The sequence below is a fragment of the Aureobasidium melanogenum genome (assembly GCF_000721775.1).
Source record: "Aureobasidium melanogenum CBS 110374 unplaced genomic scaffold scaffold_14, whole genome shotgun sequence".
NCBI classification, from domain to species: Eukaryota; Fungi; Ascomycota; class Dothideomycetes; order Dothideales; family Saccotheciaceae; genus Aureobasidium; species Aureobasidium melanogenum.
This window is the reverse complement of record NW_024470066.1, coordinates 1-267,551: the sequence shown is the minus strand read 5'-3', so window position 1 is coordinate 267,551 and position 267,551 is coordinate 1. Positions and strand designations below refer to the sequence as shown.

The 267,551-nt window shown below is 50.2% G+C and overlaps 95 protein-coding genes across 95 annotated transcripts; 47 read left to right on the top strand and 48 right to left on the bottom strand.

Moving 5' to 3' along the window:
- Window positions 1–3,632: 3,632 nt before the first annotated feature.
- M437DRAFT_28424 (uncharacterized protein) lies at window positions 3,633–7,106 on the bottom strand (the record flags this gene model as incomplete). The annotated part of the gene is made up of 5 exons (XM_041019136.1): window positions 3,633–4,030; window positions 4,082–4,393; window positions 4,447–4,954; window positions 5,007–5,150; window positions 5,205–7,106. Coding segments are annotated over 5 exons (3,264 nt in total), but the record flags the coding sequence as incomplete, so codon positions are not given.
- A 1,390-nt stretch (window positions 7,107–8,496) lies between these two features.
- M437DRAFT_16575 (uncharacterized protein) lies at window positions 8,497–10,167 on the bottom strand (the record flags this gene model as incomplete). The annotated part of the gene is made up of 3 exons (XM_041018868.1): window positions 8,497–8,658; window positions 8,734–9,916; window positions 10,013–10,167. Coding segments are annotated over 3 exons (1,500 nt in total), but the record flags the coding sequence as incomplete, so codon positions are not given.
- Window positions 10,168–11,267: 1,100 nt separating this feature from the next.
- On the bottom strand, window positions 11,268–12,239 carry M437DRAFT_51430 (arad-like aldolase/epimerase; the record flags this gene model as incomplete). The annotated part of the gene is made up of 3 exons (XM_041022180.1): window positions 11,268–11,865; window positions 11,924–12,088; window positions 12,142–12,239. The coding sequence occupies 3 exons, from the start codon at window positions 12,237–12,239 to the stop codon at window positions 11,268–11,270; spliced, it is 861 nt and encodes a 286-aa protein (XP_040878623.1).
- Window positions 12,240–12,777: 538 nt separating this feature from the next.
- On the bottom strand, window positions 12,778–17,152 carry M437DRAFT_76275 (uncharacterized protein; the record flags this gene model as incomplete). The annotated part of the gene is made up of 4 exons (XM_041026594.1): window positions 12,778–12,800; window positions 13,244–15,241; window positions 15,300–16,993; window positions 17,058–17,152. 4 exons carry the CDS (start codon window positions 17,150–17,152, stop codon window positions 12,778–12,780), a joined length of 3,810 nt encoding a protein of 1,269 aa, XP_040878622.1.
- A 495-nt stretch (window positions 17,153–17,647) lies between these two features.
- M437DRAFT_13889 (ras GEF) lies at window positions 17,648–18,472 on the bottom strand (the record flags this gene model as incomplete). The annotated part of the gene is made up of 1 exon (XM_041018734.1): window positions 17,648–18,472. A coding segment is annotated over one exon (825 nt), but the record flags the coding sequence as incomplete, so codon positions are not given.
- A 6,359-nt stretch (window positions 18,473–24,831) lies between these two features.
- Window positions 24,832–25,800, bottom strand: M437DRAFT_51177 (uncharacterized protein; the record flags this gene model as incomplete). Its single annotated transcript, XM_041022142.1, has 2 exons — window positions 24,832–25,305; window positions 25,414–25,800. The coding sequence occupies 2 exons, from the start codon at window positions 25,798–25,800 to the stop codon at window positions 24,832–24,834; spliced, it is 861 nt and encodes a 286-aa protein (XP_040878620.1).
- A 319-nt stretch (window positions 25,801–26,119) lies between these two features.
- Window positions 26,120–29,056, bottom strand: M437DRAFT_51150 (uncharacterized protein; the record flags this gene model as incomplete). The annotated part of the gene is made up of 2 exons (XM_041022136.1): window positions 26,120–28,605; window positions 28,654–29,056. 2 exons carry the CDS (start codon window positions 29,054–29,056, stop codon window positions 26,120–26,122), a joined length of 2,889 nt encoding a protein of 962 aa, XP_040878619.1.
- Window positions 29,057–29,680: 624 nt separating this feature from the next.
- On the bottom strand, window positions 29,681–30,316 carry M437DRAFT_85556 (uncharacterized protein; the record flags this gene model as incomplete). Its single annotated transcript, XM_041028303.1, has 1 exon — window positions 29,681–30,316. One exon carries the CDS (start codon window positions 30,314–30,316, stop codon window positions 29,681–29,683), a length of 636 nt encoding a protein of 211 aa, XP_040878618.1.
- A 1,752-nt stretch (window positions 30,317–32,068) lies between these two features.
- Window positions 32,069–34,159, top strand: M437DRAFT_76270 (uncharacterized protein; the record flags this gene model as incomplete). The annotated part of the gene is made up of 3 exons (XM_041026593.1): window positions 32,069–32,930; window positions 32,993–33,165; window positions 33,317–34,159. 3 exons carry the CDS (start codon window positions 32,069–32,071, stop codon window positions 34,157–34,159), a joined length of 1,878 nt encoding a protein of 625 aa, XP_040878617.1.
- A 657-nt stretch (window positions 34,160–34,816) lies between these two features.
- Window positions 34,817–35,674, top strand: M437DRAFT_51153 (uncharacterized protein; the record flags this gene model as incomplete). Its single annotated transcript, XM_041022139.1, has 1 exon — window positions 34,817–35,674. One exon carries the CDS (start codon window positions 34,817–34,819, stop codon window positions 35,672–35,674), a length of 858 nt encoding a protein of 285 aa, XP_040878616.1.
- Window positions 35,675–35,842: 168 nt separating this feature from the next.
- On the bottom strand, window positions 35,843–37,554 carry M437DRAFT_67054 (3-phytase; the record flags this gene model as incomplete). Its single annotated transcript, XM_041024876.1, has 2 exons — window positions 35,843–36,624; window positions 36,678–37,554. 2 exons carry the CDS (start codon window positions 37,552–37,554, stop codon window positions 35,843–35,845), a joined length of 1,659 nt encoding a protein of 552 aa, XP_040878615.1.
- Window positions 37,555–38,214: 660 nt separating this feature from the next.
- On the top strand, window positions 38,215–41,000 carry M437DRAFT_51108 (elongation factor EF-1 alpha subunit; the record flags this gene model as incomplete). The annotated part of the gene is made up of 5 exons (XM_041022127.1): window positions 38,215–38,497; window positions 38,546–38,653; window positions 39,441–39,482; window positions 39,539–39,641; window positions 39,692–41,000. The coding sequence occupies 5 exons, from the start codon at window positions 38,215–38,217 to the stop codon at window positions 40,998–41,000; spliced, it is 1,845 nt and encodes a 614-aa protein (XP_040878614.1).
- Window positions 41,001–41,882: 882 nt separating this feature from the next.
- Window positions 41,883–45,326, bottom strand: M437DRAFT_67052 (uncharacterized protein; the record flags this gene model as incomplete). Its single annotated transcript, XM_041024875.1, has 1 exon — window positions 41,883–45,326. One exon carries the CDS (start codon window positions 45,324–45,326, stop codon window positions 41,883–41,885), a length of 3,444 nt encoding a protein of 1,147 aa, XP_040878613.1.
- Window positions 45,327–46,102: 776 nt separating this feature from the next.
- On the top strand, window positions 46,103–47,122 carry M437DRAFT_85550 (uncharacterized protein; the record flags this gene model as incomplete). Its single annotated transcript, XM_041028302.1, has 1 exon — window positions 46,103–47,122. One exon carries the CDS (start codon window positions 46,103–46,105, stop codon window positions 47,120–47,122), a length of 1,020 nt encoding a protein of 339 aa, XP_040878612.1.
- Window positions 47,123–48,263: 1,141 nt separating this feature from the next.
- Window positions 48,264–50,730, top strand: M437DRAFT_51426 (D-xylulose 5-phosphate/D-fructose 6-phosphate phosphoketolase; the record flags this gene model as incomplete). Its single annotated transcript, XM_041022179.1, has 2 exons — window positions 48,264–48,809; window positions 48,862–50,730. The coding sequence occupies 2 exons, from the start codon at window positions 48,264–48,266 to the stop codon at window positions 50,728–50,730; spliced, it is 2,415 nt and encodes an 804-aa protein (XP_040878611.1).
- A 728-nt stretch (window positions 50,731–51,458) lies between these two features.
- On the bottom strand, window positions 51,459–59,390 carry M437DRAFT_51651 (putative HEAT repeat protein; the record flags this gene model as incomplete). Its single annotated transcript, XM_041022217.1, has 1 exon — window positions 51,459–59,390. One exon carries the CDS (start codon window positions 59,388–59,390, stop codon window positions 51,459–51,461), a length of 7,932 nt encoding a protein of 2,643 aa, XP_040878610.1.
- Window positions 59,391–59,583: 193 nt separating this feature from the next.
- M437DRAFT_76262 (CwfJ domain protein) lies at window positions 59,584–61,266 on the top strand (the record flags this gene model as incomplete). The annotated part of the gene is made up of 2 exons (XM_041026592.1): window positions 59,584–59,597; window positions 59,649–61,266. The coding sequence occupies 2 exons, from the start codon at window positions 59,584–59,586 to the stop codon at window positions 61,264–61,266; spliced, it is 1,632 nt and encodes a 543-aa protein (XP_040878609.1).
- Window positions 61,267–62,578: 1,312 nt separating this feature from the next.
- Window positions 62,579–64,945, top strand: M437DRAFT_76261 (uncharacterized protein; the record flags this gene model as incomplete). The annotated part of the gene is made up of 2 exons (XM_041026591.1): window positions 62,579–64,444; window positions 64,814–64,945. The coding sequence occupies 2 exons, from the start codon at window positions 62,579–62,581 to the stop codon at window positions 64,943–64,945; spliced, it is 1,998 nt and encodes a 665-aa protein (XP_040878608.1).
- Window positions 64,946–65,855: 910 nt separating this feature from the next.
- Window positions 65,856–70,786, bottom strand: M437DRAFT_51245 (uncharacterized protein; the record flags this gene model as incomplete). Its single annotated transcript, XM_041022150.1, has 2 exons — window positions 65,856–70,448; window positions 70,505–70,786. The coding sequence occupies 2 exons, from the start codon at window positions 70,784–70,786 to the stop codon at window positions 65,856–65,858; spliced, it is 4,875 nt and encodes a 1,624-aa protein (XP_040878607.1).
- Window positions 70,787–71,095: 309 nt separating this feature from the next.
- M437DRAFT_85544 (DNA repair helicase) lies at window positions 71,096–73,831 on the top strand (the record flags this gene model as incomplete). The annotated part of the gene is made up of 8 exons (XM_041028301.1): window positions 71,096–71,112; window positions 71,159–71,199; window positions 71,255–71,264; window positions 71,319–71,338; window positions 71,391–71,522; window positions 71,572–71,825; window positions 71,881–71,997; window positions 72,047–73,831. 8 exons carry the CDS (start codon window positions 71,096–71,098, stop codon window positions 73,829–73,831), a joined length of 2,376 nt encoding a protein of 791 aa, XP_040878606.1.
- A 488-nt stretch (window positions 73,832–74,319) lies between these two features.
- M437DRAFT_76258 (RPB5 subunit of DNA-directed RNA polymerase) lies at window positions 74,320–75,129 on the bottom strand (the record flags this gene model as incomplete). Its single annotated transcript, XM_041026590.1, has 3 exons — window positions 74,320–74,839; window positions 74,904–74,986; window positions 75,049–75,129. 3 exons carry the CDS (start codon window positions 75,127–75,129, stop codon window positions 74,320–74,322), a joined length of 684 nt encoding a protein of 227 aa, XP_040878605.1.
- Window positions 75,130–75,340: 211 nt separating this feature from the next.
- Window positions 75,341–76,492, top strand: M437DRAFT_51540 (leucine carboxyl methyltransferase; the record flags this gene model as incomplete). Its single annotated transcript, XM_041022199.1, has 1 exon — window positions 75,341–76,492. The coding sequence occupies one exon, from the start codon at window positions 75,341–75,343 to the stop codon at window positions 76,490–76,492; it is 1,152 nt and encodes a 383-aa protein (XP_040878604.1).
- A 231-nt stretch (window positions 76,493–76,723) lies between these two features.
- M437DRAFT_85541 (ARM repeat-containing protein) lies at window positions 76,724–84,815 on the bottom strand (the record flags this gene model as incomplete). The annotated part of the gene is made up of 2 exons (XM_041028300.1): window positions 76,724–84,624; window positions 84,686–84,815. The coding sequence occupies 2 exons, from the start codon at window positions 84,813–84,815 to the stop codon at window positions 76,724–76,726; spliced, it is 8,031 nt and encodes a 2,676-aa protein (XP_040878603.1).
- Window positions 84,816–91,298: 6,483 nt separating this feature from the next.
- On the bottom strand, window positions 91,299–93,000 carry M437DRAFT_51603 (Rhodanese-like protein; the record flags this gene model as incomplete). Its single annotated transcript, XM_041022207.1, has 2 exons — window positions 91,299–92,694; window positions 92,753–93,000. 2 exons carry the CDS (start codon window positions 92,998–93,000, stop codon window positions 91,299–91,301), a joined length of 1,644 nt encoding a protein of 547 aa, XP_040878602.1.
- A 4,037-nt stretch (window positions 93,001–97,037) lies between these two features.
- On the top strand, window positions 97,038–100,140 carry M437DRAFT_51385 (uncharacterized protein; the record flags this gene model as incomplete). Its single annotated transcript, XM_041022169.1, has 3 exons — window positions 97,038–97,463; window positions 97,505–98,081; window positions 98,141–100,140. The coding sequence occupies 3 exons, from the start codon at window positions 97,038–97,040 to the stop codon at window positions 100,138–100,140; spliced, it is 3,003 nt and encodes a 1,000-aa protein (XP_040878601.1).
- A 5,563-nt stretch (window positions 100,141–105,703) lies between these two features.
- M437DRAFT_85537 (P-loop containing nucleoside triphosphate hydrolase protein) lies at window positions 105,704–107,659 on the bottom strand (the record flags this gene model as incomplete). The annotated part of the gene is made up of 1 exon (XM_041028299.1): window positions 105,704–107,659. One exon carries the CDS (start codon window positions 107,657–107,659, stop codon window positions 105,704–105,706), a length of 1,956 nt encoding a protein of 651 aa, XP_040878600.1.
- Window positions 107,660–108,344: 685 nt separating this feature from the next.
- M437DRAFT_76251 (NADH-ubiquinone oxidoreductase subunit) lies at window positions 108,345–109,183 on the bottom strand (the record flags this gene model as incomplete). Its single annotated transcript, XM_041026589.1, has 4 exons — window positions 108,345–108,405; window positions 108,456–108,498; window positions 108,552–108,844; window positions 108,900–109,183. 4 exons carry the CDS (start codon window positions 109,181–109,183, stop codon window positions 108,345–108,347), a joined length of 681 nt encoding a protein of 226 aa, XP_040878599.1.
- A 289-nt stretch (window positions 109,184–109,472) lies between these two features.
- M437DRAFT_67036 (acyl carrier protein) lies at window positions 109,473–110,167 on the top strand (the record flags this gene model as incomplete). The annotated part of the gene is made up of 6 exons (XM_041024874.1): window positions 109,473–109,697; window positions 109,755–109,772; window positions 109,829–109,909; window positions 109,965–110,013; window positions 110,069–110,107; window positions 110,160–110,167. The coding sequence occupies 6 exons, from the start codon at window positions 109,473–109,475 to the stop codon at window positions 110,165–110,167; spliced, it is 420 nt and encodes a 139-aa protein (XP_040878598.1).
- Window positions 110,168–110,677: 510 nt separating this feature from the next.
- M437DRAFT_76249 (vacuolar protein sorting-associated protein 74) lies at window positions 110,678–111,921 on the top strand (the record flags this gene model as incomplete). The annotated part of the gene is made up of 4 exons (XM_041026588.1): window positions 110,678–110,956; window positions 111,017–111,263; window positions 111,325–111,818; window positions 111,871–111,921. 4 exons carry the CDS (start codon window positions 110,678–110,680, stop codon window positions 111,919–111,921), a joined length of 1,071 nt encoding a protein of 356 aa, XP_040878597.1.
- A 799-nt stretch (window positions 111,922–112,720) lies between these two features.
- Window positions 112,721–115,121, top strand: M437DRAFT_11519 (SNF5-domain-containing protein; the record flags this gene model as incomplete). The annotated part of the gene is made up of 2 exons (XM_041018616.1): window positions 112,721–114,733; window positions 114,804–115,121. Coding segments are annotated over 2 exons (2,331 nt in total), but the record flags the coding sequence as incomplete, so codon positions are not given.
- Window positions 115,122–115,478: 357 nt separating this feature from the next.
- M437DRAFT_51182 (UDP-glucose:glyco protein glucosyltransferas-like protein) lies at window positions 115,479–120,254 on the bottom strand (the record flags this gene model as incomplete). Its single annotated transcript, XM_041022143.1, has 5 exons — window positions 115,479–118,472; window positions 118,520–118,780; window positions 118,833–119,664; window positions 119,717–120,070; window positions 120,118–120,254. The coding sequence occupies 5 exons, from the start codon at window positions 120,252–120,254 to the stop codon at window positions 115,479–115,481; spliced, it is 4,578 nt and encodes a 1,525-aa protein (XP_040878595.1).
- Window positions 120,255–121,021: 767 nt separating this feature from the next.
- On the top strand, window positions 121,022–123,441 carry M437DRAFT_51227 (DNA repair protein, SNF2 family; the record flags this gene model as incomplete). Its single annotated transcript, XM_041022149.1, has 2 exons — window positions 121,022–121,639; window positions 121,690–123,441. 2 exons carry the CDS (start codon window positions 121,022–121,024, stop codon window positions 123,439–123,441), a joined length of 2,370 nt encoding a protein of 789 aa, XP_040878594.1.
- A 486-nt stretch (window positions 123,442–123,927) lies between these two features.
- Window positions 123,928–125,961, top strand: M437DRAFT_51627 (uncharacterized protein; the record flags this gene model as incomplete). The annotated part of the gene is made up of 1 exon (XM_041022213.1): window positions 123,928–125,961. One exon carries the CDS (start codon window positions 123,928–123,930, stop codon window positions 125,959–125,961), a length of 2,034 nt encoding a protein of 677 aa, XP_040878593.1.
- A 969-nt stretch (window positions 125,962–126,930) lies between these two features.
- On the bottom strand, window positions 126,931–128,774 carry M437DRAFT_67031 (uncharacterized protein; the record flags this gene model as incomplete). The annotated part of the gene is made up of 3 exons (XM_041024873.1): window positions 126,931–128,282; window positions 128,335–128,633; window positions 128,692–128,774. The coding sequence occupies 3 exons, from the start codon at window positions 128,772–128,774 to the stop codon at window positions 126,931–126,933; spliced, it is 1,734 nt and encodes a 577-aa protein (XP_040878592.1).
- A 998-nt stretch (window positions 128,775–129,772) lies between these two features.
- M437DRAFT_51060 (uncharacterized protein) lies at window positions 129,773–132,041 on the top strand (the record flags this gene model as incomplete). The annotated part of the gene is made up of 2 exons (XM_041022121.1): window positions 129,773–130,196; window positions 130,249–132,041. 2 exons carry the CDS (start codon window positions 129,773–129,775, stop codon window positions 132,039–132,041), a joined length of 2,217 nt encoding a protein of 738 aa, XP_040878591.1.
- A 452-nt stretch (window positions 132,042–132,493) lies between these two features.
- On the top strand, window positions 132,494–132,934 carry M437DRAFT_85528 (Acylphosphatase; the record flags this gene model as incomplete). The annotated part of the gene is made up of 4 exons (XM_041028298.1): window positions 132,494–132,508; window positions 132,570–132,594; window positions 132,647–132,735; window positions 132,791–132,934. The coding sequence occupies 4 exons, from the start codon at window positions 132,494–132,496 to the stop codon at window positions 132,932–132,934; spliced, it is 273 nt and encodes a 90-aa protein (XP_040878590.1).
- A 976-nt stretch (window positions 132,935–133,910) lies between these two features.
- On the top strand, window positions 133,911–134,908 carry M437DRAFT_76240 (putative alternative oxidase; the record flags this gene model as incomplete). Its single annotated transcript, XM_041026587.1, has 2 exons — window positions 133,911–134,680; window positions 134,737–134,908. 2 exons carry the CDS (start codon window positions 133,911–133,913, stop codon window positions 134,906–134,908), a joined length of 942 nt encoding a protein of 313 aa, XP_040878589.1.
- Window positions 134,909–135,627: 719 nt separating this feature from the next.
- M437DRAFT_21684 (karyogamy protein) lies at window positions 135,628–137,451 on the top strand (the record flags this gene model as incomplete). The annotated part of the gene is made up of 1 exon (XM_041019023.1): window positions 135,628–137,451. A coding segment is annotated over one exon (1,824 nt), but the record flags the coding sequence as incomplete, so codon positions are not given.
- A 1,022-nt stretch (window positions 137,452–138,473) lies between these two features.
- M437DRAFT_51588 (DEAD-domain-containing protein) lies at window positions 138,474–139,898 on the bottom strand (the record flags this gene model as incomplete). Its single annotated transcript, XM_041022205.1, has 1 exon — window positions 138,474–139,898. One exon carries the CDS (start codon window positions 139,896–139,898, stop codon window positions 138,474–138,476), a length of 1,425 nt encoding a protein of 474 aa, XP_040878587.1.
- Window positions 139,899–142,837: 2,939 nt separating this feature from the next.
- On the bottom strand, window positions 142,838–143,470 carry M437DRAFT_51117 (uncharacterized protein; the record flags this gene model as incomplete). Its single annotated transcript, XM_041022130.1, has 1 exon — window positions 142,838–143,470. One exon carries the CDS (start codon window positions 143,468–143,470, stop codon window positions 142,838–142,840), a length of 633 nt encoding a protein of 210 aa, XP_040878586.1.
- Window positions 143,471–144,656: 1,186 nt separating this feature from the next.
- On the top strand, window positions 144,657–145,684 carry M437DRAFT_85523 (uncharacterized protein; the record flags this gene model as incomplete). The annotated part of the gene is made up of 2 exons (XM_041028297.1): window positions 144,657–144,801; window positions 144,903–145,684. 2 exons carry the CDS (start codon window positions 144,657–144,659, stop codon window positions 145,682–145,684), a joined length of 927 nt encoding a protein of 308 aa, XP_040878585.1.
- A 3,862-nt stretch (window positions 145,685–149,546) lies between these two features.
- Window positions 149,547–150,513, top strand: M437DRAFT_51114 (uncharacterized protein; the record flags this gene model as incomplete). The annotated part of the gene is made up of 3 exons (XM_041022128.1): window positions 149,547–149,733; window positions 149,793–150,328; window positions 150,382–150,513. 3 exons carry the CDS (start codon window positions 149,547–149,549, stop codon window positions 150,511–150,513), a joined length of 855 nt encoding a protein of 284 aa, XP_040878584.1.
- Window positions 150,514–151,318: 805 nt separating this feature from the next.
- M437DRAFT_16977 (NADH:ubiquinone oxidoreductase complex I intermediate-associated protein 30) lies at window positions 151,319–152,138 on the top strand (the record flags this gene model as incomplete). The annotated part of the gene is made up of 5 exons (XM_041018883.1): window positions 151,319–151,359; window positions 151,418–151,478; window positions 151,542–151,708; window positions 151,790–152,029; window positions 152,081–152,138. Coding segments are annotated over 5 exons (567 nt in total), but the record flags the coding sequence as incomplete, so codon positions are not given.
- Window positions 152,139–153,904: 1,766 nt separating this feature from the next.
- On the top strand, window positions 153,905–155,839 carry M437DRAFT_76233 (MFS general substrate transporter; the record flags this gene model as incomplete). Its single annotated transcript, XM_041026586.1, has 3 exons — window positions 153,905–154,602; window positions 154,655–155,256; window positions 155,313–155,839. The coding sequence occupies 3 exons, from the start codon at window positions 153,905–153,907 to the stop codon at window positions 155,837–155,839; spliced, it is 1,827 nt and encodes a 608-aa protein (XP_040878582.1).
- Window positions 155,840–156,771: 932 nt separating this feature from the next.
- Window positions 156,772–158,187, top strand: M437DRAFT_51300 (uncharacterized protein; the record flags this gene model as incomplete). The annotated part of the gene is made up of 1 exon (XM_041022157.1): window positions 156,772–158,187. A coding segment is annotated over one exon (1,416 nt), but the record flags the coding sequence as incomplete, so codon positions are not given.
- Window positions 158,188–158,518: 331 nt separating this feature from the next.
- Window positions 158,519–159,379, bottom strand: M437DRAFT_11886 (uncharacterized protein; the record flags this gene model as incomplete). Its single annotated transcript, XM_041018633.1, has 1 exon — window positions 158,519–159,379. A coding segment is annotated over one exon (861 nt), but the record flags the coding sequence as incomplete, so codon positions are not given.
- Window positions 159,380–161,953: 2,574 nt separating this feature from the next.
- Window positions 161,954–163,273, top strand: M437DRAFT_51736 (glucanase B; the record flags this gene model as incomplete). The annotated part of the gene is made up of 1 exon (XM_041022230.1): window positions 161,954–163,273. The coding sequence occupies one exon, from the start codon at window positions 161,954–161,956 to the stop codon at window positions 163,271–163,273; it is 1,320 nt and encodes a 439-aa protein (XP_040878579.1).
- A 695-nt stretch (window positions 163,274–163,968) lies between these two features.
- On the top strand, window positions 163,969–166,050 carry M437DRAFT_51040 (uncharacterized protein; the record flags this gene model as incomplete). The annotated part of the gene is made up of 2 exons (XM_041022116.1): window positions 163,969–164,138; window positions 164,199–166,050. Coding segments are annotated over 2 exons (2,022 nt in total), but the record flags the coding sequence as incomplete, so codon positions are not given.
- A 1,209-nt stretch (window positions 166,051–167,259) lies between these two features.
- Window positions 167,260–168,049, top strand: M437DRAFT_76228 (cyanamide hydratase; the record flags this gene model as incomplete). Its single annotated transcript, XM_041026585.1, has 2 exons — window positions 167,260–167,476; window positions 167,559–168,049. 2 exons carry the CDS (start codon window positions 167,260–167,262, stop codon window positions 168,047–168,049), a joined length of 708 nt encoding a protein of 235 aa, XP_040878577.1.
- A 361-nt stretch (window positions 168,050–168,410) lies between these two features.
- Window positions 168,411–169,559, bottom strand: M437DRAFT_51419 (TPT-domain-containing protein; the record flags this gene model as incomplete). The annotated part of the gene is made up of 2 exons (XM_041022176.1): window positions 168,411–168,839; window positions 168,897–169,559. The coding sequence occupies 2 exons, from the start codon at window positions 169,557–169,559 to the stop codon at window positions 168,411–168,413; spliced, it is 1,092 nt and encodes a 363-aa protein (XP_040878576.1).
- A 1,531-nt stretch (window positions 169,560–171,090) lies between these two features.
- M437DRAFT_51421 (UDP-glucose dehydrogenase) lies at window positions 171,091–172,764 on the bottom strand (the record flags this gene model as incomplete). Its single annotated transcript, XM_041022177.1, has 3 exons — window positions 171,091–171,228; window positions 171,403–172,641; window positions 172,720–172,764. The coding sequence occupies 3 exons, from the start codon at window positions 172,762–172,764 to the stop codon at window positions 171,091–171,093; spliced, it is 1,422 nt and encodes a 473-aa protein (XP_040878575.1).
- Window positions 172,765–173,654: 890 nt separating this feature from the next.
- On the top strand, window positions 173,655–175,293 carry M437DRAFT_51271 (uncharacterized protein; the record flags this gene model as incomplete). Its single annotated transcript, XM_041022153.1, has 2 exons — window positions 173,655–173,828; window positions 173,881–175,293. 2 exons carry the CDS (start codon window positions 173,655–173,657, stop codon window positions 175,291–175,293), a joined length of 1,587 nt encoding a protein of 528 aa, XP_040878574.1.
- Window positions 175,294–175,903: 610 nt separating this feature from the next.
- Window positions 175,904–177,595, top strand: M437DRAFT_85512 (uncharacterized protein; the record flags this gene model as incomplete). Its single annotated transcript, XM_041028296.1, has 2 exons — window positions 175,904–176,092; window positions 176,147–177,595. 2 exons carry the CDS (start codon window positions 175,904–175,906, stop codon window positions 177,593–177,595), a joined length of 1,638 nt encoding a protein of 545 aa, XP_040878573.1.
- Window positions 177,596–177,786: 191 nt separating this feature from the next.
- M437DRAFT_51403 (uncharacterized protein) lies at window positions 177,787–178,799 on the bottom strand (the record flags this gene model as incomplete). Its single annotated transcript, XM_041022175.1, has 3 exons — window positions 177,787–178,007; window positions 178,047–178,530; window positions 178,584–178,799. 3 exons carry the CDS (start codon window positions 178,797–178,799, stop codon window positions 177,787–177,789), a joined length of 921 nt encoding a protein of 306 aa, XP_040878572.1.
- A 658-nt stretch (window positions 178,800–179,457) lies between these two features.
- M437DRAFT_67012 (AAA-domain-containing protein) lies at window positions 179,458–181,641 on the bottom strand (the record flags this gene model as incomplete). Its single annotated transcript, XM_041024872.1, has 1 exon — window positions 179,458–181,641. One exon carries the CDS (start codon window positions 181,639–181,641, stop codon window positions 179,458–179,460), a length of 2,184 nt encoding a protein of 727 aa, XP_040878571.1.
- Window positions 181,642–182,057: 416 nt separating this feature from the next.
- M437DRAFT_76219 (uncharacterized protein) lies at window positions 182,058–182,818 on the top strand (the record flags this gene model as incomplete). Its single annotated transcript, XM_041026584.1, has 3 exons — window positions 182,058–182,101; window positions 182,158–182,521; window positions 182,576–182,818. 3 exons carry the CDS (start codon window positions 182,058–182,060, stop codon window positions 182,816–182,818), a joined length of 651 nt encoding a protein of 216 aa, XP_040878570.1.
- A 260-nt stretch (window positions 182,819–183,078) lies between these two features.
- Window positions 183,079–183,814, top strand: M437DRAFT_9611 (DUF1000-domain-containing protein; the record flags this gene model as incomplete). The annotated part of the gene is made up of 2 exons (XM_041029098.1): window positions 183,079–183,338; window positions 183,397–183,814. Coding segments are annotated over 2 exons (678 nt in total), but the record flags the coding sequence as incomplete, so codon positions are not given.
- Window positions 183,815–183,908: 94 nt separating this feature from the next.
- Window positions 183,909–186,096, bottom strand: M437DRAFT_51500 (pre-mRNA-splicing factor ATP-dependent RNA helicase PRP16; the record flags this gene model as incomplete). The annotated part of the gene is made up of 4 exons (XM_041022194.1): window positions 183,909–184,043; window positions 184,099–185,694; window positions 185,743–185,814; window positions 185,884–186,096. 4 exons carry the CDS (start codon window positions 186,094–186,096, stop codon window positions 183,909–183,911), a joined length of 2,016 nt encoding a protein of 671 aa, XP_040878568.1.
- Window positions 186,097–186,312: 216 nt separating this feature from the next.
- Window positions 186,313–187,827, top strand: M437DRAFT_76216 (uncharacterized protein; the record flags this gene model as incomplete). Its single annotated transcript, XM_041026583.1, has 5 exons — window positions 186,313–186,342; window positions 186,396–186,672; window positions 186,721–186,969; window positions 187,029–187,337; window positions 187,394–187,827. 5 exons carry the CDS (start codon window positions 186,313–186,315, stop codon window positions 187,825–187,827), a joined length of 1,299 nt encoding a protein of 432 aa, XP_040878567.1.
- Window positions 187,828–188,154: 327 nt separating this feature from the next.
- M437DRAFT_51529 (Arginase/deacetylase) lies at window positions 188,155–189,386 on the top strand (the record flags this gene model as incomplete). The annotated part of the gene is made up of 3 exons (XM_041022197.1): window positions 188,155–188,511; window positions 188,567–188,799; window positions 188,849–189,386. 3 exons carry the CDS (start codon window positions 188,155–188,157, stop codon window positions 189,384–189,386), a joined length of 1,128 nt encoding a protein of 375 aa, XP_040878566.1.
- Window positions 189,387–189,723: 337 nt separating this feature from the next.
- M437DRAFT_22326 (RNA-binding domain-containing protein) lies at window positions 189,724–191,796 on the top strand (the record flags this gene model as incomplete). Its single annotated transcript, XM_041019039.1, has 1 exon — window positions 189,724–191,796. A coding segment is annotated over one exon (2,073 nt), but the record flags the coding sequence as incomplete, so codon positions are not given.
- Window positions 191,797–193,228: 1,432 nt separating this feature from the next.
- Window positions 193,229–193,429, top strand: M437DRAFT_51613 (uncharacterized protein; the record flags this gene model as incomplete). Its single annotated transcript, XM_041022210.1, has 1 exon — window positions 193,229–193,429. The coding sequence occupies one exon, from the start codon at window positions 193,229–193,231 to the stop codon at window positions 193,427–193,429; it is 201 nt and encodes a 66-aa protein (XP_040878564.1).
- Window positions 193,430–194,710: 1,281 nt separating this feature from the next.
- On the bottom strand, window positions 194,711–195,241 carry M437DRAFT_51424 (cytochrome b5; the record flags this gene model as incomplete). The annotated part of the gene is made up of 4 exons (XM_041022178.1): window positions 194,711–194,892; window positions 194,947–195,004; window positions 195,051–195,088; window positions 195,151–195,241. 4 exons carry the CDS (start codon window positions 195,239–195,241, stop codon window positions 194,711–194,713), a joined length of 369 nt encoding a protein of 122 aa, XP_040878563.1.
- A 783-nt stretch (window positions 195,242–196,024) lies between these two features.
- M437DRAFT_67006 (uncharacterized protein) lies at window positions 196,025–196,881 on the top strand (the record flags this gene model as incomplete). Its single annotated transcript, XM_041024871.1, has 3 exons — window positions 196,025–196,121; window positions 196,171–196,698; window positions 196,739–196,881. The coding sequence occupies 3 exons, from the start codon at window positions 196,025–196,027 to the stop codon at window positions 196,879–196,881; spliced, it is 768 nt and encodes a 255-aa protein (XP_040878562.1).
- An 8-nt stretch (window positions 196,882–196,889) lies between these two features.
- Window positions 196,890–197,297, top strand: M437DRAFT_33950 (uncharacterized protein; the record flags this gene model as incomplete). Its single annotated transcript, XM_041019263.1, has 1 exon — window positions 196,890–197,297. A coding segment is annotated over one exon (408 nt), but the record flags the coding sequence as incomplete, so codon positions are not given.
- Window positions 197,298–197,444: 147 nt separating this feature from the next.
- M437DRAFT_67005 (uncharacterized protein) lies at window positions 197,445–199,448 on the bottom strand (the record flags this gene model as incomplete). Its single annotated transcript, XM_041024870.1, has 4 exons — window positions 197,445–198,560; window positions 198,615–198,790; window positions 198,847–199,205; window positions 199,264–199,448. 4 exons carry the CDS (start codon window positions 199,446–199,448, stop codon window positions 197,445–197,447), a joined length of 1,836 nt encoding a protein of 611 aa, XP_040878560.1.
- A 1,188-nt stretch (window positions 199,449–200,636) lies between these two features.
- Window positions 200,637–202,501, bottom strand: M437DRAFT_51050 (rhomboid-domain-containing protein; the record flags this gene model as incomplete). The annotated part of the gene is made up of 3 exons (XM_041022119.1): window positions 200,637–200,883; window positions 200,940–201,114; window positions 201,172–202,501. The coding sequence occupies 3 exons, from the start codon at window positions 202,499–202,501 to the stop codon at window positions 200,637–200,639; spliced, it is 1,752 nt and encodes a 583-aa protein (XP_040878559.1).
- A 270-nt stretch (window positions 202,502–202,771) lies between these two features.
- M437DRAFT_51116 (uncharacterized protein) lies at window positions 202,772–203,280 on the top strand (the record flags this gene model as incomplete). Its single annotated transcript, XM_041022129.1, has 2 exons — window positions 202,772–202,941; window positions 202,971–203,280. The coding sequence occupies 2 exons, from the start codon at window positions 202,772–202,774 to the stop codon at window positions 203,278–203,280; spliced, it is 480 nt and encodes a 159-aa protein (XP_040878558.1).
- A 118-nt stretch (window positions 203,281–203,398) lies between these two features.
- On the bottom strand, window positions 203,399–204,839 carry M437DRAFT_76207 (uncharacterized protein; the record flags this gene model as incomplete). The annotated part of the gene is made up of 3 exons (XM_041026582.1): window positions 203,399–204,604; window positions 204,658–204,731; window positions 204,788–204,839. 3 exons carry the CDS (start codon window positions 204,837–204,839, stop codon window positions 203,399–203,401), a joined length of 1,332 nt encoding a protein of 443 aa, XP_040878557.1.
- A 363-nt stretch (window positions 204,840–205,202) lies between these two features.
- Window positions 205,203–206,492, top strand: M437DRAFT_76206 (uncharacterized protein; the record flags this gene model as incomplete). Its single annotated transcript, XM_041026581.1, has 1 exon — window positions 205,203–206,492. The coding sequence occupies one exon, from the start codon at window positions 205,203–205,205 to the stop codon at window positions 206,490–206,492; it is 1,290 nt and encodes a 429-aa protein (XP_040878556.1).
- A 78-nt stretch (window positions 206,493–206,570) lies between these two features.
- On the bottom strand, window positions 206,571–208,716 carry M437DRAFT_76205 (prolyl-tRNA synthetase; the record flags this gene model as incomplete). The annotated part of the gene is made up of 4 exons (XM_041026580.1): window positions 206,571–208,004; window positions 208,091–208,173; window positions 208,227–208,429; window positions 208,583–208,716. The coding sequence occupies 4 exons, from the start codon at window positions 208,714–208,716 to the stop codon at window positions 206,571–206,573; spliced, it is 1,854 nt and encodes a 617-aa protein (XP_040878555.1).
- Window positions 208,717–208,985: 269 nt separating this feature from the next.
- On the top strand, window positions 208,986–211,505 carry M437DRAFT_51691 (CBF-domain-containing protein; the record flags this gene model as incomplete). Its single annotated transcript, XM_041022221.1, has 1 exon — window positions 208,986–211,505. A coding segment is annotated over one exon (2,520 nt), but the record flags the coding sequence as incomplete, so codon positions are not given.
- Window positions 211,506–211,761: 256 nt separating this feature from the next.
- Window positions 211,762–215,587, top strand: M437DRAFT_76203 (intermediate filament, regulator of G-protein signaling; the record flags this gene model as incomplete). Its single annotated transcript, XM_041026579.1, has 4 exons — window positions 211,762–214,405; window positions 214,456–214,670; window positions 214,722–215,449; window positions 215,518–215,587. The coding sequence occupies 4 exons, from the start codon at window positions 211,762–211,764 to the stop codon at window positions 215,585–215,587; spliced, it is 3,657 nt and encodes a 1,218-aa protein (XP_040878553.1).
- An 864-nt stretch (window positions 215,588–216,451) lies between these two features.
- Window positions 216,452–218,001, top strand: M437DRAFT_76202 (uncharacterized protein; the record flags this gene model as incomplete). The annotated part of the gene is made up of 4 exons (XM_041026578.1): window positions 216,452–216,682; window positions 216,733–217,237; window positions 217,286–217,698; window positions 217,753–218,001. The coding sequence occupies 4 exons, from the start codon at window positions 216,452–216,454 to the stop codon at window positions 217,999–218,001; spliced, it is 1,398 nt and encodes a 465-aa protein (XP_040878552.1).
- Window positions 218,002–218,259: 258 nt separating this feature from the next.
- On the bottom strand, window positions 218,260–218,866 carry M437DRAFT_66997 (uncharacterized protein; the record flags this gene model as incomplete). Its single annotated transcript, XM_041024869.1, has 2 exons — window positions 218,260–218,554; window positions 218,676–218,866. 2 exons carry the CDS (start codon window positions 218,864–218,866, stop codon window positions 218,260–218,262), a joined length of 486 nt encoding a protein of 161 aa, XP_040878551.1.
- A 373-nt stretch (window positions 218,867–219,239) lies between these two features.
- M437DRAFT_51661 (uncharacterized protein) lies at window positions 219,240–220,538 on the bottom strand (the record flags this gene model as incomplete). Its single annotated transcript, XM_041022218.1, has 1 exon — window positions 219,240–220,538. A coding segment is annotated over one exon (1,299 nt), but the record flags the coding sequence as incomplete, so codon positions are not given.
- A 601-nt stretch (window positions 220,539–221,139) lies between these two features.
- Window positions 221,140–222,307, bottom strand: M437DRAFT_51187 (alpha/beta-hydrolase; the record flags this gene model as incomplete). Its single annotated transcript, XM_041022145.1, has 3 exons — window positions 221,140–221,657; window positions 221,712–221,962; window positions 222,138–222,307. 3 exons carry the CDS (start codon window positions 222,305–222,307, stop codon window positions 221,140–221,142), a joined length of 939 nt encoding a protein of 312 aa, XP_040878549.1.
- A 759-nt stretch (window positions 222,308–223,066) lies between these two features.
- M437DRAFT_66994 (uncharacterized protein) lies at window positions 223,067–225,003 on the top strand (the record flags this gene model as incomplete). The annotated part of the gene is made up of 2 exons (XM_041024868.1): window positions 223,067–224,691; window positions 224,745–225,003. The coding sequence occupies 2 exons, from the start codon at window positions 223,067–223,069 to the stop codon at window positions 225,001–225,003; spliced, it is 1,884 nt and encodes a 627-aa protein (XP_040878548.1).
- Window positions 225,004–226,034: 1,031 nt separating this feature from the next.
- Window positions 226,035–227,472, top strand: M437DRAFT_51719 (S-adenosyl-L-homocysteine hydrolase-like protein; the record flags this gene model as incomplete). Its single annotated transcript, XM_041022227.1, has 2 exons — window positions 226,035–226,206; window positions 226,262–227,472. The coding sequence occupies 2 exons, from the start codon at window positions 226,035–226,037 to the stop codon at window positions 227,470–227,472; spliced, it is 1,383 nt and encodes a 460-aa protein (XP_040878547.1).
- A 922-nt stretch (window positions 227,473–228,394) lies between these two features.
- M437DRAFT_51340 (uncharacterized protein) lies at window positions 228,395–229,894 on the bottom strand (the record flags this gene model as incomplete). Its single annotated transcript, XM_041022163.1, has 3 exons — window positions 228,395–228,874; window positions 228,928–229,517; window positions 229,567–229,894. The coding sequence occupies 3 exons, from the start codon at window positions 229,892–229,894 to the stop codon at window positions 228,395–228,397; spliced, it is 1,398 nt and encodes a 465-aa protein (XP_040878546.1).
- A 757-nt stretch (window positions 229,895–230,651) lies between these two features.
- M437DRAFT_51688 (ARM repeat-containing protein) lies at window positions 230,652–232,834 on the bottom strand (the record flags this gene model as incomplete). Its single annotated transcript, XM_041022220.1, has 3 exons — window positions 230,652–232,110; window positions 232,167–232,527; window positions 232,579–232,834. The coding sequence occupies 3 exons, from the start codon at window positions 232,832–232,834 to the stop codon at window positions 230,652–230,654; spliced, it is 2,076 nt and encodes a 691-aa protein (XP_040878545.1).
- Window positions 232,835–234,740: 1,906 nt separating this feature from the next.
- On the top strand, window positions 234,741–235,205 carry M437DRAFT_51309 (uncharacterized protein; the record flags this gene model as incomplete). The annotated part of the gene is made up of 1 exon (XM_041022160.1): window positions 234,741–235,205. One exon carries the CDS (start codon window positions 234,741–234,743, stop codon window positions 235,203–235,205), a length of 465 nt encoding a protein of 154 aa, XP_040878544.1.
- A 617-nt stretch (window positions 235,206–235,822) lies between these two features.
- On the bottom strand, window positions 235,823–236,986 carry M437DRAFT_8948 (uncharacterized protein; the record flags this gene model as incomplete). Its single annotated transcript, XM_041029060.1, has 1 exon — window positions 235,823–236,986. A coding segment is annotated over one exon (1,164 nt), but the record flags the coding sequence as incomplete, so codon positions are not given.
- An 841-nt stretch (window positions 236,987–237,827) lies between these two features.
- On the bottom strand, window positions 237,828–238,908 carry M437DRAFT_76192 (putative RTA1 domain protein; the record flags this gene model as incomplete). Its single annotated transcript, XM_041026577.1, has 2 exons — window positions 237,828–238,545; window positions 238,598–238,908. The coding sequence occupies 2 exons, from the start codon at window positions 238,906–238,908 to the stop codon at window positions 237,828–237,830; spliced, it is 1,029 nt and encodes a 342-aa protein (XP_040878542.1).
- A 1,593-nt stretch (window positions 238,909–240,501) lies between these two features.
- On the top strand, window positions 240,502–241,854 carry M437DRAFT_51617 (uncharacterized protein; the record flags this gene model as incomplete). Its single annotated transcript, XM_041022211.1, has 1 exon — window positions 240,502–241,854. A coding segment is annotated over one exon (1,353 nt), but the record flags the coding sequence as incomplete, so codon positions are not given.
- Window positions 241,855–243,529: 1,675 nt separating this feature from the next.
- M437DRAFT_51558 (CBD9-like protein) lies at window positions 243,530–244,742 on the bottom strand (the record flags this gene model as incomplete). The annotated part of the gene is made up of 3 exons (XM_041022202.1): window positions 243,530–243,901; window positions 243,983–244,557; window positions 244,616–244,742. Coding segments are annotated over 3 exons (1,074 nt in total), but the record flags the coding sequence as incomplete, so codon positions are not given.
- Window positions 244,743–246,731: 1,989 nt separating this feature from the next.
- On the bottom strand, window positions 246,732–247,026 carry M437DRAFT_76189 (uncharacterized protein; the record flags this gene model as incomplete). The annotated part of the gene is made up of 2 exons (XM_041026576.1): window positions 246,732–246,824; window positions 246,883–247,026. 2 exons carry the CDS (start codon window positions 247,024–247,026, stop codon window positions 246,732–246,734), a joined length of 237 nt encoding a protein of 78 aa, XP_040878539.1.
- A 1,107-nt stretch (window positions 247,027–248,133) lies between these two features.
- On the top strand, window positions 248,134–249,438 carry M437DRAFT_51339 (aromatic compound dioxygenase; the record flags this gene model as incomplete). Its single annotated transcript, XM_041022162.1, has 2 exons — window positions 248,134–248,774; window positions 248,829–249,438. 2 exons carry the CDS (start codon window positions 248,134–248,136, stop codon window positions 249,436–249,438), a joined length of 1,251 nt encoding a protein of 416 aa, XP_040878538.1.
- Window positions 249,439–250,498: 1,060 nt separating this feature from the next.
- M437DRAFT_35729 (uncharacterized protein) lies at window positions 250,499–250,684 on the bottom strand (the record flags this gene model as incomplete). The annotated part of the gene is made up of 1 exon (XM_041019319.1): window positions 250,499–250,684. A coding segment is annotated over one exon (186 nt), but the record flags the coding sequence as incomplete, so codon positions are not given.
- Window positions 250,685–251,291: 607 nt separating this feature from the next.
- M437DRAFT_85479 (putative ferulic acid Esterase/Feruloyl esterase) lies at window positions 251,292–253,078 on the bottom strand (the record flags this gene model as incomplete). The annotated part of the gene is made up of 4 exons (XM_041028295.1): window positions 251,292–252,352; window positions 252,407–252,626; window positions 252,684–252,732; window positions 252,786–253,078. 4 exons carry the CDS (start codon window positions 253,076–253,078, stop codon window positions 251,292–251,294), a joined length of 1,623 nt encoding a protein of 540 aa, XP_040878536.1.
- A 1,611-nt stretch (window positions 253,079–254,689) lies between these two features.
- Window positions 254,690–255,457, bottom strand: M437DRAFT_51576 (uncharacterized protein; the record flags this gene model as incomplete). The annotated part of the gene is made up of 3 exons (XM_041022204.1): window positions 254,690–254,845; window positions 254,943–255,305; window positions 255,362–255,457. The coding sequence occupies 3 exons, from the start codon at window positions 255,455–255,457 to the stop codon at window positions 254,690–254,692; spliced, it is 615 nt and encodes a 204-aa protein (XP_040878535.1).
- A 261-nt stretch (window positions 255,458–255,718) lies between these two features.
- Window positions 255,719–256,456, bottom strand: M437DRAFT_51606 (uncharacterized protein; the record flags this gene model as incomplete). Its single annotated transcript, XM_041022209.1, has 1 exon — window positions 255,719–256,456. The coding sequence occupies one exon, from the start codon at window positions 256,454–256,456 to the stop codon at window positions 255,719–255,721; it is 738 nt and encodes a 245-aa protein (XP_040878534.1).
- A 1,159-nt stretch (window positions 256,457–257,615) lies between these two features.
- M437DRAFT_51644 (2-dehydropantoate 2-reductase) lies at window positions 257,616–258,915 on the bottom strand (the record flags this gene model as incomplete). Its single annotated transcript, XM_041022215.1, has 6 exons — window positions 257,616–257,987; window positions 258,037–258,249; window positions 258,314–258,513; window positions 258,574–258,628; window positions 258,694–258,787; window positions 258,869–258,915. 6 exons carry the CDS (start codon window positions 258,913–258,915, stop codon window positions 257,616–257,618), a joined length of 981 nt encoding a protein of 326 aa, XP_040878533.1.
- A 693-nt stretch (window positions 258,916–259,608) lies between these two features.
- Window positions 259,609–262,148, bottom strand: M437DRAFT_76182 (OPT superfamily oligopeptide transporter; the record flags this gene model as incomplete). Its single annotated transcript, XM_041026575.1, has 9 exons — window positions 259,609–259,671; window positions 259,734–260,309; window positions 260,361–260,543; window positions 260,594–260,908; window positions 260,955–261,046; window positions 261,104–261,262; window positions 261,312–261,508; window positions 261,559–261,814; window positions 261,983–262,148. The coding sequence occupies 9 exons, from the start codon at window positions 262,146–262,148 to the stop codon at window positions 259,609–259,611; spliced, it is 2,007 nt and encodes a 668-aa protein (XP_040878532.1).
- Window positions 262,149–263,042: 894 nt separating this feature from the next.
- On the bottom strand, window positions 263,043–266,218 carry M437DRAFT_85476 (acetyl-CoA synthetase-like protein; the record flags this gene model as incomplete). The annotated part of the gene is made up of 2 exons (XM_041028294.1): window positions 263,043–265,940; window positions 265,991–266,218. 2 exons carry the CDS (start codon window positions 266,216–266,218, stop codon window positions 263,043–263,045), a joined length of 3,126 nt encoding a protein of 1,041 aa, XP_040878531.1.
- Window positions 266,219–267,551: the final 1,333 nt, after the last annotated feature.

Below are 267,551 nucleotides of genomic sequence, written 5' to 3'. Positions count from 1 at the left end.
AAGACCCCGTTGACATTGCTGTAGTCGAACTGGCATCAACACTAGACGTTGAAATGGAAGCCGAGCTCGAGGTCGTAGATGCAATACCCTGCCAAACATACCCGCCAAGCCCTTTCGTTGTCGCGGTCGTTCTCGACTGAATTACTACTGCGGTTCCATCTGCAGGGATACTCAGAGTCTCGCCTTGAACAACGATGGCCGATCCGCCTGGGTACAATGTCTGCGACGCAATTATGCTGCCAGAACTGAGTGGTGTGAATGACAATTCCATGAAGTCGGAGGAAAGTCCGAGGCCACCAGAAGCTCCCGTGGCCAAGGAAGTCGTTTGGCCATTAACGACAATGCTGCCTGTGGCATCTGGAGGCAGGCTAAGAGTTGTACCCCCTACTGTGATATCACTGCTGCCTGGTATCAATGTTTGCGAAGCGACAACTAACGGCGTCGCAGTTGCAGCGAATGCAGTGTAGGCCTGCGATCCAAGTGTGAGCACTGCGTTGTCAGAAGTGATCACTTGTATCGCAGTTGTTTTCCCGTCCACGATCACCGAGCTTCCAGAAGTTGGCAGGGAATACACGGTCCCTGAGATGTCCACTGCCGAACCACCAGGACTGATGACTTGACTTCCCACGACATATCCACCAGCAAGCAGCGGTACCGCTGTTGCACTACCAAACACCACAGCAGAAACTGTTGTGATGTCTGACTGTCCCATGATGGAAGTAGCTCCATTGATCATGATGTTGGCTCCAGATGTTGGTAAGGAATAAGTTACACCGGAGACTTCGATTGCCGGACCTCCTGGACTGATGGTCTGGTCTGCAACTAGGTAGTATGCGCCCGAGGACTCTGGCTTTGCTGTGACACCGCCAATGACTACAGTTTCTGGTGGCTCCGGCGAGGCTTGTATGGTAGAGATGGGGGCTGCTTGTCCATTGATGACAGCATTGCTTGCAGATGGGGGCAGAGAGTATGTAGTCCCCGATATCTCAACGGCAGATCCTCCACGATTGAGAGTCTGACCTGCTATAACGTATGTGTCGGATGCTACAGGTGTGGCCGTGAGGTCACCAATCACGACAGGCGCAGGCGGTAGCGATGTCTGAGGCACCACTGTTGAGATGGGTATTGTGTTGCCGTTGACAACAACACCACCCGACTCTTGTATAGAGTATGTTGTTCCAGAGACTTCGACAGCCGGGCCTCCAGGCTGAAGTGTTTGACCCCCTATGGCATATGCGCTGGTGCCCGAAGTTGGCTGTGAGGAGTCTCCCACTACAGCACCAGGTGTCTGTGCTGATTGAGTATTTGTAGGAATGTCGACGATATGCCCTCCTGTGCTTGGTGTCGTGATCTCAGCAGGAAGACCGGGTGACGAAAGCACCGTTGCGGTAACATCACCAATGATGACTACAGCCTGTTGGCTTGACTGGACGAGTCTGGTATTCGAGTTCGCTATAGGAGAACCCACTTGACCGCCCACCTGAACGGCAGTGGTCTGGTCAGGTTGAATACTCGGCTCAGGAGAAACCGCCACAAAAGGTGCTCCTTGACTAGTAACAGGCCGGGTAGGATTGTTGGAAGGTTCTTCTGCAGAAGCCGTCGAGGGCGTAACTGCGTCTTGGGTGACGGCCGGATGAGCGGGTTGTTGAGAAGGTTCATCGGACGGCGCTCCTTCTGTGTTGGAAGGTGCTAGCTGGTCAGACCGTCCTTCTCCTAGTCCCGTGGTAGATTGAGTAGTAGGTTGATTTTCTGAACCAGCCGAGGATACCGCCGAAGACGCACCTGCCTTTTGACTCTCAGCCGGCTGTGCAGGCACGCCCGAAGCCGTCTCAGCAGACACTTCTCCTGTGGTAGGAGATGGCACGTCGGAAGTTGGCGCCTTTGTGCTGATTACAATCTGAGCTGTCTTGCTGGCAGGTATAGCCGATGTAGTAGCTGCTGCGTTGAAGTAAATCGCATTTGTCGTTCTGGTGACCGCAGACGAAACCGTCAAGTATGAGACAGGAATATGAACCTCGGGAGCACCAGCAGCAGATATCGGTGAGCAACTTTTGATGTATGGGACCCAGGATAGGATATGGGGGTCTCTCGTCATCCACACCCACATCGAGTCACCTATATCCGTCAAAATGACCCTTTGGTTCCATGTGCTCGTCTGAGTCGACACAGTACTGACGTAACCGACACCTACTTGGTCATAATCGACGCCTTTTGATAAGTATAGGCTTACTGGTTCAAATGGTATTGAGGCAGCAATTGAGAACCAGGACTGGGCTAACGAGGAGACGACGTATGTTTGACGCTTGTCAAGTGTGTTAGTACCCATACAGATTCCGGCACTGTTGATATGACCAGGAAACACGAAAGCGTCTCTGAAGTATATCGCTGGAGGCGCTCTGATGGAATTGTTATTGAAATATTCATTCGGTATGAGACCTGTGTAGCACTCACGACGTGGTAGAGTTCGGCCCTATTGACTCTACGTAAGTTATATCATATGCATTGCCATAGGGTGGACCATTGAGGTCTGTTGGGACACCCGGGATTATGGGGGTATTGTCTATACCAGCCTGGTACATTGCGGCATACAACGTTGAAGTGGGAGGTGCGGTAATCGTGGCGGTTGGCATAATGGTGTCTGATGTAGAAGAATAATCAGCATAATCACAAACTTGGAGGCAACTCGGAACCGTCGAGGAGGCATGACGATTTTCTGGCTATATGATACAATGCGTGTCTCTGCACTAGACATGGCTCGACTGTTTACTTCTTCTGTGGTTGTATGCTGTGGACACTCACTGTTGTACTGCAAGTATTCGGTGATCAAGTATCCATCGACAACCGAAAGATTGTGCCCAGCATAATAATAGCTCAATCCAACTCCTGGGGCGTAGACTTCACAGCAGACTGGACCAAGGGCTGCAGAAGTCGTTGCATTTTCAGATGTCGAAGAGTTTGTGTATGAGGTATTCTCTTGTCTAGGAACTTGCAGCGCGAAAGCCGCTCTCATGACAAAGGCAAACAACAAAATGTGAGAAAGCATGATTGTGTTGCTAAGTCGTGTTTTACATCTAACGACAGGATCTGACTACTTATGTGAGTCTAAAGTCTCTTGGATTCTGATCTGCGGTGGTCCTCAGCATCCTTCAGCCGTATGCTTGGGTACAACAAGGCGCGCATGAGAGTAAGCATGCACGCCTACAAGCACTGCATCACAGGGTGTGTCTACGTCCGGTGGATATCGCGAGGCTTGCGGACTGCTTGTTTCAAGCTTGGCAACACCTGCGATCTGCTGCAATCCTTTGTATATACAGACGCATGGATGTGCGCGCTATCCAACATTCCCTGTATATATGTTACGATCGGAGATTGATATTGGGGTGTGCTGCTGTCTCGAACCAATCCTTGCGAAATCCTCAAGTCGACTTTTTGAGGGGCGTTGGCGTGCATGCATGAACCCGGCTGGTCAGCCTTGCACCTAATATTGCCAAAGCTGAACGCCGGCCGCCTCATTGACCTCTCGATGAGTCGAAATACATCGAGAAGGCTGGCTGAACTCGAAGCGAAGCCTATTAATGGCTGTAGTCCTAGTGACGAATTGGCTATGTCAACCGCAAAGGCCTTCATCCGTATCCCGACCACAAGTCGACCAAAGCCTCCATCTGCGGCACAAGATCCTTTATGGTAAACGGTTTCGTGACCACCGAATCCATTCCAGCCTCGATCGCAGCAGCAATCTGCTCATTGCGAGCATTTGCGGTGATTGCAATGACCGGAACATGGCGAGATATCTCTCCAGACTGTTCGAGGGCGCGGATGCGGCGTATACAGGTCAGACCGTCCATGATAGGCATTTCGACGTCAAGCAAGATCAAACTCAGCGGTGTAGCTTCCTTTGTGCTCGACAGGTATGTGGTCTTGGCTAGATGATTGAGAGCTTCGAGGCCGTTTTCGGCTACGTCGACTTCGCAGCCTAGTTTGCGCAGCTGCTTTGCCATGACTTTTGAGTTTATCAAGTTGTCTTCGACGACTGGAATCTGTTAGATATTGCTCCCAACGAAACAGGCCTGGACAAACTTACGCAGAACATGCATGTCCTTCACCAGTGTTTTTGCTGGTGGTACCATATCGATCTTCTCGAGGACCTTGACCACATCGAAAGATCCACCCACAGAATGTGGCAAATTCTTAACGCTGATTGTAGACTCGACAGAAGCCACGGATCCCGCACGACTCATCCGAGCGGCGTGCTTGGCCTGAATATAGAAGGCGAATCGGCTGCCGACTGAAGGTTCACTGTGCAAGCCAATCTGACCCTTTTGAAGTTCTACGAGCTCGCGACTTATGAACAGGCCCAAACCAGAGCCACCGTACTGTTTATATGTTTTCGGGGCTTTGGAAGCCGTTAGACTTGTGTCTACATTATGCCAAATTCAATGGACTTACCTTGAGCAAAGCGTTGGAACAGGAGTTGCGACTCTTCTGAAGTAAGACCACAGCCAGTGTCCGTTACACTGAACATCAAGTAGACGTTATCGGCATCATCATCCAGATCATGAGCAGAAAGCATCGCTGAGACGGTTTCGGTTTCATCAAAATCCTTCTTGCGTGGTTTGATGAACTCGACTCCGCAGTCTTGAGCTGAGGGTGGCGCTGAGAACATTCCATAGGCCAAAGTGATACGACGAACATCCGAGTCTCTCGTGAACTTTAAGGCATTCGTGATCAGGTTGATTATGATCTGTAACAACCTGCTAGGGTCACAGAGCACATCATCCACAGAGAAATCACTTGGCAATTCGTCGACCTCGGTCGTGATATCGGAGTTTTTCAGCTCAGCTTCAAACATCTTCAGTGCTTTGTCGATGATATCTCGAGGTCTTGTCCTCTCCGGAGCCAGCACTAAAAGATTAGAGTCCAATTTGGAAAAGTCGAGTACCTCGTCGATTATGACCTGAAAGCTGCGTGAGCCATGATTACATATAATTCAGTCTTGAGGGCAATACCTTCATATGTAGAGCGCAAATACTAATCGTGTGGGCTGCATCGGTCACCGTATCAAACACCTCTGGAGGCAAAGTTTCCGCTGGTATGGAAGTGACAGACTCTGTCAGTTGTATGATGCTGCTTAATGGATTTCGCATCTCGTGCTTCGATTGTCAGTCTCAGGGAGAACATGGTTTGACCAATCTTGAACGACTCACCGAAATCATGTCTATGAAATTTTGTGCCTTTCTTTTGGTGTCAATGGCTGCATTCATCCTCTCAGTTGTGAGAGCTTCTGTCAGCTTTTTGTTCGTGATATCTGTCAAATAGCCTTGGAGCGTCACAAGGACACCATTCTCATCACGTTGCGGAAAGCAAACGACTTCAAGCCAACGTGCACGAGTTGGCGAAGACTCAGTGCCTGCTTTGACACGAAACTGGAAAACCTGAACTTCGTATGACTCTGCAGCCGCTTTCCAGCATTCGCTGCTGAATGCTTCGTCATCAGGATGGATACAGTCGCGCCAAGCATATCCAGACTTGGACTTTTCTATAAAGTCCTCTCTCGTTTCACCTAGCAGTTTGAGGAAAGTATCGTTCATGTATATCGGGTCGCCATTGCCTCGATAGATGAACATGCCGATCGGTGCGTTTTCTGCCATGCGACTGAATGTCTCCTGATTCTTCTCGTTCTTCAGAGTCGCAAGACTCAGCTCCCTGGCAAGTTTTTCTAATTGGAGACGATGACCGAGACCGCCGTCCGCCTGCAGCAATGTGCGTTGATCGGCAGGAGATTGCAGTATGATTACTGCTTTAGAAAGCATCTCGCTCAGCGAGTATATAAAGCTCTTCAGGTTGTCATCTACAGGTCTCCGAGGATTTATACCCACGACTACCGAGCCTTGAGCCGAGCCTTTCACGTCGACCACAGTAAAGACGAACGCTGAGGTGACTGGGCCGTAGCCAGGTATGTCGACACCAAGCTCTGGCAGGAAGTCGTTGTTCGTCAAGGCGATGACATTCTCGCCAACTTCTGTTTGGCTCAGCACCTCGATCAGTTTGTGAGATGGGTCTTCGAAGGCCTTTTGTGAGGTCAAGCCAGATGAGCCAAAGAGACTGTACTGCTTTTGTTCATCGGACCCAGCAGCTTCTTCCCTCGCTGTGTACAGAAGCGTATAGGCTATGTCGTCAGCAATCTCGTCCATAATTCCCAAGAATTCGAGCCAGAGGCTAGAGAGGTCGGTAGCGTGGGTGTTCTCCTGAAGAAACTTGAAGGTAACATCTTCTCTGTTTCTTCGAAGGACCGCAGATGTTACTTCGTTGAAGCAATTCACCGAGGCAATCCAGCGGCCGTCTGAACCAGCGAAGGGAAGTAAGAACCAATCAAAATATGACTCTTCGGGTACACCATCGCGCTCATGTGGAATCATTATTTCCTTGTTGTAAACAGATTGGCCTTCTTCCCAGCTCCTTCGAATCAGCTCTGTGGTGTTGTCGTAAAGTTCCTGGCCCCAAATATCGGCTTGCTTGTTGCCTAGCGTGGCAGGATGTCCAGTACCAAATAGCTTCGAGGCGGATTCATTGTAGAACTGTATCAGATCTGGTCCCCAATATATGATCCTTGGTCGCGGACAATGCATGAAACTGATTAGTAGCTCGCGTAGCTGTATCGGCCATTGATCGAGACGTGGACCATGGATAGCAGCTATGGCGGTTTTGCTCCAATCGTAGTCTAGTAAGTAGCGTATCCAAGGGTTGAGAGGGACTTGGTCCGGGAATCTTATCCAATCATGGAGCATACTGTCCAGAGAGCCATTATCCTCGGGTTCAGCAGGAGGGGACACGAAGACGTGCTTGCAGTATATGATCATGTATGATTCTCCAAGCTTTTTCTTCATCCACTCCCTTTGTGCAAAGTTCGTGGCCGGAGTAGCCTTTGCTTCGCAGGTGGTACTCGATTCAGCAAAGATCCAGTCTTCCAACACATCCGAAGAAACATGCTCGAGCGCATGCTGGAAAGCGAGATTCTTGAAGACACAAGTTGCATGCGATCCTGACGAGTTCAAGATGATGGTCGGGCGGTTGTCGTCGACGGCGAGTTGGATAAGAAGGTCGAGCTCAGGTGGCAGCTCACCGAGCGATGGCTCGGATGACATAATGCGCGCTGCTTGTGTTGGCTGTAACTTCTCTGCTCAGTGCATTGTAGTCTTTCTGTTGCTCGGTCAAGCGACAGTATCTTGGTGAATTGCGTGCAGGTCCACCTCTTGCTCACGAGTGAGATCGGATCTAGAAATGCATCCGCGCGACACAAGAGAGGGAAACAGCCTTTTGTTAAATCGGCAACGGCGATTCCGAGATCTCGAACGTTGTAGGAAGGCTAGACTCTTACTAGTTAGTCGTGGCAACTGCCCGAACCACCTACTGTCATGATTGTTTCGTCACCCGGCTTTGATCCTACAGGGACTTTCATTCACATCTCATGGCGGTTTACAGGAGCGCATCTCGCTCAATGAGTGACCACATACAAGATCTGCTCAAGACACCACCATGACTGAACCAAGATCTTGACCCTGGACGAACAATACGAATGAGTTGCGGCTACCGTCAGCACAAAGAGAACCTTATCTTGCTAAAAGTATGACCCTGTCCCCGACTATCTACCTATTCTTGCACAAGCACAATAGCGAAGGTTCTTGATTACTCTGTCTAACATCCATTGAACGTGATATGCGACGAGGCTGACAATCAGTAAGTACCATTGTAGCACTGGAGAGGTCTATATTCAGAATCGCTTTTTCTTTGCGGATATTGGACATAAATCCAAGAGATGAGATCGTTTGTAATCATTTGCAGACCGTTAATTGCCTGTTTGCCATCTATCAACACCACACACATGTCCAAATGCATCCTTTGTCATGGATATCATCGCTTCTATGTACTAATACGCAATGCATAAGTTCGTGAAAAAATAGGAGCATTTTCTCATTGGCTGTCCTGCACCAGAGTCCAACGTCTCTTCGGAGTTCCTGCTTCGCGAGGGAAAGCGCCCTTTGGAGCACTACCCCAGAGACCTTTCTGGCTGAGAGATCTAGCCAGCTTTGGCGGTGGAGTGTCGTCAACCGTGGGTAGTGCAGAAACGCTTGACTTTGCCTCTTCCTTGATAGCAATCTCTTCGTCTTCGGTTCTTTCGGCCCTTGGTGAGACTGAACGTTCTCGAGTCGGCGCCTTGGGAGTTGACAAACGTGCTGCCAATGAGTTTGAACGGGCCAGGGTGTTGAGGAACTTGGGCGAATCGCTGTCTTGGGCACTGGTGGGATTCCAGAGACCGGTTGGCGAGTCATTCCTCACCGCTGATGGAACAGCAGGACTGGTCACTACAGGAGTAATGACTGGGCGTGATGGACGGCGCATGCTGCCAAGCGAACTGTTGATTCTTGCTCGTGGCTCGGGCAGATTCCAATTGGAATCCACAGGAGCGCCTGCTGAAGCATGTGAACTTGCAGAACCAAAACGGCGGCTCCGTGATTGAGGCACGGTCTGCGAAGCAGACAAATTGGGAGAAGCCGTCGCAGGTGCAGGCGCTTTGGTAGGATCAACGCCAGGACGCAGATGCTCAGAAGATGCAACAATCTTCATGTCATAATGAGATGATAGACCGGAATCCATAGAGCTCTGCCGACGCGGTAGAGGACGGGGAGCAGCATCAGCAGGGCTAAGAGCTGGCGAATTGCCATAAGCTGGTGAAACAACGGGTGAAATATGCTCGCTAGTAGACGACGAGGCAGATGCGTCATCCTTGCGTATGGCCATGGTGAGCGAGGCCATGCCGACATCGAGTAACACAGGCTGGTTGGTGAGGGCGCCGATCAAAGCATTGCAACCGGCTCCATGGGTGACTAAAACCACAACAAGATCTTCATCATCGTCGTCAATCGCTGCGGGTGCAGCTTCATGGCTGTCGTGGGCGGGCTGTTTTGACTCTGACTGGGTTGTATCATACCAGTCAATCATACTTGACAAGCCATGACGGAACCGCTTGTGCATTTGGCTACATTCTTCCCCGAAACGACCACCGTCACCCCAACGTTGTGGCTCGCGCATGCTGTCCCACTTGTAATCGACCTTGACACATTGGTCACGAGCATGGGCAACATAGCCGCGAGGAATAGGATCGCCAGGAGAAATAGCATAGGTTGGGGTAGGTGGTGTGTAACCAGGCGAGTTGTCGTGCTTGTGAGACACGAGAGAGGAGTCGGTAGGTCTGAAGTTTTCAGGAGCCTTGCTGGCACCGAGGCTGTTTCCGCGGTCTCTTGTAGGGACGTCGCGCGAGAAGACGCGCCAGTTTTCCAGTGGACCGTTGGTTTCTTGTGATGGAGGGGACGGGACGTTGCTGATTGAGTGTGAATGCTGACGGGCAGGTGGAGGCGTCCCCCAGAGGTTGCCCCCTGACATGACTGGGGAGGATGGTGTGTAGGTCTCAATCTTGTCTGCTGGGCGAAGGAGCTCGGCCTTTGCACCTGTGACCATCAAGGTGCTCTCGGGAGGCGGCGTAATCATTTCGAAATAGTCTGGGGATAGCCACTCGCCCAGGAATGCATCCACTCTGAGAGTGGTGCGACTCTGTGGTATGGGGTCCTTCTGCTCCCTCGGCGTGCTGCGTGGATATTCGCGCGACTCTTCATGATGCTCGGGTACAGGCTGTAATTGGGGAGAAGCAGAGGCATCCCTGGGTCTCAGACTGGGAGAGCCACGAAGCTGGCTAAGTGTTTTGATGCGCGCATCGCTGCTCTTTCGCGCGGCGGCCGGCAAGCCTTGGAACTGTGACAAGCCAGCGCTGATGCCGATGCCCGTCTGGACGCAACGCTGGAATGGCGAGGAATGAATGACGACCTTATGTTTTCTGCGTTGGGCTCGCGGTGTGGACGTCGATCTTGTTTTTGCGTTGTTTGCTTCTAAGAGAGGAGAGTCGTTGATGCCCAGGCCGGCATCTGTGGGTGGTCCAGCAGGTGATGAGGTGCCTGACGACGGCTTGCTCTTTTCGCGTTCGTGTAAGAGACTGGCAATGCGCAGGCCGAGTGCTCTTGATTGAATCCAACCACCGTAGGTGAGTGGAGGATCATAAGGTGTGGGCGATGTTAGATGCCATGATTTGTCGGCGGCGTCGAGTCGAGCACCATGTCTGTTTGACAGCAGTCAGCCATCCGCCACGGCTTAGGCACAGGCCTGAAACATGTGGGAAGATGTCGAGGATATCGGGCCTACCTGACCACTATCACGACTGCGGGAGCCTTGGTCATTGCGAAGTAGGAGCAGTCGGGTGATGTCTAAAAGTTATAGCTTCCAAGGTTAAGTTGCTCTCCACTACGACCGAGGGACGAGGGTCTGGCAAGCGCCTCGCAGCTACAATGCTGCCACTGCTTTTTATCCAAGCTGGCACGATGATGTCGTCGAGTCCGTCGACTCTACTCTGCACAACGTCGAACAACAAAGACTGAATCAAACAATCGAATGGGTATGTACAGGTCCAGCAAGACACGAAACACAAAATATCCCCCAAGGCAAAAGACTTTCCCTTCTTGACAATCAATCGGCAGCTGGCACAACCGAATCATCTCCCATCGGACCCATCCCGACGGCTGCCCACCACCTGGCGCCAGCCCACACAGCCCGCCGCCGCAAGCCAAGCAAATCTACTGGATGCTTCCTCGACCCCACCTTTAGCCCAAACGTCAATCGCGTGCTTTGCAGGTGCTTAGCTCCGAATCTCCGTTGTCGACAATTTCCGCCTGCAACCTGCTGAGCAACCAGCCACCAACAATTGACAAACCATTGAGCAATAGCCACTGCCTGCCGCAACGGACTGTACAAGTTCGTGCTTGCGAGCCGCGACATCTGACAGCCAATACAAAGCTAGCCTCGCCATGCTGTCAGCTCTCCTTGAGGCTATGGATCTGCGTTTATTGACCGCTCCGCCCTCCTTTTTCCTGCTTCTGTCTCTTAAATGCCTCTCAACGAAGCACCAATCATTGGAGAAGCATCGCTAACATTGAAACGACGCCCTAGTACACGCTGAACTGCTCTACCTTGTCTCACCACTACAAACTTCGTTGATTAGTTTCAGCATTCCTCCGGGCTACAAATGTTCCGGCAACAGCTTCGGCTGATACCAAAAGTCGCCCGACTATTCATGTGCATGCCGGCTGATTTCGAGCATCCGAAATTTGACACTTTGAATTATTCTTAACTGCCTGATGCGTACATGAACATCATCCTCTGCCCCATCACTGGAGGTAGTCACCTCCTGTCTCCTTGTGAATCACATCAAACAATGGCTTGGCGCTGAAATATCCTGCCACTGGCGACCCAATCGCCTTGTACGTGTACACTGCATCCTCTTCGTCAATTTTCTTGGTCTCGCTTCCACGACCTCCTGCTGCTGCGTCTGCTAGCAGTTGCGTCTGACAGCACTTGTCAAGAGATACAAACCAGAAGACAGTCTCTTCCACTGTCTTGCCAACAGTCAAGAGACCATGGTTTTGGAGCAATGCAGCCTTCTTGTTGCCAAGGGCTTTGGCGATGTTCTGTCCTTCTTCGGCGGCAAGAACAATACCGTTGAAGGATTCATAGAGGACATGGTCGTTGTGGAATGAGCAGGAGTCTTGTGTGATGGTGTCCAGCTTTCTGCCTAGTGTACAGAATGCTCTGCCATAGATACTGTGGCTGTGTGCTGCAGCCATAACATCAGGTCTCGCTTTGTGGATGGCGCTGTGGATCATGAATGCTGCCGTGTTGAGCAATCTGGTCTCGCCACCGCCAATGATCTCGCCCTCCTCATTGACATGGATAAGGTCAGACTTGTTGATCAGCGAGAATGCAACACTATGGACCTCAAACATCAGCAAGATATCGATATAAGATTCATTCAATCCTCACTTACCCAAAAGGATTGACCCAAAAAGTCTCCGGGTCTACAGGATCACGAAGAGTGATATGACCAGCAACTCCCTCATCGTAACCATACTTTCCAAAGATGCGGAATGCGGCGGCAAGACGACCCTTGAGGTATTCACGCTCTTCGTACTTGTCGGTAAACTTCGGTGGCCTGTTTCGTTGTCAGAAATTACAATCCATCGAACATGTGGATGAGGCTCTTACTTGGGGAACTTCCCCGCCTGGTTTGCTGCAGAGGGTTCATCGAGTCCAGGCTCATTAGGAGCCAGTCCAGCCTTGTCTGAATCTGCGTGTGGTGCCATTTTGTTCTGATGTCTGTAGGTATCGAGGCGTGAGGCGAGAAGGAAAGTAAGCAAACCTCTGGTGCTCTTATGTATCCCCTGCCGACACAAGCTGAGTTCTGAGGTAGGTTGGTTTTCGGCTGTCGGCTTTGTCGGTCTCGCATTGCTTGCCTCATTCGCTCATAGGGCAAGGCGGGGTAAGCTCCTATGCTTAGATACGTCTTGCAGATCACCAACACCACCGCAGTCCGTATTCAACGGCAGTAGTGTTTTTGTTGACTGGCCACAAGAGAATTGGGTTCCTGGGGTCATTCGTCTGCAACTACCATTTACTCTTACCATCTAGACGATGCAGTCATCTCATCTAAATTCGGGTGCTGAGGCATCTATCTACGAATGAATCAATATGTCAACATCCAAGCATAAAGAACCACATGTGTTGCCCATGTATCTTCAAAGAGACTATGAGAGAACAAGATCGTAGAGACATCGATCGGAGGCATTGTTCCCTCGACACAAATCCAGGGAATTGCATAACAAGTGACAAAGACAAAGCATATCACGACGAAGATTCAAAGATACCTAGGGTTTTACACAGCAAACAGACAAGGAGGAGAAAAGAAAAGACCTATTAATACAGGTACACAAGACGGAAAGATAAAAGAAATACGCCCGCTACGCTATGCAAAAGCCCACCTCTAGCTAGAAATCAAGAACCCCGAGGACGCCATTCCTCTATCCTGACAATGGAAGTATGATTACAAGGGCAAGATGATGTGGGTGACTCTTGCGTAAACACTTTCGAATGAATTGATCTCAGGCATCAGATCATTTCTTCTTGCCATCGCTCTTTCCCTTCTTGTCGTTGTTCTGGCCCGTCTTCTCATCGCTCTTGTCCTTTTTGTCATCGCTCTTTCCCTTTTGCTCATTGCTGATTCCCTTCCTATCATCGCTCTTCTCCAACTCACTGGTGGCCTTCTGGTTCTTTTGCTCATTCTTCTCTATCCCCATGTTACTCAGCGTACCTGCATCCAGCATCTTGCCCAACTCCTTGAGCTTTACAGGCTTGGTCATGAAAGTATCGATGCCACTGCTATAGGCTTCTTGCTGCGCTTGTGCACTTGCCAATCCGGTAAGCGCAATGACTGTAGTAGGTTTGATGTTATTCGCTCTTTCATGAGCACGGATCTTGCGAGTCGAGGTCAAGCCATCCATGATGGGCATCGATAGATCCATGAGAACATAATCGAATGGCGAATCTATTGCCGCATCGCCGTCCTTTGCTTTCCCGCATTGTGATTGGTAGGCTTCCAGGGCTTCGAGACCGTTGCTTGCTGTCATGAATGCGTGGCCGCTTTTCTTAATGTACGTGACAAGCAGCTGCAGGTTTACTCTGTTGTCGTCCACTAAAAGCACTTTGCGGACAGGCTTATCTGAATCCGAATTTGTTCTAGAGTAAGGACTCATGGATCCAGTGGTGGGTGCTGGTGAAGAGGGGGTCTCAGTATTATCCAGCGGTGTCGTGTCCAGTTTGGGTATCCTTGATCTGCCTTGTACAATCTCCAAAGTGTCCTTTTTAGGATGTTTTAGCGGCGCATCTCCAAAGTGACCCTTTTCCCTCGCTTCCTCGGCTGCGGCGTGGTTCTCTGAGTCCAGGACCTTCTGGAATGAGCTATCTCGCAAATGTTGACCATCTCCCAAGCTGTCGTCCAACACCTTACGGACAGAGAGCATAGGTTTATGTGTCTTGGCAATCTTGTTGGCCTCCAGGCAAAGCGTGAGTGATTTTGCTAGCTTCCGTGGTCCGCATGGCTGAGACAAAACTCCAGTGACATGTGGCTTGGGGTTGTGCATCATGGCGTTGGCGGCAGAGACGCTGTTACAAATGACCAGCAGTGGAATATCGGCCACTTGGTTTTGAGCTTCTTGGTCAGAATTGTTCTCCATCCGTTTATCCAGCTGGTCTTGGACTTGCTCAAGCCCCTTTTCAGTGGTAAGGAATACGTCGACACCGGACTGATCCAGCCCTTGGGTGATCTGCATATCCATTCCGAACCAGTTCTGACACATCCTGTGGAAAGAGGCCATGAACCTATGCTCTGCATTCTGTGGCGATCGAATCTCGGGCTGCGGCTCCTTCTCATAGGAGTCTGCATCAAATCCAATGAAGCCGATCCTCAATCCTTGGGTCTTCTTAGCAGCGCTTGTGATTACACTTCGATCCACTTCCTCCTCTTTTACTGGGGTGTGCATCATCGTCAAAGTAACAGTGGTCTTGGTTCCTTTGCCTTGTTCACTTTCAACTTCGATCTCGCCCCCCATGGATTTGATGATGGCGGAGATGATTGCCAAGCCCAATCCTGTGCCTGGTTGCATTGGGTCTTCCTGTGCAAATGGAGTAAACAGACTCTTCTCGAGATACTCTTTCGACATGCCTTTGCCGGAATCTGTAACGGTGAGCGTGACCTTAGACGACCCTCCATGTTCCTTCGAAGGCAATGGCTCGCTGTCGAGCTTGACTTGGATAAATCCGCTACTCGTGTATTTCAGACTGTTGTTGAAGAGATTGCTCAGAATGCGGCGCCAGGCTCCGGCCTGGGTTCTGAAAATCCAATGTGAGTCTTGAGCCTTTGAGATGTCGACAACGATTGAGACATTTCGATCACCATCCTGGCTTTTCGCACCTGCCTCGACTTGTTTGTTTGCTATAGGCATCTGCTCAGTCTCACGACCAGCTCTGATAAAGTCGTGGCCAGCAAAGACAGTCTCTAGCACCTCTTCGGTCACCACACTCAAGTCGACATCGATATCCAGCGCAAAGTTCTGCTTCTGTTCGCTTGGATTCGAAGTGCTTACACGTGTTTGTGTGCTCTTCCTGGTAAAGTTGTTTATCTTGGCAAAGTCGAGCAAATGATCGATTGTGTCCAGCAAAGTGTGGCCGCAGGTGGCCAGAGTATGCACGAGGTTCTCTTGGAATGGATCAAGAGTCGAGTCTTCGAGACACTCGACACTACCGAGTATACCTGGGTGAGTTTGAATTAGCACATGACTAGAAGATCTTGATACGTATGTTCGACCTACCATGGAGTGGACTGCGCAATTCATGCGAGATAGACGAGATGAAGTCTGATTTCGCTTTATCAGCAATTTTGGCATTGATTCTTGCCACTTCGCTCATAGTACAATCGCTGAACGCTGCGAGATAACTGAGTTCGGAATGTGTGGTAAGAATCCTGTGAGGGTCCAAAGTCCAGGCTATACAAGCGCTGAAGAATCTCTGATCAGAATCGAACATGGGAACAACAGCAAAACTGCGGACTCCAGGGAACAGCTGTCTTATGACTCTGGCCTCGTTTGATCTCAGACGCTTGCGTTTCTTGACTGGGCGTTTCTTTGAGGATGTACCACCCTTAACCCCTAGGTGTGATGCATCCTCCTCGGATGACGAGTCTTCATCCTGATCAAAGTTGAGAACTTTACCATGGGGATAACGGCGCAAAAGCGTTCGTACAAACTCTTCGGTCATGCCATCAGTGAGTTTTGTTGACTGGTCGACGCGCGCACTATTGATATCGAGAGTAGATATGCCGAGAATCTCAGAGGGCTTCCCGCTGTCTCCCTTTTCCAGATTCTCACCAGTATCAGAGTTAGATTTTTCTGTACCAGATTCAGTGTACAAGTCACTCTCCGAAGCGGAGGAGACTTTTCGTCGCTTTGGTCGCTCATGAGCGTTGCTATCGACGAGACCACCAAAAGTGGTTTTTGCGGTAGCATCGAAGATGGCAACGGCGTCGATTTGCAGGGATTCTCGGATGATGTTTGCAGCCCGACCAAATGTCTCTTTGACCGCGGGAGCGAGATGGTCGGTAGGAGACGTCTTCTTCGCCTTGGGGTCTTCCATTATTTGAGCTGATGTATTTGAAGAAGCATGAGAGCCTCGCCGTGAGGGTGACCTATCCATATCCAGGGAGACGCCAACATCGTGAAGCGAGGGAAAATCTTTTCCACCGTTCAGCACAATATCAGGGGGCTTGTCGTGATGTCTCGAATATTGACGCTGGGCCCAACGAAATAATGTGTCTTGTTGGAGGTCAGGAGCCTCTATGTCAGCACCCAGGGCTTTCCAGTCACCCAAAGTGTCTTTACCTTCAACAAAGCATCCCAGACCATGGACCATCCTCTCACCCTTGATGCTCTCTGACTGCGAACGGAGCATATCAAGGTGTATCATTGTTGTTGTCGCCATGTCCTTCAAGAAGGCTACTTCGTCGGGAGAGAGGCCATCTCGAGGCCGCTCGTCTATTACGCAGAAGGCGCCTATCTTATAGCCATTGGGAGAGACAATGGGAACTCCAGCATAAAACCTCCATCCGTGATCTGCCGTGTATGGTTTGGTGTTAAACCTCTCGTCTTTGGACAAGTCGGATACTACAAAGACTGACTCATCCTTGGCTTCCTGGTGGTCACCAAAGGGGACATTGATTGTGTGTTCGCAGATGCTCCCTTTCTTTGGGACGATGGAAACGCCATAGTCTATGTTGTCGCCAGGGGCAGCGACGGGTTCGGTCTGCAAGCTAAGGGATTTTGTGGCTTCGGCGAGAATATACTGGTTGTTCCTGTCGAAGAAGGAGATGACGGCGCGTCTACAATCGAGTCGGAGAGTCGCGAGTTGAGCGAATGCCGTCAGTGCTCTATCGGGCGATGTGCGAACCCGGTCTGGGCTTGATTTCTGGGCGACCACGCCGACTAGCCCGAGTCTGACGGGTTGGAAGTATCTGCGTCCAAAAGGTCAGCTTTCTGGTCGGACTCGATGTCGAGGCCGCGCTGGGAGGTGTGTACTTGTAAAACTCGCGCTCGTGTTCGACATCGTAAGGCAATTCCGATTCCAGCGCCGGGCCTATCGGGCAGGATGGACCTATCGGGCAGGATGCCATGGTTGTATCGGCGCGCAAAGGGATCTAGCCAGCATCAAAGGCACACGAAGCCAAAGTCCTTCTGAGTCGGTACGGATGGGAATAATTGATGACAGAGCAATGAATGCCGACGGGAAACTGATCATGGCAGCGAAAAGCAAACCGTCTGCCGTCCCAATGATGTCAGAAGAGCCGAGTGCCGCTGGACCCTGAATCCGAATACGAAGCGCGAGGGAAGCCCGAAGCCTTATTTTAAATGAGGAGATAGCTCCGCTGCGACACAACCATCTGCCACCCCCTTAGACTTTGATTAAACTCTAACTGCTACCATAACCATAGTGTTCAGAGCAAGTAACACTGGAGAAAAGCACATAATTGTCGTAACTAAAATTAGGACGATTGAAACTCGATATTGGGTATCTAAAAACAAAATGGCCAAAAATCAAAAACAAGACAAAGAGAGCTCTGCAGCTCTATACACCGCCATCTAGTTCATGCATTCGTGTGTATTCATCTTTCCAGCCCTCTACTGAGCTCGGCGATCTCATGGTCGGCAAGCGCTGCTAGCCATAAGCACTTGGCCAGAATCTCACCATCTGCTTTGATGGCATATCTGGAGCTGGCATCCAACAGCCGCAACACTCCTTTAACAATCGAAGCACTAGTGCGGTGACGCTCGAAGTTGACGAGTTTCTCGTGAGATCCGTCAGAAGATGCTCTGCCAGCAGGTGTGATGAATGCTGGCTTCTGAGCATTGAGGGCAAGGTCGCGAGTGTAAACGCCGAGGAAAGGAATGACTCCTTTGCCGGCTGAGATATCGTCGTCCGTCAGCTCGGCTGCTGCGCTTTCCATCTCGGCACGTAGCACAGCAAAATTACGCATCGGGCTGACCAACTTTTCAAGATCTCGAAGTGCATCTTTTTCGGCTTGTGCTACTTTTGACCATGTCGTGGTGAGGCGTGAGAGATCTGACGAAAGCAGGGCGATCGTGATTTGTGCTGTTGTTGCAAAATTGCGTAGGCTGCGATGCGAATGCGTTGCAATGTGCACGAACTTTGTAATGCACTGAGCACGCTCCTCCGATGTTCCACAGAGCAAAACCGAAGAGATGCACCATTTGATGACAAGATTGAATCGTGTGATGATCAAGTCAATACTGCTGACATCCGTAACGTTTGTGGGAAATGCGTGAATATAGCGCGCCCAATCTCGTACAGACGGAACCTCTTGCGACCAACTGAGGTTAACTAGATCCTTCCAGTCGACAGAGTCCAATGCGTCCTTTTCGATGATGGTAAACTGCATAGCAAGAGCTTCAGAAGTATGCGCCAAGATGAAGGGCGTGTGTTGCGTCGGAAGATTGCGCGTCCGTGGGAGTGCAGAATGTTCTGCCTTTTTCGCAAACTGATCCGACAGTAACAGTTCTGACAAGCGGAACGACTTCTTCGAACCTGCGACTGGCGGACCAGGAAGGAGTAGTTGTGTGTTGAACTGGTCGAAACCGTGATCTGAGGCGTTGTCTGCTGTCGTAGGCGGAGTGAGAGGCTGATTTCCTGGAGGAGGTCGGAAATGGTCTTTTGAACCTGCGACTGCATCCTCTTCTTCTGCATCAAACAAGAAGCTTTTTGCAGCGTCAGCCGACGGTTTAGGCTCATGTTGTCTCGCAAGCATCGAGGTGCGGTCGATAAGCGACTCTCCATCATCAAGCAGGAAAGTGGAGGCAGGCGTGTTTGGAGAGTCTGCACGTTCCAAATGGACTTTGACAGGAGTGACAGGTCGCTCGATTCCTTGGGCCAAATTCAGATTGGCGAAGTCTTTTGTTGCGATCGATGATTCGTTGGCCTCATTTCCTGTCAACGTGGTCGACTCGCTCGGCTGACCGGCCACTGCAGCATCGACCGCCCCATGTCTTCTATGCACAGCTCTAGAAGTTTCAGCTCCGGCTCTTATCGCTAGCTGTGGCCAAGCAAACGTGCTTTTCTCTTCTGGATTCACGCCACCTTGACAACTGCCTGGCTGTCGCGTAAGACTCGGGAAGTCGCTGCCATCATCTCCCAAATCGAAAGACTTTGCTGCTTCAGTAGACAAGCGACTTGGGACATACCTGCCCTCAAGCTTCAGTAGTGCAGATTCGACACCGCCATCATCCTCAACCAATGGCATCTCTCGGAGCCTGGCTACTTCTGCTTCCATTGATGGACGCATTTGACGTAAAGATGAATGAGTAGACAGCAGTCGCAATGAGCTTCTTCTCGCGGCGTCAAAGATATCACCATCGCTTGCCTGAGGTCTGAGAGGAAGTCTCGTAAGTCGTGATTCAATTTGAGCATCATCACTGTCTCCAGATGTGATTGTCAAGACTGGCGACCCGTATATGGAGATTGGTGATGTAACAGAACCTGTTGATTGGCGTCTACAAGAGATCCCAAGGTCATGCACCGTATCAACGCCACGAAGGTTGCCTCCCGGCTTGCGACGAAGCTGCCTAGCAGGCCCGGGCAGATCTTGAGGGTCTACTAGCGACGACTTGCGGAAGCTTAAAGCTGGGCTATCTCGAGCGGAGACACATGGTGAGTACAAATGACCGGTACCAAAAGATGTGGAAATTTCCGTATCGGGGCTGGGCTCGTTGTCTGCCACTACAGCCACGGGCTTTGTAGGGGAGGTTGATGCAACCGGGAGTGGAGGAAGCGGTACCGTCGGTGGAGGCGAATAAGGTGATGACATGATAGACAATGTCGTAGGGGCGGTGGACAAAGTAGCAGACTTGACCGGACTTGTCCAAGATGGTTGGTCAAAATTTACCATGTCATATGGGAGTAAGAAGGCAGTGTTGTTCATAGCCACATCCTGAATCGCAGCTTGATTGTGTTCCTGCGTCGTCTGTCTTGACAAATTGGCATCTGTCGCTGGATGTTTGAAACCAGCAGCAAGATCTGGGGTCCGCTCAGATTCATCAATTCCTGTGTCGTCGATGATCATGATTGATCGACTACTGGTGGTCACATTGCTGAGAAGACGAGACGCCTCAGGACGCACCGGAAGGTTTGTCTCGATTGTCCTTGACCTGTTCCGGGTGATTGGTACAGCGCTGGGCTGAAATTCAGTCAACTCGTGCATCATGTCGTTATCCTGCTGTTTCCAAGAGCGCATGACCATTGCAGCCAAAGCATCCGTATGAACAATCTGTGCCTTCCTGGCTTGCATTTGTCTAATCATGTCTCTCGGCTGAGGCTCTATGCTGTCCATCTTGCGCAAATCACCAGAACTAGCAGTCTTGGGCCGATGGTTGAAGGTAGGTTTGCCACCATTGCGCGTGCTCAATGCCCGCCGTACGCTGCCAAAGATGTTCAGTCGAGGTTGCTGAGATGGAGTTTCGGACGCTCGCGAAAGTGTTTCAGACAGACTAGGTCTGTTATCCTCGGGTCTTGCTACGAAAGTAGGACTTGGCGGACCAGGGCCAACAACATTTGCCGAACTCGGATGGATAAGGAGACCCCTGATGATCCTGCCAGGTCGGATGTCAATCTCTGTGCTTGGCTGCAGAGAAACAGGACGGTCGACACGAGAATCACGTAGTGCGTCAGAGAAACTGTCACTTCGCTTATGACGATGAAATCCTTTCGGCCTTAGAGGTGAGTGAGGGGCTGGTTTGCCAGACTGGTTCTTCAAGTCATGCTTGGAACGCTTCAGCCTAGGAAACGAACAAGATGTGACCTGGATACTGGCCTCACTAAGGCGTGATCCTGTGTGTGGTCGCCTCAAGGCCACTGTGGAGATGTTGTTACCCATGTAGGACGAATTCCGCATGTGCGATTCATTGGTCAATGTGTGCACGCCAGTCGTCCCAGGAATCTGAGAATCACGGTCGCCATCAATTCCGAGTGGCATGTACGAGTGGGGCGCAAGGACCGACCCCCAAACGAGTGCACACGTTCGATTCCAACATTTTTGTAGCTCATTGAGTACTTGAAGATCACCCCCAGCACCGCCTTGAGGCCTTTGCGTCACATGCAAAGCAAGTTTGTTGACAAGGTTGCAAAACAAGTTCCGAAGCTCGTGGTCCGGTTCAAAGTCTTGAGTGAAATAGTTCAGTATCCAGTGGCGCAAGGCAACAAAAGTTCTGACCCGTACGACTCGTCCACATTCATCAGTTTGCGATACAGCCCACCGTAGCCTTGCTACCAGATACTTGGCTAAGTCAGATGGCGATAAGAATGCTCTGTACGTCAGAAAGAAATCGGATAAGAGATCGTAGTCCAAGAATTTGACGGAGGTGATTTCGATGATCAGCCGAGTGGGTATGGCAGCAACGATCTCGCTAGTGCCGTCCGCATACTTGACATATTGGTTGTTGTCAGGATCTGCAGCCACCTTGTCGTAGATAGTGTAAGGAATCTCGTCCCGATCTAGTTCCATAGGCGGGGTAGCAAGTGGTGAAGGAAGCAGCTGACCACGGCGAGTATCTACAGCAGGCGACACTGAAGGGGAAAACCAGGAGACGCTTGGGGATCTTCGCAGATCAATTGAGTTCTGGTGACCCTGGGAAGTAGGTGGCATTAAGCGATCCAAGCGGTCAGTCGAGATTTGCCGCAAGTCCGTCGTACTAGAAAAGGCAGTATGATACGAGTTGTGGAGGAAGGCAGTCCCACGATCACTAAATCTGGGCGAACCAAGACGGAAGTTAGGAATTGGCACCTCAAGCAGAGGCGCAAAAAGAGAATCGGCGGCATCTGAAGGTGAAGGTTTTGATGGCTGATCTTGTTGTGGAGGTAGTTGAGCGTGTTTAGGAATCGAGTCGAGACTCGGTGAGCGGAGACGGGGGGCCCTATCTGTTTCATGTCTACTCTTTCGACTGTAGCCGCTGTCAAATGACGATCTTCGGCGGGGTGCAATGAAGTCATGGTCTGAATGGTTTACGGACAGTTGAGCGGCGCTTTGATGTAGTCCGTCGTGCCAGTAGAGACCCGAAGGAGTATGCTCATGGGTATCCGAGGTATCAGGAGGAGTTGGAGGAGGACGAAAAGCTTTAGAGTAAGGACGGGCAACCGGTCTAGGCAGCATAAGTTTGTGATCCTGGGCTGTGTCCAGGGGTGCTTGTTCGAACCTTAGGTACATGGTGCCATTCTGGCCGACATTTGCGACGCTAAAATGGCGGTCTATCGCCTTGGACGGTTGATGTAGCTGGGGTAATGATTGTGACTGTTGGTGTTCATTCTTCTCGCGATGATACTTGAGACGGGCCATCTCGGCACTGTCTTTGGTATTGCGAATCGACTTCTTGCGGACTTTGCGACGGAGGATAGACGGTGGCTCGCGCGGCGGAGATAGTGGAAGAGGAGGGACCGCCGAGTCGTTGTCGTTGTCGTTGTTGTTATCATTCGGTGCATTCGAAGAGTCGGCATTACACACGGGCTCTACTTGCAGAGAGGGCCCTGTGTCCATGACAGCTCATGGTCGCTGTCTCGCAAGACGGTGGCAGGATCTCGACGGGCACAGGATCTGTCCAAGCAATACAGGAGATTCAATCCGAAGGAGACGCGACGAGGCAGGAAACGTTAGAAATGCGCACAACGGCCTTTCGCAAGTGCGCAACGTGACACACGCGTGGAACTGCGGACTGAACTGATGTTTTCGGGTGTATGGCAAGTGATCCAGGTTATCCGGTCTTGTTGCCGACAAGTTCCAACTTCCAAGCGAGGGTTGTGAGATACAAGGGAGGCCTGACGCCGACGTGTCTATGCTGGCTGCACGCCTAGGAAGCAGGAGGGGAACAAGGAACAAGACTGTCCGGATGCGAAAGCGATGCGAGACAGCAAAGACATGGTGCTAGATTATGACCTTGCCAGGTCTCGCCGACCGCCTGCCTCTTTACCATGACATCGTCCATCTTGTCCGTGTGCCTCAGTGCCTGTGCTTGCCTTGGGGCCTGCTCGGGGCTGAATGGATATGATATTAACCCAAACGCTAACCGTTCCCGCAAACTGTATTTGAATCACGACCAATCATCGTTGCCACGTCGTTGGGAAACCACGTTTTGATCTGGCTCACGATGTGCAAACCATCAGATCAAGTCTAGCAAGTCTAGGCTTCGCTCCACCTTTTCTGGCAGCGAGAACGACGGCTTTTTTCTTCGTTGCTGCATTTGTTCACTCCTGCATCTGTAGAACATACTCGAGTACATGGCGTGAGACGTTGCTTCTTTTTGAATCTGCTTCGCATATAAAGCGCTCCTTTTATTATCAAATCTCCCAGAGTCCCGGTCGTCCGTCGACGTAACCGCATCGTCAGCGAGGAAAGCGAGCGGCCCTGACCAAATAATCAAACACAAAAGCCAAGCCATGCCTTTTTTAGCACCACTTTGAAACACCTACTCGGCCCCTCGGCAGCACCGTACATTTGGGTTCTGTCGTCTCTTCCATCATTTCGCTTCTCATGTCCACCTTTTTTCTAGAAGGACCGGCCTGAGATGATCGATCCCAGTTGTCGTCACTTGTAGTAAGCCACGCCTTCTTCTTGTTGCATGGAGTGGCCCAAACTGCCTATTATCTCTACCGAGACCTGTTTATAAGCTTCTGCTCATATCGCCTACTTAATTGCTCGTCCCAAGGAACACCGAGCGGAGCATGTCATGGCTTGTCCACTCTGGTCATGAAGTCAGGGCTACAGAGCATATCACAAGGCCGCCAACAGCCACCAAATGGACAATCCGCCCCATCACAACCAGTTTTGAGGAACACATGCCTATAGTCGGTGAGGAATAGTTGCACACGTTGTTTGTCATGCCCATGGAAAGTCTTTTCTTTGCCGACGTTGGTCCACCGTCCACCAAGTCCGGCCCTTTTCGCTACCAATATCTTCTGCTGTGGGTAAAATTTTATCCACAATAGAAAAAGAGGGCGAGATCGGTTTTGAACACACACTCAACTGGACATGAGTAATACTGTAGTCAAAGCTCAACATTCTAGTAAGACTTCAACACGGTTAACGCAATGGTGTATGGACAATTCTGCTCAGTCTCCTGTCGACAAATTTACTACCAGAAATTCGAGCAGCCAAACATTTGAGCGCGCTCAGACCAATTCTCCTTAACTTCACCGGCGCAGTTCCTAACCTAACCTGAACGACCTCGCATGAATTACTACAATTGTTTGTCGCGCATTCTTGCATCTGGCTCATCGTCTCCATCATCTCTGGTACCTGATGCGTCGATGACTTTACGGAGACCGCGCAGAATATTAGCTGCCTCCACCTGAGCCAGGATCTGAGAGCCTAGGTAGATCTGGAGTTATTCGACGTGCCTTGCCTTATCACTACAAACAAGATTTTTGCACTCTAGCCAATGCTCAACATCTGTGGCCATACTGCCTTCGAGGAATGGTTGGAAAAGGCTGCTGGCAGGGGGACTTTGAACCTGCTGCTAATTTGCTGAAGATTGGCGTGTAAGGTCCCAACCTCTGTATGCGAATCTGATAGAGGATCAGTGTCCGATGTGCTGCGTTATTATTGTCGTTGCTGAAGAGTCAATTGTGGACATCCCAGTTTTTTGAAGTGTCTGTTCATGACTTCATGGCCTTGTGGAATCTATACAAGTTAGCAGTGATCGACTCTTGTCCTTCTTCTGCTCACATACCATTGCTCCATTGATGTATCAATAATGTCGTATGGTATTTGAGGCATCTTCATTTCATGTGTCTCTTTCATCCCTTCTTTGCAGCCTTTGCGAACATCTCTTGTACTCTTCCCGTACCCTTCAGAGCTAGCCTTACAGCCTCAAACCTCTGTTCGGGCGCCCTCTTGCCATTGGCCACACTCTCCATAACCCACTCAGCAGTGACAAACTTGACGTTCTTGCCTCCGATCTTGGCTATCTCTTTCTGCATCTTTGAAGCTGACAGACCACCTCCAGCCCCAGGAATAGTAGAGGCATTGGGACGACCGAGGATTACGTGAGTGACTGAACGACGGCCGAGATGGATGCTGAGGCGTGCACCGTGGGTTACGAGAAGGTGTTTTAATCTGTGGTCGGAGATGGTTGGGAAGGTGCTGCCGTTGATGTAAATGCAAGTACCGGCGAAGACTTGAGGAACCTTTGGTGTTTTTATATCTCCAGTCTCTTGATCGTGCTTCTTTTCTTGATCCTGTTCATTTGGGCTGGACTCCTCACGCAAGAGCTTATCTTCATAGCTTGACGGCTGCTCTTGGGACGAATCTTCTCGTACGGGTTGTGCACTTGGTATATCCAGGAGATCCAACTCTTGCTCATGCTCTTGCTTTCGCACCTCATCGACCACCAACTTTGCCTTCTCTTTCTCGACCACAGTGTCCTTGACACCAGTCTTCTTGATCCTGAAAGCTTCCACCACACTAATTTGGCCCTTTTCCCTCAGACCAGATGCACCCCTGGCCCAATCTCCATTCTCCAATCTGCCATCTTTACCAAAGTTCTCACTACCGGCACCAACAGTATCTGCAAGCCGAGCGCCACCGGAAGCACCTCCTGCAAACTGATTACTGAGTTTCAAACTGCGCGATTCGCGCCAACTCGTGCTTCCCGCAAGGTTGTTGTCTGCTCTTTGATGTCCGGTCGATGAAGAATTCCAAGGATCAAAGAAGCGGCGTTTTGGCTTTGCGCTCGTGGGAGGTGGAAGTTGGTGAGGGTTCGACATGTTTAGTGTCTGTTTGTGCTGTAATCCAGGATTGCTGTCGCGTGACGATACAGCAGATCAGTCGTTTGGCAGCATTTGAGGGACGTGCCGGCTTGTTATGGACGAAGAATGAAATGTTTTGGTTGTCGACATTGTTCATTCAGGTGGATGACGCGACGAAAGCAACCGCCAAGTCACGTTTCTCATTTCGCTTGAACTTTCCAGATTTTTGGTTCGGCTTCACCTGCATTGTTTGACAAATGGTTGTCTACCATGAGTGAATGCTATCCAAACAATATACATCGTAGAATCTAATTCTACATATTTACAGATGTTGGCTTTAAGCCTTAGCCTGTGATGCTACTTCCTGATCTAGCTGCTCCAGGCGTGCTACAACTCTTTTCAAGGGCAGAGCTGCTCCTCTGCTGACCACATTAAGTCCATCGCGAGCGTCTACACTCGCACCCTCCTCGCTGTTTCTCAGTATCGTATGTGCTGCGCTGATAGCTTTTGGCAACAACTTCGCACCATCAGCATCGGTATACAGCCATCGTAATACACTCTCGAACCCTTCCAAGCCTGCTACTTCGCCACGTCCCAATCGACTGACTGGTGAGATCAGGAAAGCCCTTGCACGGAGGTAAGTGCGTTCGGTGTAAGCCACGCTGTTTTGGTTGATAGATGAAAGTCCTTGAAGTGGCTCGAATCCTGCTTCGTTGTAGTAGGGCTCTCTGACAAGGACCAGTCCAAGAATGCTGACCAGCACTTGCAGCACAGTACTTTGATGTGGTGTCCATGCTTCATTTCGTGCTTCATCGCCTTGCCATGTTCCTAGTAGCGAGAGACAAATCTTTCCTTCTTCATACAGATTCGGGTTGACTCGTCCACTCATGCCAGCGCCTTCCGCCGTCCAGCTGTGGAAGAAGGCCTTTGGAGGCTCGTATGGGTACTGGGATGGTAGATGCAGATCAATCATGAATGGCGCGTACTCGTAGGGTGTGCCAAGAGGACCAACGAACAAAACTCTGATAAGATCCATTCTGGACTCCCATGTTCGCACATAGACACCTTCTGGAAGTGCGCCAGGTGCGCTGAGAATTTTGTGCTCTTTTGACACGCTCTTCATGTGGTTTGCCGATGTTGGACCCCTTTGCAGTAGATAGTGGTGGCCCGAAGGCACCTCAGATTCGAGGATCTCGTAAGCTGCAGGCGCATTCGGCAGCGATGATAGGTGCAGCTCTTCCACAGCCGCGTTAGCCATCGGTTGATCTACGCCATCAACACTGTCATTTTGAGTTGGCTGTTGTGTATGGATAGTGGGCGCTTCTGGGGGTGCGGGATTTGTTACTGGCGTATCGTCTTGTGTTTCCATTGCGTCTGACATATCGTTATCTTCATCTTCTGTGCTCCAAGAGTCATCGGCGTCGTCAATCGGAACATCTTGGCCATCTTCGAACCAGACATCCTCTTCTGATTCCGAAGATCCCGAGAACTCTTCCATGTCAAAGTCGACGTCTTCACTTGCATCGCTGAGAAAGTCGCCGTCTTCGTGGATATGTTCTGTGAAAGGATTATCGTCTACATCCAGGTTCATAGCAGGCGCTGTGTCTGTGATATCACACTCAACTTCCTGCGCTGGCTCAGCTGCTCCTAGTCTGACCGTGCACTTTCCATTCCTACCCAAATCCACAACCTCACCAAACCAGTTGATGCTGCCGGGCTCAGTGTGTGGCAGGTTCGGCGTATGTAGCAGCAGAACGTAGTCTCCTCTGTTGCGGTTGACGCTTTTTGGTGCCCGAATGTCATAAAAGCTCATTTCCTCTTGTTCCTTTCCGAGAGTACCAAGTTTTGTGTTTGGAACGAGCAAATCCAAACTCTTATCACAGAATGAAAGTGTAGAGTCCTTGAACCATGTGACATGAGCCACTCGATCCTTGATGTTAACCCGATCAGCAACTCCAACACGTTGCGGCGTCGTAGCCCAAGAGGTCAATGCCTCTGGAGGAGGGTCTCTCGTCTCATTCGTACACACGATCTCGCCAGGGAACACTGCATCTTCGTCATCGATCGAGGGATCTGGGATGATTGAAGTTGTGCGAACTGTCTCTACAGTCAAGTGGTCGCTCCAGAGAACATCGGCTTCTGTAGTGGTACTGGTGATAGTGAAAACGTTCAGGTCGTATCCAAGACTTTGTTGTCTGTCCAGCTTCTCGAGCTTTCCATGAGAACTTGATCCATCGTATTTAGCACAGGCTGCAGGGAGATCTTTGAATCTTACGCGAAGTCCACCCTGCAGCTCAGGATCCGAACGCGATCTAGTTGAGCTCTGTTCCTTGGGCATGTTTGAGATGTCGTACAGGCGAACGTCGTTGCTCTCTAGTTCGTCGGGTCCAAGAATACCTTCAGGAGCACTACTCCAGATCGGAAATTCACTGGCCCTCTCCATTCGAGGATGTAACCAGTCAACTTGGCACTCCTTGGTGCGAACATCAACCACAACACCGATGGGTGGTGTGTTTGGCGAATACTCTCCGAAAATCCATCTGCCCGTCCTGAGCACGCCTTTCTTCGTCCGGATCAGTGATCCAACAGCGAATCTCTCCTCAGGATCACCACTCATAGGTTCGAGCTTGCCCTCATCTGCAATACTCACAACGCCATTGTCGGTCAATCGAACAGTGACTTCGTCAAAACATTCCTTTATGCGGCCGATCCAGTTCTTGTAGATGATGATGTCGCCTTCATTGAAAGTCTGCACTAGCTTCAGTTCGGAAGCAGGTATGTCATAGAGCAGTTTGCCATCGTTGACCAATTCAAGAGCGGGTTCTTCTTCCATAGGCAACGGTATCCAAGCACATTTCATCGTCTTGCGACTCTTGGTCTCCCTGACGTCGCACATGGAGAGAAGCGTACACTGCGTTCTTGTGCTGACAACAGTGCCTGATCGATTGCCCTTGCGCACAAGGTCTCCAGACATGAACGAACGATCTAACAGAACAAGATCAATGCATGGCACGAGTTCAGCCTTATTCTCAGTCTGCCACTGTACCAATACAAAGCCTTGCGGAGGAACGCCATCCCGCAAAAATTCTTTATACAGTTGACGTGGGACAGCTTCGTGGCGATGAACCTTGCCGTAGGTGTTCAGCGGATATGGCGTATGACTCTCCACTTCGGCGTGCGTTCTGTCAACATAGCCCACGGCTAATTGGTTGCTGCTGTTTGACGTGCACACATCATCCACGTGAAGTTGGGGCACTGGTTCTGTGGTCGTCATACTGCCTTTCAGCGGGTCATGAGTGGACTACTGCCCTGTCTGATGGATAAGTCCGCTGCCCTTGCTGACAGTCGCAGAAGTTTACTTCGAGCGATGATCTTGTTGTTCTGTTTGTTTGACACAGATGCTGCACTTTCTCACTTCCAAGATTCAAGACGAGTGACGCAAAGCTTTGACCAAGTACACTGAGGAGGGTGTGACCCTGTCTGCCGATTTACACCTGCCTTGCTGCCATGGTCTTGACAAAGTCGACTTGGTAGTCTACAGAAACCATATGTCTAGTAAGTTTGAAGCTAACTGATTCCGATTCTATGAACATTGTCATTGGTGCGAATGGCTGGTGACTCCAGGACCGAAAGTTGTTGAAATTCTTAATTCTAAGCCCGGAACATCTCCTGGCACTAAATCACCACATCACAAGCGGATGGCGAATCACGCTGAACAAGCTTGCATGAATTCATGTCCAGGATGGCTGTACATGAGACAGAGTACGAGCACGAGAACAGCTGAAGTGGACCTCTATCAAAATTGAATTGATTTGATCACATCTTTGCGAAAGTGAAAGTGTGATATGATCAACATGGCCATAACTGTAGTCAACGAGACGTGTCGATCTAGCTCTCATCACATCTTTGTCATCCGTTCGCGCAACAATCCCCAGGCATCCTCCCAGGCTTTGTTAGATTGAACGGATGGACCATTGTCGCACTTGGCTCGCTCAAGTTCCGCGGCTGCATTGTCAAAGACCAATTCACGCTCATGTCTCATCTTCTTCAGAGTGTTTTCGTTATCAGGAAGGCTTTGAACAGTTTGCTCTGGCTGTGAGGTTGACGCAGGTGGAATAGGCTGTGTTGCATAGGTCACGGCGGAAGCAGGCTCGAAATATGGAGGTGGAGCGACTGAGTAGTGTATGTGCGATCTATCATGTGGATGATGCATGTGACCGTAGTCAACATATTGGAAGTGAGTTTGTGGTGCAGCAGAGGTGGATGTTGAGCCTGTGGGCACAGTCATATCATCAAAGATGAGGTCGTTTAGTGGCCAATAATTCGCAAACATCGGCACTCTTGAAGAAACGCCTTGAGTAATTGACGACAAATGGTTGTAATCTGTAGGCCTGGTATTGCTGTACGATTGAGGATGTTGTGGTTGATGTCTTTCGTTGACATGCTTCGGGGGTTTGTAGATGCTCTCATCCGCAGATGACCAGAAGCCAGACTGAGGAGGTGGTCCACGCATTGCGAATTGATGGTAGGTCATGTTGGGTTCAACCTGCAGTTATATACCTGTGAAATGGCTACGAGTGTGCATGACTGCATCTGTCAAAAAGCTACAAGTTGTAAGACCATTGCTGAATGAAAGTACCTACAAAGATGGACAGTCTCAGATGTTTCAGAGGGACTCTAGAAACGAAGTGAATAACACTGACAAGAATATTCCACAGGAACACTCCCAGTCATGTATGATGTAGCTTGAACCAGAGATAGGGCATGGTCGACAAATCCATTATCCAGAATGAGTAGTTTTCATTGTCGATCTGCTCGACGCTGTACAAGAAGATGCCGCTTGATACCCATTGGCTCTCCCGGGTTCGATTTCCGTGCTCAAAGTGGAGTATCGCACTGTTTTTCGAGATCGCGAGTCGTAAAGACGAAAATTGACCTCCTTTGCAATGTCAATTTCTTTCATGCGAGCACTTTGTACAGTATCGCAGCCTTTGCTAGGAGACTGGCGAAGTACTGCGCCGCGTCATAGATGCAGAGACAACCCTGGGCCCTCGGAAACGAGGAGTTTGCGGTGGGTGGATGAGTGTTCCTTGTGCCGAGGACGTCAAAAACAGACGACAGCGTAGAGCCAAGCTCAATGAAGAAGAACAGCGGCAGCAAGGTGCGTTATACGAGACTAATCAACGCATAGGAAATCAAGATGCGCATTCTGGGATCAAAAATCCGAGTTGCCGAGCCTTCAACAATCGGTCGATTGCACGCAACAGGATATCGGCCGGTGCTCCGGGACTTTCGAGGGAGCAGAATACGGCCGACAGCTCATCAATAATTAAACGGGATCCTACAGATGCTACAGTTGCAGGCAGGACAAGAATCAGTGGCCATTTTTGAAAGTGGCTCGAGCAGAAGCGCCAGCAACGATGAAAGTCCTCACTTGAACCGACCCAAAGCGAAAAGGCACACGATGCGATTCGTGGACAACCCTCCGCCCATGGCGACAATCCGGAGAAACACAGGCTTGGGTGTGCTGGAATATATTTTACCCCAGATGGCAGAAGTGTCACAGAAGCAAAGGCCTGCTCAACAACGACAAGGGCTGAAGACAAGGAGCCCTGGTGTTCCTGCAGCAGGAACATCGAAGCGAGCGGCGTGTTTCAACTTGTCCGATCGCGTCTCGTACAACACCGTTCAGTCAGCTGTTGCGGCACGTGAAAGACGCATGCCTGCAAAGTGGTGTTGAAATATTTTAACACAAAACGGTCCCGCACTCCGATTTTGAATTGTATGGGACGCCTCAGGACGCCACAAGGTGGTGTTGACAGAAGCCCTACATCGGTCAAAGTCTTGAGAGAAACGCTGTTGCCCAGCAAAAGCTGCAAGACCTTCTCAGCGACCGGAATTGAATTTTTTCTCTCGCCGAGTCGGAGCACCAGTATTCCCTTGAGTTGTCAGATGAACACGGGGCCGGCTTTCTGCTACCGTGCCATTCCCAACACAGAGCGGTCTATCAAGGTCTAGAACGACGCATGCTCCTGTGTGCACGCTAGGCGGCAGACTATTCTTGCCTTTGCTAAGCAAACTCCTGTTCTTTCTCACATGCTCATCTTCGCCGACGATCGTTGAGTCTTTCCATTGTTCGCAGCTCCTTCCACTTGTCTCTTCTTTGATCGCAGCAGCCACACTTTGTGTCTTCTCCACGCAGCGGTTGCTTCCTCTCTTCAGCCACAATCTCTTGCGACGTCCCTTGAGTAATCGATCAAGGTGTCAGAGCTCGGGTTTCAATTTCATGGACACCGCAGCGCGAAATTTGCGCGGCATCGTTGAGGATGTTCAGTCACCAAGTGCCGGCTTGCTGGATTTCCCCTCACCTGCAAGCGACCTAGACGTCTACACTCCCGATGTTGGCTCGTTATCTTTGGCAGCAAACGTGACCTCTAACCCATGGCCGGGTGCCGATGCGTGCTTGTCTTCTGCAACATCTGCAATCCCTGATACAGCAAAGCTGCCTTCAGTCTCTTCGCCAGCTCACGAGTTTGAACAGCCTGGTCTTGGCTTCGACACTCTTGTCGGCGCTCGAGTAGCACCTGCCCCTACTAGTCCTCCGCCAGTTACTTCTTTCAAGGACAGTAGAGACCTTCGTTTACCATCATTCTCGCAGCTTGGAATAGCTGCCCCGCACTCCGAACCAGTTCGTCCATTACTCGTCCGTAATCCTCATCCTTGTCTTGGCGGCGACGACTCATCAGCTCTACCCCGAGTTGGATCAGTCGGCCTTGGGGGAAACACCAAACTACCTGCCGATCCTTGCATCGACGATGATTTGCTCGGACACGTAGACGCGTCTCACTCCAACATTTCACCTACGATTCGACCTAGAGCACCTCTTCACAGCCCGATGCATCACTATGTAACGACGCTCACACCACCTGACGACTCTGGCAGAATAACGTGGGAAGCAATTACGCAGTTCGCAACAGGACCCATGAATTCTCCAATGGCTGCAAGCGGTGGTCTAGCTTCTGATGCTCAGGCTTCTGCAGCCGCATCGGACCCGGATGGATCAGCAATCCCGAGCATTAACGTGCAAGTTTCTACTCCTATGGAGGAACAATCGCGTCCATGGTTGAAGGACGCCATAACAATCATGCGTGAGTGCTGTCCGGTCGTGCTCCTGCGCGGTGCGTAATCGAGCTAACTTCAATCTGCGCAGTCGAGAATATTCGCTCAGCGTCCAACGCCTATCAAGACCCAATCAAGGTCCTTTCGCACGCACTGCCATGCCCATCAACCGAGGGCCACGCCTTTCCTACCATCATCAGTTCTCTACACGACGAGACTCCTACATCACCTACCTGCTGGATCAATGTGTTCCACGCGCTTCCCGTAAGTACCGCAGAAGCGGCTCTGTTGCGCGCGCACGCTGGACTTTTGGTGCATGCAACACCGGGCGAGTAGACTTTAGGTTGCTCAGCGGTGGTTGCAGAGATGCGTCAAGGTCTGGTCTCGATCGATTGCGTGCTAACAAGTACTACAGGGCAGATTCAACCTGGCAGATCTTCCCACATCACCTCCTAGCACTCCAGGACCTCCTATTGGTGGAGATGACTACTTTACCAGCAAGGTCTTCGATTCAGCCGTACACATACTTGATTATGCCGACAACCTGAAATCGCTCCCACAATCTCCTCGACCTGTAGTGCCGCCTTCTTCGGTAGACGTCTCCATAGTTGAACGCTACATCCCGCCTACCAACAAGAACGAATTTTCCGACATGTTCACCACCAAAGGCCCTTCGTTATTGGTCGACAGACTGGTCGAGCTATCCCCAGATAATGGCACGCTCATCTTCATATACCCTACCAAGCGCGGAGCGCAGACATTTGTCAACGAATACCTTGCTCCCATTCTCGACCCGATACTCCGATCAATGGTCGTCGTCAACGGGTTCTCGTCAGACATGGGCCAACAACTGGGCAAAATGGTTGCTGTGGACGAATTGCCTGACCATGATATGATGAAGAGGAAGATTATGTCACTCTGCTCTTCACTGAGCCAGTCAAGTCCTGGAATGGAACGCTTCCAGAGATTACCCACGAATTTCGAGCTACTGCACTCGACCACGGAGGAGGTCACACTGGACCGCAAAGTTTGGTCGCAGGATTGGTGGGCCAAGCAGGAGAAGCCACGCATCAGAGAAACCATTTCGCGATTCTTCCGCAAAGCCAACAGAGCACAGGAAGACCAGACACCTGTCAGTCTAGTGCATGAAGTCTTGGACGGCGTCGCCCAGAAGGCATACCCAGAAGGAAGGGAAGATCAATCTGGCATTGAAGTTAGTGTGTTTGTCATTTCGAGATCGAGGTGCGCAAAGAAGTGATTGGTGGTATGGATGATGAGGGACAGATGTTCACGTTTTTCTACATTCTCACGCGACGATATCCCTGGAGCATTGCGGGCGAACAACAAGCAAAAGGAGGATGAATTCATTGCATTTATTTGGCGCATTGGGTCGAGATGAGTGGTAATTCTTGAGCTTCTTGGCTGATGAGCGAAGAAGACTAGATGGTGGTTGTTCAAAATATACACATGACACGCGAGATTCAATTTTTCTACCTTCTCTCAAACACCGTCAGTCTGACTGACAAGAAGATGATCGCGTGCGACAGTACAAGATACCAACAAGTTCGTGAGGCTCTGTGATGTGTTGATTAGCAAGCACGCAATTGCTCATGTTTATGTAAGCATTCTCGGAGTGATTTTCCGATTGGATGCTGCACCTTCTTTTTGCCTTCGACATCTCGAAGCGCATCGTCCCCGCATGAGGAAACAACCGAGGAAATACATGTTTACATTTCCAAGCAGACTCACAAATGACGTGATGAGTCGTGATGCACAATGTTTAGAAATCAATGAAAGAGCATTTGCCGCTCATCCGCTGTCTTGATATAAGAGGTCTGGCAGACCAGAAGGTGGATTTGTACATATAACACCCAATACCTATCAATCAATCACTACACACCTTACACCAAAAAAAATGTCTACCACAACCACGACAACAACGACCACAACTTCCAAATCTCAAAACATAGAAATACCAAGGGGTCCTGTTTCTTCGACATTAATCTTCTACGCCCCACCACCAGACAACTCTTCACCATGGAACTACGTCGAAGAACCTCCTGAAGGCTTCCCCCAGCGAAACTACACCGAACATCCCTCAGAAGTACACCTCAACGATATCCGCGGCCAAGAATCTAGCTTTCAACTCGATACTCAAGGCTTCACTACCGCCAGCAACGTTTCCTCTTCATGCAAAGACTTTACCTCCGACGACAACATCAAAAACGTTTATTATCCAGAAGTCGAGGAGTTGATTTTAAAGCATGTACCTGGTGCTAAGAGGGTATTCTTGTTCGATCATACGATAAGAAGGGCAGATGTCAATTCAAGACGGCAACCAGTGCACCGCGCCCATGTCGACCAGACCGAAAAATCAGCAATCCAACGGGTACACCACCACCTGCCTGACGAAGCCTCGACTCTTCTCAAAGACAGAGTCCGCATCATAAACATCTGGCGGCCCCTTAATGGCCCCGTCGTATCCTTTCCCCTCGCAGTCGCAGACAGCAGAAGTGTTTCCGATCAAGCTGTAGTAGGCATCGAACATCGATATCCCGATCGAGTAGGCGAAACGGCAGGCATTCTGGCCCAAGAAAACCAGAAATGGTGGTATTGGAGTGGGATGATGAATGATGAGAGGTTGTTCTTGCAGTGTTTTGATAGTCAAGGCACAAAGGCCAGGACGCCGCATACTGCTTTTAGTGATCCGAGGACTAAGGAAGGCTGGCCGGCGAGGGAGAGTATTGAGGTTAGGGCTTTGGTGTTTGGCTGATGGTGATGATGTTGATTGGGAGGAATGGTTCAGATACGAGAAACGATATAACGGAAATGAATCGAGCTTGCTTTTTGTTTACATTATCTACTTGACATTATCTACTACACATCGTCTCATCTTCATCAGCACGTCGTTACTCATCTCTATCTCCTACACCTTTTTAATTTAATCGCTGCTAAAAGGCTGAGTGTTCTCCAATATACCAGGCTGACCCAGGTACACAGTACCGTCGTAATCGTTTCCATTGGTGGTATTGGCGACGGTCCAGTTGCCGAAGCAAGCATAGTCGTAGTTGCTCAATGCATACGAGTTGTTTTGGCTGGCAACGAACTTGTCCAGAGCACACATACCATCGATGCGTCCCTTGCAAGCACCTCCTCTCAAAGTGTCCAGGGGCAAGATACCATTATTCAGACGCATGCGGACAAACTTGTGAGTAGCATTGGAAGGGTTGTAGCCGTATTGGGTGGGGTAGTACTGGACACGTTCTTGTTGAACTGCAGTGGGGTTGGCAGAGGAGCAACCGATCACTTCAGTGATAAGGTGACCACCGAAAGGCGTCATCTTGGACAGATAGAAGTGGCGATCAGGGTTAGGAGGGTACTGAGTCAGACTGGGAGCTTCGCGGAAATAGTCCAAAGACATTGCTGTCATGACACTGACGATGATGTCGTCGTGGGTGAAGTCGGCATAGAAGGGGCGGTCAAGAGGGAAGTCCTGGGGGTTGTTGGTGATGGTGCTGTTCACAGAGCTGTTGGAGACGGTGATGTATTGGTGTGTAAGACGGGCAAGGAGCTCCTGCAAGTAGCCAATACCTTGGGCTCTACCAGTGGGGTTGCCGAAGCTGTAATCATAGTAGTAGGCGATGTCGAGGGTCTGCTCGAAACCATCCCACTCGTCTGCGGTAAAGAAGTCACAGAAGTCGGACATTCCGAGGAAACCAGTCTCTATGTCGGACATTAGAAAATGGTGATCATAACGCACGAACCGATGTACATACCGTAAGCGCAGAGCAGTTGCACGGCATATGTGTTGTTGTAAGTAAACTTGAAGTCTGCAGGAGCGTACTGCTGGAGACGAGCGGTTGCTTTCTTGAGATATCTTGGGATATAGGTGAAGACATCTTGATCACCAAGGTCGCCAATTCCAGTGAGATCGTCGTTGAAACACGAGTCGTAGGACGCAAGAGTGTTGTTCTCAGTACCACCTTCAGGAATGACCACAAGGTCGAAGAAGTCACCATCAGTGTAGTTGGTCAGCTTGGGAACAGGAACTGTCTCATATGTGGGACCGAAGAATCCCAAGGCCCAGTTGATCTGACTTTCGCGAATACGAGACTGACTTGTAGTACGAAGGACTGGCTTAGGTCTGGCTGTACCATTGGCATAATCAGGGTTGTAGCTGACCTGACCAGCAGTGGCATTGTACAAAATGCGACCATATCTGTTCCAGAAGTCGACACCCAAGGAGAATTCAGTACGAGCGCCGATACCAGTGAGATAGCTTTCATTCATCTGATACTTGTAGGAGTTCAAGAAAGACAAGGGGCCAGTGAATGAAGAGCTGTGGTTGGCCCTGAAGTCAACGACCTTCTGGGCAAAATCCTCGGTCAAGATTCCATCATCGATATAGCTGGTAGGGAAACGCTGTGCATGGCGCTGAAGAGTATGGGTTTGCTCGACCTGGCAACCAGCAGGCAGACCAACCCATTGAACACCAAAAGCGTCAGCAGGGTTGTTCATGTAAGTACTAATCTGACCCCAATGCTGAGAGATGAAATTCATATCAGTGACAAGAGTGTCATTTGCAGCACTGACAAGTGCAGGAGCAACTGCACTTGCCAGTACAATGAACGAAGAAAGAGGAGTGGAATGCATGCTGATTGGGAGACGAAGAAGGCAGCTTGGTGAAAGCTGGTCAAGACCAGCAGGGCATATTATATAGCATGCCCTAGCACATATACTTTGTTATCATGGAAAGAAGCCGAGCGAGTCATGTTGTGCATACCGGCCACGCTTTTGCAAAGTGTGCGCGGCTTGCGGAATCGGAGGTTAAGCTCAGTCTGGCTCTCGTATGGCGTTCACCTTGTGGAAAGGCGGGACGAGCTATGTGAAACCCGGAAAATCTAGATATACTTCAAAGGTATTCAAAGCTGATATATAAGCCCTGATGAGACCGAGTCTTGGAGACGATATGAAGCAACATGATGAGGGGATAATGGTGAGAGAAGTGGAGGAAGAGGAAGGGCACAGACGAGGGTCAATGACGTGTGGCTGAAGTTTGTTGCAACTTGTTCGCGCGCATCATCGTGGTCATCAATGCGACAAAGCTGCATGTTTTTAGCTTTCTTGCTTCAATTCGTTTCAACAGCATTCACACCGGCAGGGAAAAGGTAGCCAAGCTTCGCAGTCACCACGAGTCTCAGTTCCAAATACCATTAATCGAGAACGTGCTTCACGAAAGAGACATTCCCGAACGACCAATCACCGCTCGCGCATTCTCGGCTTCCACGACTTTGCTATTAGCACACATCCACCATGGCGCACCGCAGAGTAAAAGAGATTGACTACGATGAGGATGAATACGATGATTACTACTCGGGCGAAGAAGAGTACGGCTACGAGGGCGCCGACAACGAAGCAGCAGCAGATACTCACGAGGACGAGTTAAGCGCCGAGGACAAAGAGCAGATGCGCATCGGTACCCAAAAAGTGAGAGCTGCTCTAGGAGACGTCTCCGAATTTATAACGGATGAGGCCATACAAGAAGCCTTGTGGCACTACTACTACGACGTCGCCAAGTCCGTCACCTACTTGAAGAGTATGTCATACTCTCAACCTTGCACGACTCCAAGCTCATGTCCTCTAGACCAGAATGCTCCCCAGCAAGCACAGCCTAAAGAGAAGAAGCAGAAGCCCGTGTCCAAGTTTGACCAAGCTGCTACATCAGCTGCTCAGAAGCCAGTAGAAATCAAGGGTACGTCCATCTTTTCTCACCTTTCCCTTTCCTTTCCTTCGTCATAGAGCGCCACCACACATACACCCGAGTCGGACTACCTTGCCAGACACGGGACTCGGACGGCGCCATTGCTGCATTCTCTCCCGGTACACAAGCGAGCACGCTCTGACTGGGCTTGGAACAGTGCCGACCAGCCCACTGCCCCGACCGCATACGAATCCCGCCGACCTCTTCAATGGCATACCCTGGTTCAACGTCCCGGAAGAAAGAGTTGGATGTATAGTGTCTGAACAAGTTCGCCCACCACTTCGTTTATTAGGCGGCACTGGCAAGCCGTCCAAGCTGGCTGCTCTGGCAGCTGCAAGGAAAAAGAAGGAAGCCGAACAGAAGGCTGCACAAGAGGGCGGCCAATTTGACAAGCCTGCTGGTGTAGCATCACTCATGGACCGTCTTGGTACAAGGTCCGCTCAACCTGCAAGCCAGGAGAACATCAAGCCTGGAGACGTTCCTCAGCAACCCGAGACTCGCACCTTCCCAATTCGCAAGCGGAAAAGTCCCTCTCCGCCACCACCAGTCGAGGATCGCAGACCTGCTGCCCCAGAGCCTACTCCAACCGAGGTAGCCGAGCCAGCTCCTAAGCCCGTCGAACATGTGCGCGCAGGTCCATCTATTTTCGCCAGCACAATGTGTGGTGGCAGCTCTAAAAGGCGTCCTTCACACCAAGACTCAGCTTTCGTCTCTCAAAACATTCTGCCAGCCATCTATGGCCACGACGCGAACCTTGCTAATACCAATGCCTTCTCAGGTCCGAGCCCAGATGACATAGTCATGCAAGCACAGGCAAAAGGTTCGACGCGGTCGTGAAAAGGTAGAAGAATATAACCGTACTAACTAGTTTGTCAGCCTCGGGCGCAAAGAAGCAGGCATCTCAACAAAAGGACTCTAAATTTGTCACCAATGGCGTCTCCTCTCTTAGTCTGGAGGAGCCACAACAGACAAGTCAGAAGTAAGTCCAAGCTGTGTGTTTCCTCGGTACTACAGCTCACAACATAATAGGGTCAAGAGCAAGAACTTGGATGTTCTGGCAGAACATGCAAAGGCTGGACGCAAGAATGCTGCCAGCTTTGTCGTTATCGGACATGTCGATCATGGAAAGAGTACACTCATGGGTCGCTTATTGTATGACCTTAAGGTTGTAGACCAACGCTCGCTCGACAAATATCGTAAAGAAGCAACGAGTATTGGCAAATTGTCCTTTGCATTGGCATGGGTCATGGACTCGACCTCTGAAGAGAGAGAACGAGGTGTCACCGTCGACATTGCCACCAACAACTTCGAAACGGAAAAGACAAAGTTCACCATCCTGGATGCTCCTGGACACAGAGACTTTATCCCCAACATGATTGCCGGAGCAAGTCAGGCAGACTTTGCTGTTCTCGTCATCGACGCTGGCACCAACAGTTTCGAAGCTGGTCTCAAGGGTCAGACACGAGAGCACGCCCAGCTTGTCCGCAGTATGGGCGTACAGCGCATCATCGTAGCCATCAACAAGATGGACAGCATAAACTGGGCCCAAGAGCGCTTCGAAGAGATTCAACAACAAATCTCAGCCTTCCTAACCACTACAGGCTTCCAACAAAAGAACATTGCTTTCATCCCTTGCTCCGGTCTCACTGGCGAAAACGTCGTTACCCCAGCACCCGAAGCAGCAGCTTGGTACACAAAGACTCCTTCCCACCAAACCCTCATCCAAGCGCTCGAAGCCCACGAACCCACAAAAGCAGCCTTGTCCTCACCCTTCCGTCTACCCATCTCAGACATCTTCCGCGGCGGTGTTCAAAATCCTCTATCCATCTCCGGCCGCATCGAAGCCGGCACCTGTCAAGTAGGCGACTCTCTCATCGCCATGCCCGCCAATGAAACCTGCAGCATCAAAGGCATCGAAGTCGACAATGCAGCCGCAGACTGGGCAGTCGCAGGCCAAATCGTAACGCTTCACTTGACAGAGATCGATCCAGTGCACTTGCGCATCGCAGACTTGCTCTGCGATGCCAGAAAACCCGTTGCTAATGTCAAGAGCTTCACGACCAAGATCTTGGCGTTTGAACACGTATTGCCTATGACTGTGGATGTGCATCGAGGACGTATGCATGTTCCTGGTCGCATTAGCAGTATGGTTTGCGTGTTGGATAAGAGTAGTGGCAACATTACCAAGAAGAAACCGAGGGTTGTGCAGCCGGGGAGTGTGGCTAGGGTTAAAGTGGAACTTGACACTGCTGTGCCGCTGGAGGTGCCTGGTAGGATTGTGTTGAGATCGGGAGGTAATACTGTTGCTGCTGGGTTGTTGGAGGAAGTGCATGCATAGATGGGAGGTCGAAGAGTGCTGTGCTCACATACATTGAGATGATAGAAGAATCTATACCAAAATTTCATCCAAGCAGATATTTCTTAGTCAATGGCCAACTCATTCAGCGCCTTGTGCGTAGGTAGTCGCTTTCTCTTCCACCCCTTCTCTCCACCAAACATGCGAACTATGTACTCGTTTGCTTTGCCAATGGTATCTGACGCCTTTTGCCATATCTTGACACTAATCTCCACCCCAACTGCCATCTGTCCTGAAGTTGTAGGAGCCATATGAAAACCTCGCTTTTCATATCTGCCACTGGACATATCTTGTTTTTTCTCTACTCTTGGTGCCACATCAGGTTGACGAGTAACAAGTCTTTTGTTTTTATGACGGAACTTGGTGTTGGTGGACTTCGTCCTCGAAACTTGCCACAAGTGTAGCTGGAGAAATGCAAGAATCTTTTGGAAGGAATGCGAAAATCTACAGAGAGAACCTCATTGAACGCTATCTCAATGGCCAGATTCATCCCCAGAACACAGCTGTGCATTTAGATAGTTTAAAACTTGATGTCCTTGTGCCTCGAGATGAGGGAAACGTTGGCAGTCTTGAGCATGCGGTGAGCTCCTTGCAAGACCTTAATTCACATTCTTTCACGTACACAGAGACTACTCATTGGGAAATCATGCTATCATTTCAAGTCGTTTCAAGCAGTCTAGCTTAACCATCTATGCCCCAACCAGGGCACTTCGAACTTTCCATTCCACTTTTGAAACGCCTATTTATGCTTCTGCCGAATAAGAATGCCATCTAAAAGAAATACGAGAAGCGAAAAAAAAAAAAAAAAACAACTCCACTGATGTCTCCCTCCCCATGCGTGTACGCCAGTGTCACTTAAGGCTGTTAAGGCTGTTCAGCGACAGTCTGGTCGAAATCAGCAGGAATAGTCCAGCCATGAGCCATGCAAGCGCGCTTGTAAGCCTCAACGGCCTCTCCAGTGCCATACGAGTTGTGGTTGCCGTCAGCAGAGGTGCCCCTGATCTGCAAGCGTGCAGGCTTTGGATCAATTGAGGCCATGGCCATACGAAGCTGAAGCAGGATAGACTCGATGGTGGTGGTGCATAGCCAGCCGTCTGTGGTGAGGACGGCGTGGCATATAGCGCCTCCCGCAGTGACATGACCGCCGCCACCATTCGCGAAAGGAAGAAAGCGAGGACGAACGACTCTGACAAATGGCGGGTTGTCAGGATAAGAGCCAGGGAAGCGAAGCTCGAGGACGATGCTCTTGACGTTATACTTTTTCATGTCGGTGACAAGAGGCAGCACCTTGTTCTCCTCGTTGAACATATGAAAGCTATGTAATTCAATGTACCAAAGATAGATGTTTTCAACTTTGCTGGGGTCGATGTACCAGCCGAGCTCATGAAGTGGTGTCTTTTCCTGGATCTCGAGCAGGGCCTTCAAGTCTTGTGCCAGTCTCTTGCTTGCCTTGGGGTTGGCATACAAAGGCTCGGGTAGTTTGGGAAGCTGGTCATGGTCCAGTGAACCTGGAATAAAATCGGTCTGCGGCGGGCCTGTTCTAACAGCCAGCTGCTGTTGAGGCTGTGGATCTTTGAAGATCTCAAGGTCTTCATCATCAGTAGCCACACTTAAGCTATCGCTTAGCTCACCATCGTCATAGACGGGCTGGATTCCATCATCGGTATCGCCAGTCAAGTCAATAACTTGTGACGGGTTGGTGATCTTATTCAGCAAGCCCTTCACCTTCTTCGTCTTCTTCGGACCAGGTGACTTGGTGTTGGCAAGCTTGCGCTTTGGAGTCTTGATACGCAGTGCTGGAATGACGATCTGAGATAGCTCACCAGTAGGAATGCGGGCGGGATCCTGTTCTAGCCTGTGCTCTGGCAGCTGGTCGAACTTGGACATCTCGTCATTAGCGCTGGCACCACACTTCACAAACAGGTAGCGAGTTTGAATCCAATCCAGCTGACTGATTACGTAGTGAGGTGTCTTGGAAACAAATTCTTCAGGCGCGTTGACGATTTCATTGAGAGCAATCGCGCCTGAAATCTGCAAGTCCGAGTTTGGCCACATGTATGGTCCTGGGACGCTTCCTTGATATGTCGGATGCATGCCGGAATAGCCAAGCGAGGTGTTGTAGTGCGGAGAGTGATAAACACCATTTCCATAGGCACGGCCATTGAGCGTCTCATTGAAGTGTAGGCCCTCACGAATAATACTGTGCCAGTTTTGGAGCATGCTTCCGTGCCAGGCATAGAAGGTCGGGTACTTGGACTTCAGTCGATCTGCAGTCTCTTTGACGGCCTTCGTGAAACGAGCTTCTTTGTCGGGTGCTCCCATAGCGAAGCGGAACTGTACGTAACTTGACATACCATGTACCGCCTGGTGGTGGTCGACCTCGACAATGCAGGAGCGGTTCGAGGCCAAGGTCCAACGCAGAATGGCTAGCGCGGCGGGTGAGATAGTATCAACCCATCGAGACAGGTCTGGAGTACTCTGTCCCAGGAGATAAGTCTTCATCTTCCGGACTGATGGAAGCAAAGCCAGTAGATTCTGTACAGCACCGCGCTTCTCGCTGTCTTGCAAGTCATCAAAATTGGTGTCGTACTTGTCGATGAAGGCCGTGCACCATTTAGCAGTCTTGGAATCTAGAGTGACCTGTCCTACCAGGGGACCAGTCGTGGCGGAAGGCCCAAGTGTGTCCTGAATCCTGCAGTGAAACGAAGGACTTCCAGGTTCGTCTGGCAGCTCGATAGCGATCCAGTCACCCTTCCTGAGAGGGCAATTTGAGTTAGCGTCGTCGAACAATATCTCTGATTTGGTAATGTCAAAGCGAGCTTGGAGTCGACCTTCGAGTCTCGAAGGAGAGGCTGCTGGAGGCTGCGCGACTGTGCCATACAGGTGGCGAATCTGTTCCTGAATTGGCAAGGTGATTGAACGAGGCAAGCTCAAAGAAAGACCTGTAGGGAAGGTCTTGAGTCTTCCCAGAGAGGCACTGCTGTAGCAAAAGCTAAGGAGTAAGTCAACGACCTTGTCTTGGTGCATGATCTCATGCTCGATCGAAGGACCGAAGCCCAGAGTCATGTATTGGTAAAGACATAGAGGTTCATCGCAGACATAAGGTTTGAGTGCTTCGACTGTGGTAGAAAGCTTTTTGTGGCAAACCAGACAGAATTCTGTGCAACGGACGAAGTGGCGCAGCGTAAACTGCATAGCGGCGAGAGGGAAAGAGTGTGTCTCGCAGGTAGGATCATCCAGGTGGTCTGCAGTGACCACAGAGGGGTAGCTCGGGGTTGCCTCTCTCTGGAAGTGTTGAGCAATAGTGTTCACTTCAGTATCGGGGTTGTTCTGTCTCATTCTGTACGAGTCCTCGGCGCCCTGCCACGACATGCCGCCATCTCTGTAACGTACGAGAAAGACAAGACGTTCGCACAAGAGGTCCTTTAAAGGTTTGGAAATGAAAGTATCGCGGAATTGCGCTGAACCTGAATCTTGGGTCGCTGATGTGCCGATGACGGTAAAAGCGTTGATGACTTGGTCTTGTGTTGGCTTGTAGTTCTTGGAGGCACCGACACGCATCTCTAAATGTGCAGAGACAGAAGACGGGCTGAGAGCGAGGAGTTCTTCTTTAGTTTTGTAGCCTTCCTTATACTGAAGAAGTAAGATGATGTAGTCGGAAGACTCGATGCGCCAAGCTTGCATGGCCTCTTGCGAGATGCCGAGCTTGCGAGCAGAGATAGACACGGAAATCACACAGCTGTAGTTGTCGAGAAGACCGCCAAAGTAAGCGACCTTGAAGCCAGCATCCTTTGCCATTCTGAGATCGCTGCGAACGCGAGATTGGAACTGGCTGGACGGGTTCGCGTGCGTCGTCTTGGTAGGTATGACAAAGGCGGGCCTTGAAGAGACGTCAAAATGTTCGCTATAGATGTAATCATCATCCGACTCATCGTCCGAGTCGTGATCTTGCAATGGCTCAGTATAAGATTCAGCATCGGGCTCAGCATCAGATGAACCAGAGAGAGCACCAGAGACGTGTGAGAGGAACTGGTTGATGGTCATGCTCGTCGGCTGGCCAAGCTTGTCTACGATCTCGGCGATATCCTTTGGTGCATCGTCGTCGCAGAAGAGTGTGTAGTAGTGGGCGGTGGGATAGTCAGATTGCTCTGGAACGCTAACGGTGATGGTGACAGGCGATTCGAGTGTTGGATGAGCAAATGTAAATGTGAAACCGTCTTCATGAACGCAGCAATTGTCGATGTGCTCGAGACTGTGCTTGCCATTGATGGCCTCGTCCAGATCGGCCTTGAACTGCTTACGAGGCATGGTTAGAGTGGGTGAAGGTCGACAGCATGTGTTGCTGCAAATGTATGCGGAGTGGAAGTGGGAGATGATCAAGAAGGTTGACGTCTTGAAGATGGGATGTAAGAGGTTGAAAGTTTCTTGATGGTAGGATCAAGAACGAGCACGATTTAATATGGATCACGGGCGGCGGTGACAAGACAGTGTGAGGTGCGGAGTGACAGGCAAGGGAGCGAATGGTAGAGAGTGAAAGATGGGAGTCAAATCGAGTTGGTTTCAAGCGCATGTGGGCAGCTTGTCTCAAAGTCTTAGTCACAGTGAAAGACTTTAGTTGGACTACTTGTTCTGTGAAAGAAATGGAATGCCTTTCGTCAGGCAGCGTTTGCTTGGATGGCTGCCTGGTGCAAAGAGGCACAGACAAGAGTCACGAAGGTAGGCAGGCACGCGTCTCAATCTAGCTAGCCCCTTGTCTTTTGTCCACTCGGGTCAACTGAAATGCCGTCCATTGTGCTCTTTCGATAGACATTCTTTCTGTACCTATACACATCATATAGTGCTTGATGAGAAACTCATGTTGTCTGGCAAGTTCACAGTAGGCGAGAGTCCTTGAGTAATCTGATCGTTTTTCACTCATCTAGCAACCCTCATGGTGTGCAGTGTGCACTTCGAAAGCCGCATGAATGCAAGTGCTTGGCACGAGACGGCCTACGTTCGATAGCAACTTGTCTGGTCCATGCTTTACATGGATGGTAGAGCTACCATCTTCGCAATAAACAAACCTCATCAAGAAGATACATACAATGGCAGTACAGTCCGAGGTTGCTGCACAGAGCGCGCCCAAGTCGACACACGTCCAGGATGAAGCTCTCCAGCCGTTTCTTCAACCTCAATTCGATCCGGCCGATTACCTCAATGCCACCCTGCCTTCGTTAACCTTCTCGAACCCTACTAAAGATCGCGTTTCCCTCGCCGATCTGTCCACGCAAACCCAGACTTTGATCTCGCAACTCAATGTGCAAACGTCGCGTCTCACCAACACTCTCAATCAGCTCACCGATGACATCCTACGAAGCGGCAGCAGGCTTGCCTACCAAGTTGAGATGCTCCGCGGTGAGACTGCCGGTCTTACAGACGCCTTGAACACCTCGCTTCGACCTGAAATCGCCCTATTCGCTCCCTCAATCCTAGAAGAGTCCACACAACCCGAGGCAGACGACGTTTCTCCCGACCAACCTGTCGTATCAACTTCAACTCAGCCCATCGAACCAGACTATATCTCGAAGCTTCGTACGCTCGTCATGGTGCGGCAGCGCCTCGATTCCGTTATCAAAGTCTTTGGCGAGGCCATGGCCTGGCCTATCGCCCCCTCCGAGCTTGTTTCGTCCTCGTTCATTTCGGTATCAGCTCCCTCGGCTGGAGGTCCTGAAGAGACGCGCAATCGTGAAGAGAAGGCAAAGGAACATGCACAAAAGCTGCGCGATGAGATCACTCAATTACTACAGAGTGCTGTCTCGGCAGAAGAAGGCATCAACGCTGCAATCAAAAGACTCGACGAGTTGAGAGACCTCGCTTCCATCTGGAAAGGCACTGCTGAGGAAAAAGCTCGAGCACGCCAGATCGACACTCTAGAAAAGATCATCGAGGATGAGCAGAAGGCTCTCGCTCGCAAGGCAGATGCGAAAAAGCGCACAGCATCTCCTGCGGCAGTCGACTACAAGTATAACAACAGCAGTGAGCCAAAGGGTGCTAGCAACCAGGGCAGCGGCTACGGATTCATGAACAACTTGCGTCGTATCAAAGACGACATTTACCTCGATTGAGAGTCTAGCCGAGGCTTCTGACACACTCGCAGAGTTTGCTCGTGAATGAGATACGGATGTCTAGTCAGTGCTCGCGACTACTGCTAGATGCTTCGAGGGACAGAACGTGATTTTGAATCCCTCTGACTCGGGTTCTTTAACCGTCTTTTCGGATGCTTGGAACAAACATCGGTGATTCCGAGCCAGTGGTGTGATAACTCGGATAATAAGACGCTCTGCTATCACCAAGGAAACACCAGATAGGGTCCTTCGCCCTGGACCCTCCTCGTATTCGTTCAGCACTGAAGCGCACGAGATGAACCCTTGTCGTCAATCAATCCTTATAGGTGAAAGTCCAGGGGTCTATGATCAGCAGCCGGCTGCCGGGGAAGTCAGGGACAGCTCTGCAGAGTGGACCTGCGACGTGGATCCTCTTGATTGAGAGCAGCATTTTGGGTATGCGACTCGGCTTCTACTACCGTTTCGAAGCATGCCAGAGTTGAGCAGGATTTTGCAGGAGACAAGCATTCCAGGAAGTCTTTCGGCCGAATGTTATATCTCACCTGCGCTACCAACAAGCAAGTGCTCGCGAACGTGATACTTATTCCCTGTTCTTTGCCCAGGTACAGATCATGCCACTGGGAAACGGGCGAATCCTTCGATATCAGATGTCGCATTCGGGATATGGCATGCGATAGCAAATGACCTGACAGAACCATGACAAGAGTGATGTTCTTACACAGTAGACAAACCGAACCAAATGTAACCAATCCGGGCAGCTTCAATCATAATATAAAGCAGGTTGTGTTGTAGAGCATTTTCATAGATGCATAGTTCGGAGGGTTCGGCAGCACAAAGCACGGACTTGATGGAAGCTTCAGATCAATCAGGCTAGCTTGATTGGGCTAACTCATGAGCTGGTGGACCGTAATGGCCGGTGACGTAGCGCCATGATGCCAAATGTGAGGAGTTCGAGGTGCCAAATCGTGTTGGATCGAGCTGTTGTCAAACGTGTAGAGCAGTCATTCCGCTGCATCCGTGAACCTTGGAGGCATGTGGAGCTGAAGTTGTTGGGAGCTTCAAAACTCAAGAAGCTAGCTGTCTCTTTTCTATTCCTCTTCTCAATACTCAATTCTCTCTTCACCACACACAAACTTTCACAATGGCTGAGACAGAGAGCCTTTCACCCTTTGGCAAGGCCAGAGCTACTGTGACCGACCAGCCTCTCAGCAAGGATGAGGTCGACAAGATCAATCGCTACTTCCATGCCAGCATGTACTTGTGCTTGGGTATGCTCTACCTCAGAGAGAACCCTCTTCTCCAGGAACCTCTCAAGGTTGAGCACATCAAGCCTCGTCTTCTCGGACATTGGGGCTCTGATGCTGGTCAATCTTTCACATACATTCACATGAACCGCTTGATCAAGAAGTACGACCTTGATGCCTTCTTTGTTTCTGGTCCTGGTCATGGTGCTCCTGCTGTCATTTCCAACTCCTACCTCGAAGGAGTTTACTCCGAAGTCTACCCAGCCAAGTCTCAGGACGCCGAGGGCATGCAGCGCTTCTTCAAGCAGTTCTCCTTCCCAGGAGGAATTGGCAGTCACGCAACTCCAGAGACTCCTGGCAGTATCCACGAGGGTGGAGAGCTTGGATATAGCATCTCGCACGCCTTTGGTGCTGTGTTTGATAATCCCGACTTGATCGCTTTGGTAGGTATCGTACCTTGCATTACAAGTATCCTCAACTAACAAAGCTTCTCAGACCATGGTTGGAGATGGTGAAGCCGAGACTGGTCCTTTGGCAACCAGCTGGCACAGCACTAAATTCCTGAACCCCATCTGCGATGGTGCAGTCTTGCCCGTCCTTCACCTGAACGGATACAAGATCAACAACCCCACCGTCCTCTCAAGAATCAGCCACGATGAGCTAAAGGCTTTGTTTGTCGGTTATGGTTGGGAGCCTTACTTTGTCGAAGGCTCTGACCTCGACTCTATGCACCAAGCAATGGCTGCCACTCTGGAAAGAGCTGTCACCGAGATCAAGGCCATCCAGAAGAAGGCTAGAGAGTCTGGCAAGGCTGAGCGTCCCAGATGGCCAATGATTGTCCTCAGAACACCCAAGGGCTGGACTGGTCCTCGTACCGTTGATGGTCACTTCCTCGAAGGTTACTGGAGAGCTCATCAGATCCCCCTTACCAACGTTCTCAAAGACAACGACCAGCTCGCTCTGCTCGAGAAGTGGATGCGCAGCTATGAGCCTGAGAAGCTGTTCAAGGACGGCAAATTCATCGACGAGCTTCGTGAGCTCGCCCCTAAGGGTAACCGCCGTATGAGTGCCAACCCCGTCACCAACGGTGGTCTCCTGCGTGCCAACCTCAAGGTTCCCGATTTCAAGAAATTCGCACACAAGGTGAACAAGCCAGCCGCTGAACAAGCGCCTAGTATGAACCTGTTCGCAGAATTCTTGACCCAGGTCGTCAAGGCCAACCCCACCAACTTCCGTCTGTTCGGCCCCGACGAGACACAGTCCAACAAGCTTGGCGCTGTTTACGATGTTACCAAGAAGGTCTGGATGGCCGACTACTTCGAAGAAGACAAGGATGACGGCAACCTTGCACCTTCTGGCAGAGTCATGGAGATTCTCAGTGAGCACACCGTTGAGGGTTGGCTGGAAGGTTACCTGTTGACTGGTCGCCACGGTCTGCTCAACAGCTACGAACCTTTCATTCACATCATCGACTCCATGGTCAACCAGCACGCAAAGTGGCTCGAGAAGTGTCACGAGGTTTCTTGGAGACAGGAAGTTGCTTCGCTCAACATCCTGCTTACCTCCACCGTTTGGCGCCAGGACCACAATGGCTTCACTCACCAGGACCCTGGTTTCCTCGATGTTGTTGCCAACAAGTCGCCTGAGGTTGTTCGCATCTACCTTCCTCCCGATGCCAACTGCCTGCTCAGCACCATGAACCACTGTCTCAAGTCATCCAACTATGTCAACGTTATTGTTGCCGACAAGCAGAACCACCTTCAGTATTTGAACATGGAGGACGCTGTCAACCACTGTTCCAAGGGTCTTGGCATTTGGCAGTGGGCTTCAAACAGCGAGCACCAAGAACCTGACATGGTCATGGCCAGTTGTGGTGATGTCAGCACACAAGAGGCTCTTGCTGCCACGGCTTTACTTCGGGAGTACCTTCCGGAAATTAAGGTTCGCTTCGTGAACGTCGTCGACCTTTTCAAGCTTCAACCTCACGGCTACCACCCCCACGGCCTCAAAGACGATGAATACGAAGCCATCTTCACTTCCGACAAGCCTATAATCTTCAATTTCCACAGTTATCCTTGGTTAGTCCATAGAATGACGTACAAAAGAAAGGGTCAGCACTTGCTACGCGTGCGCGGGTACAAGGAGAAGGGTAACATTGACACCCCCCTCGAGCTGGCCATCAGAAACGAGACCGATCGCTACAGTTTGGCCATTCTTGCCATCGACAGTCTCAAGTCTGTTCTAGGTAACAAGGGCTCGTCGACTCGTGAGTACCTGCTCAACAAGCGTACTACCGCTATGAACTACGCCTACGAGACCGGTCAGGACCCTGATGACTTTGTCAACTGGACCTGGAACTACTAGATCCTTGGCCACAGCTTGACGAAGATCTGCTAAAGACGGCGTTTGTGATGATATGGTTATGAGGCGTTCTCTTTTTCTTCGCTGTAGCTAGCTAAGTGGCTTTCCAATGATGAGTACTTAATATCCTTTTACTTGGTGTCCCTCCGTATGTCTTACTTGCTGTCTTCACTTACCTGTGTTCACTTGCTGTCCTCACTTGCTGTCCCCCCCATGATCCAACTAACTCCTTCTCCGTTCCGAGCCACAAAAATCACCATAGGCTGTCGAAATGCATAGTCACGATGCAAATATGAGTCTAGCCATTGAGGTAGCTTCCATTGGAGGTTCCCCGTCGAGATCATGTTCCCCCCAAAACTATTGTGCAATTCTATAGCTGTATTATAGTTGTCGTTGTCACGTAGGAAGGCTCGACGATTGTTTTGTGTTTCTGCTGTTCGTGACTCTGTCTGATATCAATGCCATCTGGTCATTACTTGGACCTCAAAACAGCCCATATACCTTCGACGATTCAACGAGTACTTGGAGTTATTAATGCCATGGTGTAAGTGGATTTGCGCATGGATGAGACTCTGGAATCATCCTTGAGACACATGCTAAACTCCATATTCTACCTTTGCTTTTCTATTATCTGACCAAAAACGACACCCACTCGGACTCCACAACAGTATGCATATATGCAAAACGCACAATCACAAAACAAAAGCAATGTGAAACAAAGAAACAACCTGTTACCACCCTCTCCTCTTACCCCTAGCCTCAGCACTCTTCTCCTTCCTCTTGGCCTTGGTGATATCATGTTTCCTCCTCTTATCAGCCGCATACTTGGCGGGCTGACTCACAGCTTCAATCCTTCTCTTTCTTCTCCTCTCTTCTCTTCTACCTCTAACCTGTTCTTGCACTCCCCTCATAGCAACCACGTAATCGGTACTGCCGAGTTTCTTCTGGAGCAAGGAAGCGACTTCAGTAGCTAGGGCTTTGAGGTCTTGGTAGGCTTTTTGGAGGGGTTCGGTTGCGAGGCGGGGCGCGGCAATGGAGGCGTCGGTGAGGAGGTAGATGGGGGTTAGGATTGAGGGGAGAGAGGGGGTTATGTGGGCAGAAGGCAGGATATTGCATAGAGAGGCGATGGCTTGAAGGGAGCCGGTCTTTGCAGATAGGACTGATGCAGTGGGTGCGCCGTCGTCGCGGCGGATGAGTGCTGAAAGGCGGGACAGCAAATGGTGGAGTGCAGTGGATGGTGTGGAAGAAGTGGTTGTTTCTCCATCTTCATCTTCTGCATCTGCAGTCTCGTCCTCTTCGTCCTCTTGCTCATCTTCCTCTTGAGCAACTGCAATGTCATTTCTGGTGTATGGCGTGGGATGCTCCCAGTCCGCATTATCGGCACTGTAGCAACGACCCAAGAAGATCAAATTGCGCACCGTCTGACCAACCAACTGCTCACTAACATTGCTGAAACGAAGAGTTCTCAAACCAGCAGCACACAACTCATGGAGCTCCTTTGCAGTGACCTCCATCTTACTGTTTGTGTACAAAGGCAAAGCAGCAAGACCTTGCTCAGTCTTCGAGGCGCAATTACCTAGATCCGCAAATAGCAAACCTACAAGACGAGCAGAAGAAAGCTTAACCCATGCGTGCGGAAAAACAAGACATTTGAAGATGTTTGTCCAGGACAGCTTGGCGGCAGGAGCCAGAGAAGTGGAAGGTGCCATCTCTGCCATCTTTGCAAATGCTTGCAGGGCATAGTAGAGCAACTCCCAGTCTTCAGTCTCGACATCTTCAGGGTTCAAAAGCTTGGATACTTGCTTGAACAGGAAGGAAGTTTCCTTGGCACTTGCCTTACCGTGCCCAATATAAATAGTCCAACACTGCAAAGCAATACGACGAAGCAGTAGCTGCTCGTCCTGCTCCAACCATGTACGCAGCAGAGTGACAAAGTTACTTGTGCGTTCTTCGTCAGCACGCTCGAGAATCTTGCTGATCAATGCACCAGCCATCTCACGACATTCTGGTGAGTCATCGTTGACCATCATCATGACCAATGGCACAAACAACATGCTCGACAACTCTTGGACGAGATCTCCTTGAGTTTTGGCCAGCAATAAGTGCAACAATTCAAGCACAGACTGTCTTCCCTCGACGTACTTGTACTCGAGGTTCTGGACCAAGAATGCAATCTGCTTGTTCAAGCGAGTGCCTGCTTGAGGATACTCCATCATGAAAGCAAAGTAGACGCCACGAGCCAGATCTCTAGCACTGCGTGTCTGGTTTGTCACCATAATGGCGGCAACAGAATCCATCACTTCGTAGACTTCAGTGATGATAATCTTGCGCGCTACAACAGCTTTCAAGAAGTTGAAGATGACACCTTGACGATCGGGTTCTTCTAGGTCGGGCTTGATTCTCTTGAGCACATAGGCCATATCGTTTTCCTTGATCTTGATGTCTGGTCTGTCGCGGAGGATGGCTGAAATAAGCTTCAGCGAAGATTGAGCCAACTCGGTGATGGTCGAGGGAGCAGCTCTGAGGATCTTGACTGCTTCTGCTGCGTAGACTGGACCATTTGACACGATCTGTGGCGATGGAACTCTGATGATAGAAGTGAGCAGACGAACCGATGCCATCTGTACCTCCTCTTGACCGCCAATAAGCGCATCACCTAAGATTGGCAAGAAGCCAGCAAGGTTTGCAGGAGTCTTGAGTTCATCATGTTTTTGCAAGACAGCGCGAACAAGGTCCAGAGCGAATCTGGTGAGCTTGAAGATATACGAGCTAGTTGCTCCCTTCTTGCCGGACTTGTTGGCACTCTGCATCTGGATGAGATACTTTCTAATCTTGTAATCTTCCATGACAGGGCGAGTCTTGGCTTCGGCAGTGGCAGCATAGACCTTCTGGATGATCTCATAACCAAAGATAAGGATGTCTCTGTCCTTGACTGACGGGTTCTGACTTGCGCCTAGGCCAATACGACGAAGAAGTTCATCAATCTTCTTGACAGTCTTGAGATCCAGCTTCTCAAGCAGGAGAGATTGGATGGGTCTGATCAAATCGCCAAGATGAGAAGTAGTGGTGATCTTTGCCATGAGTTCAGCAGAGTCGTAACTTTTGCTGCTCTTAACTTCCTTCATCTTGCTGATGTACTCTTCAGCATCCTTCTCCTGACCAGCAACACCAAAGATGTCGTCCATAACAATAGCAATGATATCGTTGATGCAGTGGTCGAGATCACCAGCCTCCAAAGAATCAATGTTGTCGACCAGAATTGAGTGCATGGTGAAGGACATGACGTGAAGCTGGTAACCACGCTGCAAAGCACTGCGCAACTCCTTGATGACAAATTGGAAGTAAGATGGCCCAAGAATACCAGCGATTTCTGACAAAGTCTTTCTTGTCATGTCTCTGGCCTCGGTTGCTTTACTACGAAGAACATGGCAAAGATCCATAAGCACAGTAGGAAGTCTCAAGGCGTGCTCGGCGACAGGAAGCACACGGATGAGCTTGACCACAGCGACACCAACAGGAACACGTAGACTGACGGTTGACTCATCCTTAAGGTGGAGGAATTGAGTCAAAGGAGGCAAGAGCTGCTTGTTGATCTCATTGGACAACTTTTCCTCCGAAGGCAGGGTTGCAGCAAGTGGGCTGAGAGCTGAAGCGCCGTTAGTGACTGGTTCGACCTCGCCATCCACATCCATTCTGGTGTTCTTGTTGCGGACAGACTCAGAAGCACGGTCGAGAGCATCAATGACACGACTGACGATTCTGAGTACGATCTTCTGTAGCTCTTGCTTGCTTTGAATGTAGCTGACAAATCTTCTCAGTGTTGATCTGTACAATTGCCAGTCCAGACAGCCAGAAAGAGCGCCAACTGTGTTGATGGTCTCAGCAGACAAATTGTGAGCACCATCGTCACCGGCAGGATCAAAGATGAAGTGCTCCAGAAGGGGAATGAAGAATAGGCTGACGTTGTTGCTCGAGATGACACCAGCATGAGCCTCCTCAGACAATCTCCTCAATGCACGAAGTCTCCGGTGTTGCTGAATGTGGAGAATGTTGTTGAAGAACGAGGCTTCCTCGTCACCTTCGACAAGCAGACTAGTCATGTCGTTGACTGCATCCCAAGACGAGAAGTGCTTGATCAAGTGAGCCAGGACTTGGAGATACTCGGATCTGACCAGTTCTGAAGGGTCACGCATACCACCCTGCAAACCATTGTAAAGGCCCGAGATGGTCAAAGACTTAAACTCCTCGTCCTTAAAATCCCCATCCAAGCTTGCTACCTCAATAAATCTTCTCAAACTGTACGAGGCGCTAGTTCTGATAGCGAGCTCATCATTGTCTCTGATGAAGTACAGCATGCTGTAGACCAGAGGCTGCCACTGCATAGTAGTGAAAGTAGTGTACTTCTCTTCATTGATAGTGCTGAAGGCAATGGCACGACGCTCGAAATCAGGTTCATCGAGCCTCGATGCCGAGAAAGAGTTCAGGTCTTCGCACAAAGAAGCAACGTAAGATAGTTCTTTCCTTTCGTCAGCCAACTGCTTGACAACAGCAGCAAGAAGCTCTCTGCTTTCACGATCCTTGAAGTAACCAAACAGTGGACAGAGGGTCGAGTAGACTTGGTTGAAACGAATCTCATCTTTGTTGAGCTCAGCACCAGGAATAAGATGGAACAATGTTTGCAGCAAATCACGCTTGGTCGTGAAGTGAACGGTCTTTGAGGGCTGGCCAAGCAAGAAGATTGAGACATCGACAACATCACGAATGTTCTCAACCCCAGTGACCAGTGGTGCGAGACGTGAAACACACAAGACGCTTGAATCGAGGATGTCTTTGGGAGGGCTTTGTCTCAAAACAGCACCGAGTCTAACGACAAATAGACTTGCGCGTGGTCCTAGTATAGATGCACGTGCTTGGTCCTGCTCCTCGGTTGTGTCGATGTTCATCTCAGCATCCTTCGATTGGCGTGGCTGGATGGTGTCCAACAAACGCCCAATGATGTTCTCGATGATGAATGACTTGACTTCATTCTTTGTGCTAGGGACCACAAGACAGTCCGCCACAGCATTGAGAGTTTGTGGGAAGAACTCAGTCAGGTAGTGGCAGGTGGCCAAGGAGCTAGCCCAGGTTGAGAAGAGACGCAGGAAGGCGGATACAGACTGCGCGGTCTCAATGGGTAGCTTCTCCAGTCGAGGGCCCACCAACTCGCTCATAACGACCTTGGCGTAGTTGTACCAAGAGACTTCGGTGCAAGATGAGAAGACCTGGATCAAACAGTGGAAGCCAGCTTGACGAATTGCACGATCGAGGGAAGTCTGAGATTCCTCCTCGACCGGAGCCTCCTCATCGGTGTCGATAAAACCAGTATGCGACTTGGAAGCTTTGAGCAGACAGAGAAGAACAGCATCGGCAATCTTTGTTGCATAGCGGTCCAATCTGTTGCCAAGAGTGTGTACCATATCGTCCAACATGTTCAGCAAACCCACCTGCTTTCTGGGGGCAACAGCGAACTTGTCCAAAGCTGACTGATTCAGCTCGCCATCCTGGATAGGTTCCATAGTGGCTAATGAGCCGAGAGAGATACCCAGGAATTGTCCAACAATATCTGCAGGGAAGCGAGCGAGAGCAACGAAGATAGCTTTGCGACGGGTTTGTTGTCCGCGTTTACCACTTGCTGACCCGGCTCTGGTCACTGCTTTACCGTACAGAATACGCAACAAGACCGGCATAAGCTCTGGACAATCAGCACTTCGAATGGCATCACCCTCTTCTTCGAGACGAAGGAATACAGAAACCTCTTCTCTGAATCTCGCATCATCAAGGAAGTTCAGCAGGTGTTCTTGGTACTTGATAACACTAGGGGTCTTCCAGGCCAGGATGGCTTTGAGTGTCGACTTTTGAATCTCGTTGTCACCGTTCGTAAGAAGGTTTAGCAGAGCTTGGTAGACTTCGGTTGCCTTGTACAGCACTCTAGGGTTCTGGAACTGCGCGAAGACACCGAGCATGGCTTTCTGGTCCTTGCGGCCCCAATGGCGGGTACTTCCAGTCTCTTCTTGCTCTTGTTCCTCGGTTTCATCACCAGCCCACTCCAGTAACACGGGAACCAAGAGTCGCGATCGCTTTTCTGCCAATTGTGGCATGGAATTTAAGGCACGGAGAGCCTGTGATCGTTCAGAGAGGGAAGCTGCAAATGTTTGGACATGATCTCTCTTGAATTGGTTCTCAATGCCTTGATTGAGATCCGCAAAGAGTGACTCCGAGATCTCGATATCCTTCTCGATCTGATTCATATTGGAACATTCGAAGTCAGAGCTGACATGGCCGATACTCCTATCCTGCGTTGTTTCCGCTTGTACCGTCTCTTCGTCTGCGTCAGCATTGCCCTGGAGCCACTGTGTGATGGTGCTTGTGATAATCTCCTCCGCGTTTCCGTGTTCGCTGATTTCCTTGAGTGCCGCAATTGAGTCTTCCCAGGCTTGTGCGAGATGTATGTGCAGGAGACCGAAACAGTAGGTAGGAATAACTTTCGCTAAAATAGGATCAGAGAGAATGTCAGGATATCCGAGAGCCAGTCTGCGAATTTGGGACGAGATGAAACGAGCATTGGGTACACTTGGAGGTGTGTCTTCGATCGAGATGGCATGAGTCAATAATTCAGGAACATCTTGTTGTCTCTTCTCATAGATTGTTTGCAATATCCGTAGACCAGAAAGCCTAAGATCATGACTGGGCGTTTTCAAACAATCAATGAGATTAGTGATTAGTGAATCCATTTGGTCTCCGGTGAACGCGATGTCAGCCTTCTTGAGGACAGAGTTGAGGGCAGTCCAGTAAGGTACGAGCTTTTTGCATCTAGTAGAGGCAGAGCACAGAGCTTCTGCCAGTTCCTTATCTTGCAGACTTTCGCTGAATTCATCTGAAATGTATTGGAAACCTTGACCTAGTGCAAAAAGATCCCAGCCTCCAATAGCTGTAGAGGCTGATTGTGCTGCAGACTTAAGCAACTGAAGTATACTTGCTGCGATCTGTTTGCGTATCTCTGAATCTCCCTGAGAGATTCGTAACACTGCTAGGTTACCGTTGCTCATGTGTATTGTCTCAGCATCTTTCGACGGCGATTTTCCTTGGGTTTTCTTCAGACGTTGAAGCATGACCTTTTGCCACTCTAAAGGACATTGCAAAGGCGTTTTCGCAAATGTGTTCTGACGAGACAAAGATGGAAGCATTGCGCAAAGCGCCATCTCGTTCTCCCTCCAGTGGTTAACGATGAATTTCTGGAAGATAGGCAGAACGAAGCTTTGGAAGCGTTCCTGATTGAGTTCTGCAAATATGTTGCAGAAAGGCAGGAAGTGGGCAACCCACTTGCCTCGGCTTATGGTGTCGAGAACGGCAAGTTCTGGAAGGACTGCATCAAAAGGTGCATAATTAAGTACCACGGCCAGCGTGTTGAGAAGTGCAGTCAATGTATCCGAGTCAATATCCTTGGTTGCTTTGTCGGCTGTGTGAATCATGGTCGTTACACGCTTAGCATACGTTTGCCAATCCGAGATTCTGCTTCCTTTGCGAACAGATGCAGCAGTGAACAGAAGAGTGTTCGCTGCGTCCAAGTTTTTCACTGCATCTTCGCCCTCCGTATCGGTAAACTCGAAAATCGCCTCCTGAACGGATTCAAAGGTTTCTGGAGTGGTATGATGTACGACACTAATCAGCGAACCTCTCAAGATTTGAAGGGACCTGCCCTTGAGGAATTCTGAGTGGTCAGCATTGAAGCAGAACCGGGTCAAGCACTGCAGAACAGTGTTTCCTCCTGAGTGGAGAGTTCCTTGAACACCCTTGATAGACTCTGTGAACAGTGTCATCAGACCTTGTGAATATAGATCGTCCGAAGCAGTCTTGTTCTCGGCAAAGTCGTTGAGCATGTGCTCGACGATTGTATCCAACGGCTCCCTGCTCTTGTGATATGTGGTTCCCGCCTTCCTGACCAAGAAACTCATTGCCTCTGCAGCGAATCGAATGACATAAGGCTTCTGCTTCTGCTTTCCCAAATACGGCGATAGAAGATCGTATAGCGGTCTGAGATCGGGGACTAATAGACGAGAAAGGTACTTGAAGAGCCAGGCTAGGCAAGTAAACGACCACTCGACGACCTCGGGCTCTGCATTGGTGGCTGCGACATGTGCGACGGTTGCGACGGCTCTTTGGAAGTGCTTTTCGAATCGGACGTCGAGGTCGTGTGCGAAGTGCGACAAGAGGGCTAGCAGAGGCTCGAGCGACATTACATCTCCCTTCGTAATGTATGTGATCAAGTTGTCCATGATAGTCTCCTCGTGGAAGATGACCATGGGCAGGCTGTCGGAAATGTTGTAGACATTTTTGGCAAAGTTCGTGAAATTCTCGGAGAGGTTGAGGTCCTTCCATTCGTCCAGGGCAGTACGGAAGTATGAGGCCTCTCCTTCCAGTTCGTGAGCACCTTCTGCTCCTACTCCGCGACGAGTGCGACGAAGGGGATCGATCTTCAGCTTGGAGATTCTCTGGGCGAAACCTTCGAAGTGGTGTCGTCGACTTGAGGGTGTGGATTTTGTCTTTTTTTGTGTCTTGACGACCTTTGTGGCCGCCTTGGCCGACTTGGGCCCATTTGAGGCGGTATTTCTTGACATTCCCGCCATGTCGTGATGGTAAAATAGTATGGCAACTTTTTTGCAGCGACTTCGAACTTTCTTCAAACGAGGCGGAAGATGCGATCAGTACGCGCCAAGACTGTGGGGAAAGTGGGTCTCGACCCTAGGGTGCTTCGACTTTATCAGATCGCACTTTTGCGTTCTCTCCATAACTTCAGATATCCAGCCAAACTCTGAGAGCATGGTATCCAAGATGTGAGCGTCAATGTACCCTGAATCTACGGACAGTAACTAACGAGGTATCAGTGCAGTTATCGGCGCAGTCAATGGCCAATTATCTGCTGTCTTTGGCAAATTATCAGCATTACACGCTAAAAATGCCTTTGCATTTGCTATTATTACTGGAGACCTGTTTGCAGATCCAGTAAATCCTACCGCAGAGGAAGCTACTCAGCTCAAGGATCTTCTCGAAGGCAGAATTGAAATAGCTCTTCCAGTTTACTTTGCTCTCGGCAAACGTGAGCTGCCTCGTGAGGTTCAAGAAAAACTAAGCGCTAATGCTGGCGAGTTGTGCTCCAATCTTTACTTCCTTGGCCGCAGAACTACTGTCAAGACATCTGAAGGTGTCAAGATTGTCGCCCTGGGCGGTGCTCACATGGACGCCGCTTCAGATAAATCCTTGATCACCGAATTCAGCCCCAGTCACACATCAGAGGATGTGAAGGTACTGAGGGGCGCTAACACTGCCGACATCTTGGTGACAAGTGAGTGGCCTGCGGAGATTCGTACTGGCTCTAATGCACCTTACACTGGCGAAGAAGCTATCTCGCAACAGGGCGTCGCAGACCTCTGTACCGTGCTGAAACCTCGTTACCATTTCTCCTCCTCGGAAGGCTTCCTCGAACGCGAGCCTTTCTTCCATGCTCAAGGCGAAGATGACAGCGGCTATCAAACTACTCGATTCATCAGTCTGGCACCTTATGGAAATGCGGCTAAACAAAAGTGGATCTACGCATTCACCCTGGATACCTCAGTAGCACCTACTGCGACAGTGCCGTCAGGAGTTACAGCGTCTCCGTTGTCATTTACGAAGAAGCGTAAGGCTGTTGAATCTCAAGCGCAGTCATTCTCGCGCTTCTCTGGTGGCAGCGGCGATGGTGGCGGTCGACAGAGAGGTCGTAACAAGCGCGCTCGACCAAACCCGAACCCATCAGAATGTTTCTTCTGTTTATCAAACCCCAACATTGCAACACATCTAATCTCCTCGATCGGCGACAGCGCGTATTTGACAACAGCGAAGGGACCACTTCCGACTCCCAAGACTTTCCCTGCGCTCGGCTTCCCAGGCCACATGCTAATTATTCCGCTCGAACATTCGCCCACTCTTGCGTCGATACAAGATCAAGATTCTAAGAAGGCCACTATCGCTGAGATGCATCGCTATCGACTTGCCTTGCAAAGCATGCTCACGAAGAGGTCCGAAGATGCTGCTGAAGCAGACAAGCTGGGCGCGGTCACCTGGGAGATCAGCCGTCTGGGAGGTATTCACATTCACTGGCAATTCATGCCGGTGCCACAGGATATCATCAAGAAGGGATTGGTAGAGGCAGGATTCAAGGTCGAAGCGGAAAATCAGAGCTATCCAGCTTTCGAGTCATCGAGTGTTTCCACCGATGTAGCAGCCGAGGGCGATTGTTTCAAGGCTACTATATGGGATGGAGCAGAGGAGAAAACTATGGTTCTTCCTCTGGATTCATCGTTCAGGTTCGATCTACAGTTCGGACGAAGAGTCCTCGCTAAGTTGCTCGGTCTAGAGAGCCGGTCGCATTGGCAAGACTGTGACCAGAGCGAGGTAGAGGAGAACACAGATGTTGAGGCTTTCAAAGCTGCATTCGCTCCATTCGACTTCTCGCTCGAAGCGTAACAAGAAGTACGCTGGAACAAGGAACTATCACCTAGTATTGAGATGGATGCTCTCCAGGAGCATGATGATAATTGAAAATAAAACATTGACATTCTTATGCATTGATGCATGCGTTCACAACTTGCAAGTAGAAGCATCGCTTATTCTGTGTGCCTGAATGACTAGTGTAAATGAACCATCAGGTCGCCCAAGTTGGGCCGCCAATGCAGTCAGGTCAGTGATGTGCTCAACAAGCGCGATTGACCAATCAAGGAACAAAGTGGCTCAGTCCTTGGACAGATTAAAAATATGCAGGGCCTAATCGATAGATACACAATGACTCTGATGATCCAAGTATAGAGATAACGGTGAGAAAAAGGTTGTCGTCAATAGGGCACACGCAACAGGAGATAACAGATAGACGTTTTGCAGCTTCGTGGTAAGGTTCCGATGACAGGTTCAGCACGCGCACCGAGGAGCAATGTAGGCGGGACGATCGCCAACTGCGAACAAGGTGCACCAGCACGTGTGGAGCCGGGAAGCCACAAGCAGGCGGCAGCACTTTGCGCAAGGGCGGTGTGATGGTGGATTGCTAGAGGTCGACCTGCCGCATGATCCAGCGCGCATAGCTCCAGGCGACGTTTGCATGTCACACCGCATTGATGGCGGCTGCTGTGGCCATGATGGCCATATGGGTCTGATGTTGTTGTCAGTGACGGGTGTGTTGAGAGGAGAGCCGGCGCAAACATAACAATCAACTCGACAAAGCTCTGTAAGCTACGGTCGATTGAGGCTGCGGTAGGTAGACTACGAGTCAAAGTCTGCGGAGAGATCGATGTGCAAAAAGCAAAAGCGCACGGGCCGCACAGCAGTTGAATTGAATCAAGGTCTGGCGCACAGATCCGTGGGCGGAGGCAGTTGCAGTCGCAGGGTGGGCGTTCGCGCCTTCCGCTTCTTGCTCACCTTCACTTTCGCTCCTTCACTCTCTCATCACTCGCTCAAAATCGACTCGCCCTTCGCCTACCACTTCACTTCTCGCCAGTGACACTCCTGTTTGCGCCCTGCTTGACATTCTCCACTCCGACGCTAGATGGCCGATTGATCCGACACGCCTATCGCGTCCTCCCGCTTTGTTGTTGTTTCCGCACGCGCATCCGGCCCACATTCGCGACCGTAGCCGCAACTATCCTGCATCTCGGACGTTACCAGCCTTAGACGTCAATCAATCACAACACCTACTTCCCCTGACGCTCGCTCCGACCCCTCACTGCTATCGCGCATCAATTCCGACTGTTTCGTTTGTTGTTTAGCTGCGCGCAAACAGACGCCCGCCATGGCTTCGCACAAGCCGAGCGTCTCCACGCTTCCACGCGACTTCAAGTTCTCTCACACCGACATCGAAATACCACAAACACCAGCTAGACCTTCTACTGCCGTCGACTCTTTCGATCTCGAGGCGCCTGCGCTGCCAAAGCAGACGTTCAAGCTGCGCCGTCGCCCACGCGATCAGCAGACTGGAGCAATGGACGAAGCTCCCATTGTGCCCAGCATCGAGATGAGTGAAGTAAACGAGCCGGCTCACCACACTTCCACCTACTCCATGACGACTCCGGGATACCTCGCGCCACGTGCTGGACACCTCCGCCTCTCATCACCACCTAAGACACCTGCATCGCAAGTCACATCCTACAACATTGACTCGACGGATGCCACCGAATGGTCCATGTTCCACCCAGTCCACATTCACGACATCATCCAACGACCATCTTCAGCTCTCTCGACCTTCTCCGACTCTTCCGCGACATCTCAAGGAAGCAGCTTTGACTCAAAATCATCATTCGATGCAGGCAGCTGCACAAGTCCAGAGAGCGACATTGGCGATCCATTTGCTTTCTTCGAACGCAAGTCGGGAGCACCAGGATCAACTACTCCGTCCAGTGGATTCCCTAATGCCAAGCGTATCAAGACAATGCGCCATCCTCACTTCACTCCCGAGATGGACAATCATCTCTGGTTCACGTACATGACCTACGTCCAGGATCCGAGGGTCACTCCGTTTAAGATGCTGCCTGGCACCTCACCACCTCTGGGCGTCTGTCATCGTGTCGCGCGAGAAGCCAAGGCAACCTGGAGACCAAACCGCGTTTCATGTGCTCCTAATGGCATCCCACGCATCTCCATTCAGTGTCCGGACTCGTCCGATCCTGTCAGCCCGTCCGATGCTATGGACCAGTCAACGCCGACTGCAGCCTACTCGCACAACCCCGTCGCACTTAAGTGGCCGCGCTCGGAGGGTGCCACGCGTCGTCGTCTGCGTGAGTTGTGTAAGCGCAAGCCTTCTCTCTCTGCTCATTACATGAGACTTTTGCGCACTCGCAGCCCCTCTCCCTTTGAGTCTTCGAGCAGTGTTAGTGCTAGTAGTAGCCCTGCTCAGCAGCCTGCCCCTGTTGCTCAGCCCCCTACTCCTCAACCTTCCTCATTCTCCAGTCGCAGTATGAATGTTTCGCTGGCTGAAGCCACAGCACCTTCGATGCAGCCAGATGGTCCGCTTGCACAGCTTCACAAGCGTACCCCTCAGCCTCCAATGGCCCCTCAGCAGCGTCGCGGATCCGATTGGTACGCGCGCATCGGCCGTTCAGGAGCACGTGCTGCTCATCAGAAGAGCCAGTCTCTACAGCTCGGTCTAGGCTTGGGCTCCTCGTCTGGCATGCAGTCGAATTCTTTCGAGCGTGGCAGCATTCTGGCCTCGCCCTTCGATGACAGCGAACCGTCGCGCCAAAACTTCTTGGAGAACATGAACAAGACACAATCTCTTGGACGTGCCTTTTTGAACAACAACGCCAACCGCCTGACAGATGCCGGTCCTTCATTGCGTTCTCCCTTCCCACTTGATGGTCCTATGCCGAGCGTCAAATCCCTGAAGCGCAGATTTGGTGTCGATGATCAATCTGGATCCCAACAACCATCACTCGAGGATGTCTTTACCGCTCCTCCTGCATCTTCCAATCACCCTATGCGCAACCGTGGCTTCAGTTTGAGTGCTGTCAACGGCATGGGTCAGAACGCTAACAACAGCTTCCCCCAGCTGTTTACGCCTGCATCTTCAACTGCCGATCACAGGATGGGCGAAGCTTCGGACAATCTCAATCTGCCTAAGCTCGCACAGCCTCCCAGACTTGGCTCTCCATTCTCTGGCGGCGTTTCGAACAATCGCTTCAACACTTTCCCACGTCGTTTTACGCCACGCGAAGCTGGACTGGCTGAACAACCCTTTGAGGAGCGCAAAATGTCCACAGAATCCCAGACCGACTCATGACACGATTTCACTTCTTATGTTTCGGGAAAGGCTGTCTCAATATTTCATGCAGGCACGTTAGACGAGACTTGCCCACGGATCAGCGACTAAACGCTCTATCATGACTACAACGAACGAATCTGATGGAGATCATTGAACTTTCCTCTATACGATTTCTTCTAATCTGTTTTTTCTCTTCCTTCTTATGGCAGGCCAAATCATAGTGTACTCAACTCTCTTATCCTGGCCTGCTTCTTTCCTCTTCTTCTGGAGCGCTGCTTCCGTACTGTCGTCATTTTGTTTCTTCCTTTTCTTTCGGTACTGTTTTCCTTTCCTTATATTGTCCCTCTGACGAAGCAACGAGACCAGAGACCTGAGCAACGCAACAACTATACAAATGCATAGGACCGGTGGTGCACGGAAGGGGTGTGTTGGCAAAAATCTGCTTTACAGGGTTGTTCTGTTCTTTTTCTTTTCCTCTTTTCCTTACGCCTTTGAATCTTGTCAGTGGAAAACGACTTTGATGTTTTTGCACATTGGAGGTCACTTTCTTCTGACTTGGCACACAAACAACACTACAAAAAAAAAATATCTAGGAGGCGCAGTTCAGGGGTTATACGGATGCATTGGGGGGTGTGAGTGGATGCATAGGACTGGTTTCCAGGAGTTTTCCTTGTTTCTTTCTTGCATGGTCTCATTTTTCTATCTCTGGGGAGTTCTGGGTTTTCTTTATACAGGTCAAGGGGGGTTTGAAGCCGACGCTGTTGATGAAATGAATCATAACCTATTTTCTCTTTCTACATTTCTCTTCTGCATAACTGCTCCATGGGTGCTTCTCCTTGCTTCAATGTAACAGCCAAAATATGAAGGACCAAACTGTAGCGATCGGTCTCGTTTCTGATAGCCAGCTCGAGGGGCGTGTCAATGTTACCCTTCTCCTTATACCCGCGCACGCGTAGCGAGTGCTGGCCCTCTCGCTTGTAGGTCGTTATACAGACTAACTAGGGTAACTCTAGAAATTGAAGATTATAGGCTTGTCGGAAGTGAAGATGGCTTCGTATTCATCGTCCTTGAGGCCGTGGGAGGAAGTGCTAGGAACATCTTTTTTTTTTACTCCATGAAATGTTCAGGGCTGGTTCGTTTCGTTCTTCGATCCTTGGAAAAAATCACGAAGGATGGTAGCTGTAAAGTTTCTGTTGCCCAGACTGGCTGGTTCATCATCATGCATGTTCTTACACATAGCTATATACAGAGTTCCTTCCTCCCATCTTCTACCACGCCACAACGTTTCCCCAAAAGCCTCCTCGCTAACCATCTACCCATAGTTGAACGGGTTTCTACACAGCGGACAAGTACTAGCATTACTCGTCTTGAACCACTTGAACAAACAAGAACTATGGAACAAGTTCTTACACGTGCTGCACCTCTTACTCGGCAACTGTTTATCTCCAGAGATGATACTGTAGCAAATGGCACATTCGGATTGGCCTTTCAGTGCGCCAGTTACATTGCGTTTCCAAGTTGTAAGGCCATCGATGAGGTTGCCGTTGCTGAATTGGATCACGCCTTGTGCGTTACGTAGCCAGGATTGCCATTTGCGCTCGTCGGCGGCCACGCGGTTGAGGCCTTCGATGCGTGCGGAGGCCAAGGGATAGGTTTCGGGCAAGCGCAAAACGATGGCCATGGTTTGTTCGTCGACGAGATAGGAGAAGTGGACTTCGCGGCTGCGAGGCGAGACTTTGACGGTCCAGCCTTCGTAGTCGGGGTCATTCTTCACGCTATCAGCCCATTGGGCTACAGAATCTAGAGATGCAGACACCAAAAGAGGGGCTATGTATTTGGCAGTCCAGCTCTCAACGGCCAAACCCGTCTGTCGCGATTTGATGGCTAGGAATTGGGATTTTGTGAGTGAGGGGACGTGCATGAGGGATTGGTAGTATAGGTGGGCTAGGAGCCAGTGCATGCGCTTGTCTGCACTCAAGCCTTCGAGATCACCTGTTTGGTCGAGGTAGTCGAATTTGCGAATGTCGTATTTCGATACGTCGACAGGACGGCCACGGACATGACCCAAGAGTTCCCAGGTAAGCTCCAGCAAGTGAGCGAGATATTCGCCGTCGCGGAGGGCCTCGACGTAGTCAGATTTGACCTGATAGCTGGCGTTGGCGAAGTGATCGAAGACTAGTTGCCAGCTATAGAGGTACGCCTGCAACTCGTGAGGAATACCTGTGCGGAAAGAGGCATCTGCCAGGCTGTCCAATGTGGGTGGTGCAAGCAGCAAAGACAACAGCTCTTCGGGCAGTTTAGCTGTCTTCTTCTCCAAGGCTGCGTCAAAGGAGACTTGCTCCTGTGCAGCTGGAATGACGCGATGCAGAATATCGAAGGCTGTCTTTTGCAGAGCCTTTGATGGTGTGTAGAGGAGAGGGTATAGCTCGGCCTCGTCTTCGACCTCGCCAGTAGACCACTTTGCGACTTCACTGCCCAGGAGCTGGAATAGAGCTTTCAGAGGTTCGTGGTGTTCGTCGGACTGACCTTGACCTTGTCTCACAAGGTTCATCAGGCCCATGTAGAGTATCTCAGAACTCTCCTTCCAAGCATCAACAAGATCATCGTTAGGCTCTTCGCCTGATTTGAGGCTACGGAGGATTGAGCAAAGTTGGAGAGTGGTGTAGATCAAGGCCATGCGGCTCTCGTCAGCGACTTCGTCACGAACGAAACCCAATTCCCACGAATGCGCCAAAAATGCCAGAATCTGTGACCAATGTTCACCGTAGATATCGCTCACGCCAGGAAGGACGAAGAGCAGAGTCTTGCAAGTCTCAGCTTTGATAGGAGTAACAATATCGTCATTGTCAAGCCAGGGAAGGACGTGCTTCATCAAGAAGATAAGACGCTGCTTGGCAACAATGCTGTCGGCCTGCTTGCTCTCAGGGAACAAAGCATTGAGCATGACGAGTTTTGTAATGGCCTTTTCAGGAGACTGTGCGGCGTCCAAGCCAGTGAGATCAGCTACCAGCTCGTTGGTCTGTCTGTCGAGCTTCTTGCTATCGGATAGGGCTTCCTTGAGACCACTGGCGCAAGCAGTGAAAGGTACAACATCTTTGGCCTTGTAGAGCTGCAATGTCTTGTCTTCGTACTCCTGAACCTTAGCATGACCACCGCCATGGATGGACTCAAGGTCACCAAGTGCGTGGCTTAGCGCTTGGGCATGGTAGAATGCAGATGTACTGGTACCCTTTGACTGCTCGAAAAAGTTGTCGAGGATTGTGCCAACGAATGCATAAGACGATGATGCATCCTCGTATTGCTGGAAGCAATCTCCAATGAATTTGTTGGCCTCATTGACAAACTCGACAACCTCAGCCTCGGTCTCTGGGTTGGGTGAAGCAAGACCTCCTTCTGCCGTTAGAGAGATGCTTTCGGTCAGAAGAATATGCGTGATATAAAAGAGCCGGAATAGCTCTTGTTGAGCCTCAGACTCAAGTGCTTGAAGAAGAACACTGTTGGAGAAGACCCTTGAGGTGTACATTGCATATCTCAGAGCCTGTGACAAGCCATCCGCATCCCTCAAGATCTTGGAAGGGTCGGACTTGGTCTCAGGATCCACCAAATAAGTGGCCCCTCCCAAGACACTGGTAATGGCAAGCGCGATTGAAGGTGCAGTAGCAATGAATGGCGTGACTGCGGACTTCCAAGAGTCCAGATCAGGCAGAGCTTGCTTGGCAACTTCCTGCTTCTTCTGATCAAGGTCGCTATCCTTGATGAGATTGGCAGCCATGTCAAGAACTTGAGGCATTGGCAGCGAGCTTGATGACACATCTCGCAAGCTCTGATGTACGACATCGAAGAGAATAGTTTGAGAACCAGCCTTGTCTGCCTCGGTCACGATACTCTTGCTGATGCTAGAGGCTTTGGCAGCTAGTGATTCATTGGCAGATTCTTCCAATAGTAGAAGATTAGGCAGAAGCTGAGATCCATTAGGCTTCTTGATATGCTCCTTGACAAGAGCCTTGTTGCTTCGCGAGATCTCTTGCAGACCGTCCAGAGCAGAGTCGGCCTTCGCCGATATTGAGAGCGAAGCAGTGAGGTCTGCTAGCATACTATCAACAGTCTCTGCAGAAGCCACGCTTGGTGTACCCTTGAGGATGCCTGATACAAAGCTCCATTGTTCTCCTGTTTCTAAGCTAGACTTGAATTGGCGCTGAAGGAATGCTTGAATATCGCCATTCTGAGCGGCAATCTCTGCAGCAGGTTTGACCCTGGGTGAAGCCAAAAGATTACGGAAAGCGTTCAACTTCTCCTCCGAGTCTGGGGTATTACCAAGAGCGGTCGCGGTCTGATTCCATGCGTCGCTGAAACGAGAGTTGGTCTGGAAGTGATATAGGAGTGAGACGAGCTGTCTTTGCGAAGGTGAAGACAACAATTCTGGCAAATCTTCAACGACAAAAGTTGCAATAATGTTTTGAGTCTCCTGGTCGTTGGCGAGTAAAGCTTTACAGTGGTTTTGCAATTCATCCACCGCGGCAGCAGCGCCATATGGCTTGCCATTCCTCGATCTGAGTAATTCGAGGGACGCTTTGACGATGTCCTTAGCTGTCTGGGAGAAGACGGCCTGCAGAGATTCTGGAAGTTGATATTCCTCCCGTAGAAGCTCTGACTGAAGCAAAGCCCATCTCTCAGCAGCAGAGGCGACGTGCGCTTGTGACTTTTCGAAATCTTTAGACTGCTCAGGAAGTGATGTCCGAATGTCCTCAATCAGTAGTGTGGCATATTCAGGCCACTTCTTCTCCAGAACAGTTGGTAGACGCTTGCAGAATGCAGCTTTCGAAACATTCCAAGCAGGCTTGGCTCCAGAGATGAGCCAATCTGAGGTACTGGGAGATGGTCGCAGGTACTGCTCAATTGCTGGAATAGCCATCTTGTTTAGCAGAGTCTCATGCTCCTCATCAGATAGAGACGCAGTGCTTTGGATCAGGTCGAGGATCTTAAAGTAGGTGAACCATGCTGCAGATGCGTTGAAGCGATCGTCCTTCTGGCTGACACCATCGTGCACTGCATTTAGCAATTCTTCAGCTTCAGAGTATTTTTGAGGCAAGATCTCCGCAGGCAGCTTGCTAAACAATAGCCAAGCGTTGGTCCAAAACTCAGCAGGTCCAGCCTGAGAGCCGCGCTTGATACAGCCTCGTAATCTTGTGCTGGCTGGCTTCTTTGATGTATAGCTTGTAGTCCAGGCATGAGGGAAAGCATCTGTAAGCTCCACAAGAGCCAACATGAAATCATAAGATGAGCCAGTCTGGTCGTGAGGGAGGGCCTTTGAGATGTAAGCTTCGCTGATGGTGGACAGGTTAGCCTCGACAGCAGTCTTTTGCTTAGACAAGCATGTACGCAAGAATCGATGAATAGATCTCCTGACGACAACGTCTTCTTTGTAGGACGCCAACTCCCATATCTTGCTCTGACCAACAATGCCTTCGTATGGCTCCTGCTGTTTGGCCACTTCTTCTGTCGCAAGGTCATTGAGAAGGTTTGAGATAACGGCAATACTCGTGGCAACAACGCGTGAGTAGGTAGCCTGAGCATCAGCGGGACTAACACTTCGCTCGTCGCTTAATGTCTGAACCGTCTCATTCAAAAGAGCGTCTCTGCAGTGTTCAAGAATTGGTTGTTGGAAAGCCTTTCCAAGGTTCTGCAACTTCTCGGGAGTGTTGAAGACGTGCTTGAGAGCATCTTGAGCAGCTTTGGCAGCGGCACGATCACTATCTTGAGCGCCTGCAAGCCAAGGTCCAGCGATTCTGGACATGTGTTTCACCATTCTCTTTCCGCTTTTGACGGCGATGTGACCAAGAACATTGTGTGCCAATTGACGCACGCGGCGAGCGCTGTCTATTGAGAGACGGGGATATAGTTTGACCTGGCCGCATATTAGTAAGGATATTGATTCGAAGAAGGCGATGTACAAGAACGAACCCATGCTTCCAAGACTGCCTCCTCGATCTGCTGGTCGGGAGCAGAGACGTATTGCTGGAGTTCCTCGAGAGCCTTGGCCTTGGTTGTGCTGTCCTTTTTGGTCAAGTTCTTGAATGCTACTCCCACATTGGGGTCCGAGATGTTTGAGAGATCCGGCGGTTCACCGATCCATGACAGCGGCGACGAGGATACACCAAAACCAGTGGAACCAAAACCCCCACCAAAGCCGGTACCTCCAAAAGAGCGTGCACTGCTTGCTTGAGGCTTGAATGCCTTCTTCATATCGTGTTGCGAGCAAGATCCAGATCAGTGCGAGTGTCCGAGGAAAGACGGAAAGAACAATTAGTGAATGTGTGGAGCAACAATTCGAGTTACTGGTTGCTTCTCGTTCAAAAGTTCGTGTCGCAGTGCGCCGAAGCAATCACTGATGTCACTCGAAGAATAGGCTACAACCGTCCGTGCGCACCATCGACACTAGCTACTTCCAGACGGCCCTTGGTTCATCTGTTTGGTGCGCCGGCTGCCATACAACTGCAGCCTTGATCTTCAACTCCTACCTCAACCTCTGAGGAAGAGGTACGGTCCGCCAAGATGAAGTTCATGATTGAGTGAGTGATACGCCGCCGCACGACAAGGCCTTACTGATCCGCCTAGTGACCTGCCAATTCTCTTTCCATACCCCAGAATCTATCCAGGTGAGTTACTCGGCGGCAAAACAATCATTAGATTATATACTGACCGTCTCTACAGAACAATATGCGTAAGTTATGGTTATCTGAAAAATCTTGTACAAATGACTGACAGGTTTGAAAAGATACATGTGCGATCTCAAACGTAAGTAGTAGAGGACCAACATGCAGATCAACCACACTCATGCCATGACTAGGCACTCTGGATGCGGGAGGTCACTGTGTCTTGGAGATGCCTTCAGGAACTGGAAAAACAGTGACTCTGTTATCTCTGATCGTGGCATATCAACAGCACTACCCGGAACACCGCAAACTCATTTACTGCTCGCGTGCGTTATTGCCCTTAGACACTCACACTGAATCTTCTGACGTGACCAGGTACAATGTCTGAGATCGAAAAAGCACTTGCCGAATTAAAAGCTTTGATGAAATATCGAGCGGAACAACTTGGCTATGTTGAAGACTTTAGAGGACTGGGTCTTACTTCACGTAAAAATCTGTGTCTGCATCCTTCGGTCAAGCGAGAAAAGAGTGGCACCATCGTCGATGCCAGATGTCGTTCCCTCACAGCAGGTTTCGTCAAGGAGAAAAAGGAGAGGGGCGAGGATGTAGAACTTTGCGTCTACCATGAGGTAAGACACATGATTTGCTAGACTCTGCGCAGAGGCTACTTGCTAATTCTATCAGAACCTCGATCTTCTGGAGCCACACAATCTGATCCCGCCAGGTGTCTTCACGTTTGACGATGTGCTCAAATATGGCGAGGAGCAGAAGCAATGTCCATACTTTACAGTTCGACGAATGGTATGTTTGATAATGCATTTCGGCATGCACTTTCTGACAAGTCTACCAGATGCCCTTCTGCAACGTTGTCATCTACTCATACCACTATCTACTAGATCCCAAGATCGCCGAGCGAGTATCCAAGGAACTCTCCAAAGACTGCATTGTCGTTTTCGACGAAGCTCACAACATCGACAACGTTTGTATCGAGTCATTAAGTATCGACATTACCGAAGACTCGTTACGGAAGGCTGGAAGAGGTGCAGCAAATCTGGAGAAGAAAATCAGCGAGATGAAGACCACAGATGCAGCAAAATTGCAAAACGAATATGCAAAGCTTGTGCAAGGTCTTCGAGATGCGGATGAAGCAAACGATGAAGGAGCTTTCATGAGGAACCCAGCACTGCCGGACGACCTACTCAAAGAAGCCGTGCCAGGAAACATCCGAAGAGCAGAACACTTTGTTGCTTTTCTCAAACGTTTCGTCGAGTACCTCAAGACTCGCATGAAAGTACTGCACGTCATTTCAGAGACACCGCCATCTTTCCTCCAACACCTTAAAGAGCTCACCTTTATCGAGAGAAAGCCTTTGCGCTTCTGCGCAGAACGTCTAACATCTTTGGTAAGGACTCTGGAGCTGCAAAACATTGAGGACTACCAACCGCTACAAGAAGTCGCCAGTTTCGCTACCTTGGTCGCAACATACGAAACAGGCTTCCTTCTAATTCTCGAACCTTATGAATCAGAAACCGCCACTGTACCCAATCCCATTCTACACTTTACCTGCCTTGATGCTGCAATCGCCATCAAGCCAGTCTTCGACCGCTTCAGCTCGGTGGTCATTACCTCCGGAACAATCTCTCCTCTGGAAATCTACCCAAAGATGCTCGGCTTCAACACAGTGGTTCAAGAATCTTACAGTATGACACTGGCTCGTCGTTCTTTCTTGCCAATGATCGTAACCAGGGGAAGCGACCAAGGCGCCATCTCCTCCTCGTTCACCATTAGAAACGATCCAGGTGTCGTCCGCAACTACGGCAACCTCCTCATCGAATTCTCAAAAATCACTCCTGATGGTATCGTGGTCTTCTTCCCTTCGTATCTATACATGGAAAGCATCATCTCCATGTGGCAAGGCATGGGCATCCTCGACCAAGTCTGGAAACACAAACTCATCCTCGTCGAAACACCCGACTCGCAAGAGACCTCGCTCGCACTGGAGACCTACCGAACAGCCTGCAGCAACGGCCGCGGCGCAGTCTTGCTATGTGTCGCCCGCGGCAAAGTCTCCGAAGGCATAGATTTCGACCACCACTACGGACGCACTGTGCTTTGCATCGGCGTCCCCTTCCAATACACCGAATCCCGTATCCTCAAAGCTCGTCTCGAATTCCTCCGCGAAACGTATCGGATTCGCGAAAATGACTTTTTGAGTTTTGATGCTATGAGGCATGCTGCTCAGTGTTTAGGTCGTGTCTTGAGAGGAAAAGACGATTATGGAATCATGGTGCTTGCAGATCGCAGGTTTGGCAAGAAGCGCACCCAGCTTCCGAAGTGGATTAATGCTGCTTTACTGGAAGGCGACTCGAATCTCTCTGTTGATCAGGCTGTAGCCACAGCAAAACGGTTCCTCAAAATGATGAGTAAACCCTTCCCGGCAAAAATGCAGGAAGGAGTTTCCACATGGAGTATTGAGGATCTGAACCGCCATAAGGAAAAAGTGGACAAGGAGAGGGCAAGGGATGAGAGGAATGCAGGGATCAGTGGTGATGCTGTTATGAGGGAGGCTCACCAGACCGCTGAAGATGAATATGGAGATTTGGATGATGAGGATATTATGCAGGTTGATGCTTGAGAGGCATGTAATCATTAGAAGAAAAGCACATGGCAGTCAAGACACATTGTATCCAAAGCAGATGATCTGAGCATGTCCCTTTTCAAGAAGGCGTCTGGCACTTGAGATACTGACTGCATCCAAGGCAGAACTTATTCGACTCGTTCTCACATCAATTATCAGCCGCATCTCTCTCCAGCAAAGCTATACACTATGGAAGAGGTCACAGTGGAGCGGTGCAAAAAGACATGTCTTGTAGGAGTTTGGGTATTTGTAGTTTTGATAAATTTGGTTCATGGTCCAGAGAACCAATGTAGTAAAGTGTAACAGAGCAGGCCAGTTATAAGACATTCGAAACGCCAGTAGAACGCCCAATGCAGAAAAAAAAAACACTCAGGCAGTCCCTCCTATGCTCTGAGCTCTCATTTTTTGTTCGCTTTCCCCCTTTGTAGCGCCATAAAACAACAAGACTTGAAAATGCAGGCAGATTGGAAAGTTGTTCAACCCGCTCATATACACCAGCGGTAACTGGCATAACGACCAGCAGTCTCGGACTTTCTGATAATCTTGACGACCTGACCTCTACGCAGACCCAGATACTTGGCGACAGGATCCTCAACACGGATACGAGGCAACTGCGTCTCCTTCAAACGATAACGATCAAGCAGTGCCTTCTTCTCCTCGGGACTCAGCAAGATATGCTTAGGCACTAACTCGTGCTTGGTAATATTAACCAGCAAATCCGTCTCTTGGAAAACTTCAATCCCAATAGGTAGATTTGCAGCTTGTTTAAGTGCAGAGGTAGTCACAGAAGCACTGGTGATGTAGATTCCAGAGTAAAAGTTGCGGTCGTTGAGGAATTGGGCAAAGTTGCGCAGGTGCTTGATGCCGATTGCGGTTTCTGTGCTGAATTCGACGTAGATGGTGCCGATTTGGGGTTCGGGGTTGGGGTTGGATTTGGTGGGCAGGGCGGTGTATTTTGTGAGCATGGCTTCTGAGGGGCGGGCTTGGAAGTTCATTTTTGATTTGCTGGAAGCGCAAAGAGTGTTAGAAGGGTATGTCGTGTGAGAAGAGTTGGCGCAGAGAGACGTACTTGACTGCGCCGCTGCCGTCGCCGCATTGATCGCGGAACTGGTCGAGAGAGACATCGAGTTCGTCTTCGGCGAGTTCGTAGCCCTGCGATATATGCGTCAGTCTTGATGATGAAGCAGTAGCAGGTTGGTTGTGGGAAGTCTGACTCTGTCGTAGCACAGCTGCTTGGTGGTCTTCCAGACGCGCCAGAGTCTGGAGGTTTCGCGTCTAGTCTCGTCGTCGGCCATGGTCGCGGTAACGGCGAATGTGAAGTTGGAGAGGGAGAGTGAGTCGTGATGCGATGAATCGTCGACCTTTGGCGCGCCAAAGATTGGATGCTTCGTCTTCGCAGTGAACAATTCTGCCGTTGGTCTTGGCGGACTCTCGCTTTACCGCCTTCGGTGCATCTCGAGGGGCAGGCGCAGCTCTGGAACGTCGTCATCTGGAGAAAGTACCCAAATGGCCGCTCCTTCCATTCCCAATCTCAACAGCCTGCGTGGTCGAACGGGTCTACGACGAGGTCGAGGTCGCGGACGCCCTACAGATCCAGATGCTCCCACTGAAGAAGATGCTCAAGATGCTCGCGACAAAATCATTCGCCAGACCGACGGCGACGCTTCCAATTCCCGCTTGAGTGCTGTACAGCTTGGTTATTTGAACGACGAATTCGCAACTTGTTTTCTGCAAGGCCAGATACCTAGACGCTACCCTCTTATCAATCGCGGCACTTATGTCCGTACCTCTGCCATTGATCGTCTGGTCGACAATTTTCTTGCTACTGCTATTGATGCACAAACCTCGAATGAATCTGCTGCTCCTCTAGCTCAGATCATTTCACTGGGTGCTGGCTCCGACACACGCTTCTTCCGCTTACCATCCTCTCGAAGACGATCGATCCTCTACCACGAACTCGACTTCCTTGACAATGTCCGCGCAAAGCTATCCGCCATAACCTCAACCCCAAAACTCTCCACCCTCCTTCCAACCCCCCACATCTCTGCCGATAACTCCTCGCTCTTATCTCCAAACTACAACCTCCACACTCTCGACCTACGCGACCTCGCCTCTACAACCCCACCTCACATACCAAATCTATCAACAGATCTACCAACCTTACTCCTCAGCGAATGCTGCCTCTGCTACCTTCCACCCCAAACAACCTCCTCAATCCTCTCCTACTTTGCTTCCACAATCCCTACCTCCCCTCTCGCAATAGTCCTCTACGAACCCATCCGCCCCTACGATTCCTTTGGCAAAACAATGCTCTCAAACCTCGCTTCCAGAGGCATAGCCCTGCAGACCGTAAAAAAGTACTACTCCCCAGCCTCCCAACGCCTCCGTCTCAAAAATTCTGGATTTGTAGATGGACAAGGTGCAGCAGATGTCGAGCAGATCTATTACGGTGATGAGTGGGTGAGTGAGACAGAAAGAGATAGAGTCGAGAGATTGGAATGGTTGGATGAGGTTGAAGAGTGGAAATTGTTGGCATCACATTACTGTGTTGCTTGGGGTTGGAGAGATGGTGAGGATCAAAAGGTGTTTGGGGAGGCTTGGAAGCATGTCAGTGGGCAGAGGACGGATAAAGAGGTTGTTGATGATGAGATCATGTAAGAAACGAATGTTATATACCCTCCCTCTTTTTCTAATGACAAGAATGAACCACATTTTATATACACATCAAACGTGCTTTATATGTCACGAGATACGCAAGATATGAAGAAGCAGATTGAACAAGTAAAACAAAATGTATACGATATGCAAAGAAAGAAAAGAAATCGGGTTATCTACAAAGACGACTTCTGGCTTTTATGCTTTTTAATGCACTGAGATCAACTATCACCTTTACTCATCCTTGAAGGCACCGCTTTCCACATCAACCTTACCAACACTCCACACCTCCTTCATGTCCTCCTGCTCATCACTCGACAAGCCCAATCCACCTTGACCACCCTCAGCCTCCCTGCGCTCTCTAGCCTGCGCACCCAATCTAGTAGCAATACGCTTGAAGTAATCCTGAATACTTCTCTTGGGGCCAGGAGCAAGCTCGGCACCAGGTCCAGCCATGTACTTGGTAAACACGGCATCTTCTTCTTCGACGACGCTGAACATGGCCAAGAAGGCGGCTTCGGCGGCAAGTTTGACGGGAATGACCATATCGCGGACGCTGCCAAAGACGGCAGGGGTGAGGAGAGCAAGGTGTGGGCGGACGAGGTCGTTCTGCTCGCGGGAGACGGTGCGCAGGACGACTAGTGCCAGGCGGCGTGTGTCGACTGGTTTGCCGGGAGCGATTGCTGCAGCAAGAGCCTCCATGATCTGTTTGACGACCTCGAATGACTTGTCAGATGTAGGTGTGAGCAAGTACTTGCCAGCTGCAAGGACGCAGTTGTCTGCGATTGCCGGCTGGCTGCTGCCAATGCCTGAGCATATGGTAGAGGGCAAAGCATCAGCGAAGGGTCCAGTCAGAGACTCGGGAGCCTCAGCCAAGATGGAGTTGAGGGCAAGAACAGAGGGATAGGTGAGATCAGGGGTAAGGACACGAGCCTTGACAAGCCCACCAGCAACATCCTCGGGAAGAACCTTGATCAAAGCACCCAACAAACGTGCGTTAGTAATGGCAGATGCTTCGTCAGAATCACCAGCATCAGCGTCAATCAGGCCCAAAATACCGGTTCTTGAAGCCTCGTTCATGCTAGATCCGCACTTGACAACCACATCATACAATGCCTTCAACATGGCATTTCTGACACCAATGTCTGCAGTCTTCGAGCCAGTGATCAACTCAGCAATGAGAGGATCGATACGTGGAGTGAGGGTAATCAACGTACCAAGGGCCTTGGCGGCTCTGATACGAAGAATCTCACTTGACGTATCGGCAAGCGACTTGGCGAAAGTGCGTTGCAGCTGGGGCAAGAAGGGCTTGAGGAAAGCGGGAATCTTCTCAAGAAGGTTGTTGAGTGTGAACAAGATGGCAGCCTTGACTTCAACCGAACGTTCAGACACAACACGAATCAGAGGACCGGTGATCTGAGTGACGAAAGGTTTGAGAGCATCGGCACTGGTACGGTCGATGATGTCCGAGATTGCCAACGCAGATGCTGTACGCTGTTCGGCAGAGCCGTTCATCAAGCCCTGCAGGAAGATAGGCAGGATAGCATTGATACCCTTTGGCAGCGAGAAACCAGGCAGATTGTGGCCTGCAACGCCGACTTGGTTAAGAGTCTGTCTGGTGGAGAAGACCAAAGACTCCATCTCCTCCTTGCGCAGACGTCCAGTGAGAGCGGACAGGGCGGTCCATGCTGCCTTGACAACCTCGGTATCACTGTCGTCGAAGCTGATGAGCAACGTACGGATGAGGTCGGGGTAGTAGCGGGAGATATCGAGGTCACTTGTCTTGAAGAATGTGGCGAGATGCAAGTCCGCACGGGCTCTTCTGTGGTGATCTTCATGCTTGGTCAGAGCAAGCATGGCACTCATGGCAGTGTTAAGGCCATCGAACTCGTCGATGGACAGGAGCACGGCATCGAAAGAGTTTTCGAGGTCGGTACGCAGCTCGTCGTCCTTTGTCGCGAGCATGCTGTCCATGAGTGCGTTGAGAATGGTTGGCAATCTTCTCGTCATGGCAGAGCTTGCAACTTGAGCAAGCGAAGCCAAAGCCTTTGCGTTGAATGCAGTGATGGGAGGAGTGAGAAGGGTAGGTAGAAGGTTTGGCAGAATAGCATTGGATCTGGTCTGCTCGGTAAGCAGAGTAAGCAGAGCCGAAAGAGCATTGTCTGCATCTTCGTCGGATCTGAGCAGGTTGAGCAAGTATGGTAGAACTTGATCGATGGCACGTTTGCCGAGAACCTTTTGAAGGGAGTCGAAAGCCTCTGCGGCCGCTTCTCTGACGTCTTCGTCGCTGTCGACCAATGCAATACGTACGACGGAGACCAGAGTCTTCTCGTGATCTTCGAGTGATTCGGCGGAGGCAGATGCAATCAACTCGCGCAAAGCGATACAAACACCCTGCTTGGCATCCACGTCGGTAGTCTGAAGACCCTCCTCGAGAGTGGGTAGCAAAGTTGACAGAACACCTTCTCCAGCCTTTCTGATAAGCTCTCCCAGAGCATTGCCAGCAATCTCTTTCTGCTCCATGTTGGGACTTGCAAGGCGGTGAATGAGGAGCTGGGTGAGCGTAGGGATAAGCTCGCGAAGAGTACGAGGCGAGGCGACAAGTGCTTTCCAGACGTTGATGGATGCCGTGCGCACAAGGCCAGAAGTATCGCAACGGCAGATGTACAGTGCAGACAGAACCTTGTTGCGCTTCTCCTCTCCAAGAACCTCGAGGAGAGATTGGCCTGCTTCATTGGCACCTTCCTCGGCCTCTTCTTGCTCTGCGGATCCACTAATACCAGAGAGGTTGAAGAGCAAGTCACCGACCAGCTCAACGGAACTGAGACGGATGCGGTAGCTGTCATCCGCCAGACCACGTTCGAGTTCTGGAAGCAGCAAGTCAATGGCGCGGGTGGCGAAGTTCTTGACCAACAGTCTACCAGCGCGCAGAGCAGTCTCACGAATTGTGTCGACGTCGTCAGCAAGACCAGACAAGATCGGAGGAATGATCTTGGACAGGTAGTTCGAGAAGCTGTTACCGAAACATGCAGGCAGGTAGATGAAGAGTGACATGAAACCTTCGCGGACTGCGGGTTTGGAGCTTGAAATGTTCTGCAGGATTGTAGGCAGAGTCTCTTCGAGGCGACTGGTACCGAGACCAGCAAGGACTTCACTGAGAGCCTGGGCAGAACCAAGTCTGTCACCAGCACCAGTGTCTGATTTGAGAGTAGCCATAAGACTGGGTATGAGATCCGGCATAGCGTCCTCACCAAGCTTCTCGACAGTTGAGCCAAGAGCCTTTGAAGCAGTAGCACGAGTGGTAGGAACAGGGTCGACAATAGCGACTCTGAGACCCGCAACCAATATAGGCAAATGGGTGATGAGATCCTTGCGTTCAGTAAGATGAGCCAGACTGCCAATGATTTGGGAAGCTTTTCTCTTGGTTGCAGAGCGGTCACCTAGACCACGCTCCAGAACACGAACAACCAGCGCCAGTGAGGGTGCATCAAGGTAATGAATGAAGTTGACCTTGATCAGAGCATCCAGAGCATCGTCGGTGTACTTAGTAGGGTCACTCAGAGCCTTCAGGATGATGTCGACCTGACTCTTGATCTCAGGGTTGCTGATAACATCACCGAAGCGTTGCAAACTGCGGTTGGCAGATGCTCTGACTTCCTTGTGACTGTCGTTTAGAACCTCAGTCAACGGTGGAATGATTTCAGGCAAGCTGACAGCCAGTTGCTCGGGATCAAGGTACGCCATGGCTCCGAGAGAGTCGCAGGCACCCTTCTTACTTCTCCATTGCTGCTCATCAAGACCCTCGAGCAGAGTAGGGAGAACCTGCTTGACACCGTAAGAGCTCAAACTAGCGAAACATGTCTTGGCAGCATCGAGACATGCTTCACGGACGTCAATGGTGGCATCACCAAAGCCAGACAAGAGCTGAGGCACGATTTGAATGACGTATGGCTCGAAGATACGGCCCAGAATGAGAGAAAGGAGTTCGTAGGCGAGGAAAGCACCTTGGCGCTTGTAGGGATCCTTCTTCTCTTCAGTAGCGCTGACCAGGTTCGACATGATACGGAACTCACGAAGAGCAGAAACACCTCTACCCTTTACGATACCAGCCAGACCATAAGCTGCACCTCTCTTGGCAGCGTACTTCTTGGACGTGAGCATGGTATCCATCATCTGCTGGACATATTGTCCAGCCTGTTTGCTTGAAGCTTGAACCAAGGGAGGTAGGCATTGGGCGACGGCGTATTGAACAGATTCTGATGGCGTGTTGAGAGTTGTCAGGAGACGTTGAACAACCTTGGGCACTCTGCTGTCACCAGCCTTCAAGTGACGAGCAAGAGCACCATACAGAATAACGACTGCCTCATTGACCGCATCCTGAGTTGATGATCCGGACCCTCCTTCAAGAGTAGTCTCGAACAACTGCATCAGAGTCTCGACCTGTAGATTGCCCTTGGCAGCAATAATGGAAGTTGCGGCATCAAGCATGGAATCACGAACATTCACATTCTTGTCTCCCAGAGGGCCATCTGCAACCATGAATTGCATCAGGGGTACGAGTTGTTCACTCGTGTAGGTCGGGGTGAGTTGGTTGAAAGCAAGAGCAATACCTTGTCTTGATTGCCAAGGGTCGGACAGATCCATCTTGATGGGCATGCCATATTTGTCGCGCTGAGGTGCTCTCGGCTTCGCATCTTCTCTGTATGTATCCTGCAGGCGAGAGATAACGCCGTCTGAGATGCTTCCGTGCTCTTGTACAAGTGCTGCCAAAGATCGTGCGGCAGCACGGCGAAGCTGAATATCATGCGAAGTCAGGTATTTAATAATGGTGTTGGCTGATTCTGGAGATGTCTTGAGTTCGTTCTCAACCCAGATCTCGTGTGCCAATTCAACATTTTCCTCAACATCATCGTGTGTAGCAAGGAAGATTTCGTCATAAAAGTCCTTGCCAGAGAGCTCGAATTCAGCACTGATGGCTTGCAAAGCTACTTCGCGCACAGATGCTTCGGGCACAATGGTGGCCTTGACAACCACATCAGTCTCGGCTTCAGTGGCGTTTGGTGCAACATTTCTGCAGATGTCAGAGAAACAGTCCTTGAACAGACGGAAGTGCTGTTGGTAAGCTTGAAGCGAGGCAACCAAGACGGACAAGACCTCCTTGCGAGCCAAGCGCGGTTCACCACAGGTCTCAGCGTGGAAGCTAAGGAACTCAGCGGCAAGAATGATTTGTTCTTGAGCCTCCTCTTCCTGAGACTTGCCAACACCACCTTGTTCCAAGACCAAGAAAGCAAGAGGAAGGCAGTAACTCAGGGTGACAGCGTCAAGAGGTCTTTGTTCGCCCAAGAAACGTAGGCGGTAGAGTACACGAGTAACCAAATCACCAAGAGGTTCTTCCTGCATGGCCACAGGTAGAGTGGTCAGGCCGGCGGCTCTCAATGCTGCAACACCTACAAATGAGCGCATAGGGCCCAAACGGGAAGAAGTCTTCTGCGCACACTCAAGATAAGCAAGGACAGCAGCATCTCCAAGGATGAGTCCAGCTCCAGCGTTGATAACCTCAAACAAGCGTGCTGTGGTAACAGTGAACCAATCGGCTGCTTCGGTTGGTGGTCCAGTGACAAGACCAGTAACCATGCCAATACCTCTTCTCAACTTAGCTACTACTGTTGTAACGTTGCCACGAATCTCGGCTTCCTTTGCAAGCTGAGCATTCACCTTGGCTTGCTCGTCAGCGGTCAGCTTCTTCGTGGTGCCCTTCTTCTGGGCGAGTTGATCTCTGAGTTCTTGCTCCCACTTGTAGGTATCGTAGTCCTTGCTGTTCTTGCTTGGAGCTTGTGCTTGTGTCTGTTTTGCGAGGACATCAATGAAGGCGGTACCTTCTGGTGTACGGAAGATGGCAGCTTCTGTAGGGCCAATGTCGTGGAGCAATTTAGGATCCAAGTCATCACAGATCTGTTTTAGGACAACAGGAGTCAATTCCTCGGGTGCAACGAATACCAAGTCTGCGGTCGCTTGGAATGCAGCGAGTTGGAATGCAGGAATAGTAGAGAGCAGTTTGTCTTCAGTCACACGAACAATCTGGTCCACGCATTCTGAAGTGTTTCTTTTCACAAGCTCACCAGGATCGGTGCCTGTCCTAAGACAGGCCTCAATCCATGAAGATCTAGGCATCAATTCTGGTCGACACAAGACGAGTAAGTTGATCATCTGGCTGTCCAAGACACTCTGCTCAACCGTGGCTTGGCCGGCAGCGGCTTCTTCTTTGGTCAAACAGATGCATCGAATGATTTTGTGAAGTTCTTGTCTGCCAGTCTTTGCGAGTAGAGCGGCACTTTCCTTGCTTTCCATCTCGACATCGGCGGACCAGTGAGCGAGAGCCTGGGTGATAGTTTTTCCGACTGCCTCGGGCTGTGCCAAGTAAGCAGAGCGTAGTGAAGTGATTGTCTCAGAACGAGCAGTGACTGGTAGGCCAGAAGCCACGATGAGGTAGATGAATGTCTGGGCCCAGGCATCTTGAATTGCGGGACTCGAAGAAGCAATACCAGAGCTAGTTGCCGCAAGTGCTCTTGTCAGCCAAACCAAGTCTTCGTGAGAGGTAAGCTTAGTGTAGACGCGTGTATTCAGGAGGAAAGAAGGTTTGGGTTCGAGGGCGATGGCACGATCCAGGAGAGAAGCTTTCTTCACAACGGATGCATTCTTCAACTCTGCGAGCTGGGGAATCTTTGCTAAGGACAAAGCAGTGACAGCGCAAGCAAGAGTGACTTGTCCATTTTGTGTAGCAGAGACGGGGTTAGCAACTACCTCGTTGAAGGAATCGATCATCTTGCCGATCACTGCATCAATCAAACTTGCGACTTCAGGTTGTTTCAAAACATCACCCTCAAGCGACCAAACAATCTCGGCGATGCTCAGAGTCCACAACTTACGGAAAGGGAGTCGCTTCTCAGCAACACCTTTCGTGTAGGCATCGGTGGTTGCAGCATTTACAGCTACGCCCTTCTCAAGACCGAATTTTAGGTGCTTAGAGATTGCAGCGATCTCGGCACTTGCGGCTGCCTCGTTCGGCTCCTTTGCTGCGACTGGCGCAAGACCCTGTGGTATCGAAGCAGCCAGAGCTTCTGAGCTGTTCAAAGCCGCGAGCATTTGTGCGAAGATAATTTTCTGGTCGGCCGAAGGTACCTTTCCAGTCTTCAGAGGAGTCAGGATTTCACCCAAGACTTTCTCGATGAGCTTGTCGTCTTGCGAACGGCGAGCGGTTGCAGCGAAAGTTCTCAAAGCACCTGCACGGATAGTGGCGTTGCTAGACTTTGCACTTGAGACGAGAGGCTTCAGAAGGTTGTTTGCAAGGATTTCAGAAAGGTCGAGATCACTGGGCAAGGCCTCAATCATGGGAGTGAGAAGATCATTTAAGACAATCTCAGGAGCTCGCAAAAGTGCCTTTTCGATGGCGGGAATGATTTCCTTCTTCAGGTCTTCCAGATTGACGAAGGAGTTGAAGTAGTCAACAAGAGAATTCGCGATGGACTGAGGAAGAACGGTTCGTGATCCAATGAACTCGCGAAGGTAGAAAGCATTGTAATCGGCCTTTCTGGTCTCAAATGTGGCGCTGCGCTTAGGCAGACGAGCGCTAACTCCAGCGATAACTCCAAGAACAAGGCCATTTTGAGGGGTAGGTGTAGCAGCCTTTGTGGTGAGAGCAGTAATCGACTGGTTCAAGGCATCCTCTCCAAAATCGCAACCAAAGAGCTTTCTGAAGCCGCGGCGAGTAACACGGAGGACAGTCTGGTGGGTACTGTGACGAGGGTTGGAGCTCTCGAAAGTGTTTGTAGCGCGAACCAGAGCTTGGACGATCTTGAGACCCCACGTATCCCAGAGAGACTTTTGTAGGGCGAATTGTTGGAGGAACAGAGCACACCAGCGGATCAAGACGAATGCGTTGGCAGGGGCTAGACTAGGTTTCTTGGTCTCGTTCTCGACAGCAGCAATGAAGCTAGACACATGGGCCTCGGTTTCGGGGGTAGAGAAGATAGCGACGAGACACAATTCCACAGCCTGTCGCGATTGTGTATCGATGTATAGAGGGTATGTGTCGAAGAGGAGATTGAGAAGGTTGGGCAGTTGTTCGAGAGGATATTCTACATTGGGTGGTCAGAGAAGTGACCGGTAAAGAGGAAAGAGCACATGGGTGGCACACACCTTTGCTCACGATCTTGTCGTGCAGTGAGAGCAGCTCAGCAGAGCGCCTCTTGGTGGAGCTGGAGAGGGCAACCTGGCGCAGACGGCCTGCGTCCAGCATTTGCTCTCCATTGACTTCAGCGTCTGCCATGGTGTGCGATGCGCTATTCAAAACGCCGCAGACTCATATGCTGAATCTCTTCAGTACAAATGGCAGTTGCGATTGACCTAAAGATGGGCAGTTTTTCGCGACTTCCAACACCGACGCTCTGCACATCGACACCGAAACGTCTGTGCGTCGACTGTCGTCACATGCGATTGCGGGCATCATTCAATCGCGAATTTATTCATCGTTCCTTCCCAAAACACGTCCAACAATTTCACTCATTTGCTGCTTTCTTTTTTGGGCTCGCGACTATGGTGGCCAAGAAGGGCAAGAAGAAGGTCGCTTCTAATCCAGCTCGTGGTTTCGCCACAACCTCTATCGCTAGTAAACCGAAACCAGAGAAGAAAGACACCGACACGAGCAATGAGCCATCCGAGAAACAATCCAGCGTATCTACGCCTGCCGCTGCTGAGAAATCACCGCCGCTCAGTCAACAAGGACAGAATCACGAACAACAAACGTCAAACAACAATAAATCTTCCGCGGACAGAGAACTGCATGAGCTGAGCCCGGAGGAGCTTGAAGCTCGACTAGAGTTGTCAGAACTACAATCCTTTATCGATCAGCAAGGCCCAAAAGTGCGCAAGGAATCGGCGCGCCAGGTCACGCGTCTAAAAACAGACCGTCGTGTCTTGCGTGGTCAAGCCGATCTGCTCAACATTCGAGAATGGTTACCTGAGGAATTGATGCAACAGATCATTGATCTTGCTTTAGATGACACCTCGTCTACCTCTACTCCATCTTCTACTACTACCAATAAGCGTCTTTCTCAAGATGAATTGCTCTCCAAAGTGTGGCAACTTAGTATGACTCTTGCTGACCTGGACGTTGAAGAGGATCAAGTGCGTAAAGTGCTTCAACACATCCTCGTCAGTCCTCCGTCTGAAGAGAATGGTGGCCTTATCTGGGGCCTCTCAGAGGCCTTGGATTGGCTTGCGTTGCATAGTGAGCCTGGTCAATTGCTTGATTATGATGCTATTAAGCCTAAGCCCCAAATCTCGAACGTCCAATTCGACGAAGGTAAGTCTTGTGCCGTTTCTCTTTTACTCTCCACATCACCGAACTTTTTCTGATTGCCCCAGACAATGACTCCTCAGGGCCCGCTACGCCCTCAATACCTTCAGCCGAGCGAACAGCGAACAAAGCTGTCTCCACGCCCTCGAAACCTGTCCAACAACCTATCGATGCCCCCTCTCTTGTCGACGATGTCGAAGTCAGCGATGTCGAGAGCGATCTCGATCCTGACGAGATGCTATCTACATATCTCCGTACAAAGTTACGCCTCTATGAACGCAACCCTTCTCTCGTCAATGATTCGACCAAGAAATCTAAAACTCAAAAGGGAAGGACAACGCTGAGCCCACAAAAGCCTACACCAGGAGAGTCTAAGCTCCAGCAGAGACTCAAGAGTATCGAATCAGATGTGTTGTTTGATAAAGACCTTGCCGATATGAGATGGATCGAGGAAAGGAATCAAATACTGCAAACACAATCCGAAAGGAAAAGGTTCAACTTGGCAGGAGAAGCTAAGAAGAAAGAGCTGGACGAAGATTCAACCATTACACCAAGAGAGAGCGCTACTGACGATGTCATGGCCGAGGCCGAGGCGGCCGCACAACAACTTCTTGATGAGATGGGCGCAGACGATGAGATGCTTGGAGGCATGTTCGGTGAGGCCACTGAGGGTGCGTCGAATGACGCTGCTTCAGGGCAACCAGATACCGCGAGTTCCAACTTGACAGTTCGTAACTTCGGAAAGATCACAGGAATCAGCCCTCGAAGAACTTTTGAGGAGGCTTGTCGATCACGAGATTCAGGAGCCAAGGTCTCTTTCAAAATGGTTTCCGCAACAACATACAACAGTCGCCATTCCGTCACCGTTCAATGGTCGAAAGACCAGGACATTATCGACGGTTCATTCACACCAGATGTCAGTGTCGCCTCGAGTGATCGGAGGACGGCCGTCACCATGACCAAGATCGCTTGTCCAGAGACACTTCAAAGCGAAGGTTATGTGTCTACGGTTGCCCTTTTCTTGCTGTTTTCGAACTCTCCCAAGGAGGAGAAGTCTGCTTTGCGTCTACCTCCTACGTTCAGAGATCTCTGGCAAGAGCTTGTTGATGCTCGTCAGGAAAAGCGCGACAATGCTGACCGCGAGGCAGTCAAATCACTAAGGGAGTTGGTCAAGAGCCAGGCGGAGGAAGACGGAGACGAAGATGTCATACTCACTGCTGGCTTCAGAAATCGTAATAAGGGAATGAGCGGCGTCTCCACACCTGTTGGTGACAAAGCTGAGAAGACTACAAAGATTGAAGAGTCTCAAGCACTCCGAGATTTGTGGGCGCGCAAGACTTCTACACCTGCATATCAAGAGATGCTCATATCTCGATCTAACCTTCCCATGTTCCAGTTCCGAGACGTCGCGCTTGATGCTGTGGAGAAGAACCAGGTCACCATTCTTTGTGGTGAGACTGGATGCGGTAAAAGTACCCAGATGCCTGCCTTCATTCTTGAGCATGAACTGTCTCTTGGCCGACCTTGCAAGATCTATTGTACAGAGCCAAGGCGTATCTCGGCGATCTCGTTGGCTCAGCGCGTCAGCGAAGAGATGGGTGAAGACAAGAAGGCAGTTGGTACTGCCCGTTCGCTCGTCGGCTACGCCATTCGTTTGGAGTCGATGACTACAGCGCAAACTCGCCTCGTGTACGCGACTGTTGGTATCGTGCTTCGTATGTTGGAGTCCGCCAAAGGTTTCGATGAGGTCACGCATCTGGTCGTTGACGAAATTCATGAGCGAAGCATCGACACTGACTTCTTGTTGATTGTTTTGAGAGCTTTGATGATTCGCCGGCCCGACTTGAAGGTGGTCTTGATGAGTGCTACAGTCGACGCTCAAAGATTCTCGAATTATCTCGGCAATGCACCAATAGTGACGGTACCTGGTCGTACGTTCCCAGTCGCCGCCAAATACCTTGAAGACGCTATTGAGTTGACTGGACACACCATCGAAGACGTTTCGCCAAAGGCCGCTGATGCAGATGAGGACGATTTGGAAGTAGGATCTTCCGAGGCGACGATTGCAGCAGCCAAGCAACTTACTGGATACAGTCCAAAGACTGTCAGAACACTTGCTGGTTTCGACGAATACGCTATTGACTACACATTAATCGTGAAGCTCTTGGAAAAGATTGCTTACGACCCATCATATACACAATTTAGTCAGGCCATCCTGGTATTCCTTCCAGGTCTTGCAGAGATCAGATCGTTAAATGATTTTCTTGGTGGCCATCCTGCCTTCTCCAAAGGCTGGCTGGTTTACCCTCTGCACTCGACCTTCTCAAGCGAAGAGCAACAAGCTGCTTTCAAGGTACCTCCTCCAGGTATGAGGAAGATTGTGTTGGCTACCAACATCGCCGAAACTGGAATCACCATTCTGGATGTGACAGCTGTGATTGACACCGGAAAGCACAAAGAGATGCGCTTTGACGAGCGTCGACAGCTCTCACGTCTCATCCAGTCTTTCATTTCTCGTGCCAACGCGAAGCAACGTCGTGGACGTGCTGGCCGTGTGCAGGAAGGTATCTGCTTCCACCTCTTCACCAAATACCGACATGATGAGATCATGGCACCACAACAGACACCCGAGATGCTGCGCTTGTCACTTCAAGATCTTGTCATGCGTGTGAAGATCTGCAAGCTCGGCGATATCGAGCAAGCATTGTCTCAAGCACTTGATCCTCCCTCGTTGAAAAACATCCGCCGTGCTATCGATGCACTCATCGATGTCGGTGCCTTGACTTCATCGGAGGAATTGACACCACTGGGAAACCAGCTTGCCAAACTTCCGCTTGATGCTCAGCTCGGTAAACTCATCCTGTTATCTTCAGTCTTTGGGTGTCTCGACTTTGCCCTTAGCGTTGCGGCAACCCTCTCCTCCAAGACTCCTTTCGTGGCACCTATGGGGGCCAAAAAGCAGGCCGATACTGTAAGGCTAGGCTTCAAACGCGGTAACTCAGATCTACTCACAGCATACAACGCATACTGTGCATGGCGCAAAGCCTGCACCACACCAGGAATATCCGAGCAGCAATTCTGCCGCAAGAATTTCCTCTCACCCATCAACCTCGGCAACATTGAAGATCTCAAATCACAACTTCTCGCTTCCCTAGCAGACGCAGGCTTCGTGTCCCTGGAGTCTGGTCAGCGTGCTGCACTCTCTCGCGTCCGCAACAGCGGCAGGGGTCCTAGATCCTTCGTCACAGTGCCAGTCTCACACAACACTTTCGACGCCAACGATGCATTGCTCAATGCAGTAACGGCATGGAGTTTCTACCCCAAGCTCGCCGTGCGCGAAGGTAAAGGCTGGCGCAACGTAGCAAACTCCCAATCTCTGTCTTTACATCCGCAGAGCGTCAACAAACTATCTCCAGCACTGAATCCTCCATCCTACCTCTCCTTCTACAGCATCATGCAGTCCAACAGCCGCTTCACCAATGCGCAAGAAACCGCGCCTGCGGACCCTTTCGTGTTGACTTTGCTTGCCGGCGACGCGAAGTTCGACTTGTATGCTGGTGTGGTAACCATCGATGGTAATCGCCTGCGCTTCAAAGTCAACTCCTGGCGCACTTGCTACGCGGTCAAGATGCTCAGAACAAAAATCAAGGAGTTCTTGGCTCGGGAGTTCAAACAACCTGGACGAGCTGTTGTGGCCGAGAAGCAAAAGGCGTGGATGAAACTTTTCGGGCAGGTGTTTGAGAATGTCGAGGCTGGTAGGGTTAGATGATTGTCATTGACATTCAACACAGGATCAGGACGCCAGTAAGAAGATCACGGTTATAGAAGGGTTTTCGTCGAACTGTACGATATTATAGATTTGCATGTCTTACTTGCCTTGATTCCTTCCTCAATGATACCCAGAATAGATAGACTCAAAGGAGCGATCGCACAGATACCGCAATTCATGTGGGATCTTTGATCAATATACAACAAGATCCCAAAACATCTGATCAATATTTCCCAGAATGATTATCCCTAAGATGTGAGGTTACTAGTGTGGTGGCAAACCATCGCATGTTTTGTGCAATCGCAAGTGCATCGACCGATCCATACATTGATGCATGGCTTCTGCGCACACGAACTACTCACCCGTTCATCCCGAACCTGCGTCACCAAAATGCCAACTTTCTGCGTGTGTAGTATCCACATAATCTCCTTGGGATGTCAATAAACACGGCACAAGATGTCGATATCCTCGATGTTCGTCGATGCATGGGCACATCTACGATGCAACTTTAATGCCCTCGCGATGCACTATGCAGTCAAGTGGGTTTGCTGATCCCACGACCCTGACGTGGTTCTCCTTGGATGCATATCTGCTTTTTGCTTCCACATCCTTTCTAGATACAGCTTGTTACTTTTTTTCGTTCTAGGAGAATAGAAAGAATAGGGACGGCCCGTAGATGTCTTAAGATCTGGGTTTTGCTTTATGCTTAAGTTGACGTGGTGGCTCGAGATGCAGGGTTTTCGATGTCTATATGGTGGACCTTGATGGCTGGCTGTTTTTGGCATTTTGAAGTAGATACACACAATATGCTCTTGCCCACCATTATTCACTACACGAATACCTCGCGTTGAACTCCCAGTGCCATTTGAAGCAGATTAAGTTGATCTTTTGATAATATGATACCAGCTATGTCGTTGCAAAGGAGTGTTGGAATGATATCAACCAGGATACGAGATCATCGACATTGACACGGGCTCAGACATTCGAGAATATTTTTCACTTGTACCATTTATCTGGTCTCCTGCTACCAGACTCAAGACCACAGGAAATTGAGTGGCCATGCGTCTCCTGGCAGGTCAATCATCACAAGTGGTCAACACAAAATTGGCTCGTTGTTTGAATGTGAAGAATCTTGTATTCTTTGAAGTTGTTGTTCAATAGGCTATGCTTGAATTGTAATCTCGAGTGTGTAGAAACAACATAGGAGAAACAAAAACAATTTTGAGAACATAGGAAACTGTGACGATGACCGCCCAATGCCTTGTCTGTGATGATGATGAACAAAGGAGACGAATAAACGAGGATAAAGGAGAAGGATGCCTGCTTTGGGCAAAAGGTAGAAGAATTGTAGCTGAGAAAGAAGAAAAGAACAACTAAGAGCGAGGTCTGCCTCTAGCTCAGAGAAGGGTATCCGCGCAATATTGACATACGAAACAGAATGTGGCCGACCATGTTGGGAAATCCCAAGAGTAAGAAAAAACACCGCCATGAAGTTCCCGTCCGATCAATGTCTAAAAACATTGTGATGCTGATGAGGTTTTGCGCCATGAGAAAAAAGATTCGCTTGAACGCCGCAGATGATAAACAAAGGATGATTGTGATGCAATCCAGCCGGAACGCCATGCATAGAAGGAGATTGTGAACATCAAGGAAAAACAATGATGAGAAAGATGAGAAGGCTGTGCCTAATATGAAGCAAGGCGGCGCACGAGATTGTGGCTCAGAGGGGAGTTGTCTGGGCTGGCGTCGAAGATGCCGATGGTGCTGAGGCTACGAGGACCCATGCGGTTGCCGGAGGTAGGACTATCCTCCATGTTGCACTGTTGACCAAAAGCAAAGGTCTGAGCACGGCTGAGCTTTGCGCGCTGCTTGAGCTTACCCATGCCCTTTTCGCACTCCTGTTCGTGGTCCTTGTGGTGCATCTCAACGTAGCTCTGAGGGAAGCACTTGGTGCGGTGGCTAGCAAAGAACTTGCTGTAGCCGCCTTCCAGGATGTACATCTCAGGGAAGGTGAGCTTGGGGTATTGGAAGTCGTTGACGGCACGGTCACGGTTGCGAATGAACTTGGCCATGCGAGGAGCACGGAGTTCGGAGTATTCGCAGTGAAGGATCAAGAGAGTGTTGGGAGTGACACCGCCGTGTTCGAACAAATCCGTGGTCAGCTTGTCCTTGTCGTTGTAGTTGACGGCACCGTTGATGTGGCCACCGTTGTACTCGTACTCGAAACGGCAGTCAACGATCAGGATCTTGTCGTAGTGGGAGTTGTAGTCGCCATTGAGGACGTTGATAAGAGTGTCCTGCTTGACGCGGGGGAGGCTGTCAGGCTCTTCCTCGTTGAAGAAGTGAGGAAGCTTGGGTTTGTAGGGCTCGTCGAGATCCATCGAGACGGAAGGAGACGAGTTGATGTGCGAGTAGTCGTCCTGCTGGCCATTGATGACATCGTCGGGGTGCTGGAACATGCTAAGCGAACGGCGCACCTGCTTCCTAGGAGGAGGGCGGACGGCGGCTGACTTGCGGACTTGCGAACCCAGAGGCGAACCGTTGGTGCGGCAGAGCGAAGTGCGACGAGAGGGAGGAACGAGATATGATTTTGAAGGCGATGATTCGCAATCTGAGGAAGGGCTCGAGGTGCAGCTGAGACCGGCACCACCGAACTTGAAGGTGGGGAGCTTGTGTTCTTGTGTGGGGACTGATGTGGTTGAGTATGAGTGTCCCTTACTTCTAACCAGGGAGGGTCTGAGGAAGGAAGACTTCTTGCGCTCAGGAAGAGGCATGGGCGAGGGCTTCTCAGGCATGGGAAGTGAGAGAGCCTCCTGGCACGAGAGCATGTCATCGTCGTCGTCGTCGTTGGCGGCAGGCTCGGGCGAGGGCGAAGGGAGGGTGATGTGAGCGACGAAGCAGGGCTGCTTGTGAGGAAGGGGAGAGATGTCCATCATGTCACCGGGCGACGACATGGGGACGGGAGGAGTGCAGAGGCCGTCGTACTCGATGAGCGGCGGGGTTGCGAGCTGCTCTGATCTGTCACGGGGCAGGAAGAGGTTTTGGTTGAACAATGAGCGTCTGGGGGTAGGAATCTGCGGGCTGTGGATTGTAAGCTTTGGGCACTCTGGTCTAGACCGGTGCGGAATGTGGTGCATACCTCTGATCAATGTGGAAGTTGGACGACAGGTCTGCTGCGAGACTCGCCGTGGGCGACGAGCCATGTGCCGGGCGCATCGTAAAGTAGTCGGGAGTCGTCTTCTTCATGCTCAATTCCTTGAAGTTGAAGCTGTTAGGTCCGACTGTCTGTGACTGGTACATGGATCTGGATGCTGGCAGATCGCGGCGGTTGCCCCATGGCGGGCACGGCGGCGGGTGCATGGCGGCCAGGGGAGATGAGAACTCCATCATGGACATTGTGATAGATAGTAGTGGTGGTAGTAGTAGTACGAGTGAGGGATGTGGTCGATTAAGATATCCAGTGGTTTAGTCGATAAAAGTCACTGCTGGGCGGATGATGAATTATGTGACTTTAGGCAGGACTGCATAGATATGGCTGCTGGGCGGTCGAGTGATGCTGATGGTTGATGCTGGAGGCCTAAGGGTGGGAATTGATCGATGGTATAGCTATATTCAATGCTGGATTGGCGGACGGTGATTGGCCGAGAGCAGGATTGGCGTGGCTGCTGAGATGCAAATGCAGATGGGTGATGTGGATGATGGCAATGGAGATGATTGATCCTTTTGATGCTTCACACAAAGCGAGTGCACAATCCTAGCAACAGCAACGGTGGGACGACTACGGCTCAACTGCCTTCTCTGAGGGAGCAGGAGGAGCTTGGAGCGGGCGCGGCTTGATAAAAGAAGGCTTACGGCAAGGAAGAGCGTTGGCATGGAGATTGCACCTCGCAGCAAGCTCAGGCAGGCCAGGCCAAGAATCCAACCAAGGCAAGGAACGCACGACCAGCGCGCACCAAAGCAAGCACCAGCACCAGCGGCCGCTGAGTCCAGCATGGACAGCCCCACGAACTCTGAACGCTCGCCCTGTCACACTCGCAGACCCGGGCCCCAGTTTAGCGAGACTGAATCCATCAAGCATGCCCTAGCCAAATCCGAACGCCATGACAAGCGCGCAGAGCAACGGCCCTCCCGTTGGACAAATCATATGCCGCACCCGCGACTGCAGCGCAGCTGATCATGCATAGCATTTGAGAAACTCTATGTGAATCGTTGTCCATCGTCGATACTCGCTGTCCATCCCCGGCAAGGACGAGCCTTGTCGAGCCTTGTCTGCTGCGATCAAAGGCGGACCTCGATCAAGCCCACATTTTTGCTGCTCTCATGTCTTTTTGTCCCGTGTATCGTCAGTGAACCCGCGTGCTGCATCACGACAGAGAGGGGTAGATCCTCAACACATTAATGCGAGCACATGTGCACAAATATCAGAGTTGCCCGGGTTGCAGCCTTCGTACCGCCGTTCCACCCATCTACATCCACATACCCACCGCACTGATGCTCACGCTTCGTCCAGACGGACGACGCCAAAGAAACGCGACACCATCCAACGCAGATTATTGTCTCGTTGCTCGGTAGATTGTCAAAGGTTTGCTCGACGCTGACAAGGGCCGCCGCCCGCCGAAGCCGTCCGTCCCACAGACCAAGCATCGCCCGTCGCAACTCCACCCAGTCGGGAATAGATGCAGCTTCTATTTTGTGTCACCATTTGCTTCACAGGGCATCTGCATCTCTGTCAATCAATCAATCCTCGCATCCTGCTGCCCACTTGCTGCTTCTCCTTGCCGCAGCATACGAACATCAAACTCAAACGAACAATCCCATTGTCGTTTGGCTCCCTGCCCTGGCCAGCTTTTCTGGCCAGCCCTGGCATGCCTTGGTATCTTATCGTTAAGTTGCAAATACGTCAACATCACGCCTTGATTCGACATAACATTGTATAGACCCTTCCCTTCATTTATCCACCTGGCGTCATGGCTGGTTCTCCGCAAGGAACAAGAATACGTGCGGATGACTGATCGCGTTCGCTGGTTGGCTAGCTGCGATCAGGCTAGACGATCCTCTGGCGTCCGCCTTTGGCGTATCCTTCTTTCTGGTTGAAACCGGTACTCGCACGGCCGCCCGCTTTTAACGGCGTTTCGTAGACAACCAAAAGTGGATTCCCAAGCTGCCATTTGCGTGCTGCGCTCGCGTGGCTTCGCAAGCTCTCTTCGACTCCGACTTGTGCATCACTTCTCTCCAATCGCAGATTCTCCGCGAACGACACGATTGTAGGTCATGCATGAGACGTCATCCTTGTGCCGTCCGATCACGACTTGACCTGCCTGCTACATCATGCCTGCTCCGCTTGTCTGATGTTATGGTATTGTCGGTTGCCATATCATTATTTGCAGCAGTAAACACAACATACGAAAAATGATGATTTTCTTTGCAAATTCTGCTTTAATATCTGAAGCACAATATCACGACTAATGACTGGTCTCCGTTGCAACGATGCGTTTGGTAAGCACCGACGAACGCCCTGAGGCACACTGACATGCGGCTTTGCCGTAGACCGTCGTCGGAGCCAAAGACTTTTCTGACTGGAATTACGGGCTTCCCTATCACGTCGCGGACTCGCGATATCCGAGCTTCTGTCCCTTGCGAGAAAATAGCTTTCATGGCTTGCTCAGCTGCAGCTCAATCGTCGTGTCACCTCTTGACTATTCCCTAAGACTCGGGTATGGCTTGATCGTGTATCCACACGATATGCGCGCTACAGGTCGTACACAGATTTGTGGAAGTCAGGGTTGGTCGTCGTGTGCGTGATAAACAAAGTTAGTGACAGATCCGCCAATGCGGATACTGGCTAATACCTGATATGCCATTGCACGTGATATGCTATTCTTACTTTGTCCTCTGTATAGGGCTGTTGTCCCTGTCCATATATCTATCCAGGCATATCGCGCCCGTTTACATCGATGATATTGACTCGTTCTTTTCGCTCTCCCATACTCTTCGATTCTCGTTCATTGGCGTCTCCTAGCGAACAGCCACTACTTTTGCTTTGTTCGCTTCCTATTACCTTTGCTGTCGCAACTTGCACTTCCTCGATGCCGGTCCGCGTAAGTTTCTTCTCGCTCAGCAGATGGTGATCTGTCTCCGACCCATGTTTGTTCCGCATCAAGCCCGTCGTACCACAATCGTCTAGATTGCAGTAGATGCTGCTCGGCGGAGAACAGACCTTCCTCAATATTGGAAAAAAGAAAAGGAAGCATGTGGGTCGGATGGGGCATTGAGAAGTGAAACTAAGTTGGTGGTGCTGAGCGGGAGGGTTCCTGCGATTGATTTGGCTAACGGCTTTTCGAACTCAAAGTATGCCAGATGCATTGTAGGTCGTTGTACCGGTCATATAACAGCACTTCCCCAGCTTAAAGCAGCATGCAACTTGCACTCCTTTCACAGCAACGTCTATCGCAGCCAAATTTTACATATCACGCATCGATGAACGGCCACGTCTCTGCACACAAAAAATTTCAACCACAATGGCGCCACTAATTGATAGGCTCAACAATCAAACGATCAACATCACTATCGATTCTTGTCATGATACCTATCTGCACTCCTGCGGCGGACCTTGAAACCCTCGACTCAAACATGCTGCCTCATTCGTCATGATCGTTGAGGTTCTTCGAGAAATACCAAGGTAGACGTTGTTCAGCGCATCCATTCAGCCGGATGGCAGGGCGACGACGAGACACCAATGCATGTATTGCTTCTCCCCGGTCTTAATGAGGATCATAGTATCATGCGCGAAGGCCCGTACCCTGACTTTTGATGGTGGAGTGGAGAAAAAGACCCATGGAAAGCTCAATTCTTAGCATGATGTTTCACTCAATCCGAGGAACAAGCAGAATTTTGCTAGTCGTCACGGTGCATGCGAGATGCGAGGGCGTGGACCTTTGACTCGCAGGGCTTGGAGAAATTGGGCCCTTGAGTTAGCGGATCCAAGTGCGCCGTGCGATGCGTGTACGAGGACGCATACAGCTTACAATGGTGTGGTAGCTCTCTCGGCCGTGTGCTACAAGCTCGACGCCTGGCTTGCATCTCACGCGTGTGATCTCCAGGGGGACGGTTTTTGCTGATTCGCGTTTTGTCTCGTATATTTCAAATCGAAAAATCGTGGCTGCAGTGTGGGCACAATCGCGGAGAATCCATTAATCAATCTTGTGTTGTACATGCATGTGGAAAATGTCAAAAATATAAGCTCGCTGTGCTCCAGCTTTGCGGCTTGCATCCGATTCAAGGGTCTCTTGTGCTGACTATGCTACTTTCGGATGAATTCACGTGGGAGCTTCCCCATACACTCAGAGATTTTATGGCGCGAATAATGTCTTCGTTGCTCTGCCATCGCATATACCCTGACACATCCTCATCAAACACTCTCCACCATGGCTGGAAAGCGTCGCCGAGACGAGACTACGGAAAATGAGACTGTCCAGGATACGACTCATCCCTCGCGCAAGCGACGTGTAGAATTTGGTGTTGCCGACGCTAAATTGGCTGCCCTTTACAACGATCTGTCTGACGATGTGAAAGCAACCAGACTGAAGGCTGCAGCAGATTTGATACGCACCCTTGCAGATGCCGATTCCGAAGCCCTGGACAAGTCCCTTACTCGATTGATTAGAGGTCTCTGCAGTAGCCGTAAAGCCGCGAGATCTGGATTTTCGGTGGCTTTGATAGAGATTTTGAAGCTGACCACCAAATCTCCGGCCACGGGTGCTGAAGGCGTGAACTTGACTCTTCCGGCTATCATCGACAAGATCGTCTCAATCACTCAACCCGAGGAGCAAAGCAACAACAAGGTAGGCAATGTCAAGTCATTCACACGTGGTGCACCACTGAACCTGTGTAGGAAAGAAGAGATCATCTCACAGGTCGATGCTTTGGTTTCAAGTCTCTCATTCAAAGTCAACTTCTCTTTGCAAAGGGTGCTTCTGTAGCTGAATGGGAAAAGGTTCTTGATCACATCTTCAAGCTTGCAACAGAAACCACTTGGCTGCGAAGAGAATGTGGCGTGACTCTCTACGAGACATTGGCTACACTAGCTCAGATCAAAGATCTTGACATCGAATATGTCAATCTGCTCGTCCAGAGACTTGAGCCCTTCAAGCTGAGCAAGACTCCTGAAGGTCTCGCCATCTGGTTGACCACTTCTACGCTGTTCCCGAATGCGAAGCTACCCAAGGGAGTATGGAACCACAATGACCCTCTTTCTTCGAAGGAGAGAGGCACTGTAGCAAAGATTCTGCGCGACAACGGTGCTCAAACAGAGGATGGCTCAGCTAGCAACAGCACTGGCGCCGCACAAAGCACACCTTCTTTTGCCTGGTCCGTTATTCTCTCGCATCTCTATAAGCGCCACAAGCCCAGCAAGAAGTCGGAAGAGAAGATCTCCGACTTCGAGAAGTTCTGGATCGAAGCGGTAGATCGTAAGATACTTTTTCTAGACCAACTGACATGTTCAACGACTGAGCTGACCTGTTGACAGAGGGACTGTTTGCCGCATCTAGCAGTACCGAACGCAAATCTTTAGGTCTCCAGGTCGTCTCTATGGGAATCTCAACTGCCCCAGCTCAGCTGCTTCATGCTGTGTTCAGCCCCAACGCTATGCGCTGCATCATCAATCAACGTGCCGGGCAGGACCGCTACCTCCACGAGGCAGCCAAGGGTCCACTGGCGCAAATGGTTACTCGCTCAAAGTCTGATCAAGAAAGCATTCCTGTGATGCTGAAGGGTTTGTTATCAGGCAACGGCGCTGTGGATTTTGACCGTTTGACAAAGTCCAAAACGGCCGAGGACCTCTTCGCTCGCGCAAAGGACGAGAGCGCAGCTGACGCTCTGACGCTTTTGCAACAGCTCTCAGCCAGACCAAATGCCGAAGATCAGCCGCAGGCCGATACCAAGCGCCGCCTTCTTGCTGATATGATGCTGAACATGGCTCGTAAGCAACAATCCGAGGAAGGTAAGGATAATGACAATGTTGCTTCTCTTGTCTTGTCTATGGTGCCTTTCGGCTATGCCGATGCTTCTGCTGGTGCTCTGAAAGCATCCCCTCCATTATCTGAAGCAAGCCAAGAAATGTTCCGCTCGCGTCTCATGTCTTGTCTCAACCACATTCTGTCTGCTCGTATGGACAAAGACTTTGCCATTCTTGAGAAGGTTGTTGAAGAGGTCAAGGCAACTGACGCTGCATCCAAGACTGGTCTCCGAACCAAGGCCGACAAGGAGATTGTGGAGAACTTGGAAAATGCTCACAAGACTTTGAAAGCTCTCAAGAAGCTTGAGCAAAAGCAGAAGGATAGCAAGAAAGCACCCCTGCGTGCTTTCAAGGCTTTGTACGCCCTTTCTATCCTGCTTGTTTACAACGGTGAGGCCGATGTCGTTCCTGTCCTGGAAGACTTGGAGTTATGCTATCAGTCATGGAAGAAGAGCGAAGATGCTTCTGTCATGCTTGTTGAGATTTTACTCAGCTTCATCTCTAAGCCCTCTGCTGTCTATCGTAAGATTGCTCAACAAGTCTTCGAAGCTTTCTCTTCACAGCTTGACGCTGAGGGTCTGCAATCAATGCTCGACATCCTCCAAAAGTCTGAAAACCTTAGTGGTCAGCAAGAACTCTTCGAGCAAGCTGATGATGCTGAGGAGGATGGTGAGTCGGGCTCGGATGAGGACGCATCTGACGTAGAAATGATCGATGGCGAAAATGACAGCGACGTTGAAGTAGACAGCGATGTCGAAGTCGTCGACGACGCCGAATCTGGTACTTCTGAGGATGACTCGGATGAAGAAGCAGACGCTGAAGATGCTGAAGATGCCGACCTCGAAGACTTCGAGAACAAACTTGCACTTGCCTTGAAGACCCAGAAACCTACAGAGGGCGACTCAGACTTTGATGAGTCTGATATGGACGACGATCAAATGATGGCCTTGGAAGGACATCTCACATCCATTTTCACAGAGCGCAAGAAGAACACAAGTAACAAGAAGAAGGATAACAAGGACGCCAAGGAGAACATTGTCAACTTCAAGAACCGTGTTCTAGACCTCTTGACGATCTTTGCAAAGCAGGAACACTCTAACAAACTGACTCTGGATTTGGTTCTACCCATGATCACGCTGATCAGAACGACCACCAGCAAGCAGATCTCGGACAAGGCTTTCGGCTTGTTGCAACAATTTTTCGGAGCTTGCAACAAGACCAAGGAATTCCCCGAAGCCGAGGAAGCATCCGAAGTGCTCGCCCTGCTACATTCCGTCCACGATGAAATCCGAGCCAACGCTTCGAAGTTGCACAGCAACGCTTGCAGTCGCTCGAGTCTATTCCTCGCCAAGATTCTGGTTAACCTGGATCCGAAGCATTACTCGGATGTTGCCGACTGTTACAGCAACCTCCAGAAGGAATGGTACGCCGACCCGAAGTCGCAAATCCAACCCAGTGTTTTTACCGAATGGACCTCGTGGAGCATCACCACAAAGAAGCACAACAACTGATCTCGGTACGGACCGACATTCGAGAAGCTCTGGACAGTCGTGACAGGCCTTTCGATGTTGCAAGGAACGCAAAGCTCGGACCTTGGGGTTGACTTCGAAATAGGCGTCCAAGGCCTAATTGCGCAAAAGGATAGACAGGCTCTTGCGCATGTCGAATTCGAAAAGGCAGACCGCCTAGACTAGAGAGGCTCTCACTGACGTCAAGTATTTTGACTTCAATCAATTTATACGGCGTGCCCTCCCATCATCTGGGTCTAGGCGCTTTTTGATTGTGTATACTCTAATTCCAGCCCAACTACCAAAAGCACCTGTTCCCCGACGTCAGATCTAATTTCGCTTGTTGCATAGATACCTTTCATACCAATCACAATCACAACACCACATCGCATCCGTTCATATCTCCCTTTCATTTCGGCATACCGTTCAGGCTATCGATCCCCATAACGTGTTTTCAGGCCCATTCTATGTAGTCACAAGTCGTGGTATGTTATCCTAAAGACTGACAAACCGTTTGCAGACAAAAAAGTCGTTGTCATGTAGCGTAAACGTAGTGGTTCAATTTGCCTTCCGAGCGCATTCCGCATAGACATGTGTTGATAGATCCCTGAGGCTTCCAGAAGCCGTTGGCCGTTGCCCGCACCCGCTCCGTGTACACAACCTCACCTGAAGGCCTGACACTATTGTCAGTATGTGTATCTGCGCCGAATGCTTAATTGCTCGGCTCTTGTGAGCAGAAGAATACTGGTATAGCCGGCGCAAGTATGGAAACTTTGATAGCTTCGCTGAAGTCGTTTCTGGAAGTCCAGATTGTTGTTTACAAGCTGACATTATCGCTAATTATCTAGGGGCGACCGAGGTTTATTTTGCCATTTTGCCCCTTTCACTTATTGCAAATGGACCTACAGGAGTACACTCCTAATCTCACAACACAAACAATTGGTTGTCGCGTGCTCTTCTAGTCCCTGCATATTATCTCACCACTGGCATCGTCAAACATAACGGTATGATGCCAGAGATCGTGGATGTACCTACTCTATCTCATTATTCCACGACATCATCAATCTCAAACTTGTTCCTTTGTACCTGGTTGCTGCCCAAGCAATTCCAAGTCCTTTTATCGATATAGTCGCTGATTCTGATCGATGTTGCTGGATCTCCTCCAGATCTGCGACGTCATACTCAGAAGTCACCCGTGCGCTTAATGTTGATGGGCTAATTTCAAGAATAGATCACACTCACTACTATTGCACAAAAATCAAGGAATTGTTCCTTTGGACCCTTCACCGCTGGATCGTTAGATGGACATTGCCCATGTTCCTTTCCCGCGAGCGTCCGCCCTGCCGTGAACACAATTCGGTGACAGAAGAGGCGTGCAAACTATCGTGTTGTGGCAGTCGTGAGGCGTGCCGATCATACAATTGACCCTGGATGGAGGAAGCACACACGTATGCCTCTGCTGCTTTTTTGACTAAGTGTCTTCCTTCCCGCTCGCGTTTTCCAAGGAAACAGTCGTCGGCACGCATTGTCTTTCTTTCATGACTCACAAGGGACAGGGTGTTGTTTGTGAGCTTTGCGTTGCGTGGGAAGCAGAAGCACAGGTTCTCGATATTCGAAACCTTTTGGATGGATGCGGGTGTTCCTGAAGATCGCGAGAGCAGTCAAACCATGGTTTGCATTTGATCCACTCTACACGTGCGTTCTCTCTTTCTTTGACTTTTTCTTCAATCTATTGAGTCGTGTCTTTTTCGTTTTCTCTACTGGCAACAAAATTGCACTTGTAGAAATTATAGGAGACAATTTGTTTGCTTTGTTATGCTTCTTTTGCCTAACGAATTTCCCTTTACGCTCTTTTGCGCTCCCACTAGAATCATAAAACTCTTTTTCGGATTGCGAGTCAGCAGATCTAGAGTAATGTGCTTGCACGTTGGATATGGAGGCTGTGTCATAGGAGAAGACGGTGCATAGGGACAAAGTCATCAAAGTCAATTGCCATACCACAAATTTCCCCAGGTTTATAGGAGAGAAATCACGGATACGCAACGGCAAAACGGATATCGAAAGGAGTCGCAATTGCGTGTCAATCAAGAGAGATATGAACAATCAAGGATGGACTCTGAGACATTGGCTCATGACGACATGAGCAATGGCATCGAAATGCGGAATCGCGATCTCACTCCAGTGGGGATTTGGAGGAGGATGCGATGATATATTGTTGCTTGTATTGTTGTTTGTATACAAAAGTGAAACAGCAGATGTAAGCAAATATACACAATGCATGCTGCGATATAAGAGACTTGAGAACGCCTGCCGAAAGTCACTGATCCCTAGCTCTTTCCCTCTGACAACTTGCAACTCCAATCGCCGAACTGCTGGATTCTTCTCCATATGCGATATACGACCAACAAGACTGGTATCCACAAGGCTAGCAAAATCCGAGAGAAACCCTGACCGAAACCCGGATGCTGGAAAGCAGCCTTTCTCAGCATCAATAATGCTCCACCTTTTTCATGCACTGCATCGAGATCTACTCTTTTTGGATCCTTTGACTTCCTCTCTTCCGGTTTCACGATTTCCATGGACGAGAAGAGGCAACGCATCATGCGAGTAACCGCTTCGCGCGCGGCAGAAGGGCCCACTGCAAATCGACCACCTTCTTGAGCTTCGCGCTTGCTGCATGACTTCGGCCGAACAAGCCGAACTCATGAAACGTAGTGATACTCGTATGGAGCAGAGCAACGCAATCAAGGCACCGAGAAAGACGCCATGCAAGTACGCAATAAGTTCCCCCAAGTCATGCAACCAAGATATGCAAAGAAGAGCACAGAAAAAAGTCATGCTGGTCGGTTTCAATACGAGGGTCTAAGGATTGATGCCGCCATCCCGCGTTGAATGGACGCCGCACCTTTCTCCAGCCGAACTTGCGCTCGACAGCTTGCTCACGGGACGCCTGATAAACGTTCGTCTCATGCAAGCCAAAATTCTTTTGGTGTGGTTTGCTCTCCCCAGCAACAACAAGTGCGCTTCTCTCGTTGAACTATGAAACTTGATCGGAGAAAAGGCGAAACGCATGATGGTCCACGCCATGGTTGGACAGCTTGTTGAAGCAACGCGGTGTCTGAGCGGACGAAGTGGTACGAAGTCCGAAGAGCCCTGCAGCTATCGTATGCCAGGAACAAAGTTGCCGTGGTTCTTCTGTACGACTCACGAACCTTCTGGCAGATCACCAAATCGATTCATACGCAAGCTTGACTACCCAAAAGTATAATCACCAAGACCAAGGATCCATCGAGAAAAGTCTCCAGCTCGCGCAGTAGAGGCATCCACTTCTCGTATATCAAGTGTCCGGAAACCACATCCCAACAATCCACAAACGGTCCAGCATAAGAGAGCAAACACGCGTTCATCCGGAGTATGCGGAGTCCCGCCCAATACCATTTAGCCTGCAGTCTACTGCAACGTCTACACATGCATCCTCGGGAGCTTACATATACGTCGAGCCTATTCTGCATGTCAAGGAAACACCATGCAGGGTTATCAACTGAGAGACATGGTTCATAATGTCGCTTCTTCCGATTGTTCTAGCCGGGACGCCTTTCAGCTCATGTACATCGCCTCTCTGCACCTCACGTCCACGAAGCAGAAGCCGAGCCTTCCTGGCATGGGCATGTCGATACGTCCCTGCATCTTGCTTATCACGGCAGAAGCTGTACCATAAGATGACACGACATTGTGATACCATGCTTACACCTGAAACATGCAGATCTATGCTCTTCTTTTTGGTTCACTGTTCATGTTCTACCATCTCTCATAGGTTTCTAGACCAGGTACGTATAACCATTAAGCTTCATGCAGACCACGCCCGAAGGCTGCATTGCGCCAGCCACTAAGCAGTGAAGGTTGCCGATAAGCGTTGAGATTCTTATTCTTACTCCATGTGCCAGTTGACACAGTACATACTCATGCGTAAGCACGGTTTGAGTCGAGATGCTTGTACAAGTGACAAGACGTACCAGCAATCGAGTTGGAAGACTATCAGTCACTAGACATGTAACTTGACAGACTCTTTCTCATCCTTGTGCTGATACACCTAGGTAGGTGTTCATAATTTGTAACAGCATCTGGTAACACTGCTCGAGAAAGTTTGAAAAGAGAAAGCCCAGAACATCGTCACAATGCCGAGACTGGCAAGTAAGAGGAGAATGTCGGATACGCGGATCTTTGAGTAAAGAGATCTCTGAGTTCTGCAACCCGCGAAAGGAAGCCTATTATGACTGCTCCAGAGAGCTACGCGACGGTCTTGACAAGGCCATGGATGGTGCTGAAGCGAAGAAGCAGGCCTTCGAGAGGGATTCACGATCAAAGATTCGAGCTAGACACAGAGCAAATGTAATCAACTTCACAAGAATGTGGAACGCGGTCTAAGAAGCAATGAGTAATTCAGTGGTCTCTCACGCGAGATGCAATTGTTTATAGTAAGTTCAACAATCCACTGTGCATTCATTCAGGGACCTTCACCCATTATAAGGTTGACTTCCAATCACGGTAAGTCATGTGGATTGCTGGTTCTTTCTTTGCAACGCATCGTGTTCTTCCTTTACAGAGCCTTGATAATCAGCTACTGCACAAAAGCCTAGTCGTACTTTCCCTGATGATGGTGTCTAGTGTTGTTGACCTCGTTCTCGCTCGCGCTCTTGCCACGCGAACAGCTGTCTTGATCAGATCGAGGATGCATGATGTGATCCAAGAGGCTAACAAATCCTTCTAATTGCTCATGTTGTCTTGACATATGATTCTCTCATCGGAATCAGAGCTCTTTCCTCAAATTCACGAGGTCCACTTAGAGGAAAGTGCCATCTACCAATCTCCTGAAAAGCTGTAACACGATCACTGAACGGAAAAGAGAGACTCTTACATTAACATCAAATCACATGGCTGTGCATGTGCGTTGCATGGCTCGGTCGAGAATCTCCCGTCCACCACAGTTTTGTGCTGTTTTTGCTCTGCTCATGAGACTAGCAGTGCGAGTGTTGGTATTGATGTTACTAGAGAATAGCTTGAGTTTGAAGCACAAAAGTTCTGCTTTTGTAAGCGCCAAAAAATTGAATCTCTCCTGAAGCTATCCTAGTTCTTCGCTTTTTCTTCTGATCTAATCCTCCCCATATACTAAACTCTGTGACTTCCATCGTACTCCGCCTATAGTAGCTATAAGAAGGCACATACGTGCTTGGAGAAGAGACCTGTTCATCATGAGCCCATATCTTGTCACTTCTCAGTGGACGCTTTCCTGTTTCATCATAGTATTGTGCATTTTCGTAGCTTCACGTGTTATGTCTTTTAGTACATGGGAAGATTGTATATCTAGAGAAATGAAGAGGTTGAGAGGTACGTTTGGACCAATCTACTCGGGCGATGTGACTGAGACAAATGCATAGACGTGTGATGATCAGATCTAAGGAGAAGTTTGTGATTGACGGTGTGCTAAAGTAAAGGAAGGAACAAGCGTCCAGACATCATTCATGTATATGTTCGCTCTACTATATCTCATGTGCAAGTTCTGGTCATCTCAGTCAATGATCGAGTTCCTCTTGACCGCAGAGCTACTCTGAGGAGCATGCTCCAGAGTACCCTTCCTCATTGCCTCCAATGTAGCCTCGAAATCCCTTCTTACGCCCAGCACCTCCTGAATGTGTCTCAGTGCCAGCCTTTCTTCTGCAAACCTCGCCAATGTGCTTGCAGTATGGATGGCATTAGAAATCTCTCTGCCATTCAATCTCTCAGCGCTCAACAGCTCCGCCGCACCATCTACATCAACTTCTTCCCCAGCACTGCTCAAAAGCACCTGACTCTGTCTCTCCAAACTCTGTTTCCAGATCTGGCGACGCGAGTCTTGAGAAGGTTCATGATAGCCCAACGCCAAATGTACTCTCGACTTCATCGCAGCATCAAAGACATGTATCCGATTAGTAGTCAAGAACACAATTCCCGAAAAGTATTCCAAATGGCGTAGGAATACAGCAACGAGTGCATTCCTATTAGCTGCATCATGGGAATCATCGCCACGGGCTTCTAAGAATACATCTGCTTCGTCGAGCAACACGATGGCTTTCCAAGTTGTGGCGAGACGCAAGACGCGGGTGAGTTCGTGTTCGAAGAACCAAGGTGAGTCGTGTTTGTTCAGTTCGGAGATGGAGGCGCGGATAAGTGCTTTTTGGGTTGTTTCAGCGGCGCATTCGGCAGTCAAGGTTTTGCCAGAGCCAGGAGGGCCGTGGAGTAGACACACGAGACCTTTTCCTTTTTGCTGGTCTTCGTCGCGTGCATCGGTGGGGAAAGTGTGGGAAGTAACTAGTGCACGAATGAGATTAAGTTGGCTTTGAGGAAGGATGAGTTCGTCAAAGGCATTGGGCCTCCAGTTTACTTCTGCGAGGTTAGTGACGTAGAAGCGACACCAGTCTTTGCGGCTGCAGGAGAAGCCGATGACATAGGGAGGACAGAGAGCAGTATCTAGTGACTCGAATGAACGTTTGCTGATAATACCGCTGGGGTGGTCTTGCTCGAAGGTCTTGCGGTCAATGATGACCCGTCCAGTTTCGGTGAAGGGCATCCACAGCTGAGGCCAATCGTTCTCATCAGGGTGGAAGAAGGTAAAAGGCGGCAATTTCAGATACTGAGCAGCACCATCATACTGTCGAACCATGATACCAGTAATAGATAAGAAGAGTTGACCTCGTTCACGCAGACGACGCTCCAGATCCGCATCATCTGGAGCGCAGGCTCTAGGATAGACCTTAAGAGCCAAGATCTTGGACGGATGATCCGACCCAAAATCTTCTTTCTGGTATATGCGAAACAGTTTCTTGCTCACGCCGTGATTCTCGCCATCGTAGTCCGAGTATGAGCATTGGATCTCGCAATACTTGCCTCGTTTTTCGTTTTTTTCGTAGGCAGTCTTGTCTACTTTGAGAAGCCAGGGGTGAGACTTGATGTACGTGACGACAGTATCTCCAGGGCGGAAAAGAATGCCTAGTCTGGCGAACTCGACGAGGCCGCTACGAACTTGTGCCTGATAGCTCTTTCTTGCAGCACCCATGTCGAACTCCATGAACTTGAGCAGCAATGCGAGATGGGACCGGGCAGTATCGTCTTCCATGTCGGAGGTGTAGCTATGTAGATCGTCCCAGTGGTGGAACAACATCTCCGAGGGAACAGGAATCGACACAGGCGACGAGAAGTCCGAAGGGATAGTCGGGTGTGACTTGACGACATCTCTGAATGCTTTCAAGATGTAAGGAGAATTCACTTCGAGCGTTGTTTTCTCGAGATTTTGCTTCTTGTCGATCTTTCGGGTCACGACCAGTGCGAAATGCTCTGTAGAAGGCTCGATGTGACCAAAGCCTTCAACCGAAGTCTTCTCTTCCGTGCCATCTTCCTTTTGGAGTAGATGCCATGTTTTGACTTCACACTTGACGTGAGAAGAAGAGGTATCGACGAGCTCTGCGGTGTTGGACTGTTTCTCTGCCATGATTGAAGAAACGAAATTGTATGAATGACAAGAGTGTTTATGGTAGTGCTAGCGACTTGATATAAATACTGCAAGCAGCCGGGCCGACTAGACATTGCTGCCTTGCGATGCGGTCATCTTGGAACACGGCATGTGACCTCGCCAGGCTGATCTGCGTCCTCTTTGGTTGGATAATGGGGTGGCTTGCAGGATGCGCTGTCTTGTATACGAGTTCTAAAACCGTTAAGCTTTCCAATTGTGAAGCTTTGATCAAGCGATATACATACCCGTGGTTAAGAAATTATGTGTCACCGAAGCCGACCGCTTACTCTCACTAGCCGTACTTCTTGGATTGTAAAGATTGTACATTCTATAGCTCACCTGTCATGCTTTGCTGCTGCGGGAGACTCTTCGGTGGAGAAATTTTGACACGTAAAGAAGATGGCAAAAGGGACAAAAGAAAATGTGTGCTCCGATTTTAAATGCTCAAGAAAAAAGTGAAGGTAGGAAACGTAAACTGTACATTAACCTCTGTCGGGTTATCAAAGGTAATCGCCAGCGACCATGTCCATGGCCACGACCCATATCGAGTACATGCAAATTGTGTTCAGCAGCTGAGTGATTGCTCATAGTGCGTGCTTGTCATGGCTGCAAGGACCAGTATAGCCTGGATGTATGTAGGAGGGTATCTTCATGAATGAACCGTTTATCGGTAGGGGGCGTCAGCTCTGGCAACAGCAGCCAGTTCGGGCTCCCACTTGTCACCGCTAGACAAGAGTCAGTTGGTGTTTTTAGTCAAAGGTTGAAGGAGACTCACTTCATCAAAAGCTTCTCCTTGTTGTAAAGCAGCTCCTCACGGGCTATGATACAGTTAGTGAATAACTCTTGGTAGTTGTTCGTCAGAGAAACATACTCTCAGTAGCGTATTCGGCGTTTGGTGACTCGACAATGGCGTCAACGGGGCAGGACTCCTGGCAGAAACCGCAGTAGATGCACTTTGTCATGTCGATATCGTAGCGAGTAGTTCTTCTGCTTCCGTCCTCACGCTCCTCGGCCTCGATGGTAATGGCCTGGGCGGGGCAAATGGCCTCGCACAGCTTGCAAGCAATACATCTCTCTTCACCGGTAGGGTAGCGGCGGAGGGCGTGCTCGCCACGGAAACGGGGACTGATGGGACCCTTCTCGAAGGGGTAGTAGATGGTGTAACTTTGTTGATGTTAAAGGCTGAACAGGTATGTGTGTTGGTGGCGGGTCGACTCACGGAGGTCTAAAGAACTGCTCGAGTACGACGTACATGCCGCGCATCATCTCGGTAAGCAGGAAGTAGTTGCCGAGTCTGTCGGCGGTGCTCTCCTTCTGTTGGTCCCATCGTGCAGGAGCGGGCATGCGGTAGCCCTGGGCAGGGGCGCCGGAGCCAGAGGCGAGACGGGCGGTCGATGTCGAGAAGAGCGAGGTGGAGGCGGGTGTGAAGAGACGGGGTGAGGCGACGAGAGGGCGAGCCGAGTTGCGCAGGACTGCTGCGGCCATGGTCCTTGTGTTTGCCATGATAGCGCTGTGAGTAGGCAGGGAGAGGAGAGGCGAAGGTGTATTCGGTGGTAGTGGCGTCCTTGAGCAGTTACAAGCAAGCAGCAGGACGCGGGTACTCTAGGTCAGCGTAAGTGTTTTGTCGACCAATCACAGCTTGATTACCCCGGCCTTCACGATTGGAAGGCGCGCTCATTGCCAAGCTTCTTTCGTTCCGCCGCAGCTTCGGTGACGAACGATTTCCAACATCGACGGCCTAGCTACTGCCACTCGTCCATTCAACCCGATCAATACCACTTCGCCCTTCACAATGTTCCGCTTCGCCGTCGCCAGATCCGCCAGATGCCTCGCCCAGGCTGCTCCTAGAGTCCAGGCCCCCATCACCCGCCGTGTCGCTCCTTCATCCTTCTTGCCTTCGACCACTGCCGCTCCTTCGACCTTTGTCTCGGCCGTCAGATGCTACTCGGCACACGCTGGTCTCTCAAAAGATGAGGTTCAGGGTCGCATCCTTGACCTTTTGAAGAACTTCGACAAGGTGCGCACTCCATTGACGCCTACATTTGCCGCGTCCATTACTAATTCTCTGCAACAGGTCTCGGACGCCTCCAAGGTATTATCAATTCGCTGCGCCATCACCTCCTGGACACCGACTTACATTCATCACAGCTCTCTGCTCAGTCACACTTCACCAACGACCTCGGTCTCGACTCCTTGGACACTGTCGAGGTCGTCATGGCCATCGAGGAGGTTCGTCACATGTCCAACACCACACAACGAGTCCGTATGCTCACATCTGCCACAGGAGTTCAGCATTGAGATCCCCGACAAGGAGGCCGATGCCATTCACAGCGGTATGCTGCGTCCAGAACCCACATTATTCGGAACTGCTGCTGACTCGATCGATAGTGAACCAAGCTGTTGAGTACATCCTCAGCCAGCCTGATGGTAAGTCTTCTTGTGCAGACAGTTTATTGACACATCTCTGACTTGTACATAGCCCACTAGATGCGCCACTAAAAAGTGCATGGAATGGAATGTTTTTAAGAGATCCGAACTGCTATACATATGCCACTGTAGAGGTGTTTAGCGATTAGGTCCTGCGCCCTTGTACTATGAAATTTTCTTTGGTCACCAGCAGCTGGAAATTGAAGGCAATGACGCGAAATGAAGTGAAATTGATATAGCTGTGTCACGGTGATAAGTTGACAGCGCCAAGATTCCTCAAAGTTGTTTAAGGGAGGCAGGCGGCGCGTTAGGTGGGGAAGGTTGATCCTCCAAACATGCGACAACAATTGGCCTGATCAATTCATCTTGCGCCGCCTGTTCATCTCATTTTGTATTCGACTCTGTCGGCTGTCTTGACGTCCTAGGGCTGCCACGCGCCGCCGACTTAGCTGTTCCAACTTCATCGCTCCCTGCCGCGTCCCCCTCCATACAGCTGAACTCAACGGCCACGAAGCACCCCCCGGCGTCTTGCGAATCTCCAAACACACGACATCACTACACAATCCCAATATGGCTTCCAGCTCAGGCTTAACAAGAAGAAGAGGTGGTGCTGGTCCTGCTGCTGGTCTTGAGAGCGAGGATGGAAGTCGTGTCAGCTCTCCTGCCCCTACCAACAAGCGCAACGACGAGAACAGAGCCGGAGGTCTTGAGACATCATACGAAAGCGGTGCAAATGGACACAAGATTGCTTTCGACCCTCGCGATATCAGCGAAAGTGCCGAGAGACTCAAGCAACCCAAGTTGACACTAATGGAGGAGATTCTGCTTATGGGTCTCAAGGATAAGCAGGTAGCTTTGCGCCCTCTGGCTTACCAAATCTTGGACTGCTTCTAATGTATATCTACACAGGGCTACCTCTCTTTCTGGAACGACAACATCTCGTATGCTCTCAGAGGCTGTATCGTCATCGAATTGGCTTTCCGTGGACGAATCAGCATGCAAAAGGATTCCAACAGAAGACGCTTCCCCCTGGCCGATAGAGTGATTGAGGTCATTGACGACACGCTTACCGGCGAGGTTCTGCTTGACGAGGCACTCAAGATGATGAAGAGCAGCGAGAAGATGAGCGTGAGCTCGTGGATAGACCTGATGAGTGGTATTACTTCTCCTGGCTCAACAAACACACTAGAAGATCACACAGCTAACACATACGCAAGGCGAGACATGGAACCTCATGAAGATCGGCTACCAACTCAAGCAAGTCCGAGAACGCTTGGCAAAGGGACTGGTCGACAAGGGCATTCTGCGTACCGAGAAGCGCAACTTCCTGTTGTTCGACATGGCAACTCATCCCGTGGCTGATGGCGGTGCAAAGGATGAGATTCGTCGTCGTGTCCGTAACGTTCTGACCAACCGTACTGTCGTCCTACCACCCACGGAATACCTGCCCGAAGAGATGGAATTCAGATATCTGCGAACCATCGCCATGGTTTGCGGAGCATACGCTGCCAACGTGCTGGAGAACGCATTGACAACACTGCAACACGAGGCACGCGAGAGAGCATTTGCACAGGTGGACGAGCTGCTGGCCGAGTACTCACAATACCCCTTTGCACGAAGGACAGGAGGACCGGGAAGTATTGGAGCCAACCTGGGACAAGTGGTTATGGACGAGGTCAACAATGCAAAGGACAAGGAGTTGCAACTTGAGGTATGTTTCTTGACAAAGAGTCACAGCAGGAAGATATGCTGACTTGATACAGGTGGTGGCTGCTTGCTTGAGTGTGTTTACGAGATTGGACTCCCTACTTTAGAGGACTGTTGTTTGGACGATTGAGGACAATAAAGGGATACCAAGGGGCAGCAAAATGATTACATTCTGACGAGGCGTTTTATTGTAGCAGCAGGAGTTGAAGAAAATGCAAGCGACAAGCATCATGTTCATGAATCAAGAATGAAGACTCAATGGATACTTCGGCTCATCTGCGTGAATCAGAATAAGCGACAAGTACGAATACGTGATGGAACGGTTGATGGCAATAAGGTAGGTAATGGCAGTTGGTCGGCGGCCCGTGCACGCGACTTGTCTTGAGACTGGAGAGAGACGCGCCGGACGAGCTGTCCATTGGGAATGTGCATGATTGATCTAAATAGCCATTGATTAATCACCAATCATCGGCGCGCAAGACTCGTCGACCATCTCAGCGCTGACAGGGCGTGAAACAAAGGCCTTGTACTGCCATCGGAGCCGCACACCGCTTGGTTCAGGCACCGTCCTTTCCCGCTCGGCCAGACCAACTGCCCTTAGGAGGGGCATGTTCGACCAAGGTATGTCATTTCTAACTCTGTTCCTTTTCTTCTCTTGTTGCCTCCCTCCATCTCTCCTCAACTGCTGTCGAGTTTGACGCGCCATCACTCTGTCATGGCCTCCCCTCTCCCTCACCACCTCCACTCGACGCGACCACCCACGCGCCTGCTAAGCCTTAACTCAGTCACTTCGCGATAAACACTCCTTGAATCATGCAATCGCCCTCGACCAATCCTGCTGCCTCACCCTTCCCAAACAGCGGCCAACCCTTCAATCTCGCCCAGCCCCCGCCAGGTCGGAGAAGTGCCGCTCCCCCCACCAACGCCTCGACCGATCCTCCTCCAAATCCTCCCTCGGACGCTGGCGATGCCATTCGTGACGGAAAGCAGCGCGCCAAAGACATCATGGCCGCATCAGGTATCGACGTGACCTCGTCACCTTCACAGTCCTCCAACGGAGTCGCCATGTCTAGGAAACGTTCGCGCTCCGGCTCGCGCATTCCCGCGCGTCCTCAATCCCCAAACAACCCTCCACGCCAGGAGGTTCTCCTCGAGCGCTACATTCAACGCGACTCGCTATACGCTGCTGCCATGAATGATCAGGCCGAGAAATCGCGCAAGCTTCTGAGGCTCAAGGAACAGGAGAAGGAATGGTATCTCCATGAGGGAAGACAACAACGACAACAACATCCTGGAGCTGTCTTTGGATATGGGTATGCTGGTTATGGCAATGGCCGAACCGACGACAGAACACGGCTGGAGTATCCAGCCACGCGTCGTAGAGCTGGCAACAGGAGAACGCGCGAATTGCGCGTTGCCAGGAAAGACGCAGGACAGCAAGCAGAATACCTGGAGGAGCTCGTACCCGTGCGACTTGATCTTGAGCTCGAGAAGTTGAGACTGCGCGACACATTCACCTGGAATCTCAATGATCGCCTGGTCTCTCCCCAGCTCTTCGCTGAGAACCTTATCGAAGACCTGAAGATGCCTATGGAACAGAGCCAAATGCTTGCTCGTCAAGTCCACCAAGAACTGCTCGATCAGTTGAACAATTACTATCCCCACGTTTATCCAGCTGGCCAAGCTGCGGAACCCGAGACTCCATATAATGCGCACAAGAATGATGACATGCGCATTACTGTAAAGCTCAATATTACCATTGGACACATCACTCTGGTGGATCAATTCGAATGGGACATCAACAACCCTCTCAATTCGCCCGAGGAGTTTGCCAGACAAATGTCTTTGGATCTCTCGCTCTCTGGTGAATTCACAACAGCCATTGCGCACTCGATTCGCGAGCAATGCCAGCTCTACACCAAGAGCTTGTTCGTGACCAATTACGAATTTGATGGACGACCGATAGAGGACCCTGACATCCGTGAAAATATGCTTCCCTCACCTGTGCCCAATGTGTTCAGGCAGCAACAGAGTCAGAAGGACTGGACACCATACATGTACGAGCTTACTGAGACGGAATTGGAAAAGACTGAGTTGTCCATGCTACGTGAGCAGAGAGCACAGAAGCGTCAACTCAACAGACGTGGTGGCCCCGCTTTGCCAGATCTCAAAGAACGACAAAGGACCGTGCGGTCATTGGTTGTATCAACCGTCATTCCAGGCGCTGCAGAAACTTTGGAAGCCAGTGGCATCTTCAAGATCCGTCGTACTGCAACCGGTAGAGGTCGTAGACCTGGTGCTCGCTTGAATGATGGAAGTGATTCTGATGAGCTGGAAGAGGAGGAGTCCGGAGGCGAGTCACCTGCACCCACTCAGCTTCCAAGTGGCGGTACCGCGAGAACTAGAGGCATGAGAGGTGCCGCCAGTGCTGCACAAATTGCTATGCGTCAGACCTACGGCAGATCAGCCACCCCTGATGTTGCCATGCTCTCACAACCAGAATCGACCAGAGCGTCTCGACGTGTCCAAGAGACAACAGCTCGTGAAGACACAGCAGAGCCAACATCAATGATTGTTAAGCTTCGTCTGAACCCTGACAAGTTCAAGCAATTCCTGGCCAGGAAGAAGTTTGGCCGTAGTGCGGCACCTCCTCTATCGGGCTTCCCTACATCGTTCACCATGCCAGTTGCCAAACCTGCTGCTACACCAGCGAAGCAAGCAGGCCCTGCGACGCCGTCAATGCAGAACCGATCTCTACCAGCGGCTGCAGTCACTCCTGCTCGCCAAGCTCAACCCCAAGCACCAACACCAACGACCAAGCTCCCAGCACCTACACCGACCAAAATCACGAAGGATGTTGAGTATGATTCGCAAGGACGAGTCGAAGCCGCCACTACACCTTTGCCAGATAGTGCCACAGTAAGTGAACGCTTTTGAGATTTATGCTTCCTAGCATCATCTTTCCAGATCTGACGAGACTCTGCTTCAGCCCGACATACCAGACTGGCTGAAAGACGCACTTGCGGAAATGCACCGCATGTACCCAACCTCTCGCTTCTCAGGTCTCATGCGCTTCGCCGCCATCGATCCTGCTACCGACAAGCCCATTCCCATCGACCACGCTTCATTACCAGCCGGCTCACCTCCACCCGCCAACTACACCAACCGCGCCACTGGCGAAAAACAAGAAGTCAAATGGATGTGGCAACCCCGTATCCGCTGTGACGATTGCCCTGGCAAGCTTTATACTGCAATGAGGGAAGAGACGATTGCGAAATTCGAACTTCATATCAAGAACAGAAAGCACAAGGCCATGGTGGATGCGAGATTGGCTGCTAGTGGTGACGCTGGTGCGCAAGGCAGTGCGGGCAATTAGAACGTGCCGCCGCTGCTTCCACGGCCGGTGATGTGGCAATGGTTCAAACGACACATGGAAACACCATCTGGCTGGGGAAGGTCTTGATAGGAGTAATATTTTTCAAGACCAGCCGAATGCATTTTTCTTTTCATTGTTGTAATGTAATCCTCATCTTGCCGATTTTGTGTAAAAAATTCACCGCCTTGTGACTTGGAGGTAGTCGTCTGCTTGTCGCAGCGTTCTCTTTCTTCGTGCATAGTTCTCCTGTCATACTTCAACTTCTATACTACTTTTTGCTTCTAATCTCTACAACTCATCGTGACCCTTCCGCTTCTCCTTTCTCTCATTCTCCTCTTTCTGAGCCCTTGCATCCGCCTCCTGCATCTCCGCCTGAATACCCGCACCACTCGCATCACCTCCAGCAATAGGACTTTTACCTTCTCCAACTTTTCTTTGTGCCAATGCCGCAATCTCATCATCGTAGATTGTCCATTCGGGAACTTGCCGTCTGGCTCTTTCGAGTTTAGGTTCTTTGGTTTGGGGATTGTTGCAGAGGTCGATAGTGCGTGCGACTCCAAGAGTTTCGCCACTACACCAGGTCTCGCACCACAGCCATTCTTGGGGAAGACTGTGGATAGGAAGCACATGTTGCATGTGATTTGGCAGATCCTGATCCAAGTTTGAAAGACTGTTAGGGTCGGCGGATAACTGATGGTATTGTTGGCGCAAGCGGTCTCCAGCAGCCATTTGGCGGAAGCGAACCAAGTCGACGACGTAAAGGGCAGAGATATGGTAAGGTAGTCCTCTAAGGAAGTTTTTCCAATACCCTTGTTTCCAGAATCTGAAACCTTCCATTTCAGTGCGCGAGTCGCACATGGGTGTGAATCCATAAGGCTTGCCTTGTAAATCATAAGTAACGAGTTCATACATATCCGTCCTGACGATCTGATCTGCGTCGACGAAGATGACCTTGTCCAAGTCTAGAGGAAACAGCACGTCCAAGAATAAAATCTTGTACCCCCAGATCTCGCGTTGTTTTTCTTTTTGCGAACGCAGCCAGTGTGGCCATTTGTAGGTTACCATTTCATAGCGGAAGTTGTATTCTTCGGCCATAATAGGCAAAAAGGCTTTGAAAGAGGGGGACAGGAATTGTTCGATGAACCAGAATTTTACAGTGTGTGAGGTGTGTTTTGTGACGGAGAGCATCATGATGTTGAGCATACGTTCGTAGAGATGGCCAGAGGCGACTGAAAAGATGTTGATGTCGGCGTGAGGTAGAGTGGAAATGTCTGTGGTAGAGCCAGTTGATCCTGAAAGCAGGCCAGAGCCAAACTTTTGGGCTTTGGAGAGGACTTCGCTAGACTTTACGCCACCGAGACCAACTTTGGCGAGAAGTTTGTCGGCCTTGTCGGTAATGTGGTCTGTTGTCGTCTTTGCACTTTCCAGAACATCTTCATCCTCCATACCAGGTCTGCGAGACAGACGGGGAAAGATGGTAGCACCTCGGAAGCTGGTAAGAGCAATCTCAGTCGTCTCGTCGCCCGTCTGAGGACTGTACCCTAGAGTCCCAGCACTATCGATTTTGAAGATTTCCTCGCTTCTTCCCTTTTGTAAAGTAAGGTTGTAGAAGCCCGGATTGGCCTTGAACTGGAAGTATCCCAGATTTGCCATGATGATTGTATCAGCAAAGTGCTGGTCTTTGTTCGTACCAAGCACAAGCTGAGCTCCTCTGGGCGCAGTTCCGATGGTAACATCTCTAGAGTGACCTTCGATCAGGATACTCTCGAGCTCATAGGTCGCTTCGATATCTCTGCCTTGAGTCGAGCTCAATTTGATGTTGTCAAGATCATGAATACTGTCTTTGGGTGCAACAAGCCATGCAGGCGGCATGTCCATGGCCATTGTGAGAAGAGCGTCTGCTGGAAGACCTTCGAAGTGGGCCAGAGATCCTTCAAGAGAGCCTTGCTTGTCAAATCTTGGCTTGGACTCCAGCACATGTCTGTAAAATCGCTTGACAGGTAACTCGTCAAGTCTTTCCTTGGGATTGAGATATAGGCGCAGATGAACACCAGAGAGCTCAGAGAGGACCTTGAGAATGGGCACCCAGCGTTGAGCAACTTCAGATGCTGGGTCTATGGTGGCGACAACTTGGATGGTTGCAGACTCAGAATCTCCACGCTCGATGAGGGTGTGTGAACCAATCCAGCCATTGAAGATGTCTGCTCTGGCAGGAGGAGAAGCATCGAACATGCCCTCAGGGATGTCTGACTTCGATGATAGCGCAATCAGGTTTGATAGCTTTGAAAATGACAAAGCAGTATTGGCCTTGTCTAGAATCTTAACACCCTTCATAGCCTTTGCTGCTGGAATCAAGCGCTTCATGCGTTCGTAGGACAGTAACGTCACGAAGTCATCGCGGTCGAATCCTTCAAGTGATGACAAGGGCCCAACAACCCTACCTGCCACCAAGATACCTTGCTCGCCTCTTGCGAAGCCAACATCATTGAGGAACCTGTCAGCTGAGGACCAGAATGCCTGAGCTGCGACAACGTCTTCTTCAGAAACATCGACCTTCTTCTTCGACATCAGTGCTTCCAAAGCGTCCAAGGAGACGACAGGGCCCAATATCATAGTTTTGAACAGATCAACTGCGAAGCTCGAGGTTGACAATTCTTTGTCGGAGTTGTGGATGAGCAGAATCTCGACCTGATCATATTCTTCCTTGCGTAACACAATGAGGTCGGAAAGCATACTCTGACCAGCTTCCGAATCAAAGTCTGCAATGACCACAATATGAATTAATTCGCTTGAGATAGTATCCTTGCTGACTGGCAAGCCAGGAATCGACCCAATCCTCCCTTCAGACAGATCGGAGAGAGATGCCAGATTAACTTGTCGGATGCTGTTTTCATCTTCGGGGATAACCCACGGGTTGCGGCGAGCGGATGCGCGAGACAAGAAGATCTCAGGAACGTAACTTTCATCGTTGAGTTGGTCCTCAAACACTGCCTTCTGCACAGTACGTAAATCAGTGCTTACGCGCTGGCTCATCTCTTGGAGCCATTCGTCAGACATTGGCAGAGGGATGCCATTAACGAAGAAGGGCGGGTTGGGCCCAGATGCTCCTAGACGGACAAGATACTTACGTGCGGCTGCAGCACGTGCATCAAAATCATAACTCTTCAAGACCTCTTGCAGAGGCGCTGAAACACGATCCCTGCGAAGCTTGCGACCCTTGATAGCATTATCGAAGACTGACTGTACTGGACCAGAGAGTTTTCGGCCTTGGTTGGACGAGAGCTGGTGGCGTCAGCAAAGTTCAACAACGTTTAGCATGTATCACCAACCTTTTGAAGATATTCGAGAGCAACACCAAGACCATAGGTATCGAGCAAGTGATATACAACCTTGGCTTGCTCAGAGGATCCTGTAGAAGATGTCTTGGGCACAAGGCCAAATCGGATAGGCACTTTCCTCTTCACGAAACTTTGCAAACTTTCCACAACCATTTCCACGTCCTTGTAGTCAGCGAAGTCGATAGGCAGGATGAGGTTGTGGATCTCCTTCCGAACAGGAGGCAATTGTCCAGGGTATGTTCGTTGCAACAACTGTTCATTATTGTCAGTGAAATCTAATGTAGGCTTCGAGACTATGACTTACTGCTCTGACTTGATCTGGCCACTCAGCATAACGCTTATCGTGCTCGATGTCATTCATCCAGATGATGACTTTGCCACCTTCAAGCTCGTCTCTCCAATCATAACGCTGCGGTTCTTGGGTCGAAGCAGCTTCTGAGATTGAGGAATGTGATAGGAATTGTACGGCTTCCTTTCCAGTCAAGCCAAGCTCACCAGCACTGTTGATCAACTTACGCTCGCGACGCATATGCTCAAGCATGGCGTAAGCATCAAAATCGCGAGCCAGGATCTGAAGACCGTTCATCCAAATAATGTTGTATCCCGATGGCAGGAACACTTCACGATTGGCCAGATGCTCTTTTCTGAACTGCTCAGAGACTTCGTGGGCAGACATGGCTGCCGAGTGCTTGGGGAAGTCCTGGGTGAGTTTCAACAAGGTATCAAATGGATCCGCACTGTCCATGACAAAGCTAGATGCTCTCATATCCAGTCTCAGCAATTCCTTAGAGGACAACGGCTTGAGGTCTGCCACTTCCTCGTCTGTCAACTTAGCACTAGAGGCATCAATCTTTGTATCATCCGAGTCCTCGGCTTTGCGATCATCGATGACAATGTAATCGGTTCTTTTAAGGTCAAGAGCAATACCGTATCCACTGACAGCGAGTGGAGAGCCTGGTGTGCTGAGAGAAGGTTTATATCTCACTCTGTATGATGTCTTTCCGGCCCTGGCGGTCAAACTGACTGTCTTATGGAATTGGCGGAAAGAGGAGGACATAAGGTCTGCATAGAGGATAGCAGGTGTTTTGCTTTGCTTGTCACCCATGACGCGATCAAAGGGAAGGTTCAGAATACGTCTGTAGAACGTCAGTATTCTGACAAAGCTGCGAGCAAGATTTCAATGCATACTCTTGATCTACTGAATTGCCTGATGAACTTGATAGGTCGGGATCACAGTACTGTTGGCCATTGAAGTGTAACCAAGTTTCACAAGTTGTATCCAAACGACTCTTGAGTGTAGGCTCTACCGTAGTATTGTAGAATTGGTAGTGTGCCTCAATTCTGGGTGCAGCGGCATGTATAGACAAGGCGTATTCGAACGATGAGATATCTTCTGCTTTGGCGAGATGGCCTTCCTCTTGCAGCGTCTTTTTGAATAGGTTGTACAGATCTTGGTCGGTTGAAGCATGGTCGAAGTGACCTTCGGCGATTCGGTCGAGTAGTGGGAAGTAAGCGGTCGCATTCTCATCTGCAGCTGTCTCTCTACTCTATGTCAGCGCTGTGTCTATCTGGTTGCGAAGGTGTCTTACAATAGTTCTACTAGATAAGGAGCCGAATTGAACGAGGTTTTGAGTGCTACGTTGACCGAAGGCGCGGCATTCGTGCAGATAGCCTGCAATCCAAGGACCAAGGCAGTGTTTACTGCCAGGTGCTGGTATCGCACCATCCTTCTGAGTCGCAAAGCAAACTATGTGGGAAACTGCCGTTTGGTTGGAAAGCTTAGTGTTGAACACGTTAATAAGTCAGACAGTCAAATCCAGATGTCCCTAGAATTGGTACGCTCGTATATCGCTCCAACCCAGTTACAAGCAGTCAGGATGTCTAGTCTAACAAACACAGATTCTCCATCCGCTCATGAGCTGTAAAAGACATGCAAGACTACAGCCACATGTCATTCCTAGATGGTTGTTTGTCTTGTTTGCACATGGGGAAGCTCCTTCCGACTTCTGCGGCCGGTTAAAGATGCCTCCGTTCTACACGATGGTCGACCATCATGGTGCTCTTGAATCTTCGAAGCAACTGGTCATTGTGGTTAGCTCTCACTGCTTTAGTTACAGTCAAATTGCCGTAGTCGGATCCGGATACTGTAGAATCTATCATATTCATGAGATCATCCGCCTTGTCCAACTCAGCTAGATGCTAGTCGTGCCTGCCTAATTTTCGAGACTGCCTCGGTCACGGGGTCGCGCGCGTTCCAGACGCCACCCTCGAACACGTCTTCTAGGCACCCTGAGCCTCATTCTTTTGACAAAACCACGACGATTCTTCTGGTGACAGTAAGTGGCAATCAGACCAGATAACAACCATTCGTAATGTACGTCGCTCGTCTCGCATGCATCAATTGAATATTCCTGACAGTGCTCCACCAGGATCGCCGTCATCGAGAAGGAGAATGTCGCACCAACGCCACTGCCCACCCAGAAGCGTGCTCGCATGTATGGCGGCACCCCCATCACTGCCGACCGATTGATGAAGCCTTTCAAATGCCCTGGATCCGCAACACCCACAAGAGCCTCCGAGAAGCCAGCACGCAAGCGAAGAAAGGTCAACTACTCTGGTGCCGATGGCGAAGCAGATGATGCCGACAAGCCATACAGTAACGAAGACCGACTCGCCCTCGCTACTCGAGATGTCAATCGCTTTCCTGTGTTCAAGCCCAAGGACAAAGATCAGTCTATGCGTCAACGCTTCACGATACCATTTCTCAACAAGGATTCTGGAGCATACAATGCCTCTCGCCCCCCACCTCTTCTAGGACTGCGACAGGGTGCAGTCTTCGTTGCCAAGCCACTCCATGATCCTAGTGGAGAGTTTGCCATCGTTCTTTACGACCCTACTGTTGACGACAAGCCTGCGAAACAAATAGAAGAAGCATCCGAGGAAAAGCCAGAAGAGCCAAAGGAAAAGGTGGACGAACCGATCATGCACAAGAGCTTAGCAGATATCTTAGGATTGAAGAAGAAGGTTGTCGAGGAGCGTCCTCGAGTACCTGTTGTCATTGATCCCAGATTGGCGAAAGTGTTGCGCCCACATCAAATTGAGGGTGTCAAGGTATGTTTAACGAGCAGGTTATTCCGCCAGAAGCTGACTTCCGTTAAAAGTTCCTGTATCGTGCCACAACTGGACTTATAGACGAGAAGGCTCAAGGATGCATCATGGCAGATGAGATGGGTCTCGGCAAAACGTTACAATGTATCGCCCTGATGTGGACTCTTCTCAAGCAATCACCAGATGCCGGCAAATCGTCCATCAATAAGGCAATCATCGTTTGCCCTTCGAGTTTGGTTCGCAATTGGGCTAACGAATTGGTTAAATGGCTGGGCAAGGATGCCATCAACCCATTCGCTATCGACGGCAAGGCCACCAAGGAAGAGCTTATTCAGCAAATTCGCCAGTGGTCAATTGCGTCAGGTCGCGCCATCATTCGTCCTGTTATTATTGTGTCTTACGATACGCTCAGACTTTACGTTGACGAGTTCAAAGACACGCCAATCGGCCTTCTGCTCTGTGACGAAGGTCACAAGCTGAAAAACGCTGACAGTCAGACTTTCCAGGCTTTGGATAGTCTCAATGTGCAGAAGCGAGTCATTTTGTCTGGTACACCGATTCAGAACGATCTTTCGGAATACTTCTCGCTACTCAATTTTGCCAATCCCAACTACCTTGGTACAAGAATGGAGTTCCGCAAGAAGTTCGAGCTTCCTATCCTGCGTGGTCGCGATGCAGGTGGTTCCGATGCCGACCGTCAAAAGGGTGATGAGCGACTGAGTGAACTCTTGGCCCTGGTCAATAAATTCATCATCCGTCGCACCAACGATATCTTGAGCAAGTACTTGCCTGTCAAGTACGAGCATGTTGTCTTCTGCAACATGGCACCTTTCCAGAAGGATCTGTACAACCATTTCCTTCAGTCTCCTGACATCAAGAGTCTACTGAAGGGCAAAGGCAGTCAGCCTCTCAAGGCCATTGGCTTGCTCAAGAAACTCTGCAACCACCCTGATCTACTGAACCTTCCAGAAGATTTGCCTGGTTGTGAAAGCACGTTCCCTCCAGACTTCGTTCCAAAGGATGCTCGTGGCCGTGACAGAGATGTCAAGTCATGGTACTCAGGCAAGATGCAAGTGCTCGATCGCATGCTTGCTCGCATCAGACACGAGACAAATGACAAAATTGTCTTGATTTCGAACTATACACAGACTCTCGACATCTTCGAGAAGCTTTGTCGTGCCAGAAATTATGGCAGTCTTAGACTCGACGGTACCATGACTGTCAACAAGCGTGCCAAGCTGGTTGACAAATTCAACGACCCCGAAGGTAACGAATTCGTCTTCCTGTTGTCTTCAAAGGCAGGTGGATGTGGTCTCAACTTGATTGGCGCCAACCGTCTAGTGTTGTTCGACCCCGACTGGAACCCGGCAGCAGATCAACAGGCGCTTGCGCGTGTCTGGCGTGACGGCCAGAAAAAGGACTGCTTTGTATACCGCTTCATCGCAACCGGAACGATCGAGGAGAAGATCTTCCAGAGACAATCACACAAGCAGTCATTGTCATCTTGTGTGGTGGATTCAGCAGAAGATGTTGAACGTCATTTCTCGCTGGAAAGCCTCCGTGAGCTTTTCCAGTATCGTCCCGATACTGCAAGTGATACGCACGACACGTTCAAGTGTAAGCGTTGCAAGGAGGGTAAGCAATTCATCAAAGCACCCGCAATGCTCTATGGTGATACCAGCACATGGAACCACTTCAACAACGATGGTGAGGCGGGAGCGATGGGCAGAATCCAAGATTTGCTGCTCAGACAGGAGTGTTCGGAGGACATAGTCAGTGCTGTGTTCCAGTACATCAGCCATTAGTTGGTGGAATGCTTTCCGAGAGATATGGGATTATGGCTTGACATGTTAATGATTGTGCATGGTGCATTGAGCGTGGCTGGGTTAGCATTTGAGGAACTACAAGAAGTACAATACAGAAATCATGATTATCGCTATTTATTGTTATCGTGTGATCACTCGTTGTGCCTGTTGAGCAAGTGCCTGCATGCAGCAAGTTGAAGCGGGAGCAAGCGTGGGGAGTCGGGAAGGATCAGACCGAGGAAGGAGCTGGGGAAGACAGGGTGCCAAGACGCGAGATAGTGCAATTATTTCTTAACATCAAATTAATTCTTCTCATCGTCGCAGTCCGGGTCAGGAATTCAACACGCTGCCGTCGAATCACAGAGTCTTTACTCGAGTTTGCCTAAACAAGTTGATCGAGGTACTTCTTGCGCAACCCTCCTTCACTGATCGTGGCGCGCCCTGGTCAACTAACGACGCGTCGCAGTAATCACACCCACACCTACCATGGAGTCACCACAGGCCGACACAGCCGTTGTCCAAACGCCAGGCACATCTAAGAGCAAAGCTGGCAAGCTCAAGACTTACGCAAAAGGTCGCGTCAGCTCGGCCTCCAAGCCAATGAGAAGCAGCGCGCGCATTCGCGCAGCGTCTGAGGAAATTGGAGAGCAGCAGACTCCTGCACGACCCAACATTCCGCAAACCATTGACGAAACCCCCGTCCAGGCAAAGGCTGCCAGGTCGACCCGCAAGCGCAAGGCCGACGCTGCTGCGCCTGCTGTCGAAGAAGCCATGGCAAACGACGCCGCCGAGGAGTCTACTCAGAAACCTGCCAAACCGCGCAAGGGTCGCTCGAAGAAGCAGTCTATCCAGCCCGAAGAGACACAGGAAGTCGAGGTGCCCGAGACACAGGAGTCTAGTGAGGAAGCAGCCGCTGAGAACCCTGAGGATCACCCAGTCGAGCCCGAACAACAGCAGGAAGATGTGGTAGAAGAGGAGGCTGATGCTGGTGCTTTGGACGCAGAGCCCGAGGAACCCGAGGAGCCCATGGACAACACCGAAAACGACCTCAGCCAATTCGAGGTTCCACCAGACTCGGACAACGAAGAGCAACCGCAATCCTCTTTAGCAAAACCTAAGACGAAACGCAAGCGTCAGTCGACTGAGAATGGTTCGCCCGCACAAGCCGTCAAACGCGTCAAGCGATCTTCAATGCCTCGATCATCGGTTGGCGACTACCCTGAACAAGGTCCTTTCACGCCTGTCGAATGCGACCTGATCGAGACTCACATGTTGACTTTCTGTCGCGACCACGAACTGTCGCGCGATCAACTCGTTGGCTTGATTCAGTCATCGTCACGCGAAATGAGCAAAGTCTACGTCGATCTTGCCACTGATGTTCTGCCTCATCGCAACCGTCGCGCCGTGCAGCGCTACTGCCGCCGTCATTACAACAACTTCCAACGTGGACGCTGGACCGAAGAGCAAGATGAGCTGCTGCGTACCGGCTACGCTGAGACCCCCAACAAATGGGTCAAGATCGGTGAACGTGTGGGCCGCATGCCAGAGGACTGCCGTGACCGCTGGCGCAACCACGTCTCGCTCGACCAACGCCACACCGATGTCTGGACTCAGGACGAAGAACAGCGCCTGGCTCAGGCCGTCGACGAATGTCTCAAGGCCGTCCAAGCAACCATGGACACCACACTCAGCCGCGAGATCGAAGACGATTACATTGCCTGGAACGTGGTTGTGCAAAAGATGAACGGCTCACGCAACCGTCTCCAATGCAGCATGAAATGGCGCAAAATCAAGGCTCGCGTGATCCGCGAGGAGGCCGCTCAGCGCGAACGCGAAGAAGCCATTGCACGTGGAGAAATCGTTAGGGACGAGGAAGAACTCTACGACGACGGTATGACTTCGCCTCACACAACCACTCGCTGGAAGGCCGAAGCCCAACGCCGCTTTGACGAAATGACCGTCGGCGATATGCTAGATGTAACCCGTGAAACCCTCTATGGCGCACAGATGGGCGCCTTCTCTAGCAAAAACACCTTCTGGGCTGTGGTAACGCGCTTGCACGGTGGTTCCCCTTGGTCCACCGCCGACCGCAAAGTCGTCTACAGAAAACTCCGCGAAAGCGTTGGCGATACCCAAGATTTCAAGCTCAACCTCGAGAACCAGGTCCATTGGCTGGAGACTAGTTTCGATCCTGCAGCACTTGCCGTGCGCACAGCACCCAGACATCGCGCTTCACACGGCGGCAGAAGAAGCACGGGTACTTTCCGTAGCGAGGAGAAGGTGCAGGAGTCCGATGAAGAGGGAGATTTGACTATGCCTTCCATTGGTGTTGAGCAGCAGATTGATGATGAACTGGCTGATGCTGTTGCTCATGCTGGCGACAATGATGCCACAATGGGTGCAGAAGACGTAGAAGCAAACGGCAATGGTAATGGATATGCTGATCCAGAAGGCGAGATTGGAGAAGAGCAGGAGCCTGAAGTTCCTGAGTCTGAGCATGAGGAGGCGGATTATAACTGATTCGAATTTCTATCAAACAGGGGGAACGTGGTGGAAAAATTGTTGTCAAGGATCTCTTGACAAGAGGGAAAGAGCAGAAAGATATCATTCAGGGCTTTCCAAATAAGAAAAGCGGGCGTACTGTGTTTTACGGGCGGTATAGGTTTTCTTTGCTGTACCTATGCCCTGTTTGTCGACTCGCTGCTGTCGCTTTGATATCCAAATTTATGCAATTGACATTCAACGTCATGCACTTTATACCGACCGTAGTCTCTTGTTTCTGTCGTTGGATTTTGTTGTTGCGAATCATGAAGATCCGTGAGCTTTGCTCTCCTCACCACTGTTCTCTCGAAATGCAGATCAACACTCCAGCATCAACCCCGTTTGAATCAGCCGAGACATTGCGGAAGTTGCAAGGATTGTTCCTTGAGAAGAGTACACGTCTGAAATTGTATAAAAGTGTTAAATCTGGTCGTGTATGACGAGACTGTTATTGACAGGGTGACACCCTTTACAGATTTGACTCGGTTGTTTGCAGCACAGTCGACATCACGAAAGCGATAGCCAACACCATCTACCAAACAAGACGATGCAAGTACGAATGAAGATTATCAGTTCTGAAAGTGCAGGACACACGCGAGAAGCAGACAAAGACGACGTAGAAGATGTAGTAGAAATATGTCATTCATTAGGTATGTCTGATCCCAAAAGACAACAAAACTCCTTCGCTGGTCATAAAGATAAAACAACAATGCTTTGCCAGAGCCCTAGCGCCGAGGGCTGGCTATCCCTTTTTGTTGAACGTGAATGATAAACAAATCTTATCGCTCCAAAAACGTCCCTGTATCCTGCTGTCATGCCACGAACGCCTGTTCGGTGGCGTCTATGCCAAACGGTCTTAGCCTGACCTGGCCCAGGTATATGCAAATGGTCTCGGAAGACCTTTCCGGTGAGAAAATATCAAACAACTCTTGGTATGGTCGTGGTCGTTTAAAGCTTGGAGAGGTGGGAAGCGAGTTCCTTGACCTCATCCTGAACCTTATTGCCCTCGGTGAAGGGGTCGTACATGCGCTGCTGGACGTACTCGGTCAAAGCCTTGTCGTCCATGTTGCGCAAGCCAAGCTCGCGGTCGACACCAGCCTTCTGGGCAGCGCGGATGACACCGCAGGTGACAACAACGCTGACCTCGCGAATGCGGCGGATGTCAGGGTACATCCAGTTCTTCTCGATCTCCTCGGGAGTGAGAGACTCCGAGAGAGCCTTGCCAGAGGCGTAGATCATAGACTGAGTAACGTTGACGGCCTTGGACAGGATGGCACCAAGTCCAATACCGGGGAAGACGTACATGTTGTTTCCTTGGCCGGGCTCAAGGGTCTGGCCGTTGTACTCAACGGCAGGGAAAGGAGAGCCAGAAGCGAAGAGGACGCGGCCCTCGGTGTACTTGATGGCGTCTTCGAAGGTGCACTCAGACTTGCTGCTGGGGTTGGACAGGGGGAAGATGACGGGCATCTTGTTCAACTCAGCCATGCGCTTGATGATCTCGGGAGTGAAGGCGCCACCGATAGTGCTGAGACCCATGAGGATGGTAGGCTTGACGTATTCGATGACATCCTCGAGGGTCTTGTACTGCTTGCCCTCGTTGTCATCGCGAGAGAAGTAGAGCTTGTGCTCGGCAAGCTTGTCGCCACGGTCGTTGGTTATGAGACCCTTGGAGTCAACCAGCCAGAAGCACTTTCTAGCCTGGTCCTCAGTAAGACCCTCGTTCATGAAGAACTCGACGAGCTGCTTGGCAACACCGACACCAGCAGAGCCAGCACCGAAGAAGACGGCACGCTGGTCAGCGGCGGCAACCTTGGACTGCTTGACACCGTTGATGAAACCACCAAGGATGACAGCACCGGTACCCTGGATGTCATCGTTGAACATGGTGTAAGTGTTCTGGTAGCGCTCGAGCGAAGGGAAGGGGTTCTTGAAATCCTCGTACTGGATAACAATACCGGGCCAGCGCTCGGTGAGGGCAGCCATGAGCTCGTCGAGGAACTCGCGCTCCTCGTCAGCAGTGACCTTGTCGCGTCTGCTGCCCAAGTACAGAGGGTCGTTACGGAGCTTCTCGTTGCTGGTGCCCAAGTCGAGGGTCAGGGGGAGAGTGCAATCGGGTCTGATACCAGCGCAGGCAGTGTAGAGAGCGAGCTTGCCGACGGGAATTCCCATGCCGTTGATACCAAGGTCACCGAGACCAAGGATACGTGAGCCGTCTGTGACGACGGTGATCTCGACGTTGTGGGGCCAATTTTGGATGATGGAGTGGAGATTGCCCTTGTCAGAGTATGAGAGGTACATGCCTGGAGTGGGTCAGAAAGGAACAATTGCGATAGCTAGGCAGGATAGGCTTACCCTCAGGCTGGGTGTAGAGTTCTGACCATCGCTGGCAGGCCTCGCCGACGGTGGGAGTGTAGATGACAGGAGTGATCTCCTTGACGTTGCCAGACAAGAGACGGTAGAAGAGGTTGACGTTTGTGTTTCTCAGGTGGGTGAGGTATTGGTACTTTTCAATGGGAGTCTGCTTGTTCTCGAGGAGCTGAAGGCATCTCTTTTCTTGTGCGTCGAAGCTCTCGACAGCGGGAGGGGTGAGGCCGTATGTGCGGAGGTACTTGCGAACCTCAATGGGGTATGCAGTGTCGTAGTCGGCGCTCCTGGAGACGAGTCAGCATCTGGGAAGCTCCAACGGCTGTTCGACGAGAAAGTGCCTACGTTTGCCTTGATGAGACAGCAGGGGGGTGGCTCTGAGTGATGTTTGCTGCAGGAGCAGGAGCAATTGATGCCGAGGAAGACATGGTGGACGAGGTGTGGAAGAATGCAGATGGTCGTCGGGCAGAGGATGAGGGAAGAGGACGTTTAAGTAGGTAACGGAGCACACGAGACGAGGACAGAGACATAGAGAAGGAATTCAGGCTAAAGCAGCCAGCGGTCAGCAATTTATAATCTGTGATGAGACTGAAAAAAAGATTGCCTCATGTCGGAAAGAAGTTTTGTTCGGCATATGAGGCCTCACGAAAACGCAGCCCTCATAGCACGTCGGGCAGTTTGATTCTGGACAATAAAGCTCCACCAAAACTTATACCAACCCCAGCCTTTGTGGGGTGCCGAATCATCGGCCCGGTCGCTCTTGCCCTACGCCGAGTGCCTAGCCTGTCCTCCTTCCCAAATCTCGCTGCAACCGCATCAACTGGATTCTCGTTCGCGACTTGTTACCAAGTTTATGAATGGTTTTAGTCGCTTCCTTTTGCTTTGTTCGCTGCAATCAATCGAAAAATTCTTATGTTACACGTCTTAATTGCCGCTATCTGTTTTCCGACTTCGCAAAGCCGTGCGCAACCGCAGGAACAGCCCCCACGCCTCCGATTTTTCCCGCCGAAGGGATATTTTCAGACTAGTCATGGTCGGTCGACGCGTCCCGACTCTCGGCCTTCATTCCAGCCCGAGACGACCTCTCTTCCCCTGATATTGACTGAGTCCCACTCTGCATTGTCATGGTCGAAGCTTTTATAGGAAGAACGCTATGCATAACAAGTGACCTTGTGCCATATCACGATCCATTTCAGACTAGCCAGCCGTCGCGGCTCTGCAACTCTGAATGTCTTCAAGCCTGTTCTCACATGCTTGCTTCCCCGCAATGACGACGAGATCATGACGAACTTTCGACGTTTGCTCTTGTGCTCGCGGTTGCCTGCCGCTTGCTACCTACACATTAGAATCTCTCATAGTCTTTAGCCACCCTCGATTCCTCAATTGAAACACTTCCACCTCCCTGCCGGTCATCCCTGCAGTCACAATGTCGTCCTGCTTCGGATTCCGCAAGTCAAAGTCCGACGATACACAGCCTCTGCTACCCCAGTACCGCGATGACACAGTCCTTCAGCGTGAGCTTCATCAGAAGCTGCACTCGTATCAGATGATTAGAGCCCTGGCCGATGGATACATGCCCTCGAATGAACAGCTGGTCATCAACCTCAGATCCTTGCTCTCTTCTGATGTCCTGAACCCCACCGATCCAAACCTTAGTGACTCAGGAAGACGCCTTGCCAAGTTCACAAAACAGTGTCTGAAAGACTTTATCGAGTTGCTTGTGCACAAGAACAGCGATGACCAGATTCAAGATTTCATTTGGTCATTGACCCAGTCCAGAGTACATGTCGATGTACAGGATCTAGCAGAGAGAGCATCCACAGCCCAGTCGAAGGCCAAGACTGCTGCTGGTAAATACTGCTGGAAGTAATCCTGTTTCTGATTTATGCTGACGCTATATAGCTTACCAAAGCCTGCAAACGGTTGGATCACTCCTTCTCACAAACTCTGATTTCCGTATATTCCTCTCTGACTTGAACACTGTTGGTCGTGAAATCTTCAAGGATGCTGCCTTCTCTCTGTCAAATGTTGCAGAAGAGGCAGGCAAGAAGATTGAGCCATCGCAACAAGAGCAAGCCAAGCTGACAAAACCCGGAGCTGATTCCGGACCTCCACCCTCAGGCAAGGACCTTGGAAACGACGTTGCAGATGTCTCCAAGGTTGTAGCGAATGGAGTTGCTCAGGTCGCTCAAGATACTGAGCAAAGTGCCGAGGAGAAACTCTCTGGTGATGAGGGTCAGGTCATGGTCAACCGTCTGAAGCAGGCAGTTATGCAACTCAGAAAGCGCCCCGATTACAACCAATCCGTCTCGACTCTTTCAACTCTCCTCAAGCGTTATGCCATTGCTTACTCACGCTCGGTTGAGGAGACTGTTAATGCTCTGGAGGAGGATGTGCATGAGAATGCCGCTATGGATAAGGCTGGTAAGAACTTCTGGTCTCTGCTCTCATCTTTCGGCGACCCTGAAGCCTGGAAGAAGCTTGAGGAGGCATTCAAAAAGGTTGTTTCGCACTCCGAAAAGGATCCCGAGTTTGAGAACCTCATGGTGGACATCGGCAATTCACTCCAGACTCTTCTTACCGACCCAGACTTCTTCGACACTGCCCGCGAGAAGTTTGAGGAGCTACGCGAAAAGTCTCGCAAGGTCGGATCTGAATCCGACCTTCGTACCGATATCGATATCTTCCTTGGACAGCTCCAGGAGACTTTGGTTTCTGTCTTGCACGACGAAGACGTGGCCAAGCTCATGCAGCACGGTCTCCAGATCTTCCGCATTCTGTCGCCTCTTCACAACGCCACAAATCCGGAGCTTATTACTGACGCCATCAACATTTTCATTCCTCTCATGATTGCTGCTGTCCAATACGTACCCATTCCTCGTGTGGAGATCAGCACGCCCGACATTGATCTCCTGCTGGAGAACCTGATCATCGAGCCTGGTAAGACAGTCAACCACTCCTCGTTCTTGCCTTATAAGCTGCGCGTGGAGACCTACAACGACTTTGAGATTCGCAAGGCCAGATTCCGTACTACTTCTACTTCATCTCATTTGGTGACCATCAAGATCGATGGCATTTCTGCCCGTGCTGAGGAAGTTGGTTTCTGGATGCGCGCACATTCGGGTCTCTTCAGACTAGCTGATGAGGGTATCACATCATTCGCCCTTGATGAGAAGGGTCTGGACATCCACCTCGATGTAGAGGTTGCAAAGGACAGAATGGAGTCGATTCTCAGCTTGAAGGCTGTTCGCGTTAATGTTCACAAGCTTGATTATACCTTGCGCAAGAGCAAATTCTCCTGGGTCGCTTGGCTCGTCAAACCTATCCTTCGACCCATTGTTCGTAAGGTCATGGAGAAGCAGATTGCTACCGCTATTGCAGACGCCTTGCACACAGCCAACCGCGAACTTCTCTATGCACGCGAGCGTCTGCGTGCTACTCGCATCGCCGACCCCAACGACCTCGTTACCTTCTTCAAGGCAATCGCAGCCCGTCTGCAACCCGAGGAAGATCCAGACCTCTACACCCGCGTTGGTATTGCTCAGCCTGGCAAGGGCGTCTTCAAGGGCAAGTACGCACCTGGAAGCGTGGTCAAGCTTTGGAACGAAGAGGCCGCTCATGCCGAGGAGAGGATTCTGGACGGCTCGGAGGTCAGAGGCTGGAGAAACGATGTCTTCAACTTGTTGGCCGTCTAAATTTGTAACACATGACATTGATGAATCACGAAGGACATGCTTTCGGAGGAGATGGAAGAAATGCAGACAGTTGAAATGAGCCATGAGAATCAACAGCATGAATTGTATTGTAATTCAAGATATCTGATCTCACTCAGTAGCAAGCACAGTTGTCATTACATCTTCTTACTCCCTGTCTCTTTCCTGTTGGTTGGTGAATGTCATTAGCAAGGTACGCAAGAGCTTTGGATCGGTCTGCTCTCCACACCAGATCCTTACCCAAAAAGCGAACCCAGCAAAAAGCAACTCCTCCGTAGCAATATATAGGGCTACGTCATCGCAAAGAACTTAGTGGCTGGTACTTGCCTCTATAACACAGCCCTTTTGTGCTCTTCTCATTTACCATCAAACAACGTCTTCCTTTATCTATTGTCTCTCTACATATGCGAAGGTTCAGTTCAATCGCACGCACAATGTCTCAACAACGTGTACGTACAATCTCACATGTGACTGCTTCTTCAAGCTCAGAGCTGACCAAACACGTTACAGATCAGCTTCAAGGTCGAGGGCGAAGGTATTATATTTTGGCGACACACAATTCTTCGGTGGTTCTGACATTGTCATAGTCCAAGGTGTCAACTTCAGAAGCTTCACCGTCAAGCAAGCCAAATCTCTGGGAATCACCGGTCACGTCCAGAATGCCTCTGACGGCAGCGTATGTCAAGCCCAGTCCACTCAAGTGTTACAAGAACACTCACCTCTATAATCAGGTCACTGGCGAAGCTCAGGGTGATAGTGGTTCTTTGAAGGAATTCCAGCAGCACCTGAACAAAGGTCCTTCGGCTGCTAATGTGACAAAGCTTGATGTCAACGATATCAAGACCAAGGAAGGCGAGAGTGACTTTACCCAGTGATTGCTTGGCGAAACACCTTCCTGACATGAATGAAACGACGGATATGAAACGAAACAGAAGAGTTGCCTTGTGTTGAAAGAAGGAAACTTGAGAGAAGGAAACAAAAAGTATCCTTTGCCTTGCTTCGTGCAACCATGATATATGGTGTTCGCAACGTTGCCACTTTGCTGGCCAAAAAGAACTCAGAATGAATACACCCTTTCTGAGAAACTACAAAATTGCTTCGTCCATAGGCCTTTTTCAAACGTGTCCAAGTAAAGATGTCCTTAAAATACCACTCGTGGTGTCCATTCTCTCATATAATGTGGCTTCATTGGTCTCGCAAGACAAGAAGCTTGTTGCCAACACGACCGTCCCATTCTCGACGCCTCATGCTCCCCAAGTCGCCTCCTATACAATGTCGCCGTCATTACAAGAAATTTCGTCTCGAGTACCACCGAGTGTAAGCCGCGATGTATGACTGTTATTCTCAATCGCCGTCTTCAGCATGGTCAGCTGGCCATGAAGAAGTGCTTGTCTCCGGCGCCTTCTCGTGCACGCAGACCCCGAACCGACATTCCACGAGGTTGGACCCCGTTTTCTTGTTGGAAACACCGATTTGTTGTCGTTCGCCAATCTCAACACGGGAATTGCCAAGCTGGCCTTGCCGGTCAGACTCGGGCTTCAGTCAACGTTGGCTCGGAGGGATCGATTGCAGCTGAGCAACATTCCGCCGACGGTGATTCCACTCTCCGCATACAGAAAAGTGTCTTACCAGCCCGCGATAGTATATATAGAGGAGCAGCATAACTGCCACCGTAGATATTCGTAAATCATATACAGACACTCAAACCACCTACAAGTCACTTTCGAACCCGACCTCACAGACTCACCCACAATCATGTACAGGACGAGGACCTTGACAACGCCCCGAGGCATTGGCTGTTGCGCCAGAGCGGTAGCCAATGTTGGAGAGACCAAGACCAGCTTCCTCATCATGAGTTACACACAACCCAGAAAATTCAGCACAACACCGTCTCGAGCCTTGAAGCAATTCTTCCCAGAACCAGATGCTCCCAGCATCAGAACCACGGAAGCAGCATGGCCACACCCTATCTACACCAAAGAGCAGATGGAATCTGTTGTAATCGCCCACCGAGAAGCCAAAACATGGTCAGACTGGACAGCACTGGCTGCAATCCGTACGCTGCGATGGGGACTTGATCTTGCTACTGGCTACAAGCACGACAAAGCAGTTGCCAGTGGAGAGAAGAGTGCCAAAAACGCCAACCAGAAGCACGTCATGACGGCGAGGAAATACATGATCAGAAATGTTTTCCTTGAGTCGGTAGCTGGAGTGCCAGGAATGGTGGCTGGTATGCTACGACACCTGCACTCAATGCGCCGGATGAAGAGAGACAATGGATGGATTGAGACTCTGCTTGAAGAGTCGTACAACGAGAGGATGCATCTCCTCACCTTCCTCAAGATGGCAGAGCCCGGACCGTTCATGAAGTTCATGGTTCTCGCAGCTCAAGGAGTGTTTTTCAATGCCATGTTTGTGGCTTACCTGGTGTCACCTCGCACGGCACACCGCTTCGTCGGATATCTCGAAGAAGAAGCAGTGCTCACATACACACGCGAGATTGCAGACCTAGATGCTGGACGGCTTCCAGAGTGGGAGAATCTGGTGGCACCAGACATCGCCATCAAGTACTGGCACATGCCCGAGGGTCATCGCACAATGCGCGATCTGTTGATGTACATGTAAGTGTGACAGAAGTTGAACAAGCAGACGACAGAAGCTGACAAGAGACAAACAGTCGCGCAGACGAGTCGAAGCATCGCGAGGTCAACCACACTCTGGGCAACCTCAATCAGAAGGAAGACCCCAATCCTTACGTATCGGAGTACAAGGACAAGTCAATTCCTCATCCAGGAAAGGGGCTTGAATATCCCAAGCCAACAGGATGGGAAAGATCAGAGGTCATTTGAGGAAGGGAAGACGAAAAGAGAGATGTCTGCTCTGGTGGTCACAAAGGCTGAATGAAGGTCAAGGATGACAGGCGTTCGGGATTAGACAGGCGGGTGTGGGGCGTTTTGAGCGATCCGGACGGGTTTGGGTTTGTTTTTAGGGTGCATTGACGGAGCTCCACAGATTGGCGCATACAAGAGTAGATACGAGCAGCTGGCTACTCTGGTTTGAATATACCATGACGCAGATCTGAGATTTCTTGTGTACAATTGAAGTTGGTCGAAACAGTGAGACAGGTCGAAATATCAAGGACAGCAGAAACAAACGTCCTTTCTGGCATTTGGGTGGCCAGCGGCAGGTTGGATCATGAGGCAGCAGTAGCGACAGGAGCACCCCTTTCCGTCCGCTTAGATACCCCGGTACCTTGCGACAACTCGCTGTCAGCATGAGCGAATACTCGTCCGTCTTCAGTGTCAATGACAGGCTGGCCTTGCTCGACACGGACACGGATGGCGAGAGTCTCGTCAGCGACCACTTCGACTCGCACAAGTACGCCATGCCCGACCCATACGCATACAGCCCCAACCGCAGCTCTCAGGCTACCCTCACCCCGCCCGACTCGTCCGACAGAAAGCAGGACTATGACACTCTGACCGGCGCACACGATTCCGAAGCATACAACAGCGACAACGACTACACCTCGTCTCTTTCGCGCACCGGCTCCATCTCGAGCAGATACTCCATCTATTCCCTGTCGCGCGTCAGTTTCGCCAGTCAACTCGCCCAGCTCAGTTCCATCCAACTGCCCGATGCCACCTCGTTGTCTGCACGTATATCATGCATGCCTACCTCGGCCAGCGCCGCCAACGCTCTGAAAGACTCCTCGGACCAGATACGACGATGGATCCGAAACGCACACACCGTTCTAGATGGCTTGGACGCTGAAGATGATGTTGAATGGGCTGCTGCCGGTGGAAGGGAAGGTTTGGCTGACGTTGACCGTGCCATTGGTCGTTTCGACAAGGTCGTCAAACTCTACATACTCTCAGTTGAAGAGCTGCATCTGAGACAGGATATTGCCACGTTAGCCAAGGATCAGCTTCAGGCTAGTGCTGATGACATGGACATTGTCATCAAGGAATGGCAAAAGATCAAAGACTCATTGGCTGGCGTCAAGGAACAGGTCGAGATTGCCATGGAATGGGAAGAACTCTCCACCTCTGTCGGCACCGGAATCGCTCTCGAGCTCGATGATCTAGCTGGCCTGGTATTTGAGATGGAGGAGCAGAGACATCAGTCCGTCACCTCTAGCTCGGCCAACGCTGACCAGCACGTTGACATTGATGAGTTGAAACACATTGTTGACGAAAAGGCCGGCACTAGCAAAGCCGCCCCCAATCCTCGCCTGAGTCTGCCTGCTCCTTTTTCGCCCACATCGGCATTGCAGGCCTCTCCGACCGTAGTGAATATGGAAGACAACTTGCTCGCCCTGTTCGCTCGCATGCAGCCTCTGAGAGCATCCTTAGACTTCTTACCTATGCGCCTATCTGTCTTTCATTGCAGAGGCAACACTGTGTTCCCCACAGCGTGTCTCAACTTGGAAGCTAGAAGAGATGCCCTCGAGGCCCAGTGGAAGAAGCTCGAAGCCGATGCTGAAGCCCTGCGTCGTGAGTTGGGCGAAGATCGATGGCTTCTGGTCTTCCGAAACGCTGGCAAACAGGCTCTGAAGATGTGTCAGTCGGTTTCGAGAAGCGTAGAAAAGCTTGCGACAGCTCTTGATCGCGATGAGCAGCATACAGACCCGGCTGCGCTAGCGAAGAAGATTGAGAGCTACGAAGCAAAGAAGAATCATTACGGCACTGCCATCGAAAGAGTGCTTGCCATCATTGATCGTGGAGTGCTTGATCGACTGACCGTCAATGGTGAGATTTTAGGCCTCCAGTCCGACATGAAAAGAAAATGGGCAGGCATTCAGGCCGAGATGCGAGAGCTGGACTCACGCTTGCTGGGAGTGAACCTTGACTTGAGGAATCAGCAACTACGGGATTCTGTCAGTACCATTGTCTCGTCCGAACACTCAATGACTAGCAGTTTCATGGACACGCCTAGAAGCTCGTCAGCCTCATCCATCAGTCGACCTGATATGACACCCAGACGCTCTTCTCGCTTCACTCGCTTTGTCAGTGCTATTCCACGCCGGACTCCGCAGTCGAAGCCTAAGGACTCGAGACCATCTCTGAATTACAAGACCTCGCGAAGCAACTTGGCTTCTGGTGGAGCCACACACACGCCATACACACCTCCACCTGCAGTAGACCCTCTGGTCCGCCAGTTCAAGGCTCCTGAGAATAAACCTCGATGGAACATCACAACTAACACGAGAAGCACGTCTCTCAACTCACTTCATCCCCCGTCATCTGAGCCTTCCACAAATCGTAGAGTCACACTACCTCAGCGTCCTACGACTCCTCACTCTACAGGCTCTAAGATTCCAACCCCGAGCTCGTTCAGTCGCAGTACAAATTCGCCTGTAACCTATTCCCCAGCTACACCTTCAAAACGACATGTCTCGACACCTGCAAGCTCGCCATTGACCCCACGAGCACAGAGTTCACTGGCACATTCGTCTTTCTCAAGTAGCGCGAAACCACGATCATCGTCCTCTTCGTTACTACCGGGCGTGCACCCGCCAAGGGCTCCCTCCTCGCTCCGAAAAACCAGCTACCTGTCGCCCACATTAGATGACCATGACGAGAATGGGGATTACTCAAACACAGACAGTTTGGCGCCTAGACGACAGATAAGAGCTGCAAGTGCTATGAGCCATGCCGGCGCAGAAAGAAAGACCAGTGGTAACCTATTTGGATTTTCGAGGACTAAGCAAGGTAGAAGCGGTAGTAGACTTGACACTGCCGGCTCTGCTGATGCGGTACGTGAGTGAATAGCCAGCGAGCGAGTCTAGCAATGATATCATGACAGGATCAGGTGTTCAAGGCGTTTTCAGTTGCTCACGGGTAAGGAATATTAGCATAGCAGGAGGGCTACAGTGACAGAATCAGAGACGTTGGAGTTGTATTTTTGTCATTATTACATCTTCGATTCAGCAATGCTATAAGATTAGGATTGAGTTCTTTGCATGCAAAAGAGTGAAACTACTTCAAATTGCGACTGGAGCTGGACTGCAAAATCCTTCACACACGTTCAATCATCACAATATAGCTGCAAAATTGCAGACTAACTTCCGTACGGGAGGCGTGGTCATAGAAATCTCTTATCATTACCTTTCCTCCCTGGCCATTGATATGTTTAGACAGGATATTGTGCATTGTTACAGCTAGAGCTTGATGTTTGTCACTGGGAGGAAGTATGACAGTCTTTAGCATGAGAAGGATGGTTCTGATCGTCCTAGCAGAAGCTTGCATCCATCGATCTATGCTTCGTCTACACCTTCTAATGCTTTTGGGGTATCGTCTATTTGAAAACACAAGTTCTGTATCCACCTAGTTCTGTGTTTGCTCTCATGTGCCCTGCCTTCGCGACTCTACGAGTAACACACGCTTCATCATTCTGGTTGTGCATCTCTTCTTATCTGGCAGCAGGACCCTTCGCTCTACCGCCACCAGCGCTGCGACCTCCACTTGACTTTTGCGGCAAGTTGGCAACAATATTCAGACCTCTAGCACCCTTCAGACCCATCTTGCCCACAGTCTTTCTCTCCAGACCAGGGATCTCGTCGCAGCCTAGAGCCTCGATGGCGAACTTGTTGGCCTCGGCAACGAGCTGGTCGTCATTCCATCTCATCGATTTCGCATGAGCCTTGTAGAAGCCCAACCATGCTTGGTAAGTCTTTCCCTTGGCTTCGTACTTGTCCACGATGGCCTCGATCTGGGGTATTTCAGATGCAAAGTCGGGGTTGGCGGTCTCGAAGGTGATGGCTTTGAGAACGTGGCGAGGGAAGAAGGATTCTGGCTCGGTGACGATGAAGACGGATCTGCCCTCTTTGCCTGCGCGTGCGGTACGGCCCAGACGATGGATGTAAGACTCCTTGTCTGCAGGAAGACCAATCTGGAAGACGTTCGAAACACCGGGGAAGTCGAGACCACGAGCAACGACGTCGGTGGCAACAAGGATGGCACTGGTGGCTTCACGGAAGTCGTTTGTCACCTTGGTGCGGCGCGACTGGCTGACTCTGGCGTGAAGAACGCTTGCGTAGGGCAGACCGGGAATTTGTGAGAGAACGTCATGATAGAAATCGGCAAGAGCTGCTGTGGGTGCAAAGACGATTGCCTTGAACTCCGCAGGACCAATGAGCTTGCATTCAGACTTGATTGATGCCACCATGGCAGGAACAACTTGAGACCACGTCTCGAGAGTGACAAGAAGTTGCGGTACACGCTGATGGATCTGTGCTTCACCTGCAGGAATGGTAGAGATGAACTTGTATCCTGATGCGAGGACAAGGTGGGCGAATTGTTGAACGTGAGGTGCGATGGTGGCCGAGAAGAGCATTCCCTGGCGCTTCGATTGCTCCTTGTCGGGCAAGCACCTGATGATCTTCTTGAGATCCTCCATAAATCCCATATCCAGTAATCTGTCAGCCTCGTCGAGAACCAAGGTATCAAGGTTACGGAATGACTGTATGATCTGTTGGTTTCCAAGGTGGTCGTAAAGACGGCCAGGGGTAGCGATGAGGATATCACAGCCGTCTCCTCTGAGGATGTCGCGCTCCTCCTTCTCCTTGTTGGTGCCTCCGATTGCGATAGACACTCTGAATTGTGGCAGGCGTTGAAGCAGGTTCGATGCCTCCTTCGCAATCTGCATAGCAAGTTCACGTGTGGGTGAGATAACTAGCAAAGAGATTCCAGAGCCACGAGGCTTGTTCTTATTGATCAGAGTTTGGATAGCAGGTAGAAGGAAAGCAATTGTCTTTCCAGTTCCAGTTTTGGCTTGAGCCAGGCAGTCAATGCGCTTTTCCAGCAGTTCGTGAAGAGTGGCCTCCTGCACGGGCATCATGTGGTCGAATTTGAGATCATCAGTGATGGTCTTCAGTAGTAACGGGTCCAGCAAATTCTTCAGGTCGGTAAATCTCATTGAATCAGACGGCACTGGGATAGAGAGCGGTGCCACAGGCACAAGAGGGACAGCAGAAGCATTCCCTTGATTGCGGTTCTGCTCTCTTGGTTCAGAATCTCTCTTGGGACGCTTGTTAGGATTTCCCTTGGGCTTCTTTGAAGGATTGGCGCGACGGCGCGACTTTTGTAGTGCTGACGCGTCCATAACTGTGTCGACGGACAATGACCTGGTTTCGAAGAACTGTGGTGGTTGTTTGTTGTCGTCAGACTTTTCGATGTTGTTGCTCGACCGGCAGAACACCGCAACTCTCTCCGGACGACGCCCCTCGCAAACGCTAGCTTGAAAAATATGGAATGGACAAACAACTCTACGCGCCTGAGTTTTTCTACTTGACACGCGTTGCACATAGAAAGTTCAGGCAAATTGTGTTCCAGTCAAATGTGATTTTTCCATAGCCATGCCTCCAGTACAAAAAGGATTCCGCATTTTGCCAGCCATAACATGACAGTCTAGCGCGTGTGAAAGACGGCCGTCCGACTCCATGCTTGCACCATGGCACAACGTGAGCTGTTTTCACAAGCTGCCCGCCGTCTTCGTTGACAAGTCTGCGCCTTGTTCCGCTGATTACTGGTTCTGTTGACCTCGCTATCTCGCGTTGCAAAATGTCGCGCTGCTATATAAAATGACCCAATCCAGCCGTCTTTTCAACACAAGCACCTAATCCACTCAGGGAGTTACGTGATGACCGATGGACGGTCTCGCTGAACCTTCGTTTCTATCTGTACGTGCGAGCTGCATCGACGGATTGAGGAATCGCTCGATTTGTGACAGATCGATGGAAGGAAAGATTCGGACAGGGTTTCTCACGTGTTTTGGGGCACAGTGACTTACCGCTTTGAGTTAGAACGCCTCTGCGAGAGCTCGAGAAGTGGAAAGGCACTTCTGCTCTCCAGAATTGACATCGTCATTCGCGACAGGATAGTACTAGATCAGGATCATCGCATCTTGCTGATGTAGTTGACTGATTAGTTTGCTCAATAACATACTGATTCACCGATAGCCTGATCACTCGGCATGCATCGGAGTGAGAAAGAGGTGTAAGTGACGATCAATGCACTAGTATGCTCTCACGGCGATGTAGAACAACAGGGTCACATCTGGTTGATGTGAAGGTCCCACACGGGAGTGTGGCCATGTAGAGTGGTGTTTCAGCTGGACGTCTCGTGCATAGTATTTGTTCCTCGAAAGAATTGGGCTCTTTATAGACACGACAGCTCTTAGCGCATGGTGATACGGATTTGTGTGATAGCTGTAGCATCCCTATGTACAGTCTGTAATGCTGTCGCCTCTTGGTGGGCATTGATTTTCCAACATTAGAGTTTCATTTTGAAGAATATGCCACGGAGACGGAGTGGAAGAATATCGCTTTGAAAAAGCTCTAATCAGCATCTTGGTAATAGACCTGCCATTGTGGCGCGAATACGGCGTTCTTGTGTATTGAAGTCTGTAATTTCCATCGTACTCCGCCTGCGGCAACAAGCAAGAGGCATCAAGAGGCACAGATGTTCTTCAGGAAGACCATGTTTTACACCTTGTAGTACACGAGGAGATAGAAGAGAACGAGAGAGACACGAAAGTGTGGGGATGAGCTAGTACATGGATAGTTCAGGGTGATCGAAACCGGCAGGTCGAGGAAGCAGGTTGCAAATCCCGAAGCCACTCCACAGACCCCGAAGCGAAGTAGCGGCGGCAGAGGCCCAAGGATGAGACACACCGATATCAAAGTCATAATGGTTCCGAACAAAAAGTATGGTTGCGTCAAAGTGGATTCATGATTTTCAGTGGGACGAACTAGACCAGACACGCCAGACGCGCCCGCTTCGTGCGAATAAGTAACGCTTGATAACATTACGGATTGAAGAAAGGAAAGTGCCTATCACAGGGTGATGATTCTGAGGCTTTTAGGTGTCTTTGCTTTCATGAACAGTCGTGCCTTCTCATGTCTGACACTTCAGTCCCGGACCCGGAGGACGCGCAAGGAACGGATTCTAGCACACCGGACAGTCTATGCAGGCCTATAGTTGCAGCTCATAAGACACGCTGTCAAGTGTCGGCAGAATTGGCGAGGGATCGTAACTCTTGAACGGTGATGCGTGAACAAAAGGAACGCAACGAGGCGCAGAATCATTAGGATCGACTGCATGTGAATAGAACCCCCAAAGGGTATGCTTGCCGAAAGGATTTTGCGACATGCTCCCTCGATACTCGGATATGGTCCATTCCGCCGAGAACAATAGAGCCAGGGGATAATGGTTGGTATTGGGACGCATGACAAGGCATCGGTTTAGCGGTCCGTGTATGCCAAACGTAAGGCTCCAGTCCGTTGGGTCACGGCCGTAGAGCTGTGGATTTTGGCACGAGAAGCCAGATAATCCACAAAAAACCGCCTGTGATCATCACGAAGCACTTGAGATCGAGATTCGTATAGGACCCGAACATCATCCCCTTGTGCTAAAGTGTGTAACACGTTTAGCTATAGAAATGCATAGTAGTAATGAAAAGCAACATGTTACCCACGAAGAGACAATTACTTGTCGGTTCTCTGTGGACATGCCTCTGCTTCCTAAGACAACTATGCCTTTTTATAGTCTACGTTGTACTCTTAGCTGTAGTCGGAGTACGATGGAAAGTACAGGCTCGCGACTCGAGTATGCGGGAGGAGAAAGCTGAAAGATATGTATACTCAATAGTGGACGTGTTTGACCATGAAACGCCGTGGTATCAGTAGCCCAAACTCCTTATGTGTGCACGCGGTCCCAAGCTCCGATGATCCCCAAAACCCAAGAGAAACAGATTATAAGGAAAGTTGGGCTGGATCATGATCCAGCATCGATGAGTTGTTGAACGACCCCACATCCCTCGCAATTGACAAGTCGTCGCAACGCCTCAACTGTCATGCGTAGCTCTGCATTACGCTTCTCCACCTCGTCGTTCTGGGTAGACAGCTGACGCATATACTCGGCCGCATGAGCAATCACGCCGGCTTTGCTGAGGGGTCTGATGCCGTTATTGGTGGTAGCAGCAGCATTCTGCGACGCACTAGCAGACGCGTAGGTGGGGCCAATGTCCTCCATGTCGAGGTTGAGACACGGCGATGTCGTTGAGGGAACTGCTGCACGCAACTGCTCGATTTGTGTGTTGAGGTTCTCGCGATAACGCCGCTCAATCACATGATGTGGTAGTCTCTTTTCCTTCGGCGCAGGCTTGACAGCGGGTGCCTCCTCAAGCGTGTCGTAGGTAGTATCGGTACGGACACGCTTCAGACTAGGGCGAGCATCGAAGGGCGGCGAGTCGGCAGGAATGATAATCTCGGTTGTTGGAGTATCATTGCGTGAAGAAATTGATGTTGCGTCTGTAGTTGTGTGGTTGGTCGTGGTATTGTTGCTCAGGCTTGTGCCGGGGTTGCACACAGTTTGACCGGCGGACCGCGCCGAACCGTTCTGCGGCATGTTGCGAGGGCAGAGTGGTGAGTTCCAACAGTCGAAGGGCAGTCCGGCAGGACGCTGTGCTGCTCGTTGTCTTCCAGTTTCGCAAATGCTGAGTCCGCTCTCGGCGGGCTGTTGCTGCCATGATGATGTTCTAGGTGTTGTGAAATCCGACTCATTGTGCTGTTGGTCAGATCGTGCGGCCATGGCGACACTGTCGAAGCGCTTTCGGTTCAAGACCGGGGCGTCTTGCTGCTCGATGTACTGTGCACACATGTTTCTTTGGTGGGAGCGACGTAGAATACGAGATGAGTGACTCGAATCCGTGCACCGACTGCCTGGGACTGGAGGGAAGCACAAACACGCCGGCTGGAAATGCCAAAGCAACGATCAGATCCCAACAGGATTGATAGTGGTTGCGTACGAAAGAAAAAGCTCGGTACGATTGATGAAATTGGAGAGAAACCACCTACCTTGGCCAGGGGGCCTTTGGACAGTATATACGTGGGCTTGAGGCATTGCTGCTGTCAACAGGTCCGGTTTGAATTCTGGGCAGACCCGTGGTGATGGGAGGCTACGACAGCTTGTTGTAGGAACGGGCAGCGTGCAAGGTCCAGTATCAGGTGATGGCCTGGACCAAGCAGTCAAACATCACGCCACTGCTCCCACCAATGTACTTTTGTACCCACGCTAAGGCGTTCTGTCGCGGCCGGCGAGCCTCCTGTTCCGGATCCGCCCCCGTCGGCCAATCACGGACGACTCTCGCTCTGCATCAATAGGCGACGACAGGCAAAATCGCGATAGAAAAACCAATTCTCTAGGGCTCGGGCCAAACAGCCATCCAGCCTTACGAGAAAGGACCGACGGCGTGCGCTCGTCGCTGTCTTTACTCGAGTCGTGGTGACACGGTGCATCGGCTACGCAAATCCTGCCCTGTTACGGCTTCGACTGCCGTTGCTGGACGCTCTCAAAACTCGCTCCCCACCCACCTTGACCTACTAGATATCTATATACAACTGCTCTGTGCTGCTGCTGAGCTTCCGGCTTGGTCATTTGTGTCTCTTTCTTTGCCGTGCTGCATCTCAGTCCGAACATCGCTGTGTCGTGCATCCGAGAGTGCCTGGACCGCTTTTTTTCGTTCCCCTCGATCCCTCAATCACCCGTTCTGCCCCCTCCATCACCAGATCAATCACCAGACCTCGACACAAACATGCCCTGGCGAAACTCGGACGCATACGGCTCGCAGCCATATGCCGCCTTCACTGACCCGAATGGCTTTAATTTTACCTTTGATGTGGGCTCAGACAACTTCATGAGCCCATATGCATTCCCTCATATGTCGCCTGATTCCGCATGTTAGTATAACCCCCCTCTCGCTCCAAGCTTCACACCATCGTCACCATGGACCTTCTGCTATCATCCCCAAGTACCCCACGATACTCATACAGTCTTCCAGGGACTCCAACCTCACAGCAGTTCGCAACCTCGAACCAATCAGATTCTCTGTCTCCGCTAGAAATCAACAACTTCACCTCTCCAGCCCAGGATCAGGATCTGCAATATGCGCCATCCGCGAACGCTTCTGTTCATTCTGATGGAAGCTCAATTCCTGCTTTCTCCATCCGCCATTCTTACCCGGACCAACAGAAGCCTTCGACACAGATGATCGATTCCAGTAACTTGTCTCACGGCCAAAAACGCAACTCTTCGTTCCTGGACCTTGAAGCACCTCAAGTTCCTATCGAGCATGTTGCTCAACCTACCTCTTCAACATCACCTCCCGCTGTGCCTATCAAATCACGACAGAGCTCTAGTGCTGGTAGCCCCGAGGAAGCCTCCCAACCCTCTGATGCTGCCGCTGCTCGTGTTCGCACGACAGATTCTGCAAAAGTACGACACAACATCGTAGAGCGACGATATCGTGAGAACATCAACGCACAGGTTGATGTATTACGCGAAAGTATCGTCGCTACTGTTCACTCGAAAGAGGAGCAGCAAGGCGGATCGGCGTCTCGTCTAGGAGCCGATGAGCTCAAACGTCTGACCAAAGCCGCCGTCATCGCAGCGGCCACGAAACAAATCAGACGTGCAAGGACTGAGAATGAACGCCTGCTTGACGAGCACCGCGCTCTACAGGCCCAGATTCGAGAACTTGAAAGTCTGGTCAAGTGTGGAGATTGTCCGCTTATGAAGCTGACCGTCGACCTCAGTCTGGAAAGCCCGACTCAGCCACCTTGAGTTATCTTGTGTGCGGCAGCGTCGTGGACCAGGCTTCTGCTAGTCTCGATCAGATGTTATTTTGCGCCAGTACGCCATAGACATGCACAATACTTTCGAAAGGAAGGTGGTGTCCACGGAGAGAACCCCAGTGAGGGCTATCTCTATGGCCGAACTCATGTTCAGATCACAACTGTGCATCTCTTCAGCTCACAATATCCTTCTAGCCCGAGATGGAGAAGGGGTTAGCCGCGAGGTTGTGACAGTCTTGCAGCTTCAGCACGTTCGAGACCCAACGTGATCGAAGCAGTGTCGGTCATATGGTCGGTCGATAGTCTGGGTGGCTGCGTACAAGTGTTGGCCTCCAAGTGCTTATGAGTTTGGGCAGGCTTGGTGACCTTCGTCTTTCGAAACGAGGATGATTATGCGTAATGAGAAAGTTGAGGCAGGCATTTGGCGTATCTATTCTCTTTATAAGTAGACCAAACTGGGGCTCATAGGCAAATATAGAGTCGTCGACTATGCTTGGATAGAACAAAAGTCGAACTTCATCTTGAAAGGGCACACTCATCTATATATGCCTCAAGGAAGCAGAAGCAACCCCCAGGCCTCGATCACCTCTCTGCAGTGTCCTTTCTCTCTGCTGGATGCAAGCACACGTACCCCCTGCCACCCTCGATGACGTCCGTCATCACCTGTCATCACCCCATTTCGACCTGTTACCGTGGGATCTATCATTTGGTTTGGCCAACCACAATGTAGAATTGTGGACTAATGACCTCTGCTTTTGCTTTCCCCCAGATTGTTATCGAAGATACTCAGGTACACACGTGTCTTTGTCTCATCCAAATCTGCAGCTCACCGCTGTTGGACAATTGACAGGCAGCCACCAACGACACAGCCTGTCGATTGCGCCTTGATAGTTGTTTCTTCTATGGGATGTTGCTTGAGGCATTCATGATTGATGTCTTGGGATTTGTCGCCTGATATCACCTGAGTTGCGTTCTCAAGTTGGCAGATAGCAAGGATTGGGGTCTCGATGCAGAGCATGCAAGTGTTCACTGATTTGTCGAATAGCCATAAAGTGCGGTGTAGTTTCCGTGGCAGATCATTCAAAGCGAACGGAGTGTTCAAGATCGGGTGGGGATACCTAGCATATATATGTTTGCTGGCCCCACGCAATGCCCACGTCTCTCTGAGATCGTACGAGATCTATTGAGCACGCAACCTCGTGTTTGCCAAAGACTGTTGTGATACCACGAAAGGCATATGCTTTAGTCATACTTCTTTTCTCCATGAGAACGGTATGGTCTAGTCAAACTGAAAGACCCGCGATTCCGTGCGAACACAAGAAAGAGTGTGGCCGTAGGAATACCACAAGAAGATGTTCTCTCCGTCATCGGCAGTCCGCACTCGAAAGCGTTGCATGTGTACATGGTAGTAATATGACTGTCCCTTGGCATTGGCAGGGTAGTGTCATATCCAACTATCACCCCTGCGCACGTATCATGATTAAACTGAGTGCAGGCTATATTAAACTTCCAGTTGACTAATTAACGCCCCTAACCGCACCTCTAATCGTATTAAAGTATGTAACGCGTATAGCTGTAAAAATGCACAATGATGATAAGAAACAAAACAGTGTCCGCTGAGAAGCGATAAATCATGGACTCTCTGTGAATATGCCTATATTTGCTGAGAAGACTGTGCCTTTTCATAGCGTATACTCTGCTCGCTACGTAGTCGGAGTACGATGGATTGAACTGAACTTTACAGACTTTGGCACAAGTGAGGCAAGGTCCATAGACCCAAGTGAGCAGCTTATGCATCTCTGGCTCAGAAGTGAGAATATTGTGCCTGTCGAGCAGGGCTAGCGACCATGTATTTTCACCGGTACTTGACCGGTTCATCACCGCATGTCTTGATCATGTGAACCCTGTCGACTTCTGGAATGGGAGCACGATGCTGTTGTGCTTGTCAGAATCTTATCCGATAGGCCTTACCCGCACGTCTTCCATACTCTCGGTAACTTCCACTCATAAGTCTCGAAAACAGAGGATACCTAACAACGAGGTGTCTGTTCCAACAACCAACTCAAACATAGGCTTGTGTCCCGTCCCTCGTGGCGATGCCGAGAAAGCTAGCATGATTGTGGCCTGCTCCTGATTGCTATGCAAAGATGACAGGGCCACGCTCGGTCGAATGTCCTACCACAGGCGGTCATACTATATAGCCAGGCGGTCTCAATTTTTGGAAAGGTCGAGCGAGGGCGAGATATGTTGGCCGGGTCGTCCTGGGAAGCACGACTCGGTTCAGCATCGAGTAGCACAGTTTTAGAATGGCACACTTCGAGGCTCTTAGACGCGTGGTTCCGCTCGTGAACTCGCACTGTCTGAGATCTCGCCATCATCCGTGATGGTACCATAGCATTCTTTGTTTTGCTAATTATGGCTGTACGCTTGTGGAAGTTGCCGCCCTTGCTTGTTCTATATCGGTGGGCATCGCAGAAGGTTCAAACGTCATGGGCAGTTACCGTCTTGGTACGGCAATCAACCAACGTTTGTATTGCTAAAGATCCATCAGTTGTTCATCCGACTGCGACAGATACACTCTTAGGATACAGTAGCAGAGCTTGAAGGAGCGATGGCATGTAATGCGATGCTGCAAGGATCTACCTCCCAGCCCTACCACTGTAGTTCACTGGTACTTCCTCTGACAAAAAGGTCAAGTTTCGTCGGTGGCCGTAATAGTCGTCTGGTAAAGATGCAATAGAGTAGCGTCAGCCCTATGGACAGGGGAGATGTTGGTATGGATGCAGGTGGCGTGAATGTACACAAGAGTCCTCAAACAGTCATTGGTCTGCTCGTTCCTGCTAGACTTTGCTTCGCACCCGCAGCTCCGATGCGCAGCATCGCGATCAGGCTGGTGACCGGTAGGTGTGCAGCGTACAGTATGCTCGAACACGAGGGGAGAGAGACAGGGGTCTGTTCGTACACAATCTACACCAGATTGGGCAATTGGTCCATGGCGTTCGCGAGGGACGCATCACTTTGGTCTCACAGAGCTCAAGCTCTGAGCAAGCGGGCGAACCACGCCCCGCGCGCAAACCAGCCAGCCTCCCTCCTCGCTCCGGATCCTCCCCATCCTTTCCCCTCCTTCCTGTCGTTTATTTCTAATCAGGCCTCAGTATGCCAGCGGTGAGCTTTGTAGCCAATCCTTGCAGCAGCATCGCCCGAAGGCGCAAGATGCGCAGGGAGAGTCGCATCGCCTCGACTTTGGCCTGCTGTTTTGGAGCAACGTAGACGGCCATAACGGACTTTGGGCCAATATGTCCAAAATCTGGCTTTGTTGCATGACCCTACGTGGCACGCTCTGACCGACGTCCACGCTTGATGCATGCTCTGGTTGCAATGAAGCCCAGAAGGAACCCTAACATGCAAACTTGCCGTGGTAACTTCACCGCACTCGCGACCCTTCAGCCCTACGGGTTTGTGAGGAATGGGCCGCTGGTTGCTGCTAATAATGGCGGAATTGGCGACTTGGCTCGGTGTCACTGTCGACCCGCATGCATGGCTCCTTCAGTTCCAATTGCGGAGCGCCTTGGAATGCCGCTGCAGCTTTCACATGGCACTTACGCTAAACGGTCCAGGGTGCTCATCCTCTTGAGCTTGTCTGTATCTAGGCAGAGAGCTGTAACCACAACAGGCCTACTATATCAGAGCCACACCCCTCAAGGCTGAAGTACGTACATCCTCGAACCCACCTCGAACATACAAAGTCCACCCTTCGCACCTCAGTATTTCATCTTTCCATTTTATCACACTCCACACACACACACACCTCATACACTCTGTACACTCCCTATTGTCTACACACATACAAGATGAATAGGCGTTCGACATACTCATCATGCTCATGCTCTCCACCTTCTTCACACAAGCACCATGCCTCAACACATCCCACCAGCAGTGCATTCAGCGCCAGTGCGAATCCAGACGAGGACTGGACCAAGATCACGGATCTTGCTGAGCGAAGGAGGATTCAGAACCGCATCGCTCAGAGAAACTACAGTATGCATGATGCGGTCTGTTGCGTATGTCGTGTGTTACTTTGCTAACGGTCACCACAGGAAAGAAGCTGAAGAAGCGTCTCGAAGATCTGGAACGCCGTGCAGCATCTAGCTCAGCCTCTCCATCGCCCGAAGTCAAATACGTCGATCTGGATCTCTCCAACTTGTCCGGTTACAAGAGTTCATCGCACATGTCACACGCACAAGAAAGCAACAATGTCGACAGTCGTGGCTACACATCCAATGGATACGATTACCCTTACTCACAAGCGCCTGATGATAAGAGGATGTTCTCGTATCAGCACACTCGTCAGTTATCAACGTCTCCACCTCCGTTGTTCAGCTATCAGGCCTACCCGTCCATCGAACATGGCCAATTTGCTCCTTCGGTTCCCAACTACATGGCATATCCTATTCCTGTATCTTCTTCATGCATGATGCCTCCATCCACCATGACCTACCAAACAAGCATGCCGGCTATCATCAAGCCAGAGGTGTACGAAGAGGACGACATGAACCCCTTCAGCCTGAGTTATGCTTCTATAGCTGGTGTAGATGTGACCAGCCAATTCAGCTATCAGACGCCTGCTGTTCACGTAGGTAACACTCCTGAATTCTATCCGACGCCCTGACTGAGAACCTTAGCTAGACTCCAGCTTTGTCAGATAGCTTTGAACCTTCGACAACCAGCTCACCTCCTTACGATTACATGACTTTTCCGCGCACACCCCTCTCAATGCCCTTGACGCCACCCGTTCGTCTACGTGAGGGCCCAAAGTAGAGGCATCTGTTGATAACGACATAATGAAACAAGGATGAGGGAGGGCATGAGCGTTAGGAGTTCACGGGTTTTTTCAGCGCAAATTACTGAAGCTTAAAGGGAAATACCATACTGTCGTTCGCTAGGGCAATTTTGGGGTTGAGCAGCTGGTTTTGTGGCGTTCTTGTTCGGGAAAAATACTCACCTTGTTTAACTCGGCTCTCTATGCGCAAGGGTTCAAGGCGTCATTGGTTACCACTCTCGAATGTACAAATCATCTTTCAAATAGCCTTATCGCAACGGGCATACCTAATCGCGAAGTCGGTACTCTGGTGCGGCTGCAACTTTCCCCACCTCCTCCCCGTGTTCAAAAGTATGTAAAAGCTCCTTTATAGCTGTAGAAATGCATGATCTGACCAGGAAACTGGACAATCTCCACTGAGAGGCAACAGAACATGGACTCTCTATGGACGACATTTGTCTCCAAATGAGATTGTGCCTTTTCATAGTGTCTACCTTACTCTGTGTTGTGATCGGAGAGGCTGGATGTCCGTTCATGACCTTCAGCCCAACAAGCGGGTCCATGCGAGGATGCGTGACCGGTTCGGTGTCACCAGAAAGGATGCCGACTTTCAAGGAGCAAGTACAGTAGGTACATACCGAATTACAACAGGCTCAGCAGGCAACAAACCAAAGGTAAAGTGGGGTGTGCAAGCCACGAGGGAAGCCTGAACCGCCAAGCAAGGTTCGAAGCAACCAACCACAGCTCGCGCAACCAACGCCAGAACATTTACTTCCTACACGACTTTCAGCTCTAGATACGGCCATGAACAAAGAAAAGGACCAGACTCTGTTCGGAGGTAGTCGGTGGGTTATGTTGCGTCACTTCGAGTCTGCGGGACGCTGAGAAGTTTACGCCCTACAGCTCCTGGAAAGACGCAGACTGGACTGCAAGCGACGATCGCGTACGCGGCGGAAAATCACAAGTAGGATGAGTGACAGTACGTGTGCTTTTCAGCTTCCGGATATGCTAAATCTGTGCTGTGCAGTCTTTCCTCGAATGTCACAGCAGCACAGGCCGATTCCATGGCAATCTCGACATCAAAACCTTGGGTGGCGCGGGATTTGCAAGCCAGCGGACCACGGGTGAGGATAGAAGCTGGGATTTGTCTAGCTATGCAGGAATCGTGCTCGACATTGCAGAAGCAGACGGCAAGTATTCTATTCCTCGAAATCATGCCACCTATATGGCTAGTGCAGGACGTCAAGCTCATAGTTGCAAACTCGCAGATAACAGGTATACCTTCATTCTCAAGGACGAACTGCTTCCCCGCAATCCAGACAATGGACGTGAACAAGCCACTATCTCGTGGGAGTACGACTTCAAGCCTTGTTTCGGGGAAGGTGGTCTCGAGAAAGGTGGCCTCGTGTGGGTTCCATGGTCTGCTTTGAAGCCGACCTATCGCGGTAAAGAGAAGGAGCATGCGGATCCTATTAATCTCAAAACAATCAAAAGAATGAGTATCATGATGCGAAGGTAAGTGCCGTGCAGCTCGTTTAATTCTTGAATATTCATATTGCGTGGCAGCTTCTTTGGCGATCAAGAGGGACCCTTCTCTCTAACCCTTCGTTCCATATCTGCAGTTGTGAGCTCACCGGTTGAGCTTGGCAGGCTTGAACAGGGTAACGCAGCATCTGCAACAACCAGCACTAGTCGCTGGACTCGGTATACCCATTCGTTTACTGTGAGTCAACTCGGACAACGAGTCAATGCAGTGGTGGTTAACTCTTGCAGATTGCATTATCGCCGTGGCGCATCTGCGGACTCGCTTTGGTCGCGACTGCCCTATACTACCTACATGGCAGCAAATCGCAAGCAGCCTGATCCCAGTCCGAAAGCCTCGGACACGAGGCCCTTAAGGGTCGCACTGAGCGATGAATGGCTTTGATGCCAAATCAAAGTTGCACAACCAGGTGCGCGTGGCCAACTCGTACAGGACCACCTTGATTCTGTAGAAATAGTCGAGTGTAGTGCAAGTTCTAGCGCTCTATTTATTCTACCAAAGCGCCGGGTTCGACACAAGCGACGGCGCCACGTTTGTAGTATAACAAACCTCTCAGGGCATTGCCGTTTTGGGATTATGCATAGAATAGTCTTTCCTCCCCATATGCTAAACTGGAACACACGTAGCTATACAAATGCACGATACTATTGGAAAGCACGATAGTGGCCACTGGAAGAAAACATTCTGTCTGCTCTCTTTAGCCACACCTCTGCTCCAATTAACAATCATGCCTTTTCATGGTAGATATTCTGCTCTGCGACATAGTCTGGGACGATGATACACATATCGAGGCTTAGAGAGTTCCATGATTCATCTCGGGCACGTCAACTACAAGATTGGAGGTGATTTGCCGTGGTCTGTATCATCAATCTGGATGCTTAACCACGGATGAAGATGAAACCGAAAAAGGTTGCACAATAATAATTCACGAGACGGTAACCCATCGACCCGGATCAGGTGCAGGTGGGGTGGCGGCGCGGTGCTCGGCATCTGTGAAGGACCGGCTCGCTTCACGGGGCGGCGGGAGGTCAAAGGTCCGATCGAATAGGCGAGGATCGCAAGTGGATTGCAGAGCAAATCTGCCAGTCGTTGTTGCAACAGAATTTCTAGAAATCGTGATACAAAAATTCTCTTTCTGTTTGGGTTTTAAGATTTTGATGTTTGTTTTAAGATTAAGGGGGCATGGAAGAGAATAGATCTTTGTAGTTGTCGAAGACGCACAGAATAAATGTGCATTCGACCTGACGTGACAGCGGTATCGACTTTGTGCTGAAGGCGAGAAGATAACTGAACATGATGAGGGATCTTCTTGATTTATAATTCGGACCAAGAATACCACGAGTAGCTTTCAACTCCTCGGCGAGGATCGAAACTTGGAAGGTCTTGTATGCTCGTACCGCCAACGACGTTTGAGAAGTGCTTGTCAACAACGAGATAGGCTCGGACCCTCGGCGACTTCTATCGAATGAGGCGTTCTGGGCATCCTCACGGATGTCAAAGAAGCGAAAAGCGTTGCATAAAAAAGCACAATCCAAAATCCTGCCAATCAGAGCCATTGAGGCTCACACAACTTGTTCACAGAAGGCTTTCGGAACCTCGGTTCTCCGTTTTTTACGCCTCCGAAAGAAATGAAGTCTAACACCAGCGTTTGCCATGTTGTCACCCCAACAGTACTTTTTCTCCTCTTCATATTAAATGCCTTCCCCCTCTGTGATACCTTCGAATTACTAGCATTCCTCGAACGACCGAAACTCTGGTATCTTGACCCTAGCTTCTGCTACTCGAATTCTGGTCGACCCCAGACAAACAATCCCCACATCTGACTCTCCTCGATACACTCGACTAACATGGAGAAGTCCAATAAGGATGTTGAGGCTGGCAAGGGACCATCGTCTGTCCCTCATTGGCGCCTTGTTTTCGACCAAGGCCTCGTCACTGATGAAGTTATGAACTGGAACTATCCAGGCTCTGGAACTGAAGAGGATCCCTATGTTGTCAACTGGATCCAGAATGATCCCCGCAATCCGCAGCTGTTCTCAAACTGGAAGAAGTGGGGTCTTACCATGCTTGTAGCCATTGCTACCCTCGCAGTCGCCTTCGTCTCTTCCGCATATTCTGGTGGTATCAGGGAGATCCTGGTCGAGTTCCATTCTTCGCAGGAAGTTGGTATTCTGGGTGTTTCTCTGTTCGTTTTGGGTTTCGCCATTGGTCCGCTTCTCTGGGCGCCACTTTCTGAAATGTTTGGCCGTCAAATTCTCTTCATCCTAACCTATGCCGGTTTGACAGCATTCAACGCTGGAGCTGCTGGTGTCAACTCTATGGCCGGCCTCATCGTCTGTCGATTCTTCGCTGGTGCCATCGGATCTTCTCCTCTCACCAACGCTGGTGGTGTCATTGCTGACATGTTCTCGGCCAACCAGAGAGGTCTAGCCATGACTCTGTTCGCCGCTGCTCCTTTCATGGGTCCTGTTCTTGGTCCTATCGTCGGAGGTTTTGTTGGCGAGACTATCGGCTGGAGATGGGTCGAAGGTGTTATGGCAATCTTGTAAGTTGGCTTATTCTTGACATGAACGTTCGTTTGCTGATTCTTGCTCCAGTACCGGTGTGCTCTGGATTGCTGGTACGCTGCTCATCCCTGAGACTTACCCTCCCGTGCTTCTTCGCAAGCGTGCTGCAAAGATGTCGAAGATGACCGGCAAGGTCTACCGCAGCAAGGGTGATGTCGACCAAGGCCCTACAACTTTCGGCAAGGTCTTCAAGACTTCTCTCCTTCGCCCCTGGGTATTGCTCTTCCGCGAGCCAATCGTCCTTCTCTTGTCGATCTACATGGCTATCATTTACGGAACTCTCTACATGCTCTTCGCCGCCTTCCCTATCGTCTACCAGGAGAACAGAGGCTGGAGCCCTGGTATCGGTGGTCTGGCTTTCCTCGGTGTCGCCGTCGGTATGATCGGAGCTGTCATTTACTCTATCTTCGACAACAAGCGTTACGTCAAGATCTCCAACTCACACGGAGGCTTCGCCCCTCCTGAGGCCCGTCTTCCTCCTTGCATGTTGGGTGGCATTCTGTTGCCTGTCGGTCTTTTCTGGTTTGCATGGACCAACTCGCCCTCCATTCAATTCATGGCTTCAATCGCTGCTGGTGTACCCTTCGGTTTCGGCATGGTATTGGTATTCCTCGCGATTATGAACTACCTCAGTAAGTATAAATCTATTGTTAACAACGGTAAAGAAATGCTGACAGTTTTAACTTAGTTGATTCGTACACCATTTTCGCAGCTTCGGTGTTGGCGGCCAACTCGGTCTTGCGTTCGCTCTTCGGTGCCGCTTTTCCCTTGTTCACCACTTACATGTACCAAAACCTCGGCATTCACTGGGCATCGTCCATCCCAGCCTTCTTGGCCTTGCTTTGCGTTCCTATGCCTTTCTTGTTCTACAAGTTTGGACCAAAGGTTCGTGAGAACTGCAAGTTTGCCAAGCAATCTATGGATTTCATGAAGAATATGCAAAAACAGATGGCAGGTGGTCAAGACAAGGAGGAGGAGGAGAAGGAAGAACAAGAGGCCTTCGACTACTCCTACGAGGATGAGTCGCACGGTGACGCCGAGACGCCAAAGTTCGAGGAGATCAAGACTGGAAAGGAGAAGCAGGCACAAGATGGTGGCAGACTGTCTCGCACCTCTACCTACGAGCACTCTCCCTACGACATCGATCGTGTCAACACACGAGACTCATTCTCCAAGCCCAGATCTCGTGCTTCGAGCATTCGCCGTGGTGCTTGATCGGGATTTATTCTTGGAGGATAAGTCATACCTCTCTTTCCTAGTACTATGGACTCATGGACTTTATACAATTAGCGCGGCGTTCTGGGATACCAAAAGCTGATGTCTCCCTTTGAGCATCATATAACTCAGGCTGAAGATCTTTGACGATACCACAATAGAGCTTAGAAACATTTTAATACTTTTCCAACACTCATCTCTGTTTCCACTCTTATCACCGTGCAACTAGTTCGTCGTGTACTGCTTCTCTTATTTCCTTCATAGGTAATATTTGTAGTTGAATTCTGTTTAGCTGCTGCATATACCAACAAAAAGTCCTGATGCTGTATCCGACCGTGAGGAGGCGTCTCGTATGGATGAAAGGAACTCGGACCAGCAATCGGCTCAAATTACTCGACATGAGAAATGGCGAAGCAAGCGAAATTTGTCTGCATGTATAAGACTAGGTCATGACTCGTCAATGTGCGCGGGAGTCATCGGCATCAGATTGTATGATAAGTTAGCATTTAAGCTTCTGGCAATCGGATAGATACCGCGCTAACAGGCTCGGTGTCACAGAACATTCTCAACACTTTCGGGCACACATGGACAAGCCTAGCTGTGGCGGTGATGTGAAAGTAGTGATTGCGATAGACCATGTTTGAAGCAATGAGCTTCCTGTTGTCAAGACAGTGTGGGTGATAAGCTGGAGAAGAAGAGTGGTGTCAAGCCATCAATGTTCGGCGAAGAAGGTGGATGAGCGGAGCCAAGCAGCGGATCGGACCCTGAATGACGCTGAGGCGGTGACGACAGATCAATCAACAAAAAAATATTGCCCCAAGGGAGAAGATTCGGAGCAAGATGAGGTGATTTGGCGATTGCCGGTCAGGGTTTCGTCTCAGATTTGATACGAATAAAGCCCCGGCCTCTTCCCCATTGTTATTTCCCCAGCTAGAGTCGATACAACCATGGCCTTGACACTTCCGTTGGAGCTGCAACAGCAGATTTTTTCGTACCTGGATCCGTGGTCCTTCTATGCATGCCGGAATGTGTGTCGGTATTGGAAGCATGCCTCCAGAGATGCTGTGACGCTTGCCAATCAACTAGGACAACTGCCCATCGAGCCGACAACATGGGTCAAGAAGGTCGACTCGAAACGAAGAGAGTCTGTATACGATGAGGCGGCGAGAGCGTTGATGCTGGGCATGCGCGTCAAGGCTTCAGCTTCACCCGACGACAGCCTGTCAAGACGACTCGACAAGACCAAGCTTGCTCTCTCAAAAGATGGCAAGCGTGCAGTCTCGCTACACGATCGCACCATCACCCACTACGACACAACCTCCGCCGAACCCAGCATCATCTCTACACGCCCCATCAACGACCTCCGTACAGCAATCGGTGGAGGTCCTTGGTTTAAATGCTCCCCGACGTCCATGTACGAGCTGGCTCTTTCTTCCGACGGGCGCATGCTGGCTGTTGCCCTGGAACGCACCATCCAAATCTACGACATGAATTCGGCTGCCGACTCGTGGCCTGTGGCCTCTTACATCACCTCGGCCACTGGTCACTACATCGCCGCTCTCGACTTCGAACACCACGACAGTTTGCTACGAGTGCAGCTGAGCAACAAAGGTGTTGTTGTATATCTTGGCTCGCCGAGAGATGGCAGACCCGATCTAGAGCACTGGCAAGACAAGGGTGGCTTGAAGCACGCCTTCCTCGATGCTAGCAAGCTTTCCCTGCCACCGTCCGAACCTTTTGACGGTAGCCCGGCTGTATCGCAGCGTTTAGCTGGTCTTCAGCTCCTGCGTCCGTTCGCCAATGGCTGGCTAGTCGCTGCTCAGAAGCATGCGACAAACGTCCAGTCTGGCTCATACTGTCTGGCTTACGTTCCCTTCAGTCAAATTCATGGCCACGTCCTCACCGCCGAACGCTCTGTCACCATCCTCGAAAATCTTCCCGTACACTTATCCGAGAACATTCAGCACTTATGGCATGATCTGCCTTCGGCTCACATTAACCATCCCCATTTCGCCCTCTCGCCCAACAACTCTCTTTTGGCCATGTCCGAGAACGTCGCATCCTCTACTCCTACATCTCCTTCATTGAACCGCATTTTCCTCTACCGCTTGCCATCAACTGAGAAGCTGATGGACACCCTCGGGCCACAACACCCTCTTTTGCAAAAGCTTGAGGCTGAGCAGGAGTTCAAATACCAGATCAAGCGTCTTCCTACCAGCCTTGGCTCAATTTCTGGCAAAGTCCTCGACTTCACCTTTGAGTCTGTCGAAAGCGGTGCCAGCTCTCCACTCGCTGTCACCGCTGTCACTGATACTGGCGCAATGACCTGGACGTTGCTGGACAACTGAACAAGTCATGCGCCCGAAACTTCTCTTCTTTCTTCGCATCCACTTTGCATACTGAACTCTTACGAAGCGCTAGACTATTTTTGTATTTTTCTTTGAAAACGTTAGACGCATCATAGAAGGAACCATAAACGGCATAGACGGAATTTATAGATACCCAATACATTGTATACACACACTAAACCCTACTCCATCAATGCAACATGAGACGCCGGCCAATGCAATGCGCAAGCTGTATATCATGACATACTCATTCCACCCTTGTCCTCTTATCAGAGCATTCTTCATCTTCTTCTACCTCATTGTGCTTGCGCTTGGCACCTTTCTCGTCACCAGCAGCCGTTGTGTCGTCAAGGTCGAAAGTGTTTTCGTCCGGGTCATGCAATGCATTTACAATCTTCCTCGTACCCATGTCATCGCCCTCTATCGTCTCATTCAAGTTGGGATCTACCCAACCTTCTGTGTAGCTCCCTCCAAAGTCGATAATCCATAGCTTTTCGTCCTTATCGACCATGAAGTTGTCCGCTTTGGCGTCGCCCCATATAAAATCATGTTGGTGCAGGAGATTGACCATCTTCTCTGACTCGGAGGCCCAGCGGTCTCGTTTGGCTTGTGGAACATCCGAATCGAGGAGATGAGTTAGTGGCTCAGCTCCTTCGATGTGTGTCTGTAAGAAGCCCATAATATCAGTCCTGGAGTCTGTGAACGACACTAAGCCCTGGACTTGGGGCACACGCATCTCTTTGTGCAAGTTGAGCTTCTCGATGTCTTTCATGATTTTGAGTTCGCGTTTGGTTGGTGCGGGCTGAGCAGGATCGACAACCTTGAGGAAGTAGAGGTTGTCCTTATAGCGGACAATGGCAGGCAAAGCACCAGCATTCTCGACAATTTCCAGATCTGATGCTTGAAACCAGGGGATGCCGAGCTTCAGGATGTATTTCGGTAGAGTAACTTTAGGCAGGAGATTGTCCATCTTGAATCGTAATGCAGGTGAAGACTCAATTTCTTTTGATGTGATCTTGCCATCTGTGTATTGAATGGCGTAGAAGTGTGTCATTGGGTGATACCAGTCGTGCACGTTGATTGTCTGCATCTCGCTTCGTGAGGGAGCATGCTTTTCAATCTCGTTCTCCAAGTGCGAGAGTATCCAAGCCTGTAGTTTTTCTTCCGAGTCGTTCTCGGCTTTGTCGTTATCTTCGAGGACAATGCCGCTGTCTTTGGAAGCAACGGTGGGACTTCTAATTCCCTTCTGGCACTCGGGGCATGTATACTCGTCAATCGAAGCTCCTTCTTCTTGCGAGATGCCAACACAGTCGCCATGGAACCATTCATTACAGCTGTCACAGCCAATCATGAAGCCTCGATCAGGTCCACGACATACACAGTATCTCGGTTCCTCTCCACGGTCTGCCTTGGCTTCCTCTGATGCGCGAGGCGATCTCTTAGGCTGGTCCTGTGGTGTACCATTTTTCGCCATCTTGACCAATTCTGCATGTTCTTCTACAGCCCTGTTGTCGTCCCCCGAGGCGGCCTTCATCTTCTTGAAATCGACAAAGGCATGAAAACGTATTCCATTGGCGAGAATTGTCAAACAAGAGTCATTGTTCTTGTCGCGAAAGAAATCGAGAACATGAGCAGGCTTCGTCCTGCGTCCTGCTGAAGCTGACATTGTGTGTGGGATTTTTTATGATCCAGGGAAAACGGTAAGAATTAGGTGACAGGCAGTATAGTAGAGAGTAGACAGTATGGAGAGATCTTTTTCTGCTAAATTAACGAACAGTACGAAACACGCGACCATTTAAGGTCAAAACCACTTTACGCGCTGGACCTACCGTGAGCATCTCGCGCTCGTCATTGATATCATTTTCTCAAATCAACACATCAAAGGCGTCATGGTTCCTGATCTGCGGAAGGAAAAACGATATGGCTTCCCGATCGGGTATCACAAGTGCAAGATTAGGTTTGAGACTTGGCGAGATCTGATCTCGCGAACGTGTCATCCTCGTGATTCTCCCAGCCACATGATGATGTCGTTGCATCTTCTGCTATTCTATTCTCGATGCCATTCAACAATTGATGACAAGTTGCAGAGCTATATAATTGCCTTCTCCCTAGAGTCATGCCGCCGGAGTGCCAGCAGAATGACAACACCAGTATATGTCCTTCAGCATAACACCATCGCGAGCTATGCATCAATCAGATTGATTTGCTGGCTGCAACATATTGATGCTGGTAGCAAATCTTCTCATCAGCCAATAGCAGCTCAGCTAGCTCATCTTCATTGGTCTAGTGGTCATGATTTCCGCTTGTCAGGAGTAAAATCTCGTCAAGCGCGGGAGACCAGGGTTCGACTCCCTGATGGAGAGCACATTCTTTTGGCGAATTTTTGTCCCTCAGCTGAACACTCTGCTTTCTGCTACATAATGTTTGGCGGCTTGATTGCTGGTACTCGAGTAGAGTTCTGGCCTTTCGTGCTAGTGTGACACTGCAACAGGTGCAGTGGAGATGTTATTTTCTCTTCAACTTGCGACATACTTGTTGAGAGATGTAACAGGAGACCTATCTTTCCGCTTGTCGATAGCAGATCTTATTCAGTCATTTGACAAGCTATCAAACATTCTTTTTCTAGCATGGATTGACTTTGTGGTCGTGTAGATCTCATTGATGATATGCTTGCATTTTGTGCGATGTTTTGTGAAGTTCGGCGTGAAAATCCACGAATGTGCTTGAAGCAGCCTATTGACCAACAGTCTTCATCTTTCACGCCGCATGTCTGCTTGATCACATGTAAAACAAGTCTGCAAGCCTTAACAGCTATACAAACATTCGGTAGTCTGTGTAGTTATCTGATTTGCGTGTGGATATGCATTTAGATAGTTGAAGTCTGGGGAACCCTGCCCTGGACATTCGGCTACAAGACAAGTTGGCATCCTCAGGCTTCCATGCTGCTACGGCCGTTGTCCTTCCTTGTCTACTGATCTGATACCGTTAGGGTAGACTCAATCATGCGCAGATGTCAGTTGTGCGAAAATCTCGCTTCTCGCCTCACCTTTACCAAGGTCTTGTGATTATTGGACGTAGATCAGTAGGCTGACTTACCATGTGAGCAGTTGAGTTTGGATACAGTACGAGGAGACTTTGCGGCCTGGAAAAGGAAGTCGACAAAAGTGGTACATTAATAGTCACCTTGTGGATGCAGAACTGCAGAGTATCGTTGTCGCTCACGGAGACTGGTTATTTAACGCGTGCTCGCAGGCGTCAATTACCACTAGCACATCTTGTTATGCAGTAAGTCAGCTCATCTAAGAAGTGAAAGTCTAAGAAAGCGACAAATATACCAATTGACAAGGGCAAAGAACGTGTGTAGTCTGACATTTCCACATGACCTGCAGCCCCTTGTACTTCGTTTGGGCGTTGCGCCTCAGCCTGCGACGACGACTCTCCACCTTCCAGCGGCTGTGTACCTCGAGTCGAATACTGCTAGCACATGCCGACGCGTTATACGCCAAAGACATGGCACACAACGATGGGTGAAGAGTAAATTAAAAACTTCTTCTCCAGGCCAGGATTGGCTGCAGAAAGTTGGCATGAATACGTCACTACCAAGCGCTGGTGTAGTTTCGTCTCGGCTCTGGGTGAGTCTGCCCTTGTGTTCACGACAACACACCAGACACAAGAAGCTGTATATAAGGAAAGGTTAATCTGGTCAGCTCATATGCATTTTTTTTCCATAATCCATCCCTTCTTCTTGTTTCTGCAAGTCTCCATCATGGTTGCATCTTTACCCTTCAAGCTTGTCAACGACACCAATTCGGACAATGTCTGGGCCTATATCACAGGCATCAACATTGCTGACGGAAGACGTGTTCTGTTACAAGCAGACGGCAAGACCCTCTACTTTCCGGAGAATCCGCCTGCCATTGGATCACCGCTAGCTCAGGACTGCGCCATACCACTTGGAAAGCCAGGAAACTCCGTCACAACCACTGTACCTCAGATTGCTGGTGGCCGTGTATGGTTTTCAATTGACAGCAAGCTAACCTTCCTCTTGAACCCTGGACCAGCTCTTGTCGAACCCTCTGTCCTGAACCCTAGCGATCCGAACGCAAAGGTGAATTTTGGATTCTGTGAATTCACGCTGAATGACGCTCAGCTGTATGCGAATATCAGTTATGTTGACTTCGTGTCCAACGCTCCCATTGCCATTACTCTGGAGAATTCAGCTGGCACAATACAACATGTATCAGGCATGCCTGCGAACGGTCTTGAAGGAGTGTGCGCCGACATGAGGGCTCAGACACAGAAAGACGGAAAACCATGGGACAGACTGATCGTTCAGATCAACGGACAAGACTTCCGTGTCCTCAACCCATCTCACGGTGATGCTGTTGGAGCAAGTTTTGCAGGATATTACGAGCCCTATGTCGAGGAAGTTTGGAACTATTACAGCACTGATTCCAGAAACTTTACGCTCAACACCCAGGCAGGCCCTGGTGTCCTTGATGGAAAGGTCTCGAACAATCAATTGCTCATTGGCCAAGAAGCATTTGAGAAGCCAAGCACAGCAGATATCTTTGGATGTAACAGTGGTCCCTTCACTACCGGCCCAGACGCAACTCGCAACGCGATTATCCCTCGTCTCGCCGCTGGTTTCGTGCGTACTACTCTAGTGTCTCAGACTCAACAGCCATCGGACTCTTCCACCTACTACCAATCCGATCCCACCGACCACTACTGTCGTATTGTACACGACCACAACCTTGACAAGAAGGGCTATGGTTTTGCGTACGACGATGTGCAGCCAGATGGTGGAGAAGATCAGTCGGGCAAAGTCAACGATGGTTCACCAGCTCTTTTCACGGTTGCTGTAGGAGGCCAACATGCCTACGCCGGAAACACACCTCCTGCTGAAGCTAGCAGAGTTGTGGAAGAACAGGCCGAGCCTGCACCAGTGGCTGAATCTGCTCCTGCTCCTCAAGAAAACGGACAGCAACAGCCGATGCAAGAAAGCCGTCCACCAATTCCGCAGCGCAAGAGCAGAGGACTTCGTGGCAAGCTCAGTGGCTGGAAGAAGAAGTTCTTACAGTAGAACTCAACGACACGAATACTTGTGCCAGCCTTTTCTTTTTGATACCACATTCTGTACAGATTGCATATTTCTAGTTGTCCTCGAATCCATCTATGATCGATTGTTCCTCGTGCGCCGAATAACATGACACGTGCATTCATAGCACCTTCGAGTTATTGTTGAGTGAGAGTGAAAGTAAGTGCGTGTGAAAGAGAGAAACCAAACGAAACTGGTGTTGATGAGCATATTGTCTGAGTCTTGGCACGACGGAAACGCGAACGTGAATGTTTGGAAGCTCGTACCGATTCTGGTCACGATCACATACCAATTCTTTCACAAAACTACACGGCAGTGACCTTGATACGCTGCTGGTCATCCGTTGCAGGCACTTCCGTTATCAATTAAATTGCCAGAGGGAGCAACCACAATGGCGCCTATAACAAGGAAAACCGCCAACTCTGGCGCATTCAAGCCTGTCCATCGCAAGGTACAACTTACAAGCTATTATTTACGCGCCAGCTCTGACCCAATCTTGGAATCTCCAGGGCTCTCAGACCAACACAAACCCCTTCGCCGATGTTGCCCGCACGAATGGCTACTCGACAACACAGGTGCATTCTCCTGCCGCTCTCTCTGCCTCGACCTATCGACTGACTCGATCTCTTCAGAACTCTGCTAGCAGCGGCAGCGCCCTCGTACCTACTAGCCAACTTATCGACCAGATCAATCCCTTGCGCGACATGGCAGACCGCGTCGGTCGTGAAGTCGATCACTTTGCAGAAACTCTCGACAGATTCAATTCTCGTCTACATGGTCAGGACGCATACCGTACCGCCATCGACCTCACTCTGGAGTACACGGATTTCGCAAGCACCATGGTCAACAAGTTGAAGAAACGTCACGATGCTCAGCGCGTCAACGAAATGAAAAATGAATTCGGCAAGAGGATCACCCAATCTCCTATCAGAAGCTCTAGCCTTTCTGGCGTTGTGGGCCCTGTCACTCACAACGATGGCGACGAAGACATTCCCGCCCAAACTTCGCTCGACACATTGAGGCAATGGCAAACCGAACTCGACACCTGGGAGCTATTCCGCATCATGCTCGAACTACGATACTCACCTGAGAAGCAGGCTCGCCAGCAAGAGAAGGAAGCTAGGCTAGCAGATCTGGGCACACCAAATACATACACATCAGACTCGGACATTTGGGAACGCTTTACCTTGGACAACGATTCAGCAAGAGAACGGCATCTTGTCCTGAAATGGCTACAAGGAGCTGCCAATCACGGTGAAAGTGACATCGAAGCCATCGCTGAAGAGTTGGAGAAGAAGTCGGGCAGAGGAACAGGTATCTGGTTTAATGGCTGGATGGAGACTCGTGAGAGAATCAAAGGAGCGAAAAGAATGCGCGTCTTTTCAACGGCCTCATCCGATATGCTCGACGTGAAGCGCACTCACAGCAACGAACCCCTAGTGTCTTCTCTGGACCCGGATGCACCAACTCGACAATACCGTGTCTTGGAGAAGGCAGACGAATATTCAGAAAGAGCTCTTTGGATGACTTGCTGGGAGATGCTAAGGCGTGGCCGCTCATGGAACGATATCTGCCAGTGGTGCTCCGAACACAACCAAAGCTGGCGCGCTGTAAGCATGGCCGTTTCTGCCGACTCGGACGTCGACATGGCTCTTCCAGGTGGCTCGGCTGGTTCACTTTGGCGACGCATGTGCTACGCCCTGACACAACAAACAGGTCTGGATGAGTACGAGGCTGCTGTCTATGGTGTGCTCAGTGGTGATCTAGAATCAGTCAAGCGTGTGTGCCAGAGCTGGGACGACTACATCTTTGCTCACTACAATTCCCTTCTGGTCGGGCAATTGGAAGAATATTTGCAGAAGAGCTTCCCTGAGAAGTTTGCGTCTGGTACTGCCACAAAGTTCCCACTCTTCGACTCTCTCAGGCACCACGGCGACCAACAGGATGTTGCTCGAAATTTGATCAGGCGCCTCAACGAGCAATCTTCCACTTCGCAGGAGGCCAGGAAGCCTCTCAAGTTGCTGCAAGGCAGTCTCGTTGCAGACAATTTCGCCGACTTGTGTAAGAATCTTGCGACAGCCATCTCGGACGCTGCCTGGTACCAAACCACTTCGACCACTATAGTCCCCTTGCGTACGGCTGTCTCTCCAGATTCTCAACGAGAGAGCGTCATCTTCAATGATTACGATGCTCTACGTATTGTTACTCACATGGTTTTGATGCTACGTGAGTTCCACGAGCCTCTTTCAGACATCAAGTCCGACCCTGAAGCCCTTGACAACATCATTGCTGCTTACATTCAGCTTCTGCGTGCGGCTGGTAGATGGGAGCTCACATCAGTCTACGCATCGAGAATGTCGCCCACTCGCGGTACCAAATCACTCGCACAAACCATGACCGACGTACAAGACCTCCAAGAGAAAATGCACTTTACCAAGCTCATGTCGACCTACGGCATTGATCCTGTTGCTGTCCTGACCGAACAGGCCAAGTATCTCATGGAAGAAGTTCTACCGAAAAAGCCTGCTGGGCAGGAGAATCTGAAAATTATCGAGAGTACCAAGGAAGATCTTTACCCTGGTCAAAGAATCAAGCTGAACTTTGCGGAAGAAGGAAAAGGTGGCGAGGGTATTGCCGACCACCTCGCCGTTTTCCATCTCATGGATGGTCATTGGGAGGTTTCTTTCCAGACATTGGCATATGCCTGCAGAAAGCTGTTGCGTAAGTTGCGAATATCTCCTGTTACTAATCAAGCATGCTAACAGTTTGCAGTCAATGGGTGCTTCCAAGAGGCCTCACGGTTGGTTGATCAACTCTCTTTCGAGCTACTCTGTACAGCAAAATCAAGGACAATCCTGGGCACATCGGTCAACGTGATGGATCGTGAAGAGACCGCGTTGCTCCCCCAGGATGCCGAACATGCAGCAAAGCTACGTGTCCTTCAAAAACAATGCAGAGGATACTATGAGCTCAGTCTGCTGGTGAAGGCTGTTGATGCCCTTAATGCCTGGAGGACGGTAGAGCATGATTATGCCACGTGAGTATTGGTGATCTTGCCAATATCTAGCCCTACTAACTGCGCATCTAGTAAGGTTCCACGACCCAGTTCACTGCCGGCCAAGGTCAAGACAACTTTCGAGGATACTTGCGCTGCAATCGAGCCTGTGCTAAGTGGTATTCTCATGCATGCAAAGGATGGTACGCAAAATTTCTATGCTCCAAAACCAAGATCCCGACTGACTCAAGCAGATGATGAAGCCGCAGACTTGGCCAAGATTCGTAACTGGTACCTGCCCGAGGTTGTCCTCGCATACAACACAGTGCTTTGCGCCGGTGCTCACATGATCAGCCGCGATCATCTCTTAAGGAGCATGGAGCTGGCAAACGATGTTGCCAACGACAAGACGGGCCTGGCTGAGTGCTTCATGGAGTCTCGACGTATGCGCGAGCTGGTCGTTGCATTCGCACAATCCAGTGAGACTATGCTGAAGTTGAACGAGATGAACCAAGGCAAGCGCGAGAGGAAGAACAAGGCAGGCAAGAACCTAGACATCTGGGAGATCAAGGCGTGAAGAACCATCTCCGCCCGGACCTGTATTTTCCACAAAGATCGAGTACATAGGCAGCTGCCATTATCAGGGAATGATGGTCCGTTCGTGTGTATCAGAAGGCTCTTTGACAGGAAGGCGCTCTGAAGATCTGAAACACACGGAGGACGAAAGGTGGGGCTGAATGTCAAACGTGGGGTAGTTTAGCTACAGTGATGACATCTGACGTTCACGCCCTTGGAGAGACAACAATAGCGGAGCACAGATTACGACACATTTTTGCATTCGTCGCCATTATCACATAAGCACCGAACTGTATAAAACAAAGTCCTCAATCGCAGGAAAGAAGATCAATCACAGCGTTCATCATCAGCTTTAGTGTCATTTGCTTGATCATCACCAAACCCCAACTAACCACTGACCATGTCAAAAACAATCGAAGACAATGGCTGGACAGCAGTTCCAAGAAGCCTCGAGAAGCTGCTCGCCAACCGCAAGAACCCCGAGTCAAAGGCAACACCGCTTCGAGTCGAGGACATGCCATTGCCCAGCAGCCCTGTCGTGGACATCACTGTAAAGCATGCAAGAGATCACCTGCCAAAGCAGACCTTCAGCCACAGCATGCGCGTCTACTACTACGGTGCGTTCGTGAATCACTACAACATCACTCAATGCTGTCAAAGCGTCACACACGACAACCACTGACACAATGACATGCACAGGCCAGGCAATCGCCATGCAGCACTTTCCCGAATGGCGCTACAGCCCAGAGACATACCTGCTCGCCAGTCTCCTCCACGATATCGGCACCACAGACACAAACATGTCTTCCACACAGCTGAGCTTCGAAATCCAAGGCGGCATCAAGGCACTGAATCTCTTAACTCAGCACGGTGCATCTCGATCAACTGCTGAATCCGTGTGTGAGACTATCATCAGACACCAAGACGTTGGCGAAACTGGTAATATTACCACTTTGACTGCTGTGATACACTTTGCGACGTTACTCGACAATGTTGGTGCGAACCCAGAGCTGGTGCATAAAGATACAATCGAAAATGTTGTCAAGGCTTGGCCGAGGGAGGATTGGACTGGATGCTTTGCTGCTACTGTCAGGAAGGAGACGGAACTCAAGCCGTGGTCACACACGACAAAGATTGAGGGCTTTGCTGAAAAGGTAGAGGCGAACGAGACGATGCGTCCTTATGACTAACGAGAGTGATCGAACCTGTTGTTGAAGATTGATGACCAATGCTTTTGGAGGCATATTCACACAGTATGACTGGTTTGCGGGATAATGATTGTGGTAATGACAGAGAGAAACCTCTATTACTCAAAGGTGTGCATTTTTGTAGCTACACTTGTTGATCCATCCTTCTTTGGGAGGAATGATGGAAGAAGAAAAGAAAATAAGGCTATATATACATTAACTTGAGAGCGTGACTTTTGCCCAAGTATATGGTAGAAGATGGGGTGTTCTTAGAAAGGAAGACCAGAAGAGCAAAGAACGCCAGTCATGTATGCGATGATACTGGTTTATGTTGACAAAGGAAAAGAGAAAAACAAGGAAATAATCATGATCTCGGAGCAGGCTTCTTGACGCTCAACTCGACTTTGCTGTACCATGCAGCACCGAGAAGAGTGACCAGCATGCCGGCTCCATTTTCGGGTCCAACGCGGACATTGAAGAGAACGATGCCGAGAAGAATTGTAAGGCATTGCTTGAGGTTGCCGCAAACGCTCAATGTTAGGGCACCAGCAAGCTTGTTTGTTTGGAAGGAGGTAACGTTGAGCATGAAGGCGAGGATGCCGTTTCCGAGCAGAGCGAGAACGACTGAAGAGGTAAGACCACCCTCAGCGGTGAACTTGGTGAAGTTGGCGACTTCTCCGGTGCAATATGCGTAGACGAGCGACTGAACGGCGGCGAGGGGGGACATGCGAAGGAGGAGTTCGAGGGCGGGGAGCTTGAGGCTGCCGGTCAGGAGACGGTTGGTTGCGACGGTCTAGTGAGGTTGTCAGTAAAGATACAAATGCATTCAAGTCGAGATGTGGGATCTTACCTTGATTGCAGCAAGGAAGACACCGAGGAAGGTGAGGGATGCGCCCATGAGAGAAAAGTAGTAGTCGCCGTATGTGCTAAGTCCAACACCGAGGACGATGGGGATCAGAGCCATGTATGTAGCCTTTGCGTAGGAGCGGCCATAAAACCAGCGGTAGATCAGAATGGTTGCGACAGGGCAAGTCGAGCGGGCGATCTGGTGGAAAGGAACGGAGACCATCTCCAGCGAGACGTTGGAGATGGCAATGTTGATGGTGAAGAGGACAGAGAATGCCACCAGGACATAGTTGTCTTGTCGTGTGAGGTATGAGAGCTTGATGTGGCCTGCGAGCAGGAGCGCGTAGCATCCGACCGCGGCGCATGTAGCGTGCAATGTGGTCATGAGCCATGGGAAGGCAAACTTGTCGAGGACGGCCTTGTTGTATAGCGTGAGGCCCAAGTTCATGGCGAAGTATAATCCGAGACAGATCATCTTGACCCGAGTCGACACAGAGTACTCAGCGCCTTCCTGTGCGCTCTTTGCTTGTGTCTGTTCCTCGACTATTGCCTGCTTCTCGACGTCGTCATCATCGCCCAGCAGCTTTTGGCGCTGCTCTTCATGGTAGTCGCTGAATTCAGACTCGTCCATGGACAGTTGTGGTTGCTTCTCGGAAATAGAAGCCATGATTGTAGTTTGTGAATAGGGAGAGCAAGGTATGCGGCAAAGTCAAAAGGCCAAAGTAGCGGATGCGTTTGGGAAGACAAGTAGTTGGATACGGGCCCGGTACGAGGGACGATGTGATACGAAAGTTTCTCGCAAGCCTCAGACAGCCTACCCAAGCCAATATATCATCAGATAACCGCCCTCAGACCTACGTAGTCATGTCATGCGAAGGGGGCCGCATGCAGCCGCCCCTCTCTAGAAGCGTTCAGTGCCAAGCGTCGAATCGCAGCAGAATATGATACAAACAAGGCCTCTCACGAGCCCAAAGTCGACAGTTAACAAGGGGGTAATTAGCATTCATTTCTTGAATGAGGCATAAGGCCATCTAGTCCAACGTTCTGCCACCTTCCAGCTGACACCGTTTCACAAATTCTTGACCGTTGCATCCCAACTCAGCTATATGTTATTGTCCGTTGGAAAGGAGTTGCACCATGACTACAAAACCATCGACACCCCAGTGGCCAAGAAGCGAAGGATCGGCTCACGGAAAATATCTTGACATCGCCTATCATGGTGGGGTCTGTGGAGATTATTGCGCCAAAGCACCAAGGGTTTTGTTTGAGAATTATCTTCTCTTCCGCCTTCCGAAAGTCAACCGCGAGATCGGCGTCCTCACGTGTCCTGGAGAGTTAAACCTCCTATCAATATATCAAAACGTTCATAACGAGGATCCTACAAGCTCAGCTGCCCACCCACCTGATGGTGTGAGGCTGAAGCAAAATCACACAATTCCTCTACCCATAGATGAAACGCGCACTGAATCGATTTACGTGAGTCCGCGTATACACCCGGAGGCACGGTCTTGTCATTGCCGCGACCGGAAAATAAGCAGTCCTATCTCCACTGTCTGCAGAACGCCACAGGCTTTTGGCGTTCGTGGCTGGCATCCACCCCGAGAGCTAATCAGGGCCACTTCATCAGATTGCTGGGTATCAATTTATCCATCGAACATGGATACGCATGTTTGACCTTCTGCAAGCGGCAGTCCTAATCCGCAATCCTCGGCTCCTCGGCATAAGCATGAGCATGGATCTTGAGTTCTTGAGCTGCATTACCATATCAGATCGCATAGCACACCATGCCCAGCAAGGTATGTGCTTGGCTATCCCGTACCCATGCAGAATCATGTGCAACCTACGAAAATGCAGATGTTGGTTCGAACCAGACAAGGTCCACGAAACCTGGGCGATCGACAAGTCAGCAGATGTTACTCGTTCGCTGGCGGCACCCTATCCTTGGAAGTACACCTATACGCGTCACGTCTTGGATCATGGATGAATGTAACAGAGACTGCAGTTAGGTACTTCAAGCGCATGGCGCTGATCAGAATCATCAGATTGATCGAATAACTATTACAAGAACGTGTGTATAGACATGATTGAAACCCACCCAACCAAAACTCCCAGAAGTGCTCTCTAGTTTTAAAACCATGCCGTGATCATGTCCCAAGACGGAAATAGTAAAAAGGAATGCCAGAATCCTTTGTAGATTATTATTGGAACGAGTTGCCTCTGCCGATGCACTCGACGCGGAAGCCCAACCGTTGCAACTTGCCAGCGTCAATCACTCTACGGCCGTCAAAAACGAATGCTGGACGTTCCATGATGTCGAAGATCTGTTCCCAATCGACCTTGGTGTTTTGTGCCTCGGCGTGCTTGAGGGCGGTTTTGGGGCTGTAGCGCTCGCGTGCAGATCTGTCCGCAGGTGTCATCTCCATTTCGTTGTCAGACGAGTGCTCTGAAGCGACAGGACTGGGCAACAATTGCTGAGCGTTCTCGGTACCAGTCTTCTTAGCAGGGACAACATCCTTGTTGGAGAACTCGTCCCACTCGGTGAGGACAATGACGGCGTGAGACTCTGAAGCACAGTCGTATGGGTTTTTGGCGATCGAAACGTACTTCTCAACGTCATCAATGTGGCAGCCGTTGATGTCGAGCTCCTCCCAAATCTGTGCCTTTGTGACTTGAGGGTCGTAAATGCAGACCTTGGCTTGCTCGGCGATAAGATCCTTGACAACAGAGATGGCGGCACTCTCACGAGTATCGGCGGTGTTCTTCTTGTATGAGAAACCGTAGACAGCAATCTTCTTGCCAGTCAGAGTTCCATAGAGTGTTGAAACGATACGCTTAGTGAAGCGAGACTTCTGCCATTCGTTGATAGCGACAACAGACTGCCAGTAAGCGGCGACCTCGGGGAGATGCAAGGTTTCGGCCATGTATGAAAGGTTGAGCACATCCTTGCGGAAGCAGGAACCTCCGAATCCGACTGAGGCTTGCAGCATGCGCGAGCCGATTCTGCTGTCCAGACCTGCGGCATATGCAATCTCGCCAACATCGGCACCAGTAGCCTCGCAGATTGCGCTCAGGGCGTTGATACTGCTGATACGCTGAGCCAGCAGTGCGTTGGCAGCGAGCTTGGCAAGCTCCGAGGACCAGATGTTTGTCTTCAAGATGTTCTCTTTGGGTACCCAGCTGCCGTAAAGGTCTGCCAGAACCTCTGCTGCCTCTAGACCGCTGGGTGTTTGCATGGAACCAATCAGAATACGGTCGGGTCTCATAAGATCGGCCACAGCGGTACCCTCAGCCAAGAACTCGGGGTTCGACAGGATCTCGAAGTTGAGGCCGGGCTTGCCAATGGCCTTGAGAATCTCTCTCATGTTGGCAGCAGTTCTGCAGGGAACAGTGCTCTTCTCGACGATGATGGTATCTTTCTCGGCTTCGGCGGCAATCATACGGGTGGCAGATTCGAAGTAGGCCATGTTAGGAGCCTTGCCAGCGCCAATACCGGCGGTCTTTGTAGGAGTGTTGACACAGATGAAGACAATGTCGGCACGCTTGATGGTTCCTCTGACATCGGTGGTGAAGAAGAGGTTCTGAGGGCGGACTTCAGCATCACGAGCCTCCTTGACGACGGGTAGGAGACCAGGCTCGTAGATGGGGAGGGCGTCTGAGTTCCATGCTGCAATACGGGTCTCGCTCAAGTCGACAACGCTGACCTCGACGTCGGGGTTCTTGAGTGCAAGGACAGCACCACTGGGACCGCCCTGTGTTATAGGAAGTCTTGTTAGCCACGTTCGGTAGACGGCCTCGTGGCAGCTCGTATTCAGATAAGTTTAACTTACGACGAAGCCGGCGCCGATGAAGCAAACGCTCTTCACGGGACCCATCATGTAATGTGCTGTTAGAGGAATGAAAGAATGTGGAAAAGTGAGCGAGAGTGATGAAGGAGACGGGAGTTTATTCGAAGCAAAATGTAAACACTAAATAAGTAGTCCTTTGGCAATACTAAGTTATGGGCAGCCCTTCGCTTGGATGGCTTGGCCGGGAGAGCTGCAGGGGAAGCGCCGTTGATCATCCATGCTACACAATATGGCGGCGGCACAAGATCCTTTACCCGTTAGAAAGGGGATGAGGCTTGGAAGCTGGACATCAACGTTTGCCTGCACACATTCTTGCCGACCACGCGACTCAATCGTCAACGATCCTACGACACGTAAGAGCCGACTTGCCAGGCAAACCTTCAACCATTACACCACCATGTATCGTGTATCGGACGACATGGATCCCTCGTACTCGGAATACTTGTACCTTGGCGTAAGGCTAAACCTTGAAATCATGATATGTACCAACGTCTCGTCTCTTCCGAGGGCACAAGAGTCAAGAATCGGTCGCATGAGAAGCCGGTCCGCTTGTGTGGTTATTAGCCTGACTCGCCCAGTGCCTTGGCACTTGGCGTACACCGTTTGGCGTCCCCTTTTATCTTTAGTGCTCAGAGCCGCTGTCGGGCTTCAGCTACACGCTGAGTAGGAACAACAGTATCCACTTGCCAGCTCGACCTCTATAGTGCTATGTAACCGCACGATAAGGGAGCCCCTGTCAGCTTTCACGCGATCGTCCTTGACAAGTCTCCAAGTACCATTTTCGCCTAAGGGTCTAGTTATCCACAATCCACCGGTGCTCGATTCTCAGAACTTGATCCCCTTGCATCCTAAGTCGACTATTCATGCGCCTCTGAGAGTGCGCGTCCTTCTTCTTTTTTTTTTGTTTTGCTATCACCATGGCTTTCTCATCACTGTCCAGGTCCGACATGTCATTGAGTGATATGGGACGCTCGATGTTAAGACCGAGGTGGATCGTTGGTTTCGCTGTCCTCCTCGTAACTTTAATCACACTGTTTACACACACGGCATCTCGCTCAGTCGGCGGTCTGGTCGGTTCAATCAGCACTTCAGTAAGTGCCCTGCACACTCACCACGACACTCAAATTCTTACCACGCTACTAGAAACCCTCAACCTCTACAACCTCCACTTCATCAGCCAGCAATGGCAAGGCTGGTCTCCACTACCTCATCCCTGCAACAAGTAGCAACAGAGATTTCTGCAAGCTCCTCCTCTCCTCCACCATCCTCGACTATCCTACGCCCGTCTTGATCAATTGGGGAGCCCATGAAGAGGCCAATCCGTACAAGCAGCATCTCGCCAAAGTCGAAACTCTGCTTGCTTACATGAAGAGGCTGAAGCCCATCAGCAAGGAAGACGATTTGGTTCTCATTCTGGACGGCTACGACGTCTGGTTCCAATTGCGACCAGACGTCCTGCTCAAGAGATATTTCGAAATGAACGCGAACCTCGACCAGCGAACCATTCAGGCATATGGTCAAGACGCTTTCGACCAGGGCGATCACCGTACCACCGTCATTTTCGGCCCAGACAAGATCTGTTGGCCCATCGACTTCAGTCGCCCCGCGTGCTGGGCTGTCCCTCATACTGGCCTGTCCTCAACCGCTTTCGGCCCTGAGGAGAACGATTTCAGAGAGACACATAATGAGCCTCGATGGTTGAACTCGGGAACAATCATGGGACCCATCCAGGACATGATTGACGTCTTCCAAGCTACCCTCGACCTGATCCACTACAACCACACCACAGACTCGGATCAATTCTACTTTGCCAATGTATTTGGCGATCAAGAGTTTGCTCGTCTGTCTCTGGATCAAGATGTTCTCGAGAAACAGGCCAAGGAGAAGTATAGAGAGGAGTTCCAGAAGGAAGAGGATCCTCCTCGCCAGATCCCTCAATTCCACGAAGGACAGAGAACCGAATATCACATTGGCATCGACTATTTCTCGGCCATGTTCCAGACTTTGGCCTTCTACAAACAGTACCTAGCCTGGATTCGTCCAAGTGACTCGTGGGCAACCAGAACGAACGACGCTGGTGATGTTTCTCAAGAGAGATACGGGTTCAAGGTGGCAGAGGACATTTCTTCTTCACTTTCACCCTTCGCCGCATTCGAGGCCTCGCCGCCTTTATTCAACAGCTCGGTGGAGTACCCCAAGTCGTGGGAAGATGTCAACCTCTGCGTCAACACAGTCACTGATCTGGCCCCCGTCACGCTGCATTTTACTGGCGAGAAAGCCTTGCGTGAATTATGGTGGGACAAGCTATGGTTTCATGAAGACGCTGAAGAGCTTCGCAAAGCTAGTCTGAGATTGCCTGACCGGCCCATCAGCGAGGAACCTATTGCAGGCAAGACGTGGTACAAGATCGAATCTAGTGATCCAGAGGCAGGAAAAGGAGGAGCATGGGCTGACAATGGCGGTTGGCACTCATGGACCAGTCTCTGCAAGACATATGAGGATGAAATCTTCCCTCGAAAAACATTCAAGAAAAAGGGACCTCATCAGCACTCCTAGAGATTGACTGATTGTCCTGAAGTACATGCAAAAATAATACAGTATCTTAATGCATCAAGTAATCTCGGGTGACTACCTACCCAATTTGGTTCTGTCCTGCGTCAAAGGAGGAACATGTCTCGAGGGTTTCGGTCGCTCTTCCGATACTCGGGGGTTTCGCCATGTACTACTCCGTAACGGCGTTCCTATTAAAAGGTGGCTTTTTTCAGCTGGAGGGTAGACATGGATAGACTTGCATAAGAACGGGCGGTGGCAATTTTGTTAGCGAGTATCATGACAACCCTTGTCTAAAGGGGCTCCCGACCAGTAGGCTTATGAATAGTTTTATTTCATTTTTTTTGGCCGCACGGCTCATACTAATCGGCGCCCGCAGGAAGCGTCGACTCGTCCGCGCGCCGTTTTTTGCTAAGTACACTGATCTATTACTTAGGGAGTCAGGTTCGCACACGCGCGCGAAACACAAGTGTCCTGACTCTCTTTTACAACAAGACCGCCGTCCAGGGGTTCTGTGATTCCTTCCGTCTTTTGCTTGCGATATCCATTCTTTTGTTTTATCTCGATTGGATTTTGTTTTTCAGAGTTTCGACCCCTTCGTGACGACCGACTCACGATGGTTCAAGGTATCATGAATAAGCTCAAGCAAAGCCTGTGGCAAGGCAGTGGGCCAAATTATGAGCGGGTTGACCTTGAAGATGGTTTCGAGAAAGAGCACACCACCAAAACACGATCTACACGACACGTCAAACCGGTGATCATAATCCTTGGATCCTTACTCGCCATTTTCGTATTTCTATCTTCGGTATGTGACTTTGCATCCTTTTGATATTTTCTTTTGACCAACCTAACAACATAGGGTGGCCATGGTTCTGCCAGAACCATCGTTTCCTCGAAGGAGGCATTGCTACCACCAGCTTACCTCCGGATGCTTTTCCCGGTGAGGCATTCCGATGCCAATTATTGCAAAACTGTTCTTAGTACCGCCATTCTGAACTATCCGGAGCCAATATTGATAGGATTCGCGGGTAAGAAGGATGAGAAGGAGGACGAGAATGCTGACTCCACTCTGGACTTGGCTCAACGCATTTCTCGCAAGACCAGTATCCTTGGCATCGACAAGTATCTCAGGAACACCTCAACAACTTTCGACGAGGATCTGGTTATTATTGCCGATGGGCTAAATACCTGGTTTCAATTACGTCCCCAAACACTTCTTGACCGCTACTTTGAATCGAACAGAAATGCGGACGAGCGCATCAGAAAAGAACTCGGCGTGAATGCTGACGTCCTAGGCATTCGTCAGAAAATCATCTTCGGTGCACAAAGAGACTGTTCACCCTGGAGCGCAGAGGATCCAGCTTGCGCAGCAGTGCCCGAATCCACACTGCCCAGCAACATCTATGGCCCTCAGACTGATGCTGACGCTGGTGAGGGAAAGGACCCTTTCACCAAGCAGCGCCCACGATACATAAACTCAGGCTTCGCGATGGGTCCCGTCAAAGAATTGCGCAAGCTCTACGCTGAGGCCGCAAAGCGCGTTATGGGCGATCAGCATCTTCAAGACGAAGGCAAGGTTCTTGGTCAGCTTTTCGCCGAGCAAGAGATGGCTCGTGTATCCTATAAAAAGTCATCAGCCTCGTGGTTCTCGTCGGTCTGGGAGAGTGCCAGTGCAGCCGAGGATAGAAAGGCACAACAGTTGAGAGAGACTGATCTCTCACGAGAGTACGGAATCGGCTTGGATTATGCCAGTGGACTCGCCTTCGAGACTGCCCACGCCGATGGCGATATGGAGTTTGTCAAGTTTGGCGATGCAGCATCTGTGCATGCAGCCAACGCTAAGCACGGCATCAGCGATAGTCGGATCAACCAAATCGCGCCTGATGTTGGTTCATCTTTGCCGCCATTTTGGACTTACAGTCAGGAAGTCCTTCCTCCCCGCAACACATCGTGGACAAATGTGTCTCTCCTCACCAATGCCTGGACTGGAGTCACACCTGCTGTTATCCAGCACGACATGAACAACTATCGCAGTGGCTCGCCGCGCGAAACATGGTGGTCCTACATGTGGTACCAAAAGTATGCGCGCAAGTTGTTCGATGTCCATATTCAAATGCCTATTGGCCCCGTCGCCGTCTCTGGCTACGACGCTTCTTCTCGCCGACAATGGTGGGGCGATGATGACTGGAAAGGCGGCGCAAGGAACGAGACCAAGTACTGGTGGAGATATGAAGATGTGTGTGGAGGAACAGAGAACGAAGTCTTCAAAGACAACAAAGGTCCGTGGTACCTTCCATCCAATCATTAGGGTCGCATATATCGTGCCCATGTATTTGCATTTGTGAATGTTCAATTTTATGTTCAAGTTTATACACCGACTTTTCACGATCATGTTATTTTGCGAGCATACCAGAGAGATATAGCTCTAAGCTTTCATGTGGGCTCGAGAGCCCTCGTTGCAAATTGTAGTTGTGTATACATTTCGTGATATTACTTCTGCTACTCTTGCGTTCTGTATGACGGCGCCACTGGACTACTGCCATACCATTCAGTGGAAGCTGTTGACGCCGAATCAAGGTCATTTGTGTTGATGCGCAATTTTCTGCTGGTATCAGGTAACTCAGCTCTGTGCTCAGCTGGCAGTTCTACACGGCTCCCCTCAGGCAGTTCCAGTATCCGTCCATCAGGAAGTTCGACTAAGATCGTGGCCGGTAATGCAGCTGGCATCTCGACTCGGGCGCTATCGGGAAGCTCGGTACGAGAAGAAGTGGTATCTGGCGCCTCTGCATGTGAGGGCACATTGGGGACTTCTACTGCAGCTGGAGCTGGTGAGGCAGTGTCCTGTAACTCAATAGCATCTGAATCAGCATCAGGCTCGCTGGATTCTGTCTTCGAACCAGCATCACCAGCCTCAACATCGTTGGAGCTGTCAAGGTTACGTTGTTCTCGTGACATTCGCCGATGAACATGTACTTCCCAGATCTCCAGCAAGAATAGGATACAGTGTAGAACACCCAAAATTAGGCAAAAGCACCAAAGCACCCGAAAAACCCCTTCTCCTCTACTGAATATCCCGCGAGGCCAATTGGGGGAGAATTGCATATTCAAGACCAGGTCCGTGACTAGTAGCAAGCCAGTAACAAGGTCCAGAGACAGCAACCCTCCAGGATTGATAGTAACCTTCCTTCGCAAGAGAAACAAGAGCGTGATTGCCATCGCACTGGTCACGAATGATAGCAGTGGCTGTTGATTATGATAAGCTTGCTGTGTCTCGTTGTGCTTAGCTGATCACTTACAGCTACGATGAAAAGTACGCTGCCGAGATACATGGTATCGACATTGTAAGCTTCTGACCAATCACTGTACAAGACGGCGAACACGATCAAGTCTGTTACGGCAGCGGCGATGGTCAGCCAACGAAGGGCAGACCTCAGGTACCAATATTTGTTGTAGCCACCCGAGATGTAACGCCATCTAGCAATACCTTTGGCGTGTCGTATTGGCGTAGTCATCCTGCGACCTGCGAGGATCCAAGTCCTCGTAGTGCGCTTCGTATTCCTGTTTGGCGGTCAATTCCCAGAGGTGTGGAGAAAGAGGACAAAAAGAGTGCCCGTATGCTTAGAAGGAGTCATCAACGCCGTATTTCGCATGCACTCACTCTGCTCGGCGCAGTTGTTCTTGCGCCTTGAAGATCTGATCAATTGTTTGGGAGCGGGGTGTGTCTCCGATGCTTTGGGTAAGGATCGAAGAAGATCACAGGAGCGAAGGATCTAGCGCCAAAATCCACCACAACTTTTCTTGAGATAAGGAAAACAGGAGATAAAATTAGACACACACTTGACACTCATTGACTGACGCATTGTTAGTAGTCTGAGGCGAGTGTTAATGCGATGTTATGATATGCTTAATGCTCCAAGTAGTAGAGCCTGGAATAGTGTAGCTTTAGAAAGTCACAATACTATTCAGAACGAGATGATGTCCACGGAGAGAGCTTCAGATCAGGTATTTCAATGGTCACACCCCTGATGCTAATAGTACCGTGCATTGTGATAGCACACGATATCACCGCAAATCATCGACGAGATACTGGAGAACATGTAAGCTTGACTTGATCTATATTCAAATCTATTGGGGTATACAACAAAACGATCATCTCGAGCACGGTCCATTTTAGAAGCCGCTTGCGAATTTCTTCTTCAGCCTCTCATACTTTTCAATACTTCCAACACTCTTGTGTACGACACTGATGGCGTACTCGAAATCTTCTTGAGCGACCTTGCTGTCTTTGCGTTTCAGACAGTGCTGACCGGCTTGTCGTAGAAGTGATTCCAAGTCAGCACCAGAATAGCCATTGCACTTCTCGTCCCGAGCGATTTCCTCGATGCCTGCAGGCCATACGCCAGCTCTGCCGTCCTTAGCTCTGGATTGAATGAGGGCCCTGAGGATTTCAACACGCTCGTCCGTGCCTGGCAGACCGACGTAAATCTTGGTTTCGAGGCGACCAGGGCGCATCATGGCCTCATCGATGATGTCAGGTCTGTTGGTTGCAGCAATGACATAGATACCAGCGCGATGAGACAGACCATCGAGCTCAGTGAGCAGGGTATTGACGACACGTGCAGATGCTTCGGACAACGAGTCGTCACGACGAGGCACAAGCGCATCAAGCTCATCGAAGAAGATGACACAAGGCGCGGACGAGCGAGCGCGGTTGAACAGCGTACGCACTGCACGTTCTGACTCTCCAACATACTTGTTGAGGAGTTCCGGACCCTTGACACTGATGAAATTGGCCTTTGATTCGGCTGCGACTGCTTTGGCAAGCAATGTCTTACCACAACCAGGAGGACCCCAGAGCAAGACACCAGTAGGCGCAGAAATACCAACAGCGGCATACAGATCGGGCGATTTGATGGGTTCCACGATTGCAGTTTGAAGCTCTTCTCTAACGTTGGCGAGTGCACCGATGTCTTCCCAGGTAGTGTCAGGTATCGTTGCAAAGCCTTCACGCTTGGAAGAGGGTGTGATTGTAGGCAAGACAGTCAGGAACGCTTCCATAGGAATAATTGTTTGCTCAAAGCCCTCAGGCTCGTCCATCTCGGTGTTTCTTGCGCGGACGACCAGGCGATCCCAGAGTTCATCAACATTTGGTTCTGAGTTATCATCGAGCTCCATCCCGTCTGTCGTTGCTTCTACCTGTTTGATCAAGGCGTCTTGGTAACGGTCCATAGCCCATGTAGCAGCCTTGCCTACAAGATCCCTCAGATCGGCACCCACGAAACCAGGGGTCATCTTTGCAAGTCTTGGGAAATCGACATCGCCAGAGATAGGCGTGTTTCTTGTTTGTGTGCGCAGGATTTTCTCTCTCATGGGCTCATTGGGCACACCCATGTTGATTTCTGTGTCGAAGCGACCACCTCGTCTCAAGGCAGAATCGATGGTGTCCGGTCTGTTGGTGGCAGCTAGCACGATGACAGGCTTGCCGTTGTTCTCCTTGTTATCTAGAGCCAAGCTGTCCATGCTGATGAGAAGCTGGGCGACGATTCGCTTCTCCATCTGACTTTGCGAGCTCTCGCGTTTGGGAGCGATAACATCAATCTCATCGATAAAGATCAAGCAAGGGGCGTGTTTGCGGGCTTCGTCAAAGCGATCGCGGATTTGTTTTTCAGATTCTCCCGACATGCCAGATACGACAGATGGACCGGCGATTTCGATAAAAGGAACACCCAGCTTTGCAGCACTTGCTCTTGCCAGCATGGATTTACCGCATCCAGGAGGGCCGTGGAGAAGGATACCGCGAGGAAGGGGGACGTTGAGATCGGCATAGCGCTGTGGGCGCAGTAAAGGCAAGGTGAGGAGGTTCATGAGCTGGCGCTTGACATCGTTGACACCACCCAAATCCTCGAGGGCGATTCCAGTGGGTGGAGAGCGGTCGATTTCTTCATTCTTTTCACGCTTGATGCGTTTCTTCATGGGTTCTCCGTTGGACTCTCTCTTCTTTGTCTCTGTTCCGGTTACCGCAGGAGTGCCAGGGGCTGTGGTGGGCGTGGCAATCTTCCAAGAACCAGTGATGCTCTTGTTCATGATGTTTGGTTCCTCTACTACGAGTTTGTCGGCTTCGGCCTCTTCGTCTTCCTGAACAGCGTCGTCTTCCAAGGTATCGAGAATGCGTTCGAGACTATCTTCGAGTGATCGCTTCGGTTTGCGCTTCAGACTAGAATTTGATCGCTGGATGGCTTGATATAAACTGCGGACATCAGGTCGGTTCAGGGGATCCTGGAGCAAATGAGTCACAGCCTGGTAGACTTCGTTGTCCAGACCCTGGCGCAGGCGCGAGGAGGGTCTCCCAGGCATGGTGGTGTGTATGTGTAGGCGACTGTGATTTGCTGCGAACGAATTGTTGATGGACTTTTTTTCAGGGACATCAGACAATGTGGGGCAGCGATTGGCCAGGGCACCCAAATGTTTCCGGCGTCTCAGTGGAACTCTTTGACATGCAGTCTACCACTGTGCATTTCTACACATAGTCTTGGAGGTGCACTCAACAAGAGATGGTTTGCGCAAATTGAGCCCGTTGCCCTCCCCCTCTGCACGCAGACCAAGCAGCAGTCCAACACGGCACCAGATGCTTTCTCTTCGAGGAGACCTCAGCAGCCGAAGCTTTTCCGAATGACATCAACATATTCACATGCCAATCCGCCCTTCATCCCCGAGGGGCACACGCGATAGAGTACACAATCTGCGCCCAACCTCGCCATATCTTTGTCAACATGGGCAACTCATCGAGTACACCCAAGATATCCGCCCAGGATAGGTCAGCCACCATGTCCCTGTCCACCGTCGCCATCTCCCTTCTGACACCCAACCAAGGGCGATCCTTGACATGAAGAACCAGCGCGATAAGCTACACCAATATCAAAAACGCATAACTGTCATTACCAATAGAGAGAAAGAGATAGCCAAGGAATGTCTGCGGAATGGTGACAAGCGACGCGCTCTGCTCGCTCTACGGAAGAAGAAGTACCAAGAGTCGTTACTCGCCAAAACAGATCAGCAATTGGCACAGCTCGAGACCCTCACGAGCGACGTCGAGTTTGCCCTTGTACAAAAAGATGTCGTCTTTGGCTTGCAACAAGGCACAAAAGTATTGAAAGAGATACACAAGGAGATGGGTGGCTTGGAACGCGTCGAGCTCATCTTGGGCGAGAATGAGGAGGCCCAGGCATATCAAAACGCACGTCGCTCCATGCTCTCAAACAGCTGCACACGCATACTGACAGTCTTGTAGGAGATTAACGAGATGCTTGGTACGAGGATGACCAACCAAGAAGAAGACGAAGTCGAGGATGAGCTCGAGGCTCTGGCGGCAGAAGCAAACAGACAGAGAATGCCCAGCACAGTGGAAGAGGGAGTCATCGCACCCATGCCAAACGCACCTACAGACGCGCCCAAAGAATCGGCAAAAGAACGAGCGGCACGAAGAGCAAGAGAACGAGAGATGGGCAATGGTGCTGAGCCTATACTTGCATGAGATGAGACACGAAGCATGAGGGAATAGTGGTGTTTTCTGATTTTAGTTCAATACCCATGAGTCTGGTTTTCTTTCGATACACACCAAGTTGCAATCATGATGTGTGTGTTTGTTGATCTCGTGCTCGTGCTCCTGACATACTGTATGACGCACGGGCTACAATACCAATGACATGAATGGGCAGCTTCAATTTCTAGAATCTGCCATTTCGCAAACATGTGAAGAATCCACCAACTGTTCACCAAAGCACCACAGGCATCATGTCGCACTGTCACGACGAACACGAAGGCCATGGCCACGGCCACAGCCACGCGCACGGCGTCCACGACCATTCAGACGACATCACTCCGGCTCTGCAAAACAGCCTTTACAAACAGATCGACTTTGACGCCATCAACACTCTGAATGAGAGCGCCTCAGGATCCGGAAGCAACATCTGTAAAAAGACATGGGACGAGCGATTGAACCCTGAGCCCGAACTCTGCAGCGATGCCGACGAGCAATTGCTGATGCATATCCCGTATGCTGTCTACCATACCCTCTGCACGACCTTCATGCTAACATATCCATGAACAAAGCTTCACGGCACAAATCCGCCTGCACTCCATCATGATCCGCACATCCACGACCGACTCCGCGCCTCTAACGCTCAAACTCTTCATCAACCGCGACGACCTCGACTTCAGCACCGCCTCAGAGGTCCAGCCAACCCAGACCTTGTCGCTGTCGCAAAGCAATGATGTCCAGGAAGTCCCTGTCAAGCGTGCTCTGTTCAACACGGTGCGCTCGCTGGATCTGTTCTTCGAAGACAACTGGGGAAGAGGCGATGAGGATGAGACGCGTATTTCTTACCTTGGCTTCAAGGGTGAGTGGATGGCTTTAAACCGTGAACCCATCAATTTTGTCTATGAGGCTGCTGCCAATCCAAGTGATCACAAGATGGTCTCTGGTGTCAGGGGCGAGGTGGGCAGTCGCCTGGGAGGGGCAGGTGGTCGAGGTAATGGCATGTAATCACAACGTCAATCAGAAGAGTGGAAAATAAGAGAACAAACTCGTAGGGTATTACAAAACTGCGCTGATGTTGAGTCTGCTACTTGCGTATCTGGTAATACGCTGGTGCATACTCTGTCAGCCAGCTCTTTTCTATCTTTGTTATGTCTCTGATGAACGTCTTGTCTCCTGTCTGCATGACTTCGTGGAAGATGACCCAGTCCGCCTTTCGGTTCTGTTTGGCCTATTAGTGCTGTCGCGTCAAGACATTAAAAACAGGAATTACTCACAAACATCAGAGAGCTAGGATGTGCGTGCAATGTCATGCTGCCATCCACCGTCTGGAATGTTCCGTCCGGTTGCATCCTAGCCGCATGCACAAAGTAGCCTGCTGTCAGACATCGACGGATCTGTTCTGCCTTGTCTGGGCCTCCCACAGTCAACACGCCCTTAGAGCTCAAAGACTCGTCTACGTTGATGCCGAACCGCTCCATGTATCGCTTGAGCTGGTTCCGCACACTGACAGCTTTCGTCATGCTTTTGAAGTTGAGGTGATGATTGCGGCACCACGAAGCATCCTTCTTGCCTTTAGTGACAAACGCTTGATACGCATTGAGCATTGTCAAATGATCGCCCTCTGCGACTGCGAACTTCCACCTTGATGACTCCATTGCCTTCTTTTCACCTCCGTGTTGAAACCACACTGCGCCTTGTAAAGTCGTCATAGCAGCGATCGTCAGAATCTCGCTGAGACATCCAAAGTCTGGTGCGGAAAGCAGGACTTTGGCCATCATAGGCTCTACAGCCAATTCTGCCATGCGAACACCCAAGGGTTTGGTTAGTCTTGCATAGTCGTCTAGTGCTCCTAGAGAATATAGCATCTCCAGTGCTCGGACAACGAGCTCTGATGGTGGCGGTGTTAGGTAGTCGAAGCGAATGATGTTATCGATGCCCAGGCATTTCAGCTGTAGAATCACTGGAGCAAGGTTGCTTCTCTGAATCTCAGGCACAGAGGCATCCTCCAAAGCATCATATGCAGCTTCTGTGTAAAGACGATAACATTTTCCAGATTTTGTTCGTCCAGCTCGACCGGCTCTCTGAGTTGCAGCAGCTTTGGAGACCGCAGTCGCTGTCAAAGTCTCGATGCCAGTGCTCGGGTTGAATGCTCGTAACTTGACAAAACCCGAGTCGATGACGAAGACTATGCCAGGTATGGTCACCGAAGCTTCCGCAATATTTGTAGCCACAATGACTTTTCGAGTGTCTTCTGCTGCAGGTTCGAAGACGTACATCTGTTGTTCTGTCGAGAGACCAGCGTAGAGCGGTAGTGGTTGGAGGGCTTGTGAGCCACGAGGTAGAGAAGGTAAGCGGTCGGCGATCATGGATATGCATGCATCGATCTCTTCACGTCCGGTCAAAAAAATCAAGATATCGCCTTCGCCCTCCTGTGTATGTATATCGAAGACAGTCTGGACAGCACGTTCAACGTAATCCTCAGCGGGAGCTGTCAGATAATGAATGTCGACTGGGAACATTCTGCCTTCGAGATTTACGATGCGGCCGACATCACCACCAGGTTCATCTGACTTTGTTGATTTCTCTAAATTGCTCTCGTCGCGCGTGAAAAAGTCCAAAAAGTCCTCGGCTTGTAGAGTTGCACTGCTGACGATTATCCTCAAGTCTGGTCGGCGTTTTCTGATCTTCTTCAAGACTCCTAGCAAGATGTCTGAACTCAGGGAGCGTTCGTGGGCTTCATCAACCATGATGACCGAGTACCGCGATAGTAAAGGATCTACGAGTGCCTCCCTCAAGAGCAAACCATCAGTCAAAAATTTGATCTTTGTGGCTGCTGAGGTTACGTCCTCGAATCTGATTGAGTATCCGACCTGCATGAGTTAGTATTTCTCGACTGAAACGGGAAGAGATGTAGGCACCTCTTGACCAAGATTGCATCTCATTTCTTCAGCGACTCTCGCAGCTACTGTAGTAGCAGCAACCCTACGGGGCTAAGATTCCTGTGAGTATGTGTCATGGTGGATGTTTACAACGTTCTAGTACTCACCCACCTGAGTGACTGCAATCATCTTCCCTTGTCCGCACCATCCTGCCTGGTGTAGGAATTGAGGGATCTGAGTTGTTTTACCGCTTCCGGTCTGACCCACAACAATAACAACAGGATATGTTTCGATCAAATAGAGAAGACTTTTGCGATGGCGGGCGATTGGGAGTAGAGACGAAGGTTTATGAAGGGCAGGAATAAAATCGCGGGAGAGGTCGAAATCTGCCATGTTGACCTCAAAGGACTATAACTAGGTAGCTCGTTTAGTGGTGTAGAAACCCCATGATTTGGTCCTCGTAGTGATGGTGTTGGAAAACGACCAGACATGACGCTGCGCGGCGTTGCCGGTGGCTTGGTGAAACAGGGTCCACGAGCTGCTGCTCTACCTACCCCTCGGCTCACCCGCCTAAACATCTTGACTTCTGCAGCACACAACACCGTCGCCATGTCCGAAGGTTCAAACTCAGAGAAGCCCGTACGCTCCTTGTATGCGTTTCATCCACAGAGACTGACACAACTGGCACGCAGAAAGCAGGCGCCGAGTCGCCAACAACAGCACGCGAGCTTGACTTCGACGATGATCACCACGACAGCAGTCCTCTCAAGAGCCCTACCCCTAAGCAAGTCAGCTTCGTCGAGGTTGAGGATGAAGATGCTCCGCCCAAGCCTGCGCGCCCCTTGAGCCCCAAGTCTGAGAACGAGAAAACGCTCAAGGAGGCCTTTCCCACAATCGACTCCAAGGTCATCAGCGCTGTCTTGATGGCCAGTGGTGGCAATGTCGAGCCCGCATTCAACGCTCTGCTGGGTACGTTGCTTGTTTATGTCTTGTAGACTCTTACTGACAGCCTGTAAGCCATGTCCGACCCTAACTTCAAGCCCGAAGAGGCTCCACCACCACGTCCCCCGAGACCTACCCAGGCTCAGCGCCAGCTCGACGCCGACGAACAATACGCCCGCCAACTCGCCCAACATTTTCAGTCAGAGTCCCGCTCGCAGCGTGGCAGACGTGACGATGACGATCGTGGCCCGCCTCTTCCTAATCGTCCTAGACAGCAGCGTCCAGGTTATGGAGATGAAGACAAAGAATACAACTTTTTCGATGGTACAATCTTACTCAGTCCAAAACCAGCGTCTTTGGACTAATGGCTAACTCGGCTGTAGATGACCTTCCTCAGATCAAGGAGAACGTGCGCAAGGGTTTCTTGGAGACACAAACCAAGGTCAACAAATGGATCACCGATTTCAGAAAGAAGCTGGATGGAGATGACAATGACGACCCATACGCCGGTCCTACAAGACAGGACAGCCCTCCTCGTAGACAGAATTTTGGCGCTTCACAATCCGAGCAGCTCTATGGCATTCGCAGATCGGCCGATGTAAGCAGAAAGAGCACAGACAAGGATCGCTACGATTTGGACAACCGCGTTCTGGACGACGACTTCACAGCCCTCGAGCTACGTGATGATGAAGGTATGTCAAGAAGATGCTGATTTGGGTGGACGTGCATTTGCTGACCCTAGGACTAGCCCAACCTCGTGCTTCATCTTCACGCAACCGTCCTCTTTCCAACCCCGACCTTTTCAAGGCCAACGTTCCTCCTCCGCAGTCCGGTCCAGTTGATGAAGTCGACGCTATAGATCGAAAGAACCAGCGCCAGCCATCCCCTAGTGGTGCTGCTGCCAAGTCAGCCAAGTGGCAGCCTTTGACCTCGATTGCGCCCAACCCGGAATCGGAGGAGAACGATCCTTTCAGTCTCGGTGACAGCGATGACGAGAAGGAGACAAAGACCAAGGACACCAGAGAGTCTGATACTGCACGCCTAAAGGAGGCTGCTCGCAAGAGTGTTACCGCCGAGTCAGCTGAAGCTCCTAAAGGCCTTCAAGCTAGCGAGAGGTCTGGAAGCACCAATGTCAGAGACAAGGAAGCTGAGGCTCTGTTGACTGGCAAGAAGCCCGCATGAGAGGTAGCATTAACCGAATTTTATACCCGTGACAATTTTTTCAGCACTCTCGTAAACATGTAAACAGAATGGGAGTAATGACAATCGTTGATACAATCGGAATTCTTGAGTGTTTTCAACGACCAAACCATCAAAACGGCTACGTCAGTCTTGTCGCAAAGGCCTTCCTCTTTGGGTATGTTAAGCATGTCTATGCGATAACCGAACTGCCATGAACCTTGTCAACACTTCGGATCGTTTTATAAATTACAAGGGCATCTCATATTTTCCTTCCATGTATCGTTCTTATACCATTTCTCTGTCGGAGCAGCAATCATATATCTCACAATGATCTCTGCACTTTCAGTCTTATTGCTCGCTTCTACCGCTACGGGCCGGGACATAACATTCCCACCTGTAGCAGGATATCAATCTCCTATGATGCACGTCTCAGGTCACGAAGATATCGATATTACTGGAGCCAAGTTTGCAGGATTGACTACATTCGCCAATCTCCCGTATGTTCACTGTCTTGATGAGAGCGGCTCTGAGAAGTACGACATTGCCATTCTAGGTGCTCCGTTCGACACTGGCGTGACCGCCAGGCCAGGTGCTAGATTTGGACCCAATGGAATTAGGACAGGATCTCGTCGTATTCACCCGGATGCTGCTTGGAGTATATACAACGGAAAGAATGTATTTAAGGTACTGAGCGCAAATTAAGCGGTGGTTTATGACACTCAGCTAATTCCAAGACAAGGATTGGGCTACGATAGTCGACTGTGGAGATGCACCTTTGACGGTATTGGACAACACGGTGGCTTTGAAGCAGCTCGATATGGCACACAAGATCGTTTCAAGCCGAGCTACCAATTCGAGTGACTACACCGTGCCGCGACTTGTCACATTGGGTGGTGACCACACCACGACACTGTCTGCCTTGAGATCTACCTTTAAATCTTGGGGTGCCGTGAGTGTGATCCACTTCGACAGGTCAGGATATCCTCGTGACTGAAGATGCTATAAACTAATACACGTGCAGCCATATTGATACCTGGGATCCTGAGGTTCTCGGAGGAGGTGTGTCGCATTATGCTGGAGTCAACCACGGCACCTTCCTTCACATTGCCCACGAAGAAGGGCTGATCAGAAACACGTCGATTCACGCAGGAATAAGAGCACCTGTTATGAACAAGAAGCACGATGTCAAGAACGATCGCAAGTGTGGGTTTGACATAATCACAGCGAGGGACATGGACAGGATCACGCCTCAGGGAGTGATCGAAAAGCTCAAGCGTCGCGTTGCTGGAACGAAGGTCTATATTAGCGTGGATATTGACGTGCTTGACCCAGCCTATGCCCCTGCTACTGGTACAGCAGAAGTTGGAGGATGGACTACTCGAGAACTTCTAACAATTCTCGATGGCTTGTCTGGGTTGGATATTATTGGTGGAGATGTTGTGGAAGTGGCACCAATCTACGACAATGCTGGCGAGCCAACAACATTGGCAGCATCAGAGGTGGTCATGTCTCTTTTGCAATTGATGGTGGATCAACCTGTCAAGGCAGGACAAGAGTAGATAAGAACACGATAGAATTGGTATATTTTGGTAGAAGTTGGATTGGTAGAAGCTGAAAGGCGGTGTGGAGGCGGGAGGTCGCAAGCACAGGCCCGCCGATCTGCCTCGGAAAGAAAGTCTCAGTTGCCAAAAAGTTGGGCCCTGTTTGCTGCTGCTGCACTTTTTTCCAAGTCCATACAACAAAACACAGACAACCATGACGCCCCCACGCAAGAAGCAAAGATTGTCTCTGGATGCTGCAGAGGTCAAGGCCGCTGTCGAAACCGCCACCGAGACCGCCGTCGAGAGCAATGCTGTCACCAAAGTCTCTGACAAGGAAAGCGAAAATGAAGCCGCTGCTCAGCGCCGCTCGCTATTTGTTCGCTCTCTGCCTGAGTCTACCACGTCCGAATCTCTGACCGAAATCTTTTCCGCTTCCTTCCCCATCAAGCACGCCGTCGCCGTTACCGACAAGGAGTCAAAGAAGTGCAAGGGCTATGGTTTCGTCACGTTCGCCGACGCTGAGGACTGCCAAAAGGCAAAGGAAGAATTCAACGGCTTTGCTGTCGACGGCAAGAAGTTGCGTTGCGAGGTTGCCGAACCTAGACACCGTGAGAAGGGCGCCGCTGCTCAATCTGCTGGCGAGAAGTTCAGAGAGGGCCAGGCAAAGGAGAGAGCTGCTGCTCAGGTCCCGAGACTGATCGTTCGTAACCTTCCATGGAGCATCAAGTACCCGGATCAACTGGCCAAGCTTTTCCAAAGCTATGGAAAGGTCAAGCACACCGTCCTTCCAAAGGGCAAGACTGGACTCCTGCGTGGTTTTGGTTTCGTCATCATGCGTGGCAGACCCAATGCTGAGAAGGCTATTGAAGGTGTCAACGGAAAAGAGATTGATGGAAGACAATTGGCCGTTGATTGGGCTGTTGACAAGGAGACCTGGGAGAACACCCCTCAGGAGGAGACTAAAGAGACGGATACAACCATGGAAGATGCTACCGAGGACGATGCAGCCGACGGTGCCGATGAGCACATCATGGACGAGGATGACGACGAGTCTGGTTCGGAGGATGAAGACGAAGATGAGGATATGGACGAATTGGATGACGATGAGGACGAGGAGGATGTTAAGCCGAGAACAGAGGACAACTCATCCACCCTTTTTATCCGCAATCTGCCTTTCTCATGCACCGACGAGGATCTCGAGGACCACTTTACTCAATTTGGCTCAGTTCGCTACGCAAGAATTGTTGTCGATCACGAGACTGAGCGCCCTAGAGGTACTGGTTTCGTCTGCTTCTACGAAGTTGAAGACGCCGACAATGTTCTCAAGATTGCACCTAGACACCAGCCTCCCCGCCCGAACGACCCCAAGGCCAAAGACGGTTCTATTCAGATGACCCACTCTGTCCTCCAAAACGAGGACGCCGATCCCACTGGAAAGTTCACTCTGGACGGACGCGTTCTGCAGGTATCCCGTGCGGTCAACAAGAGCGAAGCCAACCGCCTGACCGAGGAGGGTGCTGCTAACCGCTTCAAGCGTGACACAGACAGAAGACGTCTATACTTGCTGTCTGAGGGAACCATTCCGTCCAACTCCCCTCTGTACGAGCAGCTTCCTCCTTCAGAGAGAACTATGAGAGAAGCCAGTGCCAAGCAGAGAAAGACCCTCATCGAGAGCAACCCTTCTCTTCACTTGAGTCTGACCCGTCTCTCTGTTCGTAACATTCCCAGATCTGTTACATCAAAAGACTTGAAACAACTCGCCAGAGAGGGTGTTGTTGGTTTCGCTACTGATGTCAAGGAGGGCAAGCGCCAACGTCTCAGCAAAGAAGAACTCAGCAGAGGTGGTGAAGATGAGGCCAGAGCTGAGGCTGAACGCAAGAAGCGTGCCAAGGGTATTGTCAAGCAAGCAAAGATCGTCTTCGAAGGTCGCGAGGGCGCTAAAGTGGACGAGAAGAGTGGTGCAGGCCGTAGTCGTGGATACGGTTTCATCGAGTACTACACCCACCGTTCAGCGTTGATGGGTCTTCGTTGGTTGAACGGTCACGCTATTGGCTACCAAGCACACGAACAGAAGGGCAAGGGCAAGATGTCGCAAGAGATGATTGCGGATCGCAAGAAGCGATTGATCGTCGAGTTCGCCATCGAGAACGCACAGGTTGTCAAGCGAAGAAAGGAGATGGAGGAGAAATCTCGTGAGCGTTCATTTGCTGCTACCGCACCCACCGCAGACGGCAAGAGACAGTCTTCAGGCCGTGACACCAAGTCTGGTGCTGGCAAAGGAGGCAAGTTCGACCGCAAGCGCAAGCGAGACGCCAAGGACGAGGCTCCTGTCGATGAGGAGAAGAACAAGAAGGCTCCCGCCGATGAGAAGTTGGCGAAGCGTCAGCAAATCATTCAGAAGAAGCGTATGGCTCGCCGTGCACGCAAGCAGGGAGCTGCCTAGAGGAAGTGTCAACGTTCATACCCGTCGACACGGCATGAAGTCTGTGCAACTTCTGAGTCTTTTTCTCCGTCGTAGTTGGTCTTGCGGATTCATGCTCGACGCTCGGTCAGAGAGCTTGGTCTGTCATACACGATGTTTGGGTGCTTTTTGCTGATAGGAGGAAGTGGTAGTGGACCAAATATTGCATCGGCGTTAGGTGAAATGTCGCTAGAGGGTCGACTAGACAAAAATTTTCGTACCATTTTCTTTTTACTACAACCAAAACCTAGCGCATGTTTGGATCATATCTATGGTCTGTTTATGTGATGTGCAACTGCAGGTTGAAACCCAATTGATCAGACATCTCGACTCGAATGCGTGTCACAATACAATCTCAACAAGAAGCTGCAAGAACCCAGATTGTTGAGCATATATCTGGTCAGCTTCGATCTTGCTCTTAATCAGGTTCACAAGCAACGGATGATGTGCAAGAGAACCTGGTTTTATCTGTGGACCCAGCTCTAGCTCTTGTGCAACCTTCGGGCCATCGCTGCCGTCGGTAGTCACCCATCGTCACAGGTCTTTGTGCATCTTGCAATCTAGAATGTTTCTCTCCCACTCATTCCTGTGCCGCGTGTGTAAATCGTGCAAAGATCGTCTCCTTGCTTCGAAGTCAATTGGCTCGATAGATTGAGAATCGAGATGTGACCACTTCCCAATCAGGAAGAAAATACAGCTCGCGGAAGGGCAGGAACCGATGCTTTTCACAAGCTCCACAATCCGGCAAACATCTACATTTGGTTTCTTGTACACCAATGGCTCTTTCTTGTGAACGATCTTTGGACTTGTCATTCTTCTGCGGAGATTTCTTCTTTCCTGTTGTTAACCGGCGACCCTGCATATTCATGTCGATAGCCATTGTGGCTGCCGCCTGTCATAACATCAATTGGTATACCATCTTTCTTCTCTAAGCTGCAAGTCATTGCTCAATCGACGTGCATGCCTCTTTTGTTTCTTGTGTTCAATATGCATCACTTTTTGCAATGACAGGTCTCTCACATGCATCTGCGTCATGAAGAATCAACAGTCCGTCGAGCAAGAAGAAGCGTGACGGTTGAGTAAACAAACTCATCAATCTCTTGATCGGAATGTGGAAGGAGCAACTGCTCAAGATAAATAAAGGGCAAATGACTTCTCTAGAACGACCAAACAACCAAAGTTACTACCTCTCTGATCCATTGATCGTCTACAAGCACCAGAGCCCATCTGTCCATAACACTTCCCGCTGCCAACGACACTCCCGCAGGATCACAGAACTGCCGCCTTTGGTCTCCATCTACCGTATCACCAATCTCTCAACCAAGCTACCCAAGTAAGTCCTCGATGCTCTCGACCATTCTTCCAAGCGTTCTCTGAATCAAAAACAGCGACATCCGAGATGTGCCAGTACGAGAACATCCACTATGGTTGCGGGCACACCGTTCGCCGCTTGATCAAACACTGCCACTTCGCCCGCAACGACCCTAACCACCAATGCTTCGGTGCCTGGTCCGTCAAGAGAGAGTGGTCGAACCCTACCGAGTATTGTCGCAACTGTGCGTACTATGCCAGACAGAGAGCTTATGGTCATGCTCGTTAATGAAAAGAATTCTTGGTATGGTCAAGGATGGCGCAGGGGGTTGCGGAGAAACATTGGTCCTCGCGGAAATTTTACTTGTTGACTTGAGCTTGACTGGCATGAAATGGAAGAGACAAGGCGCACAAAAGGTGAAGGAAGTAATTGGCTGGTGGGTACGGACAAAAGTGTTGCATGTAGATACCGAGTCGCTGGCCGCCCTTGGTATGAAAAGTATTCGGTTGCAATGAAGTTTATGAAACTTGTTCTTCCAATCAATTTTTGAAGAATGGGATAGTCCCTCGCCATACTCGAATTTTCGAATGCGTTGTCATTTGTACTGGATATATGTGGACATGCAAGTCTCTAGATCGAGCAGATTGTCACATCCGTATGTGTTGTGCATCGTGAGGGAGGCGAATTGCTTTCCTTGTGCGAGTGTGCGGTCTTGTTGTTGCCAGCATTTCACGGCTTGCAGCAGCAGATCTTTTCAGCGAATGCCAATCCTTCAGAATGGTCAGGTTGTAGAACCTGAATTTGGGGCCCAAAACAGCCCGCAAGTTCTGATTCTGGTCGATCAGAAATTGTTTCCTGTATCTGGGTTTCAGCAATTCGTTGTCAGTATATAGCATATCACCTCTTGGTTCTATTCTCTTTCGTTTTTTCACCACATCTGCACTTCGAAACAAAAGGCCACATTTGCTGGTTCGCGTTGAGAAAATCACCAGTCCAAATCAGAGTGACTCACTGCGGTACCTCAGATTGAATTCTCGTCTAGAAAGCTCTATACAAGCAAGCACAACTCGAGAAAATGTGTACTTGGAACGCGGTCCACTACAGCTGCGGACACGATGCAAAGAAGCTCGAGCAGGCGTGCAGATGGGCTGCATACGCAGAGTGTAAGCTGGTCAGGCGTATCGGCAAGCATCTGAGGATGAGAAGGAGCTGTCCAAATTGCTCCGGAAGAGTCGCAGCTTGGTGCCGTCAATGTTAATGGTAAGTTAATGAGTTTGAGTCTTCCTTCAAGTTATCCATGCTGACTTTTGAAAAGGGTTCAAGTCCTGAATATGATCTAGGCAGGTCCTGTGTGTGTGCAACGGACTCTTGAATGCTTGGTTGATGTTCGGGTGAGGGAGTTTAGCCTTGTATTGTGTCACAAGGTAGCGGTCTTTGGGGTTGACGGTTACCAATACAATTATTCGAGGCACGTCTTGGTCTTGAGCAGGGGAACCAGTGTTCAATGAAGCATATGTCTTGTTAATTGCCTTTCATGTTGAGGAGTAATTCTTCATTATCAGCAGCGAATTACAAGCTTGAATTACCTGTGACGACCTTGCCCTTGATGTTGTAACGCTTGCTGAAGAAAGTGAACCAGTCGTCAAGCACTTTCTTGTGTTCTGGCTTGAGATCTTCCCACTCGGGTCGGCACTCCTCCTTCTTCAACGAGGACTGTGCGAGAGCTCTGGACGCATCCTTGCCGGCAAAGACTGTGAGAATAAATCAGCAAAGAGTTTTTCTGATACTTTAATTGAACATGATACCTGAGTATGAAGCTCCTGGTTCATAGGCCTTGTTGCCAGTCACGTCGAAAACAGTTCCCTTTCACATGTCAGCTTTAATAGCGTTTTGCACTGTCGAGCTCTACCTTGATGGCCACATATGTTGGGTAGCCCTCGTGAGTACCTTCAATCGATTGTTAGCAAATGAACTTAACACAGAGAGTTATAGCCTTATCAGTAGCATACCATCGCATTTCGAAAGGTAGTCCAGACTGATAGGATCATCCTTGGGCGGGTCAAGCTCGACCTTTTGCTTTGGCTCAAATTTTCCAGACATGGCGAAGATGTCTTTCGGATGTAATCTTTCCTGGATGTCTTTCCTCAAGATTGGTCAGGACTTGATGTTGTTTTGATGCTCAATGATACAAAGTGAAGTCGGGGATGTGGCGGCTTGGCGCTGTTGACCGAGGTTCTTTCTTTATTCGATGCAAGACTTGATGACTTTCCAAATTCCTGTTCCGATGAGATGAAAACCTTTGGCAGTTGCAAATTGCTCAGAAGAAGAGCTTGCACAACACGATAGTGGAAACTGAATATGATGTGTCTGAATAATTCAGCTGCTCAGGCCACCCTGCTCGATCCTATGAAGTAAGGCGTCCCGGCCTGCCCACAAGATCTGTCAGCTCCCAGTTGTGCAAATCATGTCTCGACTCCTCACAGTCAATTCAGTGATGCGGAAGTAGCGTACTGGACTTGTTCGTGTCGAGTCTTGTTTTGGTACCCAGAGAGTTTCGTTCCTTCCACGACAACGCTTTCAGCAACCATGCCTAGCTTCGGCCATGTCGACCTGCACGAAGAGCTCTTCCAACAAGTCTTATCCTATAAACCGAAGGAGTGTCTACCCGTGTTGCCGCTTGTCTCCAGAGACTGGCACGCCTCTGTGACGCCATTCTTGTATCGAGATATAAAACGTCTGCCGCCGCACGAGATACCTCTGCAGTCACAATCATCGCCGTTTCTATCGCCCATCTCACCCTAGCCCTTGCCCTTGCGAAAGCGCCGGTGTGTGCAAGCACAGCAATCACTCACAATATTGTTACAAAGGTCGACCTCATCCCCCATGCTTGAAAGAGGTGTCATCAAGTCCTTTCAGCACGTATACATCTCTGTATCTGCTCGTGAGAACCTTGGTACACTCACCAGTGCGAGCCAGTCGCGTACGTTGTCTTTGTCTCGTTGGTGCCATTCCCTCGTCGATATGGACAGATGCTGAACAGACTGAGCGCTCGAATCACGACCGCGATCGAGTACAACTCGTACTGCGAGAGTGTCCCGCAACAGTGTGTCCCACAGAACGATGGATGGAGGATCTGGACCAAGGCTGTCCAAGTGCTTTCGCTGCCTTTCTGCTCGTATACCTTGAAAGGCTCGAGAATGTCGAAATTGGCGCAGAATTTTCGCGGTTATTTTCATACATTGGAGAGTCAACCATGCGACAGTTGACACGCCTGACTACGGCTTCGATAGGCACCTTTCGGGATGAGGTTTACATCGGGCCAGGTCGAGTACCCTTGGATCATTCTGCAGGTTTGCACCATCCACTTTTGTTCTTCAATCTGCCCAACGTTCATCATCTCTCGCTAAATGTGCCGAAACCTCCTGAAAACATGTGCTTCAGATGGCCATTCGAGGGCTTGATCCCATTGACTACAAATCTTGAGTCGCTCGAGGTTGCCCTCACATTCTTGAATGAACGGAAATTAGCTCATATACTGAAGGGGTGTCCGAAACTGCGTACGCTGAAACATGATATTTGGACGACTACAAAAGATAGTGCGTCCCGAGAAGAGGGACGTGTTGATCTTCCACTCCAACAGGCACTATCGTCCGTCAAATCGACTCTTGAAACCCTATACTTGCATCTGGGAAAACTCCACTGGTCTTCGGGATCCTGGAACGACTATCGGGGCAACGTAGTTGGTCAGCTAACATTTAACAACTTTCCAAGGCTGATGATGTTACATGTACCTATACGAGTACTGATAGACGCTCGCACATGGGAGATGGATGGGAATTGGGAGGTGAGGCTCAATTCAATCGCAATTGTGAATCTGGGAGTCGTGCTGCCCAAGACTCTGATGTGTCTCTGGATCAACCTTGATGGGTTTGAATTTCCAGCCGAAGATTGTCCAGGAACTGAGCCCCTGCTTGATGAGGAAGGTCTTATCCGAGTCATTTCCAGTTTCCTGCATAGCCGACTTGCATGTACGCCCGTGCTTGAGACATTGAAGCTTCTGGTCTCCCAAAAGCCTGCGCTTGTTTGGGATCAATGGAATCCTGACGTGCTATCCAACGCCTTAGTAGCTCAGGGTGTTGAGACTGGTGTAGATGTGTCTTTCGAAAACAGGTACGATGAAGGGATGAGATATGATCCGAATGTCATCTCGGTGCTTTGTTGATGACGATAATATATGTATATACGCCACTTTCAACCTCCTATTAGATTACTTTTGCGTGTAAATCTTTGAAATGCAAACCATCTAATCATGCTTACCAGCAGTGTAAGGCCCATTTCCACGACCCGACTGCTCTAATTCTAACCTCCTCCTCAGCTCAGGACTCTCCTCTCCTGGAGTGGAACTGTCCTTTTCTTTATCACTCATATGCCCACTATCTCCCTCTTCCTCAGCAGTGAAACCTCGTCTCTTTCTTTCTAGTGCAACTTCGGGCATAACAGGTTTACCACCAAAACTGCACAGCACGACATCAGAATCCGCGGTGAGTGCATCCATGATCTCCAGTTCTCTGCGCGTAAAGAAGTGTGGCATCAGCGACCAGCGCAGAGGAATAAGCGATATAATGATGACAGGGAACCCGATAGCGCCAATAGTCTGCGAGATGGCGACGCTGAAACCAACACCCAGGATCTGGAGAAGAAGGAAGAGCATAATCTTTCTCCTCGAAACCTGTAAGAGTGGCTCGGATGGATCGATGAAACGGTGTTCCTTGATGAGGAAAAGGAGTTTTTGCGTCATGCCGTTGCCTTCAATTGAGCCCCAACCGACAACGAAGAAGACACCACAGAAGAGACAGCGGGGCATCGTGTGCAGCACAATGAGGAGAGGACCGGTCATTGTGCCTACGATGCCGAGGCCCATTAGGAAATGACTGATGCGTTGCTCAACTACCGCCTCGGCGACAAAGATCTTCTTCCTGCGCTCCATGGGCTGACCATTGTTATCCTCGGTTTCGTGACTGATGACGAGTTTGTCCTTGTACTCGGTCAAAGAGTCTGTGTGGACAGGAGCTTGAGGGACCAGACCGTTGGGCATAGGAATTCCAATGATACCAGCGATAAAACATGTGACACCCAGGAGAGCAAAGTCCCAATGGAATCCAGCGGGCTTCTTGAGAGGATATTGTCTTGCTTGAGCATTGATACTGCTGACGTTGTGGTCATAGTAGAACAACAAGGTCACAAGTATGCCAATGGGCAAAGCGACAAAGATCCACTTGACGGGAAGATCCCAGAAATGAATCAACCAGCTGCGGTTAGTTGAGGGGTAGAATGCTTTAGTGATAGGCAACGTGAGCACGTCTGCTGATTTGATGGTTCCTGGAATGTGCACAAAGCCAGTCCAGAATAGGGTGGCGATCTAGAAGAATGCTTGTTAGGCTTGTTTGAAATTGGTATGAAGTAAATGACTTACGGGATATGCGTAGTCAGACAGAATCTTGCGAGTGACTGGAGTAAAGACAATGGTGTGTGGAAGCATTTCCAATGCATAGACTGTGAACCAATAGCACAGTGCGACAACAATGCTAAGGAAGCCGGCCGTATGTGTGCTCTCGTAGAATTGAGCAATGAGTTCTTGGACACCCTTGACTGCAGAAGGTTCAGCATGTGCAAACGTCGGCATACGTATTGGCGGTATGACTTACTCATATAGATGATACCGACATACATGCCGAAAGCATTACTTGAGAAATCGGTAATGAATCGCATGTAATCACAAAGGTTGCCAAATGATGCTATCCAATGAGTGATTGCTGCCCAGATGGCAACCCAGGCCAGAAACTCCGGATACAGGTCGCGAATACCCTGCTTTACGGCAATATCGTAGATGGTATAGTTGAAAAGGGATATCAGTCCAGTAATGCCGACGATCGTTAGTGGTTGGGCAGCCAGAGTGCTAAACACGATTGCTGCAAGTGCAGAAGAGAACAATGCCTCATTCACACCGAAGAAGCCATCTGTATGACGGTTCATGTCTAGCAAGAATGCTAACGCTGGTAATAGACTTGTGATAGATCATTAGTCTTGATGTCATTGTTTTCTGATGTTAACTTGAGGCATACTTGACAAAGTACATTCGAACTGTAGCGGCGAATGTTCTATATGTCACAGCATCTGTGATATCGCTCCAGTAGTATGGTAGTCGTCTTTTGACGTCGTGGTACATTCCACGGCCTGGTCTTAGCATTCGATATTGCCGCCATCCAGTTGCACCTTCCCAGGTGTAGGGATCCTGTTTGGCATCCATAGCAGGTTGTGTCAATTATCCAGATGTGTCCAACACTCGATAGATAGAGAGAATGCTGATAAGAAGATCCTGCCAGCCTGCTTGAAAATGCTTTCCAGGTATCGACGGATTGCTCTTGCCGAGGTTGTGTTTTTGGAGGAAGATGTTTGTTTTTCCTGTAGTATTAGGATAGTACAAAAGGCAAGAGGAATCAACAGGTCAACAGGCGCGTCTTGAACAAAATTAAAAAGGGATAGCACAAAGATAAAGTATATGACGACCGAAGCATGGTCTGAGTTGAGAGGCGCGAAGCCACGAGAGGTTATAATCCTTTGATGATTTATCCTTTTGCGTGGTGATTATCCTTCGCGGTGATGAAATGGGGCGGCGCACAGACCGGCCCGTTGGCTTGATGAATGTGTGGGGCTGCAGAAGGGCTTGACGCCTCCCACTCTCAGACTTCCTCGAGGCCGAGTTAAAGGGAGGAGGAGGTAAAGACAGTGCAGTCAATATATTTAATACATTTCCAAAGAATTCGTCTTATTGAAGATGGAGTATAATGTACTGAATCCAGTGCCCTATCTTTACTACGTTTTGGTAGTCCAGAGTTGAGAGTTTTGTCCTTGCAAGTTGATGTTCGAAGCAAAACTCCGTTGCGACTACGATCCAATCAATGCCAAGCCATTGAACGCAAAGCATATCAGTTTCAGACAGTGAACCCCGATACGGTGCCCGTCATGATTTTTCAGGCGTTCGTCAATGCAAGATTCGTATTGCCGTCGGCTAGAGATGACAGTCAGTGACGGTTGATGGTTCTGCCTTTCCGAGATGAGGAGACCCACAAAAGTTCACGGCCGAGCAGTGAGGCTCATCTTTGGATTTGCTGCCCAGGCAGAAAAAGCCCAAGCTCTCGTACAGTGTTGAATTAACTTGGTATATGGTTACAATCAATATTCGTACATATTCCTTGCCTTCCTGATTGACGAGTCGCTTAGCATAGCCGCGTATCTGTACATTATAGCCGAAAGAAAACTAGACGATATGCCTTGACAATCACATATTATTGGCTGATTTGAGGCAGATGGCGTTTAGAGATGCCCGAGCATGCTAGTAGCGTAGGCCTCGCACTGCATGGTTGCGAGAGGGGCGGAGCTTGGAGCGCAATGACTTGTAGCATTTGAGCCTCTGACTAGTACACAACCAACCTTCTTAGTCGGTGGGGTCCTCAGTTTGCACGGACGTGAACTCTTTACGAGTCATCAATGTGGCAGGAGTCTTCGAGCGGACATAGAGACCCGCGAGCACGCCTGTTGCAAGTCCGGAAAGATGTCCAGGATAATCAATTCTGGTGTTCTTGCCGCGCCATGCTCTCAAGATTTCGAATCCAGCGATCATGCCCAGAACAGTCAGACCAGTGATGTCTGGGATCTCATAGCCGAGCACTGTCACGTTGTTGCTGTGGCACAAGTGATTAGTGAGACTGCCAGATATTCAAGGGTAGAAATCGCTTACTTTGCTCTGACCAGACAGGCTGCGGCCATGGTGCCGATGACGGCAGTAGATGAACCGAAGCTGTAGTTCATCCAACGCTTGGCGAGCACATTGAAGGCCAAGGAGCCATACGTGCCCACAGTACCACAAGCAAGGTATATAGCTAGGAAGGTACCTCTTCCTACATCATCGTGTACTGCATGTCATTGAGTTAGTGTCATGTAGCTAAAGCGGTGCATGGCCCAATCCTTACGAATCCAACCAAAAGGCCACAGCATGACCATGTTGACGAACAGGTGACGGAAGCTTTGATGACTGAACTGTGCACCAAGAGTTCCAATGGCGAATGGATATGCCGCAGTGACCTGAAAAGTCTTGTTCATGGTTCTCCATAACGGCGGAATCCTCCAAGCGACGAACACGGCAAGATTGATGGCGGTGATGGCCCCGAGGGTAGCAATAGCTGGCGGTACATCAGGGAACATCCTCGCTGATCTTGGAGGAGGGTTATATGTTTCCTCAAGCATCCAGCAACCAGCGAGAACAACCAAAAGAACCAAAGCGGACGGGCCTAATCGGCGGAGGGTAGAGAGATCAGGAATCTTGTTGTCCTTGATGATAGTTGCTTGCTCTTCATAGTACTTGACCCAAGGCTTGCGCTCCACGGGCTCTAACCAAGCCTTCTGGGTAGGCTGTGCAAGAGCAATCTCGTCGAAGGGACTGAAAATTTTCCCCGGTTCCTCCTTTGTTTCCTCTCTTGTTTCAACTCCAGAGTTGTTATCCTTGGCCTCGGCCTTGAGAGTAGCAAGTCGTTCTGCTTCCTGTTGCTTCTTGGCTTCCTCCTTCTTTCTATCTTCTTCCATCCATCTTGCTTTGTTCGCTTTTCTGAGTTGGTCCAAAGCACTCTCTCCATATATATTGGAAGAGCTGGCAGATTGTTGTGAATCGTCTGGCTGGCTATCGTCGGTACGCTTGTAGATACCTAGCCTTTCAGCGCGTGCCATGTACTGTTGCTCCACTTTCATGATCTCTGACTCTGCCCAAGCAGCACCGGCCTCGTTCTCATCAAAGGCAGGATCCAGCGTTCTGATGTATTCCAGAGCCTTAGTAGCCATCTCGGGTGAAATTCCCGATTCTCTCGGAAAGTCAATACCTATATCAATGAGACTGCCTGAGAGTCTACGGTAATGCATTAGCCGCAGGATATGGTTGCCATCGTCGCAATGCATATCTGGGCCAAAAATTTCCGCGATGGTGGCTTGATCGAGTTCTCCTGAGGGCAGGGGTATGCCAATTTCTGGATCGTAGTCTCTCCAAGTGGGAAGATCCCTACGTCTGCGGGTTACTTTCTGGCCATCTTGCGAACCCCGGCCAGTCTTCTGGACAACAGGAGGCGGTCTTGGGATGAAGCGATTACGAGCCGAGAAGGTCGTACAGGCGGAGAAGTTGCGCAAACCAGAAGCTAACGTGAATCGAGAGCGTAGAAGCGATTGTAAGTGGCTGCGAGCCTCGGTACGAGCGAGGACAGATGCTAGAGAAGATGGCGCAAAAGGTGATGAAGATGTCGAACATGAAGCCCGCATCACCACCGGACGAGCATGGTTCATGGCGTATCAATCATACACAGCAACCACGCAGAATTGCGAGACACGCGATCCAAGGCAGATATTGAAAAAACAAAGACACAAACATCATGTCGTCGACGACAAAATGGACCATGATGAATTGCGGAGTTCGGCGGTGCTCGGACCACATGGAAGCGGCGTCATGGTCGTGTTTGCCTGGGATGAATAATGATCACCTGCTGTCTCCTACTAGTCACACTCACTACACACCGAGCTCAACCAGTCGTCATGTCGCACGAAGCACTACCTATCGACCGAGCCAGATTCGCTGAAGCTCTCGAGTCGCTGCCCCTTGACGCACTGCACTCCAAAGTTGCTGAATTGCGCAACAACATGAACCATCTGAGATATTCTAACGAGCAGATGGTCCCCTTTGCCGACGAAGGTGATCAAGGTAAGTCAACTTTTACTTACTCTGAATGACTAGCTCTGATGTAGATGGTGAAGATTGCAAAGACGCCATGTACGAGAACCTCGTTGTCATCAGCCGCATGAACGAACGCATCGACCTGCTACGAGCCGAAGTCGAGAAGAGAGGCATGAGATGGTCAGAAGCCGAAGTCGAAGATCGTCAGGTCAGCGAGAGAATGGTCAACGGCGACTCTGCATCCACAACTACAACACAATCACAACCTCGAAGCGGACGCTTGACAGACGATCAGCTCAGAGCACAACTTGAGGCAAGGCTGGCCCAAGACACACAAGACGTTCAGGAAGAAGAAGGCCTTCATCTCTGAAGCCGACGTCGAGATTCGCATTTCTCTTTCTGTACGATACCCCCATGCTTGAACAATCTTACACCTTTACTCTGATTGTCCTAAACACACACGTCTTCCTCTATGAACATGCTCAAAACTATTCGAAAGCCGCAAGATCTAACGGCACCGTACTGCCTCTCCCCGCCCGGTACATTTTTGTGACTCCCGAGAATTCTCGCGGCTTGGGAAGCGTCTCATCAGGCTGGAACTTGAAGCGGGTGTCTTCGATCGTGATGCGCCCTCCTCCCATCCTGCTCCCGCCTGTTCCTTGTGACATACTTGGTGATTTTGCTCCATTGCTCAATGTGTAAGATGAGGCATCCAGGGTTGAACGTGAGATGGAACCTGCGTGAGGTCGTGTAGGTGGTGCCGAGGGAGGTGGTGAAGGCGCTGCGACTGGTGGACTAGGTGCTGCAATTGGTGGTCTGGGTGGTGAAGGCGCGGCGGCAGGCGGAGGCGGTGGTGGTGCAGGTGCAGGCGACCTCCGAGGCGTAGCACTGGCTGGTGGAGGAGGTGGTGGTGGTGGAGGAGCGGCAGGCGAGGCTCGGCCAAATGCGTTGCGCGCAGCTGTTTCGGCCAAGGATGGGGCATTGCTCATGGGTGGTGGTGGTGCGCTAATCGAAGGAGGAGGCGGTGGTGGCCTAGGGGCTGAGGACGGGGGCAATGGAGGGGCGGCTGGAGGGGCTGGCGAGGCAGAAGATGGAGGAGGTGGAATGTTGCCCGAGGGTTTGCGCGAAGATGGAGGCGGCATGGGCGGTTTCTTGCCAATTGGAGGTTTGGGTTTGGATGGTACAGCTGGCGAGGAGCTTGTAGTCTGTGGTCCGGGTCGCACGCTGTTTCTAAGGGCGGATACAGCAGGATTTGGTGGTGGTGCCATTGGGGGAGCTGGTGGGGGGACTGGCGGAGCAGAACTGGCGGGGCGAGGAGGAGCACCTGGAGGTTTTGGTGCGGCAGAAACGGGACGAGATGGAGCATCCGAACCTCCCAAATATGACGAATCCTCATCTGCACCAGTCTTGACGCCACCTGACTTGCGTAGTTTGGGCATGCCGCCAGCGAAAAGGCCTCCCAATTGAGGGGGAGCAGCTCCTGCATCGCTCGAGGCACGATCTCTATTGCCGCCGGAAGGAGGTGGAGGAGCAGAGCCTCCGGGTGGTTTGAGCATTCCTGGTACTGGGGGAGCACCCATAGCGACGGGACCTGACGACTTCTTTTCATTTCCGAGGATGGGAGCAGAACGATCATTGACCTGGGTGACCTTCTTGAGCTTGGTGCCTTTTGTGATGTCTCCTAGCAAAGCGCCCTAGAGTGTGTTAGTTGAGAATGAGATGGGTGTCGACTTTTTGCGGCACATACTCGACCTTTGGCAGCAGCAGCGGGGGGTCTACTGGGCAAGCCTCCGGGTGGTGGTGGAGGGGGAGGTGGTGGGCCTGGGCAACGCAGTCAGCGCAGGTGACAACGAGTATTATGATAGACTTATGCTTACCACCTGACATGCCGGGCGGCATTGGGGGCGGAGGGGGTGGTGGAGGCGGCATTATGGTAGCCTTGGGCACTCAAGACGGACAGAATGCGCGGGCGCGTGACGGGAGACAGCAGGCAGGCGCGCGCGCTGGCAGAGATATGGAGGGAACCAAGTCGAATGGAGACGTCGAGTATGGATAGACGACCAGAGGAGGTGCGGGCGTGGCGTTTTCGTCGAGGTGATTTGTGGTGGGTATGTGTATGTGGTGGTTGGTGGAGGGTGGAATTGTGCCCACTCGATGAACTGAATGATGGCTGAGCACGGCGTCGTCACTCGCAAGTCTCGGCCCGAACCCTAAGAACATACTGTAGAAGATCACTCGAACTTTGGAAGTTGCGACAGGCAGGCATTGACCAGTCGCCGACACAAACCAAACATGAAGGCCTTTGTTCCACCTCGATCCGCTTCCCTATGCCACTTCTGTCGCCAGGCTGGCACGCGACAAGCTGCTGCACCATGGACTTCTTCCGCCCGACTTATCCAGCAATCTCGTCCCATCTCGTCCACCTCTACACACACGCAAACCCGCCATAGGACCCTCGGATCAAGGCATGCCTCGAGTCACCAATTGCGCAGATGGCTCGCATCATCTGCCGTCTCGACTGAAGATGAACTTCCTGCTGCCACTGCCTCTCCACCAACCGAAATATCACAAAAAGACTTGTCTGAATACAACGCTCGAGTTCAAAAACTGGCCAAGACTGTTCTCGAGCACCCGGCCCTTCCAACAGAAGAAGACGTCGTCCATGTCCTGACCGAGTACAATCTCATGGCTCGGAAGCTGGTCAGCACCAAAGATATTCAGCAAAAGCCAACAACAACTCAGTCGGAGAAGACAGCCACTTCTGCGCTACTAAGCAACCTCGACGCTTCCTCAAAACCCTCCATCACAAGGATACGCCTTATGGATGCTCTGACCACCAATGCCTTTGACATGCTCCTCTATGGTCCCGTCTTCATTACCCCTAGCATCCTGAAGCTCTACGTCGATCTGCAGTCTCTATTGAAACGTCCAGAGTCCTTCCCAGCCGTCTTCACCCTATACCGTGAGAAGCCAGTACCGCGGCCTTCCAGCAAAGCTGATCTCGTCACCTACGACAACCCCAACCCCGATAAGCCTGCTGCTGCCGTACAACCTGCCGTGGCTGACATGGCTATCGACGCTGCAATCGCCAGTCGCGATCTGTCTCTTGCCCTGGCCACCATTGATGCTACATACTGTACAACAGCATACAAGCGCTCCAAGTTCTTGCGAAGTGCTCTCTTCCCATTGACTGGCTTCCTGCTGACTCCACCTGCCGCTTATACACTTGCAACACGCTTCAGTGACTACCAGAACACAATGGATCCTGCAATGGCCACTAATATCGCCATGGCCGCTATGATGACTTATAGTGTATGTGTTGGCAGTATTGGCTACGTTGCCTTGACCACTGCCAATGACCAAATGGTCAGAGTTACCTGGGCTCCAGGTGTGCCATTGTGGGAACGTTGGGTACGCGAAGAAGAACGAGCCGCCCTTGACAAGCTCTCCCAGGCTTGGGGCTTCGCAAGCACAGAAAAGTGGGGAGAAGAAGAAGGTGAGGAATGGGACTACCTCAAGGAGTTCTGTGGTTTGAGGGGAATGATGCTCGATCGTGTTGAGCTGATGGATGGCATGGAGTAGAAAACATCTGACGCAAATTGTCAGCTAGGATGATTGTACAGAAACCACTATATACCCCAATCTTTTGTAGTTTCACATCTACAGCTGCGTTAGGAGATTCTGAAGCCTCTGTTCAAGAGCACTTGAGACATCGCCACCACATTGCACTTCTTCTTTGATACCTAGCCGTCTACACTGCACCTCCACTTTACCCTCTGTCTTCCATGCTCTTCCCAATACGACAATCAACGGGTATCCCACCAAATCTGCATCGTTCAACTTCCAACCCATAGATTTCTTGCGATCATCCAACACGGCATCGAAGCCACTCAACACAAGCTTCTTGGTGACATCCTCAGCAGCATCCTCATTGCCGTTTGCAGGAACAACAACAGCAGAGAATGGTGCAATAGCAGCAGGCCAGTTCAACCCCTTGGCATCAGACAGCATACTCGCGATCGCACCCACAAGACGCGAGACACCAATGCCGTGGCAGCCCATCTCGATCGTCTGGCGCACGTCGTTGCTGTCGACAAACGTAGCCGAAAGAGGCAACGAATATCGCGTGCTGAGGTGGAATGTATGGCCAACCTCTATCGCGCGGCTGACGGTGACTTTGCCATCACCGCACTTCTGGCAGGGATCGCCTGTTAGTGTACGAGTGAGTTGCATCGACTTTCCGTTCTTTCTCGGTCGTAATTGGAATTGCACGCTGTTGAATTTACCCGAGGGAAGGAGGAGCTCGCGTGGCTGGAGTTTTTGTTGGATATCGGCGCAGGTTGAGTTATTGACAGGAAGTCGTTCGTCGTTTATTTCGATGATTTGGGCTGAAGATGGACGAGAGCCAGTCTCTTGACGCGGATTGGCTTTGTCCCAGATTTCCAGTGGATTTTCAACTGAGAGGTCGACATCTGGAACGAGCGCTTTCATAACATTTGGATTGATTTCGTTCTTGGTGTTATCATCTCCAAAGGATTGTTGTGTGGTAGTTGGGAACCATGCGACAACGAGGCTGTTGCGATCTTTGGTAATGCCAGTCCAGCGAGAAAGGTCTTTCTTGTGTTCGATGGGCACTTGTTCTGGTTGATCGATCGAGGTGATGGCGAGTTCGTCGTTGATGGTGTAGCCACATGAGCCACAGCTGATAACATTGTCCTCACCCTTTGCCGAGACAAAATGGTATTCATGACTCAATGTGCCACCGATGTTTCCAGAATCCGCTTCAGCAACCAGATAGGGTAATTTGAGCTCATCGAGGAAAGCCCTGTATGCTAGTCGTACTTCCTCGTAGGTTTGTCGTGCTTGTTGTTCGGTGATATCAAAGGTGTAGAGGTCTTTCATGGTGAACTCTCGACCACGTAAAAGACCTTGTCGAGGACGAGCCTCATCTCTGAATTTGCGTCCAATTTGGTAGAGTCGGAGAGGAAGATCCTTGTAAGATTGAACAGTGCTTGCGACCAGAGATGTGATTTCTTCCTCATGCGTTGGAGATAATAAGAACTTTGCATCTTTTCTGTCGTTGAAACCGAACAACTTGGACAATAAGTGATTTGTTCGAGGACTTGTAAAAAGATTTGGTGGAGATAATGTCATTGAAGATGAAGGAGAGATGTACTTACTTCGCCGCCATGGCCCACGAATCTGCCAGTCTTCTTCCAGAGATCCTCTGAGGAGATGGTAGCCAGAGATACTTTGGCAGCACCTACATACAACTCAGCCGATAGCGCCTACCTGTTCCATACACGATATGCATACCTATGCTCTCCATGTGCTTGTCAATTAAGGCTTCGAGTTTTTGTTGTACACGGTTGCCCAGCGGCAGCATATGGAAAATGCCAGCGTGGGCTTGTCTCAAATAGCCTGCTCTGATGAGAAGCTCATGGGATTCATCTTTGGCGTCTTTAGATCTTTCGGCGCCAACAGTAGGGATCCAGAAGCGAGAGAGACGCTGAATATTGCTGCTCGATGATATTGACCTCGAACAAGTTCTTGACAAATTACCGGGCAACGTATACACAACGCGGTGAACAGCTCGAGACAAGGGCACACATCCCAACGATCTGACTTGGGAGTACATCCGCGCGCCGATTACTATATGGTTCTCGACTCACGAGTATCGATTGGTAGATGTCAAAGTCACTGGGCCAGACTCAGCAATGAAAGCAGTTTGGCCGGGGTTATCGGAGTTTAATTGTCGAAGGGAAAAAAGCCGAACGGCTCCCGCAAAACTTCTTGGTTGGCGCATGTGAACGCCGCCGAAGACAGACGATCGTGTTTTTTTGTCCAAGAAGACATCTTCATACAAGACGCCGTAAACATGGGCTTTGCCAGGAAGCGCTCTGCCGATGAGGCCCGCGCTGGAGGTTCGCGCCCGGAGAGAACATTTCCCAAGAAGGAGTACGCGAAGAAGGAATACTCCAAGAAAGAAGGTGGTGAACAAAAGGCAAAGAAGACTCCTCTGGTATGCGGCCTGCGATTTTGCTGCACTGAGCATGCTTTCTGACAACAACCTAGATCTTTGAACCAAGGCCCGACTGGTATGCGACTGCATTGCCTGAATTGCCCGTATCCACATCCGCTCAACCACCTGCCCAAAGATTGGTCGACGAAATTTACGATTATGCCTACACTCTGCTCGAGTCCGAAAACACGAACTATGCTGCCAACAACAACTCTGCCTCTTCGTCACACAAGTTCTTGTCCACCATCATGGCCTCCGGTACCCTTGAGGATAAAATTTCAGCCCTGACCCTGCTGGTACAGGAGTCACCGCTACACAACACTAAAGCTTTCGAGACATTGCTCGGTCTGGCAAGAAAGAAGAGTAGGAATCAGGCTCTCATGGCTGTCGCTGCCATCAAGGATTTGCTGGGTCAGGGTGATGTCCTTCCTGGTGACCGCAAGCTCCGCGCTTTCACAAAACAGCCTGCTTTGGCCAAGGCCCTCGATGAGCACCACACTATCTGGCGAGTTGGCAGTCCTTTGCCAAAGGGTCTTGAGAAGACCCACCTTATCTACTGGGCATTCGAGGACTGGTTGAAGAAGCAATACTTTGAGCTTTTGAAGATTCTGGAGAGTTGGTGCAGTGACGAGGTTGAATACGCAAGAAGCAGATCGATCACATACGTCTGGGAGTTGTTGAGAGACAAGCCCGAACAAGAGGAGAACCTTTTGAGGTTGTTGGTGAACAAGCTCGGTGACAAGGACAAGAAGATCGCCTCACGCACATCATATCTCCTGCTGCAGCTGGAAAACACCCATCCGGCCATGAAGGGTATTATCGTCAGTGCCATCGAGACCGAATCGCTCTTCCGTCCTGGACAAGCCGCTCATGCAAAGTACTACTCCATCATCACCCTCAACCAAACTATTCTCAGCGTCAAGGAGCCTGAAGTCGCCAACAAGCTGCTCGACATCTACTTTGGCCTCTTTATTCAGTTCTTAAAACCTAGATCACATGCCAAGGTCAAGGCTCAAAAAGTTCAAGGCGGTGGCGGAAAGGCTGGCAAGATGGCCGCAAAGAAGGCAAAGGCTTTGGAGCAGGCTGATGCTGCTGACAGCGAACTCAACGAGAAGATGATTACCGCCGTTCTGACTGGTGTCAACCGTGCTTTCCCCTTCGCCAAAACCGATGACCCTACCTTTGAACAGCACCTCGATACCATTTTCCGCGTCACCCACTCATCCAACTTCAACACCAGCATCCAGGCCTTGATGCTGATTCAACAGATTTCTGCCACCAAGCACTTCTCAGCTGACCGATTCTACCGCACACTCTACGAATCTCTCCTCGACCCTCGCCTCATCACCTCGTCCAAGCAGATCATGTACCTCAACCTTCTCTTCAAGTCGCTTAAATCCGATGTCAACGTCAAGCGCGTACAGGCTTTTGTCAAGCGCTTGCTACAAACAATCACCATGCACGAAGCACCATTCGTCTGTGGTGTCTTGTACCTCATCAGCGAGCTCGAAACCACTTTCCCCACAATCAGAAACATGATCCGTGAGCCGGAGGCCGACCCCGAGGATGAAGAGGAACACTTTGTTGATGCACCTGAAGATGGAGCTGACAAGGCAGAAGAGTTGGCACGGGAACAGACAGTCCCTGCAGTGCGCTACGATGCACGGAAGAGAAATCCTGAACACAGCAACGCTGACCGCAGTGCCCTGTGGGAAGTCCTGCCATTACTTTCTCACTTCCATCCGTCGGTCGCAATTTTCGCTGAGGCACTGGTCAACCAGACCACGCTACCACCCAAGCCCGATCCTACCAAGCACACATTGATGCACTTCCTGGACAGGTTCGTTTACCGCAACGCAAAGACCAAGGGAGCCACAACAACACGTGGAGCATCCATCATGCAGCCTATGTCAGGATCCAATGCCGCAGACGTACTCATCAAAGATCGTGCCGACCCTACTCACCGCATTCCTCTCAACTCGGACGCTTTCTGGAAAAAGAAGGTCGAAGACGTTGCAGCCGACGAGGTCTTCTTCCACGACTACTTCACCAAGATCAATAACGCCAAGCCTACCAAGAAGGACAAGAAGAAGCAGAAGGAGGCTGCTGACAGCGACGCGGAGAGCGATGCCGACGAGGATGAGATCTGGAAGGCCCTTGTCGAGTCAAGACCTGAGATTGAGGGCGATGACGGCGATGACGACGACGACCTCGACATGGAAGATCTCGAAGAAGGCTACTCAGATAGCGAGGAGGGCGATGGTGGTGTCGAGATTGGCGAGTTTGCTGAAGACGACATGGATGAGGCAGACTTGGGATCTGATATGGAGGATGATGTGGAAGATGACGGCTTCGAAGGACTGGAGAGTGGCGATGAAGACGCCATGCTCGGCGACGACGAAGACCTACCATCTGACTTTGAAGGACTGGGAGACGACACAGAAGAGAAGGACGAGAAGAAGGACAAGTCGGAAGAGAAGAAGAAAAAGAAGAGGAAGCTCAAGCACCTGCCGACATTTGCGTCAATGGACGACTATGCCAAGCTGCTGGGTGCAGACGACGAGGACATGTAGATTTAGCATTAGTTATACCATGTGGTTGCCCTTTGCGCAGGGCTTGTCTGACTCAAACAAGGAGAGTTTTGTACTTTGATATTGTCAGGTTGTGGTAGATGAAATAGACTTTGGCCAACAGGGCCGAGGGCGCCATGACGGTGAGCGGCACGTTGCAGATCCGGGGCTTGGATGTTGAATGAATCGAGAGCGAGCAGTGTTGGAATTGTAAACAGACGACAATTGAAGCTCAGCAGCAGCATGAATCGGTAGCGCCATGAGCCTGGAGAAGAAGGATGTGATCACGGCTGGTGTGGCCGCTTTTGTCTCGTGGTTGCTGCTCACGCACTGGGTGCCGTCGTTTCGCTGGATCCCCTACGCCTTTGTCACCGGCTGCCTCGCAACTCTCGCTGGTCTCGCATTCCTCCTCTTGACCTCGTCAAAGGGCCCTAACTACCGCTACAACCATGCCACTACCATCAAACCTCCCGCGTTCGTCACTCCAGCCCTGTGGAAGCAAGAGAAGGCTGCTCTCAAGGCTCGCTCACGATACGACAAGACGCCCATCTACCCATCCTCAGCAAACGTCTCGCTGAGCATTGACGCCCTGTTGGACTATGTTCTCCGCGACTTCATCACCGTCTGGTACAAGAATATCAGCCTCCGACCGCTGTTCCAGAATGAGGTGGATCGTGCAATCAGACAAGTCTTGGACAACGTGCGTAGGCGCACTCAACAACTCGACATGGTCGAACTTGGTGTCGCCAGGATTGTCCCCATCTTGACCAACCATATGCGCGACTTCTACAATGCCGAGCGTATCGTCAGGGGAAAGAATCTTTCTCGCGACATGACCGAGTCTGAAGAGTTGGACCTTGCCATAGCCGCCAAATTCAGAGATGGCAAGCTTCACCCAGCTGCTGCTCTGGCCTTCTCCGACACAAAGCTGCTGCAGCAAACTCACCTGCGTCGCCTGATTGCTAAGATACTACCTCTGGTCATGCCCGAATACATGAAGACTAGTGCAGCTGTAACCACCCTGGTCAAGGAGATTGTCGCATGTGCTGTTCTCACCCCGATCGTGTTGATGCTTTCCGACCCCGACTTCTTCAACCAGCTCATTGAGAACTCTGGACGTACCATGCTTCAGGATCGTAAATCTGTTCGCAAACTACGAGCTGCATTGGATGAGCATGCAGTACCTACCCCCCAACATCCCAAAGCTGCTCAGTTCCCTCGTCTGAGGCCAAACGATAACGAGAGGCAGTTTGAAAGATTTATCCGTGCGACTCGCAATTGTGCCACCCTCTCTGACGCTAGACGCTTCAGAAGCGAAATCTCCAGTCAAGTTCGAAAAGCTACTTCTGGCCCAGAGCAAGACCCTGTCTACCTCCGCCGCTTGGAATCTGGACGGCGCATTTTGGATCAAAAAATCGCCCACTTCACCGCCGGCGGTTCTGCCAGACCGAAGCTGACTGTGAAGGCTTCTACATCTAGTATTGAGCATACCTCGAGACTGAGCCAAGCCTCTCTGGACGAAGTGCTCCACAATGCGTCAGGTCTCTCCTACTTCATGGAATTTATGGATAGGAAAAGCCGCATGCGTCTAGTGCAGTTTTGGATCGTGGTAGACGGTTTCCGCAACCCGCTCGAGGGAGACAACGACGAGCCAGAGCAAGAATTACAAGATACTCCATGGACGCCTTCGGATAGGATGGACCTAGAGCAGATGTATGAAGCCTATCTCACAAAGCCCGAACTCAACGTGCCAGACCACGACAGACGGACGGTGAGGGACTTCTTGCGGGCAGGCAGGACAGCAGATGCTCGACTCTATGTTTCTGCTCGACGTGCTGTTCTTCGGGCGCAGACGGCTGTCTTTGAAGAGATGAAGGAACAGCATTTTGAGAATTTCAGAAAGTCAGATTTGTTTTACAAATGGCTTGCTACCGAGGAAAGTTCCATCCTGTCAGCCACCTCAGATGGCCATCAAGAACTCTCGAGATCATTGTCAGTTGGTGGTGAGAGGGATCGACCACTCCATCGAGAAGCTCGACCGGCGACTGTGCTTTCGCCAAAGTCGCCTCGCGCGCCTGAGCTCAAGCGGCCGGCACTGTCATCTACCGATCTGAAGAGTTTCATCAAACCCGGGGTTGTTGCCAGCCCAGTACGGCAATCCATGGATGGCGGAAGACCTCGGCCTTTGTTTGATGACGATGTCGAGGACGAACGTATGACTCGATCTGTCTCTGCACTCAGTAGCATGGACTTGGACATTGATGGCGAGCAACCTCATGATGATTCTGCGCAGGTAGTCGATGCCATGCAAGCTGCTTTGAATGAGATCATGGATGAACCAGACAATGGCTCGATCTTTTCTTCAGAGAGTCTAGGTGTGAGTAATGATTCGCCAAGGACGTCTCTAGATGGTGTGAGACCTCCTCTAGTCCAGACGAGATCGAAGCCCAGTATTGCCTCACTAGGCTTGGTAGGCGCCGTTTCAAGCAAAGGAGTCTTTGAGGATGATTTGTTTGGAGAAGAGGAAAAGTTTGCTGAAGATGAGAAAGAGGATTCAGACTTGGATGAAAAGTCGATCGAGGACGATATTCACGAAGCTGCGCCTGGCGATCTTGGACTCACGGAAGCTATCAGCACTCTTAACGCAGACATCGACCGCCTAACGGCTCAAGATGCCATCCTGGACTCGCTAACGAAGAAGGCTGAGTTGACCAATAACGCAGCTGAATTGCGCATTCTACGCAAGTCGAAGCAGAGCTTAGCAAGAGAAATACACCGCAAGGAGATGCAAAAACAACAGTACACTATCCAGGAGAGCGACAATAGCTTGTATGGGCGAGCGGCAGTCAACATCAAATCAATCATGGTCGGTAGAGAAGAGGATGGTCATGAGTTCGCGCTTTGTGAGTTTCGTTTATTGTTACCTTCTGGAAATACAGCTGACGGGATCAAGACGTTATCGAAGTCCGACGTCAGGCAGGCGATCAGATGCCTGCTGCAGTGTGGATGGTGACTAGACGTTATAGCGAGTTCCACGAGCTGAACAAGCGTCTTCGAGAGAGATTCCCTGCTGTCAGAAACCTTGAGTTCCCGCGCCGACAAACACTTTTCACGTTGCAAAAAGACTTCCTACAAAAGCGAAGGGTCATACTTGAGAAGTACCTCAAAGTAAGTGATTGCTATAACATGATGGTCTCAACAGCTGCTGACGGTTCATAGGCTCTACTTCTTATCCCGGCCATCTGCCGTAGTAGAGAACTTCGTGCTTTCCTGTCCCAGTCACGAATCACGTCGAGTGCCAATGGCAGTCAAATCGACGAGAAAGACTTTGTAACAAGAATTTATAACTCAGTCACCGATGGTATGGAGGAGTTCCTGGGCAACATACCAGTCCTCGACCAGCTCTCCGTCGCCGGTCAGAATCTCATCTCAGCAGCGACCGCCCAGATGAGTGGAGTTCCACTGAACCCCAATGCCCCTGAGTTCTCGTCAGATCCAGCCTCTGCTGCAGAAGCCGAGGCCGAAATCAATGCTTTCGAAGATCGTGAGGCAGAGCCCTTCGTCAAACCCATCTGTGACATCTTCCTTGAGATCTTTGAGTTGCAAAAAGGCACCAGCTGGCTACGAGGTCGTGCCGTAGTCGTTGTGTTGCATCAACTTCTCGGAGGCACCATCGAGCGCAAGGTACGCGATGCAGCGAAAGGGTTTGGACAGGAGGACACAATCATTCGCTACCTTGATCTCGTCAAGAACATCATGTGGCCAGACGGCCAAATGAAGCAAGGCGGTGTTCCACGAACAGCGGCCCAGAAAGCAGCTAGTCAGAAAGAAGCAGGGTTGTTGCTTGCGACGCTGGTGCCGGACTTGGCAGGGAGTGTTGTGGGAAGGCAGAACGCGCAGGCCGCGAGTAGGAAAGTGTTTGCCATGCTGAATAATCAGCGATTAAAGTAAGTCTGCTCCCCTCGCGATCGATACCTTTTTTGAAGGCGAGGGTGATATACTAATGCTGGCATAGTACGCATCTGGTTTTTACGCTTTTAGACGAGCTGATAGGGGCTGTATTCCCAGAAGCAGTTACACGATAATAGAAGAAACACAATGATACCATTTCACAAGCTATGCTGGCTCTCTTTCAAAACCGTGATCATAAAGAGTATTGGAGGGAGTGTGTGGTGTGTTGGTAGTTACCATCAAGGATGTTCTTGGTAGAGGTTCCTTCAGACACTGCTGACAGTTCAAAAAAGAAGTTCTGCCATACCAAACAACAATCACCTTTGGTCTGACGGTCAGCAGTGCAATATCAAAAGCTAACCATGTCTTGGCAGTCATGACAACAATTAATCACCAACATCAACTTACTCGAGTTCGACTCTCTGCATCAGCCAATACTTCCACCAGTCAATCTTCCACCAATCAGCTTGGATCTCTTGATAGACGCGCCCCTGTGGAAAGGTGGTCTGGTCACTATCAGAGGCTGGAGGAGAAGATGGATGGAGGGAAAGTGAAGGTTGTGGATAACTTTGGAAGTGAGTAATAACTTCCCGATCCGTCAGACCCGTGATCTCTTTTTATGCTTGGATCTGCTTGATATATTCATCGTCTTCTGCATCACTTTCTTGCACTTTTTGGTCTTCTCAAGTTTCCTTCTGTGAAACACTCTGCTTGTGCTCCTTCAACAAGGTGTTTCGCTGACTCTCACTTGATCTATTCTCAGCCGTCATCGCTGATATAACTGCCACTGATTGGTGGCTCAGACCAACTGATTCGTCTGTCTCGTTGTCATTTTCCGGATCGGCTCCCACTCGTCTGGTTCGCGTCACTACTACAAACGAAGCCAACACCAACGCACAATCCTTGAATTGTGTTTTCATCGCTCCTTCCTTCGACCCCAAGACCATCAACTTATCAATTCAAACTCAGTTGGCCATCTGCGAACTGAACACGCAAGCATGAATCCACGCGCCCCCCACTACAAGTTTCGGGCATCTTCTTCGTCTACCAGCAGCGGCAAAGACCTTGAGAGCATCTATGGAAGTTTGCACAACACATTCGTGCCCGCTTCTAAACCTACCATGAACAGCGCGCGCGAGGCACCTCCTGCCACTATGAGCAACAGCACGCGCGAACCCCCTAGTCACAGTCGCTCGCTTGTCAAATTCCAGCCACATGAGAGCTCCGCAGTAAGTGCTCACTGTGTATACAACTGCCTGAATCTTGCTAACCAGCGCAGGACGACTTACTCGAGCGCGCACGTAGTGAGCAACTTGAACAGAATCAGCTGACTATGCACACAAAGCTCCTGCGTTTGGCAGATCAGGTTCACGAGTTGTTGGCTCAGCGCTCAGCCTTGGAAGAAGAAAAGGCCCAAAGCGACAAGAGGATCGAGGAGCTCCGTTGTGAGCTCGCCAGTCTCAAATCCCAAGTTCAGCAGCACCACAACAAGCTGGATGTTTGCAAGCGTGGCATTGACGAAAATGCCAAAGAAGCTCTAAAGTTGGAGCAGCGCATCAAAGCAATCCCTGGAAGTTTGGAAATGCGCTTCCAACATCACTCCACTCGTATCGACAAAGTGGAGAGTCTTGTACGTGGCGCTGGAATTCAAATCAAGCAGCACACTACACAGCTGGGCGATAAGGAGAAGCGCATCGACCAGCTTGAGCACAAGTCCGGTGGTATCATTACCACAAACAGTTACTATGGTTCACACTCGCAGGATAATGGCGCTATGATTGAAGGTAAGTAATCACGCATTCGCTGTGTCTGGATTCTGCTGATGATCTTAGTGGCCCAACTCAAACTCGACATCGCGAAGGTCCAGCAAACTCAAGATTCCCACAAGTCGTACCTGGAGAAGACTGGAGAGACTCTGATCATCCATCAGAACAACATGGCCACGGCCAGCAAGACTGTTGATGATCTTCGCTCTGAGCTTGAGAGATTGAGCACTGTCAACACTGGACGCCGTGGCAACGAGAACTCGGCACCTAGAGCCAACCATCTAAGACTGGACGTAACCCCCGACGCCATCTTCAAGCTTCAAAGCCAGATCGATCGCTTGGCTGAAGAAGTTCGTCACAAGGTGAACCATGCAGAAAGTCCCAATAGCGACGCATCTAGCGCTGCCAACGATGTGGAGACACTGATGATTCAAATGGATGAGGTCCGCAACAAGATTCGCAAGCTTGAGAGAGACATGGTAAGCTATCGAGGGCTGTTCCTGACAGACTCTGGAACTAACACATGGTTATAGGGCTATCAAGCCGACATGCATCGTCATCTGGAGCAGATCTCGTTGTCCAGCAAGATTAGTCTGGAGACAATGTTCTATCAACTTACGAAGGAGCTCGAAGGCAAATGTGCCCCTGAAAACATCGAATTTGGCCTGGACGAGGATCGTATCTTCATACTTAGACAGCGTGTCCTCGAGCGCCTGTCGGTCGAGGATAGCGTCCAGTGCAAATTCCTGCGCCTCAAGGAATCGCAACAGATGTTCACGTAGTCAGCCTAATCGATTTTTGGAGCTATAGGAACGCGCGATAGTCTAGCAAAGGATTCATTTCTAGAGAGAATGCAATCAAGGCTATCTCCATGGCAGAATCTACTTTAAGATCACAACTGTGCATTTCAACAGCCTATAAAACCCCTTTGCACGTCAGGAGGTCGATTGCAAGTCTGTGACAGTCTTCAAGCAGATGTAGATTCTCTCAAGGCCGGCGGCAGCTGCTTCTTTCTTTTGGCGTCTCTCCTCCTTCCTAGCCTACTCCTCCCCCTCCATCACACCTTCCTCGCCTACCCTGCCAAAGAACGTGACAGTCCTGCTCTTGATCTTCCAAACACCACTCGCACCTGCCTCTATCTCCGTGTCTCCCGCTTCACTAGCAGAAACGCAGATCAGTTCGTCAACATACTTTCCGTATGCAGTTACTTGCTGGCCTTCCCATTTACCTCTGCCCAAATGCACACCAGTAAAGTAAGTTGTTGCCTTTGCTGTAGCTCCGTCGAGGAGTAGATGTTGGGTAGTCAATGCGTGCTGGGTTGTTACCGGCTTCAGTCTATAATTTTAACCACATGTCAGTTCCAACTCCACAACTTCTCTCTAAGTCCATCTCTCCATCTTCTTTCATTACTCGATCGCACGCAATATTGGGGATTGGTGACGAAAGGAAAACTTACCGTTGCTGTATCCTCTTGCTCAAAGCATCGACACCTAGAATTGGTTCATCGTTGAAAGGATATTTTGCAACAACATCTTTTGCAAAGACTCGTTCGAGTAGAGGCCAGTCTTTGTTGTCTAGGGCAATGCAGTAGAGCGATATCACATTCTTGATGGCGTTGTAATCGTGAGGATTGGGTTGGGTGGACATTGTCGTAGATGATGATTTTCTGGCGGTGCTCTCGTAAATGCGTTTTCAAGCTACTGTCGTCGATAGCTCGGACTTTTCAGAGGCTCTAGTGAATAGTGTTGATTGGCTTCAAGTAAGGATACAAGTGATCACAGGATGAGCTTTAAGTATAGTGATTTCGGCATCCCCGCCCGGCTCCACAGTTCTCGGAGTGGAAGCTGCTATTTGCTAAAGATGGTAATAGGCACATCTCGAGAGAATCGGATCATGTATAGGCCTCTTCAGAGCCCAGTTTGATGCATAGTAGAGGCAGATGTGAGGAGTGATCTTGTTCAAGTAATAAATGTACAAAGGCCTGGGCCTTATCTCTGGAAACTTTGGTATACAATCCAGTCTACTCCTTGTTAGCAGATGCGCTGCCCTGATAAGTCCAACTGGGCTGTTGAGTGGTGTTTGTTTCCAGGTTGGACGCGGGCAATTGGCCATCAGCAGGCAATTCAAAGACACGCAGCCTCGAAGTAATTCTGTCATCGACAACCACATCATCCAACCATAATCTTTCCTTCTTCTCCTGTTGCACAGCGCTCTCTTCTGATTCGGGATCGGCCTTGGGCTTTCTGATGCTCTTGTGCCATTCCTTCTCTTCGTGCGACAGGTAGTCGACATCCGAAGCTTGGAACTCGCGATGTGATGCAAGGACAGCGGCTGCAGTGCGAGAGAAGATCTCTTCGGCGACATAGCGACGGGTGAGGAAACGGTAGATGCGAATGGGGAAGTTCCAGAAGCCCAGAAGGTGAGGGAAGGGGATAGCGATTGCTGGACCAAGAGTAGTGGGTGTTGATGCGGGCAAAAGGGCATTAGTGTAGGCAGAGGTGGAAATGTAGGGGTCGGGTTTTGTGAGTTTTGGTTTTGCGGGTTCTTGTTCTTTTGGTGGTTCGGGGAGGGACTCAGGAGTTGTGTTTTCAGAGTCGTTGGCATTGGAGTCGAAGACAATGGAGGTCGAGTCGGTGGTTGTGGATGAGCCTGAAGAAGCCGTGGGAGGCGTGTCTTTCATGGTCAAGTCGGTGGCTGCCTTGACAGCGGCATCACCTAACGAAGGTGCGCCGTCAATGTGCTGCTTGGCCTCTTGGACTTCTTCAACTTGTACAGGCTCTTTCAATGGACCCAACCAGCCCTCGTGTGTGCCACGCAAATACTCCTTCCACGCATGTCTACCGATGACCAGATCTCCTTTTACTCCCGCTTCATCCACGCAACCGACTCTTTCTCTCTGCTCAGCGACGACCTGCTCTTTTGTAGGCTCAGCATCGTCTTGGACGCCTTCAGCCTTCCGCCTGTATCTTCTGATCTTCTCTGCCGCTCCAAAGCGCAAGTCACCCTCTCTTCTGCCCTCAACGACATCCCAATCCATAGCTCCTGCGACCAAGACTGGCTTCACGTACTCGTAAAAGTGTTCTCTCGCGCTTCTCAGGCCGTCTGCTGGTGGTGCTTGTAGGTAGATGGTCATTTTCCTGGGCATGGTCGTTGTCGGCAGTATCTTTTCCGAGAGCGGAGCGACCATATCGCAGTATTTTTGTTGGAATCGAGCAGTCTCACGTTTGTCGTAGTAAACTGCTGCAGCGAAGGATCCTGTGATGGAAAGGAAGATCATCCAGTTTCGCGAAGGGAGTTTGGCTTTGATATTGGGTAGACCTGTATGACTTCTCTATCAGTAACTCATTCTCTGATACTCCTTTCACGCCGTCTCTTCTTAACGTCTTCATGACGCTGGCTCGAGGAAAGATTAGCTTAATCACGTACCCATCATGCGGAAGGCGGGATTGCCCTCTGCTGCCTTGGGAGCAGCCTTTGCACCATTGTTGACAGTCTGCTCTGCCGTCTTGGACAGGGGCACTCCAGCTACTTTGTCCGCCATGCTCGGATGGTTATGTCAAGACAGATCTTTGTTCAATCGTCACATGCTGCTGTCGGTCGAGAATTTCCCCAGCGTCTTCGGCCTTTGTCGGTCCTTGGCACCCATCTACAGGGTCACACAAACGACATCATCTCCAGTGACATGTGCTTGACACTGCTCACGCAATAATTGTATTATCTTCCAGGAGAAGTGCTTGAATCTGACACGAGGAACGTCTCATGTTATGGTCGTAGCGAAATGTACTGGGGACTGAGGGGAAGGTGTTGCACGCGAATAACCTTCGAAACCATATTCATGGGCTACAGCTTCAAGGCTCCATACTCGAACATTTGCTGATCATCAACCTGCAGTGGATCCATCCACACTGCTGAACTCTCAATCAATGCTTCGCAGGAGATATCCATGCCTTATCCGTGACAACTCTGATCGCCTTTGCCAGCTCCGTTCCTTTCTCCCACACCTCATCATGCAAGCAATCAATGACCACTTTCAGCACTTGTTTGCCCTCGTTGCCTGTCGATGTCGTCGATGTCCTTGTGAACCCTTGCACGACCAGCTTCTTGACAATAGAGTCCGTTTGCTCCATGTCCACCAACTCATCACTACTGGACTGTACGAGTAGGACGTTGCCCTGCCACTTCTCCATTTTGCCGACCAATTGGCTTGCTGTGACCCATGTCTCCTCATTCTGACCGAACGCTGCCGTGACAAACTCACGATAAGCTGGATGAGTATGTGTAGCAACCAAAGCAGCTATGTCATAGATGCCTTCCATACCCGACAAGGCTACAGGAGGCTGTATAGCACCGTATCTGGCACTCAAGCGAGCAGTAGCTTGCATTGCAAGTGTTGCGCCACAGCTATGCCCGCATAACACATATCGACCTGCTGTGATAGCTCCAGTATCTGGCAAGCGGATAGCACCACCATTCTTGAGGCCGACGTCCTCACCAGCGCTCGAGCCAAGGAAAGACAAAGCGACGAGGACATCATTCAGATGCTCTGGATGCTGCACATTGCGACTGTCGTCGTGCGTAGATGATGGAGATGTAGGATGCGAAGGATATGGAGACAGGCGGTAGTCAAGTGACACGAACCCGGCAATATTGTGAGGTTGATCATCCTGGAGAAGCAGGTCCAGAGCAGTGTTGAAACTCTTGCGGTCGATCAAAGGATCTCTCCAAGCTCCTCCATGAATATAGCTGATCGTGAATCAGCCGTTGCAAGTCTAGATAGGTGTATAATAGTAGGGTTCGTCCTATGATAAGGAGGAATTGGGGTGTGCAACAGGACCGGTATCATGCGACAAGAGTCTGCAGATTGCGAAAACACCAACAGAAGATGAGGCAGAACGGAAGGAAAAAGTGTTTCACCTACACAAGCCATACTGCCTGATGTGGATCTTCAGGCTGTCTTTTGGGGACGCATATGTCAAGCAGATTCAGACGGGTACCCCCGTACTTGTAGGAAACATCAGTCCAGTATCTGGCATGCGGAGACTCGTGATACTCGGCAGTCCGAGATGTGAGAAGTGTTTCAGTCGTCATGCAGTCGATCTAAGCAGGCTGTGGAGAATGATCAATCAGACACAGCAATTGCAGGTAGGCAGGCAAAGCAGGGTCACGGCCTGGCGGGGTCACGGATGATTAATAAGGTTGACCCTGACAGGAACCAACCGATGTTTGGCAACGGGGCGGGCCCTTTCCACAAAACGAAACAAAGACAGATTCAACGAGAATACCAACCCACACTTCCTGCTGCTTATCATAGACTTGATGGCTTCAGGCAGAGGCTTTGACTGGCTGACTGACTGAATGCCCAAGCAGAAGTCAGATGTAGGTTGATTGGGCTGCGAAAAGGCAGGCTCGAATGACGTCTGTGGTGTGTGGGCTGCTGCTTTGCCTGCCACGTCTTTAAACCTGAAGTTGCGACTTCTGCGAGAATTCGGTTGGTTGGTGGGCTGTAGGTAGCCGCCGCGCTTTCCCTTCCATCACATCTCACTTGTCCTTCTCTCACTCTTTCCTGCTCTGTCGCGCAGCAAGACAAATCCTGTGAATTCAAATCCTGCGAAACACGACGCAATCCTTATCTTAATTATTCTTCACCTCAATCACGCATTAAGCACATCCTTGCACCGAACGATCGGGCAAGGCGCTTGACACCTCGAACCCCACCACACCATCCGCAAGCCAAGGCCTCCTACTAGCCACCCTTGTCAGGCTTGTGACGCCCATCATCTTGACTGAGCGCTGCCAGTCAGGCCTCTCTCTTTCTTTTTCGACCGACTCTCGACCACTTACCATACCATGTCCGACTACGGTGGATACGACGACCGCCGCCGCTATCGCGAGACGCGCACTCGACCTCGCGAACGCGGCGATCCCGAATTCGTCCAGGAAACTACCTACATCGAGCGCGGCAAGGGCCCTCCTCCTCGTGATCTGGTCTACCGCCCTCGCGAAGAAAGCGTCGAAGACATCACACGAGACTTCCCTCCCCCCTCGAGCGATCGTTATGGCCCTCGTGGAGGAAGAAGAGAATACGACAACTACCCTCCACCTCGCCGTGCGCGCAGCCAGGTTGGCCGCAGAGACTACGATGATTACGACGATGATTATGATGTCCCTGTCGCTGCTGCCGCTGCTGCAGGCGCTGGATATGCTGCTGGACGCGCAAAGGATCGCCGCCGTTACCGTGACCGCCATGATCGTGACTACGACTCGGAAGAATACTCACCCCCTCGTCGCCGTCATGCTGAACGACGCAAGTCTGGTGTCGGTGAGATCTTGGAAGGCCTCGGACTTGGAGGAGTCGCCGCTGCTATCACAGGACGCTCGCGTAGCCGCAGCAGGTCCAGAGATCGTGACTCTCGTCGTGACAGAGACGGCAGAGCCAGATCACGTCATGGTGGTCGCTACGACTCTGACGACGATAGCCGCAGCCGCAGCAGGTCCAAGGGACGCACCGAACGCAAGTGGGCTCAGGCTGCTCAAGCTGCTCTTGTTGCTGGTGCTGTCGAGGCTTTCCGATCCCGCAAGGAACCTGGACCTTGGACTGGAGAAAAAGGCCGTCGTATTGCCACTGCCGCCATTGGTGCTGGCGGTATCGATGGGCTTGTCGACCGCAATCCGGACAAAAAGACAAAGCGTCATCTGGCTGAAGCTGTGATTGGAGGTCTAGCAGCCAATCGCCTTGCCAACGGCCCTCGCAGTAGAAGTAGAGGCCCTGCTGGCGCTAGGGATGACCCGTATGGCCGCTCTCGCAGTCGCTCTCGTTCAATCTTTGGCGGCCGTGGCAGAAGCCAGTCGCGTGGTCGTGATGGCCAAGGCGGTGGCGCTGGTGGGCTCGAGAAGCTTGCAGCTGGAGGAGCTCTGGCAGCAGCTGGCAAGGCCATCTATGACCGTGTACGTTCAAAATCACGTCGTAGGCGCTCTCCTTCGTCCAGCTCTGCAGACTCGTATGTCCCTTCCCGCAATCGCCGTCGCAACAAGGAGCGAAGCTCACCTGCTCAATCAGATACAGGCAGCCGCGCCGTCGCCCAGCGCGGTCGTGATCGTAACCTAGGCCCCGCCGCTGGTGCTGGTGCAGGTGCGGGCGCCCTCGCTGCCTCAAACAACAACCGCGGCGCACGCAGCGAGAGTTCGTCGAGCAGCAGCACCGATGTCGATGTTCGTCGTAAGCGTATGCGAGGCAAGGAGCTGCTAACAGCCGGCCTTGCCACAGTCGCCACGATTCATGCTGCTCATGGTGTTTACTCAAGTATGGAAGCCCATGAGAGGCGCCACAAGCTCGTTCAAGAGGGCGAAATGTCTCCGGCCGAAGCTCGCAAGAAGCAGACAAAGGCTTGGGTGCAGGATGCAGCTGCTGTCGGTATTGCTGCATTGGGTATCAAGGGTGCTTTCAGCGAGTGGAAGGAGATGAACGAGCATAGGTTTGTTGATATGATTTTGATCTTTGAGACATTGGCTGACTATTTACCGACAGACGCGAGATTCACGAGCTGGAGAAGAGAAAGGCTCTCAAGCAGAAGCGTCGCGAGAAACAGGACCGAGAGGCACGTCGTGCACAAGAAGAGAGCCTCTACCGAATGCTTCCCCTCTTGCAGCAGCAACAACAACAACAGTTGCAGCAGCAACAGCAATACGGAGCTCCTCAAGTGCCCGTGCAGCCTGGAAATCAGATGATGTACCCTGGCAATCTTCCACCTCCACCACCCGGACCCCCTCCTGCTGCGAGGTATTAGGAGCGACCTCCCGCCATACGAGGGATTTTAAAACCCACACCCGAGGACCGACAAATAACAAAGCTCCGTTGATGATATCTTGTGGAGGAACAACAGGCTCTGCACAACTCAATACCCTTTCTCGTGGCACTCCTCGCTTCCGGCCTTTTCACTTTCTTGCTTCTGGAGCCACCCCTTTTCGCTCTTCACGATCTTGATGACTTCAACGACGACGACAAAACATTGCATTGATTTTCGATTTCAGACGAGCACACAGACGGATGGCATGGTAACGGGTCTGAATTCCAGCAGGCAGACGAGCACATTTTGTTTCCCTTTTTCTTTCCCCTTTGCACGCTACGACATCTACGATTAGCACGAGAAGCAGAAAAGCTTCGGCACATGAATTTCCTTTTCTTTCTGAGCATTGAGAGCATGATTGTTGAAGAATGAACTCAAGTTTGATAGAAGCTTCTCTGGTCCATTTCGCGTGCAATATACTTTAAGATGATGGTTCATGTTGAACTTTAAGCAATCTAACAAACAGAGGCTCAACCGGTTTCAAAGAAGAGGACGGAGCTGTATTGCTAGCTAAAAACGAGGATGAGTACAGCTGGAAGGATTGATGACAGATTTGTTGCAAAGAAAAAGTACCCTGGTGGTAAGGACACGGTGGCAGAGGTACAAATGAAAGACGTCAAGACCACGCAGAGGAATGGCTGGACGAGAGAGCATGGAAGCTTGTTGAGAGAAATCTTCTGGCCAAACCCTCCTACTCAGCACTTTTGGAAGGAACGGTGCGGGCACTGATCACATTGCGCAACGTGCTTCAGCTAAACATCCTTCCAAAAGCTGGGGGGCAGAAAGATTGGAGGTCTCCAGGCGGTGAAGAGAGTCGACCTTACGGCAATTGTCGAGATTGGGAGAGGGGTGGGGCCACTTTTTGTTGGTAGCACTTTACATAGGCCTACACTCTGCTCTCTTTCCTTTCTTCTTCCTTTACATCTCTCTCCCACCTCATCTCCCACCCCCCTCTTTTTCACACCATCACCATGAGTGCCCCCGCCCAGAAGTTCAAGGTCGCCGACCTCAGCTTGGCCGCTTTCGGTCGTCGCGAGATTGAGCTCGCCGAGCACGAGATGCCCGGTCTCATGGCCACTCGCGCAAAGTACGCCGAGGAGCAGCCCCTCAAGGGTGCTCGTATTGCCGGTTGCTTGCACATGAGTACGCCATCTCGTCCAAGATCTGGCTGAATTGAAGCTAATCCGCTTTTCCACAGCCATCCAGACTGCCGTCCTTATCGAGACCCTCAAGGCCCTCGGTGCCGAGCTCACCTGGACCTCCTGCAACATCTTCTCCACCCAGGACCACGCCGCTGCCGCCATTGCCGCTGGTGGTACCCCCGTCTTCGCCTGGAAGGGTGAGACCGAGGAGGAGTACGAGTGGTGTCTCGAGCAGCAGCTCACCGCTTTCCCCTCGGGCAAGTCCCTCAACCTGATCCTCGATGACGGTGGTGATCTTACCGCTCTCGTCCACAAGAAGTACCCTGAGATGCTCAAGGACTGCTACGGTGTCTCCGAGGAGACCACCACTGGTGTCCACCACCTCTACAAGATGCTCAAGAACAAGACCCTCCTCGTCCCCTCCATCAACGTCAACGACTCCGTCACCAAGTCCAAGTTCGACAACCTTTACGGCTGCCGTGAGTCTCTTGTCGACGGTATCAAGCGTGCCACCGATGTCATGATCGCTGGTAAGGTCGCCGTTGTCGCTGGTTTCGGTGATGTCGGCAAGGGTTGCGCCCAGGCCCTCCACGCCATGGGTGCCCGCGTTCTCGTTACTGAGATCGACCCCATCAACGCTCTCCAGGCCGCCGTCTCTGGTTACCAGGTCACCACCATGGAGAAGGCCGCTTCCGTTGGTCAGATCTTCGTCACCACCACCGGCTGCCGTGACATTCTCGTTGGCAAGCACTTCGAGGCCATGCCCGAGAACGCCATTGTCTGCAACATTGGTCACTTCGACATTGAGATCGACGTTGCCTGGTTGAAGAAGAACGCCACCTCGGTCCAGAACATCAAGCCCCAGGTTGACCGTTTCCTCATGCCTTCCGGCCGTCACATCATCCTCCTCGCCGAGGGTCGTCTTGTCAACCTTGGCTGTGCCACCGGCCACTCTTCCTTCGTCATGTCCTGCTCCTTCGCCAACCAGGTCCTTGCCCAGATCATGCTGTTCAAGGCTGGTGACGAGGCTTTCGGCAAGAAGTACGTCGAGTTCGCTCGCGCTGGCGAGGGTGAGGGTGTTGGTGAGCTCAAGAACGGTGTCATGCCCGTTGGTGTCTACGTCCTCCCCAAGATCCTCGACGAGCAGGTCGCTCTTCTCCACCTCGAGCACGTCAACGCCGAGCTCTCCAAGCTCACCGACGTCCAGGCCGAGTACCTTGGTCTTCCCGTCGAGGGTCCTTTCAAGAGCGACATGTACAGATACTAGATGCTTTTCTAGTGCTGTTTACGGTCGTCTCTTCTCTTTTCTCTCCACAGCATTTCCCGTTTCCACAACTTTTCTGCATAGCATGAAGGGGATCTGTTTGCCATAACAGTCTCCCTCTCTGATGTTTCTTCTTTGGTCTTTTCTCAATTACAACAAGGGGTGCTTATGATGATTCAACATGTGCAATGATACCAGGCGGGACAAAGTAACAATTTACAAAAAGGGGAAAAACCTTTTGTGATGTGGTGGATGGGAAACTCTTCGCAACCTTTTGATTCAACCAAAAAAGGCGATGGTGTCTGGGCGTTCTATCTCCTCTTCATTGAGTTTCCATCAACATACCTCAACTTCTTCCCCTTTTTGTTATAGAAGGATGGAACCCGCATTTCAACTGCGTGGTCAAAAATCAAAACTCTGATACAGATTACAATAGAAATCAAAAGCTTTCTCACATCTGAATTACCTGCTCCTGCTTCCTTGCTGTCCTGCCGTGTTGCTCTCGTCTCGATACATTTAGGTCGATGATGTTGATATCGGCCTTCGCTTTTGCTCTTCACCACGCTTCACATATGAGACAGTATCAAAATAGCAAGTGCTTCAATTAGTCAATTACTTAAGTATGTATGAGGCCTTTTTCGTGTCCAGTAAGAAGAAAAATACAAGAAGAGAAAGTACAAATCATGGGAATGGATCTCCTGCTATTGTGGACCATCCGTCAACGACAATGTGAACTAAGAGAGTGCGATCCAAGGAAAGATAAAACTTGATAGTCGTGGGTCCTTCTTCATGCAGTCGTTTTTGTGTCGAGCGTCGTGCTGATTGAATAATAATATGTCATAATGGTCGTGGAATTCGTGATAGATCTTGCTCCAAGTCTTGTAGTTCGACGACGAATGGTGGGCAAGAGTGACGGTCGACGATGCTAGTCACTAGCAGTCTTCTGTTCACCACCACCAGGCACGCTGGCGTCGACATTCCAGAAGATGAAAGGGCCAGAGTATTCGTCTCCGTCGTCCGAAGGTGACCACCAGCGTCCGAGCATGACCATGCCACCAGGCAAGACGACACCCTCGTAGGCCCACAAAGAATTGTAGTCCACGTATCCATGCTCATCTTTCCAATACTTCATCATAGTCATGCGATGCCAGCCAGAGATGCCGTGTTGAGGAGGCAAAGGGTTGAAGTAGCCGGATGCCAGGAATCCTTCGCGAGCGTCTTTGCCCTCACCCTTGAAGCAGAAAGACACAGGTTCGCCTTCGGGCAAGACGTGTGGACCGGTAGTTCGTCTTTGAGCCCGTGTGGTGGCCGTACGATATCGGATCTTGGTACGGGACTTGAGGATTTGTTCGAAAATTTCGGGCCAGAAGTCAGGATCTTCTTCAGGAAAGTCAAGACAAAGGTTCTATGATTGAATCAGCAGGGTTGGGATAGGAATCACTCTCAAAAGGAACTCACTTGGAAAGGCTGATCAGTACCGTCGCCACTCATGTGGTCTGGGATCGGGTAGTCCTCGTTTTGTCCATCGCGTATGAGGACAATCTCATCATGATCGACGTAGGCATAGCTGCCCTTCCAGTGCTTGCCAAGTTTCAAAGGGCTCGTCGACAAGGGCTTTGTCCAGCACTGCGGCCGTTCTATCGCAACCAGGTCATCATAACGAAGATGGGTCAGTTCGTGCTGGTTAAGCAGGTGGTTTTTGAAGAAGTTGACGACATGCAAAGTCCACTCAATGTCAATCTCCTGACAGTTGGGGCCCTTGAAGATAGGGCGGATCGAATTTTGCGCATAAACCAAGGACTGCGAGTCGGAGAAGCCCCATGCTTTGGCAATCCTGGAAGTAGGTGAAGCAGTCAAGGAAAGGTGAGTGAGAACGAGTTGAATGGCGAGCAAGGCTGGGTTGGGTGTTGACTTCTTGCTTCTGATGTAAGGACGGCGAAAGACGCACTCGAGGAGCCCGGTGTCCTTGACAACTTTTCCGAGACGATCCATGTTGAGAGAGTGAGTTGTAACTTGCCTGGATTTGTGAGGGTTGACGTTGAAGGATTCTGATGGTTGTCAGCGAGGCCGTCCGCGAATGAATTGAAAAGCACGCACCATTGATAAGATCTTTCAGCAACGACAAGCACTCCATCTCCTTCTGACTGTTCCCGACTTGGAAGTCGAATCTTTGGCGTTCGATTCGCTTGCGGCACTGATATTGCTTCTTGAACCACTCGTTGACGACCGAGCGTGTACCTGTGGGGGTCTGTTTGGAAGGATCATAGGTATCGAGGAATCGAGTGCGCCAGAAAGAACCCTCATCTTCATCAAGAGCGTGTTTTGTCGATCTGCAGATGAGTCGGTAGGATGCTATGGATTTGTCGTCGAGATAGCCAGCGATAGATTGTCGGATCTGGAAGCGACGGTCAGTATGAAGAAGCATGAGATTTGAGCAATGAATCCTCGAGTCAGGACAATAGCATGGAAGGAAAGTCATACTTCGACTGGTAGAATCTCAAAGGCAAGTGGGGAGTCTGAATGTGCTTTCTGTTTCTTGACATAAGTGAATGGTCGAGATTTGCGTGTTGGGGGAGACATTGTGGATATGATATGGTAAGAGTAGTAAGGTGCGGGAGGTCTTTGGTGTCTGGAATGTCTTGGATACTGTGATGTGTCAGGGGGAGAAGAAAGAAAGAAGCTGATGGTGAAGAAATAGTAAGAGTTGTGAAAGTTGTCAGGAATGAAAGTGAATTTGATGGCCGACGAGAGTGAAGTGTGCCTTCCAAGTCGACGACGCGTTTTCGAGGGAAGTGACCACCAACCACCGAGTCCAAAGAAGCTACAACGATCACAATTACTGTGTCGAGGAATATACTGTCGTCGTCCGACTTCGGGATATCTGTAGTATGGTGCCGGGTCTTGATCGCTCGTAGCAATTCTCGAGATTCAATCTTGAGGGAGACAAGTCAGTTTCACAAGGGGCGAAAGCAACAACTCTGAATCAATTCGTCAAGACAGTCGTTTCGACAAGTCTTTTCCAGTACGAAAAGTTGTGAATATACATTCCAGTAATGGAATCAGATGGAGTTCAGTATGCAAGATGAAAGGTAGTCAGGTATCGCGTCAGAAGAAAAAAGAACATTGCTGGGTATTTTGAGGGATACATAGCGAACACCAACATGAAAAGAATATACCTACACTCATTTGCTCAGCTTCTCGAGCAAAATCTTCGAACCTGCGTTGCCCTTTGGCCCGTCGTTCGTCTTCTTCTTCTTTTTGTTTTGTTGGTCGTCTGACTCGACAGGTGCCTTTTTCGAAGAGGCATTTTCACCCTTGGCTGCTTTCTCTAGTGTCTTCTTGCCCTTCGACAGCTCGTCGCGGACAATCTTCTTGTTGGCATCACTGACGTCTTCACTCTCAAGCAATTGTACAACGACGAAACTTGAAGGGCTTGTAGCCCACTCGACGAATCTTCCCTTGAGCGACTTGAACAGCATATCGCCGAAGCCGAGACGAGGCTCGACCAACTTTACTGTCTTTGTCTCAGGATCGAACTTGCCACCACTGACCAGTGCTCTCAGCATCTTGCCGCCGGCTGCGCTTTGTGCAATATGTCCTTCTGATGTCACGTCGCCCTCGGTTAAAGCAACAACGGCCTCACAAGCTGCCTTCTTGTCGCCTTGAGCTTCCAAGAGAACTTCACTGATGTACTGGCAACCAAAGCCAACGCTTGCGAGATCGGCAGCACGGCTTTGAATGATGGGTAACAAGTAAGGTGACATGTATGCAATGAGTTCTGAGCGACGGATCTCAGGGTTTTTCTTGGACGTCACCTCGCGTACGGACTGTACCTCGGCAATGATATTCTTCTGCACGTCAGAAACCAGCCACTTGGCTTGACCAGCAAGAGGGTAAAGCAGCGGGATACGAGCAGTCAGATGAGAAATGAGATCAACAAGACGGTTCTCGCGTTCGGCCTCATCCTTGATATTTTCTCCGAGCAACTCGGGGAACAGAGCCTTGGCGGTCATCTTTGTGTCGTCGACGGTGTCCATTGCGGCAAGCAGAACAGTGTGTGCGTTGGGGTCCAGAGCCATCATCTCAACAGTATCCTTGTAAACACGTAGAATAAGCTTGCGGTCCTTTGCGGTTCCGTAGCCAAGAGCCAGACACACGACACGGCTGCCGTTCTTTGTGAAAGCCAAGTTCTTGAGAAGATCACCACCGTTCTCCTCGTCCAGATCTGATTTGAGCAGCTCGAGAAACTCTGCAGCTTCGGGAGTGCCAGGGGTTGTGTTGAGGAAGTATTGGAGCATGGCGTCATGCAACATAGTGAAACCGGTCATCTTCTTCTGAACAAGCTGGTTGATGAGCTGTTGGAGGTAGTTCATAACGGGCTTTTTCTTCTCGGGGCTCTCATCCAAGATGGCCTTGAGGTCAGCGGTGATCTTGTCGTCGGTCTGACCTTGTGCAGCCTTGGTCTTGCCGAAGATGGCGAACTCAGCACCGTACCATTCGCGGAGCATGAGGGCCTTTTGTGAAGAGGTAGCGACCTGGCGGTAGATGTCGTCGACGATCCATGCGGCTTCCGGGTGGTTGATCAAGCGACGGACGTGGCCGTAGAACTGAGGGACAACCATGTTGCGGATCTCGGCGTCTCTGTAGGATGAAGTGTCAGCTCAGAAAGTAGTGAGGGAAGAGGAGTGGAAACGGACCCTTCAACGACCATCTTGGCGACCAAGAACTTGCCGTACTTGCTCTCGGCCAGCTCGCGCATGTCGGTACGGAGCTCTGTGACGATCTGCTTTCTTTGCTGCATGTTGGCGTACTTGAGGGCGCACTGAATGACACGCACACTGTCGTGCTTGAAGACAAAGTCGCGGACTCTGCCAGTGATGATGTCAAACAGCTCGGCAACAAGAGCCTTGCGCTCGTCGTTGGGCACATGAGACTTTCTGCGCAGTCTCTCCCAGATCTTCTTGCTACGGCCAATGATGTCTGCGTTGGGTTTGGCGGCTTTGCGCTCTTTTGCCAGGGCGCGCTGGGCAGCGTGTGCTTCTGCTGATGATTGACCAGCTATGGGTTGTGTCAGCGGCGTGTCTTTGTACGGTCTTGTGGTTGACGGACTTCTGATCTTCTTTTCGTCCGACTCGCTGTTTCCGGCCTCTTGTTCCACACCGGACATGGGGCTGTCCTCGCCGTCTAGCTCGTCTTCATCTTCGTCTTCGTCTTCGCTCGACTCGTCGGATTCGGGACTGGGTTCTTTGATTGGGGCGGCCCTCTTCTTGGACGAGGCAGTCGAGGCCAGCTTCTGCTTCTTCTCGGATCCAGATCGTGCGGCGGCGACAGCCTTAGGTGCTTCCTTGCGCTTGACTCCAGCCATTGTGTGAGGGAAAATGTGTGTTGTGCAAATGTCTTTGGTGAGCGTCTCGACCCTGGCAAAAAAACATGGCGCATGCTAAGAAGATTATCCTGACCGCCTTTTTCTGCCACGTCCATTAACTCCACATCTCCGCTCCACCCACACTGTACACCCGCTGACTTGTACATGAGGTCTAAGTGGAGTCATCATATCAGAACAATCAGTTGACTATCTATGGTCCCTTCTTGCAACATGCCAGTCTTGACTCTTGAGCACATGGGGAGGCAGGTCCCTGCGGCCTGCCATCGTCCATCGCCAAGAAGAGCTTTACATATTCACTTCGCAGTCAATGACGCCGCCGACACTCTGAGGCACGTCTTGCTCGAGCGAAGCCTCTATGCAGAAGTCTGACGGAATGCGACAAAGACAAGAGAAGGTCGCCAAGACCATCCACCTCCCCTAAGAAGAAAGACTTCGGGCGCAGCAAGTCACATGTCAAGAGTTGATCTCTCTTGGTCTTCTTGACTCATCTCTTCGAGCAGAGAAGGGACATCAAACTTGGCAAAAACACCAGGACCATAACGGGCGTAAAGATAGGCAAAAGATTTCAAATCTTCCACATGTCAGAAGCACCCCGCAGGATTCCTTTCGATGGTTCCAACAGTCGCCAAGACCATCGCCTTGGTGTTGGCCCTGCTTCCCTTCCTCCTTCTGAGTCCCTTTCGGGGTATTCATCTTGACTTTGCAACGATGATCTCCTTGGTCTTTTGGTATAGATCTTGGCCGCGCCGAAACGTAGGTCTCTTCTGCTGAGCGCTGCATGTCTCACCTCCTCCAAGGCTTTGCTATTCTTCTTGACTTTCCACTCACGGCATTGGCGAAAGCTGTTCAGCATGCCTAAGATCACAAATAGCTCTGTCCAAGATGAATGCTGGCGTATCGCCAAGAGTCTATTTGAAGCTGTGTGAACGTCCAAAGATTGAACATTATAATCTCATCGATGTAGTGTTCTGATGAAAAGGAGCATGGAAACGATGTCAGATCATCAGGATCTTGGTTGAATCCATTCAGCTTTCGAAGGCCACAAGTACATACCGATTTGTGTCTGGGACGCAATACTTGAATCGATTTCGTCCTTGGATCGACTTCGTTTCTGGAGGTGGCATTCAACTGCCCAGAGTATCTTTCCTCCACCATCAAGTAGGTTCAAAGCCTTGGCAACCTCAATCCAGATGCCAAACCAACCGCCCATCGAGCAAGAACACGCCGAGAAGCCGTATCTCAAGAGCCAATCCTCTTTTCCTCAGCAATTGAAGCTTGGCAAATGTACCCTCTCAGATCACATCCAATCTCTGACGTATGCCTTGAGGATGTCTCCTACCAACAGCTGTCTTGGTATGGCCCTGTTCCATCGGTGCTTGGTACTGAAGTGCTCGGCCACAATGAGCATAGATGGTAGAGATGATGGCAGTGCAGGTAGGTTGTTCTTGGAGATTATGGAGAGGTAATGGTATAAATATGAGTGTCTGCCTGTCAGAAATGCACTCCATCATCACAATAACTCTGATAACAATTCAATACGACCAACGACTGAATAGCAAACCATCCAACACCAACAATAAAAACAACATCATAAACATCAACATGAAGTTCACCGCCGCCACTCTTGCTACTATTGCAGCTGTCGCTGCTGCACTTCCCACGGATGTTCATTACGAGGCTCCCAAAGGTAAGTCATGCAACCCACGATTTTGGAATCCTCCTCGTACTAACCTTGCCTTTGCAAGTAGGCGGCTGGGAGTCCGTTGACTACCCCGAAGGTACTGGTGCAAACCTTCACGAATACCCTCCTCCCCCCGGCGGCTGGGACTCTGTCGACTACTCCAAGGGCGGCGCTGCACCTGCCAAATGCCCCGAAGCTCCCAAGATGGCAGGCTCGCCCTTCACCTTCACTTCCTACTATGAAGTCAAGGCCGTTCCTAGCGAAGTCGTCAACGGCACAACCCCAACCGGGGGTCTTGAGGGTGCATCAGGCCTTTTCAAAATCGGCATCAACAGCGAGTTGAATCTGATCTGCTACAACATTGAACTCTACGATTTCCGCGGCGAATACTCCTCCCCCGCGGCAACAGCCACACACATCCATGAGGCTGCAAAGGGCGCTTCCGGTCAGCCCAGAATTGCCTTCCCTAACCCTGTGGACGTGGGCAACGGAGTTCGCCGTTCTGTCGGTTGCCAGCAGGGTCCTTTCAAGACTGGTCTTTTGGCTAACGGAAAGGACACCGCTGATGGCTTCCACATCAGCCAGATCGAGAAGAATCCTGCTGGTTTCTTCGCCGATACTCATTCAAGCTTGGCTGTTCCTGGTGCTGTTCGTGGTCAGCTTGCTTGATTCCTTCCACTCCAGCTTGCTTAAATCCCTCCATTCATCAGGATGGCATTCAGGGGATCATTGTAACATTAGTACTGCCTTGATTGCTTGTAACTATCTCGTATGTCATCTGGTCAATTTTCCAATTCAACGATATTTCTTTATGCTTGCTGTAACCTATGACGCCCTCATTGTTTTCCACGGTATCCCAACTATAGCAAAATACACAACATGCAAAGGCACAGTTAATTACGGAAACAGAGTTTTACCAACAGATATCAACAAGTTGTCACTTCTTAGTGGGAACTATCCTGTTCCTGAAAGTATTGTGCATCTTTATAGCTACACGCGTTACATACTTTGGCATACGGAGTGGACAGACAAGTGGTTCAGAAGTGAAGCACCTCTTTCCACTGCACCTTCGGCTCGTGAATTCCATTCGGATAGATACGCCATGTGATGTTACAGGTACCACTCGCACCTTCTGTAACGTCTCTGAGCTCCATATCGTGAACGCGAAGAAATTCCGGCAGAGAGCCCGATTGTGGCACCCTCACTTTTCCATCTGCAATCATGCGCATTAACGGACCCGGCTCCATGTATGCGGTCTTTGCGCCTTCGTACATCAACGCATTAGATTCTTCCACTTCTACCCATCTCCTGGCAGCCTTCGCATGCAAGCGAGCATCCCAGAGGCCTTCGCGGCCATTCATTTCTTCGAGCATAGATATGGCTTCGCGTCTTATGACTGGATCGCGACACTTTATGGCGACAAGATAAAGCGGCGGGATCGAGGACATGTTGAGCGAAAATCTCGGCACGTTGGACACTGAGAGTGAAGCCAGTCTTGAGTGCAAGCACCACTCTTTCGACTCCGAGATCGGTGTAAGCAGAGTTCGTGACCATCTGACAATGGCCGTAAACTCAGGAAGATAAGCATCAAAGCCAGATTCGTCTAGCTCGGTGCATCGTGCCAGCCATACGAAGGTGGCTGTATGCTGTGTTCGAAGCGATTTCTCTATCCGGCTGTCATTGTCTGTGAATGTGTTACACGACTTCACGTAGTTCGCCATGCTGTTCTTCCAGATGGAGAATTCGCTTAACAGATGAATCTGCAGCGTCCGTCCCGAAAGGGAGATAGAACCGTCTTCGGCATGCTTTCCGTCGTGGACCGAGCGAATAAAACTGAGACTCGAAGCAATAAGCAGATCGAGAGAAGTTTTGGCTTGCTCAAAACCGTCAAAAGACCTTGGTATAGATAAAGCCAACAACTTATCCATGTGATTAAACATGTTAGATCCTGAAAAGCCCATTAAGGTGGTTTGAGAGTCCAATCGATGGAACAGTGGACGAACCTCCTGCTTGATGGATTTGGCAATGGCATTCGAGGAAGCTTCGTTCTCCTCATCCTGTACTAGCGACGATTTGAGCATATTCAGTCCTTTCTGGAGGTGATCGATGACCAGCAGACGATTTCCGTAGATACATTCCAGTGAGATGAACATGAGACAACATAACAAAGCGATGTCAAGTGATTGGGATTCCCTGCTGAGATACAACTTCAGTTGTTTGATAGACTCATTGTAATGGCGCAGGGTAAAATCGGGTTGTATCGCATCTTGTACTGCTTGATTATTGGTAGCTTCGGCTTCGAAACGTGCATGGGCAGAACCCAATGCTACCAAAGCATGTCGGATGGCTGGCTCTGACAAGCTCAACTGAGGCAGCGAAAAGGACCAGAAAGAATGGCTCAAGACGTTAGAAAGTGCGGGACCTGTGCGCATGCTGAAGAACTCAATCCAGTGACTATCTTCACTGGACATCGTTGGTGACAAAAAGGCAGCATCAATGGTCGGTTCAGCTGGTGCCAGTCGTCGAACTACTCGACTCGCCGTAGACACTGGAAGCGATGGTCTTTTCTGTATTGAGGTAACGGCAGGTCGATCTGAGGTTGTGCCAGATTTGATGCATTTCTTTTCTGGCAACTCGGCATAGCCGTCGCATTTGCGACCAGTGTTGGTGCAGCGCTTACAGAATGGCTTCTCCTCACCACACTTCACCTTGCGTATCTGTCGATCTACATCAGTTGTAGCCCCCTGGCACGTACATTGATCAGTCGCATACTTTGCAGGTTATGCAGCCAGTGCGGACTTTGAGCTTTCGACTCGGCCGACTGCCGTCAGGCGGAGTTGTAGACATGGATATATAGCAGCTCACGCGATAGACTCTATGACGGTACAACTGCTGACTTTCGTACAACACAACCAGAGCATTGCGAAAACAAGTGTATGACAAGATGATGATGGTCCAAGATCGACATGTTGTTGGTCAGGGACTGGTGAGAATAGTTGTCAAACAGCTGCCTGGACGTGTTTCTATTTGTGTCCAAAGCGGGCAGGTACAACCGACCGTGAAGGATTTCCCGCCTTGACTTGCACAAACCAACAGTCCTTCTACATTGTACCTGATGCACTGTCGAAAGGCTCTCAAGGGGTTGCATGCTTATTGTTGTAGGATTAAAAAACCTTTTATACATCTTACATCCATCCCTACCCATCTTGCGATCTAATCTCTATCTTCAGTAACCCTTGTCCAAGGATCCTAGTCTATCTAGCTTGGATCCATCCCGTAATTTCCAACTCTTCAGACGCGTGTCTTCATATCGGGAAGCTCAGTCGTCTCACTCTCTGCGATCGAAGGTGTTGTAGTCTCCTGGCTCACCATCCTGATGTGGTTGTTGCCGCTCTTATTGTTCTTCTTCCAGGTCCAGTTTGCAGCTGCCCAAGACTGTGCATTGCCAAATGCAATTCCAGGATGACAGACAGTCAAGACGACCGTGGCAATGATGATCATCGGTCCTTCCAGAATCATGAACGCCGTTTGATCATTGGCTAAGGCTCCTCCGAACCCGTCCTTGAGCTCTGCGACACGAAAGACGCAACGAATGTAGATTGTGACGGTTGCAACCGCAATAGCGTACGGGAGCAGGCGGAACATGGTACGCTTTCTGAGGTCGAAGAAATCGAAGTTCAAGTCGCTCTCTCTTGCTTTGTGTGCTCTGTAGACAAACTCCATGCTGAGCGCGATAAAGATTGTCAGGCTTACGACTTGCCAGGCAAGACCGGCGATCATGATATTAACGCCAGTACGAGACGGGTCCGACGCATCTTGTGTGGCAGCTAGAGCACCGCCGACAGCTTGGAGCAGGAGGCTGATAAAGTCGCAGATCACGAACGTGATGGTGTAGAATCTTGGGGAGAAGCGTGAGATGTTTTGACCGTAGACGATGACGATGCGGCCGAGACAGAGGTAGATGGATGCCGTGAGGAACGCTGGACCGATGGTAAGGCACACAAGATATCTGGTGTCGTCAGACAGAGAGCTCGAGATGCAAGGAACAGAATGATGCTTACAAGACAAATTGATCAAAGTTGAAAGGGTTGCCACTGAGAGAAATACGTCCAGCGTAACCGAGTACTTCGAGAAGAAGACCACAGAACATGCCAACAAAGAAGCCCCAGGTGCGGTACTTCCATACCAGACCCATGTGAGCCAGAAGGATGACGGCGAATATGATGCAGTACGCCAGGTTGCCGCCATATGTCGGAATATACTCGATCTGAGCATAGTCCAACGAACACACGCCAATCGTACAGTCGTTCGGATCAATGAGAGAGCCATTGAGTGCTGGAACGAACGCAGTGCCGTTTACGATTGTTGCCATTGTGCAAGATGTGGGCAGACAGGATCAGGAGAGGTTGCTGTGCAGATAGTTTTGGCGATGTGGATGATGGTGTAGAGATAGAGTAAAGTCTGATGAGGATAAAAGGAACACAGAGGGCTCGGCTGATGTTTATATCATACCACCTACCATACTCGAGAAGCATTGAGAGGGTTGGACTACAACTGCTGCGGCTCAGCCTCCTCTGCCATGTCAGATCCATGGAATTCTGTAGACAGACAGTCGCAAAGGTTTCCTATTCGGCGCCCAACGCGTTGGAATATGCTACATACATCCTTCACCTTGTGAGGGATTGGCTCACTCGCGACAGTTGCCAAAAAGGGAGCTCAGCAACACGTTGAACAACAGGGCTGCGGTCCGAAGAAGAAGAAGCTTGGGCGGTGCAGGAGCGGAGGATCCCTTTTTGGCAAGCCCCCACATCTCGCACTCCACTCTGATTGGTCGACTCGCACTTTGCTTTGGGGGTCAAGAGTTGAGCTGACGATGACTCCCATGTCTGTTCATGTCTGCTTGAGATTTCAAGTCATGTCCTGGACGGTTGGTGCTAAATTGGTGTCGGTGTGTCGGCGCGTCAATGTCAAGGTCTGACCATCAAACTACTGAGGCTGATGATGAATTGGGGCTTCTCGAAGCGACGACGTGGGATGTACGCAACATAGAATGGCACAATTAACAATCAGGGCCGCAACATATCGTGGACACCTTGAAGACGTCATGTGCCTGGCATTGTCGCAAGATCAAAACTGATCGAGAGCAGAATGATTACTGCGGGTCAACATTGCCGAGTGGATTGACGCTTTTTGGCGTATAAGCTTGCTGTTCGACACACCCTGGCTGGATATAATCAATGCTCACGCCTCGAGGCGGGGAAGGGCGAGCTTTTTGCACTTTCCGAAGCCTGCGTGAGTCGTTTGCGAATCGGTTCGCCCTGCAAAGTGGATGTCTGAGAGCAACGCTTCGCCACGAGACGAGTCGCAACCTGCGGCGCCGCCTGTAAGACCTCGAAAACCACGTCCATCACGAGGTCGAGGTCTGCGTACAACGACAGGATGGTCCGTTGTTTTACGTCTTGACCACTTAGGCTTCGCTGACTCGGTATTTTGCAGTGTTGTGTGCCGAACTCGTCATATGAAATGCGACGAGAAAAGACCATCGTGTTCGGCTTGCACTAAAAGCAAGCGACAATGTGTGTATGCCTCAACGACTGATGTAGGTAACGAATTCTGCTTGGCCCCGTTTGCTCCATTTCTCCTGCATCTTTGTCTATTGTGCTTCAAACCCGTCCTCAACGTTTGAATGTGTGCGTACAAGGTCATCTGATCGATCACACAGGCGCCTCAAGCCAGGCAAAGCTCTACTTCGACAGTTCCAAGCTCGGCTAGTTCATCTGTTGTACCACAAACATCAAGCCTGGATGGCGCTGTCCAACAGGCTGAATCTGGTGCTCTCGGGCCACAACCACATATTCAGTATGATTCACCCTATCCAGAGAATAACAACACAGCCCGTCATGCCGCGCCTCCTGGTATTCATGCTCCAGATTTCATTAGACAGCTAGACGACAACCAGACGTCCAGTCCTCGATCAAGTCTAAGTGGAAGCACTGCTTACGCTGCCGACGTCGCACCTCTTCGATGGTTTGGCCTACTCGCTGGAGACGCAACGAATGTTGACTGGAAGTTCAACCCCATGTCGCCTAGCCTTGTTACAACACAAGATAACACCCCTAGCAATCAAGCGCAATACACCAGTGGAAACTCCTTCTCCCGCCCTTCAGGGCTTATTCAAGGATCATACACGCCTTCTATCATCCCTCAGGAAGTAGTCACCTTGTCGGATCTGGAAGTCTCTCTATTTCAATACTTTGTCACACATTTCAGCCGCTGGATTGATCTTACAGACCCCCATCGTCACTTCTCGGTCATGGTGCCGCATATTGCCCTGCGCAACCAAGGCTTAATGAAGGCCATACTAGCGCTTTGCGCCAGGCACCTGTCAATAAAACCGCTACCAAACCTGGCTTCTGACCGCACACTTGCAGTGCAATACTACTATGAGACACTCCGATACCTTCAGCGGGCCATGAAGAGTGAGGCATATCTCCGCAGCGAAGAGCTTCTAGTCACGTGCTTGATAATTAGCACGTATGAGATGATCGATGGAGAGGGCCAGAGTTGGGAGCGACATCTTAGGGGCATTTTCTGGGTTCAGAGATCTCGCGAGATCAACGGTGAATCTGGAGGTCTGAATCAGGCTATCTGGTGGGCCTGGTTACGTCAAGATGTTTGGGCCGCCTTTCGGGAAGGCCGCAAAGTACTGAGCTTCTTCAAGCCTACAAAGCCGTACTACGCAATGGATCACTGGGATATCGCTGCGAGATGTGTCTACTTGGTGGCCCAGTGTGTCAACTACAGCTCAGAGCAGGAAGTTGAAGCCGGTAAGTCTGACCTGATCATGCGACTGGCCAAAGCAGATGAGTTGTCAACGAAGCTGGAAGACTGGTATCAGCATCTGACCAGCCATTTCAATCCTTTGCCTTGTTTAAATACCTCCCAAGGGCCATTCAAACCCATTTGGATACATCCTCCGGTGTTTGCAGCTGGCTTGCAACTCTACCACTTTGCAAAAATTCTCCTACAAATATGTACTCCTGCCGCCGGAGGATTGAAAGAATACGTGATCAGAGAGCGTGCTCTCAATGAGTCGATCGATGTGATTTGTGGGATCGCTCTGGCCACGGAGGACGACGCGGCTATGGTCATCTCTACGCAGTGCGTCTTTGCTGCAGGTCTACACACACAAGACCCAGTCAAAAGGACCGCCATCCTCAGCATGCTCGCGCAACATCAAAATCGTACTGGCTGGCCTGTCAACGATCTTCGTGTAGACTTGGAGTTGGAGTGGACCAAGACAGAGAATTCAAGATGAATTTAGATCAACATACCTCAGAGCTTTCACTGCAACAATCAATGGCAGCATGAATCCGTCGGAATCTGGACCTCGTGGTCTGGAGTAGGTCCATTTTGGCCTATTCCGTACGACCAACATCTCAGATCTCATCTCATTACTTATGGAGACAATGCTGTATGGTCGGGAGGCATAATCTATTCTCGCACAAGCGTTGATCTTCAACAAGTAATTCACGCTTCTCGAGACGCTACGCTTCGATGAGAAGACTGAGGACTCAACAATAGCACCTCCATCTTCGACGTTGGTACTGTATTCAACAACAAGGCTTTGACCATTCAGGGAGGTGTTGTTCTGCCTTTGCGAGAGGCTGCTAAACTGATGCCGCCGATGTCTTCGGAAGAGCGAGCCCGAGCTTCATTGTCAATGCTGTTATTGACATTGAAGAGACTCCCGATTACTATGCTAGATTCTCCAGGCATGGAGAGAGTAAAGTGGTCATTAGATTCCAGACCCAGCAGTGGAAATAATCTTGTCGTTAGGGAAGAGATGGGTGTATTTCTGGCTGACATGACAGAATTATTCAGATATTGTACGAGAGTCGTAGGCATCCATTGTACATTGGTATGCCTCGCGGCATGGTCAATGGAGGGCAGGCAAGATTGTTGAATAGTTGTTATCTTGGGTTCCTAGATAAGATTATCATCTAATCTGATACACTTGTGCCTTTCTCCAGAACGGCGATATTCACAGAGCCCCTTGTGACGACATTCCAACATCCCATAGAACCAAGATTCAAGATTCACTTACAACCTTGAAGACCCACGAGATACAGTTTCGATCCCTGTCAAACTGTATATGCGCCAAAAAGGCACGGCAGGATAACCTTTTCCAAGTCATCCTCGATATACATCGTACCGTTCGATCAGTTTCAAGGCAGGTGTCTGCCGCCAACAGAAACGTCACTTGAGATCCAACACCAAACCTCTAAAGGAAGGTGACCAAGAATTTATATCCGTCACCTATTTCGAGCCGCATGGTATTTCTCAATGGATGATGATTGTCGACTTGTACGCCAGACCTCCAAAGGAAGGTGTGACTATTGCCCCTTATACCATTACGCGTCCCTTCCTCGACCCGTTTCTGGAAACCGCTGGCCACCGGCTCAGCTTTCCGTTGCACTGGCAAAATTGCATAGTTGACACAAGGTATGATCTCAAGATTTTGGAGACACGAGTCTTTCGCATGGCAGAGCATGTCGCCGTTCGAGTCTCGAGTGTCAAGCATGAGGTCATGGATCTTCGCTGTCAAGTCGGGTCTGCGCAGTGACATGCTGGGGTATGAAAGCTTGTTTTTTCACTTTGTATTGCCCGTACACGATTCATGCATTCTTCTATACAGCTTTACGATCGCGATACGACTTTCCTAGTGACGACTAAAGTTTTTCAGCGGGTGGAAAAAGTAGCTGGGGCTGTAGGCATCGACGCAACAGCCTAATCCGGTAGCGATCGGATGCGGAACCACACAGCGTGGTGGTCCTGGAAATTAGACGCAGTAAAATCATGATGATATAGAAATGTAAAGTAAATGATTAGTAGCTCATGACGAAAGGAAAAGGCAATCATATCGTGAACATTCGTCAATCGCACTCCTGATGATGCGCTTCTGAGACCTTTCACCGTGGTCCTCGAATCGCTCAGATGACAGCAGCTTCGTCGCTGCTGGAGCCCCTTCTCAGTACACCCTTTTCACTTCCCTCCCTCTTAGTCTCCCGTCTGTTTCTCCAAAGTGCGAAGAAGCGAAGTGCCAAGTATATAGCACCAAGGATAGCGACAACAATGATGTATGCGGTGTTGTAGTTGCTGTCGCCAGCCTGGTTGAGACCCAAAGGCACGTTGACAATGCCCAAGATAATCAAGCCAATACCAAGGAACATGTGAACCTTGCCGATGATAGTCTTGTGGCCGCGACGGAAGAGAAGGTGATGAATCAAGCCACCCAGAGCTTGAATAGCGAGAAGGGCGAACAGTACGAGACCGATAATTTGATGAGCTGTGTTGTATTCGTTCTGATTGCAGTTCGTTAGCAAATTAGAGCCACAAAGATAGATCTCATCCTGGATGAGACAAGAAGGGGATCGTGAGCTTACATAGCCGAATTTATCAGACAAGTAGATTCCAGTACCGAAGCCGATAATGACAAAGCAGTAGGCAAGGGCTTGAATAATACCATGGCCGATAACGCTGTGACCCAGGCGAAGCACCAGAACGCCCAGGGGAAACAGAATAACGAAAGCAATAGCCATAAAGATGCCGTGAACTCTGTTGTATACGTTCTCGCTAGCTGCATGAGATGAGCCAGAAGAAGAACCACCGTGAGTCGAACCAGAGTTACCGCCAGAGTTCAATGCGGGGGTGTTGGATCCGCTGAAAGCGGCCTGCGTCATATCCATCGAGAAGGAGTTGTACATGGTGTGCTGAGCAATGTTCTGAGACATCGAATCGCTAGAGATGGTATCGGTAGAAGGTCCAAGCGCAAAAATGAAGGGTTGGTTCGTTGATGTGGTGTCCATCGTTCCAAGGGACCATGCCGTGCAGTTGTAACACACGCCCATGAGTTGGTACGTTCCATTGTTGATAGAACTAGATCTGACTTGGACCTCCTTTGAAGATGTGTATTGTGGTTGTGAGTGGCCTGTGGATAGTCGAGGGCTCAAAGTAACACCTGAGATAGCAGTACTTAGTTCTAGATCTGATTGAGTTCTCGCTGGGAGGGGAGTTACCTGAGCCGTTTGAGCTGGGATATCCAATGAACATAAACGAATTCTTCATCTGGCCTCCGATACCAAAGGCAAGCCATGAGTATGTTGAGGGAGCAGACATGTTGAAGTACAGGTCATTGCCCGTTGTGTTCAGTCCAAGGTCCAAGTGGAACGCAGTGGAACCTTGGTGTTGGTATGTGTAGGTAGAGGTTCCATTGCCTGCAAATGCAACCGCGAAGAAAGCAGACAGAAGTGCTGCAGGGTGATTAGTATTGGTACCTGCATAATCATCTGCCAAGTCAGACAGGAAAAGGGTTGCTTACTGAACAAGAAAGTGGACATCATTTTGCTCTAAGATCAATCTTGAAACAGAGGTATATTCTCTTCAAGCAATTGTAATCGATACAACGCAAGATGTGATTGGGATTGTAGAGGGATGGTTGGGCAGACCCGTTCTATTATATGCTCGGGTTCGGACAAGGCTTTGCCAATGTAAGATCCACGCGTCGAAGTGGTACGAAGCTACCGGGTCGAACGCCTCACTCAGCTGGAAGAACAAATATGCAGACGGAGGACAGACGGGAGGCAGACGGGAAGTCGAAAAGAGCAGCGAGTGTGGTTCTTCTTATCGTCACTTAGTCGTCCCAAAAGCTTCGACCCAGCCCATGTGTCTTCGAGCCGCAACGTCGGTAAGACATGACACTCGTGTTGTTACCCAAAAAGTATGCTGTGCAGGAGATGAACAAAACGGGCTTATTTTGTCGACGGCTGGCGATCCAGTGTGATTGGTAGAAAAGTGAATCAGCGGGTGGGCTCATGCTTTTTTGGTCGGCAGTTTAACGTCTAGTAGTGAACTTAATAGGCAGGATCGCGAGTCGTTCATCGGAGATGGAATCAGCCAATTGCGGACAGATTTTTTAAGCTTCTTTTTAGCACCGCGGCCGAATCTGGGGATTCACCGTGCACAGTGTATGCAGGTGGTCTAGATTTGCCGTCAGCTCCTTGGTCAAGATGATGCGAAAAGTCCATGATGGCATGGCGTGTCGTGAATGGGCTCAGGCTGCTCTCATAATTCCGATCCTGAAACCTGAAAGATCCGACGGCTGCGAAAGTTCAAAGTCCATCTTTCTTGCTGTATCAATCAATCAACCTTTCGTGTTTCCGACTTCCAAGATAAGATGGCGGTGGCTTAGGCATGGGGTGATGGAGTAGATCATTAACGCTGGCCTCTTCATCGGTGAGTTCTGCCCATTGCTTCGACACTTCGCTTACGGCGAAGATACGAGAGTGGAAAATGGAAGCGACCGCGCCTGCGAAATATCGCAAACTCATATCGACAGCACGATGAGTCCGACAAGCGCGTTGCAGGTATTCAGCGTTGTTTGTTGTCACGTTGCTGTGTATGTTCAAAACAAGACAAGAAAAAAAGCAATGCTTGCCTCGGAATCTGGCAGCGCCGAGATAGCAGGGACGTTCTGCCTGCGCCAGTCATGTCAACGGTTATGCTTTCGAGTCCGCAAGAGACCTTTGACAGACAGAAAATAAAAACGTATACCGAGAGTTCAGCCATCTGTTCAGTCAGCATCACCCTCTGGGTTCGCTATGCTCAAGGATTGCCACTACCACCAGGAGAGTTTTGAGCAGAAGACATGCAGCTCGGTCGTTTGCTTTCTGTTTCTGTCAAGACGATTGAGCCTGGACACTGCGCCAAGAATATTGCATTGGCTAGTCAATCGACAGACTGAATCGCTACTTCGGTGAGGAATATCGAAATTGTTCGAGACCGAACGGATCGTGGCAGCAACTCGGTGGGTACGGAATCACTATTCGAGCAGATGCCAGCATCGCACAGCAGTGTTTAGAAGAAAGCAACAGAGAGATTTTGTATTCTTGTGGGTATCATGAAAAAGTGCTTGAGGACAGTGCTTTCTCAGCAAAGCTGGTCCAAGAAGGTGGACATTGGTCTCGTCCCAAATGACAGTGCTAGGATGATGCCGAGTTGTGTAGTGATGCGCGATTGTTCCAAGGGCGGGCATCTGTCGCGCTCTTTGGCGTACTGTTGGGCGTGTTTGATGGATGACTTGAAGACGGAGCTTGTTCGGGCAAGTGTTGCGGTGGTGTTGTTTCGAAGGGAGGCTCACTTGAACTCGTTGGGCCAGCACTTCTCCTTAGTCCAGACGTCGGGGTGGGTGGAAGCGTGCTGCTCGAGAATGGCAAGGTTGGAGCTAGTCTATAGTAGCTCGTGTCAAAATGCGTGTCAGGGCGAGGCGGAGCGAGAGCAGACTTACCAACTCCTTCTTGCAGAAGGCGCAGATCGAAGTTGCCTTGGGCTTCTTTACCGGAGTTCCATTGGCGTGGACGGGAACGCGAGTGCCAGCGGCTTCAGCCTTCTTGTGCTCGCGGTGGATGCGGTCCTTCTTGGAAATGGGCATCTTGACTGTGTGAGTTGTTTAGTGTGGCAGAAGACGAGGCTCGCAGAGACGACAGCGACAAAAGATTGTTGACTTTTGCTTGGCGAGACCCTGTTTTTTCCTCCTTATCTTATCAACGTTTCCCGCATACCTCCTTCAGTAAACAACACGACCGCTGTCACTCTCACTCTCACTACGATGATGGTCTGCAGGTCAAGTGTCAGCCCGCTCACCATATGGAGCGAGACTAGACGGCCCCAAGGTATCACGATACAACCTTGCTCCCAGTGGTTTCCGTAGGCTCGGCAAGTCATCCAGTCATCAATTCCACCTTTCCCTGGTTCGACTTGTCCTTACACGCACCCACTCGCTTGTCTGGTACTTGAAAGTGTCAAGGAAGTACTGCTCAGCCACTCTACTCAGATCACTGTTTCTGCACAAAGCCATCGCTCTTTCCAATACTCGCGCCCTGCACATGTGCCAAGCCACAGCCACGCGTCCGCTCATCCAATATGCTCCTTCCACCTCTGGTCATACCTTGTCTGTATCCGACTTCTTCATCTTGGTTTTCTTTTGATCACGAAAGTCATCTTCTTGTCTATCGTCAAATTATTTCTTGTCACCGACACAATCCGACCCATGCTGGTGAGCTGTCTTCGCAAGTATCGACGACTATCCCATGCCAAGTATCCTAAGCATTAGTGCAGTCGTCACTGCCATGCACCGCAGCATGTTTCATGCCCTGCTGGCCCATGATATATGCCGATCTTCTGACAACCCCAGCACCATTGCAAACCAGACCGCTCTCATTGGCTCGACTTTGGTCATCGCCAAGTCTTGTGTCGTCCTCAGCTGCACGCACGTATCACAAACCAGACACTTCTCTTCCATACCCACTAACTGTGCCCTATCTCAACATTGCTCCAGCCTATACTGTACAGTGCGTGCTGTCCCCAAACACCTTGGCCTGAGATCCAGCAGTCGTAAGTCGTAGTATCTAGAATCGATTTCCATCATGGCAATTGAATCTCAGTAAGTCTATATAAGGTCGGTACTGCTATGATCAATCCGTTGTCCAGTCAAATTTTTCCTACGCCTGTCTACTACGAGTCTACACTTTGCGTCATCATGGTTCACTTCTCCAAACTCATTGGCACTGTTGCTGCAGCATCTCTTCTTGCTCCCTCTCTTGCTCACCCCGGAGAACATCATGATCACCATGCCATAAAGGCTCAGATCCAAGCCCGTGAGAGACTTGCTGCCAAAGTCAGACGCTCCGTCGATGCTTGTAGCGGGACCAGCGAGCATCTCCAAGTCTCCGCTCGTTCTGCTGCTCGTCGTTCCAAGGTCGTTAGAGATCTTCGTGAGAAGCGCGGCATCACTGCTGCTCCCCAGAAGTTCAAGCGTGACCTGGCAACACTCGAGAAATTTGATGCTCTCGACCACAACCGTACCGACGAGTTCCATTACGATATGCATACTCCTGAACATATCATCTTCGGCGCCAACACTAGTTGTGTCTTGAGCCCCGAAGTGACTGATGGGCCTTACTACGTCACCGGCGAACAGATTCGTAGTAATGTCAAGGAGGAACTCTACTGTGACGGTGTCGATCTCTTCCTCGAAGTACAGTACATCGACATCAACACTTGCCTTCCTGTTCCCAACGTCTGGATAGATATTTGGAACGCCAACAGCACAGGAACATATAGCGGGATTTCAACCTCTGGAAACTACGCCTCCGGCGGCTACAACTCGACCTACCTTCGGTACTTTGTGTTTCTGTCTCCAAACTCCTGATCAATTCTCTGACCCCTTTCCAGTGGTATTCAGCCAACTGATCGTGACGGCGTGGTTCATTTCGAAACCATCTTCCCAGGTCACTACGATGGCAAGTCGTGCAAGAACATCATCGAGATACATCCAGCTGACTTTGTCTGTCTAGGTCGTGCAACCCACACTCACCTGCTGTCACACATGAACGTCACTCGCTTCCCCAACAACACCATCTCTACGAACGGCAATATTACTCACATCGGTCAACTGTTCTGGAACTCTGAGCTCCGCGAGGCAGTCGAACAAGTCTATCCTTACAACACCAACACCCAGGCCATCACCAGTAATGCAGATGATATGTGGGACATTGTCGCCGCTGGAACAACCTTTGATCCGTTCCCTGAGTATATCTACCTCGGCGATGATCTTTCAGATGGCCTTTTCGCCTGGATCCAGATCGGCATTGATCCCACTGCAAACTACATTGACGACGAGTACTACAGTGTTGCTGCCTATCTGGATGCTGAGGGTGGGCACGCTTCTTCAAACTCCTTTGTTGGGGGCGGTAGTGGTGGCGAGGGCATGGGTAATGGCACTGCTGGTAATGCCACGTTGCCTGGCAACGGAACCAGCCCTGTAAACTCAACATCTGCCTAAGTGAATGAGTCCAGGACAGGTGGTACAACGAACGATCACCGAGGAGATGCGATCCTCGTAGTATGAAAGTCGTTGTTGCCTTGAAAAGATGTCTCTCACCTTCTTTGAAAGGAAGGGCTTGGAGTATCCACTGTGTGTGTTAGGATAGAGTTATTTACACGACCCTATAGATCTACAAACAAAGGATACTTGCTACTGACTCATATATCTCTATATCTCGGGCCTTGCTGTAGCAACGCATAGTGATATATCATTATACTACAAAAATGCACAATATCTTCTAGAGATGGTTGCTGTCCACAGAGAGAACGTCATTTCACTGCGTCTCAGTGATCATGCATTTGGTTGGGTAAGTACTGTGCATCTCGGCAGCTAGGATTAGCCAAGCATTCGCAGCAAGGAATGCAACAAGAATGCTTTCCGACGAACCTGTGGTCTACAATATGTCTATGTGATAGTCTTCCAGTATGCCGTGTACCGACGGGCGATCGCTTCGTGTACAGAGCCCAAAATATTTGTGACAAACAAATACCTCATTCTACACGTAATGCCTCTCTTCGTCAAAAACAATTTAAGGATGACCACCCTTCGATGTGGCTGGTGCAGCACTAGCCCAGAAGTTGCAAGTACTAGAACATGAATAGCTTATAGAGTATGCTAACGATAGTTAGCGGTCAGCCCATGGGTGCGTTGGCTGCAGCCCCTGTTCGCCTAGTATTGGGCGTTTAGGCAAATCTCTACCGTGGTGTATTGTGGTTTAGTACCTCAAAGATGACCAGGCTTATGGCTGGTCTATCGATGTGGCTGGTTCTTCTTGAGTACCTGATGCCTTTTCAACTTCACTTTTGAAGGTCTGCGGGCAACGATGTAGCTTGGAGTACCCTTCTAGCTATATATGGACCATTGTTTTTCGGAAGACGAATCAAAATTTGCGAGGGCTTCGACAAGCTTATCGTTTAGTCGGACACTTGGCTTGCTTGCCATGAATCTGCTCGAGAGTCTCTATCGAATGTCTCGGTGGACATGACTCTTTCTCGAAAGTGTCGTACATTTGAATGGCTAAGGCGTATTCGGGAAATTGATCCTGAAGGTAACGCTGGATCTGGGATGCGTCCCAACCCATGAAGCCATTCACGAAAGGTAAGACTGATAATTTGGTACGCCAACGATCGAAATGAATTTGTGCAGCATTCTTGACCAGCATAAAGCAGTTTATCTCTGGCTGTTCGAGAATTCTCTCGATTGTCTGTTTTCTGGTCAAAGTTTATCCACGGTGGAGATTTGATGGGATTTACCTCTGTTGGAGCATCAGCGGTGCAGGATCAGAGGTCAGTAGTCATTTGTGCAAACAGTAATTATAGTGGAATCCAATCTATATGCCGCAAGAAGATATCAATGGTGTAACAGATGATTTCAAGGTGTCTCGAGTCATGTCTTGCATTCTTTCGAGAAGTACAGATTAGACTTAATCATACTGCATAACATCTCGATACAATATGGACAGTCAACATCGTTTGTTGAATCATTCCAACCCAATGGATGCATAAACTGTCTGCGTGAGTTGAGCTTTCGCTGCAATACTTTCTCGTTAGTTCAAGGCGTGTTCGAATGTGTTTCAACAACCTTTCCTCAGCGTGTGTCATATTTTGTCACAACTTAGCTGTAGAAATACACAATAGCACCTATAGGAGAAAACTGTCAATGGAGAGGCATCATTCAAAGTCTTTCCATGAGCCGTCCTTGGATTTGAGGACAATTCTGCATATTGACAACTGTCAACAATATTACTATAGATATACACGGGAGAGAGATTGACCGTGCGATAGTAAAAACTCATCACAATAGAAGAGAGTTTACTCGCAGGACCAGGTGCTGGCTTGGTTAACGTCTCCTTTGCCGCTCCACCTTTGCTTTTTAGGCCACATACAGAGGGGCCTCTGTCTCATGACCTTATCCTGCAAGGTATCATTGACCCATTTAGTCGCGATGATCTCAGTTGGTGCAACGCCCTTCTCAACCCAATCCATCATTGCAAGCAACACATCATGCTTAGCATCTCTGAAGCCTGGGACGCCAGATACAGAAGTTGAGACTGACCCTGCTTGGTTGGCACCAGCGAAGTACCAAGGTGCATTCACCGTGCTTGGTGTACCAGAGCAGTGCTGCATTCCAGGGACCAAGAAGAAGCGATAGAACGAGTCCAGGTTCACGCCTTTGGGTGCCAGTGTCTGCAAGATCTTGGAATAGAGGTAGACGGAGCTACCAGTGGCGATCAGTCCATCGCTCATACCGTGGTAGTGAAGAAGCTTTCCACCACGAGCCTGGAAACGTGACAGGGCATCAAAGTCGTCGGCGGTCGCATTGCCAGGGTCTTCGGCATCAGCTTGTTGGACGACACCGTAGTCAAAATCCTGCCATTGCCACTGAGGTCCGCGGTTCAAGAAGTACTTGACGTAATCATCACCAAGGTTGTTTGGCTCGTTCGTGAGGCCACCAAGAAGTACAAACCACTGAAGTTCACTGCCTTTCCAGAGGTGGGGAAATACGAATGTCTGGTTGGTATCGACGTAATCACTGTAGATCTGGAAAAGGGTATTGAGCTGAGGAGGAGTGAGGCAAGCTGATGCGTTGCTGGCAGGTGTGCAGAGAAGGGCATTGGGGTCGAAGTCGCAAGCATTAGGGTCAGAGATGATCGTGTCGACCACACCATCTGCACCATCGCATTGTCGCATCACTTCTGCGCCTATGACGGGAAATAGAGATACTGGAATATGGGAAGCAGATGTGTTTGGCAAGTTGTAGCTGCCCACTTTGGTTGTCCAGGGCTGAAGGTGATTGGTCCACCAGGCAGGTGCTCCAGCCACAACACCATCGAAGTCTTCAGGGTAGAGTTGAATGTCACGAAGACCTTGTCCTAGAAAATGACATGTCAGATCTGCAACGGATCAGTAAGCATCAGAAGACTTACTGCCACCAGTGGAGCAACCACTGTAGTAACTATAGAGAATAGGATTAGAATAGTATGCAGTGGTCAACTCCTTGGCCAGGACAGTGGAACCATGCATAGCACGGTAGCCCCAGTCAAGAAGGGCGTCCTCGTTATGGTAAGCCCATTTTCCGTCAGACGAGGTGCTATTGTGACCAGTGTTTGTGGACATGACGGCGAAATTATACCCGAGTCCTGCAGCCTTTTCGAGCGTTAACATTTGCGAACAAGTATCTGGCAGACACTAGAGATAATATACCATATCGAGCCAATTGATGCCGCCTGCAAAGCCACCGTTACCTACAGCGCTATCTCTCCATTAACATCTGATGAGCGGACTGCTAAACGAAGCCACACTTACAGGAAACGACCATTCCAGTCGTCAGGCAAAAAGAGCCCAAAACCATAGTTTGAAGTGCCGTTCTTGACTGAAACCTGAACAGCACATGCCGCCCGCAGCTTTGTGGGCGATGTGGGATAAGCAACATTCCCTTTGGGTATACTAAAGGTTGAATTGGCAGGCATCCATTGTGCAAAGTCGACAGTCGCGATCGATGGAAAGGCGGATTGTAGAGAGGCTTTGTCACAAGTGATCGCGGCGGCGCCTGATGTCAAAGCCGCAACAGCTGCCAGACGGGCTTGCGTTATCTTCATGGTAGCTTTGAGTGAGTGAATCACAGAACTCCTTTAGCTAGCGGTAGATGCGCTTCTTATACTTCTCAGGCAGATCGGCAGGTCTCAATGGAGAAATTGCCGTATACGTGTCCCACCCAGCCATGCCGTCAATCATGATCTGCAGGATATTCGTTCAAGTCAGCAGCGCGCTCCTCCACTTTGTAGCGTCGATGGCTTGGAAAGTGGAGCTTTGTAGACTGCATGTGTGGGGATTGCGGAGAAGTGCAGCGTTCCTGAGTCCTTGGAATGGTATTCGTGAGCGAACACTAGACAGGTGAATCCTCTTGTCTTGAGCCATGAGAGTCATGCCTATCTGTGGAATCGTGAAATTGTCAGTGCATTGGCACACCACACGCCTTATCTACGTGGCAGATCTTGACCACGAAGAGCTCGTGGGTTAGGGCAGGCAGCTGGCAACTGCTCACGCAGCCGGCCAATCACTTTCGTGTTTCCTTGTTGCGGGGTTTGTTCGCAGTTTTCCGAGTCATCGATTTTTCCCCCTCTGTCGAAAGCTTGAAATTTCAGCTTGAGAGCCTTGGCATTTTTGCGTCCGCCTTGACCTTGATGTACTAGGTAGATTGCGAAGGACCGCGAGTGCGTAGGGAAGCTGGAGGTCAGTGAGAGAACCTTCTGTGAGCCACGCGTACACTAATTATACAGCAAATTTAGCAGTTCTTATGCAAATAGTGCTTCGAATGGTGAGATCTGGGGAAGTCACGATTCTAGGCTAGCTCTTCCAGGTTAGCAGCTCTTAGGGCTCTCGTCTTCGTCTGCTGTTCAAGCTCTCAATATGCGTGTGCATGATCTCTGGATAGCAATTTAACATTCCACGAAAGTGCTTTTGATCTTCGATTTCTAGCGTCTTTAAAGCAATACCACGCCGTGTCCTTCAGCACCGATGAGCACGTTTGGCTCGCGAATGGCTATATCGAGATCTACACATTCCTATTCCTTACCTTACTATTTAACAAGTAATCCAAGTAGCGTCTAGTAGAAGCAAGGCGACGAGGTTAGGAGTCTTGTTCGCCATCTTAAAGACAATACTTAGCTATAAGCTTACTTAATAGAGGAGAGGAATTTATAAGTGTTACAGTGTTGCACTCTATTAAGGTAGCTATGGAAATATATGAGACTATCTAGATCGAGGTAAGTGTCTAGAGAGATGTAGTGCGGTGACATATCGTAGTAGATAGTTGCCTATTCTTTTCCTAGTTTAGAGAATCTACCTAGTAAAGTAAGAAGAGCTACAATTGCTCCTGTTCAATCTATAAGACTAGCCTGTCCTGATTCTTGTTAATATCCTGCATTTCTACGGTAACACGAGATGCCGATCTAGGGGTGGAAGATCTGGAGAGGACAACATTCGGGTTGCATACATACCCAACCAACACGTCCCGTATAGATTGGCCAGTCTTCGGAGTAGGGTTAAAGATGAGGGAGTGAAACAAGTCTGTTCCAATTTGGTGTTGTGAGATGTTATATGTTCTCGAAACGCCGAGTGAAAGTCATGTTCAATGTTGCACATCTTATTCGAAATGATTTTCTGCAAGAAGAACTCACTTCTATGTTGCGGTGAGCAGTTCTTCTGCATCACTGCTTTGAAGCAGTGAGACTGAGGAAAATGCCCCAGACTAATCCGACCAGACTGAGAAACACAATCCTCTTCTCCACTCGAATCAACGAGAAATTAACGATTGAAGCCAGAGGCCATATGGTATAGCTGGCGTAAATGATCGAGAATGTGCTCTGTGAAGAAAATCGTTGTTGTAGCCAATTCAAAGCAGAAACAGGTGAACTACCGTGCAGTTGATGCATAGCAGGCAACAAAGATGAATGAACTTACCGTTCTTAATGCAGTTCCGATCTGGTGCATCGATCTTCCTTTCATGATGCCCATGAGGATGATGAAAACGCCTGTATTGAGCAATGCGCCCAGCGTTATGCAGTCTATGAACCACTTGATCATGGTGTTCTTCCAGTCCAGCTTTGTCTCTGGCTCCTCTTGTTGTTGTGAACCGTCTTCTCCCGAAGGACCATTGTGCTCACGAAGCTCGTATCGCGGCAGCATTGTTTTGGTAGGATTCAGTGGTTTGCGGCCCGGGAACATGCGTTCGAGAGCATGTTGCCAGAGATAGTTGGGTGGTGCGGTGAGCAGTGTGAAGATGACGAAACGCAGGAAGTCTGACATAGAGAAGCCTGAGGCTGTCTGCAACAACATATCAGTGACTGCGGGCCCAAGGAGTGTGAAAGTCAAAGGCTGACCTGTTTGCTACGCTGTTCGAGAAGCTGAGCGATGACATTGGACGTAGCAGCAATGGCAGTCGCCTGGAGAGTCGAACTAGCAATTGGTGAAAGCATGGCGACCTCTCAGTGTTGTGAACATGTGGATGAGGAGAGGAGAGAACAAGGAAAAGAAGATGTCGTCTCATTACACTGTGGTGTTGACGCGTTCATTCGAGAGATCCTCAGCCGTGTTTCGGCTTTGCGGGGACGTTCCACCTTGATATATTTGCACCGCCACACTCAGCCACACCTGCGAGAATGCCAAATGTGAAAACAGTAAGAATCTTTGCTTCGTTTGATTCATGATAATATGTTCGTAGCTCATCATCCTGCTTATCAGGGAGATACCGACAAAAGGTTGATCGTCGTACATCCAGCTGAAACCGACCTTGTGTAATAGAGTGCTCCATCATTTCCACAGCTGGCAGCATGATACTGCACTCCATTTACATTGCAGCTTAGGGTTCCACCCTGCCTCTGGCAGTTGAGCCGTCCATAGCTACTGCCTCCTCCGTATGCATTGAAGGCCACCTTCTGAGCATTGATCCTCGGGTCCAATGTGGCCACATAGCCTTGAGAAGGACTTTGTTCAACTAGGTCTCCAGAAGAGTCGATCGTGAATTTTGTCGCTGAATCTTTGCTTGCCGTGAATGTGGCCAAGCCACCAGCACCAGGACTGACTGTAGCATAGAGTCCATTTAAGCTACCACTTCCGCTACTCTGGAGATAGAATGCATAGCTTGGTGGGGTGACAGGAGTGAAAGTATTGATAGGAGCGACGAATGAATTTGTCGGAGAAGGATTGCTGGCCGACGACGCCTGTGCTATGCGCACCGAAGTTGTGAAAGTCACAGGCGAAGGATTTGTTGCGGTAGATGGTTGGTAGATCAGAGGCATTGGTAAGATTGTCGCCGTCGTTGACACAGAGGGAGTGGTTTGGATCGGGTCGGCTTCATCATCCCACGATTCACATTCGAATTCATCGTTGTCGAGCTGAGGAGATGGAAGTCCCGACACAATGGTAAGTCCAATGGCCAGAAGAGCCCAGAGATGTGTTGTCCTTCTAGAATACATGATTGCTTTTATCGCGTAAGACAGATCTGCATGTACAAGCTGAGGTGCGGACAAGTATGCTTATATTTTGAGTTGTTCTCGAGGATAGCTGGAGCGGCCGTATCATTGTTCTCCGAACATCTCCTGTCAGCTGTCAAAGTGCAGTCGATAGTTTCGTTGTAGTGGAGAGGGGTCCAGAACGAAGGATCAGACAGGGCAGTAGTGGCAGTTGATCTCAACAGTCGGCTTGAAGCGATCGTTGCCTGATCTTTCTGTCAACGACGGCTTGCGGCTCTGTTGCGATCCTCGAGCTTATGTCGCATTGAGCTCATGATCAGATATATCCTTTGATGTAAGAGATCGAACGTGTGAAGGTTGGTGAAGTGATGAAGGTGATAGAAAGCACAACTGTATGCCGCCAAGAGATGAAGTCGGGGCTCCGAGCAAGTCCTTCGACGGGCGCCGTTGACTCCATCTCAAACATGCATCCTTCAAAATCACAACAAATAGGCCTATAACATGGTCACTGTCTACGTCCGTACTGTGGGGTAGCTCACTGAACGGTGCATGGTCTCAAATCGGATACGCTATCTATACGAGCAGGAAGTGGTATAGCACCGACATGATGTTTCACGGAGTCGCCGATAACCTCAGATTCCCTTCCATCGGCATGTCGAGCACATGCATCTCAACGTTGGAAGGTGCGATCAGAGACGCCGCGTACATAAGCCACTTCTGTTGGCGTCAGTCACCGTCTCAGATACATACCATTCTGAACACCTCCAACGTAGAATCATTGACATCTTGTGAGACAGCCCAGCACTCTGGTAGCTCAGCTCACACTAGATCTGAGTCGCCCTCAAGCAATGGCGCCACTCATAGATTGAGGCTTAGCTGAGCTTGACCATCCATGACCGACATCAACGAATCGACTCTAAGCGATGCGCCACTAAAGAAGCGGCTAAATACAAGACCGCTGCTATAACTGTCTAGTGCGGCTTTGGAGATAAGCTACAACCGTACTTGATTCACCGTGGAAAGTAGTGGGGCCATGCTCTGTTACTAGATCGACTTAAGGACTTCCAGGGGCACATCGTCATCTACGCTATTACAAACTGCAGACTGACAAAGACATTGATGGTACAGAATGGTTCTCTTGATTCTTCTCCGATCGTATCAATCAATTTGTTGCACTCAGTTTCTGCTTGATCATGCGGTCAACTGCAACGGTCAGTGCATACACCGTCGCTAGTGTTGGTACATCCATTCCAAACTCTCTTGCCATTCTCATTGGAGTTCCGAGGATCACATCAACCTCCAATCTCCTGCCTTCTCTTGCATCCACCTGCATACTACTCTCTATGCCTGGCATGCTTTGTATTCTTTCCATCAAGACGTCTACAAGGCCATACTCCAAGGTGATTCCGGCTCTTCTCGCCACGCCTATCACTTCTCGCATCAAGCGTTTCGTGACGGACACGCTCTCTTTTGAGGACGAGAGCCATTCTTGTGTGTCTTGTTGTGTGAGTGTGGTCAGAGGGTTCCATGCAACCTGGGTAGTCAGCATCATGCCTGCTGCTTGAGAAATTGAATGGACTCACGTTCCAAACGACTTTTTCCCATCGCTTGACCTGAATATTGTCTGAGATAGTGTATGACGTTTCGCCCGCCCTCAACATAGCCGCAAATCCTTCCAGCCTCACATCTTCCAAAGCAGGATCGACTTCCGGATTAGGATACAGCCCTATATCGGTGTGCTCAGACGCTGTATGTCTAATGACACCAAGAGATTCTTGTGTTGCACCGACCCATATCTGTTTTTCCTGTCAATTCCGTGTTCTTGACTTTTTTTCGTCACAGACAACAGGAAGTACTTACCACACAGCTAATGATTGTTGAGTAGGGGAATGACTGACGAAAAGGCTCTTCGTTGCCAACGCCATTCTGCAAGATTACGAAGGTGGTGTCCATATTAGCTACAGACCGGAAGTCATTAGGGTCCAAGCCGGGGGTGATAGCTTTATGAGCGCAAACGATATAGTCGTATTTGGTTGCAATCTTATGTGGGCAACTCAACACTGTAAATTGAAGTTCAACATCAGACTATTTATCACCAGAAGCTATCATACTGGACATACCTCTGTCGAAATGTACGGTATGTGATCCATGATTCAGAGTGTGTATAGTCATGCCCTACGCCCAAGTCAGACAAACGGTCACCCTGGCCCGGCCTAGCTGCATCGGGGATCATGACCTACATCCTTCTTGACAACCTCTAGATTTGATCTGGCAACCACACTGAGCTCCACACTCGGATCACGGCTGAGAAGAAATGCATAGAAGCCTCCTATACTGTTGTTTTGTTGAAGAAACCCCGTCAGCTTATCTATTTCCGCAATATCTCCGCGACCGAGGGTGTGAAGGACTACTCACGCGCCTAGTCCATAGAGCAGGACTTTTGTCTTTTTGTCTTCGGTCATTGTGACGAGCGGAGCCCTGGACTGCAAGGTTGCGTATAGATTTTCAGCGATTGGAGTGAATGAAGGGTTTGGCATGTAATGTCACCGCTTCGTTGACTGCGTCAGAAGTCGAGCACGTGGGTGCGAGAAAGCGGCCAGTGCAACGCAAAACTCGCTCCTTCGGGTATGGTTCCACATTTGCGTTATATTGTTTGCTCCCTACAAGGCGGGCCTCGATTTTCAGCTTCAACTATTTACGAAGTAGGAACCAAGTTCCATCGTTGACATCTGCGCATCGCCTTGTCTTCACTGCATGGTCATCAGGGGAGAGCGCAAGCTGCGCCGCGTCTTGGATTCGGGTTCACCACAAACGTAATCTAACTCTATTCGGATGGTACAACGTGCTGGCTTTGGGTCCTGCTTTTCTTCTTCTATCTCTTGAATACAGTAAGCTCTTGCGAGCATGTCCTTTGCCCGGTACACATTCCTGAAATGCCTGGATGATCACCAAGTCCCTATGATACGCTTTGCTCGAACGAATATTCGCCGTACGTGCCAGATCTTCGAAGCGCACATGATTTCAGGTAGTTGGGAGCTGTGTTTCGGCAAGATCGACTGTCGGTTGTTGCTCTCGTGTCGAAGGGTATCGACATAGGTCAGCACTCGTAACTCTTTGTGATTGGCAAACCACTATGATTCCAGAGGGCGTCGCGCTCAACCGAATCTCTGACCTTTCGAAAGGCTAAGATAGGGACAAGATTTCCAGTCGCACGTGTCCTGTTGACAAAGTTAGTGTTTCCTGATAAGAGGGAGTATGTGCATCACTAGACACAAATTACCTGGTAGACAGACGTGCCCCACCACGAGAATCCCTTATTTGCTCCAGTATAGAAGATCGTGAAGAAGATTATGGCGCCGGCGATCGCCACGGAACTGTCCAACGCAGCACTAAGCACAAAATTGTACTTTTGCCACCAGCCGAACGCTCGCTTTTTAATCAGAAGTCCAAAGATGAGGCCTACGATGACCCAGCTTCCGTAGTTTGTACCTGTGGCAGGAGGCAAGTAGTTCAGACCGCCCATGAAAAGCGGGATATGGCAGTATCGCCAGAGACTGGTGGGATATCGACGCTTCAAAAGGTACACTGGTATAGGCAAGACGGCACCTATGAGAAAGAACCAGAAAAGTGGCCTGTAAATTGAGTCACTGGAAAAGAAGATCTTTGGTCCCACAGCGCCCCAAATCAGGCTTGTGTTGAAATGCGTTCTTGAGTATGGGCATGAGAACCCATCTGGAGCATCAACCTGACAGACGTCTGAAATATAATTCAGCGCCCATCTTAAAACGCCGACCTGAGTCAGAACGGATATGCCAATGCCGACTGTTTGGACGAGAAAAAGAGCACGAGGTGGGATCTACATCGGGTCAGAATTTGCGTAGCTCGAAACCAGAAAGCATGTACATACATCGCAGTATATGCCGAGCTTCAGATCTTGAGCAAAAGCAAGTCCTTTGATGCCTGTGATGTACCCAATATCGAAGAACCAGATGTTGGCTAGGATCTTGCCTTCGAAAGCGTATCCAGCAATCAGCCGACACAATGCGTCTATGCTGACTTTAGCGTTCGCAGTGGCGTATACCATGGCTAGCTGTAGAAATCAGTATCAAGGACAAAGCCAATACGCAGAGGCGCACTCACGGGGATGAAAAGGATCGAGGATACGGCCAGAGCAAGGAGAACTCCATACCATGGCAACTGCACTGGCCAATATTCACAGGACAGTACCAAACAAAACAAAGATGCGACTCCTGTCAGAGCGTACCACCATACGGGAACATCTCTATATGCGCCTTCCTTTGTGACTTCACATGGAGCCTTGACCCAGGATTTGAATGCAGAAGGAGCCTTCCGCAACGTGGTGTGCTTTTCCAAGACGAACCAAACGATCAAAGCCATGACAGCCGCGAATTGCAAACCAAAGTTAGACAGAGCATACGTGATGGGCAGATACACCTTTGAATCTTCAGCGAATTCTCACAGCAGGCTTCAGTGCACTCACCTGCGAATAAGCAGAGTATTTAACAGGGTCGAATTTGTCGTCATGTGTCAAAATCTTCGAAACATTGTAAATTTTGCCCGCATCGTCGAATACTAGGATTGAAAAACCGTATTAGCTGAGTATCAGCAGGTTACTATGGACAAACACACCAGCTGTACTCTGAATGGGCAAGTAGGCACTGAACCAGGTGTTGCTGTAATACATCGCAGGAGCGATGATGTAGATCCAAAAGACTAGAGATGCACCAACATTCAAAATGGCCCAAGTAGGAACAACTAGTGGAGATCCAATGTAGGCAACTTGACTCCCTGGTTACCAATTAGATCGTGTTACTCGCTCAATGGAGAAATTGCTTACAGTCAAAGGTTAAAGGAACCATTCCTAGTCCACTGGACATACCGAACAGTTGGTTGACAACTGCGTTCTTCGGCCATATCCAACAAAGAAAGGTAAAATATCCTACAGCTGGAAAGATGAAATTGGGAAACCAATACCAAACAAAGGAAGCAACGAAGACAACCATGAAGAAGGCGTAACGGGAGATTCGCCAGGTACTTGAGTTGATGTAAGCAATGACAACTACGATGCAGCGACATTGACTAACCTTCCGCGTTCGGATTTCTCCTTATGGTGTAAAGTCCGGTTCAAGGCTGTATTGGCGAGGACTCCAGGCCATACCAAGTTCTTTGGCTCGACTATAAGAGCTCGTGCTAGTCCAGCGAAAGTAAATCCAGTCAATATGGTTCCCAAAGTGACGAGTATCTGAAAGCCAACTCCTGCTTTGAGCCCAAAGAACATCTCCTGTTCGGTCAAAGTGTCTGCACTGAGACGTGTTGAGTAGCTAAGGTTACTCATGATATCTTAGTCATTAGCATAGTCAAGATTTCATGTTAACATACAGACAAGCTTACAGATCAGAATATGTTCCTTGACAACGAAACAATATCAGCATTGGCTCAAAACCCAGATATCATGGACTGTCACCTTTTCATTGAAAACTCCTGGATTCAGTCGGATCTTTGTTCCACGGATTGAAAAGGTCCAATCAGGTAGCAACTTCTCCCATGCTCTTCCTATCGGAAATGCTACCAGCTGAACGACAGCGGAGCTGATTGTGACAGATGGTTTTCGTAACGTGAACAGCGTATTCAATCCGGTCACTAACACAGTCAGAACGATAGAGATCGTCCACATCCTAAGCGTTAAACAAGGAAGAGATGGATCGTCATCATCATCGGGATCAATGCCAGCAGCGAGTAACAATTGGTCGTTTGACGAATGGCCATCCAAATCTCCAGAAGAGTGCTGATGTGACGCATCTTCATTCGTGCATTCTTCGGTCACATTCAAATCGTCAGCATTTTTGTTTGGCTTCAATTCGAATTCACGGGCACAGATCCTAGGATCTTGTTCAGTCTTGGTCGTCATTAATTGTTGGAATGAAAAGAGGCAGATCGATAATCAGATTAGACAAGACAGCAAGTAGCTAATTTTTCAATCAGACAAGAGGCCGAATTATCCGAGTTTGCCGATGATGCTGATTTCGTATTGGTATCCGCTGAGTCAACGACTATACTCCAGAGGCCGCGTATACCCAGGGCTTCCAGAGATTCAGGATCTGAATATAGATCATGAAGCTGACCAGCAGCTGCATAAGATGCTTGAGCATAGATACAGCTTTCGTGGCTTTCTACCGTGAGTTAGTGCTGCTGCATCGCGACATGTGCGAGACGGGCAAGGTAGGTGTGTGGCCACAAACAGCGGGCACGCTGCTCGAAGATCTGTGGCTCCCGGTAGTCATCGAATCCACAGTGGACTCTCTCGTCTACTAGCACTAACACGACTCGAAGTGTTCAAAGCTCTTGAGGCTTGTTTTTCACTCAAATGCTTGGTTTTGAGGATACTTGTTGTCGAGACGCCAGAACCCTAGATCTTCCGACGATCCCGGCCCGTGTTCTTTCCGCCGTACGGGAAAGCTTGTCGGCAAACCTCTTCTCTGCGACACAGCAAGTCACATACCTCAGCCGACAACGTTCGAGATTTGGCCAGTCAATGTCTTTCTGATTCGAGATCACCGCTATCGCCTCGCTATACCAACTCTACGCCCCATTCACTCGCCCATGCCTTCACAAATTTAGCCACCAGACCCGACTCGATCAAGTCCGGGATCGCAGTCATGGCCGCACTGTCCTTGCATGTCTGGATGGTGTCATAACGACCCGCACTTTTCATTGGTGCATTCTCGACAACGTTTCCATACCTCTCTGCAAAGAATCCGGTCAATTTGACTGGCGGATTGCTCTCTGGATTTTGATCACCAGCCCGCAGTCTCTGCACCCATTCTTTAGGCGATACTTCATCAAACCTCAAGCCCGCTTGGCGCAGAGCAGGCAAAATATCACGAGTCCAGTGATATACTTTCGGATTTTGGATGTTGTAGACCAGATCATCCTCCTGTAAGCGAGTCTCGGTGATTGGCTGAGCTATGCCGGTAAGCTCTACAACAATCGATGCTGCAAGGTCTACTGGAAGCCATGAAAGCTCCTCGTTGTGAGTCGGCAGTGCTTTGATGGTCGTAGCTGTCTGAACCATCAAAGCAATGGCTTCAGTCGTATTCCATTTTCCGTGCTCGCTGTCACCGGCAATTTGGCCAAGACGCAATACTCTAGCGTACATACCAGTAGTCTTCATGGCGTTTTGGACGATACGTTCGGTCACCAGTTTCGACCTGCCATAGCCTGTTCCTTGAGCAAACTCGAGTCGTGGTACTTGACTTTCCTTGATTCTCTGATCAAGGGGTGTGTTCGCAGCCGACGAGACTGACGAGCAGAAGAAGAATTTTGCAGGGTTTGGCGTGCGGGTCGAGAGACACAACTGGATGAGATTGTATGCACCTTTAATATGCTGGTCCTCGAAACTTCTCACACCAAGGTTGAAGTTGACAGCCCAAGCACTGTGTACCACATGAGTGAGCTGTGATTCTAGCTTCTGCAGGATCTCCTCGCTGAGTCCAAGGTCTGCCTTGCTCAGATCACCCAGGAAAGGAATGATCTTTGCCTTTTCCGTCTCAGTAAGAAACAAACCTCGTGAGCTCAAAGCTTCGGAGATTCGCTCGGTCGCCTGAGTAGTTGATGGAGCTCGCACAATCGCCCATACTGAAGTCACGTTGTTTTGTCGGACCAGCTTAGTGAGTATATGGATACCGACGGTACCAGTGGCCCCGGTGAGAAGCACAACGTCTTTTCTATCGGTGGTTGATTCGCATGGCTCGTGTTGCTTGAAGGTGGAGTATTTTGAGATAAGCTGCTCCATGACAGTGATTTCATCCTCTTGCATCATGTTCCCACCTGTCCTGGTCAGATAAAGATGCTGAGCAAGACCGCGAATGTTTGCTGTTTCGTAAAGCACATTGCGGCTAAGAGTTTCATGATTTCCTCCGAGATCGATTTGTTTCTTGATGCTGGACCACATTCTAGTTGACTGGAGACTGTCAATTCCGGCTTGATAAAAGTCTGTGTCGAGCTGCAGTGAAATACCGAGTTCCTTGCTGAACTCGCTGAGGAGCCACTTCTCGAGCTCGGGGACCTCGAGCGTCAAATCCCCTAAAGAGCCATTCTCAAAGTCGCTATACTTGTTCTCGATTTCCACCTTGAACTGGTCGTAGATCTTGGCTCGGATGAAAGTGCCCTTATCAGTCTTTGGGTATTCGGTCTCAGCAGCAACGAGAACGACGAGCTCCTTTGGAATCCTTGAGAAGCTCTCTGCTCTGGCATTCGCTTCCTCAACAGCGGGCCATACAGATCTGAAGAACTCGTCGTCGGACATGTTTTTCGCGTCGGGAGAACGAAAAATGATGACCCCGGGTACGCTTCTACCAATACCGAACACAGCAGCTTCCTGCACCAGGCGGTCTTGACGAATGCGACCTTCTATAGGCAGAGGCAAGACCTTCTCGCCGTTGACTAGTGTCAAGCGGTCATCGAGTCTGCTGAGATACTTCCAAAGATTCGGCCGCGTTGGGTGAGGCGCGAACAGATCTCGAGAGCGGAAAGAGTTCGGAGGGCTATCTGAGTTGACGGCTACTCTCGTCTTCAGGCTCTCCAACGCCACACACTCGAACACGCCAGGAGCTATTTCATCCATCAGAACGTGTTCAGAGACTGGAGGATTCAACCGGCAGTAGTTCCACTCGGTATCTTCAGGCGATCTGAAAGAAGTCATGATGCGACCGATTTCCGTGCATCCATAGTTCTGAACTAGATTCACTCCTCTGCTTACCAGCAGGTCTCCTACGTCGTCTGGGCAGCCACTGCCGGCGTAGAGCACTAGGCTGACTTTCGCGAGCTCATTGATGCCTTCCTCGGTCTCACACAGTAACTTGAGTAGGTATGGCACGCAATTGAAGATCTCAGGCTTCAAAAATTGCAATTGGGCCGTCAAGCCTTGGCGTGTATGCGCGATTGTGTAATTACACAAATACAAAGGTTTCTTGGAGTAGATTGTTCTGAACATCTCATAAAAACCTTGACTGTGGAACAATGGAGATGCTAGAAATGCACGCATGCCGAAATTTTGTGTGAAAGTTGCAAGACATTGTGCGTGTCGAAGAAAGATCGGCTTGGGGAAGCCGGTTGATCCAGAGGAATGGATGATGACTGCAATCTTGTTCGTCTCTTTGGCCGGAGTATATTGGCGTCTGAAAGCAGGCGCTCTTACGCCGATGTAATCAGATCGTTGCAGAAGAGGAAAGCAGTTCAGAGGTTTCTCGACCTGAATTTCGTCGAGAACGGCCTTGAAAGCGTTCGTGGAGATCAGAGTGGAACAATTCACCATTGTCGTTAGTCGGACGTACGCCGGAGCTGCTAGCCTGGTCGAAAGTAACAACACGCCATATCCCAACCGCAAGAGACCGAGGAGAGTAACGACCATATCTAGTCCAGAAATGCATAACATGCCAATGATGGGAGATTCATCAAGATTTGGATCCTATTGAGGGTCAATGGCAATTCTGTTTGCTCTAGCCGTACAAATCTTACTGCAGGCTTCAATCCCATTTCTTGCAGTCGAGCTGCTGCTGCATCGGCGAACCTGTCGACATCGCGAGCAGAATGTTCTTCGAAGTCTGTGAGGTCATGTACAGGAGCCCCTATCAAGGTGAAGTCTTCAGGTTCTGCAGCATGCGACCTGATCAAGTCGTCTATCGTGTATAGAGAGTCATGGCTCTTTAGCCGCAGCTTGCCGAAAGAAGCTGGGTCGAACGCCATCTTGGTTTGCGTAGACGTAGACATTGTGTCTGATCAGCAAATGGTAAAGTTGGTGTGCACGATAGTGGATGGGAGCTGAGCCCGATATATGTAGCACATTTTGGCGCAACTGATCATGCTTTTCCGACATGGCGGGCGGAAAAATAGACGAATGGATCATGAAAAGTCAATGCTCTCTTTGATATCCGACACTAGGCGGGGTATTGCGGGGTAGATTTCTCCGCAGAGTGGACGATACATGGAATCGGTAGAATATCGGCTCTATTCCATTCCATTCCACTACTTCTAGCTAAGATTCCATTCTATGTTAATTATCTAGTAGAATAATGCTAATTCTAATATTATCGTCGCTATTACTATTACCCTATCCTTCTATAGAGTTACTCTACTTCTCTAAGAGGTCATCCTATCCCTCTATATAATCCTTCTATATTTCGTTAATAGGTAGATCTACCTTCTTAAAATAAAGGTTCTTCTACTAGTTCTTTAGGCACTCGATATACCTAAGATTAGTAGTAAAGAGTCTTACTTAATCTTATAATAGTATCCTTCTATAACTACTAAATACCCTCTCTAACTTAGTAGATATTAGATTAATTAAGAGAACATTAATAGCTATCTAAGCGAGATTTAGGTAGTTAAGCTACTATATTAGTTTAAGCTACTACTATATAGCGTTATTAATAAGTACTATAAGACTCTTAATAAAGTAGATATATTCCTTAGGTATATTAGCTAAGCTTATATGCTATAAAGAAGCTTACTACTTAGCTAGCTTATTTATTTCCTCCTCTTTTAATTATAGTATTATCCTAATTAGCTTTATCTTATTTTTATACTTTATATTCTATAAAGCATATATAGTAGTAATAGCTAGTACTCGCTATAATAGAAGCTAATGTTTTATAAGATAGGCTTTATAATACGTTAGATAGAAAAGGAGCATAGTAGCATAAGTAGAGGTATAATTATTAATAGCTTGCTACTTATTAAGAGTAAAACGGCTAGTCTAGATAGTAGAAGTAAGGACTAGATTAGATAAAGCATAATAGACTAAGTTCTACTTATAATACTAGTGTAGGAAGTCTATTAATATAAGTACCTATTATATATAAGCTAGTATTCTTAGGTATTAGATTTTAGCTATAAATAGGTAGGCATTTAACTAGATCTATAGTTTAAGTAAATATAGACTTACTTAATTAAGGGTAGTATTATTACCTTCGTATAGCTTAGTTACCTCTTATAGTAGTTCTATAAAGTCGATAAGCACTTTAAGAAACTACTAATAACATCGCTAAAGAATAGTATTCTCTATATACTTATAAGTATG